Source organism: Sander lucioperca, chromosome 23, assembly GCF_008315115.2.
Source record: "Sander lucioperca isolate FBNREF2018 chromosome 23, SLUC_FBN_1.2, whole genome shotgun sequence".
NCBI classification, from domain to species: domain Eukaryota; kingdom Metazoa; phylum Chordata; class Actinopteri; order Perciformes; family Percidae; genus Sander; species Sander lucioperca.
Window position 1 is genome coordinate 7382593 of NC_050195.1, and position 255341 is coordinate 7637933.

Sequence of the window (255341 nt, forward strand, 5' to 3'; positions counted from 1 at the left end):
AAAAGTGGACACCATAACGGCAGCTTGTCATCTTGTATTTTATTAATAGCACCAGTCTCGCTGGCTGCCAGCTGATATCACTAAGCCTTCAGCTGTGGCTCGTTTTCCTAATACGATCTGACCACAGCAGCACGTCCACCTGTGGCAGGTCACTCTACACCTTCTCTCATTGATTTGAAGCGGAGGATATCACATACTTCTTTGCACCAATCAGGATTTAGAATCTGATGACAGTTGGAAGGTTATTTTGTCACTGTCGATCGAGTATGATCAAATCACACACTCGCATTCCTGATGAAGCAGATTAGTAACGCTTAACATAAATAAATATCTGACGATTTTTAGGGGCCGAGCAGCATAGCTGCATGGACCATAGTGGACCCTATTGTTTTTGCCGGTATTATTATTCTGCTTCCTAAGAAATCTATGTTCCCATGCATGAAAACTCACCAAACTTTGCACACAAGTCTAGTCCTATATGGCAAACTTAATCAGTGTGATTTGTGTGCTAATTGTCCTGATGGTGGCGTTACAACAGCCATCTAAAATTCTAAACTGATAACTAATCAACCGTACATGCTACGCAAGTACGGTTGCCCCAATAGAGAAGAAACTGTTCTCTGCTTTTACCCAGTAGCAATTTTAAAGTCTGTCACTCTACTTTTTGCAAAAACTGCAAAACGTCTTCTTCAACATTGTGAACTTCATCTCCAGTGAGGCCACTTGTGTCATCACCCAGATAATAGCTCCATGAGATCAGTAACTGTGGACAGCTGCCCTGCATTTTTTTAAATGTGTCTACATTAACACACCTGATTCAGATTGACAATCATTCCGGTTCCAGTTTAGGAAAGTCATGTTATTGTGTCAACCCAGGCATCTATATGTTGTCTAGACGAAGAACAAATTCCAAGAATTTACTAGTGATTTATTATTTTTTTACAGTATTTAACGTAAGTATTTAAATCCTGTATTTGGATTACAATTCCATTGACCCAGAGTGACTTAATAAAATAAATCACAGACCTTACTAGACAAAGTACACAAATTCTCCGAATTTTTCTTATAATTAATACATTTCTGACCGTCTTAGCCGTCAAAGCTAATAGTGTCATCACCTGGCCAATAGCTCGCTGACATCAGCACTTGCCTTCAGACCCGAAGGTTGTGAGTTTAAGCCCCAAGAGTTACAAGGTGACCATACCTAATCAGCCATTGTTCTTTGGACACCTTTTAGATGTTTCTGAGCATCAACACACCTGTCTGAAATGATCAGCTCATCAGTTTGTGTCCTAGGTTAACATGCCACTGTGTACTCTGGCATTATGTTGTGTGAATTAGAGGCACAGGTTTCTTAGAGGAGCTGTAGCTCAACAAGCTTGATACTGGTTCTCAGAGATGCTTGTTTTTCACAGGACAATAATTTGCAAATGTTCCACTAGATTTGTATTTGTGTTTTTCTCTTAAAGGTCAGTTATGGCTTAAAACATATGGTTTAAATATGTAAATATATATATATATATATATATATATATATATATATATATATATATATATATATATATTCCTTGACACACAGCCCTCATGAACATCCATTCACAAGTTTTTGACAGCTAAACTAACATGCGGAAGGACTCGACAGAGGTGTAGAAGATAAGGTGAGAGGTTTATTGATCCGTGTGGAGAAATATTACTTTTGGTTGCTGCCTTTCCAAGAAGGTCAGAGTTCAGGACACATGGGACTTGTACTTGTGCCGTCTCCAAACTCATAACACTTGCCCTTATGCATCACTTGGGAACCCACAACGTGATTTAAAGGCTGATTATCACCCTGATTCCCCTTTGTTTTTAAAGACTGAAGAGTCTGCTCTTGGCTGTGCCAATGTCAACAGAGCAGCATGGACTGTGAATGTTACAGCTGGGATGAACCATTTTTCTGTAGTTTGAGCTGTTAAATAGCAACGTCAATCTCTGTTGTGCGAGTCAGTTCAAGGTGTGACGCACAGCCTTTTCACAGTTGGATGGGTATTTAGACCACATGGACTGTTCTGTTTTGATCGCATCAACTCCAGAAAATCATTTCTTCACCACTTTCTGAGCTACCACTTGTTTAATTTTGTCGGTCAAAAAAAAAAAAAAAAAAAGAAACTTGATTTATGCTGAAGTTTTTTAAACAGAGGATCTAAAAACACAAAATCATAAAATCAACAGCTGCTGCAATAACAGCAAGAATTAAAAGACAGGATGCCAAAAGCAACAAAAAAAAGCTCCTGAGATTAAAAGCAAATCCTTTCATAAATGGCGTTTATAGCGACTTTAAAAATGGCTTTGTGTGTTATTAGAGACTATAACATTAATGTCCTTGAAAGGTTTCAGTATGTCATTTCCACTCTGTTAGCGACTCTGTAAAGGTATCTGGGCGGCAACAGATGGTCGATTTAAAGCCCCACCATTTATCCACAGTAAAAGGTAATGCAGTAAGGTTAATGAGAGCCAACTACAATGCCACACACAATTAGCCCGCTGTATCGAGTCCACAGCACCAGTGACTGGCATGATTGCACACAGCTGTTCCCGTTTAACCTATGTGAGAACAAGTTTCACCCTCCTGCTTAATGCACTGGAGTTTATTCATATATAGTGAAATGACTGAAGCTTCTGAAGTGAAGATATTCAGCCCTGATATTGAGTCTCAGGATGAAAATGACTATACGATTTTAATTCCACTGGAGCTGTTAAGCTTCTGCAATATAGAATTTTCACTTTCACAGCTGTGGAAATAAAAACTAGATTCAAATTGCTGCTGGCCAGTTGGTCATCTCTGGAAATGTGTGTATATATATTTTTAATTTAAACTAATTTAATACTCAGTCTGGCTCACAACCATTAACTCGCATGTGTTTATATCAGCTGACTGATTCCGTTGACTCATTTTTGCTTGACTCTCTCCATGTGGAAAATAAATCTTCAGTAAGCATGATTTGCAAGATTTGCATCTTTAACAACAATGAATTACTGTGATGGAAAATAAAGCTAAATTTAAGCATATTTAGAAGCAAGATTTAGGCGACAACTCAAGTACTCTTAACTGTGGATTTTAATTTGTAAGTTCAAAAAAGATGTATGAGCAGTATTACCGACTCGGTAACACTTTACTTGAACGTATCAACATAATCGTGACATGACACTGTCATAACTATGACATGACACTGTCATGAACGTGTCCTAAAGGTTATAAACAAGTCATAAACGTTTATGACTTCTGTCATTAAGTGTCATTCAGTTTTTGTCATGACAAGTTGACATTGTTTGGGTTGTCTTGATTATGACAACTTGACATTAATCAAAGTGACATTACCAGAAGATGTATTTGTCATGACAACTTGACATTACATTTCTTTGGAGTGTCCTTATTAAGACAACTTGACATTAAACAGGATGACATTATGTCAAGTTTTCATGACAAAGACATTACAAACAAATTTAATGTCAACTTGTCATGACCAAGACAACTTCTGGTAATGTCACTTTGATTAATGTCAAGTTGTCATAATCAAGACAACCCAAACAATGTCAACTTGTCATGACAAAAACCGAATGACACTTAATGACAGAAGTCATAAACGTTTTTGACTTGTTTATAACGTATATGACACGTACATGACAGTGTCATGTCATAGTTATAACAGTGTCATGTCATAGTTATAACAGTGTAATGTCACGATTATGTTAATACCTTCAAGTAAAGTGTTACCAAAGACCCTAATACTGTATTCCATTGCTAAAGCTGGAGAGCATTTGCTTTATTGCAAATATTCTTTTTCCCAGCTCGCTGCACAAATCTTAATTAACATTTATATTATATTAGCTCAGGGGTGCATGATGAGCATATTTTCCACATCTGATTTGAAAAATATTTAAATGAATCCACGCGTTGCTAATAATCTGAGTGTCAAGTTGCAAAATTATGATGAAGAGTCCCGAATTTCATCTCTGCGGAGGCTTTAATGAAATCAGTAGAATTTATGACTGCAGTGAAGGATGTGTTGCAAAGTCAGTGAGTTAGGTTAGAGGCCAGAATATCAGCCTTGTTGGATAGTGTGACAGATTAATATTTTTTGGGGGGATCTCAAAGTCAAATAGTCATAACAATTTTGCTAAGTGCTAACCTTACATGAACAGACATTTACATGCAGTATGTACATGCAGTGTATTTGAATGCTACACTACATCTTCCCAAATTGTTATATTGCCAGTGCAATTGTAAGCCTATTTGACAATATTGAAATTGGTTCAGAAGCGGGGAGAACAATCACTCCTCCCGTCCGCGAGCTGCGAAAATCATCAGGTTTTTTTTACATGATATCCATCATGGGGTAATTTCGGATTGAAAACACGTCACGGTGATGTATAGAATGTATAAGGAGTTGGAGCGGAGAGCAGGATGATCGTAAAGGCTAATCCTATTAAATCTAAGTCAGAAATAGACAGCCAGACTGTGTGTGGTTTGGATTTGCAGTTTCGGCAGAAAATGAAATGTCACAAAATTGAAAATCAAAAAGAAAAGACAAAAAGCTGAAAGGTCATTGATCCTAAAGCAGCAATTGGAAGAGTAAAAGTAGGAGAACTTAGAAACTTCTATTTTACTATTTTAGACTTCAATACGGAGGAAAATCTCGTAGTTAAAGGTACCCTGTGGAGTTTACTTGTACGCTAGAGGTCCAACACTCCACAGGATACCTTTTAATACATTTGATAAAGCTTGTTATCTTTGGGTTTTGTATATAATTATTTTTGGTGCTAATAAAATTATCATTTTTGATGCTGTAGTTTTGTAAAGCACATGTGCTTAGAGGGTGCCCTGTGGAGTTTTCTTTTAAACAAACATTATCACATTGAGTGAATTTGAAAGAAAGACCGTTTATCCCGCCCCTCGGATTGAGTCCTGCCAATGGTGAGTTCCCAGACCCAACATCTTGATGTGGGTCTGGCTTGTCAGGCTAGCAATGCTGCGCAACGTGATGCAAACGTTACAAGCTGAAGCTGGAGCTGGAGCTGGATTTTTTACTACTATTCACAGGGCATCTGTCATAATCTCCATAACTTTAAAAACTCACGTGAAGACAGAAGGGCTTGGCTTTCGATCTTTCATATGCGGGGCTCCGTGTGTGAGAATATAAACAAAGTCACGTGACTGGGGCCAGAGGGCATCGCTGAAGGCAAGATTGAATGATATAGCGATTTAATTTCATTGAACTTTAGTAATGATAGGCGTATTATCGTATTGATACAGCCACAACAGCAAAAAGAAAGAAAGAAAAGTTTATTTAGGCTCTTTCACCAGAGGGACAGCTAAGCCAATCAGGGCAAACGGGCTGTTGCCCCGGCAACAATAGCCTGTACCTGTGCACGTCCCTGCATGCATTGATTGTGATATTTACTTGCTAGCCTCATTCTACCCTAGCTTTGTTGGTGCATTGCTACGTTTGTATGTAGATCAGGGGAATAGCATTAACAGCAGGATGGGAGTCACACAGAAAAACATTACATTACAGTAGCACTAGGGTAGCTTTAAGTTTGCTAATGTAGTTTTCCAGTGTTAATTTGAGACTATGATCTCTCTGTACCTAAAAACGTTCTTAGAAAAAGGTGATTGTCAGACCAGTATTAAAGCTGACACAAACTGCTAATTGGTTTTCAACCTAATAGGACACACTTGTATCTTTGCAGCCTTTCTAATTTCTTTTTTCTTTTTTTGTTGGTGTCTGTCTTGTGAGCATTGCAAGATTATGCAGTGTAGCATTGAGGAATTCTTAATAACATGATGAACGCTGCCAAAAAGCAACACAAAAATGAAAGACCTTTCAGGGATATTTGCTCATCATATAAATGTAAACCAAAGCCTAAAAAAATCACATTTAATGAATGTCTTCGAGAAGATGGAAAGGTTTACTGCCAATATTAAAAGACTCATTATTACTCACTATTAAAAGACATTCATTAGTGCATTCATTCTGCTTGAAACAAAGTTTATTCTGCTTTAAACAAAGCAGAATGAAAATATAGAATACGTTACTGTATCTATGTTTACATTAGTCTATAGTGGAATTATTCAAATACATGCATGTAAAACTAAACATATATGAACTTTGTGAATTAGGAGGTTGAGAATTTATCCCATTTTCGTTTGTATTGTCCTTATTATGAGTTAAGAACACCTATCTTAAATGATTTGTCTGTTCAAAATCCAGAAATGTTTTGTTGTACTGATGATGACAAAATGGAGTGCTTGTTTCAATTTAATGTATATAAGTTGGTGACATTTGTCTCAAAAGCATGGGAAAAACAACAAGAAGTTTTATTTTTTTAATATATGTAACTCATGTTGCAATTCTGGTATCTGGTCCTTTGCTGTAAATAATGGTGTCTTGTGAGCCTGTTTGGGCTGGGCATATTTTTCTAATGCAAGGCACAATAATAAAGTATTCATTCATTCATATATGAAATAAAAAACTTAAAGAAAAGAAAGTCAAATAAAATGAAAAACAGCTAGAAAAACAAACTGGAATTGGGATGAAACACATCTCTCCGTGCAGTGGAAGATCTGACTGCTGGAAACAAAAAGTTAGTAATCATCATTACCTACAGTATGCAGCTGTGTGGGCTGAGTTATCCCTTCAGTTCTGCCCTAATTGTTCCAAATCAATAAAAGTGTTTAATCCAAAGGAAAAGGAATGTGTTGTGCTTTCCAGAGCAACACATATATGACTCACTGACTTGAGAGAGAGAGAGAGAGAGAGGAAGGCAGACACAACGAGATAAAGGGAGAGGATACATTTTGAGTGATCTCTTTTGAAGCAGCATGGTTTTGCTACATGCCTCAAGGTGTAACTTCATAATTGAATCCCTTCCTTTGTGCTGCTGTGAGGCCGAGGAGGCTCGAGGACGGCCTGGGGACGGGAGCATCTGCAGCTTTCCCCCCGCTGATAACACTGAGCAGTATCACCACCTGATAACTCTCCATGGAGACAGACTCCTAATGGGAGAAAAAAAAAAAAAAAACGTTATTATGCATCTCAATGGGGAAATGATAATAGTACAGAGAATTGTCACATTATAATTATGAGCAGCAAATGGGTAGAAAGGAAACCCTTTAGGTTTCGTGACTGAATCCACTCCTGCTCCAATTACGTTCTCAAGAGGCCGCTGTCCATTCATGCACAGCCACAAATTATTGTCATTTTAGTCCCAACTGTCATAATTGTCATTCACATCGTGACAAAACTTTAAAATGGGGTTGGAAAGGTAATATGGTGTTTTGAAAATGGAGGAACGGCTGTGAATTCAGCGCTCATCATGTGTTACTGTGGACAGTTTAGTAAGTAACTAAGTCAATTAAGTAAAACAAGTATTATGAGCAAAATATATTCAAAGTAACAACATTTAAAGTATACAATACAGTGTGCAGCAAAATGTCCCCTGTGAGTGATGTATAATTATATATGTTTAGAATGTAACTGTTACTGTACCAGGGTGAGGTTTTTAACTACTTTTTACATAGTTACTGAAGTTAAGTTCCGAACCCTATAGGGGTTGGGTCCCTTCCAAAGGGTCACACAATAAATCTGAAGGGTCATGAGGTGATTAATTGGCTAGCAAAGAAGAAAAAACTAAGTCCTGTGTTACAAATTTGTATTCATATTTTAGTCTTTTTTCAAATAATTTTTGCTTTTTTATGAAATATTGGATAATTGTACGTCTTCTGTTCTCAAATAATAATTTAAATAAAACCATCTGAGACATTCAAAGGCTAAATCACTCTTAAACTGCTATACTACATACTTCATCCCAACTGCTTGTCGGATGGTTGAACAGATTTCGAAACCGCTCCCCCCCAACACCTTTCCGATGTCAGAATTGGGGGGGCTGTGTCTGACTATTTCTGTAACTTTCCAAAACTAACAGTCAGACATTCACACCCACTACATGCAGTGACTGACCAGAAAGAGCAAGCAGGGTTTGATCTTCTCTCTTTCTTCATTAGAAACTTTAAGCTGAAAAGTAACTATAGCTGTCAGATAGATGTAGTGGAGTAAACGGTACAATATCTCCCACTGAAATGCAGTGGAGTAGAAGTATAAAATCAAAATGGAAATACTAAAGTAAAGTACAAGTAGCCTACCTCAAAAGTGTGCCTTATTACTCTCCATTAAGGGAAAATGAGCAAATCTGGAATTTTACAACAAAGTTTCTGAGCACGTAATACATTATACTAAAAGTGCAGATCACAAAAAAGTAATCTTGCAGTCTTATCTGCACTGCCAAGGTTATACTGCGGATGAATGATTCACTTCTTTACTGTACTAGTCGGGAGAGTTCATCATACTTTTCCTGACTTCTCCAGGCTTTCCTTGATCCATTCCAGCCTCATTGCAAGGCCAAATTGGCTATTGATCACCGTCTCTTTGTCTATTAAGGGAGAGTCTTGCATGCCAAAAAGCGGTCTCCGCCGTGACGGTTGCCCATATCTCAATGCTGATTGATTCTGTGCAAGCTGTGGTCGGCCGGGCCAAACCAAGGTTGATGGGAGAGGGGCTGAGGATGATTGTCTGAGGTTGCTGTCAGCCTGGCAGTCAATGCACACGATCAGTTGAGCAGGAATCCACATGAGCAGATCCTTCTGCCCCATTTATTTGGCTCAACGCTGCTCCACACCCTCTGTGTACTGCCATCAGTTGAAAAGGGAATGGATACAGTGAGGAAGGTTATTTTTTTCATCCGTCTGGAGAGACTTGATGTAATCAATACTGGCAGTGTGGAATGATGGAGCAGTGGCTAAGGCAGTGCATAGACTTACTGTGTATTGTATAAGGAAGCAGAAGAAAGCAAAATCTCCCTACTGTGACCCAGTGAGAGAACAACAGTTGCTTTGATTGCTCTTTTCTATGAAAGAGTTTTCAACTGTGCCTTGTGGCTTTCACTGGTGTGAATGAGAGTTGATTGATTTTTTTTTCTGAACTTAAACGTATTTTTCCCTCCTGTTCAAATCAAACTACTGGACAAGTTTGGTCAAGTGATTGCAAGAACAGAGATTTTCCAAAATAATTTTAAAAATGTTCTACACCACACATTGATTTTTAAAAGTAGCTTGCCTCCTGGTAATTTAAGGTGAGGCTACAGTCTTAGCAGCACTCCTCCAGCATTTGGGCTCAAGTTACAACGACAAAACTCTGATTCATGGTTTTAAAGGTGAAGAAATCTAATCTCATCCAGAGATGTGGTTTGCATTATATTAATTTCCCAGATACAGAACCATGAAATGGAATAAGCTTGTGTGTTTATTTGATACACCAAATGTTATTGGATATTACAATCAAACTGCAATGTTATCTCACCATTCAAATTTGTTTGAATGGTGTTTTTATCTGGCTGTTTAATGCAACATTGTTCTATTAAAAGGTCCTGTGAGGAAACACATTAAAGGTGCTGTAGGTAGGATTGTGAAGATCCAGGATTTAGCCAAAAAATTTGAACATCGACAACTTCTCAGTTCCTCCCCCCCTATCTGCTAAAGCCCAAAACGGTCTCCTAAGCCTCTCCTCCCACAAGGGAGAATGAATGCGTGTGCATGAACAATGCTTGACACGCAATTTAGTTGATACTACTTAAACCTGCATTACCTCATTTTTTTTGTCCAGTTGGGGCCAGCGGATAACGAGCTGGAAACACAACACTGACTTGTTGTATGAGGAACTGTCAGCAAACAGCAGCCTATTTACACATACAGCAGACACACACAGCATTAGCATTCATTAGCATCTCTTTGGAGTTATATTTCTGGCCATCTGATGAATGTAAGCGTAATATTCACTCTTCTTTAAGTTGAGCAGGTAGTGTACAATCTTGTGACCCAGTCCTGATAATTGTGGTATAATGCATAAAGTTTGCGGTTGGCGGGTTCAATGTTTGTGGTTTGCGGGATCAGATTAACGCGTATTTTTGTGGGTTGGATGGTGCGGGTTGGCTTTGATAACGGGCCGGTTGGGTGCGGGTATTAAAAAAAACATGACCCTCCATTAGTACAGTGGATTCAGGCATCTGTAAACGATGTTCGTGAGAGCCTTGAGAGTGAATCAAAACGATAAAATTAAAACCGTAAAACCAAAATAATGAGTTCAAAGACGCTAGAACTCTTTGCAGAGTTGAGGGGAACTGCATAGTCTTGTGGTAATTATCTGTACATCCATCGCTTACAGATGTATTCACATTAAACATAGTGATTTTTTTTAAATATTTGTTAGTGCAGCTTTAAGTCATTGCTATTGTGTTATATTTTCCTGAAGCTCTCAAGGATGTGATCAGATCTTATCCACGTTTCATATTTTCTGTTGAGCTATTATGATGGAACATGCATATTTTGTGAAATATTTCTCTTCATTTAAAAGATGATTTTTTTTTTCTCTATCTAGGCTCTACATATGCTGTTGTGCAATGTAGCTTTGTTCACAAAACACTAAGCATTCAAGATGGTAAGAAAGTGCTAGAGGGGGAAAAAACATGTTTCTTCAATTACCTACAGCATCTAGTTAATTCTCAAACTGTGGTATTTCAACATTAAAAACATTCATCACCAACAATACTTTCAAAGACCCTGAAAAACTCTCAAATGGTTTCTCTTGTTCCAGGTTTTGCAGCACGTCAAAGAAAGAGGCTTTGTCATTCAATGATGGCGTGCCTGTCGAAGCAAATGGGCTGTTTCTGAAACGTCAAACGAAATGGTGCAACCTTTTGAAAGGTTAGGCATAACCAGGGAAGCCCTACTGTACAAACCCCACCACCTGACAATCAGTGTGGCCCCAACACAAGATTAACCTCCCTGCAAACTGACGGAAAGATAATAAAGACATCAGAATGGGAGCCGGGGATAAATTGAGTCAGATCTTAACGACAATATTAATGTCTGCTCCAGAGTATCAATAAATCATGAGTTACACTGAGGTTGGCTGCTGAATTTAAATTTGATCTCCATGCATAATTTGATTTTCGCAAACAGCTGCTCAGGGTAATGCGGAGGACTTTATGGGAAGGTGATGGAGTGAGCTACGCAGAATCCAACGAGGTGGGAGGGATCCAAAGTGATGGCCTACAGTACAGCTCGATGAGAATGTCTGGACTGGTCTGATTTAATGACTTTTTAAATTAAAGGATGTGATCGATTCGAGGCCGTCTATACGAGTGAAGTGGCTGCTGTTTTAATTGAGATGGGATTAAACCGGTGTAGTTGGATTTACTGAATACTACAGGTCAAATACATTACCTCTTCTAATTTAAAACAAACACAGCTGCAATCACTTTGTGGTGTCTGGGGGGGGGGGGGGGTATGAGGTTTGTTTTCAACCTCAACACTGTGGTGCCATGTTTGCAAAGCACCTTGTGGAAAAAAATCGATGAGTTTGGTTTTAAAATGAGGTATTTAGGATTTGTGAATGTGTACTCGTACAGAATGAGAGTAGGCTAAAAGGTAAGTGATTTTTTTGTCACTTATCAACTACTTTAAAGCTGGACTAATCAATAGTTTCATATTAGCAATATGTGAAATGATGTGTAATGTGGAAGGAGTCTCTCGGAACCGTCAGATAACCCTAACCCTAATCCCCTAATCCCCTAACCCTTATCACCCAACTCTGCAGTTCCCCTCCGCTCTGCAGAGCGTTTTAGCATCTTTCAGCTTATTGTTTTGGTTTTATGGCCGACAACTGCATGTTGTCTTGATACCTGCATCAAGCAAAAGACAAACAAAGTTAGCGACTAGCTAAATTGAGACCTAAACTTAATTAAAAGAAGTAAATCAGACTTTCCGTGACCAGAAACATGACTTCAAATAAATACTAATGTTCCTCTGTGTCTGCTGGATGGGCAAATAGGTAACTGTTTGCTAACATGTTCACCACAACAACTTTTATGGTGTCTGTGTTGTGTTTACAGTTTGGTGTTGCCCCCAACACGCAAAAAATATACATGCCAATGAAAGATTTTAAGGCTAGAAATACCTGTAACTTGTGTGTTTACATGACAACTTTCAAGTAGCATTTTCAACCAAAATCATAGGCCTCTAGTGAGGCTGAATTATATTTTGTATAATTTGTCCTGCAAATGTAATACATATATATAACCACAGCTCTGTTGCTCTGCTTGGGATAAACTAAATCTTGATTATGTTGTGAATTTGTTTTGCAATGATGCGTGAAGAATTGATTTCCTGTCATCATTAAAGATAGTATTGCCCCACTCGATCCAACTGGACATAAACAAATCAATGTCAAGCTGTCGACTTTGGGTCACTTTCAGCAGTTTTTAAGTTGACTAAGAAATAGACCAACAGCCACATTTTATTATTATTATTATTATTATATATATATTTATATATTTTATGTGTCCTAATGAGGTTTTAATTGCTGTGCAGTAATTTGTTTTCTCGCACTCCATATCCCATTGTGTCTTTTGGATTTACCGTTGAGAACTGAGTAGGTGGCGCTGCTAACTTCACTTCGTCATTTTCACTGTCGTAGCTATTGCTGCTTATGCTAAACTACCAAAAACTTAACTACACAGTTCTTCACTCTATCCCAAATAAACTTACTGCTTTTAAAGATACAAAATGCATTATTCCAGCAGAACAATTGTTTTCCCCACCAGACACTTAGTTCTCTGAACTGTGAAAATTGAATGAAATGTGATAGTAAAACAATCATTTCTTGATCTAACACTTTTACACACTAGATCCTCCATATATTGATGATACTGATGTATATCCGTTTATGAATATTGCTATTTGAAATCTATTTATTTGATTTTAGAACTATCTCATTGTTTTTCAAATAATTAATTATTTTGGAAAGTGGCTTCTATAGGTCTTGTTTATGAAGACATCACACCACGGTCAACTTTATTCCAAATCCAATCATGAGATTCCACATGTCAATGAGTCGTGTGGTGTGTGTGAAAAAAATGTTACATTGTAAATCACGTTGCATACAAATGTGTCTGTGCAACATCATTAATAGCATCGCAGAGATGTGCCAAATTGAAAATGGAACACAGATGGGTTTTTCGCACAGTTCATTACTTAGATTGCCTTGTGAGAACACAATTGTGGAAATACAGTGTGTGCGCATTGGTGAGTCATGCACTGTATGGGCAACAACAACTGTCTGCTGTAGCTCTGAAAACCATAGCTGTGAAGCAGAGAGACAGCGCTGCTGCTTGTAGTGTAACATCAAGGAGTTCTTTATATTATTGTTGCATGTCCACTGAAGTATTTACACAGTAAATAATGAATCATGTGTGCTGCAGAGTCTGTAGATTCAGTATCAGATGCCCTGTTGATCCTTACATTTTAATTGGAGTGTTGATCGATATCTATAGGCCGCCAAAGAACATCATGGAGAATGCAAATCAAAAATGCATTATTAATTTAATGTCAGATATGACAACACACAAACACACGTAGCAGAGCTACCCACACCCATGTTTCTACTGTTGCTTAATTAAATAAAACATCAAAAGAGAGAAGTTGTCTTCGTCCGTGTTTTAACAGACACACCTGGGGCGAAGTTGGAAACCAGAATCAGCTTTAAATACAGTCCTAATCTAGTCCTCACTACCACGGGCCCAATTATAGTATCTACATGAAAACTTCACTGTTGTTGCATGAAATGTCGTTTGTGTTTAGCCTACATCATCAGTTTCTATCATGTGAAATAAGAGGCTAAGCCAGCCTGGTGGCCAAGCTGCAGACTGATGCTCCTCAACAGTGTGCTCCCCAGCAGTCAGCTCCCCCTGCTGTTCATAAGGTGCCTCTGCACCCCTTTCGTTTCAGACCCTCCCACCAGCCTTTGGGCCACGCCTCCTCATTTACATTGACATGTGTCAAGTCCAAATGAAAAGCCAATGTTAAATAGAAATTCAAAAGCCAAATATTAAATCCAAATGAAAATCCAATGTTAAATTGAAATTGAAAAGCCAAATATTAAATCCAAATTAAAAGCCAATGTTAAATTGAAATTTAAAAGCCAAATATTAAATCCAAATGGAAAAGCCAATGTTAAATTGAAATTCAAAAGCCAAATATTAAATCCAAATGGAAAAGCCAAATGGAAAATTAAAAAAAATAATAATATTTTTAATTTGATCAATGGAAAATTTAAAAAAAATAATAATATTTTTAATTTGATCTCGCTTCGTTTTCTCTTTGGATTTTCAATTTCTCTTTGGACTTTCAATTTGAATTATGAATAAATATTTCCTCCATACAATTCATCACAAAACAGTGTGCTGTGGGTTAAAGGTTTAAATAGTTTAAAATGGGCTGAGAGTCATGTTCAAAGTTAATAATGCATAAGAGAAAAGATCAATCTGATATGCACAGTGAGGTAAACACAAAAGTCTGGTAATTTCAAGTCAAACAGTAGACCTCATTTTAATGTCATTGTGTAATGCAATTTTAGGAAACCGTACAGCTTTCAAAGTTGTACTGTAATATATCCAAATTCAATTTTGGTCCAATGCAAGTCTATGAGAAGGGGGGTGATGGCAATATTTTTTAAACTAAAGAAAACTGCTTTCAGTCCCACAGTTTTCACTCTTCATACACTTTAGCTGAATGACACTACTTCAGTGTATTTCAATGTTTCTATTCAATACATTGCTGATAGAAAAGGCCTAGTCTAACAGGTAGCTTCATCCAGGGAACATTCATTTAACTTCAAGCTGTGTAGAATAACTACTAAATGTACAGACTAATGCAATTGTACTTAAAGCTGCAGTAATCAGTATTTTTATTTCAACTATATGGATCAAATGACTATTGTAAAAGGGGTCGCTCATATTGTAAGAGCCATATATTTGATGTGTATTTGTGTGTAATTTGCTCCCAAGCACTAGGTGGTGGATTGCTCAGGCCGAGGCTGGCCATAGGTTATTGAAGTTCTTCATATTAGTAACCACAGGTGTTTTTAATTGATAAGAGGCAAACAGTCCTTGACTGTGCTTGGAATATGGGATAGCATTGTGGCATTGTGGTGTATCTGTTTTCCTTTTCTGTTGAAAGTTATTGGAAGTGAGTGACATTATTGAATATTAACACTGGTGAGAAAATAAAGCATTATGATATTGGGTTTTCTTAGCGCACGTCGAAACAACTCACGTCAATTGGCAGCCAGTAGAGGCTAAAGTATATATCCTACATGTATATCACATACATCCTATAGAGCTCTATAGAGCATTTTAGTGTATTTCAGTTAATTGTTTTGGTTTTAAGGCATCTGCAATGTTTTGGTTCACTCTCATGGCTCTCATCAGTGTTGTTTTCAGATGCAGCAGGCGGCTTTTTTTTTTGCAAAAAAACACTAAAAAGCCCACAATAAACCTACCTGCTCATCTCCGAACAGCACACACAAAAAGTCAAAAGACTAGCTTGTGAACATAGTGGAGCATTGAGCTGGTGAAGAGACAGATGTTTCCCTCAGGAGTTGGTAGGGACCAAAATCAGAGCTAAAAGGATAGTGAATATTCTTTATAAAGTGGACACAAACATAAATGATAATCTTGCTCCGTTTCTGCTCAATGTGTAAATAAGCCACTAGCATGTTCACCATATCATCTTTATCGTGTTTACAGCTTGTTGCGCTGCCACCAAGTGGCCAACAAATATAAAACGTAAACTGTGTTTTGGATTCTGGCAAAGCTTTTTTATTCATGAAGACGAGACAGATTAAAGATTGAGATTAGAGATTGAAGGATTTGTAATTTTAGATATAGCTGTGAGCCTAAATGTGTATCTCCTCCTGTGTCTATTGGTGTGTCTGGTCTTCCTTTTCTTCCTGATCATAACAATCTAAAATCGGAATCTGAATTTTTTTTTGAAACTTCCTCGTATTTGCTCCATTTTGTGTACTTGTGTGCACCTTCACTTTCCTCCATTTTACTCGTCTCAGTGCACAGCCGCGCTGCTGAAATCCATTTCTTCACAACACCTCTGGGCTCCTCACCTCCCTGGGGTGAGGTGAGCCCTGCTGTCATCATCTTCTCTCTACTTGGCTGCAGGTGGAAAATGTCCCTCTCTTATCTGCGTCTGAAGAGGCTAAAACAGGATTTTAAATCTCGCTCATTGAGGCAAACATCATCCAACAGAGCCTGTCCACTCACTGTACAAGTGTCTGACTACATCTGGCACGCCTGTGAAACACTAATAGCAACACAAATGCTAAACATTATTTTTAGATGTTTGCCATAAACCCTTTAAAGGGAGGAAATTCCTATTTTTAAGATGTATTTTGGTGACATCCTGGTTGCAAAGCAGCCAAGCAATCAATTCCCAAGTATCACCTGTCAATCAAGTGCTGTGTGCAATATTGTGCAATCTCCCCTCAGTTTTTCTGTTGATGGCTGCAACTGCTCCTGCTCCTCTTCTATTTATTCCACACAAACAATGCTGCTGCTTCTGGTAACATAAAAATAAATATTTCCTGTGCATCAGAGGACTTTTCTCAGGAAAGAACCACCCAACAGCAATTATACAAGCTTCCATGGGCTGACAAAAACAGCAGGCACATACTAGCCTGGTATGTATTAATAGGATTAATAGTCATTTTGTTTCAATTTGTCTTCATAAATTCATGTGTTTTTTTAATTAGTATGTTGATGGTTTGATGGTGATCAAGGTAAAGGCTTATTGTATTTGTAGAAAGTGTTGAGGTTTGTTTAATTAAAAGAAAGCAATTTCATTACAACAACTAACTAACTACATGGATTCTAATGTTGTACTCAGTAGGCAAGCTGTTACATTTGTTTCATTCACCCATGACTAGCAACGCCCCGTGAATGACTCTTTTTATTCTGTATTTTTTAATCGTTTATTGTTTGGGGAATATTAGACTATAGATCCAAGATGTAAATGATAGGAAAAAGTCACAATTACAAATCAGTCTGCTACTTCAGCTCCATGGACAGCACCATGGATTTATCAAAACTAGGCTACTGATATTTCAGAGCCATGGTAGGGGCCATAGATTCTAACTTGCACAAACCTTAGTCAGATAAAGGATCAATGAGTAAGACAGACTAGGGGATGGAGAGGACGGCAGGTTAACAAGAGGCATGTATTTTGAACACTTTGCATCCCCCCTCTAAGTATTTGTTGATATCTCTGAACACCATGATGTCACTAAAGAATACATCCAACAAGCTAACAAGTATGAACTCTCTGATAAGTATATCGGTTGTAAACAAGCCAGCAGTTTTGCCAGATAGCTATCCCTATAAGTAAGTGCACCCCGATATAATTCCTCTCTTTCGGCCTATAGTGGTGAAAAACCATATACTGTGATCGCAATGTCCCCATTTTGATTTTAGTCAGTCTTCCCTCTCTCCCCTTATTTTATTTAACTTATATCCACAAATAAAGGCAAAAAAGCCTCATTACTCAGGAAAACCAACTATGGCAAGTGCATTGAGTCTAAAGTTCAACCGTGAAGTCGGGCAGGAAACATGGGCAATCATTTTATTTTTTGCCTTTGTGTTCTTTTCCAAATATCTTTGTCCAACCTGAGGATTTGTTTTCAATCACTAATTGTTGCCCCGTTGGACCCATTTTGTTCAGAGATCCCAGCAATTACTTTAGTGAGTACAATGTTTTTGATGAAAACCACTTACAAAAAAATTAAAACCCCAGTTGTAAATTTAAATCCTTAAATGTCGTCGCAGTAAATAAACACAATATACACTTCCAAACTCTGCCAGCAAAAGAGTTGAAATTCGTTCATCTTCATCGTACAGGTCTTACATGTTTCAAGATAATGGAACATGACCAACAATGCAGCATAATACTATCTACAAAATGTACAATCCTGGTGCTGGAACTCCTGGCTACTAAGGGAGCTGCACCAGCTCCCGTTTAGTTTACAATCCGGCCACCACATTGTCTTCCTGCCCGGATCCTCACCCTCCTTGTAGCAACATCCCCACTGCTCTTGAAGAGCCTCAGCTCCTCCGTCTCCTGGATCCCTGACATTCCGCTGACCTGCTCACCCCGGTCGGGACAGCAGAGTTTCCTTCTCTTCCACTGAGACTTCCTCTCATCAACAAGCACTTCACGTCCCTCCCTTTCTCTCCTGAGTAACAGACCGCTCTCTTTTTGCTCTCCTCTGCTAACATTGAAAATGTTCCTGTGTTGTTAGAGAAATGTACGGATCTTCCATTGTCACAATCCTTTGTACAACTTTTATCGTCTCTAAACTATCTGGTTGCTTGTTATCATGCCGTTGATTACTAGACGTAATATGCTTGAAATGCCTTGCAAAGCAAGATACTGTGCCGAACAATACAAACAAGGCTTTTATGACTAAATATCAATGCAAACACAAGCTGCAGACCCAGAACAGAGTCATAGCTTCTGTATTGTTAGCACAAATTGGTGGTGAGAGATAAGGAGCATCATTTATTTTTCATTTTATACATGAAGGGAGGTTTTGCTGAGCATGCATAGTCTTATTCAGCACCTTCACAGGCTTATTTACATTTGTACACTCCCTGTAGCACTATTATCCACCACCTGCCATTGAAAAGATCCAACAACTGGGACTCGCTTTGCTCAAGGGAACTTCCACAACAGCTGTTTAGAGGAAAAAGAACATCACAACTCAGTTTCTTGGCTATAGGTTATTTGAGGGGAATCTTGGAATTTAACAGTGACCCCAAGCCCATCATTGTTCAGCAGTATAGCACCAACAGAAACTCTGTTGAATACAACGACCTTGGACCAAAACAGTGAACAGCAGTTATGCAAGGTGACTGGCAAAAAGTTTGCAGCACCAGTCTGCCAAAACACACCGTAACCAACTTTAAAATTCAAATAATGAAACAACTTTCCTCTGTGCATAAAGAAAGCTGTATAAGAAAACACCAATAAGATAACATTTCACTATATCATATCAAGCAAGCCAAGCCATGTATTTAGTCTTAAGATCTTGTTTTTTGCCAACAAGAAAAAATACTTCCATGTTTATATTTTTAAGTGTTGACATCTTAAAAATCAAAAACTTGCTTTAAAGCCCCTAAAAACGTATTTTTAAATCTGTCTCTATAAAGCAACTAAATAGCAACAATTATACCCTGTTTACATGTATATGGTTATTTTGAAAAACTGAGACATTTCCCTTTGTTTGTGCCCTTCGTTTACACACAAACGGAGAATTCGCCTCTAAAAACGATTCTTTCTAAAAACTCCGGCCAGAGTGGAGATTTTGGAAAACTTTGTTTGCATATTTGCATGTAAACTGAGACAAACCAAGGGGGTAAGCTTCTCTCCACAACGCGTACCTCCTATGGTGCCATTTTGATGCTAACAAGCACTCATCCGCCATTAGCATTCCATTGACTGCCATTCATTTTGACGTCACTTTGACAGTGAATAACTTTATATCTGAAGCGTTTAAATACTTTATTTGTCCATTGTTTATATCTAAAGAAACACGACGACAATGTATAAAAGGCTCCATTACTTTGTATCTCACGTTATGGCTCCGTAGCAGACGTTTTTGTAAAAATAGGCTAACGATTGTGTCATAACCAAGCAACTTACCGTCGCATAGTAGAGGAATTACCGTATAGTACAGGAGAAGCTTGCAGGCAGTTTCGACTTACATTAGCTGTTTAATTACTAATGTTAACTAGCATTTTAGTTAGCAATAATTAGCCTGTGCCCATGTTATCTCCTTACATATACCTACACTCTCCATCTCTGCAAGATTCGGAATGATTGAGGTTTCTCTTGGCACAGCTACCAGAAGACTACGTCGTCTCTCTCAGTTGGAGGCTGCGCAGTAACGCTCAGCCCTCACCGGAAAAGTGCTTCTAATATACTTCACTGGTCTCCGTCCAGAGCAACGGGATCTGTTGGTCCATTATATAATGTCTATGATCACAGCAGGGTCATTCAAAGCCAGTGAGGATTTTTTTTTTTCTAAACCTCCGTTTGTCTCATAGACATTTAAATAAATGGACCAACAGATCCCTATTTTTACAAAAACGTCTACTACGGAGCCATAACATTAAATACAAGCTAATGAAGCCTTTTATACATTGTCGTGTTTCTTTAGAAATAAACAACAGACACATAGAGTCTTTAAACGCTTCAGATGTAAAGTTATTCGGTGTAAAAGTGGCGCCAAAATGAATGGCAGTCAATGGAATGCTAACGGGAGGTGATGGCTTGGTAGCATCAAAATGGCGCCATAGAAGCTACGCGTTCCGGGGAGAGGCTTACCCTCTTGGGTTTAGGCAGCCGAGGAAGAGAAGAGAGAGGAAGTGATTTGTTGCTGTTGTTGCTATTTTCGGGATTCTGATTGGCTAACGTGGGCTTGAGCTTGAGCTTCTCGTTACACTGCCACCTACAGGTTTGGCATTCTCTTGACGGCATTTACGGCATATATACACAGGTACGTGTAAACAAACACTTTTCTTAAAAACTGACAGCTGTGCACGATGTTAATTTTTTTGAATTTTGAAAACGGAGAGGTTGAAATGTCCGTTTATGAAAATAGCCGGCCACGTGTAAACGTAGCAATAAAGTTAAGGTTTGGGAGGGACACAACAGCCTGCTCACCTGTGTCTCATTTCCCAATCACCCTGCCGGTATATATACCAAGCCCCTTTTCCCCAGTCACTAGATTGTCAATGTTGCTTTGTGCCCTTGCTTTCCAGCAACCTGAACCTTGTATCCTTGTAACACCCTAAAACTCAGTTAATCTACTTCATCAGGGCCGTGTGGCTGTTGTTTGATTGGATTTGACTGACACTGGTGGCAACACAAGCAAACAACCCCACAACTGTCATCACCATTTTGGTTCAAATGTAACTAAACTCTAATTAGTGCAGGGTAGTGTCACATTTTTTCCAACTGAGCTACACCCGTTAAAAACCAGTGAGAAAAGCAAGGACAAAAACACAAACACAGAAGTCTCTCATTGGAAATAAAAACTGATACAAACTGTTCTTACTTTGGCAGAAAAGTGTGTCCTCATGTCCCTTACTGATAGTGAGGGAAATGATTGAGAAAATAGTTTAGACCTTAAAAAGAAATACATTTGAGATTACTTTTTTTTTAAAATATCATTTAAAAACGGCACGTCTGTCCCAAACACTGGTCAGACCCAATGCGTGAAAATATATCATTTACAGTATATTACTGTATATTTTATATACAGATACTAATTCACACTGAATTGCTGAAGATAAAGATGATGATGATGAAGCCGATGCATCAGCCAATCTGTTTCATATTTTCTCACAAAATCTATACTTTTTAACATATATTTTCAAGTCCAAACATTAGGCAGTGATTAAAAAGGAGCAATCTCTTGTCACAACCTTGCATATGACACATTTTGAACACTTTCACTTTTGCTACAGACATGCATTTCGTGTAAATACAGAAACAGGACAAGGCCTTCTGACGACTGAACAAATTATATAATGCTGTAAACAGAGTATATTTGCATTGCGGTATATTTTGCCCCGCTTTCTTGTGTGTATCTGCTCATATGAGTGTGAAACAGAACAAGACAGTGACACAGGGGCAGGCAGAAATAAGTGTGCTGTGTTTTTAGACTGTGGCATCTAATGAAGGAGGAGGGGATGAATAGATGTACTTTGTTCATGCGTCTGACAGGTGTACCAGAGAGCTCTCTTCCCTCTCCACCTCCCTGACAAGCAAGCAGACGCTCCCCTCCAGATCTCCTCTGAGCCGCACGCCTCTCTCCTCCCTTTCCTGTCCCTCAGCTACAAACCGGCCCACAGTACCCGCAGGTGGGACCTCACCGGCGACTCGAGCAACGTGCCGGGGATCCCATTAAAAAAGCAACTCTGTGTGCTGTGTTCTCTCAAGTGTAAAACCTATTTCATTCCCTATGAGCCAAACAGCTTGCAGTGGCTTGACGCTCGGGTGGTTTGTTGCAGATGGAAGAGCTGCAGAGGCTTGGGTTTGTTTGTTTTGGCATTTGGTTGTGATCCAGATACAGTTTGTGGCATGGAGTTTTTGACTCGGCTAAGAATCATGACTATAAATTCTAGTTAGTCCCAAGCATTGCCATGTCTACCAAGATTGAGATTCTTGCATGTTAAGATCAACTTGTGGATAAGACCCATAGACTGTATATTAATGGACAGCACATGTGTGACGTCACCCATTGGTTTGTGGAGATCTGCTATCGGTCGTCAAGTTTGCAGTTACGGGCGCAGCCATCCTGGTTGCGGATGTGACGATTTTAGACGAGAGGGAGGAGCCACGTTACGTTACACACTTTCACTGGCAATCACATCATAGCCACGCCGTAAAACACCCCCTGCTTTATCGCCGATTTTAAAATCAACAAGACCATAATTCAAAACATGAACATCATTCTGTGTTGCAGAAGACTTAAAACTAGCGATTGAGACCATAAACTCATTATGAAAATGTTTACTGAGGTAATAAATCAAGTGAGAAGTGGGTCACTTTCTCATAGACTTCTAGAGAAACCGACCTCCTTTTGCATCCTTCACGTGTCGGAATTCAGACAGAATGCAGGTTTAAGTCACTTCCGCATTTGCAGCACTTCGCCGAACCGGATGCGTTGTCCATTAATATTTACAGTCAATGATAAGATCTCAAAAAGAAAAACCTTTGATAAATCATGATACATTGGGAGTAACTTCCCTTTTATTTGTAGCATTGTACTGCATTTCAAAATCAAAATGTGGTACATTTAACTTCATTATAGGACCCGATATATATGTTGGAATATCATCGCAAGGCTTTAAAACCATGCTCTCCAGAAACCTGACAACATCAGTCGTTTGTAGGGCAGCATCAAGCGATTCTTTTTCGTTACCAATAATCTGATAATTATGTTTTGATTAATTAATTAATTGTCTATATGAAGTGTCAAAAATAATAAAAACAATACCCAATCACAAACTCTGAGAGCCCAAGGTGACATCCTGAAATGTCTTGTTTTTGGAGAAGCTGCAAATGAAATCTCTCAGATGCAAAGGTGGAAGGAATGTGACATGGTGACTGACATTACAGCGGAGACCACACGTTATGTATCTTACCCAAATGTAACCAAACCTTAACCATATAGAGGAGGAATGTCCTTGTGAATTGCATTGACAAATGACAAATGAATCATTGTGATGCTTGAGTATGAGGACTGAAGATGAGGTACAATGTTGGCAAATCACCCACAAGAACCCACTTACTGATTTTGTTTTCAAATGGCTTTTGTTGAAGTTAAAACTCAATAAATGATGAGCTTTTGGGAGAGTCTCAAAGTAAGCCGGGTCTTGATGATTTGCAGGAGCTTGATTAATTTGGATTGAAGAGTGGATTTTTTTTTAAATCTCTCAGTTATGTATGAAAATTGTTTGGTACTTTAAAGGTGCAGTAGGTAAGACTTATAAAACTAACTTTCTGTCATATTTGCTGAAACTGACCCTATGTTCCTGTAGAACTACATGAAGCAGGTAATTAAAAAAAAAAATCCAGCTCCTCTGGCACCACCTACAGCCTGTAGTGCGATTTGCAAAAATCCACAGCTCCCTGTTCAGATGCTCCAGTCATGGCCGGGTCTAACTGCGTGTCAATCACTGCTCATGCACAAGCATTCATTCTCCCTTGTGGGGGGAGGGGCTTAGGAGACAGTTTTGGGCTTTAGCGGAAAGGGAGGAGGGACTGAGAAGTTGTCGATGTTCAATATTTTTGGCTAAGTCCTGGATCTTCGCAATCCTACCTACGGCACCTTTAACACGTAGCAGATACTTGTCCAAATAGTCAAAACATCTGCAAATACCTCCATTTTCTACTATTTTCCCAGGCAAAGATTTAGCAGACACTGGGGTTTGTATCTGCATAGTCTTTAAAATTCTGTTTCTTCCTGACCTTGATGCGAAGATATTTCTGAAGCAAGGAGTGGCAGAATACCAAACCTCCTGTGTTTCTAAGGATAAAAGAGACAGGGGAAAAAAACTGTTAATCAGCTTTCCTCGCTGGCATTAAGAGAATTCAGATTTTAATTGTGGCTGGCACTTAAATACTTTACCTCAGTGAGAAGCCCTCTTAATCAAGACTTTTTACTTTTACCCCAGGTGCTAAGAACAAGAAATGTAAACACTTTAATGAAATTATAATCACCACTATTCTAAAAACACCTGCAATAACACCAGTCCTTGTGAAACGCAAAATTTATTCAAAATGTATTGAATTAATGTTTTCTTGGTCGAGTACTAAGATGGTAAACGAATTGGGAAGACTTGTTGTAGCTGTCCTTTTCTTTTCTCCTGCTCAAAGTTTTCAGATTCAACATAAATTCAAATTAAAATGCTAGCTCGATGCCAGCCTCATCATGTCAGTCAGTGATGTTATTGGTGTTTCTGTGAAAAAAATATCACAAGCGCGTGCATGAGTGTGATCTGACCTTCGGAGGGATAGACTCTCAATCCAACAGCAAATCACACTGGGGGCACAGAAGCAGCCAGAAATCCCTGACTATAACACTGAAGATTATAGCAAAACATACAGATTCACACGAGATAAGTCCGCAGGCGTGAGAGCGTGAGGAGAATTTCAGGACATTGCTCCACTGGACTCAGGTCTGAATAGCAACTTTAATCATAATTTGAATCTTGGCTGTCTCACTTGTTGGCAAAATGCCTTTTAAGACATTAAAAGGGGAGATTCGAAAGACTACTGTAGGAAAAGGGCATTTTTTTTATGACAAAATGTGTTTCAGTAAAGAGAATTTTATGAGTAAATTTACATTAACATATATCCTTTTCAGGCACATTTATCAGACTTTTACCCTATGCTGCAGAGTGAGACATTATTTTGTTTAATAGCCATGCCAAGATACCGTTTCACATTTCATCATGACTTGTAATATACTTTGAATGCCATGTTGACCTTTTCAAATATCATAATTCCACATGGCTTTCTTTCAAAGTCAGGGTTGATGTGCTTTGGATAGTTCACCATGTTCTCTTTTTACAAAGCAAAGCTGTCATAAAAGCATTCATCATTGGAGCGCATATTCCATTAAGACATTAAAGCTGACAATATGCCCTTGCCCCCTACGGCATTCGTAAAAAGTGGAATAGGAAGAAGATCAGAGACGTGTATATCACCATCAAGACTTTAAAAAAACACTGGCGTCTGGCTTGTGACAACTGCTGTGATCTGAAATGGCTGTGGAAAGCAAATCTGCATAGGCAAACACAAGCAGACAACACACACACACACACATGCACTTGCTGTGTCTGTCTGTGTCTCTTGCACCGACAAACGCAGTGATTCTTATTTCTGTCACAGGGAGAAGTGCAGGTGCTGTAACCTTTTGCTGCTAGTCCTGTCAGAGTGAAAAACCCAGCTGTGTGGTAGGAATGACATACTGCAAATAGGCCTTCAGCTTCTTATTGGCATTCAGAGAGCCTAACACTTTACTCACACACACACACACACACACACACACACACACACACACACACATATCCACTTCCTCGCTTGTCACCCTGCATATTGATAAGCCCCATCCAGAGCACCATCTTGTGGGCATTTCCAACTCTGGTGGTTGTCTAAAATGTCACTTTTGATTACATCCAATTAAGCAACTGACTAATGAAGTTCAATCAAAAGTGCCTGGTTTTTTTGTTGTTGTCTTAAGATGAAATTTTAATTATGAATCTAATTAATGAAAATCAATTCTCTATATGCTTTAAATATATATAATAAAATATGGCATCATTAGCATTGTTGTCTCCGTCTCTCCTTGGAACTTGGCTCAGTTGAAGTTGGATCAAAGTTAGAAGTTTAAAAGCAACAAGCAGAACTTATTATTTTTTATTTTAATTTTTTTTGCATGACTAACAGCACCAAAAATGACTAACAACACTCTTTGGCTGAGAAACACACAAACACACCCTCTCCCCCTGCACAGATCCAACTACCCCCTACCAGCTCATGAAGATTACATTCAAAATGCAATGTGTGCGTGTGCTGGCATGATATCTGTCTCCCCAGGGTGTGTAGCGGTGAAACCCCACCGCCTGTGCTGTGGTGCAGCCATCTGGATCACAGTGGGGAGCACCTGACACCTTAACACTGCATCTGCTACTCTACTCACCAATACTTTCCAACTGAAAACCTTTTCCTCTCTATTAGAAATAAACGTTTTAGCCCTAAAGGCGTTTATCTAATGCATTTCATACCAAATCTTCTCATATTTGTTGATTTCCTGTGATTCTGCTGTCGTTTCTTAGAACTTTTATTGATGCTACAGGAGTTAGATGCCCCTTTTTCAGCAGCTTTCTGCCTCATCCATTTACACATTGTGTAACACATCTGTAAAGCTCTAATCAGTATTTTTATATTAACAAAAGATCAAATTATTACTTTTAATGTAACAGGGGTTGTTCCTAGTGACAAACCCTCTTCAGCTTTACGAAGTGTTTTAGCATCTTTCAGCTCATTGTTTTTATGGTGCGCAACGTTAATATTTTGGTTCACTCTGACCGCTCTCATCAGCGTTGATTTCATGCACAGCACGGTAGCTGTTTTCATAGTGTAGCATTTAGCAGCTAAAGAGCCAGATACAAGGTACCCGCAGGTTTCCACAAGTTAAATTTAAGACTTTTTAAGACCTTTTTAACACCATTTAATACCAACTTCATGAACATGCTGGCAAACGTATGTGGGATATAATGTAATATCAGAAACGATTGTAGGTTATAAAAATAATTGTTTACCAATTACTTGAATTTAATGCATTTTATTGTAGTACTCGATAGCTTTGTGACAAAAACAATGCAGTTATTTCATCTTATGAAAGGACAATACAAATGTTAGACCTTTGTGAACGGAATGTAAGACTTTTAAGGCCTTATTTTTCAAAATTATATTTAAGACATTTTGAAGACTTTTAAGACTAAGGTACTCTGCAGATTATATTCTTCAGCAGGTGGTAGAGACCAAAAACAGAGCTAAAGAGAGTGAATATTGGAGTTATATTAATCAGGTGGACACAAACATGTCTCACTCTAAAAAGGACAGTGTTGCTCCGTGACTGCTGAATGTGTAAGTAAGCAACTGTTTTCTAACAAGTTAATCATATCGACTCTAATAGTGATATTAATGTCAGTGATGTGTTGCTGCAAAGTAATCAAAATAATTAGTTATTGCAGGTTAAAGCTTTTCAGTACAACTACCTCCACTGAATAATAAATCTTCATTCAAGTCTTCTCCACCTTGAAAATCTTCTTTGCTTATTTATGCCAACATGCGTTGGTTTGTTTACCAGCCTGACTCATGCCTTCATCTTGCTCCAGACTTATTGACTAACTAGCTCAGCCAGAGGTCGCCATGAAGACAAGAATTCAGCTGGGCCCGGGTTCACCCGTGCCCTCTGATGTCAAGTTTCTACAACAGGATGCAGCCGCAGCATACTGATAACTGCCTGCTGGCCGAGCCGAAAAAATCTATACTTCATCTTCAGGTGCAGTCCTAATAGAAATGACAGTGTGAAGCCTCTGCAATAGCGCTTGTACTTAACAGTGGTGGACGGAATATTAGAAACGCCTGACACTATGATTCAGTCCAGTACAGCAAGACTACAAACTACAGCCTCAAACTGAGTTCGATCAATGCCTCTCTGAAATGAACATTACAGTATACTATTTAATGATGCTACATATGAGAGTTTGAGCTTATGTGAACTTCTACGTGCAATTTTAATGATTTCCAGGACAAATCTCTTTGGAACAACACACTTTCATCATTACAAACAGCAGTCACGACGATCTCCTTTGTGACTTAATTTACACTAAATCAGAGGAAGGAAAAGCATGGGGAAAAAAAGGTGCAAAAACCTTGAACTGGCTTGCAAAACAAAACTCAAAGAGTAGGATACAGTGCATATGGTTGTATCTTTCCTTTGAAAATGTTGTGTTTAATTACCTTTCATAAATCACCTTTAATTTCATGCAGATTCAGATGATGAAGACGCAGCCGCATCAACAGTTTAGTCAAGAAAACAGTTTACTGTCAAATCAATAGAAAATTAATTAGCGACTACTGTGTTAATTGATTCATTGTTTCAGCCTATTTTCAAGCAAAAATGCCAAATATTACCTGGTTCCAAGTATTTACTGATGTTCGTTTTTATATATGGTATTATATATAGTTAACAGAATACGTTTTTGTTAGGGACTGTTGGTTCTTTGTTATGATGGATATGTTTCACTAGTCTACAGTTAATCAAGGAAATAACCAGCAGCTTAATTAATAAGGAAAATAATCATTTGTTGCAGCCTAGAGAAAGCAAACATTTCTACACAAAATAATATTCATTAATAAAAACAAAAGAATCTCCTTTGTTCCTGAAACAATATCTCAGAGCACACGTTTGTCTTTCTTTGCATTGAATATACAAAATGTTTAGAATACACACACAAGGTTTTCCTATCATGCAGTAACCTCTTTTAATTTTCATCTTCTCTGCAGTCCTCATTTTGGCATGCAATGTCAAAATGCACTGGATGTAAACTGACTGACATGTCCAACATGGAGAGACATACAGTTCAGGTGGTCACTGTGTTTGTCCTTAGACTTTATGACAGCCCCGCCGTCATGGTCCATTATAGCTGAGAGAAGAGTTGAGCCGCATTGTCAACGTTTACAGATTCCTTTGGTGGCTCTCTGACAATCTAAAAAAAAAAAAAGACAAAACATAATTAGCATTAATTATATCAAAAGGATTAAAATGCTGGATGATATTGTCAAGTGCTCATAAAAAAAAGAATCAATGTATGTTCACTACAGGCTAAACACTGTATTGCTAACTCATGGAAGAGGGCACCTTCAGTGGGATTATGGTTTAGGAACCTCTCCAACTGCTTAGCCATGGAAAAACTAACATACGCCAACAAGGGGAAAATTCAGAGCTTCTACAAACTATGGGGACAATTTACTGAATACCTTGAGAATCATCTTCCCAGAAGTCTACCGAGTAACTGATTCATGCTACTGTATTGTTTCAAGTAAAAAGCAGGGTTTTATTTTTTTGAATATTTTCTTTTCCTTTCTCTTAAACATGGTTGTATGTGTGTGTGTATGTGTATATTTGTATAGGTGTGTACATGTACACGTGTATACTGTATGTAGACCCTGATATCCTGATAAGAGTTATGTGTATGGTAGGTTATTTATGTGGTGTTATGGTCTGTCAATTTTGAAAAAATTCCAATAAATATAATTTTCAGAAAAAAAAAAAAAAAAGAAAATGCTGGATGATAAACATGAGTTTTAAATGTCAATAATTTACACCTCTACCTGCGTTTGTTTCTTTGGTTCGGGAGCAACAGACTTTGAAATGCTCCTGACATCCCTCTGGACTTCTGTGAAGATTTGATTGAGGTTCTCCACCTTCTCATGTTTCACTGCATTGATCTGTGAAGCCACAAATGAAAGTACGCTAGAGCAGGTCCAACATATAAAAGATAAGAGAATACATGCAAAAAATAGATCTTACATGTTTGAGCGTTGTCGTGACAGGTTTCGCTTTGTTCTTAGGCTTCAAGTGCTTGTTTGCAACTTGAAAGACGTTCTTCTGCTTTTTCCCCTTTTGTTTATTCTTCCCCATGTTACCTACGGAGACAACACCAGTCAGCTTGGATAGGCGCATTGGATGATACTTCATTTCAATACCATAGCCTCTGTTTTATCCTTTGTTTGTTTTTTTTTTCCTTTACTGGTTTGCCCTAAAGTATTAGTTTCCACATTGATCACACAGGCTCACTACTCTAAAAAGGACAGATGTTGAGTTTTTTTCCCAGGCTCTCTACATGCCTCCTACACTCTGATTAGCAACACTTCTGTTTACATCAAAAGCTCGCTCCTTAAGACAGTGAGTGAATAAATTAGTATGAATAAATCATTCTGAATGTGGCATAAATTGAGGCCAAACACACCAATGTGTTTTCTGTTAAATTCACGACATTTTACATTGTCACAGCTGACCTTCTTGCAATTTCATACAGTGTCTAGACTCTTACCAAGAGTTGTGCCATAAACAAAACAAAGCCAGATCCCAGTTGTCTGACCGGTTATTTATTTGTAGGGTTGGTGGAAAAAGACCAGTGGCGGCTGCTGGTCTTTCAAAGAGGGGAAGCTCATTTTCAGCCTACATCATGAAAACTGTCCATTTATTACATTTGTCTTTTTAAAAGACATACATAAGCTGAGTTTTAGAAAAGCACCTTCCAAATGAATAGCCTACAATGCGCAAGCACTAATTGTAGTAGTATGACAATAGAGTACTAGCTTACATGTATATAGAACCTTTTATACAGTAAATGTAAATACAATCTAACGTGCTTTCATTAAAGGAAATCGGCCAACCAAATATAAAAAAGAAAACAAAATAGAGAGAATTTGTATTATTAACTAATCCTACAGTCAAATGCAGGTAGTTAAGTACAATTTTGAAGTACTTGTACTTTACGTGAGAATGAATGCTACTTTATACTTCTACTCCACTATATTTTGGAAACCAATATTGTACTTTTTACTCCACTACATGTATTTGACAACATTTGACCGTTTTAGATTAATACAAAATATAAAAATACAAATACATTCTGATGTATGGATTACTGATGCATTTCTTACAGATTATTGCATCACTATGTATAATCCAGTGATATAATATACTGTATATATAAGGGCCATTCTGCGTAATGAGTACTTTTGGTACTAGTAACGTTATAACGTTAGCTAGTTAAAAATGCTTATATACGTGTATATGTTAACATGAGTAAGATTTTGAATGCAGGACTTGTAACAGTATTTTATTATATTTTTACACTATGTACAAGATCTAAGTACTTCTTCCATCACTGGTTACGGCAACTAGACAACCTTTAAGTAATAAACCAGCGTTACATGTGAGACTACAGTTATTTTCGTCACCTTCTAGTGAAGATGACGAAAGCACGAAAACAGTGCGTTTATAGCGTAAGGACTTAACAATGAAAACTTAGAAACACACCGTAATTTAGGAGCTGATGTTTGGTGTTGATATCCTCACGTGCTCGATAGAACCATTGACATATGGGTGCCTTTTCTATCACGTCATCTGTTTGCGACAACTGTTGACACCGTTTTCCCATGTCCCGCCCATGGTCCCGCCCTGCGCTCCTTCTCTCACACTTCTGATTGGCTTACCTTGACATTCTTACCCTAACCCTAACCAATCCCACTCCTCTTGCCTAAACCTAACCAACCAGAGCAGCGAGTGCTAGCAAATCAGAGGGGGAGTAAGGCGGGTCATTCCTTCGCCATCATACATCCATGAGCATCCTAGGGGGGGGGAAAGAAACTCCGTTGTTGAAGTTGTCAAATGTCGAACCTGTTTTTTCCGTCTTAAAAAATGGCGACCAGAATACTAAAGCGAACCGGCGTATCACATGACATGTGTGAGCAACTCAAACGACATCAAATAGAAAGTTGCAAGGACCTATTGTCTCTGTCTGCTGTTGAAGTTATGCATGTTGCAGGGCTGAGCTACCAGAAGGCCTCAGTGCTGCTGCAGTCAGTGAGCAAAGCCGTTGCACCGCCAGTCACGACGGCTCTGGAGCTGTGGAAGCAACAGTCCTGTTTCTCCACGTCGTTGCCTGCTCTGGATAAACTTCTGAGAGGAGGCCTGCCCCGTGGGACCATCACAGAGGTCACAGGGCCCTCTGGTTGTGGGAAGACTCAGATGTGTTTGATGCTGAGTGTTTTGGCCACTCTGCCAAAGAGTGAGGGCGGCCTGGAGAGCAGTGTGATCTACATCGACACAGAGTCAGCTTTCTCTGCCGAGAGGCTGGTAGAGATCGCTCAGAGTCGGTTCCCAGACTACTTCAGCGGTAAGGAGAGAGTCCTTCAGATGGCCGGGCGGGTGCACCTCTTCAGGGAGCTCACCTGTCAAGATGTCCTCAACAGGCTGGATAGATTAGAAGAGGACATCATTTCAACCGGAGCGGGTCTCATCATCCTGGACTCTGTAGCCTCAGTGGTGAGAAAGGAGTTTGACACAACGCTGCCTGGCAACCTGATGCACCGCAGCAACCTGCTGGGTCACGAGGCCTCCACCCTGAAATACCTGGCCCACCAGTTCAACATACCTGTGGTACTCACCAACCAGATCACAACTCATGTGGGATCTGAGGTGGATTCTGGGTTTGTGACAGCGGCTCTGGGTAACACCTGGAGTCACAGTGTCAACACACGTCTTATTGTCCAGTATGTGGACGCACACCAGAGACAGATACTGATAGCTAAGTCACCCGTGGCCCCGTTTGCTGTGCTGAACTACACCATTGAGAAGCAGGGCATCTGTATAGATGGAGATGATAGTCGGGAGAGTTTGTATGAAGGCACAGATCCAGGCCTCCAGCCAATCAGGGTCCAGACTGGATTCAACTACAACTTGAACACATCTACAGACTGCACAGACTAAACACAGCTCACCTGTGGGTGGGTGTGTGTGTAGTGACACAGCTACTATTGTATTAAAGCCGATACATATTTCACCTTACCTGTTGTGTCTTTACTCTATCTAACATAAAACACCATCATTTTGAAGGACAACTTCATTGAGAAAACTACTTACTTCATTCCAGTCTTAACTTTTATTTAAAAAAAAAAGAAAAAGAAAAAGAAAATACATCTTTTATGTTCAATTTATCGTCATAAACCCCCAAAATATTACCCTGAATATTTGATTTCCAGTGAATAAAAGCAGAAAACACTTAGAAAACTTTTTGTTTTTGGACGTGGAGCCTTCAAAACGAAAGCACAGTAGTTTAAATCTGTTGCAAATAATGATTTTCTAACATTATCAAATTAATTTTGGCACCCCGTTTTGCGCCAAATTACACTATCGCCATACTGAAATTCATGGTACAGTAGGTCTATGAGTTGACATTATTAAAAGTTATCTTTGGAGAAATTACAGCATGACATTTGAATTACTGTATTGCAATATTACTTTAATTGGATTAAGATTAATTCATATTAATTTAGTTTCTGTTGGTTATGTTTATTATGCCTCAAACCTGCATGGAGAGAATAAAAAAAAAAAAACGCACCAAAAGCCTTGTAGTCCCATTGACCGACAGCAGGTGGCATCATAATACCATCACAGCTGTGTTCATCTCCGCATGTTTGATTTTCTGATCGGCTGAGCTATCATTGAACACTGAGCTGTTTTGGCCACAAGGGTGATGATCATCAATAGAAGGATGAATGGAATACTTGTCATGCCAATCACATAGGCATAGGCCTACCGGTATGTTACTAATATGTGATTATAATGTGTTGGTCAATTCTTTATTAGTAAACACGGAGTCATCAGTCCAAAGACACTAATTGTGTTTTTGATTAAAAGTGTGTTTTAATTGCCTATAGGAGATAACAAGTACTTCTTTTTTCTGCAAATAACATAACGTATGATTCCGTGCAGTATTTTTTGGATCAAAATAAGCTACAGTGTTAAAGCCAACATTAACAACTATTGTTACAATTGGTGTTACACTGTATTGATTATTACATTGTCATCAAATGTATAGTCTGTTTGTTTTACTCGTATTTAGTCGTGATACAACAAGTAGGCAACCTTGGAGTTTTCCGTTTTAGCGTGTTAGTATTATTATATATTCCCAAAGCAATTCTTTCTATAATGTCACACAGCTGTAGTTTGAAGGTGGCACTTAGCCTGCATACATTCGCGTAATTCACTGATATGACAAGTTAAACCTGTTGAATGAAAGGTGAGAATGTGGGAACTTTTTTCGAGGAATATTATCTTGCTCGTCTGTCGAGAGAGAGAGAGAGAGAGAGAGAGAGAGAGAGAGAGAGAGAGAGAGAGAGAGAGAGAGAGAGAGAGAGAGAGAGAGGGAGAGGGAGAGAGAGAGAGAGAGAGAGAGAAAGAGATGATTGATCCTAAGTGTTAGAGAGAGAGAGAGAGAGAGAGAGAGGGAGAGAGAGAGGGAGAGAGAGAGAGAGAGAGAGAGAGAGAGAGAGAGAGAGAGAGGGAGAGAGAGGGAGAGAGAGAGAGAGAGGGAGAGAGAGAGAGAGGGAGAGAGATGATTGATCCAAAGTGTTGCAACGTTGCGGCGCATCCAAACTCCTCCCGGTCATTGCGGACATCATGTCCGACACACACACCGCTCACAGGGGACCCTATATAAGGTCTGCAGCTGTCAGGTGGAGGACACTGGCTCCTTTGGGCTGACGGACGACTCGCTTTAGGGAATTACAGCTCTACATACTGATAGATCCAAAACTGTTACCATGTCTTGGGGATACGCAAAGAACAACGGTGAGGCGCTCATTGCAAGTACACGCTATAATGCAGAGGTGACATTAATGAGAGGGTATGTTAAAACCAGTCATTCCGTCAGGCAGTGAATGAATGGAAGGACAGAGAATGCACAGACATTTTTAATTCTGTACATTTGGGGGGGGGGGGGGGGCTTTTCTGACGCGCGTATGAAGCACATCCCCAAATGCGCAATTTGTTTCATTAAAAGCCTCAACTAATATTCCTATGATCACAATTTATTATCATACTGTTTTTAGGACCCGACAAATGGGCTGATAACTTCCCTATTGCCAATGGACCCCGCCAGTCTCCCATTGACATCGTCTCTGGTGCATCATCATACGACAAGGGGCTGAAGCCGCTCAGCCTGAAGTACGACCCGTCCACCTGCCTCGAAATCCTCAACAACGGACATTCCTTCCAAGTGACCTTCGCAGATGACACCGACAGCTCAAGTTAGTGTGACATTAATATTTGATGAACACAGGCGCTCAGTGGAGAGCCTGCACGGCTTGGTATCAACGCTCCAGAATCCGATTATGTGCATTGTAATATATCGTCTTAACCTGGAGAAAACACAATATCTTCTTATTTTTTAAATTATTATTCCAATATTTGTAGATATAATAAGAGGAGCTGAAAGAGTATTGTACCTGGGCTATTGTTTTGGTTTGGTTGCTAACAAAGACAATTAAGGTCCTGGTGATGATTCATAGGATGCAGTAACCTGCTAAATGCGGCATTCAGGTTTAATGCATGGCTCCTGTGTGTTAACAGCAGCTCTCCCAGTCTCCACCTTAAAGACTATAGAACTCAAGCATGTTAACATTTAACATATTATGTTAATATTTATGTGGATGCATGGGTAATTGCGCCCCAGTTTCCAGTAGCGCCAACAGGGATTTGACAATAATGATCCAACAGACAAACATTGATTTTTGTTTTTTTTATTAGATTATTTTGGGTTGTTTTTATTTTATTTTTTTACATGCATTTCGTTAATACAAATACATTTTGGTAAATAGGCTGCAAGGGCTTCATTAAATGCCAAGCACAAAGCATGCAGAGACTAATTGAATTGGTAATGTAACCCCGTGGTAAACCTTTCCCACGCCAACTCTTTTCTGCTGCTTGTGAGGTCAAAAGCGCAACAAAGAAACCAAGGTTAGGCTACTCTGAGTCAAACAAACTCTGGCTCGGTTCACTATCAATGCGCCAAATGTGCGTGGAAGTGAGATACTATAAAAATGAAGCTTAACTGTTTGTTTGTTTTCCTCTTTTGTTTAATTGCATTTATTCATATAAGATTGTAAAAATATTTTATTTCAGTAAGAGACCAGAAAAAGGATTTAGGATTTGGAGGATTTTGGATTGGTTGTTCTTTAGCTGATCTGATAAAGTATAGGCTAATAAAGAATATGCTTACATTACCAACACAATGATGGATTATTTCTGGTGGACATTTATCAAGATGAAAAAAAAACAAAAGACCTTCTGCTAAGAATGAGCTAGATGAGTTAGAGCATCTTAATCTTTCCTTGCTATTTCACTTGTTTTCCACCCTGCCCTTCTAAATAAAGGACAATCTGACGCTGTCATCGTCATGCATCATGTGTGTGTGTGTGTGTGTGTGTGTGTGTGTGTGTGTGTGTGTGTGTGTGTGTGTGTGTGTGTGTGTGTGTGTGTGTGTGTGCAGTGGAAAAGATGAATACCACACAGCCTCTTTATTTTTGTATTTTTTCAGTAATGCCTTTAACTCCCACACATCTCTCAAATTCTTCAAGATCAGTTCTGCACCTTTTTAATCTTTTGATGCTGACTACTGAGAAACAAATATCCTGTGTGTGTGTGTGTGTGTGTGTGTGTGTGTGTGTGTGTGTGTGTGTGTGTGTGTGTGTGTGTGTGTGTGTGTGTGTGTGTGTGTGTGTGTGTGTGTGTGTGTGTGTGTGTGTGTGTGTGTGTGTGTGTCTCAGCTTTTCGTAACATTGCACCAGAAATACAGTCATCCGCTACAGATTGAGCTACTTTGTATTCTGCAAATAGATACATTATGTAACACTGGAAGACGGTTTGATGTTAACAATACCTGGACATCATTTCGGACTGAGTGTAACCCGCAGTTTGACTGGAGCTTACACAACAGGAACTGAGTCTGCTTCCATTAAATAGGAAATCTACCACAGTGACACAAGTGTGTACGTATAGATCTTATTCAGCTTTTTAACCTGTTCTTTGTGTGTTCTGATCAGAAAAATATTATCTCCCAGTAGGTTGTTTGAAACTTGGCCATGAATCACTGTTATCTTTTTTATAACAAGGTGTCATCATGGCTGACTGCAGCACTACCCACAACTGGTGTGGGATGAACTGATGGGAGATTTGTGTTTGTTCTGCAGCTCTGAAAGACGGCCCCATCTCAGGGACCTACAGGCTCAAGCAGTTTCATTTCCACTGGGGAGCTTCTGATGACAAGGGCTCCGAACATACTGTGAACGGGACCAAGTATCCTGCTGAGGTACAGATGCTCTGAGCCATGATGCTGATCATCATACTCAGAAAGCTTTAGTTTCTAACAGATTGAGGTTGACATACAGTAAGTGTCTCTGTTGTCTCTGTTAATTCTGTTTGTATAAGTAAACCTCAATCTGTGAGCGAATGAATGTGGTTGTTCTCCTTAAATAAATACACTTTTCTTACATTCTTTAAAAAAAGTTTCCAAAATGTTGAGAAAAGTTGTCTTACAGCATTTTGTTTTTATTGTGTTGTGATGATCAAATAGCATTTTTATAGCAAAATAAACTTTTTAAAAAATCCATCCATCCCATCTGCTTTTCAGTTCAATATCTACTGTTAGATAAAAAAAGTGTATTTAAGTAAATGAATTGCATGAAAGGTCCAGTTACCAGATCAGAAATTATAGGATTTCCACGGTTCTGAAAATGGATCATTAAAAAAAAGATTACTTCTGAAGGGCTTTGTTTTTTTATGTATTTGTTTCATTTATTCCCAGCTCCATCTGGTGCACTGGAACACCAAATACGCAAGTTTTGGTGAGGCTGCTAGCAAGCCTGATGGGCTTGCTGTTGTTGGAGTATTCCTGAAGGTCAGTAGCAACAATTAAAGCATGTTGTTCAGTATTGGTGCAATCAGCATAACACACTTTTACTGCAATGGATGGCACTGTTTGCTGATGATGATATAATTAACCTTCAACATTATTATATTTCAGATTGGTGGTCAAAATGCCAGTCTTCAGAAGATTATTGACGCCTTCAATGCTATCAAGGCCAAAGTATGTTTCTATAAAAACCACATTCTCTTGCATTTAATGATTTATGATAAGGTATTTAACTGACCTTCTCCTGACCATTTCTTTATTGTTTTCAGGGCCAGCAGACCACTTTTGCTGGCTTTGACCCTTCTACCTTGCTCCCTGGTTGCCTAGACTACTGGACATATGATGGCTCCCTGACCACACCTCCTCTGCTGGAGAGCGTTACCTGGATTGTCTGCAAAGAGCCAATCAGTGTCAGCGCTGACCAGGTATGGCTAGCTCACAGCATCCATTCAGCGGTAGCGAGAGAGTTGGCTCAGCCCACGGTCTAGAATAACCCTGTCTGAAAACCCTCTCTCACACTACAGTCGAAATCAAGGGCTTGATTGTTCAGTGATCAGCTGCACGGCTGAACTGACAAGAAAAAAACTTTGTTATGGGAGGACAGGCAATACAGGAGCCTATTTCACTTTCAAGATGAAAAAAAAACCCCACAGAGAGACTGGGGGCAAACAAGGGTTCACATAGATGCTGTTGCTTTACCACAGTATTTCTGTTTCAGTATGTTGTGAGTAAACAGGAAATGTCCACCCATGACATGCACCACATTCTGTACTGTAAGAGACGTAGCTGCAGTCAGTGTGTGATTCCACCCATAACTGAGTAAACACAGTAGACATCATGCCTGCATTTGCTAAGTATTTACTCTCACAATTACCCCTAATCCTACCACTGCAGTACCAAAGTGGATATTTGATTTCTAACCACCCGTTAATCTGAACTAACAGCCCCTCTAGACCGGTTGGAGTCTTTAGGCCTGCTCAAATGTTTATTTCATGGCGGCGAGTAGGTGTTTCAAAGGTAAACATGTGAGATGTGTTGACATAACCTTCAGACTTGGTGCCATATAAGGTCAGCAGATAATTGCATATAAGTCATTGATTAATGGTTTCTAATCAGGTAAGAAGCTGAATCATTTTGTCCCAGTAGAGAATAGTTACCCAATCTACACATTATACTCATGTGGCTGAAGAAGTATGAATACCAATTCATTAACCAGAGTTAATGATAACTCTCTTAAATAGGTCATCTGACACCATGCTGTAGCAGCTGACCTGTTTTTCTTGCCATGCCTGACTGAAATATTTTGTTTGTATTTTTGTTATATACCACTGTCATGTTTCTACGGTAAATATGAAGCTAACACCAGCAGCTGGTTATCTTAACTTAGGATAAAGACTAGAAACAGCTGTTTCTTCACTGAAAATAGATTTTTAGTACAAAACATGTATATGATGCATGTAAGAAATATGATGCATCATCATAGATTATGTAAAATTCTGAATGCAAGATTTTGACATTTAATGACCTATGCGCGGCACTGTAGTGTTGCTACTTTTACTTGAATGAGTAATTTTGGGAAATACGCTTATTCGCAATCTTGCCAAGAGTTAGACAAGATGATCGATACCACTCTTGTCTTTATGCTAAATATGACGCTACAGCCAGGAGGCAACTAGCATAATCTTAGCATAAAGACTGGAATCAGTAAATAACCACAATTTTTAGTTTTTACACTTCAGTTTTTGTACAGATTAAACTAAGGAGATATAACATTTTAATTGGTGAGCTTTAGATGTGCTGGTAGGCTAAATTAGTTACCTTTGGACAGAGACACGCTAGCTGTTCCTTCCTGTTAACACTCTTTATGCTAAGCTAAGCTAAGCGGCTGCTAGCTGTAGCTTTACATTCAGTGTACAGACATGAGTGGTATCGATCTTCTCATATAAATCTCGGCAAGGAAGTGCATGAGCTTATTTCCCAAAATGTCAAACTATTCCTTTAAGCATCAACAACTAGTACAAGACTCCTGAATTGAAATAAATTGAAGTCAGTGACTCAGCGGTGAGACTAGTGATGTGTTTGCTGAGTGACAGTCACAGGAGGTCAGCAGCAATGACTAACGCGACCGTCTTCTCCCTTTCCACAGATGGCCAAATTCCGCAGCCTGCTCTTCTCCGCTAAGGGTGAGGCAGAGTGCTGCATGGTGGACAACTACCGCCCTCCCCAGCCTCTCAAGGGTCGCTCTGTCCGTGCTTCCTTCCAATAATACCCCCTTCAGCCCTTTCTGTCCTGTTGACCTCTCCTCCTCCCCCTCCCTTTAGTCAGAGTCACCGCTCTTTGCAGTGAGCCACAAAGCACACATATCTCTCTCCATCCAATTTTGAAAAGAAAAGAAATGAAATTCCTGTGACCCATTGCTTTTGACGCTGGACAGTCTATAAACGAGAGTAGCACTTGCAGGATTCACTTCTCTGTTTCTATGTGTGTAATAAGCCAGCAAAGATGCCCTATCATAATTTATTCTATAAGACAAGCTGCATCTGGTGCCAATGTTTTCAGAGACATTACACGGGTGTGTGTACGTCTTCTTTGTGTCAAAATGGTGCTTTCGAGCCAGCAGAATGCAGAAACCACAAGCTAGTTGCAGTAGGCAGGGGGGGAGGATGAAACTACATCACCATCTGTGAGGAGGGTAAGGTGCAGATAAAAAAAGATGCACACACAGACAAATGACAAGACACATACAATCCCGTTGCCAGTCTGCCTGTAATCTCTGACTGACTGCCAGCCTCTGCATCACAGCAGCTTAATGAAACGCTGCAGCCGCCTCCATCACAACCGATTGACTCAGAAAATCCCCCTCTGGCACACATACACACACACACAACATGGCACGCACAGTCTCATGCAGACACAATGCCTATAGGCGCTGACCTGCTTATTGATTTGAATTCAGTGTACAGCAGCAAAGGGCACGAGGACAGGCTGCTGCTAGTGCTAGATACTGAATATCATGACAATGGCTTATTTCTGTATTTACAGCCTAATCTTTAAATCTTTCATGTTTAATTTTATTCCATGTTGTGTGTTCTTTGTATTTTGGATTATGTCTTTGTTTTTGTAGCTTCCTATCTTGTGCAAAATAAGTCTTAAGTGATTCCTAAATTATGTTTTGTAACCAAAATCTGCATTTTTGCAGATTCCCTGATAATATAGCAATAGAGAGGAATTATCCTCCTGTTCAAAATGAAATGTGATGTGTAAAGAAAATCCCTTCATGTGTTGTTTTGAAACCCCTTTGTGTCGAGTGTGGGCTAAGCCATAGTGGCTAATGCACAAAGCCAAGGAATAAATTACCCTGCCAAGGAAGCCTAGTAAGAAAAGAACCTGTCAACAGATCAGATTATAGTGTTAGCCTGGTGTCATGCCCTGTAAAGGAGCAAAATTAACAAAAGACCTCTGGTTTTAGCCCTATACACAATGAGACAATAAAAAAGCTTGGCAAAAAGAAAGATTGTAATTAACATAAAGAAAACGCCTTATGCCAATCATTTTTCGAGCCGTCCCATGAGTATGCGTTGTTGTCATTCTATTTTGGAAATGGACATTTTACTAGTTAAATAAAAACATTTTATGACTAACAAGTGTGAAGTGCTTCTTTCTGTACAATTGAGCAAATCCTCCATATCAGTTGCTGGATAATGATGTTTTATTGCCTATCACCTTTTTGAGTTCCATACATTTTGGACCCCAGGAAGACTAGCTGGTCGTGTAGGCGTCAGCTAATGATGTTCCTTATAATAAACTAAACTATACATTATATAATGGTGTATTCACATGCTTGTCAGATAGTCCCATTTCCTGAGTTGGGAAATCGTTCTGCCGACTTTGGTGTGTTTTTGAGCTTTAAGTCAATGTGGCAACAACAAAGAAGAGGGTTTTATTTTATTGCTCTGAGCGTCAAGTTGATAGCTGTTTCCAATACTTATTTCTAATTTGAAGCTTTATATTATTGATTTTGTCCCAGACTTGTTGCTGCACCGGTACATTCCCTAAAACTTAATAATTAATAACTTTTCAAATGACATATTACAAATCACATGTGAGGAAATAATTGATATGCAATACATGAATTGATGAATTTTTTTTACCTTCAACCCAATATTTTCGTCTGCCACGTTACTGTGTAATATGATGTCAACTCAGCAAATTGAGTAACAACATTTTTGCAGACTTTCCGAGTTGTTGTTCCAACTCAAGGGGGGCGTTCATGTGATTTTTCCTAGTCGGGAACTAATTTTTCCGATTATTCCGACACCTCTTGCAGCATATGTCAATGTCTTCTCTGGCATGCAGACTGTAGGCTGGTGTAAATTCCCTTTAGTGACTCAATTTTCACCTGCCAACACCTAAAAACAGGATTAGAATCACACAATCCCAAATGACATGCTGGTCAAAACTGATGTATAACATGATTTCATTTTGTATCCTACATCTAAATATTTTCACTTCATCTGCACCAGTTTTCTGCTGAATAATTTGCAAATTAAGGAATGTACCAAAGAGACAGCTTGTTGAACACCCAATTTACAGTAGAGAAATTTACCTTTTAAAAGTCTCCAAAGATGGACTAGATCAAACATACTGGAAGTGCATGTTGTGGTGAAGTGACTGACTAACGAAGAAGTTAGATTTTAATCAAACTTCCTGTGCACTTTTGCAAGTGGCTGTGAGTGTGCAATGTGCAGTGCTGAAGGAAGTATTGATCCTTTCGTAAAAGTATTGTTTGACATTTTGGAAAATAGGCTTATTTACTTTCTTAGTAAGATGAGAAGGCAACACAGTTCTCAGTCTCATCTCAGTTAAATATGAATGGTTAGCTTAGCCTAGCATAAAGACTGGAAACAGGGGGAAACAGCTAGCCTGGATATGTCCAAAGGTAACATAGTCCTCCTACCAGCATCTAAATACTCACTAATTAACATTGGTTGATTAATAAATGAACTTAAAATAACAAGTTGTGGTTGTACTGCTTCCAGTCTTATGCTAAGCTATCCTGGCGACAGCTTCATATTTAACAGACAGACGGAGAAAACAGGTTTGTAATGAAGTAGAAATATAGAATATTAAATTTGTTGTTGGGATTTGCTGTATTTTCCCTGCTCCTCTTGTTTGTCTCCCCCACTGTTTGTCTCTCCTGTCTGTGTTCTGTGAGGCTGGGCATGGCTATTCCAATTCCATTCACCTGCCTGTTCACTCAACCACCTGGAAACCCTCAACACTGATTGCCATCTACTCCTACTGCAGTATTTAAACCGGTCTCCCACTCCACTCTTCGCCAGTTTGTCATTATAACCTCAGTGGTAACGTTCGGCTTCTATCCTGCTAGACTGTTTGCTTGCTGTTTTTGCATCCTACTTACCTGTCCCTTTTTTGATCTGTTTTTGCTCTCAGCCCTCCCACGCTTCACCTGCCTGCTGGCCTCGCCCAGCCTCAACCTGTCGACCACAATCTGCATCCTGACCACCACTCTCCACCCCGGCTGCCTGTCTCCACACCCAGCTTCCATTTTTGAGTCTACTTTTTGTTTTGTTTTGCAATAAACAATTTAAAGGAGTCTGCATTGTGGATTCAGTTCTGTTTGAAAGTGCAAGCTTAACAAAAGTAAAGTTATCTAGTAAAATCTACTTTAGTAGCACTTTAATAAATATACTTTTACTTAACACCATTGGCCTTATGTGTAGCTATGTCAGAAATAGTAGCTCCAGTTCTTGGATTTTGTGAGTACTTGTGAAAATACTTGCCAAAAATAAAACTGCCTATGGTCCAAAGCACTGCACCCTCAGCATTGGGAAAGGAGCTGCTACCTAATCCTAAACTATATGTGATTATTTGAGCTAATCAATAATCTTCAACTACATACTGAGACAAGGTTAAATGGGAAACATCCTCCAAAAAATTCACAGTATAGCCTACCTTTTCCTCATGATATTTTCACTTCTATTATAAGTGATGAAGAATTATGACTGCCAACACCAATCAGAAGATGGGCAATGGGTGATGATCTCCCATCGTCATGTGTGGGCCAGAATAGACAGCTAGCTGCTAACACTGCCGTGTACCTCAGTGTAAGACTTTAATCAGCAGTGGTATTTCACCCTCTGCAATGTGAGCAACTTCTCACCTCTCTTGTAAACTTTCGACAGGAAGATGAGACAGATTTTTATCAAACAAGCTTTTCTATTTCCCCTGCTTGAGGGTTGGTGTTACCTACTTTTTTCAGCTTGTCTTGAGGCTGTGGGGGAATGTGTGTGTCCCCTTGTGTACAGTTACAGCTGGTATGAGCACACAGAGCTCTAAATAAAGCTGGATTTGTCCCCAGTACACCATCAGTCCCCAGTGTACCCTTTGTCACCCTAGTTTAGCATGTCCTAAAAAGTATCAATAAAAAAAGGGCTATCGACTGCTGTCTGTCTGACTACCCCAGTCAGAATCAATAACTATCTGTATAATAAAAAAAAAACTTGGCTACGCTTCACATATGCTAGTGGTGGCACTGAGAAACTTTTTATAACCAGTCAACCCACAAGGTCAGTTGGCAGGAGACAACAGTGACGTCTGTATTCTCTTTGTGGTCAAACTGGTTACAAACCGCTGTGTAAACTATGCAGTCTTTTTTTTTTATGCCAGTGAAGTGTGAAGTATGAGGAACTTTTGCCTATGACGTGTACTGTAAGTCCCCTTTTAAGAAAACCTGCTGGAGTTGTAGCCTGTAATAGATCTTCACTCAAACCTGCACACCTTATTAGTTAGTCTTGCTATGCTTGTCAAGCTTTTCCTTCTTGTACACATGACACCTTTCACAATTACAGTGGCAAATGTCTTAGTAATTTGTTACACAGTTATGGGACTTTGATTTGACAAAAGCAGGCTTCTCATTCCTAGCTGGCAACTGTTGTTTGTTAACCTCCTGAAATGACAAGTGTCACTTGCAGTCTTTTAATCATCATTGGTATTGTATTTGTTTTTGCTTGTTTATTTTCTGTTTTGGATCCTACTGTATTTTAACAAATGTCTTTTGTGTGAAGCACTTTGTGACTGTCTGTAAAAGGTGCTATATCAAATCAAATTATTATTATTATTATTATTATTAAAAACCTCATCTTTGACTGACTTAGGTTGCTTTCACACCTGAGCTGTTTGGTCTGTTTAAACCAAACCCTGAAGTGTTTCTTCGGATAGTTTGGTTAGTTTAGGGTGGTGTAAAAGCTCATTCAAACTCTGGTGCCAACCCGTTCTCACTCCAAACTCGTAAAATACGGACGTTTGGGCAGTGGCTGTCAGCATTAGATACGACGCAAAAAGCGCCCATCAGCGTGAGTGTAGAACGCACCGGGGAGATAAGCAGCTACATGGCATTTGAAGATGATATAGCATTAAGAGCGACTATGGTAGCGAGTAGTATGAAAGCCCGAAAATCCGCATAGGGAGGTTGGTTGGGGTGGTGGATGGGTCAAACAACACAGGACTTTCACCCAGGAGACCGGGGATCATGTCCCGTGTGTCACGTTTCCTAAACCCATCCGTTGCTTTCTTCTTTTCCTAAACCCAACCGTCCCGTTATTCTTTTCCTAAACCCAACCGCCCTGTTCTTGTCCCGCATGTCATGGAAACGTAAGCCCACCCACAACCTTTTCCTTAACCTAACTGCGTCAGCTCGGTTCGCTTCCAAGTGCACTAGAGTTGGGTTAACTTCAGGGGAGAACGCGATCCAACTCAAATAGGCTTATATCTAGTGAATCAAAAACAGTGCATTTACTGGCCTGTAATTTCAACCTTGCACATGTCAGAATGTGCAGCTTTTTATTTTGATCCCAACTTTGCATGTTTTGGTTAATTTCCCAGTTTGAGTTTTAGCAGTGTGTGTATTTTGCATTTGGTTTAATTGGTAGATGTGTTGCATGTTTTAACAGTTATTATTTGCATGGTTTGGTGGATTTGCTGTGTTTTCTTAATTGTTTGTTGGACTGGGAATCAAGGTTATGAGAAGCAGCTGTGATTGCCCGGACCACACCCCTTCCACAGCTCAGGATTGGCCACAGGATAGTATGACGTGCTTGTTGTAAAGATGAATGTGAAACAGATCCAGAGGACAAGGAGGACAAACAAAAAGAACTTACAGGTGTGATCGGCTGGAGGAGAGTTTTTGTTTTCAGTACTTTTTATGCTGTACAAAAGTTTTATTTTAATCCTCCTGTTGTCCTCGGGTCAAATTTGACCCATTTTCAAAAAGTTTCTATACATAAAATGTGGGTTTCTTTCAACCAAATTGTCAAAGAAAATAACATGGATGGTTCCATACAACATCTTTAAAAGTAAAATGAATCAGTTCACTACTTTCATTGAATTTGGGTGTTTTATTCAATTTTATAGCATTTGAAAAAAAAATGACAAAAAAATGTTGAGAAAAAGTGATAAAAATGTCAGAAAAAGCTTCAAAAACGCAAGGGGAAAAATCGTCAAAAAAAAAAAATTCCAAAAAATATGGGGGGGAAAATGATGAAAATACGTTATAAATATGGTGTTGCTCCATTATTTCTGAGATCAGGAAGTCTCTTGAATTTCAGCAAATTTCACTCGGATATTCTGTTTAAGTACCAGGCGACCGTTTCGACTGTGTGTTCACAATGCTTGGTGCGTTTGAAAAAGTGCACTCTGAATGCAAACTGAACCAAATGAGAAATGCAACAATCTTGCAACTACACCCACGATCTATAGGTGTGAAAAGTGACCTCAATGATCTTTCCAGATGACTCATTTTAAAACTGGCATCTTATAAAAGGTAGCTAAATCATACCCACCAAACCAAATGAGAACTAATCTAGCCAATGCCTACTACACAAGTGTCAACACTTGAAGGGTTAAGGTTAGGTTTGGGTGACCTTACCCTAACCCCCTAACCCTAAGAAGCCGTTACACACCAGGGCGCGTGACGAATAAATGACACGAAAATGCGAAATAATCGCCTGCGAATAATGTGCAAATTTAGCAAATGGTCAATTGTTTTGGATTCTCTGCACAAACTAATTGAAGGAAAGGTGTGAATATAACCAAAAATTGCATTTTCCATCCTCCATGTTGGTTTGTTCGGAAAAAATAAACGGCTTTCATCAACTTTATACCCCGTCGCCGTCTCAGTACAGCTTCCTATTTCCAGTCTTATTATATCACCAGTGGTGCCTTTGTGTTATATCTTTTCATCTCACTTGCCGTTGTGACAGCTGGGTGAGAGGAAAGATCCTGCTGGGTATCATCATGTAACACAGATGTGGCTACGCTTACTTGCATGTTTTGTCTCCCCGAAAACATGCTTTCATAAACTGATGAGAATGTAACACAAGGCCTGGTCGTAGTCTGCAGAAAGGTCAGAAACTTCAATGTCATAGCAGATTTATATTGGTTACACTGGGCTGAGCCCCACATGAAATGCATGAGATGGTGTTGTCATATTGTTGTTTAAATGGACTTTATTGAACATAAGGTGATGGCATACAAATCAGGGCTAATTCTTTATGGTCAGCGCATAACAAGTCACGGTCAGCATGTCACACATTTCCCCCCAGGGTCCTGACCAGTGGCGGGACAGTGACATTAATTAAGGAGACAGGAACTACGCACACATCCATAATCTGAGTGAAGAGAGAGTGAGGGAGTCCGAGGAGGTAAATGTACACCTCTGCAGTACGCGGTCAATAGATCTGACGTTGCACTTCTGAGTGATTGACAACCAGGGGGAAATCTAACCTCTAGTCAAGGACAGTGAAGTCCATTTCCACAGAGGAAGGATGCATCAACCTACTGTACTTAATCTCATTCAGTCAGGATAGACTGACAACAATGAGTTCCACCACTTGAGTTGTATTAAATATGGATTCAGTGCTGCTGGGACACACGTTGAGGTCTACAATCCTGGCTTGGTCACTTAAAGGTCACCCTTTGTTGTTATGATGGTATTTTATTCTCAAAGTTTCTGTCACTATTGGTAGGGATGTGTGTTTTTGAATGTAGGCCACATGGACCCAATCACAATATTTGTTTATAATAACTTACAGGTAGAAAAGTGCGTCCTGCGTCACATATCTCCGCAATTCAAGTCAACTGCCATTTGTCTACCCAGAAGGGAATTTGCGTTAGCGTAATGTCACGGTGATTTGGTCTACATGTTTAATGATTGGGTCATATGGTGTTGATCAATCATGTGACAACACATCTGTGGCTGCTTATGGAGTTCTTTGTGTGTTGTTGTTAATAGCCCTGATACAGAACACTGTGTCACTCAGTCGTTTCTGTTGACTATAGACCATTTCTGCAGTTGGAGCTTTCAATGCCAGAAGTTACTGTTTTCATTTTCGCTTGTGTGACTGGTGATTCACTTTTTGTAGCAACGTGTGTTTTGCCAACCCGTTCTCAATCCAAACTCGTAAAATACGGACGTTTGGACAGTGGCTGTCAGACCAAGAGGGACAATTGTAAAAAAAAAAAATAATAATAAATAAAGGCCAGGGGAGAATTGCGTTGGTTTAAACTGGATTTAAAGAAGATTGTTAGGTGGATAAAATAGAGTGCAGTTTTGTTCCTTAACCTGAATGCAGGGGCCCTACTGCATTCAGCTATCAATCCATGTTGTTTCCTGCTATTCGCTGCCGTTCCTTTTAAAAACATTCTGTAAACGATAAAGTAAAAAAGCAATATGAATGACATATTCATTTCATATCTGCTTCTAGTGTTAAACTCCTCATGCCCACTTGTGCACAATCTAGAAGTCATCAGTTCAAAGATAGTATTCAGGAAGCCCTCCACTTAGCACTAAGCGTTTTTCAAACTGTGAGCAAGAATGGCCCACGTAAACATTTCAACAGCAAATTTCCTCAGTAATATCCTGCCTTTGGTCTTCATTGCAATTTATGTAAACATCCACTTCTCAAGAAGAGTGTTTCACCGACAAGTCCACTGACTGAAGTGTGATCCATCATGTTCTCTCTTATTGTTTGATTAGGAAATAAATGTTTCAACACACTCTGGTCTTTAACCTGGCAATATATACAATGGATAGATCTAATTTAAACAAATGTGTTACATTTCACCACCTACTCCTTTGTATAAAGCACATGCTAGTGTGTACTTTATTTCCTAGACATAATAGTAATAACAAACACTGACCCTGTGTGTGACTCTCAAACCTCTACAGGCAAAGTCACTGTGTAATTCAATCATTAAGTTGAAGCTAAAAGAAAATAATTTGGGAATTATATTGGTTATTGTGTATATTCTTCAAAAATTGTTTAAATTCTTCAAAAATGCTTCCCATAAATAGAAATTTCCATTGCTGCGGTTGCAGCCAGGACACTTTGGGACAACAGGATATTTGCCTCAAACATCAACAACAGTGTTTTTACATGTTAATCCACAGGGATGATGGTGGCCAGAGGATATGTCAATAAACAAAAGTAAAAATGCAAATATTCGTTCTATTTAGTTTCCCACGACGAAAATGACAAAAACAACCATTTGTCCATGAAGCCTCAATAGTAATCAACTTCCATTGTGGCCTCTTTGTTTCTAAAATCACACTTTATTCAAATGTCAATTACGTCTACTGCTTTGATAAAAATAGTATCTTAAATTGATTCTTACAAACAAAATAGCACGGTGTAAAGCTACAGCAATTAAAATATCACATTGGATATTCCTGATCACACATAGCTTTTTAGTGAGTATAAATAGATGCAAAAAGAAACCTGACGAGTCTGTTCTCCTGCAGCTCTATGAGACCATCAGTATGATTCTGCATTACGTATGACAAGTCCCCATACAGTGGCTCTAACTGTAATGAGATCATGGGATAATCCCTGTTAACTGCAGGGTCATGCTGCTGCTGCTGCTGAACCAAACTATCTCTGACAGTTAAACTGTGGGTCATCACAGACTGTCAAGACATATGGAGCATTCACTGACACTATGTTCAGCATCTGTTTATGTTTCGTGAATTACTCATTTCTGTCGCTGACAGGATGGATAATGATGAATGTGCATTTTGTGTGTCCGTTTTAAACCCATAATCCACAATCATTTTGATCATCTTCGGGCAAAGCAATGATGATGTTTTTTCCTACAGCATTTTATGAGCTTAGCCAATAGCATTGCAAGTAGACCCACTTCTCCATCCAACGGTGTTTCAAATATTAAGTCTAATTTTGGCTCAGAGATTCCAACTTTTGTTATGAAAAACATGCATGTGTTTGCTCTGAGGGTTAAATCAGTTTTTTTTCTTTAGTGCCTTTGACAATCTTTTTAGCTAATGTGTCTTTTCCTGCTCATGCTGACTACCCAGTTCTATTTTGTTTTATTCAGAGTAAACTGAAATCTGCAAAACAACAGGTGCACTGGCATCCAGGTCGACTCTGTACGCCATTGTGTTTCCAAGCAGTCAGTCTCACAGCAACATTTTCTCAGCGAATCAATTTATCTTAAAAATCCTTTGCATGTGTTTGCAGTTGCTACAAGGTGAGCAATGGTAAAGTGAAACTTGTTATGCGCACAAGTTACAGAATTGCTCACTTAGACACATCAGGTAGAAGTGAAATTAATTCATGGAGCACCAACTACGATACTATATATACTACTCTATATACCTGTAGAGTAATCACCCTGCAAATGTGAAAACATGCATTTCATAGTCAAAACAAACTTTTCAGTGGTACATCTTTTGTAGTGCTGAAAAATAACTCTCCTAGCGTAACATTAAATCTGTAAACCTACACAATGTGCCTACAATGTTTATCATCCTGCACCTTTAAAAATATGCCTGGGACTGGGAAGCCAGTGAGGGATTACATCCTTGTCTCTGCAGCAGTAACTCGTAGTGGTCTGTTGGGGCACTTGTACAGATTAGGATTAAATGTTAGCATGAATTTCTGTGCATTTTCCACTCTCTCACTGACTCTCAGGTGAAAAGGAACAGCTAGTGGCCGGGTGTTTTATTTCTGGATTTTTAACTTGTGAAATCACTGCATGGCATAAAAATCTGAACTAAAACCCCTTCATCAGAGAGCTGGTAACTGAGTTTTGGCCATCACAGTCCATGCGAAAGCCATAGTTTGTTGTAAGGTCCCTAATGCTGATATCTCCTGACTAACATGACAGTATTTTCTACTGGGGGTTGATAGCGGAGGGGTGTGTCACCTTCAGAGGCCGCATGGCCCCACTTGCATCGTACAGCTCAGGAATATATAACCTTAGTATATATAACCTTATCTAGGTCACCTACACAGAGCCTCCTCCTCCTCCATGCTCTGCTGGCGACACTGATAAGAAGAATGAGTCTATTCAATGAGGCTATCAGGCTGGCGCTTTGCTTAGTGAGAGTGAGCCAAACCTGTACCAGTTCCAGCCATTTTGTCTGTTTGATTGTTGGGACTCTCTCTCTCTCTCTCTCTCTCTCTCTCTCTCTCTCTCTCGCTCTCTCGCTCGCTCGCTCTTTGTCCCTCACTTTTTCTCACACACACAAGGACACAAACTTTTTTAGGTGGAGAGACGTTTCGCCTGAATAGATAACAACAGTCAGTTATTCACTTTCTCATTCCTTCCTTCCTTTGTTCCCTTATTTCCCAGTCACTCAGCCGAAAAAAGAAAAAAAAAAACTTGTCTTTTTCTTCTTTATGCCATCCACTAATTTCCCCCTTTCATTGCTCCTCCTGACCACTGTCAAATTAATTCACCCATGGGCCGGATTTCTGTTCATGCTCCTGTGCTCTCTCTTTCTCATAGTGGCATGCTGGCTAGCATTACCCATGGGAGTAGGGTTTCCTGTAGAGCTGCGGGAGGTCATTTCTCTCACGTTACCACCTGTTAGCTAGTGCTTGTGAAAGTAGATAAATGTGGCGATGGTACGGCAACATTTGCAGCTCTGTAAAAAGTCCTTGATAAGGTATTATTATTTTAAGTGGGAGTGATTTTTGATAGTGATAGTAATCAACTGTAAGTGGATGGACCATAACCGCCATTAGTATTTAAAGGTGTATATGTATTTGTTTTAGATTATGTATCAAATATCTAATGTTTGGTTTACTTTTCTCTTGAATTGTTATCAGGAGATCAGCTGTTACATAACCTGGCGTGCCAGATGGTTTGTTACACAGCAACCTGGTCTCACAGAACCATCTAAGAAGTCGTGATTGGAAACTGTTTGGGAAAGGGCAGGCACTTTCAAAAAAAAATATCAAGTTTGCCATTGTTGTTTTGAACGGTCACGGTAGTGACACGCATTTTAACCATACCCGTAAGTGCAAGTAGCTGCTCACGAGTGCTGATTGGTTCCGGTCACTGACATGACAAACGCATTACTTTAAACCTGGAAAGATGGATATTCATGTGATACTCTATGTGTATGTCCGGCGATTCTCACATGATCTTGTGATATTGTGAAATCCAGTTGCCGTGCAAGGTAAGCTGTTACCTGGAAGAGACCCATTTGTGTTAAAACATTGCCCATTTTCTCCTCGGAAATACACAAAGATGAAGACAACTAGTTTCAGCATCTCAACATCTGTCAGCACACCACCATTTCGACAAAACACCAAACAATATTTCTAAAGACTCCCTTTCATTTCAGAGGAACACTTTTCTGGTGCCATGCAGATAAGGATGGAAGTTCCTTGAACATAAACAGTAGTGCAGAGAAAGATCACGCCTTTGATAGACCAGCATAACTTCAATAGGAGCCTCTAAAGGCAGAGGAAATGTGTGCCTCAACACGTGGTGATGAGGTGATAAAGTGCAACAGCCGTGGCCCTCATCAGCTTTCAAACGGGCCCAAGATGGCAGAGATTCCTGAGGTCCCAAGACAGGTGATACACATGTGGCATTATCTAATATGAATTATGAATATATGAATATTCATGAATATGAAGAATGGGTACTGTGCATTTCGACACTGTCTTGTAAAGATTAAGTTTGTAATCTGCTTCACCAGATACGTTCTGGAGGAAACATACTGTAATTACTGCATGGATCAAGTTTACTACCAAGATTATTATTATTTTTACAATCAAGTGAGTCTGACATCTTTATGCTGCACAGAACTCATAGAGATAAGGCTGTGGGTGGATGGTTGGGTGCACAAAGACCAGGATTTGTAACCTTCCATCTCATGTGTTGTAGGTTTGAGGCTACTAAAGCCTTGTGTTAAGGTTATTAAGGCAAAGGTTATGGTTTTGGTTAAAGATTGAAAAAGTCCCGTCTCATGCTTCCAGTCAGTGGAGATTTCTTTGATATTTAATCAAGACCATGATCTCTTACACTCCATGACAAAGTATAAAATAGTAATCATGTATTATTATTGGGAAGATATGCTTAAAACATGTCATTTCAATTAGTTATCAATAAACATAATTCTTAGGAAAAGCGGTTGATCCATTCCATGAACCGTCCCTGCCTGTTCTTTATAATCTGCCACCGCTTCTGTTCTTCTTTGGCATCATTACATCAACTCTCACCCAGACACATTGTGGTCGTCAACATCACACAAACTGAAACATTTGAGGAAGCTGGGTATTTTGTTCTCAGGCATGTGGGCACAGTGGGTTTCACATTAAATATGGCAACAGGAGAGATAAGGTTCTCGTTAAATGCACTGACACTGACTTTCGGTCTCTTTCCCACGGACTATGTGGAAGATGGATGGCCTGAGTGCCATCTGATGTGATTGTCATCAATTGAGGAGATTCTTGCATAACTCCAGACATGTGCTTTGAGAACTTGAGAATGCATTGAATTGAATTGCATGGGTGTTGCTTGGGAAGCACAGTTGTTAAACTGATGTCATCAGACAGAAGGAGTGGAAAGGAATGCAAACCTATATGAATATAATGCTTAAAAAATGTCCCTTGGGTGCCTGGGTAGCTCAACTGGTAGAGCAGCAACAGGTTTACTCATTGTCGCAGCAGCCGCAGGTTTGACTCCACCCTGCGACCCTTTGCTGCATGTCATTCCCCCTGTCTCTCCCCTTTCATGTCTTCAACTGTCCTATATAAATAAAGGCCTAAAATGCCCCAAAAAAATCTTTAAAAAAAGAAATCTCTTTAAATATGTGAATGGATAATAAATAGAATTAAAGGTCATGCCTGAATGAATGAAAACAGACAATTTGGCAACTCAATTTGCCTTTACTGATACAGCAACAACAAAACTAGCTCACAAAATATGCTCATAAACTATAGTTTGTTACTCGTGTACCTATTTCATCCACAGAAAAGCAGAAGGATACATTGTTGCATGTGATATAGGTGCATGGTGTAATTATGTAATGGTTAATGGTTTACCGGGTTATTCTTGTTCATGCTGCTGACAGAGTTAATAAGTAACAGTAGTGACAGCCTGAGCTCAGGCCATATTTTGAATTTAATACAATATTTTAAATGAGCAACCATCAATTTGTTTACAAAACTGTCCATGCTGTAAAGAATTGCAACCTAATCTGATGCTTCAAGGGGTGTGGCTGTCTTTTCTGGCCTCTGTTGGTTTTGTAATAACATTACTCTGATAACGTACTGTACTGTATGTTCTTTTTGAGGAGACTAGTGTATGAGAGGGAAAACGACCACCTAAATCTAAATGAACTGACCACATGTCCCCAAATGTGCTACTACTACTATCTACTGTAAATGATTATTTTCCCTTTGATCTAATTTTTCAACAGTTTTGTGTCCCTGAACCACATACCCACAGGAACATACTAACCATCTTAGAAATAGGTGAAAAAACAATCTCACCACTAGTAACTAACCATGTTTTGGAGCTTCCTGAGCAGATAGAGTTTACGAAGTCGTCGTGGAATTTCTACTTTTAATCTCAACTTTAATCCGACATGGACGTGTCTTGAAAGTGCCCTCAAAAATGAAAATTTGAACATCTACAATTCCCTGACAAGTTGCCAAACTTCATTTGCTGAAGAAGATCCCATGAATTGATTGACAGCTTCCCCGCTACTAAATGGTGAGATCCATTACATGCATTGGTTATATAACAGTGGCTGAAGTATGCTCACACTACAAGAGATACTGCAGCATGTCTGTGCAGTGTAGCAAAAACTAAATGCAACTGAAGTGTCATGTACCACAGTCCCTCGCCTGCAGGTCCTGTGGCTGTACAAGAGAATACAAAGTGACAGCTTCATTGTAAATCTGACAAATCGCTGGACTCGAGGAAGACCTCAAGGGTCAAGGCTGTTAAATCTGTGGGATGTTGATGATAGCATGTTTGTGTGGAAGTGAATGGGAGGCAGAAAAAGAGGCAGAAAGAAAGAGAAAGGTAGATTAAGCTGTATCACCAGTTGAACATAACCTCTCTCCCTGCCCACGGTTGGGCCCACAGCAGGTTTATTGTTCTGTTTATTCTCTGAGATTGTGCAGCCTGATGCAGTGACTGACTGTTGACACCAAGGCCAGCATAGTTCTCCATGTAGGCTCTACCTTTTGAGATGAGAATATGTTTTCCATAATCTAATGCACCGGATCTCTTGTGCACAATATGCAAAGGTATTGCAAAATGAGCATCAATAGTTTGCTAACTGCTCTTTTTTTTAACTATTTAAGCAATATTTTATGTGATGATAGCATCAAACGGATATGTTTCACTTGCTGACAATTAAAGGTGTCAGTAATTGTTCCGTAATCCTGCTGACAGACAAACAAACCGAACTGAAAGTATAAGCTCCTTGGCTTGGTTGGTTAATGAGTGAACTAATAACTAATGTTTTAGGGCATTTTTACCTCAGCTGGAAACAACTTATCACTTAGCTGGTTCTGCGTATCAAATTGGCAAATCTCCTACTTTGCGTTCATATGGAATATTATTTGTATTTCAAGATGCGATTAACCCTTTTTCATGAGCGTACTAGCCTGCTCATGCGCCATTGAAAAAACGTTTTTGGATAGAAAAGCAAAAAGGGATGCTTGAAAATGGGTTATTCACAAATTATGTAACAGCAGAACAGCAGAACTGTGTGTTTCCCCTCTGGTGCCTCGATGAATTGTTCTGATGTCTTTGCAGATAATGATGATTGCTGTTAGTTATCATGCTGTAATACCCAGAGGCATTAGGAAGCTGGTAAGGCTGGGTGTTGTTTTCTATCGCTGTGCCTCATGTGGGATGCTGTTCCCAATTCTGCTGCATAAGCCTGCTGACCTGATTTCATTGTTTGGGTGCTTGTTTTTAAATTTTTGACCCACACACACACTGCTTCATGAGTATTTTCGCAGGGCACACTAATGTTCAATCAGGCCAATTCATTCATGGACTTGCATGATATTTCTCTGACCTACACAGCTGTCGCCACAACAGCCCTCTTATCTGCCCAGCTTTAACACCAGATACTGACTCTGTCAGCATGTTGGTAATACAAACAAAAATGCCTTCATCATTTGAAGCAAAAACAGAGAGAATATTAGGCCGGCTGATTGCCATCACACTTCCTCCCCAGTGAGCTCCAAAGGGGGCGGTTGACTGGACTTCTTATGCAACCACCACCCGCACATCAAACTGATGAGACGAGGGAACAGGTTTATCATAACAAATCCCACATGTATCTGTTTGTACATCACACAGTGCATGGAGTGGCCATCAGATTTTATAGGTTCATGGGATGCATCGGACACAAGAAACTCTATGAACAGTGTTTAAATCTGCAATACCTGATTATGAGTATAGTGTCCAGTGTTTGGGAATAAGGCTTGATTTATTGTTTTTGCCACAAAATGTAAAAAGGTTACTTGTTGTGTGGAACCTTCAGCATTTTTCTTTTATCAGTGTATTGTTATTTTGGTGGTAATGTCTGTTATGCCACAAAAGGGCTCTGTTGGATGCCCGTATAGATAAAACGTGATAAAGTGCCTTCTACGTTGGCCCGATGAGCAAGAAAATGTAATTAAGTTCCCTTTAGGGTGCCCTTCCAGTGTGGAAAATGGGATGCAGTGCCATATAGGAGCCTGAACTGCCATGGGTCTATTTATTGTCTAGTTAGACCTGTTTGAGACACAGTCCTCAAAGAAGGTTACTTTCCTTGACGTTCCACTTCCGGGATTTCTCCGTTGCCGACGAAAAATCTGCCGAATTTCACTCATTTAGGCCAGATTAAAGCTGAAGATCTTTGCCCGAACCCGACGGGACCCGCCAGGCTCGGGCTTGCACTCCGGGTTGAGTGGTAAATGAGCGGTCAGGTGATGCGTTTCAATAAGCGCGAAAATGGATGCTGAGGAGGTGAAACAGAGGCTGGCCTCTGGAGGACTTATTTTATTTCTTTGTTCCAACTTCCATGTGGCCTATAGCCTACGTTAGTCATGAATACATGATGTTAAAAAAATTATAAATGACTCATTCTTGACGAAAGACAAAAGACCTGTCTCTTTTTTCTTTCTCTCCCTTTTCAGCCGAATGGTGCGTGTGCCTGCTTGCGGTGTGAAGCACGTGTCTGCGCTATTCTCCGACATGCACTCTAATCACTGCTGATAGATGGCCTTTTGTACAGTGAATTTGGGCTTTTAAAAAGCTGTCAATCAAAATGTACTTGTCGGGCTCGGGCCGAATTCTGTCGGGCTCGGTCCTTTTCGGACCTAACTTTTAAGGCCCGATTACAGCTCTAGGCCGGATATCCGTTGCCTTGAGCTTCCTTTGTGTTGGCATTTTAACCTCCGGTGGATTTATGAGGACTATGATTAACCTTTTTCTCAGATCTCTGCAGGGTAAATCCAGACAGCTAGCTAGACTATCTGTCCAATCTGAGTTTTCTGTTGCACAACTTTTAAACGTACCCATGTTCCACCAAAACAAGTTCCTTCCGAGGCTATTTTGCAGCGGCACCGCGGCTTTTCTCCGGCGCTTAGCACCGCACAAGACGATTGTGATTGGTTTAAAAAAATGCCAATAAACCAGAGCATGTTTTCCTCCCATCCCCGAATGCTATGTGGAGTAGCCAGACTCTCCTCCAGCATGCTTTGGAGAGGGGTCTGGCAAAGCAAGACTTCTTTGCTTATGACACACCCATGAAACACCTCCAATCATTGCAAAAAAATTGTGAATTGAATGTTTGTTCAATTTTAATTAATCTATTCTTAATAAATTAATCCTAAAATTCAACATCCTTTCTAGTTTCCCATTACATAAACTCCAAACTGCAGCTACAGGTAAAAAGAGAAAAAACTAACAATCTGATCAAATGTTTCTGGGTGAGCGATTTAACCGACATGTGAGCATCAGAGTTCAGGTGTGCCCCATTCTTCCTAATGATGTGAGGCTGTAAAAACAAAACCTGTTAATAACTTGTTATTATGATGCTTTAGTGAAAGAGTCAGAAAGATAATTAATGGTTTGATTGAGTAAAACCTGGTTTCTGTTGTGCAGGTTCAGGTACCTCAGCAGTTCGCTCTATAATGAACGTTTAACTGAGAGATATAGGTGCTTTCAACCAGATTGAAATGACAGATTTCAATACCTTAGAATACGCTTAAAAGCAAAGCAGAAGGTTGATTTAGAAGATTCTTTTATTTCTGACTATTTTCTAAAGACTTTTAAAAAATGTTACTGAGGAGTAGAGGAAAGGGTAAACTATAATTACTACTCACAGTAATCATAAAATTATGTGAAAGGTGGTTAGGTAAAAGACATAAAAGGTATTGTGCACTGGCAATAAAGTTTATTCATTCAAAAAATAAAAATAATAATTTTGTCTTTTGTGTATTTTTCTGTTTAAAATCTAAACTGTACAAAATGACTATTTTCAAAACTTGAAAATTTGATCTCGATAAAATATGTTTTAAAAAAAAAAACAGAACAAAAGTGCAGTCAAGCATTGTTTCCTACAGCATATCAATAAAGGTGCATACACATAATGAATATCCAATAAATAAGGGAAAACTTGTTCTTACCTTTTAACAAGCTAAAAGGTTGTTTCAGAGGCTTATATTTTGAGTGACCACAAAGCTCTGTTTTTAAGTTTACAGGGATTACATTACCCAATTATCTGCTTCTGCTCAAACCACCAGTGTTTACCGTAAGATGATTATGAGTGAACAGAGGTCTGCATTTATCAACAACTAAGACAGCTTCACTTTTGTTAATTCAAGGGTGGTTTGCACCTGATGCTTAGTTATTGTTCTTGGGAATTTAACCTGATCCAACACAGCATTCCTTCACTGCTGAATATTTCTGTAAGAAACAATGAAAACTGTTATGTAATAGTTTGCTGAGCTGGCGACTATCTTGTGTGGTATCAAGGTCATTTATAAAATCCTTTCTTAGAAAGTAGATCTCATTATCTCAATATAGCACACAACAGCTTTAATCCAAAGCCTCAAACACACAGTCACTCTGTGAGACTGCATGCTCACTGACCCTTAAATATCTTAAGCCGACAGGTTTAATACAGTTTTAATTTTCACCTCAGACTTTAAACGTGAGGCTGTCAGTCAAACAGGTCTTTGGCTCGTATGAGTTTCCCAAAGACCTCAAGCCTTTTAGCAATCATGCATCTAGTCTCGCATTGCCAGACCTTCCTCAACAGCGCTGCGGAGGAGGGTCTGGCTAGTCCACACGGCAATCTGGGATGGGAGAAAAACGTGCTCTGGTTTATTGGCATTTCTTTAAACCAATCACAATCGTCTTGGGCGGTGGTAAGCGCCGGACGGAGCCACGGTGCCGCTGCAAAATAGCCTCGGGAAGGAACTTGTTTTGGTGGAACATGTGTACGTTCAAAAGTTGTTTTAGTCGTGCAACAGAAAACTCAGATTGAAAAGATATTCTAGCTAGCTGTCTGGATTTACCCTGCAGAGATCTGAGGAGCAGTTAACCATAGTCCTCATAAATCCACCGGAGTTTAAAATGACAACACAAAGAAAGCAGAAGGTAACTGACATCCAGCCGAAAAGACTGTCATCCAGCCGAATTTCCAGAGGCACCAGCGCAATCCCGGTGGAAGTGGAACGTCTTTCATGCATCAGACTGAAACATTCCGTGATCAGATGGGAAACATGGCAAACTGGCATGAATAAATTGGTCCTCAAAAGGTTAGTTGTTGTGTGGAACCTTCAGCATTTTTCTTTTATCTGTGTATTGTAATTTTGGCGGTAGTGTCTGTTATGCCACAAAAAGGCTTTCTTGGATGTCTGTATAGATAAAACGTGATAAAGTGCCTTCTATGTTGGCCCGATGAGCAAGAAAATGTAATTAAGTGCCCTTTAGGGTGCCCTTCCAGTGTGGAAAATGGGATGCAGTGCCATATAGGAGCCTGAACTGCCATGGGTCTATTTATTGTCTAGTTAGACCTGTTTGAGACACAGTCCTTAAAGAAGGTTACTTTGCTCATAGTCTATATCCTTGACGTTCCACTTCGGAAAATCCGCCAGATTTTACTAATTAAGGCCAGATATCTATTGCCTTGGGCTTCCTTTGTGTTGGCATTTTAAACTCTGGTCGATTTATGAGGACTATGGTTAACTTTTTCTCAGATCTCTGCAGGGTAAATCCAGACAGCTAGCTAGACTATCTGTCCAATCTGAGTTTTCTGTTGCACGACTAAAACAACTTTTAAACGTAAACATGTTCCACCAAAACAAGTTCCTTCCGAGGCTATTTTGCAGAGGCACCGCTGCTTTTCTCCGGTGCTTAGCACCGCCCAAGACAATTGTGATTGGTTTAAAGAAATGCCAATAAACCAGAGCATGTTTTCCTCCCTTCCCCAAAAGAGGGTCTGGCAAAGTGAGACTTTGTTGCTTATGACACACCCATGAAACACCTCCAATCATTGCACCTTTCTGTGGACGAACACAAAAAATTGTGAATTGAATGTTTGTTCAATTTTAATTAATCTATTCTTAATAAATTAATCCTAAAATTCTAAATCCTTTCTTGTCTCCCATTACATAAACTCCAAACTGCAGCTACAGGTAAAAAGACAAAAAAAACTAACAATCTGATCAAATGTTTCTGGGTGACCGATTTAACCGACATGTGAGCATCAGAGTTCAGGTGTGCCCCATTCTTCCTAATGATGTGAGGCTGTAAAAACAAAAGTCATTAACTTGTTATGATGCTTTAGTGAATGAGTCAGAAAGATAATTAATGGTTTGATTGAGTAACACCTGATTTATGTTGAGCAGGTTCAGGTACCTCAGCAGTTCGCTCTATAATGAACGTTTAACTGAGAGATATAGGTGCTTTCAAACAGATTGTAACAAATGACAGATTTCAATACCTTCCAATAAGCTTAAAAGCAAAGCAGAAGGTTGATTTAGACTATTTTCTAAAGATTTTTAAAAAATGTTACTAAGGAGTAGAGGAAAGGGTAAACTATAAATACTACTCACAGTAATCATAAAAAAAGGAAAGAAAGCAGAAGGTAACGGACATCCGGCCGAAAAGACGAATTTCCAGAGTCACCAGCGCAATCCCGGTGGAAGTGGAACGTCATGGATATAGACTTTCATGCATCAGACTGAAACATTCCATGATCAGATGGGAAAACATGGCAAACTGGCATGAATAAATTGGTACAGTAAAGCTTTCTGTAGTAGGTCCCCTTGCAGAACATTTCCTGATAAATTTCCTCAAGTGATGTCACTTGAGTCAGTGTCGGTTGGGGCTGAAGACTACAAGTTTGAAAATGAAACTAATCTCAGGGTGTGGAGTTACAAAGAAGTGACTTCACCAGAGCTCTGCAGCCCGCTCCTCATCTCTGCTTGAGGCTAACAGCTTGAGGCTATTACCGTAACACACCTGAATCTCAGACCAAACTGTCAGCGATCAAGTTGCAGTGTAGGTAATGTAGGCACCAGGTTTGGACAAATGAAGAAGAATTGAATAAAATATCTCTGGGTCTGCTGCATTCATTTTGCTCATTGTCTTACTGTCCATTGTGAGTCCGGCAATGTTACAAGAGTGCAATGCTAAAACAATGGAGTACTCTTATCTTGAGATTACTTGGATTGAAAGTTATTGACCAGCATGCTATTACTGTATTTTATTCGATCTTTCTCTGTCCCATGGTTTTAACATGGCGTTAAAAGCTTTAAAGCAATGTTTCCAAATGCCCAAAGAGGATTAGCATAAAAAAGAATTGCAGTGTTCATCAGGGTCGAACATTATGCCTTTCACAACAGTTCGTCACCTCTGCCTTAAAGGTGCTGTAGGTAGAATTGCGAAGATCCAGGACTTAGCCCAAACATTTGAACATCGACAACTTCTCAGTCCCTCCCCCCCTTTCCGCTAAAGCCCAAAACTGTCTCCTAAGCCCCTCCCCCCACAAGGGAGAATGAATGTGTGTGCATGAGCAGTGACTGACACGCACACTGGCCCTGATTGGTGCATCTGAACAGGGAGCTGTGGATTTTTGCAAATTGCACTACAGGCTGTAGGTGGTGCCAGAGGAGCCAGATTTTTTTTTAATTACCTGCTTCATGAAGTTCTAATCGAACATAGGGTCAGTTTCAGCAAATATGACAGAAAGTTAGTTTTATAAATCTAACTTACTGCACCTTTTAAAAAACAAAACAAGTTACGCCTTTTCACCACAATTGTTATGTTGCAACACCATGCTAATGCTGATATTTCCATACCATAACAACGGTTACACCCAAATGAGTAATGTAACCTGTAGTCTTGGTTACCAGGTGTGGTACAAAGGTCATTGCAACAGGAAAGGTTTAGGATTCGGCAGTGAGGAAACTGTTTTGGGGGTTATGCAAAAGGGCATGGAAAATGGATGGATTGCTTGACACTACCATTAAATTGACTGAGTGGCCATAGAATGTATGTATTTTGAATTTGAATATGATACTACACCCAAAATCTATTATTTGAGTATCACAACATTTAAATAGAGTTTGGCTTTTGCAGCTTTCTCTCTATTTTTGAATAAATCCTTCTGTGCACAAACCACATATTTTCTATGATTTGCATTCTTTATATTCATAAGGTCATTGTACCAGTCCCATCACGGGGCTTATTATGTAAATAGCGGCCATTTTAATATAGTGATTGAATCCAACCACAAGGGATAATCTATCATTTTGTAGGATGAACATTATAAAAAGGTTTCCAGGAATCTGATGCCCTGCAGCCATCAGTGTTCTCCCCTTTTGTTCATTTCTCTAAGCCATAATTTATCAGCAGTCTTTTCATGTACCGTATGGTCACCATTATAATACTCTACATGTCCCAACTATCATACAAACCCCCTTATTAGACTGTGGTATAGACAATTATGATGTATTGATACAATAAAGTAGCATTTTTCCAGACTAATGAAATACAGAGAATTGTTTTGTGAAAATAAATATGCACACAAATGCATTTATCAGAGAAATAGTGCAAGCATTTTGTGAGAAAAAAGGGGTGAATCACCCATAAATTGCACAGAAAACAGAAAATCGGACAAATGTGTATTACTCATAAAAGTCTCCTATACAACATATATAAAGTCCTAAGAAATCCAAGTGGTGGAAAGTATTAAAAAACACTGAAACTGGTGATGCCAATTTCCCATGTTAAGGGAGACACTGAATAGGGAAAATATTTTAAGCCACCAGACTCCATGTAAATAAACAGTACTTTTAGCGTGTACAGAGCCAGCATATTTTCAGATGTAAATGGGTGAATTTAGGGTTTATTTCAACCAAACCAGAGTGGTGATTGTTGGAATAGGGGAAAGAAGAAGCAATACAGCTATTGATAGTTTAATTGTGTTTCTGTCGACTTTGAATGACAAGTCTTTCACAATGATAAAATTACATGTTTATTACATGGAGTCTGGTGGGTTTGGTAATGGTGGTTTCGAGGCTGTTTTATGTTAAACAAAAAGGTTATTACTCTTTAATAAAAAGGTCTATCTCTGTAAGGATCCTTTCCATAATGTAGTCAGACACTTAGAATTATAATCTGAGCCTGTCAGTGGCAAAAACAGCACTACTGGACCACAGATTTCAAAAGATTTCAAAGATTTTGGTTTACATTAGTTACTTAGACACCAATGCATGGGAAAATAGGGTCCAAGTTGAAAAATACTGAAACACCATTATTTATGCAAATTAGCACCCTGGACCTCTGCGTCGAGGCATAAACCTCCAAGTATATGTGTGCCTGCTCTACTCACTGAGCCAACCCGGACACATTAGCACATATTTTATAAGACAATATGCATAATTAAACATACAAAAAACGATTGTCTTAATGCAAGTAATTGGGAAGTTTCATGCTGAAATCTGTTAGTCAAAATATTTTCGCTATTCACTTGTAGTGTTTCCCCTTAACATGGGCTGCAATGGGGAATTGGCATCACCATTTTCAGTATTTTTAAATACTTTCCACCACTTGGATTTCTTAGGACTTTTTATATGTTATAGAGGAGACTTTTATGAGACTAGATAAGTTGAAAGAGTTTCTGTTGCAATTTGTGTGGGGTCATGTTGCATAATGCCTGTACAAACTTTGTTGCAAAATATTTTGAAGGAATTGAACATTTAATATTTCCCTTTTCAACAGATGGTCTTCCTGACAGATGGAAGGTCTCCCACCTCACCTAAGGAAGACCATCTGTTCAAAACATCGTCAGTCTTGTCCACATAAAATAAATTAAGGCTTGGGAATGAACAAGACAGCACTATGCTGCTATTACTCCTCTATTTAGTCCCCAAAGAAATCCAGCACAAGTACACACAAACACTTTTGTTAGGCTCTTGGCTCTTATAGAACTATGAATGCTTTCTTGCCGGTAAACCAGCAGGAGATGGGTAGCTGGGAGCAAGAAATAACATGGATTCAGTGTAGACACTGTATGTGCCAAGTCTCCCTTCAAATAACATTGTTGTACGCCCTATAACTGGGAGGCACAGAAACGAGGCTAGCTCCCTATTGTGTTCTTCCCTGCTGAAGACGGAGGGACTGAAAGCACATAAGTTGCCTGCAGTGACACACAATTCCTTCAATTTCCCCTCAATTTGCAGTGTATAGTAACAAGATGTGGCGAGTAGCAATCTTGCGCCTTGTCTATGCATGTTATAAGCTAGCAAAATGATTTTTGAGCTGGCCGATGTGAGCTGGCTAAACCAACAAACAAAGGATTTTTAAATTCTACCCACATCTTCAACCGACCCACTCACTTTCATACACTGTAAAACATCATACAGGAAGTAGTGAAATCAACTAATCCTAATCATTAACCTGATATAGGCCTATATACGTTTTATTAATTTCAAGTGAATTCAACTTAACCTTTGTTTATTTTAGTTCTGAAATTAAATGAAAAATAGGACTTCTTCTGCCTTAAGATCTTTTACCTTGAGTAGTAAAGTAGTAAAGTGATTAGCATATTAGCATACTTCACTTAGAGCTTAAACTCTCACAACTCTCCCAGTTCTTGTGTAGTTCAAAGACATTGACATGTTAAATGAAATTATGGTTGTTTCTTCTCATAATAATAAAAACGCACTAACCAAGATTAGCCTTATGTTTTGTCTTTGTAGCAGCCACAGCTGCAAGGTCTTTGCCTAGATCCAAAATACCTAGTTTTAGAAAGATCAAAACCAACATATTGATTTTATCCTGTTTGCTTGCCACCAATGACAAATGTAGAAATCAAATTTGTATTTGGAAAATTTGAAAGTATATATGTGTATTTGTGAAAGAAGAGAAAAAACTTAATCCATACAGGCCTGGCTTGTTGCTGGTGATGGTCAACAAACCTCTACGTGTTTATACAATAGCTTCCTTGGTGATGCTGTGTGTTGAGCATCTGCTAAGATCTGAATTACGCTCAGGGACAAGCACCCAAGGACATGAATGGAATATCAATAGTCCATGGCTGGACCATTTTTTTCTGCCAGACTGAAAAGAAATGTCAAAGGATCACAGCTTAAACCCGGTTCAACACTTGCTCATTCAGATGCATATGAACCCTGCGAGCTCTTCTCTCAGCCATGTGCTCTGGCTCAGTTTTCTATTGAAAGTCCAGCTTACTGTCCCCCCCGGCTCTGCAGCTCATTTTGTTTAGTGAATGTGTCCAGTGAATAGCAAAGAGCTCCACGCACTCCTTTTGCAACGGACCACTTCTCCCTTTTGACAATTACAAAACTGGTGAGCGAAGACGTGCTTTGCATGGTGAGAAACATAATGTATCTGAGTCTATTCATAGCAGTCATTCATCATCTTCAGCATGTGTAGCATGTAAAGTATTTTCCTCAAAGAGGTTGATGACTATAGAGCAGCTAGGAGAAAAGACATTCTATATACGAGTACTAGTACTAGTATACAGTATGTGTGTGATGATTTATCTCTTCTTCGCAGGCAGCAGTTGTACTGCACATACTTGTCTGGCACACAGTACAGTGCAGTGTTTAACATAACACCTAGTGGGGAATTCACTGCAATGGAGAAACATAGCAAATGTCCAGCTTTTTGTAAACAAGGCTGCAGAAAGAACTGTGCTGCATTTAGGTCCTTGCATATCTCCAGTAAAACTTTATTATCAAAATTCACAGAGGCGTTATTAAAAAAAACAAATACTTAGTAACATGCTGTTTTAAAGTAAGGAAAATAGATCGTAGGCACTGCAACTCGATGACCCATGTTCAGCTTGTGAGCGCTTTTTAATCCACTTGGATCAGTGCTAAAATCTAGTTTAAATACAAATTGGGATTATGTGAAATCTTACATAATGTAATCCATTCAAGGAAAACAGATGAAATTAAGTCTGTGTCCTGGCGGAGTTCATTGGAATTTCATTTAGAGACTTAAACCTCCTAAGAAAGGTTTTAAGGAACACATGCATACTACCATCATGATTTATGTAATTAACCATTCATTCTTATTATTCTTCCTCTGCCTCTTGAGGCTTGTATCCAAAGTTATCAGGCATAATATCCCGCAGACTGAATAAAGCAATTAAGTAGCACAGATTTGAACTTTTTCATAATGTGTGTCTGTAACATAACCCACCCCGATTACATAAAACTGTGGCCCCAATCCAGTTGCTCCAAATGAATCATCTGGACGCAGTTTGTGTATTTTTGGACCCCGTCTGTCAGAGAAGCCCTTCACAGGACAGGAAGAGAACAGAAGAGGTCAGAGCTTTTTGCTGTTGCAGGATTGAGCTGCACCAATATAATTCCCCACGTCAAATGTTTGTTCATGCTACTCATCCATCACAATCCCTGCCGTCAGTCCAAATGTGCTCGCTATCTTGTGTGTTTTGGGGCCTGTGGGCCTCTCTGTTTCTGTGTGTGTGTGTGTGTGTGTGTGTGTGTGTGTGTGTGTGTGTGTGCGTGCGTGCGTGCGTGCGTGTGTGTGTGCGTGTGTGTTTGACTGCAAAATGACCTTTTCCACCAAAGGCACAGGATGTAGTTGTTTCTGTGTAATTACATAGTTAATGCAAGCTAGTAATTGTACAGTCTAAAATGTAGCAAGTGAAGCAAGCTAAATGTACATGAAGAAATCTTGGCATCAAATGACTGAGCAATACAAGATGTTCTAATACAATAATTCTATAGTACCACGTATCTTTGCATGATGAATGCATGAATGTATGTACTTTATTATGTTATTCCTTTGATAAGCAGTAGCAGTAAATTGCTAATGCAAATCATGGTTGTTTGGAAAAACAAATCTAAGCACATAAACTTAAACTAATTAGTTGACAGCCTCGATTGGAGCTTCTGGATTATGACAGTTCTCACCCCAGTTTGTAAGACGAACTTTTGCATCTCAAACTTGCAGTCTCTAATCTTAAATTCAATTTACTTGAATTTAACCCAAACTTCTCTTCAGCTCAACTGGGTCTTTCAGCTCATTGCTTTAGTTCACTGTCACTGCTCTCGTCAACCTCATTTCCAGCCCCAGCAGACAGCTGTACACTACCTGCCCTTTACCAAACAGCAGACAGACAAAGTTAGCGACTAGCTGGTGAACATGGTGGAGAATTTAGCAGCCAAATAGCCAGCTCAATAGTTGGTGGAGACCAAAAACAGAGGTAAAAAAGAGAGTAAATATTGGTCTTGCATTTGCCAGGTGGCCAGACACACTACTCCAAATGAATGGCAATGTTGCTCTTTGTCTGCTGGAAATGTAAATAGGCCAATAGTTTGTTTGCTAACACGCTCACAATATAAACTTTAGAAGGAGACAATATGTCAGTGTTATATTTACAGCTAGTCCCTGGTTGATTTCGGTACACCTGTGGTTACTGGTGTGTGCTTTAATAATGTTTTCTCCACGTTACATGAAATGTGTGCATGCATGGCATGATGAAGATCTTATTCCCAGATAGTGCACAGTTTCCTGGCTTTATAAAATTGTAAAACCAGTTGTATGAAGTTGTTATGCATATAAACATACAGTGCTATACTTTTAAGACCAGTAAGTGATCTTTGATGTGTTAAATTGGTGAATCTCACCTTAACAAACTTCATAGGAGACAAGTATAGACACAGGATGGTATCCTCATCAGAACAAAGATAAAGCAAAGATACAGAGACAGACAGACAGAGGATACAGATAGGATCAAGGATGAACCTTGGTTTTATTCATTAGCATACCCAATGTAGCCGCAGTATTTCCAGGCCATGCAAAACCATCCAAACCAACACATAATATTTGTTTAGTTAGATATTCTGGTCAACATTTCAATGTCTTTGCATGAATACGGGCACACAGTGATGCATTTTACCAACATCCTTCAAAAAGTCATTCATCGGAAAGCTTGCAGCTGTGACTTCCCTGTGGCTCTATCTAAACCACGATTACTGTGGCTCAAATTCACACATAGAAAGGGTGATAGGAATAGTAAATAATAGTTGCTAAAGACATATTTGCCATCACAACATAGTGTTCCTCCTTCTGATGAATTATGAGATATACTGTAAATGTCAAATTGTGTGAGCAGGTGGTGTGGGAACAATGGACACCACAAACAAGTGGGGTATAAATAATTCCCTCTTATTTACATTTTCTTACATTTACACGTAGGCTTGTTAAAGCATCACACACGTGGTGTGACAGCCAGTGAACGTGTGAACTTCTAGATGTAGCAGTCAATATGCAGCACAATCTGCTGATCCAGTTGTGTAACTAAAGGGCAAATCATAGCTTCTGTATCACTTTGACTGATGTTCGACTAATCTTGAGACGTTCAAGCTGTTGTGAGGAGGGAAGTTGTGAATTTAATCTTAGACTTCTCATTTTTCATGATACCTTTTTGCAGATTGAAAGAGAATCTGATTCAGTCACATTTGGCTTTTCATGCATTTTCATTTGTCTTGACAATAAAAAAAATTGAAAAAACACAGAAAGTAATTTAACACAATTTGTCATGGTCTTGAAAATATTTCCAGAATCATTGAAGTCTCTTCTAACCATCTGGATAAAATAATATTCCACATGTTACATGATAATAATAATTTAAAAAAAAGTTGATACTTTGAGATATATCACCTTGCTCATGTTTACAACATTTGACAAATATAAAATAATTGAGAGTAACATAAATATCGACAAATATAAGTAATTTGTGTAATTTACCATCTTTGTTTGGAATCCCCAGCCATAACATGAGCAAACTCAAATTGGCCTGTTGCCTACACAGTACAGGAAATCCTGGCACGTTCATATGTGCATCATACGGATCAAATGCAGCCTGATCATTTTAATGTGGCTACTGTGGCAGACAGCAGTTGCCCAACTGATGAGATGAGTGTGATGGATTACGTTTGATAACTTAGCACTCAGAACTGGGTAAAGTTCATACTTTATAGTGGAGTTGCACCTAATATGTCTGCAGGAAGAGAAAGCTGACATTGGATTCAGCTCCGAAGCTTACACTTTAACAGCAACGAGACAATCTGTAGCAATAAAAGTAAAGTAATATTAATAAAGATATCTATCCTGGTCCGTACTGGTTGGTATAAAGTATTTGTTGCGTAAAATAATCCATTTGACTCTGATGGCTGGATGATATAATGAGGGTGCCGCTCCCATTTGGCAAAGTGATATCTGGGATGACATAGAGGAAATAAATGTCATGAGGAGCGACTTGTAATTATAGTACAGGCTCAGTTATCGTACATTCTTGTGAAAGGGTACAAGAAAGTTTTTTTCCCACTGTAGAAGCATCAATTAAAGATCCAACCAGAAGTCATTTAAGGAACAAAAAGCAAGATGTTTGCTATAAGATTGCACAAAATGACATGATATGATCTCATGCTGCTAGAAATGTCATGAATCAGCTATAAAAACAGGCCAACCCCCTGTACCCCGAAGGAAGATACTCTCTACAGTATTGACTCCTTGAGACAGCTCTATAAATAGCACTGAACACCTGTTTCCTGGGGCTCATAGCTGGGCCCTAATGACTCTCTGCTCACCCTCAAACGGCAACATGACCTAAATTCACCACAGTGCCATCTTGTGACAATATTGAATTATCTCTTTGATGGACAGAGCCAGAACGCTCTACTGGTTTTAGGTTGGTGTTGAAACACACTCTTGACACTGATGCTGTCCTTTGTTGCCCAATTTTCTGTGACAAAGTGATACAGAGGTTTAGCTGTGATGATTCATGCTGCCACTAAGATGAAACAGCGAAGATCAAACGGTGGATATGAAGGGAAGGAAATGAAATGTGGGTATCTGCAGAAAGCCGATTAATGCTTCTGGTACATCTCTTCAGAATGAAAGGTCCTGTAAACCTATTTTCTCAATCAACTTATTATTATAAGCACATGAGTCTTATATGAGCACACACTACTGCCGTATTTCAAATCATTTTGGTGATTTAACATCATTTTCTGTACAATACATTGCAGTTTTTTTTACATAACACAGGCCGAAACATGATAAAGTTGTTCTTCTTTATATGGAGTGTTGCTGACATTAGTCTTTTGATTTGAGTTTTGTGAATGTAATTTAAGTGGAAGTCTAGCATAAAGAACGCAGATAAATCTCAGGTTGAAGCATATACTGTAAAAAATAATGGATGTGTAAATACACAAATAGGCTGTTTGCTAACACCCTAACACCCCGTACTGTATCAACTTTGTGAGGATATAATATGTTAGTATTGTATTTACAGCTAGTTCCTGTTGATTTCAGGACACCCGTGACATCCCCACATTGTGCACAGTTTCCTGGCTTCATACAATTATGAAACCAGTTGTATGAAGTCATTATATATATTATACATATGTTGTGTTGTTCCTCAAGACTTTGAAGTGATAAATTGGTGAATGTCACATTCACAAACTTCATAGAAGACATGGTTAGACACAGGATAGTATCATTAGCAAGCCAAAGCAATGATAGAGGGGCAGACAGACTGAGGATACAGATAAAAATGGATCAAGGACAAACCTTTTATTCATTAGCATAGCCGCAATACTTCCAGGCAATGCAAAACCATTCAAACCAACAGATTTGTTTAGTTACAGTAGATATTCTGGCCTGCATTTAAATGACTTTCCATGACTACAGGCACACTGTGACGCATTTTGTACGGTAGTACACAGAAAATAAGCAAACTTTCACTTAAGTTACCAGCTAACACGAGTGCTCGCAAGCTAGCTTGGTCGGCAAGGTGTGAGCGAAACGCTGTACAAGACATTTTTAGCAGACCAAAATGTTTCATAAATTGAAAACACACTGTGAAAGGGTTACAGTATAAGACGAAAACATGGCAGCACCCCAAAACAAGTTCACGGCTATCTAAATGTACACAGGGCCATTGTTAGCATTGATAAGACTCTACCATGATTGACAGGTCGGCATGGCCCTAAATCATCCCCTGCTTTATCGTCTATTTTACTCTAAATGGGACAATAATTTAAAATGAACATCATGCTGTATTGAAGAAGACTGAGGAAATTGATTACTAAGGTAATGAATCAAGTGAGAAGTAGGGCCATTTTCTCATAGACTTCTAAATAATCAGACATCTTTTGGCGAACCACTGGAGTCGGCCCCTGCTGGAAATTAGATAGAATGCAGGTTTATGGAACTTCCACGTTGGCTTCACTTTTCAGACATGGAAGCTCTGTCCATTACTTTTTTACTATGGGTTTAAGACAAATTATGCAATCTGTAATGTTCCTTTGTGCAAGACTCAAAATTACAAGGGGAGTTTTAGTTTTCTGCATAGCTCAAACACAAACACCGAAAAAAAAAAAAAACATAAGGGGGATCTGTTATGTAACATAAACCTTGTTTTATTTACATGTTGTGGTTTGGATACGCAAGGGAGGAAACACTCATAAATCAACTCTGGACTGCATCAAACAGGACAACCTTTAAATGACCTTCCAGTTTTTGCATCTTTGTGCTGATTTCTCCAGAGAAAACCAAAACTGGTGAGAAAAAGACTTTAGCCCAATAATGAAGGGAACTTATGTGGCAGAGCTAAGTGCTGCAGTGGGTTTCAGTCAACGGTGCAGTGTTGAGATGGAGTCTGTCATCTGGTTTTTGTTTTTTAAAAACTGTCATTATGAAGATTTAGATTTGTATCTCAGAGAAATTGTGCTGGAGTTGAAAAAGCCATTACACATCGAAAATTGGATCAGTAAAGAGGAACAGTCTGAGCAAATGAATGGCACCGTTTATGTTATGTAACCACTCAAAGAGGTGAGGGTGTTTAGACTAGACAGAATATGAGTGATGGGTGAACCAGTGTTGTTTTCTTGTCTGTACAGTAAAGGTGAAACAGGAGATGAAGACACTTGGAGATGTTTATCAGGTCCCACAGCTTTAGATCATTTGAGAGCGATGTGAGAATTTGTTTTGTAGATGAGAGGTCACTGTACAAGCCAGACTGCTGGCCGCCTGCGTGTCTGTGTCAGGCGAGGCAGGCAGTGAGGGAAGTGAACTTGAAAGATATCATTATGACGTAAACAGTAGGGCTGCGTGCTCAACAAAACTTAGCAACAAAAGGAGTTTGATATGTTTAAATATAGTTATTCTCTAAATCAGTGTTTTGAATGTTTATTGTGAACCTTTCAGCCTATTTACTGTAAGTATATCTGTCTTTAGGAAATCTCCTCCTGAAAATTGTATTATGAAATAGCCTTTCTCAAGCTGTTATCTAAATTCTTTATTTTATTGTTTGAATAGTTAAAGTCCCACTCAACTCAAATGCTTATGTGTGTGACAATCACTGTGCAGAATTATGAATGTGCAAAGTTTTGAAACTAGTAGTATTGAAAGATGGAAACCTCTTTTTATATATATATATATATATATATATATATATATATATATATATATATATATATATATATATGGTATCAAACATATCCTAGGGGTAAGGAAGCAGCTGCTATTAAGACTGCTGCTGATATAGTGACATCTTATATGTAAATTGTGTTCAATTCTATATTTAAAATGTAGTGCATAGTCACATAATAATATTGTACGAATTCCAAAGCAGCAAGAGGGTTGGGTCGGACAGTGTGCGTGGATGAATGTTTCTGTTTGTTTATTGTAGTGGCTATTCTAACATCGTCCTTTCGGGAAGGGAGTTGGAGATAGTAGTGTCCGTTCTTCAATGTAGCAGAGTCAGAGGCTTTCTTAAGAAACCGTTTATCTTCAATGGATAACTCACTTTTCTCACTGCGACTTTATTCAGAAAAATCTCAGTTGTTCTGTTGAACAAGCAGTTCTTCAATGTTGGTGATTGAGATTCTGTTTGCTTTCAAATATGGCCATCCATATTCATCCATGCAGGGACTGCTGTTGAGTGGTCCATTTACTACCCATCCAAGTTGTGTATTTACTGCGTCAGTGCCATTCCCTTCACTATTCACAACCTTCAATGGTTCCAAAGCTTTAGGGCAATTCAGTCCAGTGAGTAGTCCTATATCCTTTTCAACAGGAGTAAGCTGAACTTCACTGAGATATAGCCATTCCATGATGTCTCCTTGTGTAGTTATGTTTTCCTTTGTAACAGGAATCTCTGAGTGAGTGTATACCTCTGGCAGCATCAGGAATTTGCCATCTTGGAGACTGCATACTTCTAGACCAGTTACTTTGTAGCTGCTTACAGGTTTCTCCTGTCCCATTGTTTTTAGAAGAATCTGCGTTCTCTGCCCCTGGACGTTAAGTTCATCATCTTCTCGGTACAGAATGTTGCAGTACTACCAGGGTCCAAAAAGGCATAGGTTGTTGTAACCTTGTTACCTTTGACATGTTTAACCTGTACAGACAGAATGGAAAGAGCGCAATCTTTTCCGGCTCCAGTATGGTCACCGATTGTCGTGGAAACCAGAGCGCTCATTTTTTCTATGGGTGTTTCCCTGACATATTTCACTTCTTTGTGAGCGTATTCCTCTTCATCAGTCTTGATGTGCAGTAAAGTGGGGTGTTTCTTTTGACAGATGTCACATATGAGCCGCCTTTTTGCATTCTCTGCTCATCATTAGTTTCCCTGTATTCTTTCTTCTAATTTTAAGGTATACTTTATTAATCCCTCTTGGGGAAACTCTGTTAGTTTTTCATTCCATTGTTACACACACACATAGGCCTAAACTACACACATGCACACACAAGACCTATAGACGTGCATTATTGTTGTGGAGAGATGTCGGAGTGATGGGCCTTCCATGGTAATGCGCTCCGAGCAGTTGGAGGTTCGGTGCCTTCCTCAAAAGCACCTTGGCAGTGCCCAGGAAGTGAACTGGCACATCTCCAGATAACAGTCAACACTCCATACTTGGGCTGCGCCTGAGGCCTGTACTACGAGCAAGATTTGGCGTTAACAAGGTAACTTCAGGTTCAACCCAGGGTTTTCTGTATCACGACGGTGGATCACTTGTTACCGGGTTAAATCGCCATGGTAACTTATGCTGAACACCTAACTGCTCAGGAGCAGGTTAAGTTGAAGATTAGAGCTCAACCGACCAATCAATAGGCTACTCGATTGATAATGGCGTCACCATTCTTAGAAGATCAGGTGGAGCTCGGTGCGCAGAGAGAGAGAGGTGCACTCAGAAAAGTTAAAACATTTAGAGACCGACATCCCTGTTAACATTCCCTAATGGGTATTGTTCTGAAAGACATAGATTTTCAGCAGAGGGAATTATGTAGGCCTAGGCTATTTGTCTGCTTCCAGCCAAGTGTTGCCAATGCGCACATCAGTTTGAATTATGTTTTTATATATTGTATTTGCTCTCACGATGGCTTACCACTGCTCGGGTTGCAACTAATAATATAAGCTAAAGCAACGACAGTTTATGGAAAACACCAGTGTAATCATTGTCAGATCTTGGTCCAAGTCTTGTGATCTACAGCATCAGCTATTTTTTTGCCAGCTTTCCTTCCTGTTTTAGGAAGCAGCGTCTGCATTGCGTTTTGCCTGTAAAACCATGTCTGTGATTTTCATATTTATGTAGAATTATAGTTTGTTCTTCTTATATAAAATATGCAGCTCTGGTAGATGTTTGCGATTGGTCGTGGTGCGTAAACACCGCCTCTTTTATGTGAACGCGCACGCCGCTGGATTGGGAAACCCTGGGTTGATTGAACTAGTTGTGAACCAGTGTCGTGACACAACTTATGTGGGACCGCGGTTGTTAGGTTAGGTGAAGCCAGGTAACTGAAATAAATCCAGGACATGTTGATCTTGATTCGTAGTAGACAGGCCTCTGGTCCCTATACATACGGAGCGATATGTTGTTTTTTTTTTTAAACCTGCGTTATGTCAGATAATTGTAATAATATATGTTTGTGACTCATTGTGTGAAAGTGTAAAACTAATTTTTTTTTAAATTCAGAAGAAATTTGAACAAGACGATTAACTTTTTCTGTGGGAAAACCAGTGTATTAAAACATGTCTGGAAAATATCTGTTTCTATCTGTGCTAATGTCTTATTTTCCTGAAAACACATTCTGTATCTTTGTTTTGAAGTGCAATGTAAATACAATTTGCATTTATTTTTCATTGAATTGCTATAACCTTCATTATTATGCTATGACATTGAATTTTACAAGAGAAAAGCCATTCAAAGTTGATGTGCAATATTAATGATGAAATTTTTACAAAATCACATTTGTAGGCTAACCACTTGTTTATTTGTGTTTACTCACCTCTGTATAAGAATAAAAGACTGCATCCTCTCTCTCTACATCTGCCAAAGTAAAGCTAATAGTCCCATTATAGCTAATGGATTGTTCTCATTGTTTATTCAGTGCATCCTCCTGCCTCTCCATTGTCTTTGGTCGCTGGGAAGCTGCTTATGCGGCGCCAGTAATAGCTTAGGTAAACTGTTATGTCTAATGTTTTTTTTGCCACTGATGACAAAACAGTAGTCCATCAACATAGCAAACATATAAGGGGGGTGGGGTGGGGGGGGGCAACACATTATTGTGTTATACAACAAAATCTAAATTTAAAAATATTTACAGGCTATCCTGGATAGTCAACTATTCACCTGAATGTGGATTTTTGTTTAGCATCTGTTACACAACAGGATGATTTACTGATTGTCAATCACAATAAGTCATGTTGTTGAAAAGTACAGTACATGAGACATGAATAAACAGCCACTTACAACCACATCCTGTCACACTTACCACCACTTGTCGCTTGAATAAACATGAAAAGGAAGTGAAAGAGGGGAGGTGGGTGATCCGGAGGATACAATCAGGATAAGTGCGCACAAACTTGATTTGAATTCCTGGGTGTTTTCCAATCAGTGTGAATCCAATTATAACTTCAGACCTTTATCTGTATTTGTTATGCACCCCCACACACATAACTTAATACATTTATTTTTTCATATAGCGCTTTACATGGTACTCAAAGACACTTTACAGCAGGGGTGTCAAACTCAACTTCACTAAGGGCCACACTGTAAAAGGAGAATCGCATCAAGGGCCAGACATATAGAGTTTTTTTTCATGCTTTCATTTCTAAAAAGTCAAATATTTTTGACTGTATTATTCCATGTCTCATATAGTCTTCTCACTTACAGTTTGGTCCACATAAAGCCCTAAAAAAGGCAGCAAATAGTTCCTTAGAAATCTTAGAATTCAGCAAATCAAGCAAATCAAAGATTACATTTTAAACGTTGACTCACAGCAACCTGTTTCCCAGCTTTAATTTAGAAAACTCTCTGCTTCTGTGGGAATTTATGGGAGTCTCAAAGTCTACCAAATTCTGCTCTAAGTGTCGTGTAGTTGCCGTCTTTTTGTTTTGGTGCACAACTAGGCGGGTCAACATTTATTGTGAACCTAAATTAATATGCGGGCCTTGAGTTTGACACGTGCTTTACAGTAAAAACCAGCACATATAGCACATTAAAAACAGATAAGCAATAACACCAACACATAAAACAAGCATATAAAAAGCAATAAAAACAATAAAACCAGTAACTATCAGGTGAGAAATGTAAGACTATTGTATGTGGAAAGCTAATCTGAAGAGGTGTGTTTTCATTAGTGTTTTGAATGTGTCCAGGTCAGTACAGTCATGGATGTGTATGGGTAGGGAGTTCCAGAGGGAGGGGGCTGCAATGGTGAAAGCTCTGTCACCCCAGGTACGGTGCTTGGTCCTGAGTGGTAGGGAGAGGTTTGCGTCAGACCCATACACTCCTTTGCTGACTAATCTCCCAGATAAAAGGGGAAGGAAATGTTTGCTTACGCACAATCAGCTGATAACCGGCATAGTGTTTCCTGCTCTAATGACCTTCTGTCCACCATGTAATCCCACTGTATGCTGTGGTAATGTCTTTAACATTATGAATGAAACATTCACTGTGTTTTGGTGAACTTTGATAGGTCATTACTGTACTACAGCAAATGATTTGCCAGCAGGGTGAAATCTCAGCCAAGGACAAGATTTACCCAAATACCAACCTGTTAATCTTTCAATAGACATAACACTGTGACCCAACTCAAACAGGCTCCCTCAGCTGATTCATGGTGAGGCAGTCATTGGCTGCCACCTGCTGGAGTGTGATGGGATGATGGGATGGTTTTTGTCTAGAGAGCAAGTGGGTTTTCTTTCTTTTGTTGGTGTTTTTGATGTTTGCTTGTTTTTTACTTAGCTTTTTTTTTATAGATATACAATAACATAATTGTACAATCATAATTTACTGTATATCAGATATGATACATTGGGTGTTTTAAAAGAGGTTAATAAACTAATACATTGTACCATGTGCTGTATTTTTAAACTCACAGGTACTATTTACAGACAACAGAATGAAGGACCAGAATGGCTATTAGTATTGGTTATTTCTTTGGCATTATTAAAATATAAATATAAAAAACAAAATGCCTTGCTAAATTTGGAGGTTTTTCCAAATTATTCATTTGTTCATTTTTACGTATAATAATCTAGTACTTTTTTTTACTTTGCTGTTAATTAGACAGTAGGCTACTTAATTATTCCTGACAAATATCACAGTTTAAAGTGAATCAAACAAATAAGTAAAAAATAAAATTGTGTATAATAAAAATAATTATTATTATCATTATTCTTAATATTCTTAATATTATTATTATTATTATTTAAAAGATTACAAGTTTTTTTTTAAACAAATTAAAAAAAAAAATTTGTTTCTATAGTTACAGTTGACTTTGCTCCCCACCCATCCGGCGCAGCCCGTGTTCATAATCGAACACACCAGAAAGGACAGGCCTTAAACTTAAAGTTTAACCAATCAGTTGTCCAGGAGCGACTGAGTCGCAGCCGATTGGCTGAAATCCCAGCCAATCAAACATAACTAATAAATGACAGTTCCGCATTGCCAATTTCAACTAACTCATATGACGTTTGTGGGATTTCGGTGCGGTTGAATCTGAGATTGAAGATTTGTTTTCAGGTTTTTTCGTTAGGTGTTAACCCAGCCAATCACCTAGCTGCTGTAGTAAAGCGAGATGCAGACTTTAAGGTGAGGACTCCTTATATTTATGAAAATAACGTGACTCAAGCCGTCTAAATAAATTATGTAACGTTAGTTTTAGTTATGCTCAATTGGTCAACTAACTACCTAATTTGTAACATTTTAACTTAATTTCTAAATAAAATAGTGAATACAAGTTGCCTTTGACCTAGTTGAGAAAAAAATAGTTTAATTGTTTGTACAAAGTGTGTTTGCTTTGTCATATCGCACCCATTTGGCTGGATGAGTCACTTACAGTTAGGTAACAATGATTTCTCAATATTTCAGAAATTTCTTTCGGCCTGCCTGGTCCTCTGATGAAAGGCTTGATGACAAAACTGTGGTCATCACTGGAGCCAACACTGGGATTGGCAAAGAGACAGCCATTGACTTGGCCAAGAGAGGTGCGTCAGACACTGATCCCCACATGAACTTTAAAGGATTTATCTTTTTTTGCTTTGTCATGGTTCCTTTCGTCATGTATAGCCTATTACTGGTGGTTTTACCAGTTTCAAATTGGGTTGGGTTTTATTTGACAATTTTGTATGGTGGTAATAGGATACCTTCTGATACCAAAAAAAAACGTATTTTTCAGTACCTCATATGGGGGAATACAAAAAACCGTTCTAACAAAATAAGGCAAATTTCTCAAATGCATCAGTGTTTAATTTTGTCCTAAAAAAAGAAAGCAATGCAGCAGTTCAAATACAAAATGAAGTTCCCCTAAAGTGACCCAAAGTCGCATATTGAGCTCCACAAAAAGTTAACTTGTAATCTTTCATATTTTATGTCCAGTTAAAGAAGCACCCAATTAAAGAGACCCGTAAAAGAGATGGTTTGGATATTTTGAAGTGGGGTTGTATGAGGTACTTATCCATAGTCAGTGTGTTGCCTACAGTGGCAGCAGCTTAATGTATTTTAGGCACCTAAAAACAGGACCACCTCAAAAATCTTTTTGTGTATGCTATATTTAAAATATTTTCACCACTTTTCTTCAAAGCCACCAGACTCCTTTGACAAAAAAACAGTAATTTTAACTCACAGAACACGGGAGTCCACCACTGCTTCGATGGGTTAGCTTGTTTGTTATTGTGCAACTTTGGTGAATCTGAACTAATGCATTAAAACACCTAAGTCACAATTTTTCATAATTTCTAGTAGCTTTCAGTGAAGCTTAAAGGGAAAAGTCACCACTTTTAATGTAGATGTCCAATCAGTACTGGTCAGTATATGTAGTATATTGTGTGCTACATGTATATTGACTGACAAAGTAAGTTTTCCTTCTCGTGGCGACGTGGCAGCTGTGCCTACATGTACCACAATACATTGCATGCGAGCAGCAACTTGGCTAAGCTCTCCTAGTTTTCTTTAGTCACATTTTTTTTTCCAGTTTATCTTTAGGATCCTTAAGGTCTTCAGCACACCTCTGTCCAAGTAAACGTGCAGAAATGCACACACAGCCTGTGAGAGCCAGAGTATCCTGCAAAAAAACATAGCAAAAACTGTCCACGCTGACATTCATTACAGTAGAGTGATTCAGTTTCTGTTGGCATCAAAGGGCAATTTGAGCAAAGGCACCACCAGTCGGTGTTTGATCTTGACAGCTCAAGTTCTGAAGGCTCCAAATCCGCCCCGCTGCATCTGCAGCCTCCCTCAGCCTCTTTCTGGCTGAATACGGATACGGCTGAATGTCGGAGTCAGTAAACACTAGTGGTGCACGATATATCGGCCGCCGATATGATATCGGCCGATATGGTCATTTTTTTAACACATCGGTATCGGTTCGATATATATATATATAATATCTGTTTATATAATTATATAAATATAATTTTTTTCTTCTTAAAATCTGATGACAGTCATATTTTGCACACAGGTAAAGGTGCCCAATATCAGTCATTTCGGAAAATAAATCACAAAAGTAAAAAAAAAAATGCGTTTTTGGAAAATAGTTCTTTTGATTATCATAAAAAATTGTTTTCTATACAGAGATATCAACATCGGTAAATATCGGTATCGGCCATAACAGCAATATTAATATCGGTTATCGGTATCGGCCACAATTTTCACATCGGTGCATCACTAGTAAACACGCATATAATGTACAAAAAAAAAATCTCTTCCATAACATCCTCTCGCTGATGGAAATACCGCTGCTACCAAAACTGAAGTAGCTCGTAGCTCTTCCATCACGTCACTGGAGGACAGAAGTAGAGCTGAGCCCCAAAGACGCAGAACATTGGAAAAAAAAAAAAAAAAAAAACTGCAGAAGGCTTTTTTTCACACCATATCCCTCATTCAGATAGATCGAGATATGTTACTTTGGCCGTTTAGGAGAAACAAGTAATTACTTTCATCTCTTTTTTTAAGATGAATATACATATAATAAACAGACGTGGTGACGTTATTTAGAGAGTAAATTCTGAAGCTGCTTAATATAATTAATACATAATTTTATCTAACTATTCATTTTTCATGCAGCTGCTTCACACAGTACATTGACACAACATCACAAATTGGGAGTTTCATGTCTACATTTTAAGCTAAACTTTGTTAAAACACAGTAAATTGACTAGTGTTTACTTTTTACACGGGTCATCTTGATAATTTCTAAGACTATTTTTGTATATTGACTCCATTTCTTTTTGTCCAGGTTGAAACCTTTTATGAAATACAGTACACACATTTAGTCTCTAGGGGGTGTTCTTCACCAATATTACAGTACATTAGGGCTGGGCGATATGGAGAAAATCAGGTATCGCGATATTCTTGACCAAATACATCAATATCCATATTGCGCCGATATTGTAGTGTTGACAGTTGGTGCTTTCACAAAATATTTTTTACAATGACATTTTAGATAAATAATCATCAATAATGTGGTTTAACAGTTTCAAGTGAAATTATAGATTGTTTTCCAGCTATATACTGACTTTGTTTACATGCATGCACGAAAATACTGTGATGTTGAAACAAATCTGCAATTGTTCAAATGATTTTCACTCAAAAACAGATTTTCTAAGAAAATTGAGTTAGTATGTGCTTGGTATTATCATTTCAGACAACGTTATTGTATAACACGATGTCTCGATATATGATTTCATCACGATAGGTTTCCATTGAATCATGATAAATTATCATATTGAATTGTGACCCAGCCCTACAGTACATGCATTATTAGATGTATACAGACATTGCTTCTGCTGTTGTATTTCACTGCTGTATGTTGTTCTGTTTAGGAGCAAAGGTCATCATGGCGTGCAGGGACATGGAGAGAGCACAGGCCGCTTTGAAAGAAGTCATTGAAAACTCAGGCAGCGAAAATGTCGTTTGCATGAAACTCGACTTGGCAGATAGCAAGTCGATTAGAGAATTCGCTGAAGCCATCAACAAAGGTTAACTCATTTATTCCTTAGAAAAAAATTACAAATGGCGGGACTTCATAGAGACAAACATTTAACTTCTTAATGTCCTTTTTGTGCAGGAGAGCCGAAGCTCAACATCCTCGTCAACAATGCTGGTGTGATGGTTTGTCCTTTTGGGAAAACAGCAGATGGCTTTGAGATGCAGATCGGTGTCAATCACTTTGGTAAATAATGATATGTAATATGTCTTGCCTGTGTCATGAGAAAAGAAGTCAAAGATGTGAGTCCAGAATGGACTGTCCTGGACTTAATATAGCACCTGGAGTCTGATTTGACACCTACATTATTAGTAATATGATGTCCTGTCCATATAGAATCTATTTAAAACCTATTTTAAAGGAATCTCTTCAGATACTTTAGTTGTTTTTTTTTGTCATGTTGGACTGCCAACATCAGTAAAGTACTTAACCTCTGAGGTTTTGTCTCCAGCTGGGAGGCGTCAGGGCATTCAGAACAATTCCTTTAATGTCCACTAGGAGGCAGATGTGTCTTTTTCTCCTTACACTTGGCGACTTGTGTTCTTACTAAATGTGATATAGTGTAACATCACTTTGGTTTCACTGTAACATTTGTAATGCGTTACTTTGAAAATGGTTAAAAGCAAATCATATGTCACTGATCTCACCTTGCCATTACTTTCTTAAAGGATTAATTAACAGGATTACCCTCACCTGTATATAGCCCTCTATAATACTTGATTACAGAAATAGGCTTTTTGCTGTTAAACATTTATTGGTGTTGACATTATTAGGGCTTAATGCGCTAGTGGTTGATTGGGGTTATTAGGGCTTAATGCGCTAGTGGTTGATTGGGGTTATAGTCACTAGGAAAAAGTACAGTTTATGAAGCTGCCATCGGAAAACATTTGTCCCTGCCAAGTTTTATAGGCACGGTTTTATTAACTTTCTTGTCACTAAAAATCCATGTCCAACTATGTGTGTAGTTTGTCTTGGATGACATTACTGGCCTGCCTTTTTAATAATTTTTTTTTTTCCCACACAGTCAGTCAAACGTTATAGTGTGGTATAGGTTGAAGTTATAAGGAAGGGGTAGATATGAATTGAAAATGACAGATCTATTTGGACAGTAACGTTAGCAATACAAATTATCAAACTTAGTTTATCACATCCCATCAGTCCGGCCAATGTGTTGCCACCTGTCAAAGTCCTCACCAGTTCCTAACTGAATTTTGATAGTTTAGAAAGCACTATTCAGATATACTCTGATAAAATCTGTCTCTGTAACATTGTCTCTCAATTAGCAGAGTAGTTAAAAGTTCTTGTTTCTTTTCACAAGCTGACATTTACCTACCACAATGACTGCAGAGTGTCTGTTTTTACAAAAACCTAAAAATGTTCACATACTGTATGTTCAAACAATCTAGCATTTGACAAGCTCATAGATCCTCACGGGACTAGTTAGTGCTGTAAAAAAAAAAAAAGATGAGTGTTTAACTACGTTTGTGATATTATTAACTGCTTATCAATGAGGGTACACTCAATACTTGAAACACCTTTCTGCATAACACAATAAAATTCAACAGCACCACAAACTACAGCCTCCAAAATGACAACAACTCTCAAACTTGGTCAACAAAGGCTGAACACTTTTCTTAAATATTTCTTTTGTCATAATATTTGTGAGATACAATATCCTCTTTCTAATTTCTCAAACTCTGAATTGAACATGAATGTCATTTCATTGTTCTCCAGGTCACTTCCTGTTGACATATTTGTTGCTTGACCTGATTAAAAGATCGGCACCAGCCAGGATTGTCACTGTGTCCTCCATGGCTCACTCCTGGGGCTCCATCAATCTGGAGGACATCAACAGCGAGAAGAGTTACGACAAGAAGGCAGCCTACGCTCAGAGCAAGCTAGCCAATATCCTCTTCACCCGCTCCCTAGCTAAGAAACTAGAAGGTGTGCAATATGCCCTTATCTCTGTCATGAAGCCATTTTAAAAGAAGGTGGAAAATGATTTACAGTACAGTTACAGTAATTATAGAATTGACTTGTCTTTCAGGCACAGGTGTGATGACATATTCTCTCCATCCTGGAGTCGTCCAGACAGATTTATGGCGTCATCTGAGCGGCCCTCAACAAATTGTCATGAAGATGGTCAGCCCTTTCACCAAAAGCTCTTCCCAGGGAGCTCAGACGAGCATTTACTGCGCAGTGGAACCGTCACTGGCGAAAGAGAGCGGTGGATATTACAGGTTGTGTGTGTGTGTGTGTGTGTGTGTGTGTGTGTGTGTGTGTGTGTGTGTGTGTGTGTGATATATATTTTAATTTTTTTTTTTTCAGGCTGCTAAACATATAATATGTTAATTTTCTTACAAATAACTAATACACAATATAGTAACAAAGGGTAAAAGGGTAGTAACTTATATAAACATGAATTGTCTAGTTAGTTGTGAAATAACTGCTACATGGCTTTGTTAGCTACCTAGCATACAAATGTAGTAAAAGCAGTTAATGTTAAGTTGCATATACATGACTTTTACAGGACACAATAGTTGGCTTGTAGATTAGAACGTATTTACAATCACTTATATGCTATTTGATGGAATACATATCGAGCAGCAAGGGCAGCTAGAGAGGAACTCAACCATGAACTCATTGTGCATTGAATCATGCAGAAACACACTGAATGTATGAAAGAGACAAATATCCAAATTTGATGTCGCTCATCTAATGTGTCTTTGTTTCACAGCGACTGTGCTCCAGCCAACTGCTCAGCGGCCGGTAAGGACGACGACCTTGCACAGAAGTTGTGGGATTTGAGCTGTCGGATGCTGACGATAGAGTGGGATTGAGGCAACCTGAATTCTTCAGTTTAAAGTCTTACAGGGTTTCTTTGCAATATATTTCACTAATACAGCCAACCAAAAAAATAATATTACAAAACATTATCTTTAATATGAGTTTTCTTACGGTTACATTTTTTCTAGCACTTCTTGTTTGTTTTTGATACTAACAAAGTATTTGTATTTTGAACATGGTACTACTTCTAATTAAGAAAATACTAAAGTATATAAAATAAAGTATATCGTTTGTGTGAAGATTCTGATTTACAGAAATGACTACAAACTTCAATAGTTTTATATCCATTTTTATAACGGCATAGTAGTGGATATTTGGATAAAATCATGGACTAAAAAGAAAAACTTGAGTCAGATGAAAGACTACACTGCAAATGTTTTCCTGTATTTCCTGGCATTAAACCCAGTGTTGCACTCCATCCTTTTTGTCTTTGTTCCTACTTGCACATGCTTCATATTTTAATTAATTGTATTCAAAGAAACACATTTTTGGACTTATTTACATTGGAAAAGGCGAGCAATCGGCACCACAACATGCAACATGTAACACTTTTATTAATGGGCCATAGGCTCAATGACCATTGTGTTCCCTCATTCGGAAAGAAAGAAAGAAAGTGACTTTACAGGCATTTAAATTAAATCAAAAACTGTTGATATTGATATTACGCTAAAGCACTTAGTCATTTTATACTGCTACAACAAAGATTTTGTTGGCACAGACCCTGACGAGAGTAATAAAGACAACCACAGATAATAAATGTGATACCACCGTATGATCTCTTATGTGCCTGCAGTAGATCAATAAGGGCAATACATAAAAGATAACCGCTAAATATGTACATGACTGGATTGGGGATTTGCAAAGTTAACTGCAACTAAGATGACCATCAGGAAAAACTGCCCATGATTCTGCTGCATACAGCGTCATATGAAACTCAAATTATCAAACCAAAAACTTACTCTTGTCATAGAATGTGAGGTTGTTAGATTGGTTTTAGTGAAAACACCGATATGACCCAAATAGTTAAAAGAAACCACGACAGAAATAAAAGTAAACACGGTACCTTTGAGTACATTAAAAATTCTTTAACATGCAGTGTTTGTGAAAACTTAATTTCTCTATTTCTCTGTGAATAAGTAGTCTTTGTTTGTTTCTATAATATTTTGATTAATTATTCATTGCATAATGTGTCCAAAGGTAACTTCATACACTGTTATTTATGGACATGCTTGCATTGTGTGGGGAAAAAAGGAAAGAAAGAATAGAGTTGGTTTCAATGCATCTCCCTTGAACTCAACATATCTAATCATAACGCTAATAGAAGGTAAGTTAAGGCCACACTCTAATTTTAGATGACTTAAGTTAAATGCAAAGTACCCATACCCAATATTTTAAAACCTGATTGGTTGATTGTTAGTTATAGTAGAACTGTGATAAGCTTCAATGAAACGAGACCTGAAGTCAACCCCATTGTTTGATAACAGTGACTACTACTACTACTATTAAATTTGGTCCAATCATTTGCAAGGCACCATAAATGTGTGCACTGAAGTCCTTCATCTCCATGGCCACGTATACAATTAATCATTAATGTTTCATAAAGAAAAGAAGCTGGCTATAAGAATCAAGCGTAAGGCACTGATAACATCACAGGGAAAAGGCAAACGGAATGGATGTAAGGATGCACCGGTGCATGACAAAACTGGACTATTTACACAGTTTTTAAAGAATGCTGAATACATTTGTTTCTGGATGTGATGTTGCCTGGAGGAAAGAGTGATGTTGACTTGATGGTGCAATAAAGATGTTTGATTTTCTTTCTTAGTGATGTTTGCTCAGAATGGAAGAAGCTGAAGACGGTATCGCTGTGGTAGGCATCGGATGCAATTTTCCAGGGGGTAAGCCATTTGAATTTGGGAACTTAATTTTTGTTTTCTTTGAGAATCATGCAATTAACAGTGGGCATTTATCTTGTGATACAATTTATAGTACCACTCCTACCATTAAACTTTTAAGTTGTATATATATCTTTCCAAACAGGAGAAGGGCTTGACAATTTCTGGAAGGTCTTGGTGGATGGGAGAAACTGCTCTGTGCCAATTCCCAAAGAGAGATTTGACTTGGCCAGCTGGTATGATCCTGATGAAAACAAAGCGGGTAAATCCCGCACGGCCAAGGCTGCTCTCATCGACGGGTATGGTCTTTAAACATTATTATATAACCTATTTAGATAGACCCACTTATGTGTTTTGCAAATAAATCTAAGTGTGTGTATATAGTCTTATAGACTTGTCTTTTTCCCTGTTGATAAAATGATTAAAATGATAGAAAATATTTTGTAATGAGTAAATGACAACAGGTGTGTGCATTTCTTTGTAGCTCTTACTTTTAGATTGTCCTTTTTCAAACTGGGTTATTGAGACGTCTGAACATTTGTGGGACGTACTCAAAAAATCTTTATGGTGCATCTCTTTGTATCAGAAAATACATATGGATAGAAATGTTGGTGTATTCGCTTAAGTAGTCTAATGTTTAGTGACTGTGAAGAAATCAGGTGTACCCTTACGTAACTTGTTGATTATGTCACTGCTTGTGGATTACCACCAGGTGTGAGATGGAACTTGTATTGCCTTGCCTTGAAAAAAAGTGTGGTCGAAACATTGGTTTTCCAGAGTTTGCTGTCATCTTCTCTTCAATATATGGTCTTTAAAGCTAACACATGATCACTAAAAATGACAATGATAAATATCGGCACATAGAAAGACAGTGGCAACTTGTGAAATAAGGGATTTTGGATTATCAAAAATGAAGAAGGGACCCTGGACCAACTTAAACTTTGGTATTTACTTAAAGGTGCACTATGAGTTCCTGCATGGTCACTTCTGTTGACGTTCCAAGTAAATTCCAAATAAAACAGAGCAAGCTCGCCCCTCCCCCCATGTTTCCGTAACTGTCATGACTAACTCACTAACTGTCACTAACCCCCACCCCCTCCTCCAACCATCTTGTCTGTGATTGGCTGAAGTGGTTTGTTGTATTTTGGTGCACAACCTGTGCCCCTAGTGTTTGTTTGACGTTTACGAGTCCTGTGTTGTCTCCCAAGACCGAGCTTGTTCCACAGTGTATTCTGGGGGCAGGCAGCTAGTGGATCAAGGAGAGATGCCTACCATTTGAGACAAAAATGAAATTGCGCTGAAACCATGCAGGAACTCATAGTGCACCTTTAAACAAACCAAGTGTTGTACAGAAAGCCTCTTCTTCATTTCTTAATCCTCTCGCATTGCCTGTGGATAACCAGCATCCCACTGAGTTATGCTGCAGAGCACTTGTGACTTTCTCATACTATCGTCATCACTGGGTAATTTCACTTTAGGGAATTCAATTATTAAAATAATCTATTTCTCAGTCACTACATTTGATTTAATAGTTTTTAAATCTTTTTAGGTTCAATGAATTTGACCACAAGTTTTTCGGCATCAGTGACAGTGAAGTGGAACAAATGGACCCTCAACAAAAACAGCTCCTTCAGTGCGTCTACAGGGCGTTGGAGAATGCTGGAATTCCCATGGAGACTGCCAGTGGGACCAGTACAGGAGTGTTTATTGGTATGTCAGTAAAAACATGGTGCCAGTGAGTGTCTTTAAAAAAAAGTTGTTTTGTGTAATATTTCCATCAGATTTTTACTTCTGTTCTTTGAATTATCCTACTATCTTAATAATCTTCATGTGATAACAATTGTTTTATTATAGGCCTAATGAACAGAGATTATGAGACAAATGCTGCACACGTGCACCCAAGTGTGATCAACCACTGGACTGGCACAGGGCTTGCCATGAGTATTGCATCAAACAGAGTCTCCTACATCTTTAACTTCACTGGGCCCTCACTGTCCATAGACTGTGCCTGCTCATCATCTCTTGTGGCTCTTCATCTCGCCTGTCAATCCATTAAACAAGGTCTGTACAGTATCTATAACTAAAGACCATGACACTTTTAAGAGCAGCCTCTAACTCTAAAAGAAAGTAATGCCATAGGCTTGTGGTTCTAATTACAAGGATATATTATAATATTATTGTGTGATATAATGAAATGTGTTTTATTTTTATCAGGCGATTGTGACATGGCTGTTTGTGGTGGAGTCAACTGCATCATAGAGCCAAGAGTGTTTGTAGCTCTCAGCAAGGCCAAGATGATCTCACCTGAGGGGACCAGCAAACCTTTCTCCAGCAGAGCAGATGGCTATGGTAGAGGGGAGGGCTGTGGGGTTGTTCTCCTGAAGCCTCTGAAAAAGGTCAGAATATGCAGAGTAATAAAAGTGCAGCAATTTGTTTTTCCTTTTATCAACAAGCAACCATATCACATATTAGAGCAACATTAATGAATAACTGATTGACCAACAGTACCCAAACATGTTGTATTAGTCAGCAACATCCTAGTTCCTGTTAGCCCTGTTTCTCTCCACTCACAAAATAACATAATATTCAGTACCCATGTAATTGCATATCAATATGACATACTTTACAATGTTAAAAAAACATTATACTCTTGTTCTTGTTTCATTTTAGTCTTATTGTTGCTTTACAGGCTATACAAGATCATGACCATATCTGGGGTATCATCAGCAAAACAGCGGCCAACCAAGATGGACACTCAGTGACTCCAATCACCAAACCCTCCATGACACAACAACAGAAGTTGTTGCAAAGAGTCTACTCAGAGTCTGACATTGCAAATGTCCAGTACATAGAGGCACATGGGACTGGAACCCCAATTGGAGACCTAACAGAGGCAGCAAGCATCTCAAATGTCATTACTAAAGCAAAACCTACTGGTTCAGAGACACTGCGGATTGGCTCAGTAAAGAGCAACATTGGACATACAGAATCTGCTGCTGGAGTGGCCGGACTTATTAAGGTTCTCCTAATGATGAAGCATGAGACCATTGTTCCCTCAGTTTTCTACTCTGAGGAGACTGCCAGTGTAGATGCCAAAGCCCTGAACATTAAAGTTCCTAAGGAAGCAGAAAAGTGGGAAGCCTCCCATGCAAGAATTGCAGGAGTTAACAACTTTGGCTTTGGGGGTACAAATGCACACGTCATTGTCAAACAGTACAAACAGTCACACATTGAGAAAAAGCATGATGGGAAACAGGCAAAGTATTTTATCATGTCTGCAAATTCACCAAAATCTCTTACTCTGATGATGGAACACACCATTAAACAGCTAGAAGCAGACAGCAAAGTTGATTTAGATTCTCTGCTGTACACGTCAGCTTGTAGGAGGAGCCATCTAAAGCATAAATACAGAAAAGCTATCGTTGTTTCATCTGTAGTCGATCTTAAAGAGAAGTTAAATGCCACTGTAGGCAAAAATATTCGCCCATCTTACTCAGATCCAAGGTTAGTGTTTGTTTTTTGCGGAAATGGCGTCACTTTCCATGGCATGTGCAAACAGCTACTAAAACATGAGCCTGTATTCAGGGATAAGATCAAAGAGATTACGGAACTTTTCCAAAGACTGAGTATGCTGAACATCTTGGACACACTTGAGAGTGAGTTTGAGGGTAGTGACTTCAATGACCCACATGTTGTCCAACCACTCCTCTTTGCTATCCAAGTTGGCATTACCACCCTACTCAGACACTGGGGTGTCAAGCCAGATGCAATGCTTGGACACTCCATTGGCGAGGTTCCAGCCGCTCACTGTTCTGGCCTCTTGACTCTTGAGGATGCCGTAAAAGTCATTTATTTCCGCAGCACTCTCCAGAACAAAGTCACTGGGGGGAAGATGCTTGTAATCAGCAACATGGCTGTTTCAGAGGTAACGGCTCTTCTCCCTTGTTACTCTGGTAGAATTTGCCTTGCTGCTTTCAACAGCCCGCGGTCCTGCACCCTGTCAGGTGATGCAGATACAATTGAGAGCCTTTATAAGGAGCTAAGCACCTCAGCCAACAGTCAGAATCTGTTCCTTCGTGTCCTGGATGTCCCTGCTGCTTACCACAGCCACATGATGGACACAATTCTGACAGAAATTGAGGAGACAATTGGCTCTTTACAGGTGAATGGTCTTGACACAGAGTTGTTCTCAACAGTGACGGGCAAGGAAGTCCAGCAGGGTGATTTCTGCACAGGGGAATACTGGGCTAGAAATATACGTGAGCCAGTAGCTTTTGAGCAGGCAGTGAGGTCAGCAACTAAAGGAAAGAAAAATACTGTGTTTGTGGAGATAGGGCCAAGAAGGGCACTACAGAGAAACATCATGGAATCTCTGGGTAATGACACAGCTGTTCTTGCCTCGGTGCAGCCAGAGAAAGATCATGAAACGATGATGTCCGTTGTGTCTAAGCTGTTCGAACTGGGTGTCCATGTAAATTGGAACACCTTCTATAGAGGATATGAGACAATGCCACTGCCTATTCCGAAATACCAGTTTGATTGCTCAGACAGAGATGTTATCATTGGAGCAGCACAGAAAAATACAGTGAGTAATCATCCGGTGCTCTGTCAGACAGGAAGTGAAAGCAACATTTTCAGCTGTAATCTGATGTCTGACTCTTCTTACTACCTGAAAGAGCACAAGCACAACGGCATACCCATCATCCCTGGTGCCTTCTATGCTGAGCTGGGTTTAGCTGCATTCATGGCCAGTGCCAAACCAAAAGTACCGCTCAGCTCCCTGCAGCTCAGTGTCAGTTTTCACAGTCCATTTGTTTTAACCAAGAATTCACCTGAAATGAAGGTTCAATTTGAACAAACAGAGAAAGAAACTAGGTTCATGGTACTGTCAACATCTGCAATGTATGCATCAGGCACAGTGGTTTCAAAGAAAGTGAGGCTGATTGAGGAGCAGTGCATTTCACTAAGCTCCATCTACAAAAGATGCAAATCCGTAGTGAGCTTTCAGGAGTTCTATGGGTATCTCTCTCAAGGAGGCTTTCAGTATGGAGATGTCTTCCAGAATAAGGCAGATGTGCACTATGGAGAAGATCTCAAGGAGGCTTTTGCAAATGTCACGGTTCCAGAAGAACTGCAGTCTCAGTTGCATGACTACTGCATTCATCCTGTTGTGCTGGATTTTCTGATGCAGCTTCTCCCAGTTACAGTAGAGCACATTTTTGCTGGTAGACCAGGATTTCCTGCCAAAATAGGAAGTTTGACAGTGTTTGAACCTTTGCAAGATGAGATGATTGTCTATCTGAGAGCAATTGATGTGGGCGTTGATCATTTTGAGATTTGTGGCTGCTTTGCAGATAAAGAAGGAAGAGTGTTGGTTGAGGTTAAGCATGTGATAATTAAGTACCTTGGCAGTCGCTCGCATGTGGTTGAGGAGTATTTCTACCATAATGCCTTTAGTGTCATCCCTGAAGGTGTCACACCTGTTACTCCTCCTAAGGCCTTAGTCTTCTGTGACTGTATAGGGATCTCTAAAGGCCTGGAACAATATTTGGACTCTAGGTCTAGATATGTTTCATTCACACATGCAAAAGATATATTGAGCAATGGGTTTCCTTCTCTCTTGGCAAATCTCAATATAACAGATATTGAGAAAAACTTTGATGAGGTCTTATTTTTGTGGGGCAATGCAGACCTCACTTCACTGGCAGCTGATGTTGTTCTGCAGAATTGTGCGAGCTGCTGTGAGACTTTCCGCCAAATAGTCCTTGAGCTAAAGCGAATTTCCTTCCCAAACTCAATCAGAGCAGTCACCTACTGTTCTTCTGACATCACAATAGACCACATAAGTGCAGGTTTTGCTCTCGCTGGCATGACAAGATCCTTTGCTGCAGAGATACCAGATCTTTCATTTCAGCTGATTGATATAAGCACTATCTCTGCTAAGGACATTGCAGCTCTGTCTGAGGTCCTAAGGTCGCATCCTTGCAGCAAGTACCCAGAGTTGGTGGTAAAAGATGGTCTGATTCTTAAACCTTCCATTGTCCGCACTCCACCTGAGCTCAATGACCGTTCAGAGGGCCGTTTTTCCTCTACATTGTCTGAGCCCTGCATCATTCAGACAGCTGAGGCACACAAGATGACTCAACTGAGTGCCATTCACTTTGAGGAGGAGGCCCAGCCAATCAGGGATACATCAGTTGAAATTCGGCCCACTAAGATATGTGTTCATTCATCTGATTACTTCCCTGTCAGTGCTTCACATCTGAAATTTGGCCAGACACTGTACTGGAACAAACATTCATCACAGAAACACAAGCTACTGGCTCTTGATTTCAGTGGTACAATTACAGCAGTCGGAAAAGATGTCAGGAAATTAAAAGTGGGAGACCACGTTGCTTCCTGTTACCCCGTGGTGGCAGGCAGCAAGGTCAGAGTTCCAGAGGATGTATGCTACAGCACCAAGCGGTTCCCATTCCTTCAAAAAGCACCCTGTGTATCCTACTTTGTGCTAGCATGGGAGATCCTGCATCGAGCCTTGCCTAGAGCCAAACATAATCTAGGAATCATATCCTCTCTGCCTGATTCTGCTCTGATAAAAGTCTTGGCACTCACTTCTTACAAGTCAGGTTGGAATGTGATTGTTGGCACACAGTACAATGGCTGTTTTGTAGATGTCAATCAAATGGATGTATTTGTCGTCCTTCCTCCATTTGATGAATCTCTGATTGCTAAAATTTGCAATTTTCCAGGTGTCCAACATGTTGTCTTCATCTGTGAATCTCAGATGCAGTGTTTGCTTGCTCAGGATATGTTCCAAAGTGTAAAGGAAAGTGTTCATGTGCAGACAATTAAGATGCCAGTCATTTTGCAAAAGGGGTCCTTGAGTGCACAAGGGCCATACATTTATCACTGGCTAAAATCCTTGAACTTGAGCAGGAAATTTGTTCTTGAAAGCTTTACCTTTCAGAATGTAAAATCTGAAAGCAGCCCAGATTCAGAGACACTAAAATCATACTTTAACTCAAGGAAGCTGGCTGTTGTGGCTCTGGATAAAGGTGGCAGCAGTACAATGTCTGACATTCCATTTCTGCCAACAAAAAAACAGCTTTTCCGAAAGAGAGCAGTGTACATAGTGGTAGGTGGTCTTTCTGGTCTGGGATTTGAAACTGTAAAGTTCATCTCACAAAGAGGAGGTGAGTACATTGTCATACTCTCCAGGAGCAAGCCCACACCAGATGTGCAGCAAGAGATACACAATGTGGAGAAACAGTGTGGAAACTGCATCACTACCATGGAGTGTGACATATCTGTGTCTGAGTACGTGCACAAGGTTATCAGTGTCATCTGCCAGAAATTCCCTGGTTGTCCAATCAGAGGAGTGTTTCACAGTGCAGTTGTCTTACATGATGGGCTGATTGAGACCCTTAACAGATCTCTTTATGAGAAGGTTCTAAAACCCAAAGTAAATGGTGCACTGAATTTGCACCATGCAACACAACACTGTCAGTTGGATTACTTTGTGTGTTACTCTTCAATCTCAGCTTTTCTGGGAAACGCATCACAAACAAACTATGCAGCGGCCAACTCATTCCTCGACATGTTCTGTCAGTACCGGCGCAAACTTAGGTTGCCTGGACAGTCTATCAACTGGGGAGCTCTAAACCTCGGTCTCCTTTTTAACAAGGAACATTTCCAGCGGTTTCTGGAGGCAAAGGGAATGATGGTGTTGGATGTGGCTGAGATTCATAAAAGTCTGGAGCAATGCCTTGTGCTCAATCGACCCCAACAGGCTGTTTGCAGGTTTCACTTCAGAAATATCAGGTACAACATCCTCTCTCAAAATGCAGCCTTGACCATGCGCCTGTCCGCATTGGTAGAGGAGGCTTTCCAAAAATCAAAAGAGACAGTCTCTCAAAATAAACAAGCTGAATCCGTCTCACCAAAAGAATATGTTGTCTCTCTGCTTTGTGAGACCATTGGCATGGATAAAAGTGAGCTGAAGGATGAATCACCTCTTTTATCCTTAGGCATTGACTCCATGCAGGCCATGACTCTGCAGAATCTCATCTTTCAGGAGAGAGGTGTGAACGTGCCTTTGGTGAAATTATTGGATCCCAATGCTACACTATCAACAGTAGTAGCTATACTGAGTGAAGAAGGTGAAAGTTCCAGTGATAACCAAGAGTCTCTTCCTGTTGAAAGCACTGTTGTTGTTTCTACCAGATTGTAAAAATGACAACTGCAGATACAGAAATGTAAACAACAGTTATCAGAACATCATGATACTAATTAAAAAGGTTTTTATTGGATTCAATAGAAGGCTCATGATGGCCATTGCAATGCGACAGCATTCTTGTCTTAATGCCACCTGTTCAAAATGTATTTTGCCTATTTTGTCTTTTTTGTAAATGTTTGGCCCTGGATATTGTTTTGGTTCCTTCTGGTATTTTAGTTTTACATTTTTAAAACCACACAGCATGTTATTTTACTCACTTTTTTTTGGAGACATGCCCAATTTTGAATGGATGTTTTGTATCACAGTTTTACTCATTCTGTTTAGTAATATGTTCATGATGACAGTCAGCATTTCAATTAAATAGACAATTATTGTTGATAAAGGATGATTTTCAATAGTGAATCATTTATGTAAATAGAGAAATAAAGTTAATGTAGGTACATTCCTATTTTCTTTCAACGATTTTCATCATTATTTAAAGCTCGTCTGTAATTGTTCTGTCACAGGGTTCAGTCTTTTATCTGCCTGTTTTACGTTCACTCATCTCTCTCAACAGGTCATGGCCAACTGTTATCACTGCTAGCTCCTTGATCTGATTGATAATCATCTTTATGATGATTATGGAACAAAACAGGTGATACAGTATTCTGGCATGTCCCATAAATGTTCAACTGGAGGCATGTATAATAACTAAAGAGCCTTTTGCTGTCTGACTCACTAATGTATCACATGTGCGGACAAGGACATTGCCACAACAAGGACAAACATGCTATTTAAATGAAAACAGATAACAGTTTTCCATGATGTAAGTGTTTATGGCACTGCTTACCTAAAGTTGAAATCCCAATTAAGCAATTCCTCCTTTCAATCAAGAAATGATTTGGCTGAGGAGTTTTGACAATACAGATATTTGATATTGCATCAAATGTAAAATATTGTAACTTTTTGACATCATAGCAATTTTTAATGACCAGTACCGTCATACTTCCATTTTGTCATCTCATGTCCAATGTTATTGTTTTCATTTTTTTTTAAAGTATTGTTTTTTTGCTGTTTCATGATACAGTAAAACAAGCTGCCAAGTTTTCTATGCACTTGATCAGGTTTGTTTATTAATAAATATTCCTTCGTTCAGTTCACACAATTACAATTTTATTAACCTGGAAAGATTATCAAGCGAGGCTCCAAATTGGTCCAAAGGCTATTTTGTTAGTTCACACTTCCAAAAAAAAAAAATCATCGATGCTACAATGATTAAAAATATTACAAAATGTATAAATAAATACGTACAGCTTCAAAAATCTATTTGAAGTCAAGACATTTTAATTTTGAATGCTAAACATTTTCTATGCCACCCATGGTAAATCCTTGGACCAAAAGGAGTGTTGCACTCTACCCCCAACATCACACTAAACCATTCAAATGACAAAGCAAACAAGCTACAATAATCAACATGGAGTTCCATGGCATGAATACATAAGCAATATTAGGCTTTGGCTACACAAACAATACTTGCTAATAGGAAAAAAATAATTGTGGGTTTTAGTCTGATTTATTAATAGAGAAACATAAAATAACACCAGCCTTATATATTCCAATCTCATTTTGTGATTTATTGTAAAAATCATCTACAAAAAACTTGTCAGCAACATAAATACAGACATTACAATAGAAATCAGGAAGCAGTATGGCATTGTATTCAATCATTTGTGACTAAGCCATTATGTAAGTAGAAAAACTCTAATATATACTTACTAACTATAAAATATTATCGTAGGGTTGTAGAAACAAGCCAACTGTAAAGAGAAACAAATCACAGCAATGAAACAGTTCAGTGTCCATGCAAAAAAACTAAAATTTATTCCAAGCATTTTAATGCATTCACAAAACCCTTTCTTAGTTTTAATTTAAAGCATTCTTTTATGCAGTACATTAAAATTATTCATTATTCTTTACAATAGCTGACAAAGTAGCCAGTGTACTGTTCGGGTCCAATATTCTAACCAAAGGCACATTCACACCTGTCTCTTGGAAAATCTTATTCTGCAGAGTCATGGCCAACATTGAGTCAATACCCAGCGCACACAGAGCTGAGTCATCATCCAGCTCATCTACACTAACATTGCTGATGTCACTGACAATTGATCTCACAATTCCATGCGTGGAAGACAAATGCTGAGCCCTGGGTTCATTGCTTAGTTCATCTTTTAGCTCCATTTCCACTAAAGCTGACAGCCGCTCTCTGAGAGATGCATTTTGTGAAAGTACATGAATGTGCAGATTTTTGAAATTGAACTTGCATATGACTTGTTGTGGTCTGTTTATCACAAGACACTTTTCAAGTGCCTCTTGCACATCGCACACATCCATTACCATCATCCCCTTTGCCTCCAGGAACTTTTGGAAATGGTCTTTGTTCAACAAGAGGCCAAGGTTTAAAGGGCCCCAGTTGATGGACTGTCCAGCAAGTCCAAGGTTTCTCCGATAATGACAGAATGTGTCGAGGAAAGAATTGGCTGCTGCGTAGTTACACTGTGAGGCATTGCCAATGAATGAAGAGATGGAGGAGTAGCACACAAAGAAATCCAGTTTGTTGTGAAGTGTTGCATAGTGTAGGTTTAGAGCCCCACTCACTTTGGGCTGCAGCACCTTTCGGAAGAGGGACTCATCGAGGTTTTTGATCAACGCATCATGTAATACTGCAGCACTGTGAAACACTCCTTTGATTGAACAAAAGGAGAAGCGTTGTTTGATCTTTGAGATCGCGTCCACAACCTGCATCGACGCAGAAACATCACACTGGACATTCATGATTGTCACCTCATATCTTCTTTGGAGAAGTTCCATTTCAAACTGCATTTCATCAGTCAGAGTACTTCTGGACAGTGTTGCAATACAACCTCCACCATTATGGGCAATGAACTTTACCGTCTCTAGTCCCAAACCAGAGAGCCCTCCAGTTACAATATAAACACAGCTTTGTTTAAAAAGTTTCCCAGGCCTTGTAAACAAAGGGATATCAGACACTGGACAGTCACATTCTCTGTGATCTAGAACAACTTGCTGCACTGTTTTTGTTGTAAAGTATGACTCAGCATCTGCATCAGTCTGCGGCTCTTCTAGGCTTGATAATTGAAAAATCTCCCTTTTCAAAGGTAGAGACTCTGTATCAAAGCTTAATGACATTAGCCAATCCAAGATATTCCTGTTTTGTACTTGCAGATTGGCTCTCTGGAGAACATTCGCCATATCAAGTTGATGTACATGCATGTGTTTACTCTTCAATGCAAACATGTTTGCTGAGAGTGAGGATGACATGTGATTGCTACATACAAAAATAAGGTGTCTATCATGAGTACCGCTGTCATGCATCCCCTGCCAGGAGTGATCAAACGGGGGCAGAAAAACAAATGCATGACTATGATCAAAATGCAGAGATTTCCCTCTGAAATGTGGCAAAGAAGAAACATTCCAGCCTGACCTGTTTGCTGTCAGAGCCAAAACCTTCATCAGAGCAGAGGCTGAGTTGGATGAGATGATGAGCAGCTTTCTGGGCTGTTGTTTTACCTTAGACAGCATTCTCTGCAGGATCTCCCATGCCAGTATGAAGTAAGACACACATGGAGTCTCTTTCAGAAACGGGAGCCTCTTTGTGCTGTAGCACACGGCTTCGGGAATTATAATCTTCGCAGTGGCAGCAACTGGGTAACATGAAGCTATATGATCTCCCACTCTTAGATGACAAACATCTTTCCCAACAGCTGTGACAATGCCACTAAAATCTAAAGCGAGGAGCTTGTGAGTCTGTGACGCATGCTTGTTCCAATACATTGTCTTGCCGAAGTTCAAATGTGAAGTGGTGATGGGAAAGTAATCAGATGAATGAGCGCAGACATTGGTAAGCTGCATCTCAATTGACTTCTCTTGGACATAATTTGCATTTGTGTCGTAGGGGATGGCAGACAAGTGAACCATTCTGTATGGATCAGTTGTCTGTAGAACAAAGTCGCTCACATTTACTGAGTGCATATCACTTTGACATAAAGCGCCGTCCCCCATCGGGGTCCGTGCTATTCTTGTTGTTGATGCTTGGCCTTTGTTGATCATGACCTCTTGTTTTTTGCAGGTGTTTATCACACGAACCAGTGTTTGAATGTCTTCGCTGGTCACAGAAGCAAGGTCAATCAGTTGAAACGAGAGACCTGCCATCTCTGCTGAACAAGCCCTTGTCATACCAGACAGCACAAAACCAGGACTGACATGGTCCACAATCGTTTCTGCCGATCTATAGGTTATAACGCGGACAGCGCAAGAGCGTTTGCTCTCATTCAAGGCTAAAACAATCTGGCGAAACAACTCACAGCAAGTCACCAAACAGTCCAGCATCTTCTCAGATGACAAGTGACTGAGGTCCTCTACACCCCAAATGAAGAGAACATTTTCCAAATCCACACTGTTGGTAAGTGAGTCAAACACTAAATTTCGAATTTGATCTGCAATCCAATGCTCTCTGCTCTCCACAAGTGCTGACTCTGGGTGTATGTATGGCCTAAGTCCTTTAGCAATGCCAAGTTTGTCTTCAAAAACTATTGCTTTTATTTTGTGATTTTGCAAGTCTTTCCTATCAGGAATTGCAGTTATTTCATTGTGAAAGAACCGTGACTGAAGAACACTTGAGCAATTGCCCAAAAATGAGATCCTCACTCCCTTAAGTTCCACCAGTACATGACCCTTTGTGGTGGAAAAGCTACCACATACATCAAGGAAGTCTGGAGTCTCCTGAGTGACCCGTAAGTACATAACCATTTCCTCTTGTAGTGGTCCTGAAATGGCTACACTACCGATAGCTGAAGGGAATCCCTGCTTGGCTGTTAGCCGTCCGATAGCTACCACAGCGGTCATTTGCAAGAAATAGTCCAATAACACAGGGTGAATGAAATACTCATGAAGGTGTTTTAGAAGTTCACTAGGGACTTGAATTGCTGTCACAGCTTCCTTGAATTCATCTCCAAAATGCACATTGTCAAGCTGTTTAAAGACAGCGCCATATTCAAATCCTGCTTGAGAAAGAATTGCATAAATCTCTTTTCTCTTTATAACCAATTTGCACCTCTGGGAGATCATGTCAAGACAAATGGTTGGTTCTTCTAACAGCGGTTGGCCATCTGTACACCTGTATGTGCCAGAGGTATGTGTTGCGACAGAAGACTGTATTTTAAATGAAGCCTCATTCTCTGCATGTTCCAGTGTCACCTTCAACTGCTGACAGTTTGAGCTTAGTGTAAGCAGATTCTCAAAACGTACACTGAGCTGGAGCAGAGAAACAGGTTTCTTCGGCCTTAAACTTGCCATCACTGAGGCATAAGCTAGTTCAACATAGAACGCGCCTGGCACAATGGGAACGCCATTGTTTTTATGCTCCCAAAGATATGGTGCAGTCTCTAATGAGAGGTTGCACATGTACTCTTTGTTTTCCTGCTTTATTTGGGATATGAGCGTATGTGGGGAAAACGCAGATGATTCGCCACCTTTTCTCACAGCTTCAAAGTTCAATTCTATCTTTGCTTTGACAAACTGATAGACTGGAAGAGCTATGGGCAATGTCTCAGAACCTCTGTAGAGTTGATGCCAGTCCACTCTGATGCCCAATTCAAATAGTTTTGCCACGGTAGACAAGACTGTGTCGTAATCTTTCTCTGGCTGAACAGAGGGAAGAACTATGGCGTTACTTCCCAAAGTCTCATGTATGTTCCTTTGGAGAGCCCTACGAGGTCCAATCTCCACAAAAACCACATTTGTCCTTGATTGCTTGTCTTTGGTGGCAGCACGCAGTGTTTGTTCAAATAAAACAGGCTCTCTGATGTTCCTTGCCCAGTAACTGCCTGTTCTAAAGTCACCATCTGAATAACTGTCTCCTGTCACTGTAGAAAAAAGCTTGCACTCCATGTTGTTGGCATCCAAGGGATTGATACTTTTCTCAATGTCATCCAGTATAGGATCCATCATATGGCTATGGTATGCTGCTGGCACATCTAACTCATGGAGGAAGAGATTTTTCTCTGTAAACACAATCTTCAGCCTTTGATGAAGGATGTCTATGGCATCTGCGTCCCCTGACAGAGTGCAGGACTGGGGGCTGTTGAACGCTGCAACACAAATCTTCCCAGAAAACTCTGGAAGGATTTTTAATACCTTTTCTACTGCCACATTACCAACAACAAGCATTTTCCCCCCTGTGACCTTACTCTGAAGATTACTGCGGTGATACAATACTTTTACAGCATCCTCAAGAGACAGGAGACCAGAACAGTGAGCGGCAGCAACCTCACCAACAGAGTGTCCAAGCACGGCATCAGGTTTGACACCCCATTGCTTTAGGAGAGTGACAATGCCAACCTGAATTGCAAAAAGAAGAGGCTGGACAACATTTGCTTTGCTGAAATCCTCATTATCGTATTCACCAGCAAGCCATTGACTAATGCTGATGCTTTTATGACTCTGAAAGAGATTCTCAACTTCTCTGACCTTATCTTTGAAAACAGGAATCTCTCTCAGGAGCTGCTTGCACATATCCCTGTAGGCAACCCCATTCCCACAAAACACAAACACCACCTGGATGCCAGAGCTTATTGGCCCAACCTTTGTTTTTAGTGCAGATGTCAGCTGATGTTGTAAATCTGAGAGGGAAGATGTTGGAAAGGCCTTCCTATATTTGTGTCTGGAATGACTCCTTCCACATGCTGAAGTGTATGACAATGCCTGTAAGTCAACTGTTTGATCACTGAAAAGCCTGTGGTGGGTGTCAGTAATAGACAGGATAAGTGATTTCTCAGAGGCTGCAGATATAACAAAGAGATTTGGACAGCCTTTTGGGGTCTGAGTGGGTACGGTGGTCTGTCTGTACTCTTTTACAATCACATGTGCATTTGTGCCTCCAAACCCAAAGCTGTTGATCCCAGCCACCCTTCCTAATGACCAATGTGTCTCCCATCTTTCAGCTTTAATCGGAATGCTTATAGGCAGAGTTTTTACATCTACACTGGCACTGTCTTCTGAGTAGAAAACTGAGGGAACAATGGTTGCATTCTTCATCATTAAGAGTACCTTAATGAGTCCAGCCACTCCAGCTGCAGATTCTGTATGTCCAATGTTGCCCTTCACAGAGCCAATCCACAGCGTCTCTGAACCAGGAGGTTTGGCTTTAGCAATGACGTTTGAGATGCTTGCTGCCTCTGTTGGATCTCCAACTGGAGTTCCAGTCCCATGTGCCTCTATGTACTGGACATTCGCAAGGTCAGACTCTGAGTACACTCTTTGCAACAGCTCCTGTTGTTGAGTCATGGAGGGTTTGGTGATTGGAGTCACTGAGTGTCCATCTTGGTTGACTGCTGTTTTGCTGACGATACCCCATATTTTGTTGCAGTCTTTTATGGCCTTTAGATAGAAAGTAAAATATTGGTAATGGGTTAGCAGACCATTTATTATCTCTGCTGTATGCAATTTATTAATGGCATGAAATTATCATGAACAATAAACAGAATACTTGCTTACGTTTTTCAGAGGCTTCAGGAGAACAACCCCACAGCCCTCCCCTCTACCATAGCCATCTGCTCTGCTGGAGAAAGGTTTGCTGGTCCCCTCAGGTGAGATCATCTTGGCCTTGCTGAGAGCTACAAACACTCTTGGCTCTATTATACAGCTGACACCTCCACACAGAGCCATCTCGCAGTCTCCTAGTTTAGATGTCGTAAGAGTTAAATAAAATATGTAACATTTAAATGTTGATTAGCTTGCTTTAAGGCATGCCATTAGGGGGAAAAAAGAACTAAATACCTTGCTTTATAGCCTGACAGGCTACATGTAGAGCCACCAAAGATGAAGAACAGGCACTGTCTATGGAAAAGGAAGGGCCAGTGAGATTAAAGGTGAAGGATATTCTATTGGCAGCCACACTCATGGCCGTCCCAGTGCCGTTGTAGTGGGTTATCGTAGCAGGACTGTTACTTCGGAGTATCTCGTAATCCCTGTTCATTAGACCTGCAACGTTATTATGAGCAGAGTATGTCACAATTTGTGTATCATGAAATTGGGCTTGTTTTAAATGTATCATAGAACGATAGACGATCACCTATGTAAACTCCAGTTCTGCTGCCACTGATGCTTTCCATAGCGATTCCTGCATCTTCCAATGTCCTGTATGTACACTGCAGAAGGAGTTTCTGCTGAGGGTCCATGAATTCAGCCTCTGCTTCAGTAATGCCAAAAAACTTGTGATCAAACTCATTAAACCTGAAATATAAAAATAACAGATCTATCATAATCTGAAAAATCTTTCAATAGAAATGTAACACTCAATCTTAACAGATAATGCTTACCCTTCTATAAGAGCTGCTTTGGTGGTCTGTGTTTTTCCAGGTTTACTATCATCAGCATCATACCAAAAAGTGGTGTCAAATCTCTCTGCTGGAATATCTACGGCACAGTTCTTCCCCTCCAACAGAACCCTCCAGAAATTGTCCAAGCCCTCACCTAAAATAAAACAGACCACAATACCTTTGATTTACCTGAAGACAACTAGGGAAAAAACACATTCACTCAGAAATTCAAAATGCTTGTATCATACCTCCAGGGAAATTGCATCCAATGCCGATAACAGCTATATCATCCTCTGCATCCTCCATTGTTCCTTTGAGATGGTAGTGAAGTTGCTCTGGGGACGTGGTTGCTTTATTCTAAAAGCCTAAATGAAATTTCAAGGCCCCTCCATAGTGAAGCTTAATGTTCAGTCCTGGTTGCTGTCTTTGGTCAGGACTAGAGCTGCTGTACCTCCCACCCTTTATAAACATTGTGCCTGTGAGTTGGGACAAGAGGACACAACAATGACCTGCCTTGTTGCATCTCAGTTGGCTTCATCTGGAACTAAATACACCAATTGTAACTTAAGATCATTCAAAAGGCAGCAGTGAATACGTTTTTTGTTCTTGTTTGCAGATTGACAAAAGACCACAGTATGTAGTAGAGTCTGCTTATCACTAGCAGATTTCAAAGCATTTCCACAGAAACCTGTGGTCACATCGTCTCTACAAGGAAATAGTAGCGTTTTTACTTAGAGATTCCTAAACATAACATCATTACTGTGGATGAGACTGCATTAATCAGGTGTTAAAGGGGAAAGAACACAGAAAAAGAATATATTTTTTTTTTCCTTCAATTTAATTCAAAAGTATGCTTGAAAAAATAAACCCTAGAAAAGAAGGATATCTTTGGATGGTGCAGAATCTGCAGATAGATGCATCCTTATGAATCAATGTGTCTTGACAGTGTTAATTATGTTAAAGCTGGTCTAATTTGTATTACTTATCCATACGTATCCAGACCCTTTCACTTTTACACATTTTATTATGTTGCAGGCTTATTTTAAAATTGTTTAAATTCATTTTTTTTTTACTCATCAATCTTTACTCAATATTCTATAATGACAAAGCAGAAACAGGGTTTAAGATTTTTTTTTTTAAGAAAAAACAGAAATATCACATTGACATAGCCTAAGTATTCAGACCCTGACATCTTTTTACTTTGACACTTAAATTTAGCTCAGGTGCCTCCCATTTCTCTTGATCATCTTTGAGGCGTTTCCACACCTTGATTGGAGTCCACCTGTGGTGAATTCAATTGATTGGACGTGATTTGGAAAGGCACAAACGCCTGTCTATATAAGGACTGACAGCTGAAAGTGCATATTAGAGCAAAAACCAAGCCGTGTGGTCGAAGGAACTTTAGGCAGCGCTCAGAGACAGGGCTGTGTTGAAGCTCGGATCTGGGGAAGGTTGTGAAAAAAATAAATAAATAAACTGACGGTCCCCATTCAACCTGAGAAACTTAGGATCTGCAGGGAAGCCTGGCAGAAAATCCAACATCCAGGTGTACAGAAGAATTAAAGCTTTAATTGCTGCTCAAGGTGCTTTAACCAAGTACTGAGTTAAAGGTCTGAATGGTTATGTCAATGTGACATGTCAATGTTGCTTCTTTTAATACATTTGCACACAAAAAATGCTCAAATCCTGTTTGTGCTTTGTCATTGTGGTGCATTAAGTGTAGGGGGATATAATTTAATCTTATTTTAGCACAGGTCTGAAACTTAAAAGTGAATGGGGTCTGAATGTAGGCCTACTGAATGTTGACAAATGTTTCAACTATGAGTGAAATGTGTCACTCAGTGATAAACCAGAGCATTCTCACCCAACTCTGCAGTTCTCCTCAGCTTAACAGTGTTTTCATGTCCTCTCCACTCAATGTTTTTAAGACCTGCAACTTTCAATTTTTTTAAACCACCATTGACCTTATTTCCAGCAGCAGCAGGCAGCTGTTTTCAGTGGAAAAGGCTGATAAACCCACTGTGACCAGTAGGTGTTTGTACAGCACCAACAGCAGACAAGTCTGCAGCTGGAGAACATAGTGGAGCATTTGGCAACTAATGTAGTCAGATATTTCACCACGAAGCTGGCATAGACCAAAAGAGAACCAAAGTGAAAATGAATACTGGAGCCATTCATCTCCAAATAAATGCTAGTATCTGTTTGATGTGATATGTAAATAAGGAACTGTCTTGTTGACACATAATTGGCCATGTAAGCTTTGAGAGCAGCTTGTTGTGCTGCCCCCAAGTGTCCAAAGTCAGTCATTGCAAGTTAAGTTTAATTTGAGTCATGCACTGAACAACACATTCATGAGTAAGGATAACCTTTATTTGAGCTCCAATGGCTTTGTCTCAAAGAACAAACAGAAGCACAAAGCCAATCCTTTTACACGTTTTATAGTGTGTGTGTATATACATACATTTCCCCTCATTTATCAGCTACACGTGGGCTTACAATAGGGCGTGAGGATCACTAATTTCAGAAAAAGAACACACCTTTGGGCACTTAAATAAATAAACAAAATAGATGCAACTGAAATATATAATTTAGAGAAAAAAACTCTAAAATGATGGTATCACCTGTACTTTGCTACAGCCAGATGGTACATTCTAGATTGAGGTACTTTAAGGTTCTATGGTGTTCACCGGTGTGTACACATTTAAAATGAGACAATAGACATATGTGAAATCATTCATCTCACCTTAATACATTTACTGTATAACCTTGTTATGCCAAATATGACTGATGTATCAAAACATCTACAGAAGTCATTTAGTCATTGAGTAGAGGACAGGAAGCCCCTCATGACACCTCAAACATCTGTAGCAGACACACTTCTGGAGAACAAATATGTATTTTTATTCATTTAAACTGAGTGCTTTTAAAATCACTGTGAAACCAAAAGTCTTTGCTACAGGAAATGCAAGACAAATGAAATAAAAAAAAAAAGGTTTATAAAGGGGTGAAACTTATTTTTTTTCACATTTTTCTTCACATCGATAATAAAGAGGGTTACAAACAAATGAAATACAAGGCCTCCAAAAGCCCTGTGCACAGCTTCATATATATACATGATACAAGAGTCAAAAATATCTACTGAGGTATCTGCTGGTCCAATGATTTGCCCTCCAGCACCATCTGGATCTCCTTGGCATTCAGAGTTTCATACGCGAGCAGGGCATCAGCTAGCTTCTTGTGCTCCTTGTTGTACGTCTTGAGGATGTTTTTAGCACGTTCGTATGAGTCCTGGATGAGAGAGGAAGACATTTGAATAAGAAAGAGATACATTAAACTTGTCAATTTGAGAGTGCTGTTGGGAAACTCACCTTCAGTAAAGCCCTGACTTCCTGCTCGATGGCAGCTTGTGTCTCGGGGCTCTGCTTGGTCACGTCGCCGTAGGTCATGACGCCAAGCTGCAATCAAACACAAATTACATCCTTAGGTTGAGTGAACAATAGACCTTCCTGTGCATTAGGCACTTGTCGTTCCTGGTCATTATAAGCTGCGACTCCCGCGAGAGATTTTTTCCCCCCCCAGAGTTAGACAGAGATTTTCATTGTCTTTTGTGTAATTCTATGTTCTGGTAATGTTAAAGGACTGCAGGTTTTCATTCCACCTTAACAATAAATGAGTGTGCCAGTCTATGATGTTCAAAATAACATTTACACGTGGCTTCATGCAAACATTTTGTTGTGTATAGTGTAAAGAAAGGGTCAAGCCCCACAGCAATAAAGGCCCCAAAACATCACCTCATCTATCAGTCATCTATGTTAGCAAAAAGGATCCAAATGGTCACTCATTTACCACACAAATTTTAAATGTTACCTTGTCACTCATGCCGAACCTGGTCACCATCATTTTTGCTATTTTGGTTGCTCCATCAAAGTCACTGGAGGCTCCTAAAATGAACAATAGCAGGAAATTTAAACTAATGCTGTATCACAAACGACCAAAGCATACAGTCAATATTATCAGACGTGTACTATAATATTTCACTGTTCTGATTTCATACATTTAAACAAAGACTTTTGTTTCATACCAGCATAGGATAGCAGTCTGTCAGAATCCTTTTGAAACCACACACATTTGCATTTTGCACTACAAACACTGCTCTGAGAAACCTTTTTTAAATGTTACGGTTTTAGAATACAGGTGAAGTATATTCTCTTTAACAGCGTTTCTGGTGCTGATAGCACAACAGGACTGACACCCAAACAGCAATTAAATCAAGTTCTTTGATCGCCGCACCAGTGGTGATGTTATCATCTCCAAAGATGAGCTCCTCTGCTACTCGGCCGCCCATACTGACATCCATCTGAGCCAGCAGCTGGGCTCTTGTCTCACTCCAACGGTCATTCTCTGGGAGCATGGACACCTGGAGGAAAGAAACAAAGGCCAGAAATTAGATTTGGGTTACGTTTTCACATTAAAAGTTACCTAAACCGTACTGGAAAGGAGTATGAGATGAGCTCACATGGCCAAGAGTTGGACCTCTAGGCATGATGGTGGCCTTATTGATGGGCATTGCATCTTTGGTGTAATAGGCAACAATAGCATGGCCGGACTCATGGTAGGCTGTGATGGTCTTATTCTTCTTGTCGATATCAACACTCTTCCTCTCAGGGCCTGGTGTGGAAAGGACAAAATAAAAAGGATTAAAAGGGATTAAAACGTGGCCGGTTAGCTCAGTTGTTAGAGCAGGCGCACATATATGGAGGTTTACTCCTCGACGCAGCGGCCGCGGGTTCGACTCCGACCTGCGGCCCTTTGCTGCATGTCATTCCCCTTCTCTCTCCCCTTTCATGTCTTCATCTGTCCTGTGGAATTAAAGGCCTAAAATGCCCCAAAAAATAATCTTAAAAAAAAAGGGATTAAACAGATTTTAATTGGCTCCCATTCATGTCATCTCTCTTTGACATTCTTCCTGTCTCCTAACTAGAGTGTGTCTAGGTAATCCGTCCCATGTGATGTGAGGGGTGCAGAGCAGATCTAAACTGTGTGTGTGTGTGTGTGTGTGTGTGTGTGTGTGTGTGTGTGTGTGTGTGTGTGTGTGTGTTTTCACCCATGAGGATCTTGTCCTTAGCGAACTCCAGATCCTTCATTGTGACCATCTCTTTCTCGTCCATGGCTGCCTTCAGGGCGGCCTGGTTGACCAGGTTCTCCAGCTCTGCCCCAGTGAAGCCCACCGTGCCCCGGGCAATAATCTCTGCTTCCACAGCTGGAAAAGAGCAACACAATAGAAAAGGCCTTCTTTAATAAAAGGTGGTCAGTGTTCAAGAGACAATGGTGTCTTTTACAGAAATGAAAAAACAAAAAGGTATTCTCACAGGCGTGCTCTTTTGAATGCTTTAAGATGATTTCAGTTGATAACGAGAGCTCATGTTTCTGCAAAATGTGCAGGATTCGCTCACTAATATCACATTAATTGCCAATTAGAAATCGTTTCTGAAATACTAACAAAAGGGAATGACAAATAAAGAGTGCAGTAATAACCATGACCTGAAAGATTTGCTTACCGAGATATTAGTTTAATAAAAAAAAAAAAAAAATCCTTCATATTTTTGGGATATTTGACACAGAGACGTACCTGGGTCTATTTTGATCTTTGAGAGGTACCAGTTGAGAATTTCAGTGCGTCCTTTCACATCGGGACGAGGGACCGTCACCTGCATGTCAAACCGTCCTGGCCTCACCAGAGCGCTGGAAAGTAGCAGCAAAGCAGCATTTATTAAGATTCATACTGCATTGACTCAACTTCTGTTAAACTAACTTACCTTTACTGCTTTAATTGCATTATATTCATCAAATATGATTTTTCTGAAGAGCAACGTATATTTTCAGATACTCAAACTAAAATTTTAACACTGTCCTTGTACAATTGGAAAATGAACACTGGGCGCAAATGTCAGAACATGTACCACTGCACAGCACATTTTAATTAACTTAACTTCCGTGCAAATGTGTAAACAACATCACTGCATGACTTTAAGTTGTTTAAGTAGCCTGGCTGACACCAGACCCTTCTCAATTGTAACTGAGAGTGGGTCTGGGCAAGCTTCATTAGCAGCCCATTTCCAAAGGGGCGTCACTAACGGACGCCGCTCAAATGCCTCTGGGCGCAGTAGGATAGTCCTTCAACCAATCACAACGATCCAGGTGACGTAGCAGCTACAGCGGCATAAATGGGATGCTGCGCTTCGGTGGCTCTCAAATGTCAAATTTGCCGGAAGTTCGTCAGCGTTTTCCCAGGCTATTGTTTAAGTGTAGTTGGTATAAAACGGGTCAGTGATTTCTTTTCTTTTTTTTTTGTGTACATGAAATGGTTCCATTCAGACTTCTGTAACACAGAAACCAGGACAAGGCCACGGATAAAAACAGCCAGCTGAGGGTAAAGGTCACAGCTGAACAGTTGCGTATACATGAACTATATATTGTAGGGAATAGGGATTGACATTTTTTCAGCTTATTTTAAACTGTTTATTCCACAATCTGTATACTACCTAAATAAGCAAATGTAAGCCTAAGAAAAAAAAAAAAAAAAAGTGAAATGTAAACATACGTGTCCAAAGCCTCTGCAAAGTTTGTAGCACCAATAACGATGACGCCCTCGTTTGGTTTAAACCTGTAAAATACCAAAACATTGAGCGTGGGAAGTAGAAGTTCTTGACAGCAACATTTATCTTTTCCACGATGCAGTTTTCAAAATGACAAAGGCAGAACGCTGACCCGTCCATTTCAGCCAGCAGCTGGTTGATGGTTTGTCTAGAATAGGGATGCATTGGAGACTCAATCCTCTTTCCGCCAACGCTGTCCAACTCATCAATGAAGATAACACAAGGAGCGTTAGCTTTTGCCTCTTCTGCAAACCACCAAAAAAAAAGGGGAAGATTGTAGTTGTTTGGATACATCCTCAACCTCACTGGTTACTAACATTTCTTCACATCCAGTAAACTTACTGAAAAGGTTCCTGATTCGACTCGCACCAACACCCACGAACATCTCATCAAACTCTGATCCGGAGGCGTAGTAGAAAGGCACGTCAGCCTCCCCAGCCACAGCCCGTGCTAACAGAGTCTTTCCTGTGCCTGGTGGACCAACAAGGAGGATCCCTGAGAGGATGAAAGGAAACAACTTAGCATAAAATAGCTGCATATAAAAAAAAATGTTTTTAGAATTGCCAAACTTTTGCATCAGGCTATTTTCCTGGACAATGAAAACGGATGAAATGGAACAAAATATGAAATACCTTTAGGCAGCTTTCCACCCAGAACAGTAAATTTCTCGGGGTTCTTGAGAAAATCCACAACATCTTGTAATTCATTCTTCGCCTCCTCTGCTCCTTTGACGTGATCAAATGTCACATTCTTCATCTGGATGGGGTCGACTGCTGAGTCAAGACCAGATGTGGTGCGGAACCTCACTGTGAAATCCCCAAAACAACTGGTTCACTATAGTAACGCCAGTCACACTATAACTGCTGCTTACAATATGCTTACTGCAGCACATATATATGTAAATATAAAGATCCAAATGTATGCTGCTTTTATACAATTATCAATTCCAAGTATTATATACATGAAAACATACATAGCCGATATTGATAAAGTATTACTACACAGTGGTATGCAGCAGAATAATCAGTCAAACTCTACAAGCACACTGAAAGAAAGATATGTCTTATCAGCTATACTGTAAGGCATTACCTTAAAAAGGTACACATTAAAACATATCAAATATTTAAGCTGAAACAGGCTCAAGTAAAACACTTCTTTGACATCTTTGGAGGCTCTAACAAGCTTTGTTCTATTTGCAGTGTGCACGTAGGGCGATAATGACTTGATTTGCAAGCATAGGAAAGAATAAAGACTGAAACAAACCAGCATCAGAAAAGGAGCCTTTACCCGAGAGAAACGGGGTTCTTGACAAGCCATAAATACCAAGAAGTAGAAGGGCCAACAGGATAATCCTGGTTCTCCTCAGCGAGGCTGTCAAACAGAGCACAGACAAAGATTAGATAGAAGTTCTTGGTGTCAATCATAGGATCTCTGTGTTTTACCTCGGCACTGCCACCCAAAGAAACCTGGTACAACTGTTAATACTGACTACCAGGGAATCCTTTAATTATATAAGGTTCCCATCCATGATAATAGTAGTGCCTGAAGGCTAAGTAAGTAGGGATGCACCGAATCCAGATTTTTGGGATTCGGCCTAATACCGAATCCACTGGTTAAGATTCTGCCAAATCCGAAACCGAATACTGAATCTTACTCCCATCCTCAGTCCATTAACACAGTAAACACCTTAATGAAGTAAACAACGTCCACAGCCTCTAAAACAGTTAAATGTAACAACTTAATGTTGAATTCACACGCTCTTTCCACATCGTAGGAAAGCACATCGCTATTGCCAGATGAGTGACTATTTTGTTTGGCAAATCTTCGCTAACCAGCGTATGATGAAGGCATGTTGGGTGGGTGAAATTAGAAAGCTAACGTTAGCTAACGACCGTTCGGTCGCTCCGCTCCCACTGTAGGGAGACTCATTTGCTGAGAGAGCGGCTGACAGCCCGGGAGAGGCACTGTCTGTGACTGTCCTTCCTTTGCTGTAGCTGAAGTTGCTGCATTTTGGCTGCTGTCTGTAGATTCCTTCATGCACAACTCGTATTCTTTCGGATGTTTCATACGCAAATGTTTTAACAGCAGCGGTGTTGTGTAATGTTTAGGGTCCTTGCCACCACAAGACAAATCGGCATTGCAGATTGAACATGTAGCTGGCCTTCTTTTGACTGAAAGTACTGCCAAACAAACACTTTTTCTGCTCATGAGTTCCATTTTCACTTTCCCACAGCCTACTGCATCGAACGGTCCTCCTACGTAAACACCTTCCCGTAATCAACAGCGGCGCCATTACGTCGACCAGCGTAGCGTGCGTAGTGCCAAGGTAGGGTTTGGGTGGAAAAAAAATTCTTATGTTCTGGCGGATACCGAACCCCGTCAAAAAGCCCAATATTCTGCCGAATCCGAACTCGAATCCTGGATTCGGTGCATCCCTATAAGTAAGTGAGCAACATGCCTTGTGTTCTCTGAGTGAAGGCCTGAGACCTCATGAACCCCTCAGTGAACCCCGTCTTGAAAGCTTCCTGCTGGTTATCTGGAAGGTGCCTTTGTTTCAGCAGTTCGTCCAGTGACTGGGCTTCTGGTGCCTTTTCCCTCTGAAGAAATCCCTGGGAGAGAAATGTAGGGAGAGTTGGTTGGAAAGCTTCAAAATTCACCACCCCTTAAATTATTTTGGTAACACAGAGTGCCTTCCAACAGGTCCCACTAATCTGAACTGCTGACCTTCATGAAGGCTGGTGTGTAGGCCTCGGATTCTACCGGACCGTCATAACCAGACTCCGTCCGTCTGGTCCTTGATTTAAGTGTCTTGAAACCCCGACTCTGGATCCATACTAAAAATAGACACACAAATGTCAAGCCATTCATACGCATACATAACTTAACACACAGCAGTTTAAGTATTCAAAGTCGGTTTCTTACCGGGCAAGAATTGTAGCTCTGAGCACGCTCCTTTTAGAGGACTGTGGTATTGTCTGTGGAATATTGGGGAGCCAAAAACACCCAACCTTCTGTGTGAAAACCCTGTCAGACAAAAAGTACAAATGTGACATTGACAAATGTGTCAAATTAGCTTTCTTTTTTCTTAAAGATTATTTTTTGGGCATTTTAGGCCTTTATTTGTATAGGACAGCTTAGACTTGAAAGGGGAGAGAGAGGGGGGAATGACATGCGGCAAAAGGCAGGTCGGAGTCAAACCCGTGGCTGCTGCGTTGAGGAGTAAACCCCTATATATATGGGTGCCCACTCTACCAGGTGAGCTACCCAGGCACCCTCAAATTAGCTTTCTAAAGTAACTGAATTGTCTCAGATTCGACAGCTTTTGATAAAGTAAGATGTTCTTAGAGAACAATAAAGCTGGGAAGCCTGAGCTGCTCACCATGCTTGTTGTGAAAGAAGCTGTCTGAAGAAACGTGACTCGACCTCCATATGGAAGGAACAGCGGGAGGTTCTTCTGGCCCGGGGATCGGCAGTAACCTGCTGACCAGCTCATCCAGCTGACTCGCCCTGATCTCCGACAGGCCAAGATCCCTCAGACTCACACTGGGCTGTGAAGAAAGGGAGAATAGCAAAATAAGGTTATTTACCCTTTTCTAAATCGATCATTGCGTGCATGTGGATTTTTAGAGGCTTTTGAAAAACATACTCACTTTTTCGGAGATATAGAAATGAACACAGTGAGATAGACCTGCTTCACTACTGTGGGATGTGCAAAATCATTTGTTTGCACATGAAATAAGACAACATGACAGGTACTGGTAGGCTTGAGAATACATTTCTCGGCTAGTGTAAAATTAAAAAAACAAAAACTGCTCGTGCCATTCTGCTTGTGGTGAAGATGAGTTAACATTCTGCGTTTAATAAAAAAAAATCTGCGGGATTCTACGTTGGCAGATTCCATCTGGCCCTGGTTAAGATTGTGCATCCTTCACCTTATTTACAATTTTTTTTTTTTCTGCAGGAAAACCTTTTTATGATAAATGATGAAAATCACATTTCAAACAGCTTCAGTAAAGATTCAGTAAAATTCATTCATGTGTGATTTGTCTGGCTTCATGTGTGTAAGCCTCCTGAAAAGAGCCCAGTAGGTTGTCCAACATAACTAACATTCAGTACGATTTTTAATTATGTCTTGCATTACCAACAAAGTAAAAAAAAAAAAAAAAGTAATCTGCATGTGAAGACATTCAAGTTCAGAGTTCAGACCAAAGTCATTGATGATGATGTCCTGTATCAATCATGTCATGTACCTGTGTGGCGTCCGTCTCACCTCTTTTAGATATGAACTGTGCTCTGGAATGAAATCTTTGTGCAGGGCCTGGACTGAAGCTGTGGCTGAGTTCTTCAGAGAGTGGAGGGCATTGATGAGCTGGCTGAGGGGCACTATCATCTGGCAGATACATAAACAGAGTCTTTTTAACACATGATGAGATGTACAACCTTTCTTTGAATGTGTATTATGTACTAAACACTTACATAAGTTAATGTCTAGAAAGGGATTTCAGATTTTCTGGATTTTATGTGAAACGTCCAGACAGTGAGGTCGGAGTGTTATTCGCTGACTCTACTCTGTTTTCGCCAATCAGAGAAAAGTATGGCCCACATTCGTCAGACGTGTACCAGTTATTTAACCTAAACTCAAAATTAAGTTAGCACCCTTCAATTTACTCAAAGCCTGGCTCTTCAGAGACATATCAGATGGTGACGTCATGAGAGAAACCGCACGTACAGAGCTCGCTGTACGTGTCGGATCTTGCTGCTGCTACGACAACGTGACGTATGCATGGGCTGATTATGAAGAATAATGCTAACATTAGCCGAGCTAGGTTGTCATTGACAAGAAGCGAAGACATGACATAAACAACGATAGACAGATATTATCATTGCTCCCATAACAGTCCCTTCCCGGCAACGCTTACTTTATAACTAAAACATATAGCTGTACGTTGTCAGAGGAGCACACATTAGCTAGCTTAATAATCAAAAATATGCTATCCGGTCGGCTTTACGTTACCTGCTGTGGCTGAAAACACGTTGACAGTGAAAACATTTTTGCCGAATGATAACTCAAAATTAGGAGTTGGGGGTGTTAATGTGTGAGGAGAGACCCTCTATATAACTCAAATGAACGAGTCCTCCCGGGAGTGGTGTCCTTTTTGTTTCCCTTGTTACACAACTTTCAGCAGCTTAGCTAAATAACAGCAAATGGATTCTCCGGCATCTGAGGTCAAATGGACTACAATATGACGTCATGTCGAAGTACTACCGGGTGCAGCCTGCGTCATTACATCATTTGTGGATCTCAAACCACGAGTTTATTAAAATTAAATTAAACGTGCTTAACATATATATGACAAAAATAAATATTCTCATTTTCCAGTTACGTGCCCTTCAGGAAACGTACGCTTGGCTGGTATTACACAATTTATACATGTACTTCTACTACTTACTGCCTGATCAAAATTAAAATGTCAAAACGATATAGATGGACAAAGAAAAAAAACACAATTCAAAAAACATATTTACATATTAAATATACAATCGTTCCCTTAGCCCTAATTGTGACTGATGGTAATACACTTGGTAATTTGACAGCTAAAATGAACAACCTCAGGGATTTACACACAGGCAGTTAGTTGAATAACTAAACGGAACGGAAGTTCAGAGGACCCCGCGAAAGAACCGAACCGACAGTCAATTCAAAATTTCAAAACAAACCCGAGATTGTTGTTTAGACACGCAATGTTTACTCTGACCTAGCTGGCTGTTACAGACGCAACCCAATTCCTCATTTTAAAAACAGCAGTACAATGGACGCAGATGAAAAGCACGACTCCAGTAGAAATGATAAATCGGTGGATACTCCTAAACCGCCTTCAATCGAGGATTTCCTCATTTTGAAGCCCATCAGCCGCGGAGCTTTTGGCAAGGTTTACCTTGCACGGAAGAAGTGCAATTCGCGATTATATGCCATTAAAGTAAGTCGGTTTGGTCTTTGACAACTTTAAATCAGTTAATTAGACTATTTTAAGTTGCAAATATCCACTCTTCTTTTCTTTAGATGACAAAGAAAGCAGACATGGTTGATAAAAATATGATGGGCCAGATGAAGGCGGAGAGAGATGCACTTGCTTTGAGCAAAAGCCCCTTCGTGGTTCACCTGTTTTACTCCCTTCAGACAGCCACCAAGATCTATCTGGTAACACCAGAAACAAAAAATGGCACTTGCACAAAACACATTTACATTAACATTATTGTAAGTATTATTTTCATGTTGTTTTTTTTTTTTTTTTTTTTTTTACAGGTAATGGAATACCTCATTGGTGGAGATGTCAAATCTCTGCTTCACATCTATGGGTATTTCGACCAGGATATGTCTGTAAAGTACATTTCAGAGGTTGCACTAGCTTTGGACTACCTCCACCGACATGGTATAATCCACAGGTACTTTGATACAGTTTCTTTAGGTTGATTGATTCATCTTTGGGTGAGGGTGAGATTGATTGTGTGACCTGGACATTTACCTGAATTATAACTTTTTAGGGACTTGAAGCCAGACAACATGCTCATATGCAACAAAGGTCACATCAAACTGACAGACTTCGGCCTTTCTAAAGTCAAGCTTGACAGAGGTACGAGTCCCATCAGCTTAACACCTGAACAACGTGTGACCATTACCACTTGTAATGTTACTAACATTTCCCTTTATTTTATGACTGTACTCTCTATCAGAGCTGAGTCTTATGGATATCCTTACTACTCCATCCTTGGCTAAACCAAACAAAGATTACTTCCGCACTCCGGGTCAAGTCCTCTCCTTAATCAGTGCCATTGGATTTGTAAGTGAATTTATATAATTTTGCATGGAGAAATGCCCTAATCGCATGCTGTATGTATGCATATTTGGTGTTGAATAATGACTCTTCCTTGATTTTGATCAAACACAGAATTCACCTGCAGGAGAAGCCAAGCGTCACTGCAGTACATCTGCTGTGTCCAGTTCCATGTCCTGCGGCAGAATAAAACAGAAGAATAGCTCTCTTGGTTCTCCCTTGATGAAGAAAAAAGATCAGCGGTCCTCTCCGGTTCTTCGGGTTACAGGTCATTATAGATATCCACCTTGGCTTTTTCCCATCATTCATTAACCTCGTGGACTCACTGGTTATGCAAGGACTTTATAAAAGGCTGGTGCGTAGTTTAGCTTCCTAGTGAGATCTTGACATTGAGAATGTGTTTTAACAGTTTTGGTTTATCTGTATTATCTCTACAGGACCCAACAATGTTGTCTTTAGCCCTCATAACCTGTCTAAAAATCTGACCACCAAACTGTTGAAGATCAGGAAGAGGTGTGAGACGATGAGTGTATGCAGCACCACCGACACTGAAGGTGGCATCAGTCCACTGTGGGAATGTGAGGACATGCAACATACTGGTGCAGATGTAAGCGGATACCATAAACAAAAAGGATTGGAATTTGATTTTCTTTAAAAAATAATTCATTGAAATTTGCCATCCTCAGTTCCTATACTGACCTTTTGAGATTTGTTCATTCCTTATTGTGAAAACGGATTTTCTTTTATCTTTCTTCTTCAGAAAGAAAATGAGCAGATGGGGGAATTGCATTCTGAGTCCAAAGGGCTCAAACAAGACGGTGCGCCCACAAAACTGGCCACCTTTGGCTTCTCTGCCGGGGCCACGAGCGTTGTGTCAGATCCACACCATCTTGCAGAAAAGAGTCTTCACACCAACAAACTGGGGTCCACAGCTCTGGATGATTCTTGTCTATCAGCCTCATCCGCAAAGAGAAAATTTTCTGACGTTGGGAGAAGCCCCGTACCTCTGGAGATCCAAGCCAAGAAGAGTAATGCAATCTATGAGAGATGCTACGAGATTCCAGAAGAGACTATGAGGTTTCACACTGGCCTGACTGGGACGTTTTCAACCATCCAAATAGGTGACTTCATGGTCTCCACTGAGAGGATTGGGTCAACTGAAGACCAGATCCCAAAGCGCTCCAGTCCCATTGCTGTGGCCAAAATCCTGTTTAGTGAACTGGAGGATTTAACAGAGGACGTGTTTGAAGACGAAGCCAAGGACCTGTCACGTTCAAGTTTCACATCACCACTAGCTGGGAACGGTGACATTTGCAGGAGCTTGAGCCTCGACTCTGACGGGTCTATGCATGAAACATCTCTCACTATCGACAGCCGTGCATCGCTCAAGCCAAGCGAATGTTCAATAAACCGGAATTTAGCATCACCCGAGCAACAAAAGGAAAACAAAGACGTGTCCATCACTGAATCACTCCCACAAACTCCCTCTGCTGTTAACACTGGAACACCCAAACTTGGTCACTTTAGCCGGGGAGGATCTCAGTGCTCCTTCCTTAACCCGCTCCCTGATCTGGCACAGTCCTCCTCATTCCTCAAGCCGCGAAATGTTGTAGCTTTCCGTAGCTACTGTAGCTCCATTAACCGCTCCAACACATCAGGGATGTCCCGATTTAGCGTGGGTTCTGTTGAGGCTATGGACATGTCCACAGCCGCTTCTTATCACTCTGCGTCTGGCAATGCAACACCAGTGCAAAAAAGACCCAGCTCCAACAGCTCACTCTATCAGGTACGCATATGAAGACACAGTTTAAACAAGGTTTTGCGTTGGCTGTACAGTTGTAGGACTCCTCATTCAAAGCAGCCTCACAGAGCCATTAGACTGGTTGTAGACTTGTAGTCTTTTGTGCACAGAAGTTATCTTGGGTCGTGAAGCTTGAAAGGTCTTTAAAGGTCCCGTGACATGGTGCTCTTTGGATGCTTTTATATAGACCTTAGTGGTCCCCTAATACTGTATCTCAAGTCTCTTTCCCGAAATTCAGCCTTGGTGCAGAATTACAGCCACTAGAGCCAGTCCCACAATGAGCTTTCCTCAGTATGTGCCATTTCTGTGTCTGTAGCTTTAAATGCTATTGAGGAGGAGAGGGGGGGGGTTGGCAAGGTGGAGGGTAGGGGTGTGGCCTTGACCAACTGCCACTTTGCTCATTTGAAAGCCATGATGTCTCTCTCTTTCTCATGGGTGGGCCAAATTCTCTCGGCGGGCAACGCAGAGAAAGGGGAGGTAACCTTCCTCCTTATGACCTCATAAGGAGCAAGATTCCAGATCGGCCCATCTGAGCTTTCATTTTCTCAAAGGCAGAGCAGGATACCCAGGGCTCGGTTTACACCTATCACCATTTCTAGCCACTGGGGACCATAGACAGGCTGGGGGAACGCATATTAATGTTAAAAAACCTCATAAAGTGACATTTTCATGCCATGGGACCTTTAAAAACAAAAATGTTTCAGAGTGGTGGTGATTCAACTTACAACTTTCACCACATAGATTGTGGTGTATTACATTGTAATTGACATAAATGCCACAACGGTTATTAATTTAAGGTAGTTGGATTACATTACACATTGTGCAGTTTTTGATTACATTTTTTTCTTTTTCTTTTATAACATTTTTCACGTTTCCTTTTATTCCCTTCTCGCATCAGACTCCTCAGCCCATGTCGACCACTTGCACCCCTTTCAGGACCCCTAAGAGTGTCAGAAGGGGTGCACTGCCTGTTGAGGGCGCACCCATTTTAGGAACTCCTGACTATTTGGCTCCAGAGCTTCTCTTGGGAAAACCGCATGGTAAGATAGGGAATGCAGAATTCCATGCACCATGACAACCACAACAACACAGAAATAGCCCAACACATTCTTATGGTATTGACATTGGATGGTTGACATTGTAGTCCCTATGACAGGCCTTCTCTTTGAGTTTCAGGAAGTCGTCAGTGTGGTAAGTTTATAGTGTTATCGCTGTCTGTGCAAGCGAGCTTGCATGTTCACCCAGCCTGCTAATACGCTAGAGGAAATGAGCTGATTCTTTCCCCATTCTCCTTTCCCCACTGGTTCTGTTTCTGCCCCTTGGATTAGTGAACAAACTATGGGCCTGATCAGAAGGGAAGGGGGCAACATTTTAACTGTGTGATTATAAAGGCTAAAAAAATGGGATCGTCTTCTAACATTAAGCTAACACCATTGTTAACAGCTGGGGGAATCAGGCTGATGTGCTTTTAACTGGACAATAGGACTTTTCTGCTCTTAAAATCTGTAGATTTTGGGTAATTGTGGCACCTAGTCAATGTGCTATGGCACTGGCTTTATTTTTTTTTATATTTAGCAACTGCAAAATGTCATCTAATAATAACCTATTGGTCTGACGTGCTGTTATTCATTCAAATGTTAACACGCTGAAGGCAGCGTTTCCTGTCAGTCGCCCCATGCGTGTATTTATGTGAATTTATTAACAGACGGTCTGTGACACGAACGATCCTGTGGCAGTATTTATTCATCGGCTGTCAAGTGTCTTTCTGAACTCAACCATAGATCATTGTGAGAAATGTAGTTTTAAATCCTTGCCGTCATTTAAAACTACCATGCTAGTCACAAATATCACAGGACGTGTGTGACGTATTTAATTGTATTTGCAAGATGACAGTGTGATTGGTAATGACAGATGTCTCGGGCCTGTTTCATTCACCTACAGGTAGAATGAAGTGTATAGCCAGAAATTCCATCCCTCCATCCTCAGCCTAACTTAGTCCCTGCTTCTGCCACCGCAGTACAATCAGTGCACTCTAACAGGAATCGCAGGGAAAACTGTGGTGTTCGAAGCCGCTGCAGCAGCTGTATGAAATGTGACCTTTCTTTTGCTTCCATTCAGACTGCATGGTGGATTGGTGGGCGCTAGGTGTGTGTCTTTTCGAGTTCCTCACAGGTGTGCCACCTTTCAACGACGAGCTGCCTCACCTGGTCTTCCAGAATATTCTCAACAGAGGTGGGTTTGGTTGTCTTTTACAGGAGCATCCAAACCTAAACCACAAAATGCTCTAAAACATGTTAAACAAATATGTATAAAGCCTGCCATAACATATTACAGTTTTAGTTGAGCAAATGGTTAATGGATAATATTAATGACATGCTTTTGTTGCTTCTTTTACCACCTCGCTGTTAACAATTTTAGATATTCCCTGGCCTGAGGAAGAAGAGGAACTGTCTGTAAACTCAAGAAATGCGATTGAAATCCTCCTGACCATGGACATGACAAAACGAGCTGGTCTAAAGGGTGTGGACCACTTTTCAGTTTTTTTTATTTTTTATTTCTGAATTTAAAACGTTGGTCCTCAGACCTTCATGTAATTCATTAGAAAAGCCATTGATTAAGTGAGTCCAAGTGATCGACAAAGTGCACCGTTTTAATTGTTGAAGTTCCTAATCCAACCAATCTATCAATACGACTTTCTGGTGTGGCAAACATTAAAACACACCTGATATAATATAGAGTACACAACTAACAACTAAATCTACTTTTTTACACTAGTGATGTTTATTTCAACACAGCAGGCCTATGTTTTATTGTCTGACCATTTTTTTTAAAATTATGTATGAGAACTTTGCTCGAATTTATGTGGTTAAAAAAAGGATTTTAACCTTTTTTAGGTAGCCGTAATCAGGGAATCGCTGATAATAAAACGCTAATATTGGCCTGTTGTAAGTAAATCTAGTGTGTTTCTAATTATTTTTACTTGAACATCCACCAGAGCTCAGGCGTCACCCCCTGTTTGAGGGCCTGGACTGGGACAACCTGCAGAACCAGCCGATGCCTTTCATCCCTCAGCCAGAGAACGAAACCGACACCTCGTACTTTGATGCAAGAAACAACGCTCAGCACATCACCATGTCCGGCTTCAGTCTGTAGACTTCCAAACAGCAACAGCTGAGTTTGATCAAAGCAGCCTGCCAACTCCAAAAATCACATGCATTATACAAACAAATACACGATAACGATGTAGATTCTGATTGGTTCTCTGTTTGTTGTAATACCTTTTTAAAAAAACATTTTACCTATGTGCAATCACCATTCACAAGAGCCAGAAAATAGCTGAATCTGTTGACTTATTTACGAGTATGCAGTGTAGACAGTAAACTTCTTTTACAACTTAGTATTACCATTTTACATAGTTGTCTCTTAACCCTTGTGTTGTCTTCCCGTCAAACATGAAAACAAACACTTTTGTTGTCCCTATCTCAATGTTTTTAGTTTTAGTGTGTTTTTTTGGGGGGGGGGGGGTTTTCAACGTTTTGGTCACTTATTTCAAAATTGATATCGCTTTATCTGACATTTTGTCGTTTTGTTCCGACGTTTTCTCCTGGTGTTTGGGTTTATTTAGTTTTAATATTTCATATTATTTTTTGTTTTACATTCTGTGCGCTTATTTCGACATCCCATATTTTTTCTAACATAAAAAACTTTGAAAACGGGTCAAATTTGACCCGAGGACAACATGAGGGTTAAATTAGGTTCTTGTACTAGCAAAATAAATTTTGCTACGGATTTACCTTCATAATAGGCGTTGCTTTCTGTTGTTATATTGATTCATACGTTCATTGATAAGTTCATGTAGACGTGGCTCTTACTACCTGATGTTAACTTTCCATGCAGTTAAGCTTCTTTTTTTTGTTGCTACACTGTTAATTTCTCTTTGAGGGGTACCGAAGGAAAATGCTAATATATTAATCAATAATAATTTTATATGTAAATCTTGTTAATAACATTCACATGCCATTGTTTTAAGACTGGACAAGAGTACTTTGTATTCAAACAGAACAGTTTTGGCTGCTTTTATGTCATTTTGTGTGTTTGTGTGTAATTTTGATGTGATCTCCTGTCCATTTTCTACACTACATTTTAAGAGAAATTCACTTGGCTCCCAGCTAATTGTGAAATTTTAATCTTGTTCACTCTAAGAAAAAATGTAAAATACAAATAAAATCTTGTTTGTAACATGGTGTGCTTTGTTCCTTTTTTTTCTGGTGAAACACCACAATGACAAAATTTAGAATTTATTTTTTAAATGTTTAAAGGACAGGGGAAATGATTTGCTTTCGTACCACGGGTTAGATGAGAAGATCAATACCACTCTCCATCATTTGCACTGTACTGTTCCCCTTTTCTGCTTTAAATACAAAATCATGGTGAAATTTCCACCCACTGAAAAACTTTAGTGTTAGCATGGTAGTATGTCATTCTTTAATTTTAAATTGTAATCCTGCTATTAATCCCTATTTTTAGTGCATCAGTATACAGTTAGGTGTTTTTTTGTATCCTAATTACGTAACGCCGTTCCATGTATCCCGTTACTCCCCAACCCCGGCTGTAGCACATATTTTCTGAACAAACATGAAAGCCTTTTCAATCTCATCTCTCAGAAAGAGTGCATAATCATATTCCCCAAAATGTGAAACAATATCTTCTGAAATAATCTGGACATTAAAATGCTTTATGAAAACTTTTATTTTAGGCTTGGATTATTACATGCAAACACCCCTCTGTCCACAGGCAGAGAGGGTCAGAAAGCCGTAGCACATTTCAGTAGAAAGGTAAACTACTTTTTTTGTTTTTTATTATTAAAACATAGTGCCTCTGGAAAGATTAGTGCTATTGCAGATGCAAACCTTTGTAAATGATATAGTATTCTATATTAATAATACATGGGAATGCAATTAAAATACTGCATTTTAATCTGAACTGTACAGCTATTGTATACAATTTACATAGATCTCACTGCTCTGAAAACAATTCATGATTACCATTGCTCGCACAAAATCTTTCCACCATATTCATACAAACATCACATTAAAATTAGACAAAATAGAAAAACTTGACAGCGTAAACAACAAAGGACAGTGACAAGTGTTATGTACTAATAATCAGACAGCTGAGTGGGCACTGAGGCCGTTAGATATTCTCACCACCTCTTGGCTCACCATGTGGGTAGTGTGATGAATGTTAATTTGGTCCAGCACTGGAACACTTATGCTACAATATGTGAATGTAAGAATAACCCCCCACCTACATTATGAATGCACCTTATGATGTTGAGGCACCTCTTCTATTTGGAAAAAACTATTTTGAAGTGGAGACTACTTTGACATAAAGCACAGTCTGATATGCAGCAGGACAGCTGATGAAAACATTTTTGATAACTTTGTCTAACCCACACACAACATTGAGCGGCTACTTTAAACATAAACCTCATTTATACAGCTGAGATCTGCCCAGCAATGTCAGCAACTCGCTGAAAGCAATAAATATTAACTTAATCTCAGAATTTAAACGAAATCTCGCATATCAATACACTTTCACATTCAATCCTCCTTTCTAAAACTACAGTTATTACAACATTTTGTTATTATAGCAGCATTTCCTGGGCAACTAATGAAAACAAAACAAACAACAAATTGTTAAAAATGTAGAACCACATCAAGCGTTATGCTCAAAACAACAAAGTTTTGGGCCATTTTATGTGCAACACAGCCTTAGTTATGGACATAATTGACAAGCTGCAGTGGTTGGTTTATAAACAGGCTGACAACATCACATCTGTAAGTTCCCCCTCTCAACACACAATACAATACAGAGAAAAACAAAAATTCCAGTACAGTGGCATCATCTTGAAAAGCTTCTATTAATCACCGACTGCGAGCCCATACATTCACGGTTCTATATGATTCCACATCCACAGTACAACACACTTGAGAGATATCTTGCTCTCACTCATTCCTCTAGGTGCCTTCTTCATAGTGCAAAAGCAAATTACTGGGCTGTGGGTCTAAGCGGGGGGGAGTTACAGCCATTAGCAACCAGAGACATTTGGACGACTCCTCTTTATCGTCCGTGTCCATGGGTGTTTGGGGGGAGAGCAGGTTCAGTTGATTCGTCTATTAAAAGAAGAGGGAAATTAAGGAGTTCAATTTGGTAGAACAATGGTAGTAGATTGCAATTACATTTCTGTAAAAGGAATACCTTCTCCTCCTCTGCAGGTATAGGCGAATAAGCCACTGTACCACAAATGGCCATATGACGGCAAAGGCCAAACTGGTCGGGGAAATGTCAAAAGGCCACCAGGATGGTTTCTAGGGGAAAGAAATATGTAGAACAAATAAATCTGCATTATTTCAAATGAAAACTGGTTTCGCCAAAGTAACGTCTAAATCCTTTTAATGCCCGCTAATGATCATACAACTTTTATTTTAGCTGAAACGTGGTACACAAACGTGTATTTTTTGTATTTTAAACGGTTTACCCGACTCCTCTTTTTCACCGAGGTTGATCCGTAGGTTGGAGACGGAGACAATGATTTTGCCTGCAGAGAGTAAAAAAAATAAATAAAAAATCAATACTTGATACTTGTCAAAGGACAAGGTAAGCAGCATTAAAGTGTTTCAGTGATCTGTACTCAGTGTTGTTTACAATGCCAAAGTACAAACTCCTTATCTATGTTATTTTTAGACGGTGTACTCTGCCATGCTATAAATTGTATGTGTAGTTGGATTTCATTTATGTCATATTGAGCTGCTCCTCAATAGTTTCCAATAGATTGGTTACATCTGGGAGATCGTTTTGGACGGGAACAAAACTCCTTCCACTGGCATACTAATATTTATCATACACAAGGATTACAAAATTCATACAATACCAACAAGCATAATCCAGATTCATTTATGGCAATATTATCAGAATGCAACTACTTTTCAGACAGGCTGTTTCATCAACGGTTTGTGTACTATGAATGTTGAATCATTTTTAGAATATTGCCCTTTGCCTTCACTTGCTATTTAAAAAAAAAAAAACACAAAGTACAGTCCCTCCAGAAAAACGCGATTATGCGATCGCATAATTCAATGCATAATCAGCCAAAGTCCGCATATTTATGCGATGGCCGCATTTTTTCAAATACGCCACGCTTTCGCCGCATAAATTGCCGATTTCAAAATATGCGGGGCTTGCATGATTTCATAATCCCCGCATTTTCGTTGCAAAAAAGTCACACATATCTTAGCAGAAAGTTGGAAAATGTTGCGTTTACTTCACACAAGAGCAGCCATTTTCCCCTGTTGCCATGGGAACGTTATGACGTGACGTAATTACGCGACGTGAACATCATCGAAAAGCTGCAAACCCCGCGATGAAGCCATGATGAAACCGCAGTTTTTGCAAGTTCCCGCAATTTCATCGGATAAAAGTGCATAAATATCCCGCGTATTCCATCGCCTTTTTTAAGAAAACGTGCCGCATAATCAAGGACTTTTAACCGCAATAAATCACAAAAAAACTACACCTTTTTCTGGAAGGACTGAAAGTAGTCCCAGGTAGTTGTTGAAACGTTTGGCGTTTAAAATGTTAGAAGATAGAAAAGAATTCCCATTATGATTTCTCAGAGCCCAAGATGACATGATTAAAATTGCTTATTTTGTCAGGCAACAGCCCAAAACTCAAAGATATTCCATTTCCTCAAACCAGAAAATATTTTCAGAAAGGTGGAACAAAAGAATGTGTTTTTTGTGGGGCCTATTATTCCTGAATGAAGACAGACTGGTCTGACCTCTCATTCAGGGAATAACATAAATAAAGTTGACTTGACCTGACTCGCAGTCAGAGCCTCCAGGGTGTGAAGCCTCTCCAGAACACTCTGCATGTCCTCCTGTAGTCTAGCCAACACCACGACTATCTGCTCATTCAGGCTGCCTCCGGGTGTTCCTGCTCTCCCCCACTGGTCCCCGTCCCCGTCTCCACCGCCGTACATGGGCATCAGAGATTCGGAACCGTGGCCTGGAGACCTGGTGCCTGAAAACACAGAAGTTATATATAAATTAATACATGGTCACAAAATGCCAACTAGGGTTGCACGATATTGACAAAATGTGATATTGTGATATTGTTTATGAACATTGCGATATCAATATTCATTTCGATATTTTTAAACGTGTAAAATTACAAAAGTTACGGGAAAACGCATCAAAATAGATTCATAACAAATTAAACAAGTTTTCTTACAACACAAGGTTGATTTTAATTCATATTGGACATGTCTACAGAACAGGACATGTTTTACTGGTTGGACAGTATAAAATAAATAAAGAGAACAGGACATGTTTTACTGGTTTTACAGTATAAAATAAATAAAGAGAACAGGACACAACTTCTCTTTCACTTCTCTGATTCGTTCCATTTTGTTGTATATTTCTTCACTTACACTGTCACTCTGTCGAAATACGCACACACGTGGTACGCTCCGTAGGGTTTGTCACGTAGTAACGTAACGTGTGCAAGTGTAACTGGCCAATGAAACATGATCATTATAGCGATTCAAGCGGGCTCTAAATCAAACACAACTAAGCCACACAGCCAACGGACAGGACGCAGCGCTCCACAAAATATTGCATACTTATCGGGACACTTTCGATTTAATATCGCCCAACGTGATATTGCGATGACGATATTGAGTCGATATATCATGCACCCCTAATGCCAGCAAAAAGAATGTACAAGGTTGCCCTCTTCAGAATCTTATCTGTGCAAACTACAAGTAGAAACTAAGGAGTATAAACGACCTGTAAAAAAGGGACAACCGTACCCCTTTCTCTTCTGACCAAAGAGCTGTCCGACATGTCTGCATTCGGTCTCTGCGACATTGTTCCACCGCTCTCTCCGTCTTCTCCTCCACACCTGATGCCCTGCACCGCACCGTGAACCTCCTCCTGGCGCTCCTGTGTTGCCTGGGGCTCCTCTAGAGGCGGCAGGGCGTGGTTCTCATCTTCATCCAGGTCGTCCAAAGAGCGGTTATGCTCCGAGCTCTGGAGAAGAAGCACATAAAAAAAAAAAAAAAAAGAATCAACGACTTGCCGAGAGCTACGACCACGGCACCAAACAAGTGGTTTTAAGTTTGACTTGCCTCTTCCTGGCCAAATTGGTCCACAGAGTCGCAGTAGACTTCACTGTCCGAGTCACTGGCCAGGTGGCTGGGACCAGACACATCTTTACTGGGATCTGAGATCAGTATAAAAGGCAGAAAAAAGCATTGTAATGCAAGGTAAACAGCACTGTAATTAACAAAAGTGACAGTGGAAGGCAGTGTTCGCTTAATTCAGGAACTTTGTGTGCCATTTCAACGAAGCCAATAATTTAGTCCATTGACTATACTGATATTGCACTATTCCTTCTCCTTCCCTCTCTTCAATTGTTATTGTATATTTTTTGTAAATTCTATTGTATTGTTATACTGTATACTTAACAGGATTTTTTTTATATTTCTTACTGTCTTTTCTGTTTTTATTTCTTTATATGTTAAGTGAGTGTTGTACTTTGAGAGCAAAGATTAACCGGAGTCAAATTCCTTGTTTGTTTACGCAAACCTGGCCAATAAAGCTGATTCTGATTCTGATTGAAACTGTCCCAGGAGCAGCTGTTGTGTAAAGTTTTAAAGATTCAGTGTCGCCACAGCTCTGGGAATGAAGCTTAGCAGATTATCTCCTCACGTGGTGCACGGGCAGTGGGTGAGGTGAGTACAGAGTCCTCAGCAACAGAACAGGACTTTCACAAATGCAAAGAAACAGAACGTGCAAACGTGGAACTCAGCGTTCCTGACCTGCGTGGTGACCGTTGAGCAGAGGCTGGCCGACTGAACCCTCCTGGGAGCTGTCACTGTTCAGGGAAGCCCTGCAATGACTCCCATTGGTCAGATGGGTGATCCCGTTGGCCACTTTGCCGTTGGACAGGGGCGCTTTGTGTCTCCTGGCTGAACCCTTCTTCTTTGGCTGTGAAGCTGATGATTTCTTGTCTGAAAAAAAAAAGAAATCCCATTAACGAGATGTTTTTTTCACAGTATTTTATGACCAAGTATTTATAACTTGGTTACCTTTTTTGACGTCCCGTATCGCTACTTTTTGCTCTTTGTCGTCGTCTTCTTCCTCCTCTTCCTCCTCATCTTGTGTTTCTTCCTCTGACTTTTCATTCACTTCCTTTGATTTGAGCCTGGCCGGATGAGTCTCCAGAGTGCCGTTCATTTCCATCGTTCTGATGATGCTCTTCGCGACGCTCTTTGATTGCATTGAATTCAACGCTGAACCAAACCCTGTGCAACATTATGGATTTCAAAAACAAATACCAAAATGCAATACTTCCTTTAAAAAAAAAAAAAAAGGATAAGTTTAACATAATGACTGAAACAAAACAATCTGTTTAACATCTGAGACACAAATCTAAAAAGTAGTTGTCAACTAAGCGGATGGCTGTTTGGAGCCGAACAAAATCCTCATGTACTTTAGCTTCTGTGATTAAAATGCAGGATAACATTTTCAGCAACACAGACACTTTTCATTTGATACAGATAAATCCAAACTTTATTCATTTCTGATAGCAAAAGAAACATCACATTGTGCTAAGCCACGTGTTCTGTGCCACTAATTCCGCAAGCGCGGCGACATGACTGCCAATAACAATAAGCACCGAAAGCATCTGAGCTACAACACCAGACCAGTACTAAACTACACCACCACACTACCCTGGAAATCCAGAGTTCTGGCGAGAGCACAATTTGAATTTGCTCAGCGAGTCACTCTGGCAATGAGCAATGATGCTCATCACCCATGCCCTTGGAGCCGAGCTGCACCAATCACATCAGTGTATCCGATATAGGCGGGCCAGAGGCGAACTAAACAGATGACGACAGCGCTGAGATGTCGAAATCCGGAATCAGTCAGTAAACATTGTTCGTTGTGTTATCCAATTGGGTGCAGTGAGATTTTCAAATGAATGCTTGGTGCCACCCCTCGAGTAGGGCCATTTTCATTACTCATAGCCAGACCCTTAATCTTTCGGATTTGGGTCCGGATTTCCAGTCTACCACCACACTCTAATATTTACACAATATACTTGCCTTCCAGTTGCCTAGCAAACTGTGTCAAACGGGCTGAGCATATAACAAAGAGGCAAAGTATGAAAAAGGTTACGCTCCACATGCTGTTGTCGACATCACAAACTAAGTGAAAGGAGGTAAATAAAACCCACCTGTGCTCAGGTCGGATATCTGTGTGATCTTTTTCTTCTCATCAATCAGCTCATAGAACGGGCCGAGGACGCGTAAGAGCTCCTCCACCTCGTCTGTCACGGGCATACCCTCCAGAATCTATCAATCAATGACAGTGATGTTTAGCTCAAATCCATGAGCAGTCGTTAATATCAAAATTGCTAGTATTCCTATACAATACAACAGTTACATACCAGCTTCATTTCATCAACATAGGCTGTCATTGCTTCTTCTTTTGGCATATCTCCAAGAGAACTCCATGCATCCCTGAATCATTAAATTAAAAAAAAAAAAAAACGGTATTATTATATCGTAGAGCTGGGTGATATGGAGAAATTTGGACAAAACACCTCGATATCGATACTGTAGGGTTGATTGGTGCTTTCACAATGAGATTTTTGACAAGTAATCATCAGTAATGTGGATATAATGACTAAGTGGGTAAAGGCAAATAATAAAACAGCTAGAATAGTCTGGTAAGTTCAGAAAATGACATCACTTTACTGTAATGCAGCCTTTAAAAACAGGAAAAGACAACACTTATACCATATTACGATATAATGATATCCAAAATCTAAGACGATATCACTATATCTATATAATATTGATATATTGTCCAGCCCTATTATTATATCGCTTTTATCCAGTGAAAGAGTGTAAAGCATCTAGGTAATCAAGATTGGTTTTTAACACTTCTGTGCCGGTTTTCAACTTTGTCAACAAGGCCGGCTTAGTTAAGGTTAATGTGTACTTAGTTAGCGGACGGTCAAAGTCCGAAAGAAACCTAACCCATTTATCAGTAACTAGAGTTATTCCTTAACTAAGGGTTACATTTTTCCGGATAAACTTGCAGATCCCCCACCCCAATGTAATGGGACCATGAGAGAACCTGTGCAGCCCAGTGGGTAAGAGGTTACACAACTTGAGACTAAAACAGAAAAAGCACTATGGTCAAACCCCAGTAGAGAGAATTTGGCCCAGTCTTGCTTTGCACAACAAGGTCAAACTGGGCCAAAAGCAACAAAAGTTGTTTAATGTGCACAAGTACAATTTCAACACTCCATGGTTTATCCAGAATTAAATTTCACGATATGCCTTAAAGACTGTGGTATTCACACAACTCGTGCTAGTCAGCTTGACCCATTGAAGGAAAATGATTCCTGAAAGTGACCAATGAAAGATCCACAGAGAATAGTGTTATTAAATACACTAATATTTCCCTCCATAAAAGATACAAAGAATGCAAGAAATCTGTATATATTTAAAATAAAATAAAAACATATTGACTGACTCTATATTTCCTTTTATCTTTACCATTTTGCTTTGCCAACTGCATCCCAGAAGCCAGGTCGGGGTATATTGCACGTTCCCACAGTGGCTTGTTTATAGTAACTGTAGAACTTGAGCATCATGTCATTGGAGGGCTGAAAGGGACCTGAGGGAAGTAAAAGGACATTTCATACTGAAAATGTGCAAAATAGCTGCACTATTCTTAAGGTTTTCTATCTCTTACATATCAGTGAAGTCTCTGAGATGAGAAAGAACTTTAAAAAGTGACTGATGTAACTCTGCATTAAGGTATAGACTGCTGGCAGGGAGGCAAATCTGCAAGTAAAGTGGATTAAGTCTTTTAAATCCCACAAGAACCAAAGCAGACCAAGCTGTTGCACTGCACCAAACTAGGTCTGACACCATTCTGTTTGTGCCCTACTGTATGTTAAAGCCATGGGGCGAACTGGCTTAAAGAAGTATTTTACCGCTGGAAAGAGGGTCTTTTCATTAAACTGGGCTGTAGAATGGTGCAAAAGTTGTTGATTTTTAAGTTGGTGCGACATGGCCAGAGAAAACAGAGAAAAGGGGCTGTGGTATTCTCTTTCGCTCAAAAAAAATGTAGAAAATCTACAACTACCAGAATGCACTGCTCTATGAGCCCCATAGTGTGGAAGCAGCTGCGATCATCCTGGTAATTGTTTGGTTTTTTTACGCGGAATTTGAACTTTTTTTGGCTTCATGTTACACTGAGCATCTCTCATAGGAATGAACAGGGCTCCGACTTGAATGCTGTATCCAGGTCTCTTTATACATCCATGGCAGCAGCCCTAGTATAGAGCTACCCAGCAGAAAAACGCCAGATGACGCAAAACGCGTCATCTGGCGTTTTTCTGCTAGCCTGTGAGTAGGGAGATCTGGGCACTGGTAATTAAAGGGATGTGAAGTTAAACATAGTTCGATTAACACACACTACCAACATTATTATGATACAAAGTTGTTTGAATATCAGCAAAGTGTCCCTTTAACTGGCCTAAATTACTATCTTCGACTGGTTTGTTCACTTACCATCTGGGGCTAAACTCTTGATCACTTTGACGGCAGCCTCGAACCTCAGCAGGGTCAACCGCCTCTCATCTTCCACCTTGACACTCTCCACCTCCATCGCGTCCCACTGAGACAGTCAACACAAAACCTACAGACAGGCAGTAAACAAACACAGCGTCACATCTAGCTAGGACACAACGTCTGCTATGCGACACACGTCTAACTGCCCAGATATTTGTAATAAATACAACCTATAATTCCAAACTGTCGACCTAAACGCTCGAAACCGGTGAACCTTACCGTTAAAGTCAACGGCCCTATCGGTTTGTCAGAAGGGGACCTGTCTCTTCAGCTTTCGACCAGCCATGAACAGCGTAATGGAGCCAGGCGGAGGTGTACTCTGGGAGTTGTAGTTTTAAAACCGACATGTCCTACAAGCTCCACAATCCTTCGCGTCTACTACAACAAGACTATGTTGGAAATGTAGTTTTACGAAGAAACTAAACATGTGTACTGAATAAAGCAGAACACATTATTAAGAGGTGAAAAATAACAAATGTTAAGTCATAATAGCTTTACATTTCGATGTCATCTCGAAGTCCTAACATGAATCCACAATATCTACAGTTGTAAAACTACACTTACCATCATGCACTACTCGGTTTTTTTTTCTTCAGTTGGAAGGGTGATAGGTTGATGGAAGCAAAAAGTATGAGCTCTCACTGTGTTTTTATTTCGGAGTACCACAAATCGTTGTAAGATATCTAGATCTGATCCATCTGATCTAATAATATAAAGAATGGCACTTTCAGAATAATGTGTATTATGTTATTGGATTATTGATGCATTAATGTGTACATCACTAATATTGAAGCTGGTAAAGATGGAGCTTAGTTTAACTAGTTTTTAGCTTTATTTATTTCTTAATGATCTTGATCTATACTATTAAATCATAATTTATTTGTTGAATTTATTTTGTAATGGTAAACTGAACATGCAATGTATCTAAAGTTATGAAATAATTGTAATGGAGTAAAAGGTACAATATTTGCCTCTGAGTCTGAAATGTAGTGAAGCATGAAGGAGCGTAAAATGGGAATACTCAAGTACAAATACAGTACTTACAGAACAATTGTACTAAAGCACAGTACTACTTAAATGCCAGTCTACGTATGGTAAATGCCCTAGACCAGTGTTTCTCAAATGGGGGTACGCGTACCCCTGGGGGTACTTTGGAGTACTGCAGGGGGTACGTGAACTTTTAGCAAAATGCTCATTTAAAAATATGTCATGCATAATTCCTGAAATAATTAAACTGTAATAATAATAAATGATTTAGGTGATGGATTCTGAACATTTGAAATGTAGCATTTAAATGTTTTTCAGTTACACGGTTGTTGTTTCGTGAATCTATCACCGCTGTATTGTTCCTCTTTACATAGATATAAACATGTTTTTGCAGTGGTACTTGGCTTAAAAACACAATTCAAAAGGGGTACATTATTGAAAAAAGTATATCAACCCCTGCCCTAGACTGTGATAAATGCACGGTACTTTCCACACTTGCAGAGTAAACGCTGGTCCCACTTTTATACCACTGAGTGACTACTCTTCCATAGCACAGACGATCTTTGGGTGGAGGTTACGCCAAAGCGAGGGCAGGAATCCCACAATAGCAGGCGGAGGATTTTTTTTTTTTTTCGAGGGAGAGCTGAGCTAGTGGCTGTTTCAATCAAAGAGAAGGCAGAGGGAAGAGAGGCTCTGCGGGGAGATGTAAGATGGCAGAGCTACAAATGTTGTTAGAGGAAGAGATTCCGGCCGGTAAAAGAGCGCTCGTGGAGAGTTACCAAAACCTCACCAGAGTAGCAGACTACTGCGAGAACAATTATGTCCAGGTAAGTTAAGAAAGCTCCCACGTTATCTTCAAGCTCCTTTTGTCGCGAAAAGCTCGGGATTGAATTGCTTGTTGGGACAGGAAATGTGGATGAAGAAGCTGGAATGATCCCCTCCGCCCAAAGCATGAAACTGTAACATGATGCCTTTAAACTGTGGGGCATTTAGACATATTGTATGTATTCGGACCATTAATCACATTTATTCCATTTACACAGAGGGTGTGTCTACTTTTTTTTTTTTATTGTAACTGGGTCGGTTCAAAAACTGCTTCCACTCTCACTGCTATAAGGAGGCCTGTGTGTTTTACAAGAGCAAGTTTTAGCGGCTGAAAAGGATTTTATTTAATGTTAAAGACACCAACAAGAAAGTTACTGCAGTTTTTACTGCCTTAATTGATGCGGACACAACCTAAAATGTATAACTACATTGCGGGAAACTAAATGTCACACTAACACTACAAGTCTACATGAATATTATAGTAGTAACATAGCAGTCCATTATATTCCATAAGGTCATTAAGCTCACCATTTAATACCACAAAAACTCCCCATTGGGATACTATAGGGATATTACAGTGGAGGTGTGGTGTCCACATTATGGACTTGTAAGCACTCTATAATGCCAATGTATGGCTTTTATTGGTGCTGCATACTTAAAAAACAAAAACAAACACTTTACATTGCCACATTAAAGCATAACATATGCATGGAAATCTTGTTTTGTCCAGACTTAATGGAGAGAAGTGCTTATTTAATATAATTCAGTTGGGTTTGCAGGCTTGTGACTAGGCTGGGAGAGGAATGTAAAGCCATTGTAAGTTGGTCAATAAAGGATGGTGGTATTGATTTTTCTCAACTTATTCATGGGAACAGAGCTTGCTTTCATCTATGCTGGCCTATATGGAGCTTCACATCTGTCTTGAGTGTTCTTGATAAAGTAGCACATCTGTGTAATGTTTAGAGATGGTCCGATACCATTTTTTGCTTCCTGATACCTATTCTGATACCTGAACTTGCGTATCGGCCGATACCGAGTACCGATCCGATACCAGTGTGTCATATATTTTATTATGTTTTAACAACTGTATACTACTATCCCTGTATGGATGTGATATTATTTCTATCTTTGTTGTCGGTCTGGCTTAGGTTAAATTTTGTGAAACATGAACAAACACAAACAATGAACGCCACAGAACTTTCTTTTATTATGCAGTTTGACAGTCAGTCATAACGGAAAAAGAACATAAATAAAATACTTTAACGTAGATTTTCTTTAGGGCTTTATTACGTGGTATCGGATCGGTGCATCGGTGCGTATTGGGTACTTCCCAATACCGATACCAGCGTTTTAGGCAGTATCGGAACATCTCTAGTAATGTTACAAAAGCTCCCATATGTGTAAGTAATTTAAGGAATATTTTCATCTGAATGTGAGTCACATATGTAATGATTCTCACAGTGGAACTTCACTGTAGCGTCATGATGACCACAGATTGCTTTGGCTTTTTCATTTTAACATGGATATATCTGTGGTAAGCCACTTCTAAGAAAGCCAGAGAACAAACTGAGCAACAGACAAACAGCGGTTGGTGAGAAAACATTTTTAAGCAGAAAGACAACCCACCATATCAGCTACAGAGGGTGTGTCCATTCCAGCTGTACTCCCCAAGGACTCCCTATAATTTAGTTTTCTTCTGTGTCCTCGGATGATTTGGCAATGTAAAGGCACAGCTCTGAAGCTCTGTTCCAGTTATAACCCACGCAAGCGCTACAGGACAAGAAGGTTGTCATCTGTAGTCCCACATGAGCCCTAAAAATGAAGTGGATGAAGCTTTTCCCCGACCCCCGCTGCTTTTAAAAAGCAAGATTTGTCTTTTTTTGTACAGTCATTTATCTTTCAAAGTTCAGATACAGTGACATAAATGAATGTGGGGATTTTGTTGTTATGGATTTTGTTTACCACACCCCAGCCAGCTGTAACACAAAAAAAGAGGCATGACAAACTGATCTGTCACAATGACAGTGTTAAGATCTTCATATCAATGCAGAAACAATGACATTTTGTTTTCCTTTTGAGTACATATTTCGCAGCATGACAGCATTTTGCAAGTTTTGAAGGCCGGTGCTGATATCTTTTAGTTGCCAGTAGCTCATGTTTGTCGCCGATATTTAGTGTCTTTCCTACCGAAAAGACAACACTGTGACTGTTTTGTAGGGCTGGGTATCGAACCTACATACTGGCAGAAATGTATTTGTGGCAGACATTATGAAAAGCTACAGAAAGGTGGCTTGAATGTCTGGTCAGATTTGTAGTTCTTTCCAGGCTTGAAGATATGAAGAAGTTATGAAGTAGTTCTTTTAGATACAATTTGAGAACTTTGGCTTCTTTTGGTACATGGAATATTTTTTTTTTTTTTTGGTATGGCTACGAAACCTGGGTACTGTAGTTTTTTTTTAATTTAAAGTATTACTCTGCTTTTCTTTTGAAGGTCAATACTGACATTAAAGTGCACATAAATGCCCATAATATCCAGCCCTATCAAATAGTGACTTCTTAACCAAAATGATAAGAAGTCACTATTTTACCTAATACTGACAATGTTTTAAATTCATAGAAATACCCAGCTCTAAGGCCAATACTGACACCACTGAATTGCTCATATTTACATGTTTTGTCCAAAGTGACTTACAATAAGCTCCTTTAAACCATAGACTGTATATAAAACTATTATATACAGTATACAGTGTATACATAGACTTAAACTTGAAGCGCCACATAGATGTCATCAAAAATGTAAGACTAATAAAAACTAAAAGCATATTTAGATTACTAGAGTAGTTTTATTTTCTTAATAAATGAGGTGCAAGTATGCTAGCATTGGGTGTAAAGGTGTAGTCTAAAAAAGTAATGAAAAAAAAGAAAGGGGGGGGGGTGGTTAGTGTCTTTAAATCTGACCACTTTTTTATTAACTGACAAGATTTTAGTGTGTTTGCTCTTGGTAAATAGAAGAGGCTCTAAAAATACTATTTAGATCATAAACATCTCCATGGAGACCCCAAACTAATGGAATGTAAAATGTGCAAAGGAAGTGCACAAAAAAATACTTCAAATGTCATTTTCGTGTAGCTGTGGGTAAAAGAGTACAACACAGTATTTGTTCTAGCTTCAAAACTATGAAAAGTTGTGTATCGCGAGTCGAACCGACTTGTGATTGTGCTACAGAGCACCTTGTTTAAAGCGCTGACGTTAAAATCAAGGATTTTGAGCTTCAGGGCACACGTTGCGAGCTCTGTGTGAAGCGAGTGTCAGACTTAGTGCACTTTTCATAATCTCTCTCTGTCTGCTGCAGTCTCTCTCTCTGCCTCTGATAGATACACTCACACACAACTGCTGTGCACTCAGAACTGAACCGTGCACATACCAACATGCCTCAGCTTGAATCGGCTCGTCCTTTCAGCCGGCACTCCTCCTCCTCACTTCCATCCCTCCTTTTTGTCCTCTCTCTCTGTTCTTGTCATGTGGAGGCTGTGGTGTTGTGAGTGTTCGGTGTGGACTTGTAGCGCAGCTCAGCAGGCTGAGGCAGATGGTGAAAGCTGCGTTTAACCGAGGACATATCACTGCCCCATTTTCTCAACTTGATAGTTGATAGTGTGTGTGTGTGTGTGTGTGTGTGTGTGTGTGTCTCTGTCTGTGTCTGTGTGTGTATTTCTCTGTGTGTCTGTCTGTGTTTGTGTGTATCTCTCTGTGTGTGTCTCTCTGTGTGTGTGTGTGTGTGTGTGTGTGTGTGTGTGTGTGTGTCTCTGTGTGTCTCTGTCTGTGTGTGTGTGTGTGTGTGTGTGTGTGTGTGTGTGTGTGCGTGCACACTGTCAGGTCAGAGTTATGTTTCCTGTTTTCCCTGCTGACTCTGAAAACTGACTCCCTGGAAATGCCTTCTCTCTGTGTCAGGAAGTAGCTTAATAATAGAGCCAAAAAAACCCACCCTTTTAAATAAAGACACTTGCACAGAGATTATTCTGATTAATCTGGGCTTTTGTATTTGAATATGTTTCTTTTTATTCTAGCTAGGCTATATAAGGTAGTTACGGGAAAAAAATCTTTGCACCGTGCTCACTGCCCCCCTGAAATATATTTTGTTCATTTTTTTTTTATTTTTTTTTAATTGATGCAAGTCAGTTTGTTTAACCTCTGTGACAAGGACGCAGACACTGTATGCAAAGTGGGCCACCTGCCCACGTTGGCAGGACACACTGCTGTTGACTGCTCTGTTTAACACAGTAATACTACATTTCAGGTTGCATCAGTTGTGCTTGGGCTGTGTTTGATATGAACTGAAAGGATTTTGTCGATGAACAGAAAATCAATCTGGATTGTTTTAGTCATATTTTGTTTATTTTTTCAGTGGTTCCAGCTTCTCAAGTGTAAACATTTGCAGCCTTTCTTTGTCATATGATGGTTAATTGAATATCTTTGGGTTCTGTACTGATGGTCGAACAAACCAAGCAATTTAAAGATGTCATTATGGGCATTATGAACATTTTTGACATTTTGGGCATTTGATTTCTTTTTACATTTCATTGACAAAACCCTTAATTGGTTAAATAATCTGTAGATTGATTGATTGTTGCAGCTCCAGATATTCTTTGAGCAGATACTGCTTGATAGTGATTCAAGCTCTCTTAAATTGTATGTCTACTGCAATCACGTGGGAAAAGTAACTACATTTACATACTGTGAATTGTTTTTTAATCGAGAATCGCTTTTCAATCAAATCAATTTTGAATCGAATCTTGAGCCTAAAAATCGATATCGAATCGTGACATTTTCTGAATCGTTCATCCCTACTGCCTGATATAAATGTATTATCTTAACTTTTGGGCTGCATTTAATGTTTAGTTTCCTTCTCAATTAATCAATTGATTTTTAATCTACTAATATGGAAAACAAAAAAAACTCACTGACCCCTTGATACAAAACAAGGAAAAGCAGCAAATCCTCACATTTTAAGAAGATGGAACATTTTCATTGATTAATACATCTAATGCCAATGAATCATCTGTGGAACAACTCATTTAATAAAACTTGAAAACATAATGCTGTATTATTGCAATAAGGTTCTTGTATGGCTGTTTTAAGACGGCATTAAAACTTGTTGGGCTTACAGACTGGAACGATTAATTACGTTGGCCCTACATTTCTTTGAAAGTAATTGTCATTACAGTAACAAAGAATAGGGAAATGGAAGTAAGATGTATGGCAAACCAAGAGGTCAAATGCCAGATCAGATGCAGTGTTGCAAGCTCGGGGCATGTGACATTGCCTGCTGAGCCAGCATGATGCCCACTTGTGATTTTTAGTTCTGCTCCTAAATTAGCAGTTTAGTAAGAAATGCAGGTAGCATGTTGTGTCAATCGAAGAGATATGTCCTCTTCATGTCCTGTCATATAACCTTGGTATATCTGTCCTGTTTTCCCTGGTGAATTAATGTGAGTTTCTCCTTGGAAGAAAGCCGGTGGCACATTATTATTTTTTTTTTTTTAACCCAGCTCTGTCTCTCTGGGTTACTGAGTCCTCGTTTCCTGTCCTCCTTCTGCGTCTCTCTCTCTCTCTCTCTCTCTCTCTCTCTCTCTCTCTCTCTCTCTCTCTGCGGAGTGGCCTGGTTTTTCTCCCAGCATGGTGAGGCCTAGCGGCTCTCAGCCTACCAGCAGGGTCCATTTATCCTTTTTGACCGTGTGATGTCGTGAGAGGTTTTTCTTTGCAGCAGGCGGGGTGTAGGGCAGAGAACAGCCAAAACGCGATTGCAAGCAAACAGAGGTTTTTATTTTAGAGCAGTCTTTTCCACAAAATAGTCTAACGCAAAACAGTAAATCCAACTCAAAAGCTTACTGGGAGCAAACCATACCTTCACAAAGTCCTGGAAACTTAGGTTCTTTTTATAATGTCGGTCTCTCCACAAACTCTTTTCTGCTCTCTGCCTCTGCTGCACCCTTTTTTCTCTCTCAGTGCATGATCACCTGCTTTAATCAAGGGACCGAGGCATTTGCACCTTCCCGTGCGGTGCATTCTGGGACCTGTAGTTCGTGTGGCAGCCATTTTGTTATGGGGTAGCCACTCCTGTAGAGGAACATAGCGTCCCTCTACCACACGTCCCCTTGTGATGCCACAACCCCCTGTCACTCCTTCAGCTGACTGGGGCTGGTTTGGTCCAGACTAGTCTTGCATTGACAGACCTTCCTCCACCGCACAATATTCCTGGATTGGAGAAAAACGCGCTCTGGTTTGTTGCCATTTCTTTAAACCAATCACAATCGTTTTGCTGCGCTAAGCGCCGGAAGCAGCTAGGGTGCCTCTGCAAAATAGCCTCGGGAAGGAACTTGTTTTGGTGGAACATGTGTATCTTCAAAAGTTGCTTTAGTCGCGCAACAGAACTCAGATTGGACAGATAGTCTAGCTATCTCGATTTACCCTGCAGAGATCTGAGGAGCAGTTCAAACCGACCGGAGTTTAGAATGGAAGGTGGGGGACGTCCAGTCGAAAATGAGGGACATCCGGCGAAACCTCGGATGGCACCGTAACTATCCCGTAAATGAAACGTCGTCGATACAGACTAGGTCCAGATTGGTCTTTTTTCCGATACCGTTGCTAAAAAGATACTTTTAAAATGGTGCCGGTGCCTGAACCGAAATATATATATTTATATTTGTAATGTATATAATATAAAATGTAAAAAAGGAGCACAAAACGACAGTTGGCGACATTAAAGAACGGCTTGTTTATTGCTAAGGCCATATGGTCAAAATTAAATGATTTATTAATAATGTAATGACAGTAACTTATAACAATGACTTATTTCACCAGTGAGTTGCTGGTAAATGACAAAAACAAGCACCAGATGGGAAAAGGGTTATTTTCCAATAACTTTGAATGCACCACAAGGCTGGCGAGTTTCAGGTAAACACACCGTCTGTGTTGTTTTTCCGACAGCGGCAGCTGCAGTCAGACTGTTACGTCCCGGTGTTGGAATCCTCTACAGAGAAATACAGTCACACTTTACACCACTTAACGTAAGCTGTCAGCATTTTAACCATTGTGTTTAATCCAGCTACTAGCTAGCGGTAACATAGCGTCCCGTGCAGCGATGCTTCTGAAAAAAAAAAGAAAGTCAGGCACCGAAATTTTCGTTCTTATTCTGTCTCGTTACTACAGTTTGCGTCGGAACCGGTGCCCTATTGGCACCGCGTTTCAGTACCCAACCCTAATTGTCTCAGACTAAAATTGTCTGCTTCTAGTTGGATTCATGCAGAAGTAGTGTTAGCTTTTTATGTAGAAAAGCGTGAATATCCACCCAAACACCCTCTGTGTCAGGGTGACCCAGCAAACAGGAAGATGAGCTCCTCCAGAGTGTTTTTGTTTATTTGTTTATCAGTTAAATATGTTGTTCTAGGTATAGAAGAGTGACTTTCTGCCAGGACGAACCAATTAACAAGTCACTCAAGAAAGGTTAATGAGTTTCCTCCATGTGCAGACGTCCCCTTTGTGTCTCCTCCCTGACATACTGGAGGAATTTTTAATTGTGCGCTGGCAGTTCTTCAAGGTCAGGTAGACCTTATGGCCTTTCAGTCAGCCTCCATCTGCCCCGGAGGAATTATGAATTCACGTAGTGTACTGCTGAGAGCTAAGAGTTAGCTCCAGGAAGGATTGAAGTTGTTAAGTGTGCAGGTTTTTCCTTATTCTTCACACGTTCCAGTGTCACTTTGACTACCTTGTCTCTCTCCTCAGGTGGCTCGTGTTGGCAATAAGTTTCTCACAGTTTCATTATATTTAGGGGTTTGGTACTGATAAGGTAGATCATTTTTATTAGGATCAATATGTTCAGACGCCTTTTCTTGTATTAATCTTATAAATTGAACTCCCCTTTTAGCTCAGCTTCTTGTTATCATTCAGGTCTAGTTAAGTTAAACCTATAATAATCATTGATCTCTGTTAATAACTGATGCTATTTAAAACAAAGTGTACGAGCACTAGTTCCAGCAAAAAATTTTTTAATTGTATGTCTACTGCAATCACTAGATAGATAGATAGATAGATAGATAGATAGATAGATACTTTATTGATCCCCAGGGTGAAATTCAAGGTCCCAGTAGCTTACAGACATCACACACAACATACACATACATCATAAACAGGATGATAAAATAACAAATAACAAACAAATCCACATGAATAATATGGACAATAAAAGATACTGAATAAACTAAATAAAAAATACACATGAATGTACTAAGGGATGTATAAGATAAGATAAAATTGCGACTTACAATGACTTACAAAGATACATAACAGCTGAGAGTGTATGCACTATACAGGATTTACCCTATTATACTTTATCGACAGGAATAGATAGGTCAAACTGTGAACAGCCACCCACAAATATAATATAAACAAATCTGACGAGCTGTTACCACCACCATCTTCAGCCAGAGAGGACATTATTTCATCAGCTTCTTCTTGCGTTGTCACCCCAGCAGGAAGTGTGCTAATAGGGCTTGCAGCAGGTGAATCGGTCATGCTATTAACGTCATCGCTACACAATTTCCTAGTAAAAAAAAAAAGACTTAAACTGCCTTGTTTTCTTTTTGCCATGGCTATATGATGCTAACTGAAAAATAGATTTCAAGGACTTTGCGCGCCGACTAATGGCCTCCAACGTTTATATTTTTTCTATGAATCTTCGAGTTAACATGTACTAAACATGAGTTGAATTTGCACCGCAGCGCCGCCACGCCTTGATGCTCATGACAAGAATAGCACGTATAGCCATCTTTATTGAAGTGAATTAGGTTTCAAGCGCAGACATGCATGAATGAATGATATTTTTGCAATAGTACACATAATAATCCACGATGATCACATTACAAAAAACTGAAATTGCACGTCAAGATTACACATCGTCAATATTTTTAGACGACCATTTTTTTCAGCTCCTACTACGTGACCCCCGTCTCTGTGCGTAATGTAGAGTTCTTCCTGTCTGCCTCTACGACCTGTAACGTTAGACACCCAATCACCAGCATCATTATATCTTGGTGGAAGCATGCTGCATGCTTATTGGCTCACTGACTCTGATGAGATTTACTCATTAGGTATTGAATGATGAGGCATTTTTCAATACTCGATACTATAAAGGCAATTCGGCCGGTGCATAAAAAGGATTGAATTTGGTACCCAGCCCTACAACCCTACAGTGCACTATCTCTCAGCTGCCTCCTGTCTCACTCTGTCCAGTATGCAGCAATCAGCGGTCAATACAGAGTGCCATGTGAGCTCTACGACTTTCCAGTTGGAGTTACAATCATTCTGCTTTAGACTACACATAGGTACCCATCCTGCTGAGGTGATTTCAAGAGCCAGTTTATCTCCTATTTCTTTTCTAACCTGCCCAGTTCACAGAAAAGAAAAATAAATCCTTGGTTGCTCCGTTTGTTTTTTATTCCTCCATGCACCCCTGACACTGTAGCAGAGCACTCCAACAACACTTGAAAGTTGGAAGATGTATGACATGTTGCAGAATTCCAAACATTCCTGAAAGTTTTTTTTTTTTTTTTTTTCTTGTTCCAAGAGCATTTCCCCTCCGGACAAGTGGGAGCACATAAACACAAATGTGCTTGTCAGCTGTACAAATCCAGATCAGATTGCACAGTAGAAACACTGTTTCTGGTTGTCAATGTCTGTGCACTGCAAACAGATGTTATTGAAAGTCTTTATTTGAATCCCTGTGTTAAGAGTATGACTTTTTGTTCCAGACTGGGATGATTCAGAGAAACCCTCCATGAGTTTTGATATTCTGTCTTACTTCCCAAGATCTTCTATTAGCCTAGTCGTGTCAGGGAGTTAGGAGGAATACTCATTTTGTCCATTTCCTACTTAAGCTCAGGCTACTGGGTGGAGGGGCAGCTCCACCTCCACCTCCTCTGACCCCTTAACAGTTTCTATCCTCAGCGAGGATGTCCGGACCTTTCCTTCCTGCCGCCTCAATGCAGCCAGCGGGCCCTGACAGTGAAGAAATGCACCACCTTGTTTTAAAAAAAAACCTGATTGCACTTCAGTGGCGGTTGTTGGCCGTTATCTTGCCAGACTGGATATGTGACGGATTGAATTGGAAGTATTTATCTAGTTCAGTGACTCAAAAACTTTCCATGAAGCAAATCCATTCTCGTGACTGCCACTCCCTTTCTGCTCCCAAATGTATCAGGCCACATACATGCTTCCGTACAGCATTTGCAATCAGACATTGTCTGTATTTTTTTTGCTGTATTCAAGTGGTTGTTTGATTATCTAGCTTGCCTCAGCTCCCAGCTACACTTTTAGTAAATTCTGCACGTGCATTCCTCTGTACTCCCTTTTTTAAGCCCAGCTAAGGTGCTGACAGCTTGTCTACTACTGCCTGGATTTTCTGCAGTCATTACTCAGCTCAGAAATATCAGATAAAGGGCCCCAGGAGCGCTAAAGCTCTCTGGAAGCTCTACCTCATTCTCCTCATCTCCTGCTTCAGTTATTTACCTTTTTGTACTGAGCAAGCACACACATACCTCTCCTGGCGAATGTCTGAAGCACTGTATGTTCTGTTTTTTTATATCTACTGTAGCCTAGTCCTTCTCGCTGAAGATGGATGCCATAGGGTGTAAAGATTCTTGAGTAACTGAACAACAAATGTGGTTAGTTTGAGGATTTGTGGACGGCCGACTACTAATGCGTGAGCAAGTGAAGGGATGAGGGGGGCTTTAACTAAAGCAGAAGCAGACGGCTCTAAGATGCCGCCAGTGACGATGCAATCAAGTGTTGCATCTGTCCTCCAATACTGACCTCACATCACAGCTCTGGCAGCTAACGCTGTTTGGATAAGTTTGTCCAGAACTATAAAAAATTTCAAAGAGCCGGTTTCACCATTGAGCATGTTTTTGACATGTTGACTCAGTTTATTTCATCCTCTGAAACATTGTGTGCAACTGATCGTGCAGACTGAGCTCAGGATTTGAAGAATTACAGTTGTATGATTAACACAAGGCTAAAGATTTAACCTCATGTAAATCAAGAAAGGAAGGAATAGCCTTGGTCAGCCTTTTCATTCAGTGTATCAACTTTATTAACCAATTCATCTGATTCATTGGGGTTGTGGTGACTGTGTCACTGGGGGAAATAAAAAACTGAGAAACTGTAGTGAAGGGACTGACTGTTAATGGCCTAGAAAAGGTTTATGTGGTTTAATTTTCAAAAAACACCATATTTTTGTTGTACTGCACATTGCTGCAGCTCCTCATTTCACCCTGTGTGTTGAGCTCTCTGTTTTAGCTACAGAGTGAGACATCTCACTTCTGTTCCATCTTTGTTGGGAGTCGCACATGCGCAGTAGCTAAGTAAGGACTACTTGCCAGTCAGAAGCAGAGTATGAGGGAGTGCCATGCTAGCAGCTAGGCAAGCATTATAACGTCTTACAAAGTGACGCACGTTTGTCACGGAAGTAAAGGCTGGACTACAATAGAGCTGTTTGGAGCAGTTTGTGAACAGTGTTTTCTGTTGGAGATGGTAAGTCCCTTTGGGGTGGACTTTGGGCTTTTTCACTTTGTAAATCTATAACATGCACAAAAAAGATATATATAACACAATAAAGGAAAGGCAAAAAGCATAATATTAAGGAGTTAATTTATTACTTGGGGAATAAAGCAAGTATTCATGCATATTGCATGGTGAGTATAAAAGTGGATTGGACACATTTAAAAAACATGAATAGCAGCCATTGGAAAAACATGGACTAAACATCAAATGTTGTGCTTTGTGTGGAGGCATGGGCTACCTTGAATGAATAGGTTTGTATGACATGCATGGTGTATGTGTATTACTTTACACATCACAGTTCAGCATTTGTGCACTGAAGCATCAATGGTGCCGTTTGTCTATGCACATTACAGCTGCAAGATGTTGGCAAAACCAAGTTAATTGTGCAGTTTCTTAATATTACAATTGCAATTTGCGTTGCAAATCACAACGAATAGCAGTATGTTTATGTTTAGAGTTTCTACAGATTAATGCAGAATTTAAATGTTTGTACACATCACAGTTGAACATTTGTGTTAGGTAGCTGCAGCATCAGTGGGGCTGTTTGTCTGTGCTCTGCAGCTTCAAGATACTGACAAAATCAAGTTAAAGAGGTACACCATGAATGATTAAAATTGAAGCGAAAGAGTCGAGCATCAAAAACCGTGGATCCTAACTTTCTCAGAGTAAATGCTTTCAGTAGACCCTCGCTCCCTGCCTGGTAATAAACACCAAAGTCTTTCAAACTCCTCACCATAAGTTTGTAACGCAGACTATCTGTTATAGATTTGAAGTTTCAAGCCAAAGCACCACTTTAGAAAGCTCCCTCGAGAGCCACAGATAACGTTATACAACGAATTCACTGGCTGTATAGTAAACATCATAATACATCATAATAAGTAAACTGAACTTCATAGATACAATTGTTGGATTTCTGATTCTGATTCTTTATTTATAAAGGACAACACACATTAATCAACATTTCTGTAAATGTGCCAGTGTTAGCCAGCCGGCTAATTTTCAACTGTAGTCCTTTGGCCAGATGAGACCAGAGCAGATATTAGTATATCTTGGGGATGCCCCTTTAAGTGCAGTTTCTTAATATTACAGTTGCTTTTTGGATTGTATAAAATCACAGCAAATAGCCGTTTTTATTTGTGCAGAGTTTCAATTTTTTTTTCTCCTAGATTTTAAATTAATATGGCGGTATAAATAACATTCTAACGCTGAGACATTCTCGTAGTTTGAATAACAAACTCCATCTCAGACTTGCAGCTTGATATGTAGGCCAGCAGTCCTGCACAGGCAAGCATATGTTGTCCAGTAATCTATTTAAAATGTCCATATACAGCAAAAATGTTATCCTCTTGCTATTTAGAAATTGCCTTCACGGATAAAAGGCTGTTTGTTTGTTGTTGTTATATTTTCCTGCAGCTGTTACTCCATTTACCATGCGCATATTGCAGTGTCAGTAGTAGGTGTCAGTGTGTGCACATGAATGAATGTGGTTTCAACAGATGGCCTTTTGCTCCGAGGCCTCTGGAGGAATCTCTCCTTCTTCCTGAGGCTGTTATCGCACAACACATCTGCTGCTCTGATTCCCACTAAAAGAAACGCAGCAAAACGCTGTCATCTGCTCACCCGGCCGATGCTAACCAGTACGGCTAAAAGCTCTCCAGGTCAGGAACTTTTAGACGTACAGATTGCTTCTGGATTAGTTACGCGCTGCCACAGGGAATCGGTAATGAGACAAGCAGTGACATGGTTGTTTTCATTTTGTCCGTCCTTCCTCTCGTCTTCATGACCAAATGTTCCCTTCTCCTCTGTTTTGCCCTCTAACCACTGCTACCAGTAATCATCTCCTCCACCACCACCTACCCCCTGCTACGGCAGCCTGTCATCAAAGCCCAGTGTCGCCCCTCCAGGCAGCGCGCTTTGGACTCAACCTTATGAGCGAGCAGCGTTGGGAGAGCCCGCAGAGATCAAACACGATGGCTCAGTTTTGGAGCTTGGCTCTTTGCCTCCGCTCTGTTGTGTGGTCGTTACCATAGTTTTTCTGGTTTAGCTGCTTTTTGCATCTTTGTAACTGTCAGTTTGTCGTCCTTTCAAAATAATATGGTGGAAGAATGTCTGTATCATAGAACCTTGTGTTTTTACAGGACTTGTCCATTATTGGAGCTCCATGATTTTGATGTACACAATAGTTTAGAAGAGACATATAAATGATAGAAGTGTTGTGTGTGTTATTTACATATTTATTTATTGTGGAAAACTAAAGTGTAGCCTTAGTTTGTCTCAAAGCATTAAGGGGTGTAGCTTGTGTCAACCTAAACAAACACTTTACTTTGTTTTTTGGTCATATTAGCCTGCTAACTAGCCAGCAGGCTAATTAATTAAACCAGCCACTCTGTGCTTTTGATGCTAATGCTAATGAGCTTCTACTGAATACATTTAAGGAATAATCCACTGATATGTTTTTTTGAGTATCAAACATTCATAGCCTGTCATCAAAAGTACCTAGCAGTTCTTTTATAAATTAACCTGCTAGCTAGTTAGCTGCCTAGCAAAGCCAAAACACAAACTTAAGTGCTTGTTTAGGCAGATATCTTAGCCAGCAAGCTATTTTATTAAATGGTATTATTGCTTTTGATGCTAATGTGAGCTAACTAAAGAATGACTTCACCAAAAACTTTTTTTTAGTTTAAACAATAACTGTAGGCTTACAAAGGTGCCCCCTTACATTAGCTTACCTTTAGAAAATTTGAGTTATACTTTGAATCAATATGCTCAATATGTTCTAAAACGATTCATATTTTTACCACAATATGGCTAAATGTAGCTTCTTTTTTTTGCTAGTGCAGTTAGCTGTTAGCGTTTGTCATTTGTGACCAAACAAACATACATAAATGCTACAAAAGTAAAATAGTTTTTATAATAAAGTAACTTTATTTTTTTAGAGCCAACATTCAAGCCCGCAAACAGTGAATGTTTTATACAAGTAAGGTTTTTGGATGAGTATTGCTCTGTCTAGCATGAAGACCAAATACGTTTACAGGATTAATACTAAAAAGTCACCTAGAATTCCCAATAGTTTAACAATTAAAAATTGTCAGTGACAAAATTATACTTTCTAATTTAAAAAAGAGACATAAAAACAAGTATTTGATGAATATGAAAAGTATTTTAAATTCTATCAAGTTATCAAGTTCAGAAATGTAGTCTGCTGTTCACACTCTGTTTTCAGAGCCTCCAATATGGCTGCTGCAGGATGGCTTACATCATCTCAAATCCCCCCAGGGAGGGCGTAGTATCTGGGGAATGAGAGGTGGGGTGGGAAAAGGATGCCTTTGCTGCTCTGTTGGCCTGGATCCACCACAAACCTGACCTGGATACAGTGCTGGAAGATGGATGCGAATGTTATGTGATATTAACAGTAACTGGGTTCCTCTTCTTTTCCTTTTTTTCATCCCTCTTTTTTTCTCTAATCCCTTTTTGTGCACAGGCCCAGGACAAGAGGAAAGCTCTGGAGGAGACCAAAGCCTACACCACCCAGTCCCTGGCCAGCGTGGCCTACCAGATCAATGCCTTAGCCAACAATGTACTGCAGCTGCTGGACATCCAGGCCTCGCAGCTGCGGCGCATGGAGTCCTCCATCAACCACATCTCTCAGGTCAGAAATACACACAGCTACAGTACACACCACAGACCAGCTGTGAAGAATAGTACCCCGCACTGCCCACTTCTCCTCTCACTTTTACACAGACTCTTGTTATTTTCAAACACAGTACGAGGCCTTCTGTCGTATCCATGGTTCCTTTTTATTGCCTGGTATTTGGTATCAGTCTTACGCAAGTGACTGGCTGTGTGTTTGGCTTAATGGCTGGTGGTCTGTCTGTGTTTCTTTTATGCTCTTGGCGTCTTCTGAGGCACAGAAACATTAAAAAACATAACACAATCAGTCTAACTTGCAATTATTGGTCTGCAATACTGATTACTGAGCAGTCCTAACACACATAGGGATATACTATATACTGTAGGTCTGTCTTGTAGCCAGTAGCGTATGTAATATTTTGCTACATATATCCCTTAATACTGTGCATCTGTTTGTGCAGGTTAACGTTTCAAACATGTCTATTTGATTTATTTTTCAAACAGAAGATAATTTTATGTAGTTCATTCTGTGGCTTATTTGATGGAAAAATAGTGACACACAAATTCTAGCAATAAAAATCATTTCGACCAATGAGATATTTGGTTTTTGAAGTTGAATATAATATGATATATGATGATATACTATATCAACTATCAGAGATTTTGCTGTACCCTTTATACTCTGGTAGTTATCCCTCTGATACATGGTTGCATTAGGTCATTGTGGGCAATGTTTCAAATCAATTTCTTTTCAGTTTTATGGCAATAGTAGATTTTTAAATATTTTTTGCATTCATGTGATGACATATTTTGATATGTCAGCTGTTTAATCAACCAAAACCAGACATTCCTGTCTGGTTATTGTATCAACAATTTCTCAATAGATTTACTGTTGCTTTGTAGACACCTTCAGAGTTTTCCTTTCCTAACCTGTAGCATGAGGATTCTGCCATGTGCAGGTAAATCCAGCCGTTCATCCAATGAAGGCATTAAGAGCTCAGACAAATCAAACAAAGAGCTCCAGCCAGGTGGCATCTCGTAGATTAGAAGTGGCTGGCATTCACCTAACCTGGAACACATATAACACACTCAGGGTTGAGTCCGAACTTAGAGAATAGTTGTTATACATGAGAACTTGGTTTATTGTTTGTGGTGCGATGGAATGATCTGTGATGGTAGGAAAGGAGTAGTTCCTTTTTAGTTTTGTCTTTCTCATGTCCGCTATCTGTGTTTTTCCTCTGACAGTGCTTTTGCTAAGATTGCCAGAAATTCTTTCAGGATACACTGAAGGTCAGATTAGAGAGAGAGAGAGAGAGAGAGAGAGAGAGAGAGAGAGAGAGAGAGAGAGAGAGAGAGAGAGAGAGAGAGAGAGAGAGAGAGAGAGAGAGAGAGAGAGAGAGAGAGAGAGAGAGAGAGAGAGAGAGAGAGAGAGAGAGAGAGAGAGAGAGAGAGAGAGAGAGAGAGAGAGAGAGAGAGAGAGAGAGATATTTACACTCCTTCAGGTTTTGAGTCAATATTCTGACAAATGGCATTCAGGCGATACCAAGGTCACTGCCTTCCTCCGTCTCCATGACAACCCCCTGGGCCTCGTCGGAAAAGCATATGAAAGACAGTTAGACAGGCATAGCTTCCATTGTTTGACTTCTGTCTCCATTGCAAGTGTTCATCGCTGTCTCTTGTCTTGTGCTTGGGAAATTCCATCCTTCCTGTGCTATATTTATCCCCATGCTTGTCTACTTTGTGTAGCCGTGGTGAAGGGGAACTAGATGGTGTCACTAATGGTCGGTAACTAAATGTTTTCCCATTTGTTTGGGTTTCTTCTTTTTGTCTCAAGAAATGCAGAAAAGTAAAGTTAAACTACAAACTAATTTACTTCCAGCTCATAGTCAGCGTAGCTACAAGAATAACATGCTACCTCCATTTACATTGTCTCTGAGAAAAGTGAATGATGATATCAGTTTTGCCTTAATAACCCAAAAAGGCAGAATTCCTTCTTCATCTTCATCTAGTTGGTTTTTATGGTTAAGCAAAAGAAGGGGTCCTAATGTGTTTGCCGTAATGAGGCGTATCTCTGTTTTAATAATAAAGAGACGGGGCTGACAGCTCTGCAGGCAGTGGGTGTGTTTTTTTGCTCTCCACTGTCCGGTTCAGAGGTGAATCATTATCATGTTGCCATGCAGTGGCCCTCGAGGCCGGTGTTGCGTTCTGCTGAAAGGGGAATGGAGAATTAAGTCTGCAGCTCGGATGATATATAATGTTTTAACAGTGGAAAGGCAAGGAAAGCAACTTTTCTCAGGTGAATACCAATGAAGCATGAGCATGACTCCTTTATCCTCGAGACACCGATAATAAACACACCGCAGAATTTACGAGGCTATACATAATCATACCAGCCTTTTCTACTTCTGTCCACAGTCTTCCCGTTAATCGTTCTGTATCTTGAGTCTGCACCCATCCAGGCCTAAAGCTGGGATGCCTTAGGACGAGGCTCTCTTACATTAACGTGTCAGTCAGTGTGGTGAGACGTTGCCTGGCGTCAGGGCCGTTTCCTTCGGTTTGCCTTCAGTTACAGGGTGTGTCTGCTTAGCGGTGGCATCTCTCCGACTGGAACTGCCATCCCTCTGAGCTTGATGCCAAGTGTACTGTACTGTACATCTTGTCTTGTATTCTGCATGTGCTGTGAGGCGCAAAGAGTATGTTTTTAAACGGGTGAAAAAGGAACAAATAAGATGCCCTGTTCAGTCATAAGAGAGATTTTCGTCAATATCTTAAGCAATTTAACAACTTAAAACTCTGCAATTTTTTGTAAGGCTGCAAACAATTATTAATTTCTTCAGTTCAGCAATTCATCTGTGAAATTCATTTTTTGATCGATAAAATGTTTTCCTGGAGCCCAATGTGATGTCACATGGCTAGTTTTAACCAAACTAACAGTCCAAAACACAGTTTTCAAACTACAAATCACTACATTCTTAAAGCTGGGGCCAGTGCAGTCTGGCATGATAAATTGCTTGAACAATTATTTAAAAATTGTTGTTAATTAAGTTTCTGCCAATTTACTTCTCGATTCATTCTGCGGTGTCCAGCCTTTGTGACTTCTGACCTCTTAATATGACGCAATAACTAACTTGCAGCCACTGGTTGCATATTATCTGCAACTAGTTAAACCCAGTTGCAGATTATTTATTTATTCATGCCTTGTTTTATTTGAATAATTTTCAGAGGCCGGAAATTAAAACCATTCAGAAAATTGCAACAAATGAGCAAAAATCAGATCGTCTGAATAAATGAAGATAATTTTGTGTTGGATTTTGTGTAATTTTTCTAACCCCTCAAAATGTATGTTGTGATTCCTGAGCCCCAGGTTGGAAATCACTAATTGGCTAATTATTGAAACACTATTTTATGTGCTCTAATGGAAGTGCATCCTAAACTGTGTTTGGTGTTTTTATTAAGTATGTAGTATATTAGTATATTTACCTGAATTGGTTATTGTTATTTAGTGGGTGTCAGGGTCAGGCTGCAGTATGACTTCATAATGAAGTGTGTGTGTGTGTGTGTGTGTGTGTGTGTGTGTGTGTGCTGATGGGAATATAGAGTAGCTCATAGGGCTTCCACCTTGTGCTGCGTGTGAAGTGGCTGCTAAGAGGCTGCAAACAGGGGGTGCTTTGTCTGTCCGGCGGAAGAAAATGCCTCACATTGAGAACCTCTCTGTGATACCCAAATAGAAAGGGAAGAGAGGGAGAATAGTGTGTGTGTTCGGACATACAGCCTATGTTCAAGCTGCAGCTCCGCTGTACTGATTATGATATTTTTCATCCTTGACACAGAGCAAGTTTAATAGAGAAGATTTTTCCTCAAATCTGATCTGCACCACATCAATTTAGTTTTATAAAATCGAACCCAGAGGCATGCAGCTACACGTGAGCTGTATTTGAAAGTTTCTTAAATTGTCATCGTTGCCATTAAAAAATAAATACACTGTCACGGAAAGTCTTCCTGTAGTTTCGGAGCCTGTGGCAGCTTCGCTGAGGGAGTGTTAGTGTGGAGAATGAGACATAACAATGGCATAAAAACAACTTTATTAGGATAAACTCAGGCACACTTAAACAGAAGTTCAGAATAACAGGGAGAGGAGTAGGTACAACAATAGAAACACATATTGTTGCTTTGTAGGCGTATAACAATACATTCAGCTCACAGTTCAGTACGACACACAATACAGAGGACGCTGTTTGATACACTTAGAGTATTTTTAGCAAATGTGGAATGAAAACAAACTGACAGTACATTTTCCCCCTAGGAGGAATAAAAGTAGGGCTGCAACTAACAATTAATTAGCAGCATCTTTAGCTCCAACAGCAACAGCTTCTGCCATGATATGCAGTTACATCCTCAGTGCATGGATTATTTTACATACAAGCACAGAACAAAGATGAAATCATTTCTGACGAATTGAGCATTAAGACCTGTAACCTCAAATTAGCCAGCGACGCATTCACACCCACACACATGCTGAGCTTTAAATAAAGACCTTTTTTGATGTTTTGTATGCATGTGGTCAAAGCCACCCTCTTAGAAAGTCCTCTCAATTCTTAGGAAATTCTTTTAAATTGTTCTGCAAGAACAAATGAGCAATTTTTCCGCATCTGTCTCATGGTGGGATGTAAGTCACGGAGGAAATACTGAGTCAGTGTTGGGCAACAATTGTGGGGAACCTCTGGTCAGCAAAACCTTAAGTGGGTGTCTATACTGTACTATACAAATAAAATGCAAACGTGTATTTTAGTGCAAGCATACCATGCATGTATCAAGTGCAAGAAATCAAACCTTTTTTTATTATTATTATTTTTAGTAAGCCATAATTATCCAAATTGTAAATTAGAATCTCAGTATGCTTATCTAAAAAAAGCAGTTGACAATGTGGAGATACAACTAATGGATTTCTGGATGGGATTGTAAATAATACATTTAAAAACTCACTATTTTGCCAGTACAGCTGTGTTTTATGTTGTATGTTTATGACTTGCACTTACATTCTGAGCTGGCCCGTGTGCTGATTGAACCCAGTGAACACAGTGATGAAGCAGCAGAACCACAGGCTGGATGCAGAAGGCAGCTGACACATCTACTGTACACTCCCAGTTTGTTTCTGACAGCTGTGTGGTTCACGGAGATGCTGTTAATACAGTTACACAATATTCTTATCTGGTCACATGAGTCAACCCACGTTTGTATGTATGATCTCAGTGTGGCACGCATTTCATAGTTTGGGTTATTTTTCATTCCGGTCCTCATTCCTCGGATGTACAGTTGCATGCTACTACACTGCTGCGTGTGTGTGTGTGTGTGTGTGTGTGTGTGTGTGTGTGTGTGTGTGTGGTGCGGTGATAAGAACACACACACATGCAAAGACTTAGGGTTGTGTGTCCGCAGTGGTGGCTTTTTGACCTCCCGTCGAGGAAGAATGGCACTCATCCAAACAGGAAATGAAGCCTTATAGGGGTGTGTGTGTGTGTGTGTTTGTGTCTCTCTCTCTCTCTCCTGGTGGTCTCTCCTATTTGCCTGGCTGTGAAGTGCAGAGTTTGTCTGTATTTTCTTTTTCACTCTTGGATATTTACACTTTAGTCTACATGCCTCTTTCTCTTTTCAGTGGATTATAGTTATGTGTGTGTCCAAATCTTTGTGTGGTCCATTGCCTCTGGGCAGTGGTTATTTAAGATTAAAGACATGGGTCGGATATTGGCAAGAGGCAAGTTTAGATTCAGAGTGCCTCAAATTATTTTGGATTTGAAAATTCTTTCAGTAATCCACTAATTTATTACTTGAATTCAAGGTAGATTATTTTCATTATTGATTCATCGGTTGATTTTTTTATTTTTTTATTTTATTTTTTGTCCTTGATAACAAGCAATTGCAAGATGACATATTCAGCTCTGTGAACTTGCAATGGACATTTATAGACTAAAAAATAGTAATTGATCAAACACACAAAACAAACCATAGAATAAACAGCTGCATTTGCTTCCTGCAAGGTGTGTTTCTGTGTGAGTTGCACATGCACGTCTATCATGACTCCGTCCTGCATGAATAGAAGTTAAATGTTCAATGACTGGTGACTGATGTTGTTCAGTGAATCATCAGCTCCTCTGCTCTGCGGTTACTTCCTCTCTGCTCTTCCTTCTCCACCCTCTTCCCCTTCCCCGCTCCAGAGTATCATCACTATTACCGCGGCATTTTTTTCCCACTTAACAATCCTCTGCAATTACATCTAATCATTACACCTCTGTCCCTGTGTACGAATACTGTAGGCAATTATTTGACAGCACCGTATAAATAAGGCTGACTAGGAAGTACTCATCTCCCCTTACAGAAGACACAATCTGTAGCTGAGATCCACTACTTAGTGTTATCTTGTTTGTAATCTGGCTCTAAGTCTGGGTGTTATGTAGGCTCGCTCTCAGCTTGTATGTAAACTTCAGAGCTCAGTCAGAATGCTGTTTGGCCGCAGCCCAAAAGTTAGATTGGCACAAGTCAGCCGAGGTGTTTCCATATGTGCTGTGTTAGCAAACAAAGCGTCGACCTTGGCATGCTATCCTGGTTTGTTTTTTTTCCTCTGCTGGGAGAGACAATCCCTCCAAGGTTTCACACTTAACAATCCTCACAAAACCTCCGCTCTTGCCTCCATCATACCACACATGGGTTGTTAGATTTACCAGAGGAATCCAGTTTCTGAGGGATGTGTAACAAGAAGCTGCCAAACTGAGAACTCCCCACGGGGTGTTTGACCTCCCATTTTGGCTCGGAGCGTGGGTGAAAGCTCCGTCATGCTCGGTGTTGCACTACCAGCCCCACCGAAGGGCCTTTGGACAACTGCTTTGACTCCACAGATGACGACTTCAGATGTGCTGGCTGTAATCAAGCTGAGAAACAGACCAGACAAAGAGGCATTCGCTCTGCTTAAACAGCCGTTTTGGCTCAGCACAGAGTTGGGAGTGTTGGATTGCACTGCTCCTACAGATGAAGACTGGGAGCTACAGCAGCCAAGAAGCTCAAGAAGCAGAGCATGCGACTGGAAGTTTACCGGTTCAAATCCAGGACAAGACGCCCTAGAGAAGTGGTTTCTGGGGGTTGGGCTCTTCAGTGGGTCACAAGATCAACCTGAGGGGTCATGAGATGATTGACAACAAAGAAGAAAAAGATTTTGTGTGAAATACTGAATAGTTTCACATTTTCAAGCCCCTAAATGCATTCCAATGTAGGGCTAGGTATCGGTTTGACTATTACTATTACAAATACGGAAGCTGAAAGATAGTTGATGGGTTTTGGTACAGATACCACAACAGTGGTATTCTATGCAGGTTCTATGCAGTAGACATAGAATTTAATGTATTTTTTGTAAGGGCTTTGTTGTGGGTGGGATGGGGTTAACGGAAAGATGTCTTGTTATAATTGACATTGTAATATTGCATTGAATTTTGTGCATTCTATCTTTTTTAAAACAATAAAAATACTTGTTAAAAAATAAAAAAATAAAAATAAAAAAAAAGAATTTAATGTATTTGTTAAATTTCTTTTATAAAAAAATATGAATCGATTTTGAATTGGTAGAGCTTGAATCACGATTCGAATGTGAATCGATTTTTTTTGATTTTTTTTTTACCCCTACTAAAAGTACTCTGTTACAAGTAAAAGTCCTGCATTGAAAATGTGACTTAAGTAAAAGTAAGTATCATCAGGGAAACTAACTTAAGTAATCAAAGTAAAAGTACTCAATGCAGAAAAATCCTCACATTTTACAAACTGGAAACGATCAAAACAGTTCTGGCAATCAATTAAGTGTTCAGTCGGCTAATCATTTCAGCTGGGCATGTAGGCCGTTATATTGTTGGGTAGCGAATTTTTAATAAAACATTATATTTTATAAACTACATGTGTTTTGTGTGCAAAAATCTTAATTTGTAAAGTAACTAGTAACTAAAGATTAATGTAGTGGAGTAAAAAGTACAAATGTCCCTCTGAAATGTAGCGGAGTAGAAGTAGGAAATGGAACGAAAAAGAAAAGACTCAAGTAAAGAACAAGTACCTTAAATTTGTACTTAAGTACAGTACTTGTGTAAATGTACTTAGTTACATTTCCACCACTGCTCCAAAACAAAACCAAAGTGTAAGAACGACAGTTCTTCTTTAATGTTGTCCAAACAAAGGTATTCTGTACAACAACGTGGTCTACATTAAATACAGTTATTAATTGGCAAAGTAAATGTTTGATCAAGAAAAAAGTTAACAAGACAACATACAGTATCTGACTAGGCAAACCTTCATTGGTACGTGACAGTTTTGGATACTCTACAGACAGACTTGTTTCCCCTTAGATTTAACAGTCATACAGTCAGAACTCATTCATTTCTTCACCAATAGGAGTCTCAGTACACATTGATGCAACAAAACCACAAGATGTCTTAATGATACAGCAGAATTATCACATCTCCAAGCTCTGGTGTCTACGTTTCCAGATTCCACAAAAGCGACCTGAGGGAGCTATTTCAGAAAAAAAAGAAGAGAATAACTGTATTAGAAGCCGACCAGGCAGGTTAAGAGAAAGTGGGCGCAGCAGGGAAAAAAAGCACTCTTCAGCACTCGCAGCACTTCATCATCTAATAAATAACTGCTGGAACACATTGAGCATTACAAATTGTTCAAATCTGCTGTCTAGGTGAATGTGGGTAATAATGTGAGCGTGCAGCAGAGCCAACTTTTTTCCTGGAAAAAAAAAACAGAAAAAGAGACATTCATGTCCTCATTTGCTGTCTTCACCTGTTAGCGGCTCCAGCAATTGTAAATCCTCTTGCATAGTAAGCCTGAAACTTGGGTTCAAATGTGTTTAACAGACGTGTGCTTCATAGTTATTATCTCTTCGTAATCCCACAGAACAAGGATTTTCAATTCCTGGACTTCTGTAAAGACAAGCTTATCTTAGCTTTCAGCCAGGAATGGCTTTTAATAAGAACTTGTGGCATGTCTTATTTCATAATTATGTGTAGTTCTGGTTTATGATATTACACGGCAGAAAAAAAATAGTGTGTGTGTGTGTGTGTGCACTGCTTGCCTGTGTATACTAAAAAAAAATAGTCACTGTTCTTGGACAGCGTTCGTGTGTGTGTCTCTGACTGACTGACTGAGAAGCAGGACCAAGACGCCTCGCTGCCAGTTTGCTGTCACAATTCTCATAATCATCTGCAGTCAAACTCTATCATTAACCACTGGCACATGTGTCTGGTCTGGCTAGCCACACATGCACACAGACACATTGGTATGTAGGGTGTGTTTGTCTAGTAGCAGGCTTTTCTCCATGTTGTGTGTAAGCTCACTACTACGCCCACAGTGCAGCTTTTTTTTGTTTGTCCGTGCGTTTGTGCATAGCTGGCATTTTATTGAGGATATCATCCCGTGGCCAGTCTGTCAAATCGCTGAAAAGGCTGTTTTTTTTTTGTTTGTTTTTTTCCTTCTTTCCAACATGTGTTGGAGTGAAACCTGCTGTCTCAATTCCATATCAAAGTCTACACACGTTTTTCCTTTCTAGTCTCTTCTTACCTCATCCTCCAAAACAGTGTGTGTTTGTCTGGTGGGAAGTTGTCAAGTTACGTTTGCGTAAGGCTTCGAAATTCCATTCCTGGTTCTTTGAATGGCTGTGCCATCAGACTGAGAGATGTATGCCCCTTTTGCTGATATTGTGTGGATGCATTCTGTCAATGTGTGACCTGTTTCCCTAAAACCCGACCGACTCTCCCCCTAGTCTGAGCAGTGTGAATCAGCATGAGTGAGAGAGGCTGTGCCAAATAGTGGAGAATAATCTAGTTTTACTTGTTCAGATTTATCTTTCACTACTATAAATCTAAAAAGGTGCTGGATACAAAACATTCTGTCAGTGAAAAAGAAATCGCCTGCACTCTTATCTCCATTACACCTAATTTATTGTCCAGGCTTTCAGTCAAACAATCGCACAGAGAACAATACACAATGGAGGAAGGTTCATTGTTCAGAACACACCTGGCAGTTATGGACGACAATTCATGTTTTTTTAAAATGCAAGTTGTGAATATTACGCAACATTTCATAAAGATATGTTTTCCTTTTCAGATGTCTCTTACCTGTTTACGTATCTTTTGCCAAGCTACTTAAACATAGAACCTCACCCAGAGAGACATAACATAGGGAAGGGTTGGCAACTTGAATGAAATCCACTATCACCGGTATGCATAATTTCTATCATGCTTTCAATATATACTGATATTGTATTTTTTCTGGAAAGCAGCTTGTTAATAACCTAACCAGACAGGATTGTATGTATTTGGCTAACCCAGCAAATCAAATACCTGGCAAATCAAAGCCCTTCATCAGTGTTTCCCACACATAGACTAATTTGTGGCGGTTCGCTACACATTCAACCCCCGGCCGCCACATATTGCGTTTCGTTTTTATTAGTGCTGTCAGTTAAACGCGTTATTAACGGCGTTAACGCGAACCCATTTTAACAGCATCAATTTCTTTAGCGCGAGATTAACGTTCTTTTTGGCATAGCAAACTTTGTAGTTTTTTTTCACATGCTGTTGCAACAACAAGACCAAAGTGATCTGTGTGTTTTGTCGTTGTGAACTGAGCTATCATCGCAGCACGTCCGGTCTGAAATACCACTTGATGGCCAAACACACAGCTGATGCCAATTCTCCTCCCCCGCGTCAAAGCCAGGCGACAAAAGCACAAAGCAAGCCGATCCACTTTTCCATGTTGATAAGGGCATTAAAATGAGAAAAAATAATTGGACAAAAAGAAATCTAGGGACATTTAGAATAGATAAAAATGTGCAATTAATTGCGAGTTAACTATGACATTAATGCGATTAATCGATCGTTTGACAGCACTAGTTATTATTTTTTTAACGCTATTTAAAACACGCAGTGTATTCGTTCAGCTGCATTTCCTTTCCCTGCTCTCCTCCATCTCTCTGTCACACACACACACACACACACACACACACACACACACACACACACACACACACACACACACACACACACACACACACACACACACACACACACAGCCCCTCCCCTCCGTGCACACAGCGTCTGTCACCATGAAAATGAGAGAAAGACGGCTGGCAAAATTCACAAGTTCACGAAAGGTTGGTATCTCATGAACACCTTCAATCACACATTTAAAAAGTGCTATAAAAATATTTTATATTCTGAATACAATGTTGTCAGTGTGTTAATGTTGGAGTTCCGACCCGACTCCTAGCAAACAAGCGATTGCGCCTGCTTTAGAAAGTTAACTAGTCGCAAGTTTGCGGTAAAATGCAGTTGGGTTGTCGAGGTCAAAACGCTATATGTAGCAGCTGTGAATCAAATTAACTTATTATAAATAATGTCACGTAATTTTCTTTACTTGATGGCGCAGTGAATATGACACATGCCTTTGGTGTGGGAGACCTGGGTTCGATTCCCACTGCGATACATCAACCAATGTGTCCCTGAGCAAGACACTTAACCCATAGTTGCTCCAGATGCGTGCGACCTCTGACATATATAGCAATTGTAAGTCGCTTTGGATAAAAGCGTCAGCTAAATGACATGTAATGTAATGACTGAAAAAGGCACGTGTTGAGGATGAGGACCAGCCTGAACCGGAGGTATCAGTCTGAAACAGAGCTGAACAGTCTGACCGGTGTAATTAGTTATGTTATTCATTTGTTTACAATATTTTCAGGCTTCAACCAGTGCTGCTCAAGCAGAAAGACAGGGTCACTGGGAGAGAAAGAGAGAGATTCGTCAGGCATTAAAGAAAGAGTAGGAGAGGAGGACAGCATCCAACAGCGTGTCCTCCTCGAAAATAAGTATTTTATTCTGGATGTTAAGCAGAGGAATTAGCTGTATTTTACAACACTAGACAAGTGATTCCAGGTTGGTTCATATGTTTCATTAGATGTTTGGGTGTTGAAGTTCAAACAATTTATCATTGTGTTAACATTAACACACCATTTAATGTTTTTGTATAGCTGACCCTGCGTCCTATTTTGGAGCTGCACACTTTCCAAGTGCAGCCGTAACCAAAATGGCAACAATAAGGATAAAAAAATAAAAAAAAATCACAAATATTTAGGCACTTGTTGCTACTAACAACACAACAAAAATCTCTCATCGTGGCAACGGCTGCGCTGAGTCACTCTCATCCCAAAATGGGAAGAACTCTTTCAGTCCAAAGTGATCTCGAGTGGATTTAGTTTCTCTGTCTGGCTAGACCGTGTGGATGACGACGATGGTGCTGGCAGCGGCTCCGATGTATGACCTAGATCCTCACACTAGTCATATAGGTGGGTGACTCGTCTCTGGGTGTGGGGAGAATTGGGTGATAATAGAGGGACAGTGAAAAAACTTAAAAGGATGCAGAAGAGCAATTGAGTGGAAGGAAGAGTTGACGATGAGTAAAAAGAGAAGTGAACCCATTTTTTTATTCTCTTAAATCCTAAAAGCATGTAGCTGATGGAGAAGCTAAACACCAGAGCCAAAACTGCTAAGTGTTCTGGGAAAAACACCCACAGGCCTCAAACACATGGGTGACAGCAGTTGAAAACACATGTGAATCATCCACCTTTGGCAACATGAGTTCAGTCTCTTTCCACCTAACAGATGGACCATTGGGATCAAGTAAACACCTTTTAGTGCCAGCTGAAAAGTCAGAGGAAGCAGTCGAGGTAAAAGACCGACTATTAAGTAGCTATTGGAGCGCCCGACTGGGTCAGTCCAAAGGATTCGAGCCAGAATGCTCTTTTCTACTTTGAACTTTGCACTTTTGTCAAAACCATTTAAAGTTCTTAGGGCACCGCTCAGTGGATTAGCGTGGCGCTCTTGAAAGAGTGCAAGCGCTCGCTACGGTTTGGAATACACCCTTGTGAGAACACTTGTATCATCAGCCTGCACTGTTACAGCAGGGTTATTTTCACGGCATACACAGGAAGGAGATTAACTCACACACTACGTCACCTTCTCACTCCCCCCCCCCGTGTCAGCTGCGATGATGTTTGTCCACACGTTGCTCTCTGATAAGAAGAGTTCCCAATTTAGCTAAGTTATTTTAACAACACTTCTCTTTTAAGAGGAGTTTCTTTCGGTGGTTTGAAGTGGAACTTTCCCTCTTTTTGTATTTAGGCTGAAAACTGCTTCCTCCCTTTATCTTATGATAACAAAGTCCCATGACTTTACAAGGTCTCTAGGAGAGGTCGCGTTTTGGGGTCACAGTGAGGTGAAATAAGCTTAAGTCTTTGTTTTGGAAGTAAAACCAGACCTAGAATGACTGAGCTATTCCTCCTTTTCTCTGTCTTCTGCCTGGGTCCATCATAGCCAATCGCTGTACCCCATCACTCCCCTGCCCAAAAGACTGATTCGATTTTGGCACAGCTGCATCCAGACGATCATGATTTATGACGGTTTGAAATTTGGGCATTATCTCTGAGCTGTGGAGTCAAATTATTAGCTCAAATCCAATCGCAGTGGCGACCTTATACTCTGGAGTTTGCAGTGCTGCTAAAATGGAATATTTGTGCATTGGTTTGTTTGCCTCATTGGGAACACTTTGTCACCGCAGTTCCTTTTTTATTTTATTAAGAGCCTCGCGTGTTCTGGAAGCCCAACTCAGGTTAGAAAAGATGACTGTAGTCAAAGCTCTGTCATCCCTCTTAATTCAAATGGACAAAACAGGGCATTGGAACTGAATGGATGTTTCCCCTTTGTATGGGAAGTCTCTGTGGGAGCAATTACGTATGAGCAACTTTGATGTTATGAAATATTAATTCCTCATTTTTTTCTGTCATTCTAAACGATCCACTTTCTTATATCCTTGTGTGTCCTATGAGAAGTAAAATCTGCTTTGCATCATTTTGCACGAGAGCTTGTCAGCTCTCATGTTTAAAATTAGACTTGATATTGTCCAGAGATGACTGCACTGTACCGGACTACACATACAGTAAGTCCACCAGTGTGGTTGATTGCCTCAACTCTGGGATGGGTGATACTTGAAGGCTATACAGTGGAACAAGGACAGAGCTCAGTCCAGCTCCAGATCACTGTGGCATGAAAGGAATCCTCTGTTGGCGCTGGTTGCTGACTCCTCCCCCCCCCCCCCCTCCCTTGTGAAAGACCATCGTTTTACTGGTCTGCCCTCAACAGACATTGCAGCCTTTCATCTCTCAGAGGAAGGGCAGCTGCTCCTGGACTCCTCTCAGCCTGAGGGGAGTGTGGAGGCAGAGCAGGGAATGGAAATGCAGTGGTGTGTAATGGTAGTAAGATCTGTAGGAGATTTGACAGTGGTGTTTGAAAATGATAGTTGATATGCCTCCTTGATGGCAGTTGACTTGCAGAAATTAGTTGTCAACTATTTTAAAAATCGACTAATCCTTTATTTAGCAAAAATGTGAAATGAGACCAATAAATCAGTGTTTTGGTATTGGTGTATAGTTAGTCTATATCCTCGACGTTCCACTTCCGGGATTGCTCCGTTGCCAACGGAAATTCGGCTGGATTTCACTCATTTAGGCCGGATATCCGTTGCCTTGGGCTTCCTTTGTGTTGGCATTTTAAACTCAGGTGGATTTATGAGGACTATTAACCTACTACTATTAACTTTTCTAAGATCTCTGCAGGGTAAATCCAGACAGCTAGCTAGACTATCTGTCCAATCTGAGTTTACTGTTGCACGATTAAAACAACTTTTGAACGTACACATGTTCCACCAAAACAAGTTCCTTCCCGAGGCTATTTGGCAGAGGCGCCAACGTTGCTCTGTACTGCGCTTAGCGCCACCCAAGACAATTGTGATTGGTTTAAAGAAATGCCAATAAACCAGAGCACGTTTTTCTCCATTCCCAGAATGCTGCGCGGACTCGCCAGACCCTCCTCTGCAGCACTCTGGAGAAAGGTCTGGCAAAGCGAGACTAGTGTACTGTATAGTAAACAAGAAATTGCTGTACAGAAATGTCAAACTAGGTTTGAGGTAGAGAAACCGGGCCACCAGAAAGCACTGACAAGTTTTTTTTTTACATTGTAAAATGTTTAGCTCAGTATGTAGCTTTTGTCACACAAAAAGGATCTGTATCAAGATTGATTGATTGTTTTTTTTTTTTTATTATATACAACATAACATTTCATTATCATACTTTTTAAACTCCCAAATATCAATATCACTTATGGACTCAAAAACTGAGTATATGCGGACCTACTCCAAGGCTTTCCCTCTTTGGCTGTCCAGTGATTAAAGCTGTTTGGTAATATGTTGTGGAAGGATACACTCATCAGGGGCCAGCAACAAATAAAGAGTTCTTATCCACAAAAGGTTGTATGACATAGCTTTACCTCTGTGCACAAATGAAAGTATGAATGGCAATTTGCCCAAATTAGGCAACACATAAAGCTTTAAAGATATCTTTAACTAACAGTGATCAAGTATTTTGGGAAATCCATAATACAGTATTCTTTATGATTAAACCCTGTCTGCAAACATGCACTGTGCAGGGTATCAAAAAAAGGGAAGCCTAATTTCCGAGTTCAGCTTTTCAATATGTTTTTTTTGTCATTCAGATCCAGCAGTGTGCAAAGTTTCCTTATGCATCTTTTAAAGTAAATCTTTTTTATAAAGGGGACTGGCTAATTAATGGAACATTGGTGCAATTTCAGTAGGAAAACACTCTACATCTCAAGGAGCATAAATAAGGCATCACCATTTGGCCCAAGCATTTTGCAAAAAGAAGATGAAAGAGACATTTTTCTGATAATAGAAATCTGTGAGGATTTGAGTAGACTTGATCTTATTCCTCTAAAATAGGAATGCAGTGTTCTTTGAATTGCGTCACTTCAGTCACATTTCATCACAACACTTTTAATTCTAACTGCTCACGCTTTTTGGTATTTTGACCCTTATCATTTGCTGAATATTAGTCTTTAGAAACTAGATTCGGGGGTCAGTAAACTCATTGTCATCGATTCATTTTTGTATTTTTTTTTTTTTTAAGTCAGAAATGTTGAGATGCACGTGCTTCAGTCATTATGGTGTTCAGGGCCCTGCCTCCACCACAATCGATTTTGTGAGTGTGCACTGGCTGGCTGTTAAAAAGATTAAGACCACAGTGATGAAAAGCACAGCCTCATGATTTCATTAAACCTTCTTAAGCTGCTGTATGACAAGTTCATTGAATCCCAGGGGTTCTTGTTGTACCGTACGTCTCTGGGTTTCTGCTGTGGCAATCGATTCCATCCCCTCTTCTGTCTCGTGTCCTTTACAGACGGTGGACATCCATAAAGAGAAGGTGGCCAGGCGGGAGATTGGCATCCTGACCACCAACAAGAACACGTCGAGGACCCATAAGATCATAGCGCCAGCTAATATGGAGCGGCCTGTCAGGTACATCAGGAAGCCTGTTGACTACACTGTACTGGACGACGTCGGCCATGGCGTTAAGGTGAGCAGACTTTTCCTGATTTTGTGTATGTTTAGGGTCTTTTTCGCTACTTTAGATCTGCTCGCTGATCAGATTTCTCTCTCTACAAGCACAGTCCATTAGTTTCTCTTCTTCTGTTCTTCCACTATATCTAATTTTCATCCCTTCCCCCTCCTCTCTTTCTTGCCAGAGGTATTCCTATCTCCCTCCCTCTCTTCTCTCTCCCACTTTGACTCGTTTTCTGGCTCGCACTCTTTCTCTTGTGTTTTCTCTTTCATCTTCAGAAAGCACCCCTTCTGACCCTACAGGAATATGTTTCAGTGTGGGTTGGTGGGAACGGGTTGGGGGTGGAGATGAACTAAAAAAAGTGATTACATCATGTAGCTTTCAGAAAACAGCTCTATTCTTAGAGCACTGTGAAAACGACAAGCACAGGGCAAATTTGTGAGATGTTTTAAAAGGCACTCAGGCCTCGGACCGCCCTCATAATCTCGTTCTCCAGTTTCTCTAAACCTTTGCGGAGGAATGATGTTGTTACAATTAGATTTGTAGTTTATTCTCATGTCGGTACCATCTGACAGGCAGGAGAGAAGTTGATTTTGACGTGATAAACTCTGATGATCCACGTGTGACATTTTCACTCCCTCTCTGCCATTAGGGCTCGCTTTAGGGGTCACTGGGTCGTCCTGACAGTGGTGGTAATGACATCATTTCCTGATGACTCTCCACCCTCCTCTGCCCCATCAATCAGCCAATCAATTGCAGCTTTCAGACAGATTGGATTAGAGGCCCACCATTACCCTCCCCTAGCGTAACAGGCATTGATAAGGCAGGATAAAAGCCATTGTGTCACTTTCAATTTACTGTGTAGGGAATTACGTTGGATCCTTCCATCATGGTGGAAGGGTGTGATGCCTAATAGGGAGTGAAAGATTTTAATTTGGGTCTTTTCCCACAACAGAGACCTGGTTTTTCACTGCTTTAATATATGGACATTATGCACTTAAAAGTGTATGAAGACATTGTTTTATTACATATAATATTTATTTCTTATTTAAGCAAGGGTTCAACATATTTGGAAATTTGCTAATTCACTCTCTTTCCAAGAGTTAGGTGATTCTTTTGCAGTTTGAAGCTTTATATTAGTGATTTTGCCCCAGACAAGTTGCTGCAGCAGCACTAAAATATTGCTTTACCTGACTTGTTATCAGGGTTAATACAAATAAATAACTTTTCTAACTAATCTAGGTCACTCTACGTTTACAGCAACTAATGCTCCCAACCTAATACCATATTACAAATGACATGTGAGCAAAAGAATTATATTTAATATGCAAATTAATAAAACGTTTGGCGCTAGTTTTTGACCATGAAAAACTTCAATCAACAGATTATATTGTTGACAAAAGCGAGGAAAATCCCAGCGAGGCGTGTGTTAATCAACCGCACTTCTGACTCTACTGTTTTTGATTAAATAGCAGAGTTTCTCAAAATTTAGGATACCCACACTACATCGTTGCACAATAGTGTCAAATTACCGAAACCATCGTGCTTCACGGCTGCTTTGGGAGTGTTTGATGCATCTATTTTAAGAACATTACATATTACTCATGGCCTAATCTCAGTGGATTTTCTCCTTTTTTTTTTTTTAAATGTCATGAATGCTGCATTTACACACACACACACACACACACACACACACACACACACACACACGCTCCTGCAGCCAGTCATACATCACTCACCACCTTTCATCTATGCATGTCACAGCCCAAAGATCCAATCAATATTCCATATCAATACTCCTTATTAATTCACATAGTATTGTGTGATGGCTGCTGTCAGATGCCTGGCTTGTATAGAATATCTATAGCCATGGTTTACTTACTGACCAGAATCAATATTTTAATGGGGGTTTAAATCATGCCTATTGCCTCCCGTTAACTGTCAAACTCGCTATATGTGTGTATAGAGTGTTTGCATTGGCCTAAATGTTGAATTGGTTTTACAGCCTCACACGCCGGTTTGTAAAGTTAAACACTAAAACGTGAACTGTAAGTCAGAGAAGAGCCATAATGTAGCGCTCACGTACATTATTTAATTCGGATCCAAACGAGCAATAAAGAGGAATTTTGAGAAAGAGAGAAGGTGAAATTCATCTGGTGGATAATGTGATTCTTCTCTGAACATCATATTAATAATAAGTGGACTCTCACAGCTGACGGATCAGGATGTTCCTGCATCGCAAGGCGTCCTGGCAGTGACGGGATGCTTTTTAGCTTTAATGCGAAAGATGAGATTTATTCTTCCAGTCATCTGATGTTTAATCTAGTCAGCGGGGATGATGTCAGGGGTTTGAAGTCAGATTACATTCCTTTGATATTTTGCGCTGTGTCACTTATGAGTTTACAAGATTGGTTTAAGGGGCGAGTTTGGGTTTTGAGGAATTTTGATATTTCAGTGCAGTTGGCAACGTCAATCCGGCGTGGGGATGGCGGACCCCAACCACTAACAATACAAAAACAATATATAGAGCGCTAACTACAGAATGGAAATACATTTAACAGTTGCTGAAAAAATGTCGACCATAAATAGTATCAAGAACAGTGTTTGATTTGAAGATAAGGATTATAATTTGACATCTTGTAGCTAATTAAACCTGTTTCCAAGTTTGAAATATTTGATTAAGAGTTGTTTTGTAGCTTTTAAAGACAAACCAATTACACATTAGCCACCATGATATGTGACATTAGTAAGAATAGTTCACCAGGACATGTTTGTCATTTTTGGACTATATATTTTTGGGTGTGTCCTTGGCGACTACTCTAACCTCAGGAGGTGTTTGAGTCCTGTATACTGAGCTTTGACCCTAACCCTCTTACAGACCGCATTGCTCTAGATTTTTACTCCAGCTCGACATGACAAGCCTTTTTAGGACTTGATAATGACTTTAATCTGAACCTGTCTGTCCCATAATTCAACTTGGACGTAACTAAAGCATGTCCACACTGACAGTCTGGTTTGAGCAGTAAAACAGAGATACGGCATTAGCCAGGAAGATAAGGGAAGGCAGTAGTAGGCCTTTGCATTCCTAGCATGACCTAGATTGTAAATTGAATCTCGTCTAGCTCTGATAACCCTGGGAGAGTGAAATTTAAATGTGAAATATCCATTCACAGCTGCATTGAATGTGTTTTTGTTTTTTGTAAAAAATAAAATAAAAAAAGGCAGCGATCACTTCATGCTGACCTATGCCATGAATTTACTTTTGGGTTTCATCTTCTCTCTTTCTCTCGTGGTCTTGTGATGCTACAATGCTTTCTGCAAAGGCCACTGGGGAAGCTGCATTATAGATGAGCCACTTGACTCTGCAGTTGTCAAACCCCACTACTATGTTGGCTCTATATTCTCTTTGACATCAGCCCACACAAGTACAAAAGTGTTTTTTATCGCTGCCAGTAACGTGATAATCTGAGTTTTTAAGTCCAAACCTGGATATGAACAAAATGAAATGAATCAAATGAACACATAGATGCTCAATAGACTTAAAAATACATATTTGCAAGACAGCGTTTTGACGTGCAAAGATACATTTTTCCATTTCAGACACAATGGTGAGATAATACTTGTTTGCCTCGTGTACAATAGCTCTGCCATTAGATCCCTGTGAGCTCCTTTCAGCCTGATGGTGGCACAAGGCGTGGTACTGTACAGTAGTCTGAGTAAAGGGAGCCACAATTTTTTCCTCTGCTTAGTATGACTTGTAACCGCTGACCTGCCCTTGGGCTTGCTAAATGTTTACTCAGTGTAAATACAACAAGGAATCATTTTTCTCTTGCTCGCTTGTACCTTGACTGATCCGTTTAGACATGGCCATTTTGACATGCCCTCTTTCTGTCTCTCCTGTGTTTTTTTTCCCCCCTTCGCCTTCATAAGTGGCTAAAAGCCAAGGTAAGTCTGGTTTGTCACATTGACCTATTCTACTATGAGGTATTATTGATAGATTCGTCCAACTCCCTTTCACAGCAACACCCCTAAACATGTAATTATTATTGTCCTTTCCCATGTTATTCCCATTAACATACTTGTAGTCCTTTTAAGCCCAGAACACAGCTCTGTAACACCCTCCCTTGTCAATTTACCAACTGTGTATGTTGTTATATACTTTTCATGTTGTGTAGTAGTCCATAAATGTCCTGTTTATTTAAAATCCTTATAGGCTCCCCAGACAAGGCATACACTCTATATCCTTAATTTCTTCAAAAAGACTCAACAGTTATTTGCAAATCCAGGTGTTGCTAAATTCCATGCTTCAGTTACCCGCTTGTGAAGAAACAAGTGTTTTGCAAGAAGCCTTGTTGAAACAACCCAGAGGTTTCTAACCTGCAATCGGCAGCAGTCGCCCTGTCACTAAGTTAAACACCAGCAGGAATGGCATTACATAACTCTTCAGACATTACCAACTGAAATATAAATCTATGTTGTGGAGGAGTTGTCATCTGGGCAGCCTATAACATTTGATGTCCTTGTCACACAATGGTCTGAAGTCATTTGGCTGTTAAATAAGTATTTATTTTCCTCTAACCACAGCAACATGGAAACAATCAGTCAATCAGAGGAGGAACACTATCGAGGACCAATCCGCCGACGCAGAAGCCGCCAAGCCCTCCCATGTCAGGGCGCGGCACGCTCGGGTAAAGATTTCCATTTCAGTCACCATGAAAGGACGACTAATCCTCTAATTATCAAACACTGAATGAAAAAAAGCAAGGCTCTTGTGGGGGCGATACAAGAACATGCAGTTAAAGTACATGTCACAGTTATTCATTTTTTTTAGATGATTTTTTTTTTTTTTTTTTATATATATATATAAATGTTTGGTAAAGAGTAAGATGAAATAACACAATGAACAAACCCACTGAGCTAACAGGATGCCCCGGGACATTCTTTTTGAACTCGGTGTGGTTGTGATGGCTGTGCCTTTATGGTTTTGGTACTTATACATATTTGAAATCACAAAGCTGGTGATAGTGTAGCCAGAGAAAGGGGATCCAGTCCAAAAAAAAAAGTCTGGGAACTTTTATCTGTTCTTGTAAGATAGGCCTCACACCCCGGTGAAGTTCATCGTCGTCTGATGCACAGCAGCAGTCGCCGCCACTAATCAGATATTCATTCCACGAGTAAACTGTGACGTACTCGCATCCAGCCTGTAGCACACAGCATCCAGCTGGGTAAACTGATAGGATTTTCAACGCTCTAGTGAACGCGGCCTCCCAGTTTTGAAAGTAGGATTTGCCCTGGATTATGATCATGATCCTCTCCTTGATTTGTTATTTATTTGCCTTTCCATCTTCGGCCTGCTGCAGACGCAACACATCCTACAAGACCCTGGAGCCGGTGAAGCCGCCCACGGTGCCCAACGACTACATGACCAGCCCCGCCCGACTCGGCAACCAGCACGGCCTGCAGCACAGCCCCGGGCGCACGGCGTCGCTCAACCAGAGGCAACGCACACACAGGTAGATGAGAAAAGATGAGGCACACGGTCTGTCCCACAAACCAGTGCAGCTCTACCTGATTGATTTATGTGTGAGAATGTACTATTATTTCTGTTTTTATATCATTGTAAATTGAATATCGTTGGATTCTGGAAGCGGACAATTACAAGGTGCCATCAAGTGCTTTGTGAGCTTTAATGTAATTTACTGCCATTTTAAACATTTTCAGACTTAACAATTAATCGATCGAAAGATCTGGAAAAATAAGCAATACATTCGATCGATAATGAAAATAATGACTTCTAAGACCCTAATTAAAGAAGCAGAGATTTCATGATGACATTATTTGCAGGAAAATGTGGACACACAGACATATGTAGATTACTTTAGCTACAGTACCATATAACACACACACACACACACACACACACACACACACACACACACACTGACTCGCTATTTAAAGTCAAGTTAGGTCTATTTATATAGTATAAAACTCCTCAAAAACGTCAATAATGTAAAAACCTGCAGGAAGAGCAGCAGATGTTTTCAAAACAAGCATGCAGAAGGTGCAGCAAGTACAGAGTTGATAGAAGAAGAATTGCAATGTAGAGAAATAAAATAATAGTATACCTCTAAGAACTACAAAGTAGCAATGCTTCAAAGTACTATGACTACACATTAACAGAATGACTCTGCAGTATACAACCAAGGTAGAAGCAGATTCACAATGAGGACTGGATGTATAAGCAAACTCTAGCTTATTAATAGCTGTAAGATGCAACTTTAAAGTTAAGTAGCTTAATGCAAAGTTGCATCCAGACATTGTTGCCCGCTGCTGATGTGATGAAGTTCGAGATCTAAACTTACACAAAACTTTATGGATAAAAGTCTCAAATGTGCAGTTCAAAATGTTAATCAACTTTGTACAGCTTTTAATGGCAAGCTAGACAGGTACTTTATACTTTGTTTCCGTTTTTTTTGGATAGCTATGAGTGGAATTAGTGTTCCAGCTACCCCTCTAAACTGAGCACTAAATGTGTTTCAGTAATGGAAGGAAAGCATCTCTTCAAAAAGCCGCTGTACCCGTCCATGTCGTCTAGTTCTAATCTTTTCACTTAGTTCAGCTGTTTACAGCACTTTCGCACCTCTTCCTCTCCGCTACACTAAATCCAGCATTTGTCTGACGAGGCTCGGAGGGTTTCTTACCGTGGCCCGAATCACTTTGATATTAATATCCGTAAAAGCCTCTGATATAAAGTGCTGTTTCAAAACCCCCTAAGTCAACTGCAGCATGGAAACACTTGAACATGACTCTCAAGGATTGTTACCCAGAAGTCTCCATGTGCAGAGAAAGTGGGAGACGCTTTCATCAAATTTGAGTTATGAGTAGTGAAGTCGCCTCATTAGCTAAAAAGCCCGTTATGCTGACTGTGACGCTCATAAATATTACATAACTATTTTATTTTCCCTTCTCTTTCTTGCTCATGTATGGTTTGCACAAAGCTGCTAACTCACGCGGAAGTTCTTCTTCTACTTTATCATTTAAAACCAAACTCCAGGACTTCTTGTAACTAGTGGCTTCAGATGCTTACAGCATCACTGTTACTCATCTGTGGTTTAATGTTAATGTACCTTTAACAAACAGATGCTGTCCTCTGAGTCGGGCCGTACGGGCCCTGCTGCAGCTACTCCTGCTGTGGCATCACTATTTGATTACACAGGCTTGAAGTTGGCTGTGCTTATTCAGCTCATCAGTCTCTGCCGTCCTCAGCCGAAAGCCTAAATTCAATATAGGCATCTGTGTGATGCTGCTGTTATTATCTCATATCTTTCCGAGGGAACGATTTCACCGTCATGTGCAGATATGATTGTCTTAAGAAAACGTGCTCATTGCGGTCACAGTCAGTATCCTGGTAATACAATTGGATTACCAGGATTCCTGCTTCGACTCTCAAAACTAAACAGAAGGCATTTAAGATGGTGTATGGCTCTGTGGACGAATCATACATAAATTATTTAAAAATGAAGTATATATTCAGTGTAACTTCATTTTCTTGTCGTGTCGCAGTATTCGACTTGCCGTTACTACTTTTTCTGAAATTGTGCCAGTTGTTTTTCCTCAACTACCTTCTACTCTTTTGCTCCTTTTATTATTTGTTCATTTTAAACGCACTTAAAAGTAATCAGGGTCACCATGGTGGCCAAGGGGCCTACCGTGGACTAGTTCCCTATCGCTCTCTCTTAACACCGCTCCCTACTGCAATCTCTCTAATAAAGGCATAGTATGGCAACTGCCCCCAAAAAGGTAATTCAATCAAATGTGGTGTGATTATGCAAAACACCACACGTATGCCGTGACAAATGATATCCAGGCTGAAAGTGTAGTTTACACGCAGTTACAGTGTCTCTTTTTCATTTGTTTGTTCAGTGATCGGACGACTGTTAAATTACTTTTATTATATTTTATTTCCTTTTTGTAATGAGGAACTGTTTTTTTTATGTTTTTATGAGGCTTTTCAAATGTGCAGCAGAGAAGCAGAAGTTAATAAATATAGTAACCACCCTATGTTATTTTTATATATATATATATATATATATATATATATATAGTATACACTACTGGTCAAAAGTTTGGGGTCACTTAGAAATTTCCATTCCACTCCATTATAGACAGAATACCAGCTGAGATCAGTTGCATTGTTTTTTTTAACTACGGCAGCAGTTTTCAGATTACATTATGTGCTTACATAATTTATCAGTTAGCCTTTTAAAATGATATCAGATTAGTAAACAGAATGTGCCTTTGGAACATTGGTTGAATGGTTGCTGATAATGGGCAATGTAGATATTGCATTAAAGATCAGCCACTTCTTTCTACAACAGTCGAGAAAAAAATGCTATATATATATATATATATATATATATATATATAAGATGCCTGTTTCTGTGCTGATCACCTATGCACATTTGAACGTGCTAATAATCATTACTTTATAGATAAATAGAAAATAAGTACCTTCATTTTGAGACTCCAAAATAATAGATTTTTAGGTTACCTGGCTAGTTTTTTGGAGCAACTTGACTGCTACTTTTGAATCATCTTAACCTTTTTGTGAACCATCCTATAGAACATCTCCAAGCTTAGTGTATTTTTTAACAAGATGGCTGAGCTATAGTTTTAGATGGTAAGTCTCAAAACATTTTGCAATAAAGTTTGAATTTGGTGTTCTTGATCTTTTATATAGCAATTCTTTCAGAAGAGCTCTGATCTAAAATCTCGTTGCATTAGATTATAAAGGTAGATTGCAGCGACCCTCCTGTTCATCTTCTGCTCTTTATGCGCCTCAGGTTATTTAATGCCTCAATAACAATCTTCAGTCTTTGTAATCAAAGAGCTTTCACTCTTTTTTTTTTTGGTCTTAGATTATGCTCTGGGCTACTTTGTAAGTCTATTTTGGTTACACTTTACTTGAAGGTATCTACGTAAGAGTGACATGACACTGTCATGAACGTGTCATAAACATTATAAACAAGTCATAAACGTTTATGACATAACACTTCTTTTAGTAAGTGTCATTCGGTTTTTGTCATGACAAGTTATGGTTAGGGTTAGGGTTCATGTGTCATATAGATACCTTCAAGTAAAGTGTTACCTCTATTTTTCCCATTTATGTCAAGTCATATCGTGTCACCATGCCTATGCACATAGTTTTTACATACTGTTCTCACTTTTTGTTCCTTACACGGAGAACAGTGTCTTTTCCTTCATTGGCTCCAGGGATCTTTCTCAGCTGTGAGCAAGTGGAACTTTTGAAAGCCTTGCTGTGTGTTACAGACGGTTGATTTATAAACAGCTCAGTGTGTTGAGTGGCGGCTGAATGAGCCAGGCAGGAAGGTGGAGAAATGGAGCAGCTGAGTGCTTTTATTTCACCGTGAGCGCTTTTGAAACAAAGACTAAATCAAAAGCCGGGGGAAGAGATAAATGGGTTAGCAAAGGAAACTGCTAAGTTATAGAGGGATTAGAATGGACAAATCCAAAACATGCAGATGGGGGACTAAAGTATGATGCTCACTTCAAAAGAGAGATGACATGATATTGTTTAGCCTCTATCCCTAAAGACACTTAGCCACCAACATCCTTCAGAGGGTTAACCCCTGCTGGAGAGCCCCAGGGCTCGACTGACATGGATCAGAAAGGGGGAGAGGGGGATGATGGGGAAAACGGAATAAAGAGATGTGGGGGAGGCTGGTTCAGAGGGATGGAAGGAATCAGAGGAGACGGGGGGCGAGGGGTATGGGGAATCACTTTACAGTCAATGAGGGGAAGAGGTCGAGGGACGGTTAGGGGTGAGAGGTAGCGAGAAGGATCAGTTGAAAAGCAGGGATGAAAGAGGTAGAAACAAAGGAGAGGTGGGGCGTGAGGGGCTGGAGCAGAAATGAGGATCAAGGCCAGCCCGAGAGACTGAGAGCGAGGGGGGGGGGGGGATTTACGAGCCCCGGGGGTCAAAGACAGGGTGAAACAGCGCTTATACAGGCCACTGCACAGCTGACATACATATTACATTCCCATGCCCTATATCTTCAGAGGCTGGGCAGTATTGATAACATTAGATGGGTTTTGTCAGCAGTTATTACTTTTGTGCATATGATGGCCAAGTTTAAAGTTATTTGTTTTTCATGCCACTAAACTAGAACTGTCCTGTGAATTAACTGCTTCATGCTACTGTAATGCAGGTTTTTTATATTCTTATTATAAATCTCTAAATCTCATATTTCATGATATTGATTAGGGCTTCAACTGCCAATTATTTTCTATCTATAAGTGTTTATAGATTAAGTAAAAAAAAAGTGTATGTGTGTGTATATATATATGTGTGTGTGTGTATATATATTTATTTATTTATTTATTTATTGTAATAAATTACCATCACAAGTTCCCAGAGCCCAAACTGACACCTTGATATTACATTTGTTTTTGTCCACGCAATAACCCAAAGCGTACAAAAATATCACTTTTACAATATGAACTAAGAAATGGTTTACTGATTTAAAATTACTCAAAGTTAATATGAAGAATGCAAACGTTTTTATCACATATTTTTAAAAATATATTTATGTGGAAGAAAAATGTTCTGATTAATAAAAAATAAAAAAATGTTCAGATGTTGCGTGTGAAATGTAAGGTGTCATATGTTGAAACGGTTTGACATTTAATAACATGTTAACATACAGGCATCATGCGTGGTTTATCACCTATAAAACAACAATTCAAATGTGATGAATTCACAAATATGAACATGTTGTTTTTGGACAATAAATATGTGAATCGACTAACTAGGCTTAATGGACAAATAGTATTGTATCAGCAGTACTACAATAATACTGACTGGCTATATTAGCAGCATCTGTGACTACAGTTTGGAATATTGCACCTCAGATTTATGCGTGAACACTGTTCTCACAAAGCTGATATGCCATTGTGTCTTCGTTGCTTTCAGTTCATTCACTAATGCCGCAGCATTTGAATGGATTTGGCAAAGGGTCCTATCATGTACAACAAGTGTTTTGAATTTAGCCTGAGATTCACCCCCATTCTAATGTGAGCTGCCAAATAAAAACAAAACTTATTAATAGACTAATTATACACTGTGTATGATAATTACTGTAATTTATTTAAAGTGTTTTGGGGCAATCAGAGGATCTGACGCAAGATATTTGTAAGTGGTTCGCATGAAGAACAAAAAAAATTGGATTCTTTTACTCTGACTGACTGTGACTCATGTCTTGCTCCCCTGGGTGTGTCACTCTGCAGCTCAGTCCTAAGACAGAAACAATCAGTATGAGAGAAGAAGATGCCAATGTGATGTTTCACAGTCTAATACATCTAAATAAGACATAAGCACAGATACAGCAGGGTCCACATATCTGCAGTCTGAGCAGGTTTCCCTGAGTAAAACCATGTCCTCTTTCTCTTCTGTCTCTCTCCTCCCTCAGCGGAAGCAGCGGGGGTAGTAGCAGCAGGGAGAACAGCGGCAGCAGCGGTATTGGCATTCCCATCGCCGTGCCTACACCATCCATCCCCAACTCTGGACCAGGTGAGCTTTGCTAGCTGCACTTCACGCAGTGACAGTTACCACAGGCCAGTCAGCCATTCTCCTTGCTGATATTAAATAAAGGCAGGATTGGACCTCACCAGCTTCAGGCATTTTTTTAAACCCTGCAATAAATCCTGGCCCACCCTGCCTCACAGTGCTGCTGAGAGTTTTGTTACCCTTTCCCATGCTCCAAACACTGGTTAAAAGAACGCTTTTGAGTATAAAAAAAGAACAAACATCTGCTATTTATATTTCTCCCAAAAAAATCTGTTTATGCATTTGGAAGTCTGGTGTGGTTGACCTGTGTGAAATGAGATAACTCTCTTTAAACATTGACAGGCATTGATGAGAAAACAGGATGTGCTGTTCGTACAATGTGCATATCTGTGAAAGAGTTTACTTTCATGCATACATTAAACAGTAGACTAGTACGTAACACTACATACTACTATATGACTTTAAGTCCAACGTGCATGTCTGTCTTATTGCATAAAATAACCCTTTTTAAGGTTTTAGTTCAAAATATTTGCTTTAAAATCTAGAAATTTGAAGCAACAGACATCAGGAGACCACTTTATTTCTTTAAATATAATATACATGTATATACCAATAATAGGCGTTTCTTGACAAGGTGTAAATGTAACATGGGAAGTGAGACTATGCAACACAAAGCCAATGTTTACCAGACGGGGATTATGCGGGCCCATTGTGTTCTAAGCACAGCTGATTCTCTATCCTACTGTGTAAATAGGCCACGCTGTTTCTGGCCTGCTGCTTTAGAGTGGAACAGTAGGGCCCAAAACGCAAGCTACATATAGTACAGCATTACACCATGCACACGCCTTAGATACTACTGCATTTAACTTTTTACGAAAGATTTGAGCTAAACATCAGGCAAGCAGCACAGAACTAACCACAGCTCTCCCTGCAAGCTGGTCGCCATGGAAACACTCAATTCATACCACAAAGAAGTGTGTCCAAGTGTGTGCAGTGCCTTAACATAGTCGAAAGTGCTCCTCCGGCCCCCAAGGGTTCTTGAGTGAAGTGATGTGATGTTATGTAACGCGGCGTAGAGGTGCAGGAGGCGGGCGAGGACAGACTGCTTTAAATGGTTACTAATGTAAATACTCCTTTCAGTCCCGCCCATGTTTGCTCCCCCGGGAGCCCCTCCGCCTCCCCCACCCCCTCCTCCTCCTCTCATGGCCGGGCTCGGCCCCCCAGCACCACCACAACCACCACCCCCACCACCAGCAGCTATAGGTGAGACTCCTCGACCCCCGAGGCCACTCCTGTCGCCTCTGCTGTCCCGATGGTGGATAATCGGCACGTCTGCTGGGATCTTCTTATGGTGGAGATGCACTAATAAGGGTGTATTGTGTGCTATGTGGATGGGTGTCTGACTGTTTGTACGCACTGCAAGCAAGAGGTTCTGATTCTTTCTGTGCAATCATGTCATCATGCTGGTGCTAAGTTTTGTGCAATATATTTGGGCTGCATATACTGTACATTGTTTTATATTAAATTGATGAGTAAACAAAGCTTGCTAAAAAAAACACCAGTTAATTAAAATGTACATTTAAAAAAAACTGAAATGCTTTAAAAAAGATTCGAAAGACCACTGTTTGCCAGCAGCAGCAGCCATCTTCTTTGTTTTCAAGTAGCAGGGAATTCACGAGGAACCGTCGCAACTCTGCCGTCCTTATGTTAACCCCGCCCACCGACTCTATACACGATGTGATTGGCCTGACCAGAATTTGGTTTTTCCAGCTCGCAAGCCAACGGAGAGTTGCTAGACTGATCCTGGCTGCAAATTACATTTGCTGCCGCTAGGGTGCGTCTAGATTTCTAGGCTAATAGTGCACTTTCTAGGTAGAACTATTGCTCATTAGATCAGTCTGATTCCTGGTTGTTCAGCTCTGTAGGTAATGACTTGCTGAACTGAACGTCTTGCTTGCAGTGTGAACAGACTGTATATGTGCTTCTGTTTGGAGACACAACAGGTTACATACTGTACTATGTGCGAAAGCTTGTTTTTCTATCCAGTTCAGTAACATTTTTCTCAATCCTCAGTGGTGGTGGTGCTTCTGAATTCTTCACTGATCTTCTATAATTGGCTAATAAAGAAGTCTCATATCACCTAAGGTCTGGCAAAAGTTAATAACTGCCTGCAGAATCTCTACAATTCTCCATTTACATTTGACCTCAAGCTCCTGCATTGACAGAGTAGATGATTACTTTTACAACCTACATTCAAGACATAAATTTAAGCCCTCCGAGCTGAGGCACTGCCGGAATGTGGACAGTGTTTCCATACAGATATAGAATAAGATATAAAATGAATTTACCTTAAGGACTTGATACTTCTTTTGCACACGTATGTTACTGTTTGATTTAAGCTCCTTTACTTTCTTACCAAGTGATTGTGGTTAAAGCTGTATCAGGCAAAATATCTTTTATTCTAGTCCATATTAATGGGCTGTGACAGAGAAGAACCATGTTGGCCATCCAGATTGTTTTATGTGCATATCTGACCATACCATTTATTAGAGTTAGATAGAGATTTTAAACGTAATTTCACAAAAATACACAACACACCTCAAATTGCAAAACGCCATACTAACAACATTAAACTAGCTAGCATGGTAGGATAGTCCACCCTAATTCTAAAATAATAGACCTACTACTGACTCTGAAACACACCTATTTTTCTATTTACTGTATAAACTAGAAGGGCAGGGAGAGCGCAGACCTCCACCAAGGCATGCCCTATCTCAAAAATAACGCTGTGTGAATTTTCCCAGTCGGGGAAGTCATTTTTTTTCAATAATTCCGCCGCCACATGAATGCAGCACAAATGCCCTATCTTGCAATGTTAACGAAAGTGGAAAATAATTTGTGTATCTGCCCCATGATACATTTAAGTTTCAATGGTGCAACCTGAATAAATAACTACTTTGAAATTAGCTAGAAGTTACTAAGAACTTAAAAAGTAAAGGATGTGTGACAGCAAGACTCACAGCTGATGTCACATAAGTGTGTGTGTGTGTGTGTGTGTGTGTGTGTGACTGTGACTGTGTGACTGCACTAATCTTGAGCAAGATGATCACTTAAAACATGCACATTTCATCCTCACAACATCAATGCACACTTTCAGCTCTAATAACTTCTGCCGTTGACAATATGGAGAAGTTTGTTTGCGTCTGTGTTCCTCTGAATCTTTACTTCCTCTGGTTCCACCCATCCCTATCTGAGAGCAGGGCCTCTCCTGAGACACAGTATGTTATCTAGAAACGTGAACAGGAAATACTCCAGCGGTGCAAAATAAGTCTCTTCTCTCCCTCTTCTGTTTTCTCACACACACACTGCATCTTGAATACTTGAACGTATTTAATGTTGTTGTTGTAATAATGCTGTTGTTGTTAGAGATGATTTGGTTATTCATTGACACCTGGTGTTATGTGTGCACTCGATCATGAACTCTCCCCGCCCTTGCAATAGCTCAAATAGACATTTATAATCATGTCTTTGACAAGTGTGTGAAGAAGTTATTTTGACTCTCAGATCCTTTGAAACCTGGAGGATCCGTCTGTCCTGTTGCTGCTCTCTTCTCTTTGCTCACTGAATCTTTTTTCCTTTGCTACATTTCTAAAGAACAGGATTTATTCGAATGACCTCTTGGGACTCTGTGTTTCATTTTACCCATGAAATATATTTCTGTGCAACAGTATAATAAACCAACTGTGTTGCTTCCCTAGCTCACCTGCTTCCTTAAATTGATTGTTGATTGTCTTTACATAAGGTGTGGGGCACTAATCAGTATTTAAAAGCTCGCATTATCTTTTACGATCTTGATGATTCATGTTTTGGGTGCTTTTTTTTTTTCTTTCTTCCTTTTCCCCTTTCCGTCTCCTCTGTCTAACCCCACCCCTTCCCTCTTCGGTCCTGCCTATCTTCCCTCTCTTTCTTCCCTGTCTTTGGGTGTTTCTAGTGGTGGCCCCTGGGCCTGGTCTGGGCCCCGCTCCAATGTCCCAGTTTGGAACCATCTCGCGCCAGATTTCGCGGCACAACCCCTCCAACTCCTCTGTCTCTATGGTTTCGGCCACGGGCACCTACCGCCGGGCGCCGTCGGTCACTTCCCAGTTCTCCTTGCAGCAGCAGCAACAGCTACAGCAGCAGCAACTACAGCAACAGCAACAACTACAGCAGCAGCAGCAGCAGCAACCGCAGCCTCATATTAATGGAGGCACTCCTGGCTATGGCCAGAACTCAAGTAAGGCCCTTCTGTCTCCAGTCCCATCCTGCTTTATAGATCCTCAACTGTCACTAAAGCACAAAACTACACATTTTTTCAAATCATGCACAGTCACAAACTAAAGCAAGCTAACCTTTGTAGCCACAGACTAATATTTCATACTTGCAAGGGAGTCGCTGCAGTCTTAAGGTCAAGATTGCATTCTTGTGAGATTTATTGCTGTTTCCTTAAAGGCAGAATGAGTAGGATTTTTCGGTTGCGGTTTGTTAACACAACACTGAAAGTTGGCCCCTGCTCAACAAGGGTTACAGTGCTCGCCAGCAGGTGAAAGCCAACCCCAGATTCACTCTCGTTTCAGAAAACAAGCTTTGTCTGCTGGGTGTTTAGCCATGCTATATTTGCTTTGTGATGTGTCCGCCATTTTCGTAGCTCCCTCTTGAATGAGTGCTTGCGATCTGGCATCTAGTCTCTACGGTTTTATAGAGGTTGACGGCCAGAAACGTCCTGAACACAGCAAAATACAGGCAGAGAGCAGGGTCCCTGCAGATACAGACACCGCCACACACTGCTAGTGGTGATTGAGAGGGTTTATTTTCGTACGAGTCTATACATCGTTTTTTTTTTTTTTTTTTGGAAATTCCTACTCATTGCGCCGTTAGAGTATTACAGTGCTGGTTAAGGCTTTTTATCTAACTGTGGGTTATACCAAACCAGACAATTGATGTCTGCTAACAGCGTAAAGTCACAGTTTTTGGCTTCATTCAAAAGCATGGTCAGACGTTAACCTGTAAATGTATTTCTCTGTTCATTATGTGGGTGTTGATTCTTATAAAACTTCAAATCTAGTCCCCATTTACACTTGGTATGGCGAGAACGTGATCAGCATCTGGAGACATGGTATGGATTATGACATCCGATCCAGCGACCTTTGCATTCACAGCTGTTATTAATGAGCGTGATTCTGCCTGGATGGGTGTCGTTCATTTTAAAGTCATTGTCTAAAGGGAAGACTTGCTAGCTTCTGCCACTACTTGCAGCTTAAGATAGCAGGAAGAAGTGGATTTAGGGGTCCTTTCAACTTGCAGGGAGGATTTATTTTTTTTCCTAAGAATGTGGTCACACTGTATGGATTGCATTCACACCTGGCTGAGATCAGATCACAATGCGAGCCAGACCACCTCCAGATGTGACCGATTCTGGGCACAATGTTTTCGGCGTGCATTAACATATTTTTTTTTTTGTTGTGTAAGGTGTAAAGGGGGTGTAAAGGGGGTTCTAGTTCGTTCATCTCCATATGGTGATCATCAGCCTCGATGTGCATTCACAGAAGCACTGGGCATGATGTGTTTTGCCACTGTTGATCGGTCCAAGTGGCCCTAATTTTGGATTGATCAAATGATCTGAGAAAAGTCTGAAAAAATGTAAAGTGAAAATTCAAAGTACTCTGTACATAACTACAACAGATCTGTGGGGGGAGTTCAGCCGGTTTGCCTGGGATTTGGGTTGAGGTTGATCTCTAGTGTAAACAGCGCCTCCCTCTGGCCATCAGGTGGCCCCTTACTTCTTTTAAATCCATGAGCTGTCCATGGGAGCTGTCTGAGTGACAGAAATCAAACCTAATCCGCAGTTTATCCCCAAGCCTCAGTGATCCCCAGAAATCTCATCACACTGGCAGACGTCACTGAACTTTTCAACAATTGTGTCCGATTTGTGGAGACGCTGCAGCTACAGACTGAATTAATTAATCTGTTGCTTTTTGTTTCAATAATTGGTCATTTTAAAATGTTCTTTAAAACTCTGATTTGGAATTTATAAAGTTTCTGTGAGTCGACGAGTTAATTAATGTGACTAAGCACTTCAGCTCTCAATCTGTCTCTGTTGCACACCACTCTGCCCTGTTCTATTAGATGTGTACAAGCTCACAATTCTTACAGTGCGTCTGTGTCAGCGTTGTGTTTGCTTGGGATTGGGGGTGCACTCACTCACTTTAACTGTCTGCTGTACATTCTTGGTGACTGATGGGCTTTCTCTTTTTTTTGTTTTTGTTTCTCTGTTGCTCTCCTTCTCTGCCTTTCTGTCTTTTTTCTCTGCTGGCTTTCAGTGTCTATCGCTCCTCCTCCTCCCCCCATGCCCCAGCTGACTCCACAGATACCTCTGACTGGCTTTGTGGCCAGGATGCAGGAGAGCAGTAAGTGAAGAGGCTAAGACATACTTTTCTTCTTAATCTGTGCCAACCACACCCAGCATGCATTGTGCTTATTCATCCTCCCCACCTGTCTGTTGAGAACAACTAATACCATCCCTTTGCAACAATGAACCATCCAAGAATGTGTCTCATTACAGACCTGTCATGGTTAATACAACTTTTTAAATAGCCTTATCTGCTGTTTGGAGACAGATTTATTTCCTCAGCTATTACATTACATTGTTACTGGTTCTTAGTAGCAGCAGGGGTATTATACATAGCTCACTTTCTTGGCAGAACAAGTATCTTTTTTTAAAATATGTGCAGTGGAAAAGCAACCAACTGAGATAGTTGAGGCTGCCACAGCACCACCTACTGTTTTTAGTGATCTCACATAGAGGGGGTTTTTATCACTGACTGAAGCTTGGTATTCATGTGCTGAATGTAGCACTGCAGGATTGAACTGAAGTGAATAATAATGTTTAGGGGGGAAAGTTCCTAAGATCTCAGCAAAACTGCACTGGAGATGATGGGGCTCTTTGCTGTCCCCTGCTGGACCAAAACCTGCAATACAGTCAAATATTACAGTCAAGGAAGTATTAGTTATTTTATTTCTTGACAGAAAGCAACTTTAGATTTCTGTGGTGTAGATTGGTTAACAAATAACACTTTGTGCAAACCTCTAACCTACTAAATAGCATGACACCGCATGTAATAATCATTAGATTATGGAAGTGTTCATAAATCCTGTGCAATCCTCTTTTTCAGAGAGCAACAAGAGGAGCACGAAGTACACAAATCACTTAAGAGGCTTACACATACAGTATAACATCCTGTTAAGTGATCCATGGGAAGTCTTAACAGTGATCTAGCCTGCCTGATACATTTAATATTCAAATACCTTATATACTATCAGTAATTCTGCATGATTCAGCCGCCGCCCTCTCCAGCACCAGACGCACGTCGACCTGTGGTCCTTGACCTTTTGAGCCACTGACTTTCTGTGTTCTGTTCTGTTCAACAGTTGCAGATACTCCTACTCCACCTCCTCCTCCGCCTCCAGATGACCTGCCCATGTTTGACGACTCTCCTCCACCTCCGCCGCCTCCTCCAGTTGATTATGAGGAGGAGGATGCTGCCGTCGTGCAGTACAGCGACCCCTACGCTGATGGAGATCCACAGTGGGCGCCCAAGAGCTACGTCGAGAAAGGTTTGATCCAAAATCGAGCATAACCAATTTAGTCTTATGCTGCATACTCACTACCAGTGGTGGAAATGTAACTAAGTACATTTACTCAAGTACTGTACTTAAGTACAAATTTAAGGCACTTGTACTTTACTTGAGTCTTTTCTTTTCATGCCACTTTCTACTTCTACTCCGCTACATTTCAGAGAGAAATTTTTACTTTTTACTCCACTACATTCATCTGACATCTTTAGTTACTAGTTAGTAAGATTTTTGCAAACAAAACATAGTAGTAGTAGTAGTTTATAAAATACAATGTTTTGTTATAAATTCAACTACCCAACAATATACAGGCCGACATGCCCAGCTGAAATGATTAGCCGATTAAACACTTAGTTGATTGACAGAACTGTTTTGATCGTTTTCAGTTTCTAAAATGTGAGGATTTTTCTGCATTGACTACTTTTACGTTTATTGTTTAAGTAAGTTTTCCTGATGATACTTTACTTAAGTAGCATTTTCAATGCAGGACTTTTACTATGTTTACAGGGGTGTGTTAGAACAAACCCCAATTCCAATGAAGTTGGGCAACAAAACACTGGGAAAGTTGAGGAATGCTCAAAAAACACTCCACAGGTGAACAGGTTAATTGGTCATGATTGGGTATAAAAGGAGCATCCCCCAAAAGGCTCAGTCGTTAACAAGCAAGGATGGGGCGAGGTTCATCACTTTGTGAACAACTGCATGAGCAAATAGTCCAACCGTTTAAGAACGTTCCTCAATGTACAATTGCAAGGAATTTAGGGATTTCAACATCTATGGTCCATAATATCTTCAAAAGATTCAGAGAATCTGGAGAAATCTCTGCACGTAAGCAGCAAGGCCGAAAACCAACATTGAATGCCCGTGAACTTCGATCCCTTAGGCGGCACTGCATAAAAAAACAAAACAACAACAACATCATTATGTAAAGGATATTACCACGTGGGCTCAGGAACACTTCGGGAAAACCATTGTCAGTTAACACAGTTCAGCGCAACATCTACAAGTGCAAGTTAAAACTCTACCATGCAAAGTGAAAGCCATATATCAACAACACCCAGAAACGCTGCCGGCTTCTCTGGGCCTGAGCTCATCTGAGATGGACTGACGCAAAGGGTAAAAGTGTGCTGTGGTCAGACGAGTCCACATTTCCAATAGTTTTTAGAAATCATGGACGTCATGTCCTCCGGGCCAAAGAGGAAAAGGACCATCCAGATTGTTATCATCGCAAAGTTCAAAAGCCAGCATCTGTGATGGTATGGGGGTGTGTTAGTGTCCATGGCATGGGTAACTTGCACATCTGTGAAGGCACCATTAATGCGGAAAGGGACATACAGGTATTGGCACAATATATGCTGCCATCCAAGCAACGTCTTTTTCAGGGATGTCCCTGCTTATTTTTGAAAGACAATAATAAGCCACATTCTGCACGTGTTACAACAGCGTGGCTTTGTAGTAAAAGAGTGCAGGTACTAGACTGGCCTGCCTGCAGTCCAGACCTCTCTCCCATTGAAAATGTGTGGTGCATTATGAAGCGCAAAATACAACAACGGAGACCCCGGACTGTTAAGCAACTGAAGTCGTACAGCAAGAATGGGGAGGAAAAAAACAATAAAGTTGATCAGTTTGAACATTAAATATCTTGTCTTTGTAGTGTATTTAATTGAATATAGGTTGAAAGGGATTTGCAAATCATTGTATTCTGTTTTTATTTACGTTTTACACAACGTCTCCACTTCAGTGGAATTGGGGTTTGTACTTTTACTTAAGTAAAGGGATCTGAATACTTTTTCCACCACTGCTCACTACTAATCTGAACCAACTTCTCCTTTCCTGTTCCTCAGTGGTGGCCATATACGACTACAGCGCTGACAAGGAGGACGAGTTGAGTTTCATGGAGGGGTCAATCATTTACGTCATCAAGAAGAATGATGACGGCTGGTTCGAGGGTGTCTCCAACGGCGTCACAGGACTGTTCCCCGGCAACTACGTGGAGTCCATCATGCACTACGCCGACTGAAGGGACCTCGCAGTAACAGTAAAGTCTATTTATTCAGTCGTATCGTAATCCACTGAGAGACCGACCGCCGCAATCTTGACTCCTGAGACGCATAGACGTGACTGTATGATCTCCTTTTGATATGACAGAATGTTCTTTCCCTTACTGATTGCAAATAAAATGAAAAGTGATATCTATTTAGTTTATTTTGGTGTTATATGGGCGGGTGGGGCACATTTATGGAATATGTAAAAAAAAAATAAAAAAAAATGTTTCTAAAGAGTTGGACTGCACATGCTCACGCCGGTTGAACTCAAAGGCAATGGTCACACAGCTGAAGGATGTACGACATAATCTTGCCTGGACAAAAATGATTTGTGATTCAGAACCAAATCCCCTGTGAACAAGAGTATTTGGTTTGATGGAACAAATTAAATCTTACCGTATCACGTAAACACCTTCAGTTGAAGTGTTTGTACTTTTCGTTGTATATAATGTGAGCTGCAGCCACTTGGGGTTCTGTAATGTGAATTCAGTGAATGTCGATTATATAATACTTTTCACTAGTGGCACCCTCAGCAACTCCATAAGGCTCATTCGTAAAAAAATAAGATGGCCTGTCAATAATTTACAAATTTAAGTACTGTGTATGGTATTTTAAAGACAAACAATTACTCCTGAAAAATCAGTCTTGGCGTTAAAGCATGCAAACTTTTAAGAGATATAATGTAATCTTAAGTTTATTGCCATTATGCTTCCATTATGTTGTAAATGTATTCACCTTTTTAATTTTTATGACACTGTTGAAATCACTGAGCTTTTTAGATTTGAAGTAAATTTCAGGCTTCCCCGTGGTCTCTCAATGCCGATTTGCATTTCAATCATAAAAATGAAATGGAGTTTACTTTTTCATGCATTTGGATCCGTCTAAAGCAAGATAACACATTCCATTTAGCATTTTAAGATTATGTCACGTCACTGTTATTAGTTTTATACTAATCCACATCAAATCTCTAGGATCTATTGGTAACTGGCAATAATGAACTGTGCTTCTGATAGACAGCAGATAGTGTGCAGCGATAATTAGGCTGGAATTGTCGTGCCTGACACTGCCATGCGACAATTCAGATTGTAATGTAGACCAATAAACAACTCTGATACCTCCTCAGCCTTCACAAAGCAACGATGACCTGCTCTGGGTTCAAGGAGCATGTTGAATGCTCTGAACATGAAATCCTCTGGGCTGCTAAGGTGTTCATATTTTAACTCAGAGTAAAATCAGCCAATCAATATCAGCTGTCACTCAGGTCTAGGAATCATCTTGACATTGTATTTTTTCTGTTGGACCTTGGACGTACCATCTAACATGAACTAATTTTTGACTGTTTATTATTGCAGGATTCTGCAGCCCACGCCTTGATATTTTGCCAGTTTGCTTTAGATATTTCCAATTTAAAAAAATAAAAAAAAACATGTTCCGGCTCAATTTCATGGGTAGAAACATTGAAATCTTTCTCTGTCTGCCCTTCATTTGTACATATAATATGTTGATTGAAAAATTAATGTACAGTCTTTTATAATAAACAATTCTATGTACAACATGCATGTGTGGTTACTTCAAAATCAAATAGGATTGAAGGCTTGGCTTATATAAAAAAAGCATAACTGTAGGTTTATTGTCATACACATGTCATTGTAGATGTTAAGGCCTTAGTTGTTACAGGACACTTTGCATTAAATAACATTTCACAAGTTGAAAAGACATGACTATTGGGCCTCTGAGGTGTGGACGGATCTTGATTAATGATAACAGATCCAAACAAACACACCAATGACACAGTTTCACTTCCATTGCGTTTGGAATTACACAGATTTTTGCAATCATGCCGCCACAGCTCAACGCCACCATGTAACAAACTGTCTGTCAAAGTTGGCTAGTGTCAAGCATTGGGAGGATGTTGCCGTTACAGTACTGAATGAAGTTGAGTTGGATTGCCGTTTTCAGCGTCACCCAATCATTTAAGTTTATAATATTTCCTTTTCCAATCATCGCTGTTGGTACCATTCAGGAAATCTGAATCAAAGGATTAGCACTAAAAAACCAATTGTATTTATATATGGTATACTTTTTAGCAGAGAGAGAGAGAGAGAGAGACCCCCTCCGTGCTGTTTTGATCACTTGATAGTAATTAAGTGTTCATTTAGAGTTGGCGCTAAAACCAGCACCAGAGGTCCTTCCAAACCCAATTCCCATCTCTTCTCTTGTAGTTTCTGTCCGACCCTGGTATGTGCAAACACGGGGCGGCAGGGTGAGTTCATTTCCACAGGTAGCTGCCTGAAGTGAAGCCCAGCAGTGGAGGTTCACTTGTCTCTGGTAAGCACCATCTCAGTAAGGCTGATGAGCGCGTCTCTCTCTGCCGACGGCCTGAGCCTACTGATCTGCCTCACGGCCTCCTGACCGTAGCGCTTGGCCAAGTATTCGGTCTGTTGCACGCCATCGCTCTAAAACAACAAGAAGAAGGGGGTGTCACATTGTTTTAGTCTTCACCATTTATGTTCTGTAACAACCTTTTACACAGTCTATGATACCGGCAAAGCTCCTTCTCTTAAACAGTTACCCGCTTACCACTTCTTGTTGACGTTCGAAGTATTGTCAAACAAAATGAGGCTAGCTCGCCTCTCCCTCCTCCTCATCCTGACCCGTCCCCCTCCCTTCCGTGCTTCCGCGCACTAACCCCCCAACCCCCACCCCCAAATCCTTCTTGTCGGTTATTTGCTGGAACACTGTTTGTTATGTTTGGTGGTGCAGGTTGGCGCAGTTTGTTTTTGTTGCCGTTTGTGGAGCCTGGGCTGTCTACAGAGACTGCATTTTTTTTTACAGTGTTCGGGGGACAGGCAGCTCGCGGATAGTAGGAGATGTTTTCTGCATGTGACAAAAAAATGTAGCCTAAAAAACGCGTGACGTCGCTTAGAGCACCTTTAAGATCTTGGTCTCACAATGTTTACTTAATATATATCACAAACCTTAATTTTTTTTTTAGATATTTTATTGTACATAGGGTAGTACAATAAAAAATTCTTATACAGGAAACAAATATTTTGTCTAGTTAAGGTAGAAATGTGTATCTGTAAGTATTTCAAATCTTTCAATGTCTTACATTTAATGTATTTACCCTGCTAATTTTAAGTTGTTTTCAGTTTATTCTTGGTTTTACCTGAAAGACGAATTGCCAGGCTCGTTCTATGTCTCCTTTTAAGCTGAAACGCCTCATGATCATTGAATGGAGCTCAGGAAACTGAAGAGACAGAAAGAAATTAAGGTAAAGACTGACGGTAGACAGTGGTGTGTGTGTGTGTGTGTGTGTGTGTTCAAGTAACTTGATATACAGTAGATGTACAGTTTCTATAACCAACTATAAAACCGTGATGTTGATCTCACTTGTTGACAAGCAAACAGGACCGGTCCAGTGGCCAAGCCCAGTTTGAGATCTGCAGCCGAGGGCTTCCCCAGCTGATTGGTCCCTGAGGTGAAGTCCAAGACATCATCCACCAGCTACAAGACGGAAAATGTTTATAGACACAAGTTTAATTTTACACACTGTTATGTTCAATGGTACCTAGGTAAGCCACTTGATAAAGAGGGCTTAAAAAGATTTAAGCTGAAACTATAGAATGTACCTGAAATGCAATGCCAACATTCCTACCATACTGGTAGGCTATTTCATGAACTTCAGGATCAGAATTTACCAGAACGGATACCTTGAATGAAAGAGAAAAGACAGTCAACAGAGACAAACATGAAGTGTAGAAACCAAGGGTTTTCTTCAACTCTGATATTTGTGTGGAAACAGAATGTACATACTGCTTTACAACTGTTTGCAATAAGACTCGCTGTCTTCTTGAAAGTTTTCTCGAGGTAGTGTTTGAATCTCTCGTTCTCGTTCTCTTTTGAGCCCAGCTGCATAAATTCACCTGGAAGTACAGACATAGATTAGGGAGTTTGTTAATGGACGTATTAGCAGATGTGGGGTTCTGGCAGTTTGAACAACTTTTGTTACAAGTTACAGCTCCCAGTATGCTTTAAAAACAACGACACAGAAGCTAAGCATTGTGCTGCTGTGGACTGGGGCAGCAGCTAAACATGTTTTAGACACCTAAAAAAGGACCACCTAAAAAAAAATCCATATCTGTTTGTTAGCTACATTTAGAATATTTTCACCGCTTTACAAGCCATCAGACAGTCCTTTACGATGAGGAACTGAAGCAGTTATATACATCTGCGCTCTCTTCTAAGCCACCATCATTTTTACCTCGCAGAACACAGGAGTTGCTGGTCTACCGCTGCCTCGTTCGGTTAGTTTGTTTGTATTGTTGTGTGACTATGGTGTTTTAAAATAGTTAGGAACTAACAAAACTAACAAACCATCTAACCGATTGAGGCAGCGGTACACCAGCATATTGCATGTTCTGTGAGGTAAAATAACTGTTTTAGTAAAAGGAGTCTGGTGGCTTTTAAAAAAAAAATGTTTAACCTTTATTTATCCAGGGAAGGTTCACTGAGAGGCAGCCTCTTAGTTGCAAGAACGCCCTGATCACATTCACACAGTTACACATTCATTCACAAGCGCTGCTCTTTCATTTTCCCCACCCAGATTTTATCGTGCCGGTCTGGGGATTGAACCGATGACCTCCCGGTCACAAGCTTGCATCTCTAACCTTTAGGCCACCACTGCCTGGTGCTGTCTGACGGCAAGGTAAAGCAGGGGAAAGTATTCTTAATATGGTGTACAACACCTAAACCTTAGGTGGCTAAATATGTTTAGCTGCTGCCCCGTCCACAGCAGTACATTGCTTAGCTTGTGTTCCATTACTCCTGCCTGCTTCTCCAAGCTGGGAACGTGCTGACCATCAGCTACTGTAGGTAAACCACTGACTGTGGAGAAGTATCTCATTCAACCCCACTTCAAAAAATCTGAACTACCGGTAACCCTGCAAGCAACTTTTGCTACAAGTTACAGCTTCCAATGTGCTTAAAATGCTTCGTACAAGTTTAGCTACAACTTTTATTAAGATTATTACTGAGTGACATGGAAAAAAGGCATGAACAACTTGATTTGCTGTACCTCGAACCAGATCCTCAATCACCTGGGCGAACACTTTTACCACTGTGTTGTTACCAATACGAGCCATGGCCATGGAGGCAACTGAGAGGATGAAATCTCCAGCCAAGATGGCCTGGAAGGGAGAAAACAAATTATATTCATATCCTTAAAAAAATAATGACAATAGTAGAAAGTAGAAAGTAGAAAATATGAAGTGAGGAGGAAAGGAAAGGTTTTTGAGCCCTTACCTTTTTTTCACCCCACACTTCATTGATGGTACTCTTTCCTCTTCGTTTATCTGATCCATCTATGACGTCGTCATGCACCAGGCTGGCAGTGTGGATCATTTCTGTGATCATAGCTACGTGCCTCTGCCCTGGGATCAAATCTCTACAGAGGGCAAGGACAGATAACAGATTGCAGAAAGTGAGAAGAAATAAAATGCTGGATTATGCTTCATATACTAACGAGTTATTACAGGGTGTGGTGCACCTCCCCTCTGCAATGTATCATAGGTCACTTTGGGTTAGCAGTAGCAGTAAATGGTAAAAAAAATGTAGTTGAAATTTCTAAGTCTGGGGTGATCCAATTTTACCCGGATCTGTTGCTGTGGATGTTGAGTGCCCGGGCCATCAGGACAACTATCAATGGTCGGATGGCCTTGCCCTTTCCATCAAAGTAGTAGTCACATAGAGACTTCAGCTCTTCTTTGGATACAAATAGCTCCTGTGAGGCAGAGTAATACAAATCCATGTCTTTTATTTCCATCACAATCAACTACAGTCCAAGATAAACGTCTGCCAAACACAACATGACTGTAAAATGTCTTCTGTTCATTTATAACCAAAACCTTTTTGAGATGACAACACTTAAGAGATGACTCTTAACCCACCCCACCACCCACTACACTTTGCATTAACCTACATCCTGGACTAATACATCTGCCCATTGCACATACGGTATATTTTTTGCACGTTCTGCACTCAATACATTCAGCCAATTTTTTCTTATGTTAAACAGCTACTTTGTATATATTTGTTTCATATGTATGTGCAATGTGTTTGTTAGTTTATGTATGCACCAACCACCAAGGCAAATTCCTTGTAAGTACTTTCTTGGCTATAAACCTTTTTCTGATTCTGATTGGGTGGCTCACTCGTTGTCTGTTATTGAAGTGTCAATGCAGCTGCCAGGTCAAATCCAAGCCTCAAATCCTACTGTCTCTATATACTAACTACCCTAATGTTCGCTGAAAATTCCCATTAGGTTATATGTAGAGACACATAGCAAGTACACTCTCTGTATTGAAAATGTACCTTTCTGATGTCATCATATAAATTAGTTAAATCTTTCTGGGCTAATGTGAAGGGGTCCTTCAGCTTTGCGTCACTGTGTACAGTCTTTCTGCAACAGCGAGGCTGTAGTGTGGGATTCAGCAACTGTGACTTGTGTCTGGAGAGAAAGACAAACAATATACACTAACAGTGAAATACAGAAAAGCACAAAGTAATCACAAGGAGGAATATTTTATTGAAAATGGCCTATATCTTGATCACTGTGCTACAACATACTGTTTGTTTTGATTCTATTTACAAAGCCTAATTTTATTTACAATATGTACAGGATACAACACCCTTCGAAAAGTAATAAGGAATAATATTGGCTCATATGTATCGGTAATTTATTTGGATAGCCATTAGCTGTTACCGGGGCAACCACTACTCTTCCTAGAGTTCACAGCAACAAAAAAAAAAAGTTTCATGTGATAATGTAAATCTTGTGTTGCTTGATGTTTAACCAAATTGCTAAAGTATAGCATGCTAAAACTGTGTGGTGGTGTAAGGTGACCATTATTATAAATAGTTTGTACAGTGCAAAGCCTTTGGTTAAGAAAACTCACCTGGTGAGAGATGTGGTAAAGTTAGTTTTGGCGTGTATCTGTGTTGGTAGTGCTGGTGGTGGCCCCTGTAATAACAAAGTTCAGTTCAGTTCAATTTCATTTATATAGCACGTTTAAAAACAACCATAGTTGACCAAAGTGCTTAACAAGCTCAAAAAAAGTTGTTTGTGTACATTATCTTTTTATTTATTTACAAAATAACCAACAGACAATTGGTGTCAAAGCTCAACTTGAATTGAAAGCCAACGAATAGTAGCGGGTCTTAAGCAAGGACTTGAATGTTTCAACGGTCCGAGATGTTCTTATACAGTATGAATAGGTAAACTGAATAGGGAGGGGGGGGGGGTGTAGTAGTTTTGACTCTTTTCAGCATTTAATAACCGTTTTATTATGGTAATTACAATCAGCTCTATTAGCAAAGTATGTGAGTAGGCCTACACATACAAGAACTCTGGTTTTTGAAATTCTCAATGTACCTACATACAGTTCCAAGTCCTAACTAACATGAAGATGGAAATAGACAAACCAAAAAACAAGCACCAACAAGCTGAACAAAGAGCTAAACATAAACACAAACCTAATGTACAAACAAACAAGTAATGAAAAATAGGTGTGTATATAAAAAGCAAGAATGACCAACAATACAATGACAAGTCAAGTGTTCTATAGATTGTAAACAAATGGGAGTAACAAACGTTTATCAATGACAAATGAATGAATGAAAGATCAAATCTAAATGGACAGGAACTTGACAAAACATTTGTTAGACTCAAGGCAGACAGCTAGCCAAGTAAAGGAAAGTGCTCGGAGTAATTAATCTGTAATATCAGGGGCAGGTCTTGACCTTTATTTGTGCTGAGTGATTTCTGAATGAGCCAACAACCCCTGCAACAAGTCGATGGGTCAACATTAATCTACGAAATACTAACAAAACACTCTCGCGAAAGACAAAAGGCAGTTACATTACCAGGAAAACATACAGATAGTTGTATAGCTGAAAATTACTACCATTCAGCGTGGATGGCTGACAGCTTGCCAGTGACCTTCCCGGGTTTGACAGCACACGTTTATTTTTTTTCCCAGGATGGCGAAAGCATAGCCCGTCCTACTCTGGCTCTGATTGGCTTACCCTGACATTCTTACCCTTAGCCTAACCAATCCCACTCCTCTTGCCTAAACCTGACCAACCCAACCAACGAAGACAACGAGTAATAGCCAATCAGAGAGAGATTAGGGTGTGCCATCCTAGGAAATATAATGTAGTTCGGTGTACCGCTAACAGTCAGCCACCAACTCACCTCATTCCCCGGTACGGAGCTCCAGGATCTCTGCCCCAAAGAGGATGTAGAGAACGCAGCCCTGCCATTACAATGCCACAAGGTTTCAAACAAACTCGTGCTCGTACAGTTTGCACTCCACCTTCTGCACTGCCTCAACCACGGGCACGCCATGTTCTCAAGCGGTGGGGCTTCGGCACAGGATATATATTTCAGCGGAACCGGAAGTCAGTTACAGTTGTTACGCATGGTGTTGACGTTAACGTTAGCCATATATGGTAGAGTTGATATAAACATTAATTAATTCCTCGAAAATGGCATTATTATCAGGGATGCAGCGGTACATGTAAACACAGATTGTTGTCTGTTTAAACTGAAGATAGGAAATTGTCTTCTTATGTCTCCGGGGAAATGTGTCTTGTGTACTATTTGGGGGTAGTAGCTAGGTTGCTAACAGCTAACGTTAGATAGCTCTAACGTAGCTAGTAGTAGTAAATATTGGTGGTGTTTTCGAAACTTAATAATATATTGTCTTGGATGTAATGCCGAATTAACCTAGCTTTTTATTTACACACGGCTATTAAAAAAATAATAATTCTAGGTTGAGTTTTAGTCATTGTAGTTAGTCATATTCCTGAATATAAGATCACATTATCATAATTTAAGATAACATTAAGTTATACAATTTGAGGTGCTTGTACTTTGCGTGGTAATGCCACCTTAAACTCCACTAGCTACATGTCAGAGTGAAAAGGCTGGACTTTTTAGTCCACTACAGATTCAGTTAGGCTACTTGTTTCTTTGCAGGTTCAGAATTTACATACAACACATACGATCAAAACAATATGATGCAGTTGTATAGATTAATTATTATTACTGCGATATTACTGTACTAGTAGTTTTAGTGAAGTACAGGATTCAGGTACTTCTTCCCCCAATGTGTGCACCAGCTGGAAATGATACTACCCATTTTCAAATCTACAACCACATCAGTGCTTACAGCCAGGTTGCTGTGTCTGTGACATGTGGAGCCCCTGCAAAGTGTTAGTTTTTGCTCTGGTAGTAGCATCCAGCTTCACATATGTACGTGTTCTGGAGTTCTGCCAAAGTACTCGCCATGACTGCAATAGTGAGATCCATGACAATAAGGGATCAAAGAGCAAGCTTTCCCAACACACTGTCAAATCCAGGTGGAACATGAGTGTTTCAAACCTTATACAGGACCTGGACCAGTTCAGAGTGTCCTGCAAGAAGCTAATAGGTAAAATGTGATTTGTGTGTCTTTGAGGTCAGTAAAAAGAGTGTTATAACAGTAATAATGTCGCAATTTAATCCTTTCGGTCCTCTGCAGAAGCATTCCCGATCGATGAGGTTGATGGCAACTTTGCTCGCTCTGTAAAGCACTGCATATTCTCCAAATCCAATCCAACCCCACTGAAAGACCCGTTAAGACTAGCAGCGATTTCTAAGGTGATGGTACAATATCATTGGCAGCACCGCAGAACAGTTTTCACAGTAAAATGTGAAGTATTCAACTATATCTAAATTTGTCTCAACAGGACGTCATTGAAGGGATTTTAGACTTGGATATGGCTGTAACCCAGTCAGATGATTTCCTGCATTATGCCAGCGGAGGAAGACTGCCATTAGGATCTGTACCACTTGCCCACAGATATGGAGGTCATCAGGTAATGATTCATTTGCTAATGGCGTGCACATATAAACTTAAAAATACAAACACAAATTACAACATATCAAGTTTCAAAAACAGATTTTTTTTCCAAATAAAATCAAGATAGACTTTTCTTTGTAATAAAAAACGGTGTTTCTTTTATAAAATCACATCGGCCGTGGACACATGGGCTGAGCTGAGTAACGTGATAACTTATCCCTACAGATATCTGGATTTTTATACAGGTTCCTTAATCAAATAGCATTTTTTTATAGATGAATTGTTGGGCATTTTAGGCCTTTATTTATATAGGACAGCTGAAGACATGCAGCAAAGGGCCCCAGGGTGGAACCTGAGGCCACTGAGTCGAGGAGTAAACCTCAATATATGGGCGCCTGCTCTACCAGGTGAGCTACCCAGGCACCCCAAATAGCATTTTTGACCAGTAACATACGTATACAGTATAACCTCAACAGATAATTCATTAACTGAGGGCAAAATTAAGCCAAAGAAAGTATATTAGCAAAGTCAAGGAAACTTGGAAGTCTGTGTACATTTTTAGTCCACTACAGATTCAGTTAGGCAGTCCACCCCAACGGGACTTACCATCTCCAACAGAAAACACTGTTCACAAACTGCTCCAAACAGCTCTGTTGTAGTCCAGCCTTTACTTCCATGACGAACGTGCGTCACTCTGACTTTGACTTTGTAACACACGTTATAATGCTCACCTAGCTGCTAGCGTGCAACTAGCGTGCAACTAGCGTGCAGCTAGTCAGTGCTCTGCAGCTGACTAGCTAGCAGTACTTACTGCGCATGTGCGACTCAACAAAGATGGAACAGAAGTGAGATGCCTCACTAAAACAGAGAGCTCAACACACAGGGTGAAAAGAGGAGCTGCAGCAATGTGCAGTACAACAAATATATGGTGTTTTCTGAATATTAAACCACATAAACCTATTCTGATATAACCTCTAAATACAATTATGAACCTGAAAATGAGCATAATATGAGCACTTTAAGATAATAATACCAGTGGACTAGAACAGTTGGTGACATTAAAATTTACTGTAAATATCTCCATCAGTTTGGCTACTGGGCAGGTCAGCTGGGCGATGGTCGTGCACATTCCCTTGGTCAGTATACCAACAGGTGAGAATATTTTATTATTATTTATAATTAGGTTCCTAGTGTATTCAAAGTACTTTGTATTCAAGTTGCATTTCCAATTTAAGATTTAATTTATATTCCTTATAAAAAATTACCCACAGGAAAGGCGAAGTATGGGAACTGCAACTTAAAGGCTCTGGGAAGACACCTTACTCAAGGTATGTTTTTCAGCATACCCTTTTACTTTTTCTTCCCCCCTTGTTTCCCTTTGCCACATTTGGCAACATTGTATGTCTGTGATACCAAATAGCAGCAAGAGGTAACTTTCTTTATCTGAAATTTCAATACGAATACGAAAAAATGAACATTTTAATGCAGGTCAGGAGATGGTCGAGCCGTGATCCGTTCTTCTGTAAGGGAGTTCCTGTGCAGTGAAGCCATGCATTTCCTTGGTGTTCCAACCAGTAGGGCTGCCAGGTGAGAGGGACAGGTGATGGATGAAAGACAACAAACGGGGTTAACATATCAAGGGATGTGTTTGTTTTTAATAGGCCTTAATATTGTCTATTGGATTCATAGAATTTGTCCAGTTTCTTCGCAGTTAGCTAGACCATTTACAGTAGCTTACAGCATTTACTTACACCAGGCACATCCTAACATTTGATAAAAAAACAACATTTCAAAAGTGTTTACCAGGCCCCAAATAATTCAGTACCTGGAAATGTGTTACATTTGATTCCTCTACTTCCCATGATGACATGTTTAAGAACCCTGCAGAAGGCCAGTATCTGTATAAACATGTACATCTCAACATTAATTTGGCATTCAGATTGATAAACCAAGATGAACTACCTTCTTAAAAATGTAATGAAGACAGGGGCTTGTGTTTGACACCAATGAAAGGACAGAAATGTTTTGGAAGAAATGTGAATCTGTTACTGATCTGATAATGCTTTGCTTTGTTTTAGTCTGGTTGTAAGTGACGAGCCGGTGATAAGGGATCAGTTCTACAATGGCAATGTGAAGACAGAAAGAGGTGCAGTTTTTAATGCAAAAGTACTTCAAAAATAGATGATTTACTAATTATCAATAACTTAATGTTTCATTACATTACATGTTTGTTTTTTTAGCTTCTTTATTCTTTTTACAGGAGCTGTTGTTCTCCGGTTAGCCAAGTCATGGTTTCGCATTGGATCTTTAGAAATTTTGGCTCAAAGTGGAGAGATAGAGCTCCTGAGGTGAGTCTGGTGATCTTTCAGGCGTCCTTCTCATTCCATGGCCTCCCGTTGCATACAGTATACCGCAGCTTGTAACATAATGCTATTGTTCTGTTGATCTTAGAAAGCTGTTGAACTTTGTGATTGACGAACATTTTTCTTCAATCAATTCAGATGACCCAGATAAATATTTGGTAAGTTATGTTAAAAAAAAAAAATCATTATTCAAAATAATCATTATTATTTGGCTCACCAAATACAATTTACATGATCTTACGTTAGTATAGAAAATAACAAAATGAAGGTATCCCTCTTCTATTCATTATGTGAATTTAATAATCTGAGTGAAATAGTAAATCCAGGAATACTGTAAGTGTGATAAGTAAAGAATGTATTATTTGTTTCACGCTTTGTATTGTGTTTTATATTTTCTAGGTGTTTTATTCCACAGTTGTAAATGAAACAGCACATCTAATCGCCCAGTGGATGTCGGTTGGGTTTGCACACGGTGAGAAGATGTTCTGGCTGCACATTTTATCATACACTTTGTACCACCATCTACTGATATAGATTGTGTTTCATCACAACAGGTGTGTGCAACACGGACAACTTCAGCCTCCTGTCTATCACCATCGATTACGGACCATTTGGCTTCATGGAGTCGTATAATCCCAGTGTGTACGATTACACAATGTCTGTGTTTATAATGTCTGTGTTTACAATGTCTGTGTTTAATTGAAATAACAAAATGGCCAGTTCTTGTCAATATCAAACAAAACTTTGACGTTGCAGATTTTGTCCCCAACACATCTGATGATGAGGGCAGATACAGCATCGGAGCTCAGGCCAACGTCGGACTGGTCAATCTTGAGAAGCTGTTGATGGCTCTCAGCCCTGTGCTTTCTAAAAAACAGCACAAGGAGTAAGAACTCAATGACAACGGTTTATATTAAGGGCACTGTTAAGATAATTATTTATCAAAGAATAGACAGGAACACTGAAGATCTCTCAAAGTTTGTTTTTACTTGCGCAAGCAAGGAGTCCATTTTACAGCACTGACAGCATAGTACAGAAAGTGACTAACGATAGCTTTCAACAGTAGTTTGTTATGCTCAAAGATGATGAGCATAACAGTCTGTTCCCATGTTATCTCGTAAAAACAAGCAGTATTTTGGCTTCTTACTATGCAAACAGTTTCATATTACCAGAAACAAGAAGAGTATCATAATTTTTCTAACAGGTACCTTAAGTAATATGTGACTTGTATTGACCTGTTTGCCACCAATGCAAATTGCAACTACAGTGATAGAGTTTAACTTCTACAGAACCCTTTGCATATTACTAACTTCAATGAAGAGATGCGTTTGCACTGTGGTAAATACAGAACAGCAACAGCAACATCGAGCCAGTAATGTTGGTCAGCAACAGTGGTGGAATGTAACTAAGTACATTTACTCAAGTACTGTACTTAAGTATATAATTTGAGGTACTTGTACTTTATTTTACAAATTAAGATTTTTGCACACAAAACACGTAGATTATAAATCCAGCTGAAATGATTAGCCAATTTCTAGTTTTTAAAATGTGAGGATTTTTCTGCATTGAGTACTTTTACTTTTAATACATTAGGTACATTTTCATGATGATACTTACATACTTTTACTTAAGTAACATTTTCAATACAGGACTTTTACTTGTAACAGAGTATTTTTACAGTGCAGTATTAGTACTTTTACTAAAGTAAAGGATCTGAATACTTCTTCCACCACTGGTCAGCAACCTTGTCAAACTGTAGTACAAATACATCATATTCTTCTCTTTCTACTCTTTACCTTGATTTTGGTTACCTTTGGACTTACTTGGCTTCTCATCTTTTTTTCCAGGGCTAAAATTAGTTTGAAAGGATATGTTGATATTTACCAGATAAGGTGAGCTCCATGTGAAATTATGATTTGTCCTTTCTTCATGTTGTCGTTAATGTTATATACAAGCAGTGAGAGTAATACTATATTATTTTCAAGCCTTATTCATGCATGTATTTCAGGATTCATCAGTTATTTAAAGCTAAACTGGGGCTTCTAGGTGAAGAGGAGGATGATGGTTACCTCATTGCCTTCCTGCTTAAGGCAAGTCATTGACAATAAGTTGCTGTAATAGACATTTTTACATAGTTCATCTCAGTCTACTAAATTAATTTAATATCACTGGCTCTTTATTGGCTAGGTAAACATTGGATTTTTTTCTCTTTTACTCCCTATGTAATTGGCGTTTGTCTCTCCAGATGATGGAGGACACAAAGTCAGACTTCACCATGGTCTTCAGGCAGCTCAGTGAAGTTCCAGCCCAGCAGCTTCACAACAGGAACTTCACACAGGTAGAGCAGAAGCAGCATGGTGTTGGTGACATCTTTAATATCTGTACGAAGCACTCACTGCTTGGGTGTATTTGCACTGCATGTCCAAGATGTCATCTGACAATGTGACATTGTGTTTCTTCTAATTAGGTCTTTAGATAAGATAAGATAAGATAAGAAAGCCATACACCATCATCATTGCCATATTTAAAAAAAAAAAAAAAAGAAAAAAAAAAAAATATATATATATATATATAACATTTTAAGTTGGGGAAACATGATTACATAAACAGATCTCTGTCTTATGTACAAAATCTTACATGGACTAGCTCCTCCTGTATTGAGCCAGTTTGTGAGCACAGCACCAACTGCTTACAGATCCACACGGAGTGCAGCGAGAGGCGACTGTATTGTCCCGTTAAGGAGAAGTGCATTTAATCAAACTGCTTTTTCAGTTAGGGCTACTCGGGGAGGGAACTCTATCTTAAGTCACATTAGACATTTTAAAATGTATGCCTCTTTTAAACTTAACTTAAAGAAGTGGCTAACAAGCAGTCAGCACTGTCAACATTAGTTTAGGCGCTAAAAATTTGTGCCATCTTGTCTCTCTTACTCTGTCTGTGTTTTTTGTGCCCTACCTGTGTGTCTGTTTCACTATCGTATAGTTAGGGAAATAGTATGTTGCTTGTTATCGTCATGCAATGATGTTTTTGTGCATGTCCACCAAAATGTATGTCTATTTTATTGTGCCTTGTTTGTTATCTGGTCTGACAGTTCAGCTGTGTGTGTATTTGTGTTGATCGCACCCAACTGTTCTTGTTTTTATGTTGTTGTCTTTTAGCATTAGTGTGATCATCTTGTATTGTATAGGGCCAAATCTGAATGTATTATTGATAGCTTAATCATTTTATCTGATTTTAGGGTGACCTCTTACCACCAGTCCAGGGACAGCGGATGTAAAATAGCCTCCAGGCTAATTCTGGCACATTTCAATTTTTTGTATTATTAGTGTGATAAGTAAACCTGAAATAAATAATAAAATAAATAGAGCAGTAAATGTAAAAGTAAAATATAGGATGATTCAATGGGGATAAATATGACTAAAGATATATGTATATGGCAGTGTTGCAGATTAGTATCTCAATCTATTTGAATAGAGAATTTGTGTTAAAAGTATGCAGTAAAAGTATAAGTAATCCACATACAAAAAGCTGCTGCTGCAACAGCAAAAATTATGCACAACTGGCGTATCTATTCATATGTTAAATTTTTTTTTTGTATTAGATGTGGGCTTTTGAGGACTTGTCGTCCCACAAGCTCTTCTCTGATTGGCTCAGCAAGTACTTGCTCCGGCTCAGTAGGTAAGCAAATAGATGTAAAGAAATGTGATGAAACCCAAGTTTCTCTGAAATGTTCACAAGGTCGTTCTTTTTTTCATTTTGAAAACACTTGCTATTATATACTCTCATTTCTGTTTAGCATCATAAATTGGTTGTTTTTTTTTGGATTATATTCAAATGGATTTAAAGGTTTGTTTCTTCTGTTCAGACAACAAAATAATAGTGATTTGGATCGTCAACACAGGATGAAAAGTAAGCCACTAAAGCTAGTGTTGATTTATACATTTGAAGTTTCATAGTCAGTAAGAAGGAATTCAATTATACAGATTTCTGTAATGTGATGATGTGTTTACCAGGGACAACTTTGTCTGATTGCCAAAAATATCTTACAGATGTAAATCCGAGATATGTGCTGAGGAACTGGATGGCAGAGTCTGCTATAAGTAAAGCTGAAATTAATGATTTTTCTGAGGTGGGTGTATGAGGTTGAGGCGGGCAATTTAAAGTGCCATACCACTAATTGATCACATGTACCTGTAAAGTTAAATCAGACTTTTTTTGTACTTACTATACTATGGCATTTTTTATTACATACTGTACTATGACTTTTGTGAAATACCATACTATGACTTTTTATGATTTTTTTCGACATACTATAATATAACCTTTTATGCTTTTTTTTTTTTACATACTATAGTATTACTTTTTTATGACTTTTTGATTTACTATACTATGACTTTTTGTAACTTTTTTCAACATACTATACTGATTTTTTTAAATACTATACTGTTACTTTTTTCGACGTACTATGATTTTCTTGACTTTTCTCGACATACTATACTATAAACTTTTTTGACATACTATACTATGACTTCTTCGACATACTATACTATGAATTTTTATTGACATACTATACTATGACTTTTTTTGACATACTATGTCTTTCTTGACTTTTTTCAACATACTATACTATGACTTTTTTATGACTTTTTTCAACATACAGTGACTTTATGACTTTTTTTCAACATACTATACTATGACTTTTTCGACATACTATACTAAGACTTTTTTCTTATTATTACTTTTTATTACTTTTTCGACATACGACAGACCTTTTATGACTTTTTTGACATACTATACTATAACTGTTTGTGACTTTTTTGACATTTTATACTATGACTTTTTATCGACATACTATACTATAACTTTTTTCGACGTTCTATGCTATGACTTCTTCGACATACTGTACTGTGACTTTTTTTCGACATACTTTTGATGACTTTGTCTCGGCATACTGACTTTTTTCGACATACTATAGGCCTACTATGACTTTATGACTTTTTTTCAACATACTATACTATGACTTTTTTAAGTACTATACTGTTACTTTTTTCGACATATTATGATTTTCTTGACTTTTTTCGACATACTATAAACTTTTTTGACATACTATACTATGAATTTTTATTGACATACTATACTATGACTTTTTTTGACATACTATGTCTTTCTTGACTTTTTTCAACATACTATACTATGACTTTTTTAAGTACTATACTGTTACTTTTTTCGACATATTATGATTTTCTTGACTTTTTTCGACATACTATTCTATAACGTTTTTTGATATACTATACTATGACTTCTTTGACATACTATACTATGAATTTTTATTGACATACTATACTATGACTTTTTATTACTTTTTTTTTAAATACTATACTATAACTTTTTTCGACGTTCTATGCTATGACTTCTTCAACATACTATGACTTTCTTGACTTTTTTCAACATCCTATATTTTATGACTTTTTATGAATTATACTACACTATGACTTATTTTCAACATACTATACTATGACTTTTTTATGACTTTTTTTGATATACTATACTATTTCTTTTTTTCGACATACTGTACTATGGCTTTTTTGACATACTATACTGTGATTTTTTTCATGATTTTTTTCGACATACTATACTATGACTTTTTAAGACTTTTTTCACATACTGTACTATGGCTACTTTGACATACTATACTTTGACTTTTTTGACATACTATACTGTGATTTTTTCATGATTTTTTTCGACATACTATACTATGACTTTTTTGACATACTATACTGTGATTTTTTTTTCGACATACTATGACTTTTTTTTAGAAAGTTCAGTCATGACTTTTTATGACTGTTTTTGACATACTATTCTATGACGTTTTTTCGACATACTATACTATGACTTTTTTCGACATACAGTACTATACTATGACTTTTTCATGACTTTTTTCGACATACTATGCTAGGACTTTTTTCGACATACTAGGACTTTTTTGACATTCTTTACTATGACTTTTTCCGACATACTGTACTATGACTTTTTTCGACGTAGTATATTGACTTTTTTTTTGACATACTACACTATGACTTTTCTTGACTTTTTTTGAAATACTGTACTTTGACTTTTTTCGACATACTATACTATGACTTTTTATGACTTTTTTCTACATACTATACTATACTATACTAGGACTATGACTTATGACTTTTTTCGACTTACTGTATGATGACTTTTTTCAACATACTACACTGACTTTTTCATGACTTTTTTCAACATACTATACTATGACTTTTTCATGACTTTTTTCGACATACATTACTACTACTTTTTTCAACATACTATACTATGATTTTTTTTAACATACTTTACTATGACTTTTTCATAACTTTTTCGACATACTATAGTATGACTTTTCATGACTTTTTTCAACAAACTATGACTTTTTTCGACATAGTATACTATGACTTTTTATTTATGACTTTTTTCGACATACTATACATAAGTTTTTTTTTTCAACATACGATGACTTTTTTCGACATAGTATAGTATGATTTTTTTTTGACATACTACACTATGACCTTTTATGACATACTATACTATGACTTTTTAGGACTTTTTTTCGACATACATTACTATGACTTTTTTTCAGCATACTATACTATGACTTTTTTCGACATACTATACTTACATACTATACTATGACTTTTTATTCATGACTTTTTTCGACATACTATTCAATTCAATTCAATTCAAATTTTTCAAATTTTTCAAATTTTATTTATAGTATCAAATCATAACAACAGTTATCTCAAGATACTTTACAGATAGAGTAGGTCTAGACCACACTATAATTTACAAAGATCCAACAATTCCAGTAATTCCCCAAGAGCAAGCATTTAGTGCGACAGTGGTGAGGAAAAAGTCCCTTTTAGGAAGAATCCTCGGTGGTGAGAAAAACTTCCTTTTAGGGAGAAACCTCGGACAGCCCCAGGATCTTGGTAGGCGCTGTCTGACGGTGCTGGTTGGGAGTGTGATGAACAATGGCAATAATAGTCACAATAAAGATAATGGAACAATGACTAGAAATAGCAGTTGTAGTAGTTCATGGCGTAGCAGGACGTAGCAGGGTATAGCAGGACACAGTAGGACGTAGCAGGGCACTGCAGAGCATAGCAGGGTGCAACAGGACATAGCAGGGTGCGGAGCAGGACCACCGGGACAGCTGCAACCATTATTTAGGTGCCACCCTAATCCATTCAACATACTATACTATTACTTTTTATCACTTTTCCCGACATACTTTACTATGACTTTTTCCGACATACTATACTGTGACTTTTTTTTCCGCGACATACAATACTATGACTTTTTTTCGACATACTATACTATGGATTTTTTCGACATACTATAGTATGATTTTTCGACTTACTATACTATGACTTTTTCATGACTTTTTTTGACATACTACACTGACTTTTCATGACTTTTTTTCAGCATACATTACTATTTTTTTATGACATACTATACTAGGACTTTTTTTCGACATACTACACTGACTTTATGACTTTTTTCGACATACTATACTATGACTTTTATTGACTTTTTTGACATACTATACTATGAAATGTTTTTTTCAACATACCTATGACGTTTTTTGACATACTATACTATGACTTTTTATTCATGACTTTTTTTTCGACATATTATACTATGACTTTTTATTCATTACTTTTTCGACATAGTATACTATGACTTTCTGACTTTTCTCGACATACTATACTTTTACTTTTTTCAACATACTTAAACTATGACTTTTTTCCGACATGCTATACTGTGACTTTTTTTTCTCAACATACAATACTATGACTTTTTTCGACATACTATACTATGACTTTTTAGGACTTTTTTTTCGACATACATTACTTTGACTTTTTTTCGACATACTATACTATGACTTTTTTCGACGTACTAACATACTATACTATGACTTTTTATTCAGGACGTTTTTCGACATACTATACTTTAGACTTTTCATGACATGACAACATACTATTCAATTCAATTTTATTTATAGTATCAAATCATAACAACAGTTATCTCAAGACACTTTACAGATAGAGTAGTTCTAGACCACACTCTATAATTTACAAAGACCCAACAATTCCAGTAATTCCCCAAGAGCAAGCATTTAGAAAAACTCCCTTTTAGGAAGAATCCTTGGTGGTGAGAAAAACTTCCTTTTAGGGAGAAACCTCGGACAGCCCCAGGATCTTGGTAGGCGCTGTCTAACGGTGCCGGTTGGGGGTGTGATGAACAATGGCAATAATAGTCACAATAAAGATAATGGAACAATGACTAGAAATAGTAGTTGTAGTAGTTCATGGCGTAGCAGGACGTAGCAGGGCGTAGCAGGACACAGTAGGACGTAGCAGGGCACTGCAGAGCATAGCAGGGTGCAACAGGACATAGCAGGGTGCGGAGCAGGACCACCGGGACAGCTGCAACCATTATTTAGGTGCCACCCTAATCCATTCAACATACTATACTATTACTTTTTATCACTTTTCCCGACATACTTTACTATGACTTTTTCCGACATACTATACTGTGACTTTTTTTTTCTCGACATACAATACTATGACTTTTTCTCGACATACAATACTATGACTTTTTATGACATACTATACTATGACGTTTTTCAACATACGATGACTTTTTTCGACATAGTATAGTATGATTTTTTTTTGACATACTACACTATGACCTTTTATGACATACTATACTATGACTTTTATGACTTTTTTTCGACATAGACACTTGACTTATGACTTTTTTTCAGCATACTATACTATGACTTTTTTCGACATACTATACTTACATACTATACTATGACTTTTTATTCATGACTTTTTTCGACATACTATTCAATTCAATTCAATTTTATTTATAGTATCAAATCATAACAACAGTTATCTCAAGATACTTTACAGATAGAGTAGGTCTAGACCACACTATAATTTACAAAGATCCAACAATTCCAGTAATTCCCCAAGAGCAAGCATTTAGTGCGACAGTGGTGAGGAAAAACTCCCTTTTAGGAAGAATCCTCGGTGGTGAGAAAAACTTCCTTTTAGGGAGAAACCTCGGACAGCCCCAGGATCTTGGTAGGCGCTGTCTGACGGTGCTGGTTGGGAGTGTGATGAACAATGGCAATAATAGTCACAATAAAGATAATGGAACAATGACTAGAAATAGCAGTTGTAGTAGTTCATGACGTAGCAGGACGTAGCAGGGCGTAGCAGGACACAGTAGGACGTAGCAGGGCACTGCAGAGCATAGCAGGGTGCAACAGGACATAGCAGGGTGCGGAGCAGGACCACCGGGACAGCTGCAACCATTATTTAGGTGCCACCCTAATCCATTCAACATACTATACTATTACTTTTTATCACTTTTCCCGACATACTTTACTGTGACTTTTTCCGACATACTATACTGTGACTTTTTTTTCCGCGACATACAATACTATGACTTTTTTTCGACATACTATACTATGGATTTTTTCGACATACTATAGTATGATTTTTCGACTTACTATACTATGACTTTTTCATGACTTTTTTTGACATACTACACTGACTTTTCATGACTTTTTTTCAGCATACATTACTATTTTTTTATGACATACTATACTAGGACTTTTTTTCGACATACTACACTGACTTTATGACTTTTTTCGACATACTATACTATGACTTTTATTGACTTTTTTGACATACTATACTATGAAATGTTTTTTTCAACATACCTATGACGTTTTTTGACATACTATACTATGACTTTTTATTCATGACTTTTTTTTCGACATATTATACTATGACTTTTTATTCATTACTTTTTCGACATAGTATACTATGACTTTCTGACTTTTCTCGACATACTATACTTTTACTTTTTTCAACATACTTAAACTATGACTTTTTTCCGACATGCTATACTGTGACTTTTTTTTTCTCAACATACAATACTATGACTTTTTTCGACATACTATACTATGACTTTTTAGGACTTTTTTTTCGACATACATTACTTTGACTTTTTTTCGACATACTATACTATGACTTTTTTCGACGTACTAACATACTATACTATGACTTTTTATTCAGGACGTTTTTCGACATACTATACTTTAGACTTTTCATGACATGACAACATACTATTCAATTCAATTTTATTTATAGTATCAAATCATAACAACAGTTATCTCAAGACACTTTACAGATAGAGTAGTTCTAGACCACACTCTATAATTTACAAAGACCCAACAATTCCAGTAATTCCCCAAGAGCAAGCATTTAGTGCGACAGTGGTGAGGAAAAACTCCCTTTTAGGAAGAATCCTTGGTGGTGAGAAAAACTTCCTTTTAGGGAGAAACCTCGGACAGCCCCAGGATCTTGGTAGGCGCTGTCTGACGGTGCCGGTTGGGGGTGTGATGAACAATGGCAATAATAGTCACAATAAAGATAATGGAACAATGACTAGAAATAGTAGTTGTAGTAGTTCATGGCGTAGCAGGACGTAGCAGGGCGTAGCAGGACACAGTAGGACGTAGCAGGGCACTGCAGAGCATAGCAGGGTGCAACAGGACATAGCAGGGTGCGGAGCAGGACCACCGGGACAGCTGCAACCATTATTTAGGTGCCACCCTAATCCATTCAACATACTATACTATTACTTTTTATCACTTTTCCCGACATACTTTACTATGACTTTTTCCGACATACTATACTGTGACTTTTTTTTTCTCGACATACATACTATGACTTTTTTTTCGACATACTATACTATGACTTTTTTTGACATACTATACTTTTGACTTTTTTCGACATACTATGCTAGGACGTTTTTTCGACATACTATGACTTTTTTGACATTCTTTACTATGACTTTTTCGACATACTGTACTATGACTTTTTTCGACGTAGTATATTGACTTTTTTTTTGACATACGACACTATGACTTTTCTTGACTTTTTTGAAATACTGTACTTTGACTTTTTTCGACATACTATACTATGACTTTTTATGACTTTTTTCTACATACTATACTATACTATACTAGGACTATGACTTATGACTTTTTTCGACTTACTGTACTGATGACTTTTTTCAACATACTACACTGACTTTTTCATGACTTTTTTCAACATACTATACTATGACTTTTTCATGACTTTTTTCGACATACATTACTACTACTTTTTTCGACATACTACTACTGATTTTTTTTAACATACTTTACTATGACTTTTTCATAACTTTTTCGACATACTATATAGTATGACTTTTCATGACTTTTTTCACAAACTATGACTTTTTTCGACATAGTATACTATGACTTTTTATTTATGACTTTTTTCGACATACTATACATAAGTTTTGTTTTTTTCGACAACTATACGTTTTGACTTTTTTCGACATGCTAAACTATGACTTTTTTTTTGACAAACTATACTGTGACTTTTTATTCATGACTTTTTTGACTTTCTTTTCATGACTTTACTATGACTTTTTAGGACTTTTTTTCGACATACATTACTATGACTTTTTTTCAGCATACTATACTATGACTTTTTTCGACATACTATACTTACATACTATACTATGACTTTTTATTCATGACTTTTTTCGACATACTATTCAATTCATTCATTCAATTTTTCAAATTTTTCAAATTTTATTTATAGTATCAAATCATAACAACAGTTATCTCAAGATACTTTACAGATAGAGTAGGTCTAGACCACACTATAATTTACAAAGATCCAACAATTCCAGTAATTCCCCAAGAGCAAGCATTTAGTGCGACAGTGGTGAGGAAAAAGTCCCTTTTAGGAAGAATCCTCGGTGGTGAGAAAAACTTCCTTTTAGGGAGAAACCTCGGACAGCCCCAGGATCTTGGTAGGCGCTGTCTGACGGTGCTGGTTGGGAGTGTGATGAACAATGGCAATAATAGTCACAATAAAGATAATGGAACAATGACTAGAAATAGCAGTTGTAGTAGTTCATGGCGTAGCAGGACGTAGCAGGGTATAGCAGGACACAGTAGGACGTAGCAGGGCACTGCAGAGCATAGCAGGGTGCAACAGGACATAGCAGGGTGCGGAGCAGGACCACCGGGACAGCTGCAACCATTATTTAGGTGCCACCCTAATCCATTCAACATACTATACTATTACTTTTTATCACTTTTCCCGACATACTTTACTATGACTTTTTCCGACATACTATACTGTGACTTTTTTTTCCGCGACATACAATACTATGACTTTTTTTCGACATACTATACTATGGATTTTTTCGACATACTATAGTATGATTTTTCGACTTACTATACTATGACTTTTTCATGACTTTTTTTGACATACTACACTGACTTTTCATGACTTTTTTTCAGCATACATTACTATTTTTTTATGACATACTATACTAGGACTTTTTTTCGACATACTACACTGACTTTATGACTTTTTTCGACATACTATACTATGACTTTTATTGACTTTTTTGACATACTATACTATGAAATGTTTTTTTCAACATACCTATGACGTTTTTTGACATACTATACTATGACTTTTTATTCATGACTTTTTTTTCGACATATTATACTATGACTTTTTATTCATTACTTTTTCGACATAGTATACTATGACTTTCTGACTTTTCTCGACATACTATACTTTTACTTTTTTCAACATACTTAAACTATGACTTTTTTCCGACATGCTATACTGTGACGTTTTTTTTCTCAACATACAATACTATGACTTTTTTCGACATACTATACTATGACTTTTTAGGACTTTTTTTTCGACATACATTACTTTGACTTTTTTTCGACATACTATACTATGACTTTTTTCGACGTACTAACATACTATACTATGACTTTTTATTCAGGACGTTTTTCGACATACTATACTTTAGACTTTTCATGACATGACAACATACTATTCAATTCAATTCAATTTTATTTATAGTATCAAATCATAACAACAGTTATCTCAAGACACTTTACAGATAGAGTAGTTCTAGACCACACTCTATAATTTACAAAGACCCAACAATTCCAGTAATTCCCCAAGAGCAAGCATTTAGAAAAACTCCCTTTTAGGAAGAATCCTTGGTGGTGAGAAAAACTTCCTTTTAGGGAGAAACCTCGGACAGCCCCAGGATCTTGGTAGGCGCTGTCTAACGGTGCCGGTTGGGGGTGTGATGAACAATGGCAATAATAGTCACAATAAAGATAATGGAACAATGACTAGAAATAGTAGTTGTAGTAGTTCATGGCGTAGCAGGACGTAGCAGGGCGTAGCAGGACACAGTAGGACGTAGCAGGGCACTGCAGAGCATAGCAGGGTGCAACAGGACATAGCAGGGTGCGGAGCAGGACCACCGGGACAGCTGCAACCATTATTTAGGTGCCACCCTAATCCATTCAACATACTATACTATTACTTTTTATCACTTTTCCCGACATACTTTACTATGACTTTTTCCGACATACTATACTGTGACTTTTTTTTTCTCGACATACAATACTATGACTTTTTTTCGACATACTATACTATGACTTTTTTTGACATACTATACTTTTGACTTTTTATGACATACTATACTATGACGTTTTTGAACATACGATGACTTTTTTTGACATACTATTATTTTTTTTGACAAACTATACTGTGACTTTTTTCGACATACTATACTATGACTATTTATGACTTTTTTTTCGACATACGACACTATGACTTTATAGGACTTTTATTCGACATACATTATGATTTTTTTCGACATACTATACTATGACTTTTCGACATACTATGACTTTTCTTTCGACTTACTATACTATGACTTTTTCATGACTTTTTTTGACATACTATACTATGACTTTTTTCAACATACTACACTGACTTTTTATGACTTTTTTTCGACATACATTACTATTTTTTTTATGACATACTATACTAGGACGTTTTTTCGACATACTACACTGACTTTTTTTTCGACATGCATGACTTTTATTGACTTTTTTGACATAGTATATTTTTACTTTTTTTTGACATACTATACTATGACTTTTTTTGACATACTATACTGACTTTTTATTCATGACTTTTTTCGGCATATTATACTATGACTTTTTATTCATTACCTTTTTCGACATATTATACTATGACTATACTTTTACTTTTTTCGACATGCTAAACTATGACTTTTTTTTGACAAACTATACTGTGACTTTTTATTCATGACTTTTTTGACATACTTTACTATGACTTTTTAGGACTTTTTTTCAACATACTATGACTTTTTTCAAGATAGTATACTATGTTTTATTTATGACTTTTTTCGACATACTGTACTATGACTTTTTTATAATATACTATGCTGACTTTTTAAACATAGGATAGTATGACTTTATTACTCATATTAAATACATTTTACCTCAGGATTCCTGGATATGCCCTGTATTTATTTGTTCTATTATCCAAAAATTAAAGCAATGCTCTACTACTTTTGTTAAAAGTTGTTTGATTTGAACCTGGTGTCTTTTATTCTTCCCTCACTAGGTGGAGCTGCTGTACCATATACTGTCATTTCCCTTTGTTACACAAGAGACTGCAGAGGAAGCGAGCTATGCAGCAAGACCTCCCCTGTGGGCTAAGAGGTTAAAGATCAGCTGTTCTTCTTGAGAGATTCTTGGATAGAGCAAGAACGCTAAAGTAAAGAAAAATCATAGCATACCTGAGCTTTGATGTTATAGTAAATTCTCTCATGCTGGTGGAAAATGTGGTCCAAAATGTCAAGGTCATTGCTGTTAAATGGTCTTTTCTGCTAAGATTACCCACCATGTATGGATACATTGACCAACAAAAAATACATAGTTCTGTGTACTGAAGAATTAAACTAATTGTATTTTGACTGATTGTAAGTTCCAGTTTGTAATGCCATATTGACAACAAAATACATTTAAAGATGCTACAGTGGAGGCTGTCCTGTTGCCTTTCACATACAGTATGACTTTTCACCCTGTTCACATAAAGTATGCACACATTAGAGCTACAGAATACAAACAAGTTCCAGTGTTTTTTTACATAATAGCAGGTTGTACCTGATGACAGGAAGAAGACCCAGTAATTCAATCCAATAAAAAAATGCATTCTTATGCCAGGTTTTATTTAGCTTTATAGACATCTGTATATCGGAAAAGTGTTTCTGTAGTATTTACAGCCCTCCATGCAAACGTGACAATATATACAATTCTATAAAAATGTCTGAATTATGATGAGAGCATTGTATTTTTGATGTCATACAAAACAAACTACACCTCATAATTGTTACAACAGATAAAGCATCATGTTTTCTTTCAGCAAGTTTTCAAACACTATACAAAGCAGGTCTTATATACACACATCTAAAGGATAATTAGGAACACCTGTTAAATTTGTCGTTAATGCAATTATCTAATCATACAATCACATGACAGTTGCTTCAATGCATTTAGGGGTGTGGTCCAGGTCTAGACAATCTCCTGAACTCCAAACTGAATGTCAGAATGGGAAAAAACGGTGATCTAAGCAACTTTGAGCGTGGCATGGTTGTTGGTGCCAGACGGGTAGGTATGAGTATATCACAATCTGCTCAGTTACAGGGATTTTGACACACAACCATTTCTAGGGTTTACAAAGAATGGTCTGAAAAAAGGGAAAACATCCAGCATGCGGCAGTCCTGTGGGCGTAAATGTCTTGTTAATGCTTGAGGTCAGGGGAGAATGGGCCGACTGATTCCAGCTGATAGAAGATCAACTTTAACTCAAATAACCACTCGTTACAACCGAGGTATGCAGCAAAGCATTTGTGAAGTCACAGCACACACAACCTTGAGGCGGATGGGCTACACCAGTAGAAGACCCCATCGGGTACCACTCATCTCCACTAAAAATAGGAAAATGAGGCTACAATTTGCACGAGCTCACCAAAATTGGACAGTTGAAGACTGGAAAAATGATGCCTGGTCTGATGAGTCTCAAGACATTCAGATAGTAGAGTCAGAATTTGGCGTAAACAGAATGAGAACGTGGATCCGTCAAGCCTTGTTACCACTGTGCAGGCTGGATGTGCATCCCACAAATCTTTATCAACTGCAAGATGCTATCCTATCAATATGGGCCAACATTTCTAGAGAATGCTTCCAGCACCTTGTTGAATCAATGCCATGAAGAATTAAGGCAGTTCTCAGGGTGTTCCTAATAATCCTTTAGGTGAGTGTATAACATTTTCTTTAAACTCTTTGGTCTTTGGAATATTTAGAAAAAGGATGGATGGATCGCCATCTGGAAGAGATGTCTGATCTCAACTAGAGGTGTGAATCTTCACTGATCTCCCGATTCGATTACGATTATCATGTCAGCGATTCCATTCGATATCTCGATGCATCACGATGCGTCAAATACATTTTTCTATTAAAGCCATATTGGATATTTAATTCATAGCTTTTCAAGCTTCAAAGACAAAACATTCTGCAGTGCTCTAATACTAAATACATTGGATACATAAAACTACAGCACTGAGCACATGGCACTTCCTGAATGTGCAAAACATAACAGAATATGTAAAAAGAAAGGTTGTTAGGCATACATTAAATTGTAAACAGAAATAATCATCCGATTATCGATGCAGCATCGTCCATGTCCACGATTCGATGCATCGATTATTTGATTAATTTCAACACCTCAAATCTCTACTGGCATGTTGGAGATGTTCAGTTTGTTGTGAATGTAAAGAGTAGCTTTTGCTGAAGTCGAGACAAGGCCGATTAAGGGTTAAGTTGGTCAGTGTGCAGGCACAGGTCATACTATTTTTATACGAATTTCATGCTCAGGTTAATGAACACGCTTCTTGTTCATGGCCAGCATCAGTTCTGACATGAAGTCTCCACCATCTCCTCCCTGCAGCGATGGTGTAGTCCTCTTTGGTGGAGCAGGAGGCATCTTCTTCACTGAGCCAGAAGGCCGAATCGCTGCTCTTGGGACTGCAGCAGGTGGAGGTGGTGGTGGAGGCGGCGGGGGTGCTCCAGCCCCTGTGAACATTGGCTGAGGTGGAGGCGGAGGTAAAAACCCTGGATCTGGTGGTGGAGGAGGCAGAGACTGGTCCACACCCCTGAAACTCACTGGGGGAGGCGGTAGTGGTGGGGAGTTAAATGTGGGTGGAGGAGGTAGTGAACCAAAGCCAATGGCCGGTGGAGGCGGTGGAAGGAAGTCTGGCGGGGCCTCTAAGGCATCGTCTTCATTGGGTGGGGGCGGTGGAGGAGGAAGGAGGTCCATTGCAGGTGGAGGTGGAGGGAAGTTTGTTGGCAGGTGTCGCTGGGGGGCAGCAGGTTTTGAGGAACTCTTTGCAGCCAAAGGAGGTGTTGGGTGAGGGAAGACTGACAATGGTGGGGGTGGAGGTGGAGGTGGGACATTTCCAAAGTCCTGAGAAGACAGAATAACAATGATGACAACAAGTACAAGAGGTGGACACATAACTTTTTTTTTTTTTTTACCTAGGTGTTAGCAGTGTCTTAAACAGTATTAAAGTTGATGGGTCAATTTAGCGACAGGTTAGCACCTCAAAAACTCTTAAACACAACTACATTTTTAAGACTGACTTTTATGACTTTTTCGACATACTATACTATGACTTTTTATAATGTTTTTCAACATAGGCCTACTATACGACTTTTTATAACGTTTTTCGAAATAGGCCTACTATACTATGACTTTTTAATGACTTTCGACATACTATACTATTACTTTTAATTACTTTTTTGACATACTATACAATGACTTTTTTCAATAAACTATACTATGACAGTTGACTTTTTTTCAATATACTATGACTTTTTTCGACATACTATACTATAGGGCTGTGCAATTAATTAAAATTTAATCGTGATTATGATTTTGGCTCCCAATGATCACAAAAACAGAATAATCGAGAAAAACAATTATTTAGCTCATTACGGTTTGCAAGTAAACTCTTATTTTCCTCTTGTGTTCTGAACGGAAAAAAAAGTTTAAATAGGAAAGGTATTAAGGCAAATATCACAGTTGTAGGTGTTTTTTTTTACTGTTGATTTATGTAACTTTTTGTTTTGTTTTTTAAGTTCAATAATTGCAACATCTTTCCAGAAGTCAACAAGTAATCGTGTTAAATTATCATGATTTTAATATTGACCGAAATAATCGTGATTATATTTTTTTCCCATAATCAAGCTGCTCTACTATACCATGACTTTTCTCAACAATCTATACTATGACTTTTTGGACTTTTTTTTGACATACTATACTATGACTTTTTCCGACATACTATACAATGGCTTTTTACAACTTTTTTCGTGCATGAATACAGTGTTCGAAGGAGTTATCGTAAACTAAGTTTAGTTGTACCATCTTAAAATTAATGTATAGTAAGTGTTTTGCTGATGTAACTGGTTTGAACTCAAAGTCGTCTTTAAATGTATAGAAAGCATCTTATTCCTGCATATACCGTTAGTCAAATGATAAAGTCGATTATCAAAATTAATTTTGTTACTCAGTTAATTTCAAGAGAATTGTAGGAAAATATGGGGCCCTTAAAATAAAGTGCTATCCCATTTGTTGCTTTTCTCAGTATTTTTTTTATTGTCAATTGAATAGATTTGAATGTGGCCTGATGTCTGGACAAAGCCTAAAAGCATCACATTGGGATTTGGGCATTTTTCATCATTATCTAACATTTTTATAAACTGATAATGAAAATAATCATTAGTTTTAACCCTAGTGAAGAGTTTCGTACCACAGAAACAGGTCCTTGTTGGGGCTTGGGAGCATGACCATTGGCCTGGCTTGGTGATTTGGCTGGCAGAGAAGGAGAAACACCATGAGTAAACATACGATATACAGGCAAAAGGTTTGTGCTAACATCACTACATCTTGGCTTGTTCAGTGAAGGGCAGCTTGTGTGTCGTTCTACCTTTGATGGTGGGTGAGGGTGTTGAAGGATTGGAGCTGGATGGAGTGCTGCTGCTGCGGTTGGTCCACACAGAGCTGACAGCAGCCTTCTCTGCCGTTTTATAGTTTTCATACAGCGACGCACCGTACTGGAATTGTAAGAAACACACCAGCATGAGTTTTGGTCAAATGGAGATTTCCTTTCCTATTATTTAATGCAAAGATGGTCAAATTTACCTTTGCAATCCGTATTCCGGTTACCCAAAGGTTCATGGACCAAGCATCATCGCAGCAGAGGTACTTGATGTACTGAGACTCTTTTTGGATCTGAGGGTGCTGTAGAGTCAAATCCAAATAGTGAACAGGTTAGTAAAGAACCTACTTTGTTAAAAGTCTTTTTAGCATTATAAACAGATCTTAAATATTCCTGTCAACAGGCTTTTTAATACATTTCTGGGAGAAATGAAGGTAACATACTTTAACAGATTCCAGTTAAATTAGATTACACTACTCTGCACCCACACAACCCTGCCTTTCAGTATAGCTCACATTCAATGTGCAATAAGCTGTTTATTGGCAAGCAAAAGACCAAAACACACAAACATTAGCCTCTGGGGTAACATATGGCACTGTGATCTTTCTAGCTGTTGTCCAACCACTACTATATTTCATTAGTGTATTTCCTGAAAGACAAAATCCCCTGATTCAATATTGCACTTCTATACTCTCGGAGAAAAGGGATCAGAAGCGATGCAGCAGAACCAGATACATTGTAGTTTTCACACCATGCATTCTTCTTCCTTTTCAACACCTGGGGCCTACATTACCCACGATGCTATTCAACTGCTGAGAGCACACTCAGAGATTCAGGTGTTATGCTAGCAGTGGTTAATGTAGACTCGAGTCACTAGCTCCGCACAACCAAATTCAAACATGTAATTTTCAGTCCCAACTAATGCTGACTCACTTTTACATATACAGTGATACTCAACAAGACCTGTAAACAGACTGTGATGTGTACAATTAGTGGAGTTACCCTTTTAGGATACCACAAGGGGGCAGAGGGAGTCTAAATCAGAGTGCTGATGGGGAAACTCCAGTTAAATGGATGATATTTTTTCAATTCCTGTTGTTTGGAATAGTCCAGTCAGCATTTCTGACAAACTGGAAACCAAAAAAGCCAAACGTGAGCGCCATTGAGTACATCCTGTAATCCAGTTTAATTGAGGAAATATGGAGGTGTTTGATGCTAAAATATTCTTAATTTTTGGATTGTGCCAGTAAGTGTACACCAAATATTTACTTTACAGTGCACACTGTATGGGTCTAACATTAATCAAAGAGTCAACTGTTTTTTCCCTGAAGAGGAAGTTGACTTGCCACATAATGTTGTGATATCAGTTATACACAATGGGGATGGTTTTAGAGATCACCTCAGGCAGAACCTCTGAATGTAAACAGCTAAATGATGAAGCTAATTGTTTTGCTCTTGTTGCAGCAGTTTTTGGCAGCCCGTAAACACCACCCAACCAATCTGTCAAAAACACACCCTAATTCAAACACTCGGGCAGCCGAAAGCAGCTTCAGTTATTATCGTATCATTATCATTATCATCTACCAGAGCTGAGGCGAAAGTTTTACTGTATCGATTTCTAAACAACAACAGGCCGTGAGAAGCCTGGCTAGCCTTCCAAAAAGTCCACTCTGACAGGTTTTCTTTTTCCCTGGGCAGCAGCGCCTTTAGCTCAAACCTTGAGGACTCGTGTCTTTCACTGGTTCGTAATTCAGTTTCTTTGCCTCTCTGAGCTCTTTTTGCTTTGATCCTCACCAACTAGCCTAATCTGCTGATTCTAGTATTTCCCAGAGAAGACAGGGGAAAAGAAAGCGGACTTTCACATCACTTTAACTCACCACTAACTTCATCTAATTTAATCTAATTTCATGTCAGTCAGCATTTCTTATATGTTGTTATGAGTGCCGTAGGTACCTCCCATCACCAGTAATATTCTAAAATTGAAAGTACTCTTAATTAAATGCATGGTACAGCCATTTAAAAAAAAAAAAATTAGGAACTGTTAAAAAAGCTCTTTCTCACCACTTGTCTCCTTTCACTTCTTTAAATGAAACTATTTATTGCATTTCGCACTTCCAGTAGAGAAAGCAGCTGTGTGGCTGACCATACACTCAGACGCCACCATGCAACAATGAATTCTGCATTGATCTCTATTGCGCCATGCGTTATACTGTGTGATGTATGCCTCTTAACACCTGCGAGCAAAACAGCAAAACTGACAAGGCACTCAAGAGTCTTACAGTAAAGGTTTTCTTCAGTCAGTCTGTTTATTAACTCCACAGTGAAAGGCATTGAGACAAACCACATTGATGAGACAACAAATTTGAACTTACCTTCAGAAAAAAGCAGAAGTCAGTTGGGGCTTTGTATTTGCCCTTAAAGTCTTTGCCATAGTAGACATTTACATTGTCAAACTGGACAAAGCAGATGAGGTCACGGGATGACTGAAAAAGAAATAAGGGATTACATAAACTGATCTGTAGTGCCTTTTTTATCATTTTCCTGTTCCCTCCGCCTATTGAATTGATAATCTACACTACAAGTGTAATAGTAGGTGCATAACGCCCTGTATGAATGGTATGTTTGGGAAGTTAAAGCTCCCAAGAGATCTAGCATATACAGTTAGGAAATATATTTTAGGTATCCAGCAGGCAGTAAAAGCTGTAGTTATATTCAGTGATGCAAGAAAGAAGAACGTGGTTCATAAAGCAAAAAGACTACTACACATTAGGACTTTGTAGTCCCAGTGAAAAAAAAAAAAAAAGAATTCATATTTTTTAAGGTTGCAAAAAAAAAAAAATATCTCAATATCTGCTGGACTTTATCTTTCACCACTTGCTCCAGGCTAACTGAATGTATCCTGGATTAGAGCATTAGCTGTTGGATGTGTTTATGGTCTGGTCCCCTTTTGACCCCTGACCTTGGTTTTTCCTTTGGGCACGTAATAAATTCCAGAGGCCCTCAGCTGAAAGAGCCGCGGTTTCCAGGACTTCTTGCCGTCTTCTTTTAGGTGCATCACCCCCTCGAGATCAGGCACGATGATGGACGTCCCGCAGAAGTTCTCCTGCGAGGTAAAGAAGGGATTAAAGGGGTCATTTCGAGGAGCTCCAACAGGGACAACTGTCACACAGAAAACATTTATTATTATTTATTATTTATTTACCTGTATTAATAACTCCTTGTCTTTGTCTTTCATGTCTTTGAGAGCGTTCTTATCCTTCTTCCATAAATAAAAGTTCTGCAGGAATTAAACAAAGTGCATTAATGTATTTCCTGATTTTTCCTCAAGTGCCACCAGCAGATTCACAGATTGCCATGAAAGTTTGTACATCTTGGACATTCATTCGTCTAATACTTTGGTTTATGACCAAATACCTGCAAAACTAATGACATTCCCATCAGCCTCTGCTGTACTTGGTGTTAAGCACTAAGTAGCTAATGTTAGCATGCTAACACAGCAAACTAAAATAGTGAGCATGTTAAACATTATACCCGGTAAACATTAAGTGTTGTCATTCAAGGTTCAAACAACTTTATTTCTCCCAAAGGGCAATTCAGTTTCAACAGTCGCATCAGCATTAGCATGCTCCCTTTAGCATTTAGCTCAAAGTGCTGCTGCGCCTTATGGATGGGTACAGTCACAGAGCTGCTAGCATGGCTGTACACTCTTAGTCTTATATATGAAATGTCCGCTTCCTCAAATATGTATGGTTATTTTTGTGAAATGGATGGATAAAACAATAATCCTTAACTTTTTAACTCTTAAATCCAATTTAAACATTAAATATCAGAACGAAAATAATCATCAGCGTTGAAAATCCCTTGAACCCTACTCTTTGGCCCTGTGTGACTGGGCTAGTGTGGTTTCATATCACAGTCTGGGCCGATGTTTTCATTGTGGCGAGAGAGTGTTCTATTTTGGTAGCTCTTGTGAACAGCGTAAACTACATACATTGATAGCGACATACTGTGAAAAACAGCTGGGCCCTTTTGTTGGGGAATGTGGAAGAACATGATGGAGTACTTTAAAAATGAGAATATCTCACCAGTTTTCCAAACCGCCTATTTGTGTCTGCCAACAGAACGAATCCATTAATTATAATAAAAGGGTCCCATTGTATCAACAAACATGCCAAGATCTCATGCCAAGGTCTTTTGCCTGAGGCCATTTTGTCTGACATATTACAGTGAGGACATACATGTTAGAGGTCATCCTGCATGGAGGAAAGACATTTTATAATTCAGACAACAATTCAACAGTGAAAATAGCCAGATGGCGCTGGGCTGAAACAATGTGGAGATGGATTTGAACAAAACCAAGGCCAAGAATAACGAACTAGCCAGTGTTGGACTTTTGAGATGTCACATCACCTCTGATCACTCAGTATATGTTTAGAGAGGTATGTAAAGGTGCATACAACGAGGGGACCAACCTGTGGGTTTTTGAAAACCTCATATTTTTCCCCCCGCTCCTGGAAGAGGACTTTGTTCTCGCTGTCTCTCGTCCATGCAGAGAGAGGCTCCACGAGGTTCTCGTGGTCTTCAAATGTCCGTTCTGTCAAAAGAAAAGCAAATTTAGATTAGAGCTGGGCGAAGTGGAGAAAATCAAATATCACAATATTTTTTTACCAAATATCTATGGCGATATTGTAGGGTTGACTATTGGCGCTTTCACAAAATACTAACACAATGAGAGTTTTGATAAATAATCACCAAAGTGGGTAAAGGCAAATAATAAAACAGCTAGTAAGTCTGGTAAAGTCAGAAAATGACATCACTTTACTGTTATGCAGGCTTTAAAACCAGGAAAAGGCAACACTTATATCCCAAATTTAGGACAATATCTAGCCTCATATATCGATGTCGATATAATAGCGATAAATTGCCCAGCCCTAATTTAGATGTCAGCAAACTAGCAGTAATAGTATTGAGATTATCTAATTAAAGCCATTATGTGTGTATTTTATGCGTTCATAGCATCTTTTTAATTTACTCTGATGTTTTGCAAATTGAGTTTGCAGAAAAATGAGACAATCCTGGGGAACATTAGTGCAATCTAGAGTCCACGTCTTTTTTGATGGTGCCATTAGGGGGTGCTAAAGTCTGAATTTTTCAAATTCTTAAAACGTTGGCTTTAAGTAAAAAAATAACACAATGTAAAATTACTCCATTACAAGTCATGGATAGATTACTGAATAGGCCTAACACACACAGGCCCGGGGGAAAAATGGGTAATGGGGCCCCAAGCCAGAATGTGGGTCTCCTGGGATATTACAATTTCTTTTTTCTTTCCTTATACCCATCTGCTATATTTTTGCTGGTACTGTAGGGAGGAGAGGGGTTTGCTTATGTATATGAGCCCAGAGTTTTATTGTCTTGGTATGCGTCCATGGTACAAGTAAAAGTCCTGGGTTAGGGTTAGTTGATGGCAGCAAAAATGCTCTTATATCGTATTAAAGTAATCGTATTACATTTCATTACATGTTTGTAAGTTCATGTGTAAGCTACATTTTATTATTCTGCTGATTAAGCTGATCCATGTGATGCTGTATCTAACTACTATATATAGTTTTGGGGGGTTTTGTGAGGCGTCATTTACTTTAATAAATATGCTTGCTTACTTGCCAGTAAACACTGCCATGAAAAATATTTTAACACTACACTAATGCCAATTTTTAATCTTCCAAAGCCAGTTTACTCCCTCACTATAGTCTTTAAACTCACATAATATGCTCCATGTCCCCTCTGTTTCAGCTTTGCACCATAAAACAAATGCTTTACCATATGTACAGTAGTTCATTCTGTCACGAAATCTTTAAATCAGCTGAGCTCCATGGTTCAAAGTCAATTTCACAGCTGTACAATTGTCTATTTGAAATGGGACGAATTAAGGAAGGGCTAAATAAAAATACGAGCCTCCCCATTTTGCTGGAAGGACTTTAAACCACTAAACACTAAACCTCAAAAACACATTAGGGGCACTTTCTTCCTCCTCCCCTTCCGCCTCTCTGCCCACCCACACACTCAGTGCCACAGATCTCCAGAATGCACTGGGCATTTGACTGTAGTTTAGCCATGGTCCCAAATTACAGTTTACCAAAGGTAGGCATTAAATAAATTGCTGCCAGGGTTCCAGTCTATAGTTTGACTATTACAATCATTAAATGGATGGTGTGACTTTGCTGCTCTAGTGAGTTATTTGGAGTAGAAGTCCCTTTGAACTGCATTACGCACAGGTTTTGGTAGTCTGCATGGTAAGCACATGGGGGGAATTTAACAGAGATGACTTGTTTAAAGATAGTATTGCTATTGAGCTCTGTGGGTGTTTATTGTGCACAACTTTACTTGACTTTTTTTTTTGGTTAAGATTAAAGGTTGGCAACAATTTATATTAGAACGCAAGGGTTTACAGACATTTAAAAATAACCTGACTTAAACCGTTTCCATCGTCATTGTCATACTGTCTAGTTAGGAGATGACACCATGCCCTGTGCACCCCCGTGCTCATGAGTCAAATGACCACAAACAACATGCTTTAAATAAAACAGTGTGACCGACAGCTAATTTAAACACAGGATGTCTGTCATTTTGTTAAAAAATAAACTATCCTGATGAAAGGGAAACAGATTTCCTCATTTGTTGTGCACGGGCAGAATATATAATCGTTTTACAAAAGAAACAATGCGTGAATTTCCAGAAAGTAAACGAGTGAGTTCCTCTTTCAAGGTTTATCTACAGCAGTGTTTGTACTTGTACTCAGGCGTTTAAGAGCCCTGTGTGATATACAGTATTACAACCTCAGCACCATTAATACAAAAATCGGCTTCAAGTTTGTGTTTTTGAGTTACTGGAAGAAGTTGTTAGCATTTCGGAGCAATGCTCCAATTTCAAAAAAGGGTAGTGTAAATGACTCCTGTGACAAGGTATTTGCAGCCAACAGTCAAAGGATAGGCATACGTCTTATTGACAACATTACTTACTTTACTTATTATCCACACATTCTTATTGTCTCTTGACACATCTTATTCCTTTGTGCCATACTGTAGACCTTTAATGCTGTCCATAACCTATTATATACACATGAAAGACATACTATTGCATGGTGAAATGTTCCTTCATTACCATGAACATGGGCACTGTAGGACATTGTGAGTCAATCCCATATACACCATTCTGCTGTTGTAAATACTAACATGCCAAATGTGTATTAATCCGCTGCTGAAAATAGTCCCACAACAAAGGTACTATTTACTCCTGTTTGAGTAACATTTGCAATAAACTACAGTGCCCAGCAGTTTGGGGAATTACTTAATCTTTTTTTTAGAATAAAACTAAATATTTTATGATTCATTTTTGAAGATTTATGTCTTCAGTAGGTTAAACAGGGCTTGGGGCTGAGAGCCACAAACTGTCAGAAGTCTTGCAAAATGGACATCTAATGGAATTTGTTGAAAATATGGAACACTAAATCCAGGCTTATCCTTTAATATAGTTTTTCACAGCTTAACTAGCTGCATATAAAATTACTTGAATATAATTTTCAAGCAAAATAATGTTGACTTACAATTTATTGCTCACAGAGGTCTGATGAAGATGTTAGAAAACAGAAAACAGATGGTAATGAGCGGCTCAAGAATCTGATAGTGACAAAGTCCAGCAGCTGAAGTAAATATAGCACAGACGGCTCAGATGGAGGATTGAGATCATAAGGCTTCTATTTCCGTATGACAGAGAGGAAGACTGACAGTGTCTGATACAGCAAATTAAACCCACCTGTCTACACTGTGTGTGTGTGTGTGTGTGTGTGTGTGTGTGTGTGTGTGTGTGTGTGTGTGTGTGTGTGTGTGTGAGAGAGAGGGATAGAAACAGTGTAGGAAAGAGAGGAGGAGGGAGATGGATAGGAGTAAGATCAATGTTTCACTCTGAGCTTGCTGCAGTATGGCTACAGTTGCGCCAATAAAAACACAGTTCATCATCTAGACCTGATTGAAATATCCCTCCCTGCATATTGTGTGTGTTTAGTTGACAATTCATATAAAACATACTAAAGGCTTATGTTGTTGAAGTCTGTGTATATTGCCACTGTTGTGTCTTTCTCATTCTGTTGATATATTTGCTGCCCAGCTTGCACCTATTGCTGTGTTGTTTCTACACTAAATTTACCAGAAATCACTTTAGTAGTATTGTTTCATTGTGTTTTCTGTTAATACAATGTTGGTAGTTGCTTAATCTAGCAACGCAGTTCTTTGATTTATTCCAAACTGCTGCTGGAAATGTACACCACAGGAAAATACTTAACAATAGTTAAATACCAAACAAGTCAATGGCAGAATAAGCTGTTTGGCATTGGCAGAGAAGATTTGGCAAATTTTTCATGGGCGCAACCCACATACTCAGTGCTGCTACTCATCCCACAAATGCATGTTCCTTACAAATGGGGCACCATTTGAAAGGGAACTAAACAGGCTTTCCAACGGTATAAAATGTATTGCCAAAAAGCATTGTTACCACAGAGAAATAATCTACCAAACACAAATTTCCTTACTTCTTGTGCAAAGTTTATATATTTGTGCAGCCCTACCACACTGTACATAAGCCTACGGTATATTAGATGCTATATTGCAGTAACTCACCAAGTTGCAGGTCTGGGTTGGTCTCAACCAGGCTCCAGTCCACATTGCAGTCACAGTGAGTCTTCTCAAACAGGTTGTCCAGAACCTCCCTGACAGTCTGTCTCTCGTCCACCATCAGAGTCTTGGAGCTGCCGTCATTCATCAGCACCTTCACCACCAACTGTTAGAAGAATTAGCCTTTATTCTTCCGACCGCTCAAAGTGCTTTACACTAATGTTACTGCACATGCCACATTCACACTCATACAGAGTACCAATCTGCTCATTGGGGTCTACTTTAATCGTTCACACATATTCGCACGATTTGGGATTCAGTATCTTGCCGAAGGACACTTCGACATGCGTACTAGAGTGGCCGGGGTTTGAACCGCCGATTAGTGGACGACCCACTCTACCTCCTGAGCATGCTAACAAGCTAGCTACATGCCATGATAGCAAGTCTTCTGGTTATTTCAGTAGGCATTCTTACCACATTGTTAATAAATCTACATTAATTCATTTGTACTTTCCATTTAAATGTATGTATTAGTAATACGCAACTTCAATCAACCAAATGTTTGTTGCACGGACTCTCAACCATGTTACCTGTTGGCCATGGGTCCAACTGCCAAACAGGAAGTGCGAGCTTTCATTGCGCTTTATAGTAAATGGAACTCAGACTGTACCATTTTGAGTGTAGTACAGAGGGGGGAGGGGGTATTGTTTCAGGGAATAGTCTGTTTTAAGCGCCCTAAACAACTAATATTTCCAAGTCAGGAACGTTATAATTATTGGAAATTGTTTGTGTTGTTTTTATATAGATACTAGGGATATATAGGGGTAGAAGCTCCTTTAGAGCAGATCATGGTTGAAGTAGGAGTTGGTTCAGTTCAGGTGTAGACCTACTATAGACTTGCTGCTAGCCATGGGCCTAGCCTAACTTTTCTTTTGTTGACTTATAGATCTCTTGATTTTTTTTTTTTTTGTCTTTATTTTTGTTTTTGTTTTTCACAACCTCAACAAAAAGGTGTGATGTAACCTACAAATAAAACATACACCAGGTGAAGAATACTCCGGCCTCTGTGTGTTCTGCCACGTCAAACTTCTTTGGCTTTTTTGGTAATTTCCTCCCAATTGTTTTTGTCTCTTTTTGCAGTCTCAGCACCCCCTTTTCCCAAGTTGGCTGAGATTAATTTTGCTCTGGAGTGCTTTCCTCACAGGCTCATATGGCTACACGCTTCCTCTCATCTGAAACAAATCCAGCTTTTGGAAGCTGTGGAGTTTTTACAGAACCAAGGTCAGCCAATCGCTTGCATTGTGTCATTAAAAAATGTGGGTTTCAGAGATGTTATCACAAGAGGATTTAGAGTGTTAGATCACATATTTCTCAGCCTCAACCTTTACTGGAAAACAATATGGGTTTGGCATGCGGTTGAATGAAATGTCACTGGATATCAAATTATTTTCCTTCTTACAGTACTTCCTAATGCAAAGCAGGTATCTTCAAAATATGTGATCCGTGTCGAAAGCATGCTCCAGAACCAGTGGGTCTATCTGAAAAGCCTCTGCCCACAGATGGTTGTGCTGAAACCACTGAGAGTGCACCTTGCTCTTCTACATCTAACAACCCTGATACAGATGTTCCTGTGAAAGTGGCCAGTGGTCTGTGTTTCCTCAGCATCCACACACACCCACACCCACACCCACACACACACACACACACACACACACACACACACACATTCAGGCGTTTAAGAGCCCTGTGTGATATACAGTATTACAACCACAGCACCATTAAAAAATCGGCTTCAAGTTTGTGTTTTTGAGTTCCTGGAAGAAGTTGTTAGCATTTCGGAGCAATGCTCCAATTTCAAAAAAGGGTAGTGTAAATGTTTTCTGTGACAAGGTATTTGCAGCCTCAAAGGATAGGCATACGTCTTATTGTCAACATTACTTATTCTTATTGTCTCTTGACACATCTTATTCCTTTGTGCCATACTGTAGACCTTTAATGCTGTCCATAACCTATTATATACACATGAAAGACATACTATTGCATGGTGAAATGTTCCTTCATTACCATGAACATGGGCACTGTAGGACATTGTGAGTCAATCCCATATACACCATTCTGCTATTGTAAATACTAACATGCCAAATGTGTATTAATCCGCTGCTGAAAATAGTCCCACAACAAAGGTACTATTTACTCCTGTTTGAGTAACATTTGCAATAAACTACAGTGCCCAGCAGTTTGGGGAATTACTTAATCTTTTTTAGAATAAAACTAAATATTTTATGATTCACTTTTGAAGATTTATGTCTTCAGAAGTCTTGCAAAATGGATATCTAATGGAATTTGTTGAAAATATGGAACACTAAATACAGGCTTATCCTTTAATTTAGTTTTTCACAGCTTTGATGGATGGATTTATGGATTAATCACACACACACACACACACACACACACACACACACACACACACACACACACAGTAAGTTTAGATTTTTCTAAGAATTTATAATTATTGTCTTAGGGAAACAGATCATTAATGCAGCCATGAATAGAAGTGTAGAACTTGGCAGTCATATCATCAGTCACTTAACCTATGATAACATTTGAATGGAACTAGTTTAGTTCTGTGTTAAATTGCACATCCTGGTGTGAAGCTTTGCATGCAAGACCACATGTCTGTGCTTTTGTTGACTGCTTTGAAGATGAGAAAGTTTCCACATATCACCCAAAGAGGGGAAACGGCGCTGTCCTTCAGGACGTTGGCTGGATGAAGGTAGCCATCCATTACCGTGATTGATGGCTCTCCCAAAGGAAAAGAAAGAGCCATACTGTCTTTGATGATTACGTCTTTTACAGTGAAGTCCATGTAGCCGTAATTCACGATGTCTTTAAAGTTTACCGTTGCCAGTGGATGTAAGATTAGAGGAGTACACTTCAGGGTTTGGTTGTCTTACCTTTTTCACTTTAGCTTCCTTGAGCTTCTCAAGAGCAAGCTTGATTTTGTCTGCTTTTATGTTCGCCTCCATTTCCTCCTAAATAGGGCAAACAATAAAATGTTATGTTTTAGTGCAGAATAGATGTTCATCCATTAGTTATAATCTAGCATAAGTGGGATATATTCTACCATGGTGTCATTGTGTTAAAGCTACACTAGTATACTCAGTAAACTGCACACAGCACAATCATGTAATAACTCCAAGAAATAGTTCGACATCCAGGGAAAATACGCCTATTTGGTTAGGTTACTGCTCCAGAACACAACTTGTCATTGTTACACTTTGTTTTTTGTACGGATTAAACAAACAAGATAAAACACATTTATTAGTGAGTCAGAGGTGCTGGTAGGCGGAGTTTGTTACCTTTGGACAGAGCCAGGTCAGATTTTCCCCCTCTGTTTCCAGTCTTTATATTAAACTAAGCTAATTGGCGGCCGACTGTAGCTTCAAATTTACCATACAGTATATACATTCTCATCTAATTCTCGTCAAAAAAAAAAAAAGAAGTAACTCTGGCAAATTCATTTCTGTGGATGTAGCACTTTAATGCTGTTCAGGAGATGGAGGAGGAGTTTAATTTTCATTTCCCATATGTGGAAGAATTCCATTTGGGACATTAGATCTAATCTAATAAATCTCAATTAGCAAGGATAGGATACGCTTTACTTTGGTTTATAACTTGGTGTGTTTTTACATTAAAATCCTATCCTGCCTACAGTGCAGTTTTAATGAACTTGTACACCTTTACCTAACAATGACGCATTCTTTGCCTCAGCACAGCTGGTGTTTTTACCTCAGAAGGATGAGGTAACAAGCCCTGCTAAAGCAATAAGCTCCCGTCTGGCTTTGCACCCCCGCCCTCCTCCTCCACCCCACCACTGCCACATCTTACCCCCCCTTCTCCAACCTTTGGTATTGATCCTGTTACTCTCTCCTGCCTCACTGTTTGATCTGTTCCAGACAGACTCTCTGCTGTTTCGCCTCACAGGTCTCTGTAACTGTAACAGATGCCTCCATCCAGGAACAACTACGCCATGATCTCACCGTCCAACTGTTATAAGAGCAATACCACTCTTCCCATTTCCACAAAGACAAAAAGAAATCACTAGAAATGTATATGCTGGGAACTGGTGATGCTTTTGATGTAAAACTGTCTTGTCACGCACGGCTCAGGAAGCGCTTTCTTAAGGTAAACCAAGACACGCCACCAATAAAACAGAGATTGTGACATTATTGCCTCTCTCTGCTTCATGTGCTCTTGTGTACCGTAATACATTTTAAGGGCCTACCAATGCTCAAGACACTTTCTCTTCTGCTTCACTGTCATCCAGTATTGTGGCATTTTCCTTGAAAACTGTACTAACCAAAATAAACTCTCTATTACTCGGACAACAAGCATTGGTTAAAACTCTCACTTCGTACATTTTGGACTAGTTCCCACTAGTAGAGAGAGGTTAAAAGGTCATGACAGAGATGCTGCTCTCATCTTACAAACTGTACAATGGCTGACTCACCTTTGTAGGCTTTGGAACCTGAGGGGGCGGAGGTGGTAAAGGGGAGGCGGTGGAGGAGGCCGGGGTGCTAACATTGCTGCTCGTGCTGCTCGCTGGTGATGCCGGGGAAGCGAGGGAGGAGGCAGGGTGGGTGCTCAGGCCCTTAGGTGGTGGCGGTAAGTCTGGCGGGGGGAGTGATGGCACCTTCAGAACTTCCTTTTGTGCTGCAAATTTCTCCTCCGTGGCATTGAGATCAGCCACCAAATCAGCCATGAGCGCATCCAAATCGCAGTCTTCCAGTTCATTGAGGGACTCTGATGTTAGAAGATAATCAGGTTATTCGTTAAGATCTGACCCAGGTACAGAATGTACAGTATATCAGAGACAAGTGCCAGGTGATGACCTCATGACCTAAGGTGTTACCTCTCTTTCAAAATATTTGGCCAAGTTTTTAAGGAGACATTAGTTCTTTATGGAGACATTAGTTTTTTTAAATAGACGTGCTTTCCCCCCTAAACATTAAGAACTTTTATTTATTTTTTATAAGTTTCTCTCTTTGTTTTATAATAACATCTAAATGCTCTGGTAGAATTCATGAAATTGTAACATTTATGTATGGTACGTGGCCATTAACAAATAAAATATAGGCATTTCTTAAGGGCAGGCTAAAGCATTAGGAAATGATTAATTAACCATTTTCAAGTCATTATTTACAAATGTCTCAACATCATGAATGGATTGTCCGGGCATTTGACATTTCATTTCCCCCTCAGGATGAATCAAAATGACTTTCATGATTCCTTAACCACCATCAGGTCAAAATGTAATTTGTCTATTACTTTGGTTTATGATAACATACCTGCAAAACTAATGACATGAGTCATTACAGTCACTGATTAGAGTCACTGAATGAGCGAAAGCTCAAACTGGCTCTTTGTCTTATTTCTTTATGGAAATTGTTGTTTTTGTTTTGTGCCCTTTTTTTCTGTCACTCTGATTACTCTGAAAGATCATATTGAAAAATTGAGTTGTCAATAAGGAAGAAAGCTCAAGCACCTTATTATTTTTGTTAGTTTTTATTCATTGATTTAATTTGCATAGCTTTTTGTCTTTCTTTTCTTTTTTTTCTATATTTATTGTATCTTTTGATGTGTGGTTGTTAATTGATGGTTAGACCTGATCTGTCATGTATTCATGTGTTCTGTTGGTTGTTTTTGTTTTTGTGGAATAAAAAAACACACACACTTAAACAGCACCTGCTAAACATCAGCAGGCTAATATTGTCATTGTGACCATATGTTGATGTTAGCATTTAGCTTAAAGTACCGCTTAGAGGTTATAGATTTATATTGCGATTAATTGGCATTCAGTAAGATGTAGGAAGATTTGTCTTTGTGAAATAAATTGTGGGGAAGAGAAAATTAGCAAATTAGCCTGATCACTAATCAAAACACACCTCTTCAGATTAGCTTTCCACATACAATAGTCTTTACATTTCTCACCTGATAGTTAGATAGTTTATTGTTTATGTGTTGGTTTTATTGCTTATCTGTTTTTAATGTGCTATATGTGCTGGTTTTACTGTAAAGTGTCTTTGAGTACCATGTAAAGCGCTATATAAATAAAATGTATTATTATTATTATTAGTAGTAGTAGTATTTATTTGACAGGACTGAAGTACTGTACTTGTGATACAGGGGAACAGGGACGGGGAGACTTTAAGTAGAGTAATGACAACAGATGCTGCAACCTTGCTTTAACATTAACCTGCTTGTGTTACAGCCCATACAAGCCAGAGTACACACTTAGTAATTACAGTAACCTCCAGCTTCATCTAGCAACAGTAGCCAGATACACTGCAGAGCAACTGAATGCTGAATTTCTACCTCATTTACGTCACTGCCAGTAATCTAGATCAGCTTCTAGATAACTGATGAAACATGCGATATATAATCTGCCGTTGCACAACTGCTGCGTTGTAGAGAGTCATCGTGGAAAAGCTTAACACTTAGCTCTTTCAAGTATTTCTACACACAGACAAAATGTTAAGTCACCATTCAGGTCAGCATAGCCAATAGAGTAGTTGACTTCCTTGTCGGTGCTGGGGAGAGGCGCAGGAGGTACTGTTTCCTGTCCGAGACTCTGCGGTGAAGAATGAACAAGGCAGTGTGTTTATAAGAGCATGGATATAATATCTGTACAGACCCCCAGAGGCTCAGCGAGTTAATCAACAACACATTCTGAAACATAAACTGTCCCCAAACATTATGTAAGAAAGTAGAATGTTTACACGTGTAATGTTGCATCTGTTTTTAGGTATTACACCAAAAAAGAGCTTTTATGTGTTATATTAAGCCCCCCTCCCTGGCAAAGTAGAAGTGATTTAAAATGACGGGTGGGTTGGAAAACAACATCAAAGTGGTCAGCAAGGTTTTTCACAAAGAAAAACAACGTGTAATCTCTAGCTGGTTCATGCCATTTGACCTCCCCTACAGAAGAGAGTGTAATTTATGGTTGTTAGATGACCACAAAAGAGTGCCCCCCCCCACCGCACCGTCTGCCAGTCTAGAGTGTCTGGGTGATCGATGGTGGGTTTTAGTGAGTTTGTCGTCGAAGAAGAAAAGTCTATCCAAGGGGAGAGAATTAACCATGGGCAGTCTGGAGAAAACATGTTGTTGTGTCCACTCAGTGTTGCAAGAAAGATGTGTATAACATTGTTCATTAAAACCTATTTTTATTGCAAAAACAATGACGATCTGGTACACTCTGTGCTGTGACAGCATAAAAAGGTAAGTTCCTATTGTGCTTTACACTGGAAATTTTTAAAAATTAAAATTTTCGAATTGGCCTGTTGGACTCTATGTATATATTAATAATACTCTAATTATTATTTTTTAAATGGCACCTGCTTTTTGCAAATCATTTTTTAGGCCAATGAAATGAAGTGAAACCAAAAGGTTATTGTTGTTCCATATACAAGTCTAGGCTATTATGATTCCATCCACTCTTTAAAATGGATTCACATTTTACCAGTCCTTTTTAAAATGAATTTCTTTTTTAACTTTTCCATTTTCTTTTTCTCTTTTTCTTTAGTTTTGATGTTTGTTTTGCCTTTGCCTGCTTTTATTCCAGCAATGACATTTGTAAGTAAATTTTTTTACAAACGGCTCTGAGCAACTGATTGAAAATACATATGTTAATAAAAAAAGCATTGCTAATAATAATAAAAACATTAAAAAAAATCCAATCCTTATCCATATAGATTTTATGTTATAAAGACTAGTATTAGATACGTATTTCTGTCTCAAAAGTAAACAGCAATGAGGTACAATACTACTTACATAATAAGTAATGAGTGATAATTAATTAAATAGGGCCCAGGGAAATAAATAGAAGAAAAAGCCTCCAGATGTGGAGTGAAGTGCTGGAATAAAACTGTGTGACCGTAGTTGTCATAACACCGTCTTAGCTCACCTGAGTGAGGAGGTCCATCTCCCCCAGCAGGTCAGTGAACATGGCGTCAATGTCGTCCATCTGTTTAAAGCAACAACAAAAGTGTCAGACACCAAAGAAATACTCAAAGATCAGACTGTAAACTGTTTTACCACGCGACAAAAAACTGATTGTCCACTGTTGGAGCACCATGTGTATCAATGTATTGGTTGGTGCTGCAAGGAAGCAAAGAGTTTAAATTGATTGGATATGATTGCCATGACGAATGACAGTGAAGGAATGTGTGGAATGAAGAGGTAAACACATCCGAGCGGTGAAACAACTGTTAAATACACATGCATGTTACACAGCCAGTGGTGAGACACAGTACTTTACTTTGAAATGTGTGCAGTTGTATTTAGTGCCCTGAGGCCATGCTATCATGCAAAACATCTCCAACCCAGACTGAAGGAAGAAAAGTAAGAATGCATTACTTCCAGGTATTCATTTTGCACCAGAACGTGTTGAGTCTCGTTGCACATGTTGAGTTGGAGAGTGAAATATTATTTCATTTTTGTATTTTCTGTCAGTCAGAAGTAAAATGTACTTTGTTATTGACCGAGCAGGGCATCTCACACTTTCTACTTTATTTTAAGCCGAAAGACCCTCTAACTCAACACTGCAATCAGTCTTGTGTCGTTAAATACCATGTGTTGAAATCATGCACTCACAATACATGATTACAATGTGCAACGTTTGTTTCAACCATTGGGACAATACCAATTAATTTGAAATACTGTGTACTAAAGAACTAAAATCTGAATTCATGGCCACAAAAATTGATCCCTGAAACATGCTAAGTCGTAAAGAATTCGAAACGATCGATAGTAAAAACATATGCATGCTGTATACTGGGCTTATTGTAGCTATCAATTGCTGATCAAGTCTCAAGGCTCGTAAACTTGACTGCTTCAGATTCATACAGTTTAATCCAGACATCGTTGATATTTTTTAGTCTAAAGTAGCAAAATAGCCGGTGGAACGACTGTGTTTTTCCTGAAAACAACTTCTGAAGATCCACTTGAGATTTCAATCTGTAATTATGTACAGTATGCTGACTCTCACACATGTATTATTTGAATCCCCATTTTCTCAGAGCAAATGTTATGATGGGCTAGAATGTGCAGTCAAAACAGAGTCCCTGTTTTTCTTACAGTGGAACATGACCAGTAGTGGGGAGGTGTCAGTGGGAGTTCATTCAGTCACAGTGGGGCTTTGATGGGGTTTTAACTTCACTAATTCCAGAAATGTAATGTGCTGTATTGTATCAGCGTGCCAGACAGTGACTGAGTCTGTAAGGGTATACTATTCTGATTAAAGACATTCAAAAGAAAGTATAGCTGCATTGACTGCTGAACCACTCAGGTGTTTTAGTTTTATTTTGGTGTTTCATTCAGAAGATGAATTCCATTGACTTTTGACTTTTCCTCTTGTGCCTCCATGAAGTCAAAGTTTCCTCTTATCCAGTGAAATATCTCAAAATCTCCTGGATGGATTGTCAAAAAGAAAAAAAAAAGAATATGTACAGACATTGATGGTTTCCAGATGATCCCCGGACTTTTCATCTTGCGCCATCATCAAGTGAAAATTTTTATTTGGTTTATGACCAAATACCTTCATCAATCATCAGCCTCAGCTTTCCTACTTTGTCAGCAAGGGCAAACCCAGTTTTCATTGTTGTACAATACTTAATTTACTTACTTTAATTCATATCCAAATACTTTGTGCAAAGTTTAGAACAAAACATGAATAAAACAGACAGCATTTTGTTCATTCAAGACAATAGTATTTATGACTTCAGAGCAGTCTAGCTATGAGCGTGGCTCTATTTTTGTAAGAACAGTAACGGCTAACTGAGATACCTTAGTGCGGCTTTACTAATTTTGTAGCACAAAATCATGTTTGGTCTGCAAAACTCAGAGCTTGGGTTGTTATAATGATTAATCATGGTTATGTTTAGCTGTAAGATGTGATACACTTATACTTGAATATGAAGTTGTGTTCTGGTTATAGAAGAAGCTGGGGTCAGTTTGGTGTGGTTAAAGGTAAGGAAACAATATATGGGCTATTATGATATCTGCACATCTCAAACAGACCTCATAGTGGCTGCACACTTTTTACCCACTTTTTTATAGGCCTCCTTGTTATTGTACCATTAGCCACTAACCTCAAAACTAAAATAAGCTCCACCCACTCATTCATTTCATTGGATTAACTCAACCAATGTTCTCTCCCTCAGAAAAATGTTAACATAACTAAAGTCTTCACTTTTCCCCCTGCTGTTATGGTACATACGATGTGAAAATATTATTTCAAACAAAGTGTAACTCGCTGCTTTTACTCATCACGTTTTGGAATCTGTTTAGTCAAAAGAAAACATCTTCAGAGATTAATCAAAAGCATAATAAGAAACTCGGGGCAAACCCTCAGTCACCCTGCGGAGGAGACAAGAGTGATTGATTGTGTTCCAGGCAAGAGTTCATACAGTGCTGTGACATGATGTTTCTCATTTGAATGTGAAATGGATCAATATTGTTCCAACATCTAACAGATGGCGTGTGCATGTATGGTTTAAAGCTTATGAAAACGGTATCTTCTCATTCAATAAATGAGTTTGTGCTGTAGATAAAAAAACCTAAGTATTTTCCAGAATGACTAAACGTCTTTGCATGTCATGCACTTATTCCTATATGACTAGTGTATGTGTGGTTCTTTCTAACTGTTGTAGCAAGTGGGCTCACTCCTCCACCCCTTTACAAGAATGGTTTGCCCTAGGAGGAAGTGGTAAAGGGTGTACTTCCTGCCACTTGCAATGTTGAAATCATTTATGAAATGGTGACACGAGCAGCCACCTGGGACCTTAATGCTGCCGTTTCCTTCACTCACATGATGTCACATTGTAATGGTCTGAAAACATCATTTACATGGACCTATGTACGTGACATTCTGCATAATGACGAAACAATATGTATATAGTGTCACCTCACATTGTGTTATTTATATTGATTTTTTTTTAAATATTTTACTTTTTAAATTTTGCTATTTTATATTTGTTATTTATACTGTCATTCTGGCAGCTGCTAAACTGTGTTTCATTGTTGAAAACAATGACAACAAAGATCTCTTCTATTCTAACATAACATAACGTTTAGCAATTGCAGTCTCAAAAATGCAAAACTTGGGATAAAACACATTAAAAAAAACTATTATTATAACCACTCCTTAATTATTTTCATTCACCTTTTCTTCCCGTGGTGTCATATTTTCTGTAGTGTCATGGCAACCACAAATCAACAGACCTCACTGTAACAACCCACATAGAACACGTAAACACTGTGACCGTCTATAATGTGTATTCTTAAAGTCACACAAGGGAAAAACTTAGTGTCAGTCAGGTCACTCTCTGGCAGCTGCTTTTAGAGGCCAAATGCATTAAATGAAGCACTCCCAACTCTCATACAGTAAAGAGAATTCAGAGAGAGTGTAGCATTGGCCAGACATTGAAAACAAAGGCAAAAGTTGCTGTGCTTTTTTTGTGATGTTTATAATTACTTCTTTCGCACATAAATGCACGATTGTATTCATGTCTCACTCCACCCATCAACATTAAACTTAGGAAAGTATTACACTTTTTTTTTTTTAATTGTAGGTGTGACATTGTTAACAAAACAGAGAACCACAGAAAAGGTGTTAACTTTAAGCTGGTGTCATTACAACCATATATGATTATCAGTAGAGGCTAGTTGTTTTACATAAAAGAATAATTTAAAATGTCAAAAATAAGCATATTCGCCTTTTTGCTGAGAGTTAATGAAAAGATTGACAACACTCATATTGTAGACATACTCATAACTGTTGACTATAAAGCTAGAGCCAGGAGGCAATTAGCTTAGCTTAGCTTAGCATAAGGCTGTGGCTATTGATTAAACAAACAAGATATAATTGTTAGTGTTGGTAAATTGTTTTTTTTAAATCTTAGGACAGAGCGTGCTAGCTGTTTCCCCTCATTTCCTGTCCTTATGCTAAGCTAAGCTAACTATCTATTGGCTCTAGCTTCATATTTTACACAGATGGATGGATTTTACACAGATGGATGTGAGTGGTATCAATCTTGTCATCGAACCCTCAGCAAGAAAGCAAATAAGCTCATTTCCTAACATGTCCATGGCTCAAGTTATAAGGGATGACGTGGATCTGTTGTGAAATCATGCAAAAGATTGTATCAGCAATATTGGAAAACCTTCATAGTTAGAAGTGAACGTTTGGCAATCACTAATGCTATTTGAAAGAACCATTACTGATGCGTAAAGTGCTCTGAAGTGAGCTGACTTTTCCATTGAAATCGTACAAACTGATGACAAGTGTAGATTGTCCTCTGCAAAGTGAGATGGGGAGAATAATGGGATCATTTCATTTCCCTTCAATAACTGCATTTACTGTCAAACAAAGTAAGTATTTGGGTTCATATTCACATTACTTTGGATAAAGTTGCAGCCTGAAGGAAGACAATCATGAAAGTATGCCACTGCCTCTTTGCCCCATTTCTATTTTCTTTCCTGAAACCACTCTAAAAATATGTAATTTGTCAGCATTTACAAATATTACTGGTAACACTCTGGCATGAAATCTGGCGCCCTTTCAAACCCGCACAATGCATTGTACACACCATTCTGTTTCTGATATCCAAAGAAAGACAAAGACAAAAATATTGCATGCAAGCGACTTCTACATTCCTCCAGAAAACGAATCCTAAATAATCTCAGATATTTCTCACCATATTAAGTCCACACACATCACTCAAGTTTGAAACGAGAAAATAGAAACCAGACAACAACCCTAAGTGGCTGTATTGAAGAACAGCATGTTTACTATAATGTATAGAAACTCCCTCTCTTACTCGGCTTGAATATCTTTAATTGGGTCTTTGGCAGATGTGTTTACAGAACTGGATGTACTATACAGTAAAGTAGGCAAATTAGGGAGTCTGCAGCAGAAACAAAGCACTGAAGAGCATTAAGAATCATAACCGACATTTAACAATACATACAGTAAGATAGTATGTTTGCTGAAGGGAGTTTGTGCTTTTGTAGAAATCAAACATGGACACTTATTTCCACTAAGGGTATATTTACATGGGGAAAATAAGAATCCTTCAACCTTTTCATTACTTTTCTTTAACATAAAATCCCCTCTGCACTTGAGTCATTGGACAGTCTGTCTAAACATATATTGCAACGTTTTTTTTGGCCTCGTCAGCAGTCAAAATCAGAAAACTGTCAGCTAAAAGGTTTTTACTCCAGCATTCCAAGTAGACTCTTGCAGTGATATGAGATGCAGTTTATAAGTAATCCAGTCCTTTTTTTCCTGTGACTTAATCTCATCTCAAAAAGCCAAATGTACATTATGTTCCTATCATCAATGACAGCACTATTAGCTTTAAAATAAGAGGCCAACCCTATCAGTTTCATGGGGTTATTGAGTCATACAGCAGTCTGAAATGAGAGCCGGGTCCACCCAGTTGGAAAGCAGATGAACTAACACCCTTTTCATTATATTAAAATAGCCCAATGACTGCCTTATCGCTGTACAGCAACCTAATTAAGCCTTATACCGTGAGTAAAAAAACCATCTCGAGTGACAATAGCCATTTTGTTTCATTTGTCCACTATCATACCATAATTTAACAACTTTTAAAAGGGTTTAAATCACAAAATTTGACAGGATGTCTAAGATTTTCAGTCTGTATTATGAACATTTGTATGGTCCTTCCAGCATTTATTTGACAGCCCAACAAGGATTCATATATTCATATAGTCAAAGTCACGTACGCTCAGAGGAAAGCAGCTATGGGTGTTTACCGTTAACTGAAGGTACAACATCCAACTTAGCAGAGATGTAACTCACCTTTTTTAAATGTATTAATCCTTGTTTCAGCGGTTAGTTTCAAGATAACAGCTTCATGGACATCAGTTCCACCCCTAAATACTACTCTCTAATAAAGCTCAAGTGATATACAGGCAGTTTTGGGTGTGTTGATGTGGATTGCATCTGGCTCTCTTGACTGTTGACTTCTTCCTGCTTTATGCGGAAGTTCAGGTCCAGACCTGTCACTGCATTCCTTCCAAAAGCTCAATACTTTCACAACAGTCTTGTCTTGACAGCGCTGGGCCGTCCCCCTTGACAGCCTCCATATATACACTGTACTGCAAGTGTTTTAAACATAGACAGATCAGGAGAAAACTGCAGTCAAGTTCGCTGTGACTTCCAATCATGGTGCTGATTGACAAGCCTTTGAGTAGATGTGAAAGTTTTTGGAAGAAAAAATATAAGCGAGGTCTCGGTGGGATCGAGGGAACGGCTGATTCAGCACAAGGAATGGGACGGTCTAGGTTAATGATTAGATTAGACTTTAGACAGGAGTGGTAATGTGGCACAACAAAGCAGTGAACACCAGACTCAAGCTGAGTTCCTGTGATCTAAATTCTTCTGCAAAACACAGTGTCGCCTCTAGACAGATCCATAACATTTAGCAGTATTTGCTGTACAACTTTCAAAAACAATAAGTGTTTTTTTCTGCGCTTAAAATCAGGAAGGAATATCGTAAGACACTGGTGTGGTGCAATGAGGTCGGTTATCTTTGGGGGGGGACCAAGGAGAGACAAGCTGTCAAGCTATGAATAGCCTCTGGCTCTTATCTGACCAGGCAGACACAGATAGCTCTATTTATTTGCATTTCTCCTTGAGAGTCGACCTGGGAGGCCAAAAAAACAAGATTTCACATCTCTTTTTTTAAAATCTCTCCTCAGCTTACAGAGGCGTCAAAATATAAGAAAAAGGTCAAAAAGTACTGTGAAATGAGGATCATGGTGCAAAATTATGCTTAAAAGTACAGCTTTCCCTCATTTCCACTCTCATTTAATCTGTTTAAAAAGAAAAATATGACTTTGCATTACTGTGCATTTGCATTATTTTGCTATTATTAGCACTTATGTGTCCTATTTCTCCCCCAAAGACCAGCCTCAGCTCCACTGAGAAAGGCAGACCACCCTCTCTGTGGCGAAATCCTGTCATCATACAGTGAAGCCAAGCACCACAGGGGGAAACCAAGTCACCTTGAATGCATCCAAGAGCTTTTCTTGACTCGTGATGTATTAAACAAACAGTTGGGGTACAGGCATGTGTCCCAAAACACCCTAATTTCCTCTCTCAGGGGTTGACAAACAGATGGACACCATAGGCAGCCTTACATTAGCTGCAAGCATCTCCTTAACACGAGCCCGCTGGTGCCTCTGAGAACATTTCTCAAGTAGATACACTGATTAACGGTTGTCGAGCACGGCCGCAAAGAGAGGGGTGATTTTTCTGCTTTGTTGTGTCTTTGCAGTCACTCTTCAGTCACGAGGGTGGTCCAACAGAGTGGATATTAATCATGTTTTTGGCCCATGCATACTGCAGCTTTAGGGTCAAGAAAGTGTAGAAGCTAATTGCTATTTTTTGTGCATTTCAAATAAAGCAGGAGCTGCAATTTCAAACCTTTACAGGTTGCAAAACAAATCCTCATTTATTTGAGTTTTAACGTGTTGCAGAACCCCAGGTGGTAAGGTGTGAGGTGTAAGAGAGGGCATACTTTTAAGCTATTAGAATCCATCATATTAAATCAGAGTGCTCCGACACACCTCTAAAAACCTTTCTCGGGCTTTTCTGCACTAAAAGAAAATGGGGTGATAATGACAAAACCACTGGGCACCTCTGAAAATGATAAAGCATTTGTCAAATATACTTCACAGTGATGATGTGAACAGTGATGCATTAGGAGTGTTGTAGTGCCCTCTGTTTGTACTCTGCTGTACTATACATTTCAGCTCAGTGGGGGGCGGAGAGCAGTTCATGCTACCAGCCTGCGCCACTTCTTTTCTTTGTGGATCCACTCTGCATGTTTACACCAACAGTAAGCTGGATCTTTTCTGTGTATGCAACTAATTGAAGTTTCCAATCAGGTCCTCCTGCTCTGCTTGGCAGGATTGATTTGCCAACAGAATCCAACAAACAATGAAACTGTGGTTTGTTTTTATTAACATGAGTCAAACTTGCCTCTATGGAGGCCCATTCCTGCCCAAACATACTCATGGTAAATCAAAATGAATATTAAGTTAACATTATGACATAATAAATCAAAATTATGAACTATTCAGTCCAGATTATGGGAGAATACATTATAATGAGAAACCGAGTAAAAGATAATGAGATAAATCACAATTATTAATTATACAAATTTGAGATATTAAGTATACAACAAGAGATATTCATCAAAATGAGAAGAAAAGTATGTGAGAGTAAGTCCACATTTTAAGAGAATAAATCACAGTTTTGAGAGAATAAGTCAATATTATGAGATATATCAAACATATGAGATAGTAAGTGCACATTATAAGATAAGTCAAAATGTTGAGATACTAAGTAAACATTGAGTTAAAACATTATGAGAAAATTATGAGAAACCAAAATTAAGACAAAATTATGAGATGCTAGATCGCTAACTCAAAGTTTTGTTAAAAATTCAAAATTATGAAAAACAAAGACAAAAGTGCTGGATAATATGTCACAAATACAGTATGATATATTAAGTGCACATTGCGAGTCAAAATAATGAGACAATAAATCAACTTTTTGAATTATTAAAGAAGATAAGTCAACTTCATAACAGTCTTTTTTTTCCTCGTTATTTTCTTTTCTTGGTGGAAATTAGCTTCCGTACCTGCCTGACATTGAAATAAAATCAAACAAAAAAATGACATTAGAACCTGCCAAACTACAAACATCCCAGCACACATAAGGCTCAGATAACCCCCCCGCTGGACATGTGGTTGTGCTGAAGCACCAAAATGAGAGGGTCCAAAAAACCAGCTGTGGGTTTCACATTCCTGACTTTTGCCATAGGTCCTTTCAACAAAAGTTTGACCTCTGTTGGCTCCTTCTATAAAGAGGGGCGCTCTTGTGTTGACAAGGCCACCGTAACCTGAAGGACACTGGGTTGAGGACAAGCAGCTGTCTCAACATTTAGGATGTGCTAAACAAAAAAACACTGACACTTTCTACAACTTGGATGGTCATAAGGTCATAGGGAAGTCAACAGTGAGCAAAATGAAAAGTGACAGTCATCAGGAAAAAAGATGACAGGACTAGAGACAATTATTCTGGCAATCCATTGATAAAATCTCCCTTTGTTTTTTTCTTTTAAAATGAAAATGGGAGCCAATATTTCCATTTAGAAAACATTTTTTTTTAACTCAATGGGGAATTCCTGTGTGGAGAACAGGGAAGGGGAAGGGTTAATTTGTGGCCGGGGAAACCTGATGCTAATTAAGTCTTAGGAATGCCACATACAGACATTGTAGTGCAGAAGCCCCCAGAGTGCGTCAGGCATGGAGAGAGCCAGTGGTAATGCGTGTGTCTAATGTTTTTATTCCGTACTGAGAGTCGGGAAAGCCAGTCTCACCGAACCCTGCTGAAGGTAATGTTCTGTCAAGAGTCTCTGTGGCAAGTGTGATACCATTTGTTTTCAGTTGTGACAAAGATGTTTCATCTGAAAGGAGAAGATCAGTGATGGACTTCTTTGGGACTCAAAAGCTTAACTCGGATGTTTCTTCTTTTGCAGGTAGAGAGAGAGATATATATAACTGACGCAAAAATGGTTTTAGTAACACCAGTGCTGTTGCTGCTGCTGTCTTTGATATCACTGCAAGCTGTCGCAGAGATTTGTCGGGGGACGCACTGCTACGGCGCGGAAACCGGCGATCCAAGACCGTGCACCGGAGCGCACTGTCCGGGGAGCAGATCCTCTAGAACGCCGCGGCAGTTTAACCCGACAACGCAGGGGAGAGCTGCGCATGTAGTTGCCAGCCAACACCATGCGTACCATAGCTCTCCAAGAGCAGCATCGGAAGCCTATCCGGCTGTCCAGACACTTCGCGTGCGGCACAGTGACAGCGGCAGCGGTGCACGTATAAAAGCGCCTGAAGTTCTACCTGCGCGATGCACCGATGCGGACTGCGCCGCTCTTGTGAAACAACTTCAGCCCACTAATGACACCCAAGACTGTAGAGGGATCGAGTGCAGACTGCCACTGAGGATACGGCCAAAAGCTCGAGCAAAGTCTTGTGTGGGAGAGGGATGTAGTTCAGAGGAGAGCCAGCCTGTCCATCTGTCCGACAGAGCCGCACAGTTTCTGGGAGATTTTCCGGAGCTTGGATATCCGTCATCGGAACTTGGCGGCGCGCCTTTGGGTGTCCAGCTCACATGTGACATCAAGCCAGGTCTGCTATCATCATCATCATCATCATCATCTTCTTCTTCTAAAATGTTAACCGTTGTGGTTAGATAGTTATAGGCTGATTCACTTCTTCAAAATATCATGCACAATTGCGCACCACAGTGTGATATTTCTGGTTGAGTGACAAGCTTCAAAAGAAGTTGATGAATTATATTGCACTGACAACAGTATGCCTATAATTTCCCCAAATGTATGTTACTCTTTATTGACTTGAATCCTCTTTTTCCACCAGTGATCTGCAAAATGGGATTATGGTCTAAAAACAAAATCAAAAATGATAACTGCAGAGCAACTGGACTGGAAAAATGTCTCTGAGTCAGTTGTCCAGAAAATGTGCTTTGATGTTGGTCCATACAGGAAACCTTCATTGCACTTGCCAGCTAGGCCAACAAAGTGGGGTCACTGGGTGTTCACACTTTGTTCCAGCATTATTTGCAGAAAGAGTCTTAATCTCATTTAATCACTTCCTCAACTGCAGAGTTTAACAATAAGCACTTGTCTGATCCCATCTTTCATTCTGCATTATTTTCCCCACAGGGGAGAATGAAGTTCCCTCAGAAGATGCCCTCATCTTGCACCTCCAGCTGGCAAAGGGGCAGGAGAAGCTGGTGGAGGCCCTGCGAGGCCAGCAGATGGTCATCCGCGACCTGCAGCAGAAGCTCGCCGACCAACAGGAGGCGCTACTGTCCCAGCAGAGGGAGATCCTGGACCAGCAGCGGCGCATGTATGAGCAGATGGATGTGGTAAAGGCCCAGTACGGCCTCCTCTCAGACACCGTCAAACAGGTTTCCTTCCAGGGTCTGCAGGCTGAGCTGCAGAGCTACTTTGAGAGCCACCTGGCGGGTCTGCAGAGCCAGGCCCGCAGCCACCTGCAGAAGTCCTACGCCGTGCACAAAATGGACATGGACTCAAAGGTGATGGATGTAGTCGGAGAGGCTAATTTTCCTCAACCTCTGCTGGGATGCCCTTCACCCTGTGGAAAGGAGGAGTTCTGTGATTTTCAGAGGGACCCACCTCAGTGTGAGAAGTGCACCATGTGTCCACCAGGCTTCTTTCTGATCTCACAGTGTTCTCCTACTGCAGACAGGATGTGCCAGGTATGGTCCTTTAAAATACTGATATGTTCACACACCCCTGTAGCTATATTTTCAACACACTGCTGTCGGTTTTCACAATGGTGTGACTGATATCTGTTCTATATTGATGTTATCTGTGATGTGTGAAAACCAACCCACTGCACCCAAAAGTGTGAATGGGTTTTCAGCTTGATCTCACAGTGTTCTCCTACTGCAGACAGGATGTGCCAGGTATGGCCCTTTAAAATACTGATATGTTCACACACCCCTGTAGCTATATTTTCAACACACTGCTGTCGGTTTTCACAATGGTGTGACTGATATTTGTTCTATATTGATGTTATCTGTGATGTGTGAAAACCAACCCACTGCACCCAAAAGTGTGAATGGGTTTTCAGCTGATCAGTGGTTTTTAAGCATATGGCAGCAAACAGCTGATTTGGAGTGTAAATGTTGATACTCATCCCTGATCAAAATAAAACTAAACTCAGCTATCTGCAGTTTCAGTACAACCTATTGGTAACATTAAACGTAAATTAAACAATATGTATTCATGATGATAATTTATGAATTGCAGGACAGAGATGAATGTCTGGAAGTACCAAACATTTGCGGAGAGCGAGTGAAGTGCCTTAATACTCCAGGTGAGTTCAACATATTGCTTATTTTTTAAAGCAGTTTATTGTCTTATTGAATAAAATCATTTCCCTCTTAGTATTTTCAGTTTAGAACAAACTTTACACCTTTTTACTCCTTGGTTTCTCTATTCTCTCTGGTCTTTATCCCCACAGGGGGATTCAGGTGTCTGGGAGTTTCTGAGAGAGAAGCAATGATGGGCTTGTGTGGTCACGACTACTTCTACAACCAGGAGCTGCAGGAGTGCCAGGCCTGTTCTGACTGTGATGGAGAGTCTGTTTCCTCTCCCTGCACGGCTATCAGTGACTCTGTCTGCGGCCAGCCTTCAGAGAGCCGACTCTCCCAGTCTTGGGGGGGCAATGTGGCAGTTCCCCCTGCGAGGACCTCTGGCGCCCACATCTTCCCCGGGCTTCAGCTAAACATCCGAGGCAAAGAGAGAATTGATCTGTTGTCCAACGAGGCGGGGCAGGTGACGTTCTTGCAGCATGGCCTGGTGTGGTTGGATCATAACTTTGCGATAAAGCACAGCTGCAGGAACTTCCTTCAGGTGGGAATGAGGCTCAATGGGAGCCAGGAGGAGGAGGGCTGGGACCTCAGTGGTGTTCGCATCGAACAGCCGGATGGGAAGTATTTCCAGGGTGTCAGCGCCAGCAGTGGAGTTGAGGTGGAGCCGAACCAAACTTTCACTCTGCTGCTTAAGAGTCCGAATCAACACTGCAACCAGAGCAAGGATCTTCACGTCTATGATATCACCACCCCTTCTTTCAGCTTGCTCTGGTTGTCGCATGACACCGGTGCTGTAGCTATGACGGCACAAATGTCCCTGTTGACGCACTACCAGACCAGCTACCGCCCAACTTTCCGCTTGACCTCAGTGTCGGACCCGTATATGATCATTGTAACCCACGACAACCGCGGAGTGCGCTTCACAGAAAGTGGTGTTGTAAAGTTCGTCCTCCAACAGGCGCTTTACTCTATGGGCCACACCTGCATTCGAGAGGGTTTCTCCCTGATTGCCTACACCAACCACAACGGGACTGGCCAGGAGGCGATGCAAGCCTTCAAGACGGGGGTCAACTACAGGGACACCTCCATCACCCTCTCTGGCGCTGTGAGCGTAGCTAGCGGGGACACGCTTAGCTTTGAGGTCACATCTCCGTCCCAGTGCAACATCCGCTACTTTGGGGACAGCACCGGGATCAGTATGCTGAGTCTTATCTGGATTCCCTCAGCAGTGTCGTCAGCCCTGACTGCTACCGTGTCCAGAACTGGTCTGCCCTTTGGAGCCGTCAGGAATAAGCCACTGTCATTCCAGCAGATCAGCCCGGACACACTACAGGTTCATTTGGCACGCTCGGGGGAGCCAAACAGCCAGAAGAACTTTATATTTCACGAGAAAGGGACGGCGAACATAGCCCTCAACCTGAAGCTGATACACTCCTGCAATATTGTAAAACTCACTTTGCAGCGGGTTGGGGGTCAGGGCCAGCAGGCGGGTCCTGTGGCTCAACAGGTGTCTGGATATATGCCTGAAGGGAGCGAGTGGGCCAGTATCGGGCTGAGGGCCTCATTTCCGGTCCAGAACGGTACAGCAATCTATGTTACTCTGGACTGCATCCGCGGACGGGTTAACCAGATAACACACGAGGGCGGCACTAACATTTCAATCCTCTGGGTTGCAGTGTGATCCAAGAAGGGATGAAGCCTTTGTCATTAATACAGTTTGTGAAAAAAAGACAGTTTTGCACAATATTGAATTGCAGAGCAGATTCAACAATTTACCAAATTAAGAGAGAAGACTAGATGAAAAACAATGTTATTCATCTATTACACATATTTTGTCATATTATTGATTTAAATGTATGTTTCATCACCTCTTTAGACTTTTATTGTGAAATCCCTTTTGGGTATGATTAACATACATAAGTACTGCTTTTGCTTGAAGTACTTCGGCTGGTTGAGCAGTGACCAATTCTTCATGGTGTTGGCTTGATTGTGTGTGTGTCTGTACAGTATGTGTGAGTGTGTGTACATACATGTGCAGTGGTGCTTATATATGTGTATATAAGTGTGTGTGTGTGAGACATTGGCATGCCTACTTTTGTATGAGTCGGTTAATATGTATATCCTATTCCTGCACATATTTAACTTGCGTACTGTATGTAACAAACCTTTTTGTATTATATCATTAGGCATTTTAAAATAGTTTGATATTTTGGGACATGTGCTTATTCACTTTCTGGATGAATTAAAGTAGATAGATGCCACTCACCAATATGAGTGGTATCAATTTTCTCATCTAGCCTTACTCAAGCTATATTCATGCATTTCCAAAATGGCAAGCTATCCCTTCAATGCTCTAAAAGAGTTATGAAAGAGCCATACATACAATTATATGTACTAAAATTTCATAAGTAGGAGTTGGTATTTGATATTGTTTTTGATGATATTTATTTGCCTTTTATAAAACATGACTTTTGTATTTACACTATACAATGCATACATTTGTCAGACATGAGAAAGATATATGTCCTGTATAGCACTGAGTAGGCAGTGTTAAAATCAAATACATGCAGTGATAGCCTCTATCATAGGTTTATTTTACACACATAGTTTAACTTAGTATTATGGAATGTGCAAACATCATACTTTGTTATTCTTTGCCTAAATGCTGTTTCCCTGTGAAGAGTTTCCCATGCATATCCTTCCTAATTGCCTCTGTGTGTGTTCTGTCCTCTAAACAATTAGGCATAATTAAGTGTTTCAGGGAGTTGGCAGCGAAGCCGCCACTGACATTCTTCAGCTTTATTCTCACTTCATTATGTTTAGTGATTTTTTTGTTCTGTGGTTGGGCTTTCTGCACTCAATGCATGCATACTTGTTCAACACCAAATAAAATGTGCATATATTTTGCCAGAAAATAAGTTTTACTCATAGCTTGTTAATCCACAAGATATTTCAAATTGTATTTAAATTTAGCATGATGTAAAGCATTCCTGTATAGCCACATAATTTGACATCTCACATGGCCTTAATTTCAATATCTTGACATTTATTTTATTGTGAGTTTTAAATAATGTTCCATCAAATTAAAAGGGTAAAAGTTTACCATTCAGACGTTACTCATTCCATTTATTCTCAAACATACTGAATCTATTTGAAAGCAACCTTATTCAACAGCTATAGGTGCCAAAATTGAAGACATAATACCTGGAAAATCATACACTGCATATTCCTCTCAATTGGTCTTAATCAAGTTCAAATTATTCTTCCATCTATTACCTATAGGAGAGCTGTACTTTAGCTTAAACATAACAAATAGCCTGTAAGTCAAGGAGAGAGCGAGAGACTGGTTGTAAGAAACAATCAAATGTTTCTGTCGGTTGCCTGAATTGAAAACAGGTGTTTCAGTGGAACAGTGCTCCAGATGTCTGACGCTGCAGATCAAATGAGACCCACAGCACTTGAAGAGTTTCAGAGACACCAGAGAGAGAAACGGGGACAGAGAAACCACAGGAAAGAGAAAAAAAACTAAAGCAAAGGAATGTGTGTGTATTAAAAACTTTGTATTTTAAGCTCCTCTAATCAATATTTTCTATATTCACCATGGTTTAAATTACTACATGTAATGTGAAAGGGCTCACTTGTGGTGGGGAAAAGTTATCACCCAACTCTGTAGTTCCCATTAGCTCTACGACACTTCTTTTAGTTAGCCTCTTTAGTTGTGTTTTGGTTGGACGGCCAACAAATTCCACATTCATCAACCCCATTTCCAGCAGATGTTTCCAGCTAAAAAAGGTGATACAGTAAGCTCACTTTATGCCACCTGCCTAGCACCAAATGGCAGACAGACAAAGTTAGGCCTTAACTGGTGAAGCTTCAAAGTTATTTTCTCCTGAAATGGTTGGAGGCCAAAGCTGAAAAGGAGAGTATGGAGTTACATTTATGAAGTGGCCAGAAACACAACTCAGGCAACTGATTGTTGTGGAGGTGGGATGCATCATGACGCCACTCAGTCACTGAAAGACAAAGTTTAGCTACTTTTGAGCTAATTATTTCACCCACTTTCTTGTAACCACATTTATTAGCTACCCAAATCTCACTCCATAGACCACAGTCAGCACAGTTCTTGAGGAGCTAGCAGACCTGGAAGCATTCATTGATCACAAATATATGATCAACAGCGTAAAGTAGAAACTACTTGTGCCGGACGTTCCACTTCCGGGATTGCTGCGGTGCTGCCGGAAATCCCGCCTGATGTCCCTCTTTTCGGCCAGATGTCCGTTATCTTCCACTTTCTTTGTGGTCAATTCATGAGGACTATGGTTAACTGCTCCTCAGATCGCTGCAGGGTAAATCCAGACAGCTAGCTAGACTATCTGTCCAATCTGAGTTTTCTGTTACGACTAAAACAACTTTTGAACGTACACATGTTCCACCAAAACAAGTTCCTTCCAGAGGTATTTTGCAGCGACACTTAGCGCCGCCCATGACGATTGCGATTGGTTTTAAGAAATGCCAATAAACCAGCGCACGTTTTTCTCCCATTCCGGACTAGCCAGGCCCTCCTCTGCAGCGCTGTGAAGGAAGGTCTGGCAAAGTGAGACTACGCCCGAGCAAGACTCCTCAATCTAGCGAAAGAAGACATCATCCACAGAGACAAGCAATCTGCAGACTACAGATTTCAAAGTTATTCATCAATAATCAAAGGATTGCAGCTTAAGCCATACACTTGCCCTCAAAATCACAAAAGTTGACTTGACAACAAATTAATGCCAATTAAAAACCGACACATATGACTGTTCCATTTACTGCCACACGGTGGCAGTTTAATCATGTGACTGTCATCATGTGACCATTCCATTCATCGTAACAGGCACAGTTAAACACGTAAATGTTGTGAAACAGTACTAGTTAAGGCAACAAAAATACAGGGTTAGTAAAACACCAGGGATTGGCTTTAAATGGTTTAAAATGAGCCATGTAAAACTACTGAAATGAGAAAGTAACGCGACATCACTGCAATACGGACTAAGGTCTGTAAAACTCGTAAAGAATTAAACTTTTGGTTTCACATGGGACACGAACCACGATCTCCTAAGTAAAAAGTCCTGCGTTTCTTCTTCTTTACGAGCAATTTGGCACTCACTTTTCCCCCTTCACTTCCTTGTTTGCTCTTGCAATAATTACTACAGCCACGAGAGGTTGCCGCCAAACAAGAAACTTAATTGCTGGTCATTATGAGCTGCTTGTATAATCGACCCATACGGTCATTTTCTGGGTGGGGACAGGCAGGTCTGCTGGATGTGTAATAGGCAATTTATTGCTCAGATATCAGCCTATACAACATCATAAAGCAGTCAGGAGTTGTTTTAGGTTTGCTTCTCCCAACATTTAAGCACTTCAACCTACAATAAGATTTTTTGGTCACTGGGGGGCAGTGGAAAAAGTTGTAAACACTCACCTTCTAAGTTGATTTACAACCTTAGTTTTTGTCTAGGGGAACTCAGGAAGTAACCTAAAATGGTTACCCAAACCTTTGGAAAACAAAACATCAGTAAGCCAACTGCTGAGACAATTCAAGTTAGCAATGAATGAATTATTTACAGCAGACAAAATGGTAAGCCGTGATAAACAAACTAAAAATAGAAGTTAAATAACACGTCAGGTTCTCCAAGGCCAAAACAAAAAACAAAAACCCACACTACCTAGAATAGAAGAATAGAAGAAGCTGAACTACAGACTCAAACAAAAGTACATAATACTAACCTCCCTGGCTGTTCACAAAACAGGAGAATAAAACAAATGGTGGAGAAACCGCTACAAAGCTTCAGGTAACTGAGACTAATTTGCAAAACAGGTACTGTATCCGAAGTGACACCAAAACAGAGTAGGCGTACCAACTAGCTATTAGCAGCACAACAGACAGCTCCATGGCAAAATGAAGGGGAGAAACAGTGGCTCTGGGAGCTGATATGCAGCTCTGCTGACAATCAGATGGAGATCAGGTGTGGATGATCCAGGAACTCAGAGGGGCGTGGCACACCTGAAACACAGAGAAGGCAGCTCTCTTCCAAAAAGAGCCCTAAGTGATAGACTATAGAACAAATCAGATGTAATATTAAAGAAATACTACAACTGAATTGAGGACATGTGGGGTATAGAGCAATATTTATTTATTTTTTTAAACTGGGCTTATTAGAATAACATAGAGTTTCACTTTTTTTTTTTTTTTTTTTTTAGTAGAAGTAGTTGTAGTTGTAAGCAATTCTGATCCACACTCCATTTCAGAAGGTGGCGGTAATGCACAACAAAATCTTATTACTGCCAAATGCTCCACTATGTTCACCAGCTAGTCGCTGACTGTGTCTGTCCGCTCAGCAGGTAGTGTACATTGTGTTTTGCCTGCTGCAGCCGAAAATGACTCGATGAGAGCGAGGAGAGTGAACCAAATTAATGAAGTTGTTGGGCCAACAAATAAGGCTACAAAGCTCCATAGATAGAGCTGAGGGGAACTGCAGCCGGGTGATAATCCTCTATGGATTCATCACTTCTAGCATCCATTCATATATTTATTGTTTATATACAAAATATTGATCATAGGAGCTCTAAATGAGCTGCATACTAATGCCACATTTATCTTTTGTACACACATAAAACCAAGAGTTAATTAAAGTTTGGCACAGATCTGGTGCCTCAGTCAAAATAATTGAATCAACCCAAGAATTCGGAAATTCAATCAACAAATGTGATGTGAAAATACAAAACGTGTTGTGCAGTTTGATGAGCTGAAGACTTGCATGCCAGTGCATCTGCTGCAAAACAGAGATACATCATTCATCACCGCAATGCATCTGTTGTGAGTTTATTTGCTTTCTGAGGGTGTTTGGAGTTCACTCAGTCAATGGCATGCAAGGACGTTACTTTAACACAACACAAAGCAGTGATGAGTGCAAAAGCACAACTGTTTCCACAACTAAACTATCCAACTCCTTTAGAAAGTATTTCCCTTAATACTCTAAATGTGCATCTGCATCATTTGTTCCTGTGTGCTGAAAACTAATGCAACACGGTGTCATGTTAACAGACAAATCAGTCGCAGTGATTTGTGGTCGAGGTGAAAACCCTCCTAACCCAAACCTGGCCCCAGTCTGCCCCGATGTTGACTTAAAAAGGACAAAGCCGGAGACAGGCTTGCTTTAATCAGAAGCGGATGTTACTGTAAGAGCCAAGTCCTCTTGTCTACAGGGAAATGTTTAGACCATGTGGTCAGGTTTGATGCTGCCTGCAGTCCTCCGCGCAGTGTGTTACACTGGTACTTGACAGTGGATTTATGGGGTGCAAAGAATGTTTGTAATGATGTGGATTTTTTTATCCAGCTCGATGGGTTCTTTTGAGTCTAAATACGGAAATTAAAGCCATTGGGCCTTTGAAATGTCTTCATTTTATTCAAGTTTTTGCCTGCTACATTGAGTTAAAGCCGGAAACCACATCTGTACTGTACAAAGGTATGTTAAAGTTTGGTACCAAAAGTATCACTGATAACATCTTTTATAGGTCTGGCCATATTTAAAACAAATTTTTCATCTTTCTGTTGTGCCAAAAATGTTTAATTGTGTGCATGAACTAGTTGGATGACACCAGAAAGGAAACTGAGTTTTGTAATTTGTGCCTAAGTTGAAGACAAAAGAATAAAGCTACATCATTCAGCTGGTAAAATTCCAGATGATGTTTGTTCTAAGAGCTTTAACAATATCTCTTTGGAGTTGAAAGAGAGGTGTTACTACTCCTTTTCCTCATAACAGGCTGATGACTGAGGCCCATAAATGTTAACATAAGTAATGGCAATTTGCATTTACAATACACTTTGTTTTGCTGCATACTAACAGGTATAATGTTTATCATGTTCCGTTCTTCTTTGTTTTAGTTTTGGCATGCTAACATTTGCTGAGGCTGATGAGGACGTCATAAGGATGCCAGTTTGCAGGTATCTGGTCATAAACCAAAGTATTGAACAAATTATATTTTAACCTGATGATGGCACTAGATGAGAAGTCAGGGGATCATCAAAGATTACACAAATTTCACAGCAAACCATTCAAAAGTTCCAGACATTTTACTCAAAACCACAAATGCCAACATCATGGTAGCGCTGAAGGAAAAGTCAGGAAATCAC

At 39.5% G+C, this 255341-nt stretch overlaps 14 protein-coding genes and 1 long non-coding RNA gene across 34 annotated transcripts; 9 read left to right on the top strand and 6 right to left on the bottom strand.

Annotated features, from left to right (window-relative positions):
• Positions 1-27749: 27749 nt before the first annotated feature.
• rbis (ribosomal biogenesis factor) lies at positions 27750-31787 on the bottom strand. Of its 2 annotated transcripts, none has more exons than XM_035998081.1 (4): positions 31134-31263; positions 29616-29731; positions 29417-29533; positions 27750-28791 (listed from the first exon to the last, which is right to left on the bottom strand). In XM_035998081.1, the coding sequence occupies exons 1-4, from the start codon at positions 31252-31254 to the stop codon at positions 28723-28725; spliced, it is 423 nt and encodes a 140-aa protein (XP_035853974.1). In that variant the 5' UTR covers positions 31255-31263; the 3' UTR covers positions 27750-28722. The 2 variants fall into 2 exon arrangements, with proteins under 2 accessions (XP_035853974.1, XP_035853975.1); XM_035998082.1 differs by lacking the exon at positions 31134-31263 and adding an exon at positions 31602-31787 and having other exon boundaries at positions 27798-28791.
• rad51b (RAD51 paralog B) lies at positions 31325-32736 on the top strand. Its single transcript, XM_031297746.2, has one exon. It carries the CDS (start codon positions 31515-31517, stop codon positions 32583-32585), a length of 1071 nt encoding a protein of 356 aa, XP_031153606.1. The 5' UTR covers positions 31325-31514; the 3' UTR covers positions 32586-32736.
• Positions 32737-34267: 1531 nt separating this feature from the next.
• LOC116048581 (carbonic anhydrase 1) lies at positions 34268-41210 on the top strand. The gene is made up of 7 exons (XM_031297748.2): positions 34268-34448; positions 34709-34906; positions 36848-36966; positions 37462-37554; positions 37681-37743; positions 37839-37994; positions 39716-41210. The coding sequence occupies exons 1-7, from the start codon at positions 34421-34423 to the stop codon at positions 39833-39835; spliced, it is 777 nt and encodes a 258-aa protein (XP_031153608.1). The 5' UTR covers positions 34268-34420; the 3' UTR covers positions 39836-41210.
• Positions 41211-41639: 429 nt separating this feature from the next.
• On the top strand, positions 41640-43185 carry LOC118494344. The gene is made up of 2 exons (XR_004896470.1): positions 41640-42932; positions 43061-43185. It is a non-coding gene; the product is annotated as an uncharacterized LOC118494344 (long non-coding RNA).
• Positions 43186-78266: 35081 nt separating this feature from the next.
• rdh12l (retinol dehydrogenase 12, like) lies at positions 78267-85198 on the top strand. The gene is made up of 7 exons (XM_031297747.2): positions 78267-78539; positions 78819-78934; positions 81770-81925; positions 82015-82119; positions 83668-83877; positions 83981-84173; positions 84671-85198. Exons 1-7 carry the CDS (start codon positions 78526-78528, stop codon positions 84771-84773), a joined length of 897 nt encoding a protein of 298 aa, XP_031153607.1. The 5' UTR covers positions 78267-78525; the 3' UTR covers positions 84774-85198.
• A 1413-nt stretch (positions 85199-86611) lies between these two features.
• On the top strand, positions 86612-95420 carry LOC116048582 (phthiocerol synthesis polyketide synthase type I PpsD-like). Its single transcript, XM_031297749.2, has 6 exons — positions 86612-86678; positions 86821-86974; positions 88225-88385; positions 88530-88736; positions 88890-89071; positions 89365-95420. Exons 1-6 carry the CDS (start codon positions 86621-86623, stop codon positions 94903-94905), a joined length of 6303 nt encoding a protein of 2100 aa, XP_031153609.1. The 5' UTR covers positions 86612-86620; the 3' UTR covers positions 94906-95420.
• Positions 95421-96760: 1340 nt separating this feature from the next.
• pks1 (polyketide synthase 1) lies at positions 96761-103652 on the bottom strand. Its single transcript, XM_031297773.2, has 6 exons — positions 103535-103652; positions 103287-103440; positions 103040-103200; positions 102745-102948; positions 102463-102644; positions 96761-102345 (listed from the first exon to the last, which is right to left on the bottom strand). Exons 1-6 carry the CDS (start codon positions 103590-103592, stop codon positions 96850-96852), a joined length of 6255 nt encoding a protein of 2084 aa, XP_031153633.1. The 5' UTR covers positions 103593-103652; the 3' UTR covers positions 96761-96849.
• A 1982-nt stretch (positions 103653-105634) lies between these two features.
• LOC116048574 (ATP-dependent zinc metalloprotease YME1L1) lies at positions 105635-115211 on the bottom strand. Of its 2 annotated transcripts, none has more exons than XM_031297726.2 (18): positions 114957-115211; positions 114213-114332; positions 113322-113490; positions 112865-112966; positions 112667-112776; positions 112401-112551; positions 111230-111313; positions 110575-110748; positions 110285-110437; positions 110055-110187; positions 109888-109950; positions 108916-109028; positions 108391-108546; positions 107803-107954; positions 107577-107703; positions 107154-107227; positions 106655-106741; positions 105635-106574 (listed from the first exon to the last, which is right to left on the bottom strand). In XM_031297726.2, exons 1-18 carry the CDS (start codon positions 114990-114992, stop codon positions 106422-106424), a joined length of 2157 nt encoding a protein of 718 aa, XP_031153586.2. In that variant the 5' UTR covers positions 114993-115211; the 3' UTR covers positions 105635-106421. The 2 variants fall into 2 exon arrangements, with proteins under 2 accessions (XP_031153586.2, XP_031153584.2); XM_031297724.2 differs by having other exon boundaries at positions 111206-111313.
• Positions 115212-115596: 385 nt separating this feature from the next.
• mastl (microtubule associated serine/threonine kinase-like) lies at positions 115597-122815 on the top strand. Of its 2 annotated transcripts, XM_031297722.2 has the most exons (13): positions 115597-115920; positions 116004-116141; positions 116247-116386; positions 116486-116574; positions 116675-116781; positions 116890-117043; positions 117213-117382; positions 117536-118561; positions 119475-119616; positions 119753-119767; positions 120695-120808; positions 120995-121096; positions 121572-122815. In XM_031297722.2, exons 1-13 carry the CDS (start codon positions 115753-115755, stop codon positions 121727-121729), a joined length of 2523 nt encoding a protein of 840 aa, XP_031153582.1. In that variant the 5' UTR covers positions 115597-115752; the 3' UTR covers positions 121730-122815. The 2 variants fall into 2 exon arrangements, with proteins under 2 accessions (XP_031153582.1, XP_031153583.1); XM_031297723.2 differs by lacking the exon at positions 119753-119767 and having other exon boundaries at positions 115598-115920.
• Positions 122816-123307: 492 nt separating this feature from the next.
• On the bottom strand, positions 123308-132724 carry acbd5a (acyl-CoA binding domain containing 5a). Of its 3 annotated transcripts, none has more exons than XM_031297741.2 (14): positions 132516-132724; positions 132237-132363; positions 131214-131334; positions 130094-130166; positions 129881-129998; positions 129750-129782; positions 128730-128945; positions 128460-128651; positions 127767-127861; positions 127449-127668; positions 126456-126658; positions 125118-125177; positions 124838-124947; positions 123308-124752 (listed from the first exon to the last, which is right to left on the bottom strand). In XM_031297741.2, the coding sequence occupies exons 2-14, from the start codon at positions 132331-132333 to the stop codon at positions 124740-124742; spliced, it is 1551 nt and encodes a 516-aa protein (XP_031153601.1). In that variant the 5' UTR covers positions 132334-132363; positions 132516-132724; the 3' UTR covers positions 123308-124739. The 3 variants fall into 3 exon arrangements, with proteins under 3 accessions (XP_031153601.1, XP_035853973.1, XP_031153602.1); XM_035998080.1 differs by having other exon boundaries at positions 132237-132366; positions 132516-132624; XM_031297742.2 differs by lacking the exon at positions 129750-129782.
• A 1113-nt stretch (positions 132725-133837) lies between these two features.
• On the top strand, positions 133838-188554 carry abi1a (abl-interactor 1a). 10 transcript variants are annotated; one of them, XM_031297730.2, is made up of 12 exons: positions 133838-134110; positions 149203-149370; positions 165685-165861; positions 169777-169791; positions 170431-170534; positions 171207-171359; positions 177336-177436; positions 178574-178696; positions 181425-181706; positions 183790-183876; positions 184898-185083; positions 186946-188554. In XM_031297730.2, the coding sequence occupies exons 1-12, from the start codon at positions 133994-133996 to the stop codon at positions 187119-187121; spliced, it is 1689 nt and encodes a 562-aa protein (XP_031153590.1). In that variant the 5' UTR covers positions 133838-133993; the 3' UTR covers positions 187122-188554. The 10 variants fall into 10 exon arrangements, with proteins under 10 accessions (XP_031153590.1, XP_031153592.1, XP_031153593.1 ...); XM_031297732.2 differs by lacking the exon at positions 183790-183876; XM_031297733.2 differs by lacking the exon at positions 178574-178696.
• A 187-nt stretch (positions 188555-188741) lies between these two features.
• Positions 188742-195609, bottom strand: pdss1 (prenyl (decaprenyl) diphosphate synthase, subunit 1). 2 transcript variants are annotated; one of them, XM_031297743.2, is made up of 11 exons: positions 195401-195609; positions 194103-194167; positions 193519-193654; positions 192798-192928; positions 192451-192592; positions 192224-192335; positions 190963-191072; positions 190779-190859; positions 190540-190653; positions 190316-190396; positions 188742-189602 (listed from the first exon to the last, which is right to left on the bottom strand). In XM_031297743.2, exons 1-11 carry the CDS (start codon positions 195551-195553, stop codon positions 189462-189464), a joined length of 1266 nt encoding a protein of 421 aa, XP_031153603.1. In that variant the 5' UTR covers positions 195554-195609; the 3' UTR covers positions 188742-189461. The 2 variants fall into 2 exon arrangements, with proteins under 2 accessions (XP_031153603.1, XP_031153604.1); XM_031297744.2 differs by lacking the exon at positions 194103-194167 and having other exon boundaries at positions 189359-189602; positions 195401-195595.
• Positions 195342-214727, top strand: LOC116048575 (protein adenylyltransferase SelO-like). 3 transcript variants are annotated; one of them, XM_031297729.2, is made up of 20 exons: positions 196011-196088; positions 196134-196640; positions 196731-196849; positions 196939-197067; positions 198139-198203; positions 198323-198379; positions 198540-198638; positions 199130-199197; positions 199312-199399; positions 199503-199572; positions 199814-199886; positions 199969-200052; positions 200171-200300; positions 201262-201306; positions 201423-201504; positions 201660-201752; positions 203016-203092; positions 203280-203323; positions 203464-203543; positions 214042-214727. In XM_031297729.2, the coding sequence occupies exons 2-20, from the start codon at positions 196403-196405 to the stop codon at positions 214162-214164; spliced, it is 1764 nt and encodes a 587-aa protein (XP_031153589.2). In that variant the 5' UTR covers positions 196011-196088; positions 196134-196402; the 3' UTR covers positions 214165-214727. The 3 variants fall into 3 exon arrangements, with proteins under 3 accessions (XP_035853972.1, XP_031153589.2, XP_031153588.2); XM_035998079.1 differs by lacking the exons at positions 196011-196088; positions 196134-196640 and adding an exon at positions 195342-195564; XM_031297728.2 differs by having other exon boundaries at positions 196017-196640.
• Positions 214728-216266: 1539 nt separating this feature from the next.
• Positions 216267-241275, bottom strand: LOC116048572 (amyloid beta (A4) precursor protein-binding, family B, member 1 interacting protein). Of its 2 annotated transcripts, none has more exons than XM_035998078.1 (14): positions 241031-241275; positions 235106-235167; positions 233686-233773; positions 231653-231945; positions 230097-230174; positions 227149-227308; positions 222949-223070; positions 221679-221753; positions 221436-221579; positions 220849-220959; positions 218680-218778; positions 218465-218591; positions 218288-218349; positions 216267-216942 (listed from the first exon to the last, which is right to left on the bottom strand). In XM_035998078.1, exons 2-14 carry the CDS (start codon positions 235163-235165, stop codon positions 216355-216357), a joined length of 2007 nt encoding a protein of 668 aa, XP_035853971.1. In that variant the 5' UTR covers positions 235166-235167; positions 241031-241275; the 3' UTR covers positions 216267-216354. The 2 variants fall into 2 exon arrangements, with proteins under 2 accessions (XP_035853971.1, XP_031153581.1); XM_031297721.2 differs by having other exon boundaries at positions 235106-235165; positions 241028-241275.
• Positions 241276-244512: 3237 nt separating this feature from the next.
• Positions 244513-250076, top strand: si:ch211-37e10.2. 2 transcript variants are annotated; one of them, XM_031297720.2, is made up of 5 exons: positions 244513-244634; positions 244779-245436; positions 245991-246550; positions 247107-247173; positions 247321-250076. In XM_031297720.2, exons 1-5 carry the CDS (start codon positions 244578-244580, stop codon positions 248850-248852), a joined length of 2874 nt encoding a protein of 957 aa, XP_031153580.1. In that variant the 5' UTR covers positions 244513-244577; the 3' UTR covers positions 248853-250076. The 2 variants fall into 2 exon arrangements, with proteins under 2 accessions (XP_031153580.1, XP_035854172.1); XM_035998279.1 differs by lacking the exon at positions 244513-244634 and adding an exon at positions 244647-244666.
• Positions 250077-255341: the final 5265 nt, after the last annotated feature.

Excerpts from the sequence above, each read along its gene's own strand:
- acbd5a (XM_031297741.2), bottom strand. The coding sequence starts at position 132,333 with ATGGAGGTGGAGAGTGTCAAGGTGGAAGATGAGAGGCGGTTGACCCTG. Across the intron at positions 129,783-129,880 it reads GATATCCGACCTGAGCACAG|CCCGTTTGACACAGTTTGCT; the intron begins GTGGGTTTTATT and ends TTATATGCTCAG. Across the intron at positions 127,669-127,766 it reads ACCAATTTGGCCAGGAAGAG|AGCTCGGAGCATAACCGCTC; the intron begins GCAAGTCAAACT and ends CTTCTTCTCCAG.
- mastl (XM_031297722.2), top strand. The coding sequence starts at position 115,753 with ATGGACGCAGATGAAAAGCACGACTCCAGTAGAAATGATAAATCGGTG. Across the intron at positions 116,387-116,485 it reads CGACATGGTATAATCCACAG|GGACTTGAAGCCAGACAACA; the intron begins GTACTTTGATAC and ends ATAACTTTTTAG. Across the intron at positions 121,097-121,571 it reads AAAACGAGCTGGTCTAAAGG|AGCTCAGGCGTCACCCCCTG; the intron begins GTGTGGACCACT and ends AACATCCACCAG.
- abi1a (XM_031297730.2), top strand. The coding sequence starts at position 133,994 with ATGGCAGAGCTACAAATGTTGTTAGAGGAAGAGATTCCGGCCGGTAAA. Across the intron at positions 134,111-149,202 it reads GCGAGAACAATTATGTCCAG|GCCCAGGACAAGAGGAAAGC; the intron begins GTAAGTTAAGAA and ends TTTTGTGCACAG. Across the intron at positions 185,084-186,945 it reads CAAGAGCTACGTCGAGAAAG|TGGTGGCCATATACGACTAC; the intron begins GTTTGATCCAAA and ends CCTGTTCCTCAG.
- pdss1 (XM_031297743.2), bottom strand. The coding sequence starts at position 195,553 with ATGGCGTGCCCGTGGTTGAGGCAGTGCAGAAGGTGGAGTGCAAACTGT. Across the intron at positions 190,860-190,962 it reads TTGCAAACAGTTGTAAAGCA|GTATCCGTTCTGGTAAATTC; the intron begins GTATGTACATTC and ends CTTTCATTCAAG. Across the intron at positions 189,603-190,315 it reads CCTGGCAATTCGTCTTTCAG|AGCGATGGCGTGCAACAGAC; the intron begins GTAAAACCAAGA and ends TTGTTGTTTTAG.
- LOC116048582 (XM_031297749.2), top strand. The coding sequence starts at position 86,621 with ATGGAAGAAGCTGAAGACGGTATCGCTGTGGTAGGCATCGGATGCAAT. Across the intron at positions 86,975-88,224 it reads AAGGCTGCTCTCATCGACGG|GTTCAATGAATTTGACCACA; the intron begins GTATGGTCTTTA and ends AAATCTTTTTAG. Across the intron at positions 89,072-89,364 it reads TCCTGAAGCCTCTGAAAAAG|GCTATACAAGATCATGACCA; the intron begins GTCAGAATATGC and ends GTTGCTTTACAG.
- LOC116048575 (XM_031297729.2), top strand. The coding sequence starts at position 196,403 with ATGTGGAGCCCCTGCAAAGTGTTAGTTTTTGCTCTGGTAGTAGCATCC. Across the intron at positions 198,380-198,539 it reads GGGAAGACACCTTACTCAAG|GTCAGGAGATGGTCGAGCCG; the intron begins GTATGTTTTTCA and ends ATTTTAATGCAG. Across the intron at positions 203,544-214,041 it reads AAATTAATGATTTTTCTGAG|GTGGAGCTGCTGTACCATAT; the intron begins GTGGGTGTATGA and ends TTCCCTCACTAG.
- LOC116048574 (XM_031297724.2), bottom strand. The coding sequence starts at position 114,992 with ATGTTTTCACTGTCAACGTGTTTTCAGCCACAGCAG. Across the intron at positions 111,314-112,400 it reads CTTCACTCAGAGAACACAAG|CCTCGCTGAGGAGAACCAGG; the intron begins GCATGTTGCTCA and ends TCTGTTTGACAG. Across the intron at positions 109,029-109,887 it reads TTTGCAGAGGCTTTGGACAC|CGCTCTGGTGAGGCCAGGAC; the intron begins GTATGTTTACAT and ends GCTACTTTCCAG.
- rbis (XM_035998081.1), bottom strand. The coding sequence starts at position 31,254 with ATGGGAAAACGGTGTCAACAGTTGTCGCAAACAGATGACGTGATAGAA. Across the intron at positions 29,534-29,615 it reads TCACGACAACGCTCAAACAT|ATCAATGCAGTGAAACATGA; the intron begins GTAAGATCTATT and ends GTGGCTTCACAG. Across the intron at positions 28,792-29,416 it reads AACCAAAGAAACAAACGCAG|ATTGTCAGAGAGCCACCAAA; the intron begins GTAGAGGTGTAA and ends TTTTTTTTTTAG.
- LOC116048572 (XM_035998078.1), bottom strand. The coding sequence starts at position 235,165 with ATGGACGACATTGACGCCATGTTCACTGACCTGCTGGGGGAGATGGAC. Across the intron at positions 223,071-227,148 it reads CAACCCAGACCTGCAACTTG|AACGGACATTTGAAGACCAC; the intron begins GTGAGTTACTGC and ends TTCTTTTGACAG. Across the intron at positions 221,754-222,948 it reads AGGTTTTCAAAAACCCACAG|AACTTTTATTTATGGAAGAA; the intron begins GTTGGTCCCCTC and ends TAATTCCTGCAG.
- rdh12l (XM_031297747.2), top strand. Across the intron at positions 83,878-83,980 it reads CCTAGCTAAGAAACTAGAAG|GCACAGGTGTGATGACATAT; the intron begins GTGTGCAATATG and ends CTTGTCTTTCAG. Across the intron at positions 84,174-84,670 it reads GAGAGCGGTGGATATTACAG|CGACTGTGCTCCAGCCAACT; the intron begins GTTGTGTGTGTG and ends TTTGTTTCACAG.
- si:ch211-37e10.2 (XM_031297720.2), top strand. The coding sequence starts at position 244,578 with ATGTTTTTATTCCGTACTGAGAGTCGGGAAAGCCAGTCTCACCGAACC. Across the intron at positions 245,437-245,990 it reads CACATGTGACATCAAGCCAG|GGGAGAATGAAGTTCCCTCA; the intron begins GTCTGCTATCAT and ends TTTTCCCCACAG. Across the intron at positions 246,551-247,106 it reads CTGCAGACAGGATGTGCCAG|GACAGAGATGAATGTCTGGA; the intron begins GTATGGTCCTTT and ends TATGAATTGCAG.
- pks1 (XM_031297773.2), bottom strand. The coding sequence starts at position 103,592 with ATGGAGGATGCAGAGGATGATATAGCTGTTATCGGCATTGGATGCAAT. Across the intron at positions 102,645-102,744 it reads CTGTCAGGCTATAAAGCAAG|GAGACTGCGAGATGGCTCTG; the intron begins GTATTTAGTTCT and ends CATCTAAACTAG. Across the intron at positions 102,346-102,462 it reads TCCTGAAGCCTCTGAAAAAC|GCCATAAAAGACTGCAACAA; the intron begins GTAAGCAAGTAT and ends TTCTATCTAAAG.
- LOC116048581 (XM_031297748.2), top strand. The coding sequence starts at position 34,421 with ATGTCTTGGGGATACGCAAAGAACAACG. Across the intron at positions 34,907-36,847 it reads AGATGACACCGACAGCTCAA|CTCTGAAAGACGGCCCCATC; the intron begins GTTAGTGTGACA and ends TTTGTTCTGCAG. Across the intron at positions 37,744-37,838 it reads TCAATGCTATCAAGGCCAAA|GGCCAGCAGACCACTTTTGC; the intron begins GTATGTTTCTAT and ends TATTGTTTTCAG.
- rad51b (XM_031297746.2), top strand. The coding sequence starts at position 31,515 with ATGGCGACCAGAATACTAAAGCGAACCGGCGTATCACATGACATGTGT.